Raw genomic sequence first — 259,162 nt, 5'->3', positions numbered from 1 at the left:
TTATTTTAACTAAAATAAACCGGCTCTTCAACACACCCAGTGCCTAGTTATTCACCCTCCGGAACTTCCTCACCCAGCATTCCAAACGGCCCATCAATCCCACGGCACATCAAAAATCAAACAAACCATTTTTAAAATAATTATTTGTGGTCCTTCTTTTTAAACATTGACTTTTTTTAATTTGAAATTATTATTAAATAGGAATTGGGTGGGGAAAAAAATTAAAGGGAATCTTTTTTCTCATTTTTATTCATTAATTTATTTTTCTTTATATAACATACATTTTTCTTACAGCTCATTTTCATTTTCATTTTCGCGGGCCGCGGGCTTTTCAAACTTCGTTTTCCAATTCGAAATACGAACGGCTGAAAACCCGCCCGTCACAGTTGACGGTGGCGCCCCACCCGAGAATCGGTAAACCCTCCCAGAAACGTAGATTCCCAGAATTCCACATTGTCGGTAAAAACGCAGGGCCGTCTCCCGACACCAGGAGGCTCGGCACAAATGTAAACACTGTAGGGCCCATTTTAACAATAATGAATATCTACTGAATAATAAAGGTAAAAAAATGGAATTTGGTTATTTATCATCTACTAACGATTCCCTATCCATGAGTAATGACTATTCGACTCTACAAATAAATATTAATCGAGTGTCGGGATAACCCCTACTCATTAAATTGTTCAATTAATTATTAAATAATGAAGGCCTACAAACGTTTTTCGTGCATAATAATATTATACAAAACTACAACAATCAATCTAAATGGATAAAATGCTTAATTTTCAAATAAACAATGCGCGCCAACTAGCAGCGGTCAAATCGCGGTTTCTTAAAACCATAGGTCAGAGTCGCAAAACCATCAAGCCACCGTTTTGGGCCTGTCACACGTATGATCTTAGTCTCAGGTTTCGTGATGACCTCATAATACACAGTCCGCCAAATACCATGATAGTCGATCTGGTAGGGATCTTCTTTATCGACAACGACGTTCTGAGGCGATATTTGTTTTATACAGAACAGAGTAAAACGCCGGTGTTAGAAGCGGAGATCCCCGTCGAAACTGAAACCACTGAACGATTCGACCCAAAGGCTATTGTTGCTACTGTACCGAAAGTATATCAGCGAAAAGCTGCTGGTATACTAGAATACATTGACGCCATTGACACTGCTAACAGACTCAAATGGGATTCAAAAGAACAAGTCACTTTAAATGGAAAAACATTTCCTGGTGTTAATATTGTGGATCTCATACAAGATGTTGTCAGAGCACGGAAAACATATTCAGCTAAAGGATGAGAACATTTTGCCGTTTATCTCCAAAGCCTGAACACCCCTCGGGAGTTTCTGGGTAATCACAAGTTTTATCAGCCCCCACCAGCATTGCCAGACATTAGGAATCGAAAAGAACCTGAAATTTCAGAGGACGAGAGTTCTGTAGACGAAGGGAGAAAGAGGAGAAGCTATAGGCCACTCACTCCTCCTGTACATCGTCCCCGTAAAAACTCGAAAAAACCACGGCGAAGTCCTTCCTACACCCCGAAAACCGACAAAGTTACATCATGGCTTTCGTTTTGAACAATAAAAAACTCTCAAGGACATATTTTAACCTTCCAGAGCCTGAAGCATACACAGGGGCTTGAAATATTTTGTCCAAACATGAGAAAGAAATACCTGAAAGTGAAATCAAAAATTGGCTTAATGCTCAGAACACTTATACACTTCATAGGTCCATTAAGCGTAAATTTCCGCGTCTTCATTATACAGTAACCAACATTGATGATGTGTGGGAGGCTGACCTAGTTGAAGTGAGATCATTAAAGACATATACTGATGGGATTTCATATTTACTTGTAGTTATTGATGTCTTGAGTAAGTTTGCCTTGGTAGAGCCATTGAAAGACAAATCAGCATCACAGGTTCTTGAAGCTTTCAAGCGTAGAATGGATACATATGGAGGGCGCGTTCCTGTTTCTATACAAACGGACAAGAGAAAATAATTTATGGCCAACAGTGTCCGAAAATTTTTTTCTGATAAGAAAATAAAATTTCGTATTGCACGTAATCCCGACATAAAAACTGCAGTTATGGAGCGCTTCAATCGGACATTGAAGGAACGTATGTGGCGGTATTTTACACATAGTCGAACATATAAGTATACAGATGTTTTGAAACAAATTGTCGAGTCTCCCAACAAAGCGCGACATTCTTCAATAAAGATGGTGCCTGCGGCTTTGACGATGGATAATGCACCATACGTATGGCGTAATATACAAAGTCGATTCAAAACGGAGAACCCACGTAAAGAATCCTTTAAATATAAAGTAGGCTACTATGTACGCATCAGTCGAACGAAAGGCATCTTTGAGAAAGGATATGAAACTAATTGGAGTAAAGAAATATTCAAAATAACGAAAGCTGTTTTCAAACAATCATTGCCGATATAGGAGTTGATGGATTTTGCTGACGAAGCAATTGAAGGATTTTTCTACGAACCAGAATTGGTGTTTGTCACTAAACCAACGGACAAGGACGAGTTCATAGTGGAACGAGTCATACGCTCCAAGGGAAAAGGATAAAATAAGCCGGTTCTTGTTCATTGGGAAGGCTTCCAAAACAAGTTGAACTGGAAGAAGAATGGGTAGTGGGTCTGAGTAAAATGCAATTTCCTTGCAATTTTTTACATATACGTGATGGAACAGATTCTTCAATCAATTTCGTTCGTAATTCGATCCCCAATAAGAGCCTGACAAACTCACTACAAACATTTTTTCTACCTACTGCAGTTTTCATAGATATAACAGATTTAGTGGGGTTCATGAATACTTGTTCGCGTTTGAGTACTCATATCCGAGTTGAATATTTGGCGCAACAAGGTTTTGTGAAAATTGTAAAACACTGCAGCTCCAGGCACTGCACTAGCACAGTTCATGCAATAGACTTTTCCGATAAAGTAGACGATCTGTTGGGATTTGAGAGACGTGTACACAGCTTCACAAACGCCAGGCCCTATTGCCAAGGATCTTGACCAGCAAGTTTGGCCAGAGGTTTGCCTGCAAATTTGTTCATCTACAGAGATCTTTGTGTACCCTCCGTATCAGCTGACGTGCAGTCATCTCTGTTACGAGTGGTACCATTCAGCGCTTCTATGTATACCTATGGGTCCATAAACTGTATTACGTTTTCCACTCCTCATTATATACCGTTGATGAGGTATTCATTTCGCACAATTGAAATAGATATAAGATGCAATCTGGATGATATGATTCCATTCGAGTTTGGTCGTTTGAACGTGACACTTCATTTCAAGAGGATTGATTTATTAAAAAATGAGTCCCTACATTGCATATTACGCAAACCAAGCTGGTAGAGGAACAGTGGATAGATATACTGATTTTGGAAGGGTATTCGTTGGAAGCCCTTATCAACGAGGTCATGGAATTGGTTCTTTCCTTGGAGGTCTTGTTCGACGCATTCTGCCCTATCTGGGAAGCGCAGCCCGAGCTGTCGGCAAAGAAGCTCTCAATGCGGGTATTAACGTTGTTGGGGTTGTAGTGACAAATGGCAAGCTTTTAAAGGTGGCGCTGGAAGACCGATTAGCCGAGTCTGGATTGACATTGAAAAGGAGGGCCCAGGACAAAATTGGAACCACGATGCGTGGCTCAGGATATAAGAGGAAGCGTAAACGCCTCGCCTCTCATAAGCTCACTGGCCGTGGATCTGCTAAGACATCCAAAACTCGGAAGAATAAAAAGAAGAAACCCGTTGCAAACAAAAAAAGCAAGAAAGTGAAAAAATTAACGAGACATAAATCAAAGCGGAAGACTCGTGATTTGTACGATATTTTCAACTAATCATCATGCCGTTTCCACATTCGCACTCTTCTTAGTGTGTGAACTCGGAGTTGGACCTATTTACCATACCACCTACCCAAACAAGTATTGAAAATTCTCAATTTGTTTATTACAATCCTGTGTCTACGCTGTCGGACGATGCCCCAATTGAGTTCATCGTACCAGGCCATGGAGAAGAATATATTGATTTGGCACATACCATGATCAAAGTTCGCGCCAGAATCCTAAAAACCCGATGGCGCTGCTGCTCTAGACGACTCTGTTGGTCCTGTGAATAATTTTTTACATTCAATGTCTAATCAAGTGGATGTATATTTTAACCAAAAAGTTGTTACGCCTCCAAATAATCTGTATGCCTATAGAGCATACATTGAAACATTACTGAACTATGGAACAGATTCAAAGTCACCTTGGGCTACGAATAGCTATGGTGCAATGGATTCTACTGCTGTAGCGGTGGGCGATGCGAGAACCAACAATGGGCTAGCGGCACGTCAGGCATTTCCTAAAGGTGGAAAAACATTTGATCTATTGGGACATTTACATTGTGACGTGTTCAATCAAGATGATTTTTGCTGAATGGCGTAGAGCTACGCGTTCGTCTTATGCGTGCAAAGGATTACTATTGTGTTATGGACGATAGTGTCCTGAATTTTAAGGTGCATATAGAAGAAGCCTCCTTAATAGTTTGCCGTGTGAAACTCAGCCCTGGACTTTCGATAGCTCACGCTAAAACGCTTGCAAAGACAACTGCCAAATATCCTTTGACACGGGTGGAGGTCAAATCTTTTGTTCTCCATAGGAGGATTATGGGAGAGACAATAGACAATGCGATTTTGGGGCAGCTACCTAAAAGAATCATACTGGGATTTGTTGAAAATTCCAGTTTCAACGGATCGAGGAAGAAGGATCCCTTCAACCTTCAATATTTTGGGATAAACTTTTTATGGCTGAATGTCGATGGACGTCAAGTACCTACAAAACCTCTGCAGCGAAGTTCCACCTCTGGCGTCTGCCTAGATGTGGAGGCATTCAACGCCCTATTTGCTGGTACTGGAACACATTTCAGCGACCATGGAAATAGCATCTCTCGTCCGGCCTAGTCCGATGGATTTTGCTTCTTCGCGTTCGATCTGGCTCCTGATTTATCTGCAAGTTCCGCTGGCGATTAGAATCTGGTAAATAGTGGAAGTATTCGCATTGAAGTTCGCTTCAATGGAGCTACAGAGCAGAATGTAAATTGCCTGTTGTACGCCGAATATGACAATTTGCTAGCAATTGATTCCACACGGCAGGTTATTGTCGACTACAGTGGATGAAAATGCAAGACTACTTAATGTACGCGCAGCAGAAGATTGCATAAGTTGCATCCAGCCTGCTGAACGAGACCCACGTTAATTTCCCGGATTACCGTCGTTCTATGAATACACTTGAGCTCCTGGAGGTATTATCGCATACAGATGCATTCATTGGAGGTATCTACCCTGCCCACCGTGTCCCCTGGACATGGCCCCGCCACTGTGCTATCATCATCACCACCGACCACCACAATCAGGCAATAAGTCACTGGGTTGCCGTTTACCTCGGTTCAAATAGGCGAGGAATCTATTTCGACAGCTTCGGAATGCCACCCTTCGATACAAAAATCTCTCAGCGCCTTAAGCGAAATTGCAATGTTTATGAATGGAGCCAGAGAAGACTCCAAGATATATCGTCTGATGTTTGTGGGCAGTACTGCATTGCTGTGCTTCACTGGTTGTTCAATTTAATAATAATATTAATAATAATTTTGATGACTACTATTTTTTAAATCCCGAATATTATGTACCACCCCTCATACAAGTATAATTTCTGAATAAATGATTTGTATAATCAATAAATTATGTATTATATATTTATTTCATTTTCCACATATATACCCACATTTCCCACGTCACCCACTCCCCCCCCCCCCTTTTCAATCACGTGACCCTTACCACCCACTTCCTGTCGAACAAAAAACATTTTTTTGGGGACCCTCACCTCAGGGGGCCACCCCGGAGCGTCGACGTCCTCTTCAAAGGACATGCCGACAAAGGGAACACCTGATCGGACACGTCTGGAAAAAAGGGGGGCAGGGGGGGGGGAATTCTTGGAATAAATTCGTCAATCGTGCCCACTTACTACTCCCATCATTTGTACAACGGGAACGAATTGACCGCAACACGTAAGTTGTAAACCGACAGAAATTTGCTTTGTCTCCGATCTCTCCAAAGATATAAATTGGGATAGTACCACCTGCGGTTCAGCATCACTAAATCGGGTCGACTGACTAAAATGCACCGCGAGCAGTACGCGTTTCATAGCGCTACAGATAAGAGAGGGGAGCAGAAACCCCCACGATGCACATCATAGACCTATAACCGTCACACATTATCCCCACCGTAAGGAGTTCGGCCGCGGCGTGGCACATAGCCCCACTTCCGCGGCTTTCGTGTTGTGTGGTACCCTCGCTCTTATCATGCAACCTCCAATACCGATTTTTTGTTCAATTCGAGTGACGCGTTTGTTGTCATTCCTTAAAAGACATCGCAACAGTAAAACTGGCTAAAAACTTCGGAGGCCTTGATTTAGAGCGACTAGAAAACTATCTTGCGAATCGCAAATCGTATAAGGGACGACAAAAGCCTCAATTTTACCAGAAAATGAACGCATATGTGTTGATAAATACACAGATAGTGATGAGATATTCATTCCGGACAAAATATGTGTATCAAATTAATGCACGACAGAAGTGAAACTTCTTAGCCAGAGATTGTGAAAAAATTTTTTTTGAATTTTTTGTGATTCTTTTTGTCAATTTCAACCAATCAAATGGTGGCATTTCCCATTACGTGGTAGAAGTAAAACGGTTTTTCTTGGATATTTTTCGGATATTTCCCTGTTTGTTGCTAAGCAATGAAAATATCCGATAAACAATTTGTACGCGTTTCAAACCCCAAAACTATCATTAGAAAAAATCAAGTGCAAAGACTTTACCTCGACATGAGCCGATTTGGAGGAGAATCATTGGACATAATTCATTAAAAACTTTGAAAAAATGTTCCTAATAACACGGTGAAGAGAAAAGCCACAATTTGGAAACAATTCTCTGCATTTTGTGCAGACAGAAAATATAGGTTGGAAGCCACAACTACCAGTGAAAAACCATACCATATGACGTGAAATGCCACACATTTAATTGCTTGACATTGGAATGAAAAAAATTATCCAGTAAAATAGCCCTCGACCTTCAAAATGAATCGGACATTTCCCTTCAGTTTCCCTGCGTGGCACCGATCGCGATAAGTTTGGCAGCAAAACGCTCGGGATTTTTAACCTGCAAAACTTATCCCTCTCGTTGCTGCGCAACGAAACTCTAGGGACATATCCGATAATTTTGAAGGTCTTAGGGTATTACTACTGATTATTTTTCCCACCCAAATTTCAGCCAATAGAATTGCACCATTTTTTGATATTTTGTATAGCCTACCTCGAATATCAGCGATAATTTTTTGATAATTTTGATAAACAAACGACACCTAACCAAATAAACCTCTTTTCATGTCATGGCACAATTCTCTTGGCCGAAATTTGGATAGGAAAAATAATCCCCTGAATACCACTCGACCTTCAAAATTATAGAATATTTCCCGATAGATTCGTTGCAAACAAATGAAGGAGTCAAATTTTTCAGGCTAAAAAATCCTGAATAAATCCTGAATCCTGATTCCTGAAAAACTTGACGACTTCATTTATATGCAGGGAACCTAAAGGGAAATATTCTATAATTTTGAAGCTCGAGTGGTATTCAGGGGATTATTTTTCCTATCCAAATTTCGGCCAAGAGAATTGTGCCATGAAATAAAAATTATCAGCCTAGAAAGCTAGGCGATAGAAGTGAAACTTCATGGATCTCGATGGGCACTTGAAATGAAAATACACACCCTAGCCAGCAAGTTTTATGAGATAAAATTATTTCCCCGATAACCGAAGCCACTATTCATTATTCGGGAATTTCTAAAGGTGTTAGGTAAATGAAAAAAAAGTTAGTTGACGTTTTCGCCGCCATTTATAAAAAATTTAGTCATTCACTTCTATACTTTCATGTTCAAGAAAAGATACAATTGGTTTGTGATCTGACAAATATAAAATGAAAACTCGGGATTGTAAATTATTTAAATATCTTGAGAAAATTGCATCGATTGTAGTGCCTGATCTGGTTGTTGAGTCTTTGGGATTATTATTCATTTTTAGATAAAATTTACTTTCTAAAAATTGTACAAGTCGTTGAGCTTCTTTCAAGGCAAAATTTTTATTAAAATTACCACTTAAAATCATGGGCATAGTGTTCAAATCTTCTTCTAATTCTGCTGCGCCAGAGGGAGTATATGCCAATAATGCTCTATGTATAAATTTTACGATATCGTTAATTCTGCGGTTCGATACTGCAGCCAAGCCTTAATTGTTCTCTTGTTGATGAGACCACTCAAATGGCTGGACTTGTGAATTTTCTTTTTCTTAATGTGTACATTGATGCAATGATCGTCATCAAGATGTCGTGGAAGATGTTTCACCATTATATTCACTTCAACTGGAACATTGATGATCTATCCATACAGGGTCCCCTTTATCTTATTGCGAAAGGTGCACCGGCGTGTTTGGGGGGTGGTTTGGAACCGAAAAGTCCTTTTCCACTTTTCGCCCCGACGCACCCCTATCGAGATATGGGGGTGAAAAGACCGGCCAATGGGGCGCGAGCTTTGCGCGGCTGTACGTCCGTGTGCCGCGGGTAAGCGGTGTGCGTGCTTCCCCTTCTCCACGGACGGACGTTCCATTCCGCTAGTGAGAGGAAGAGAGGGGGGGGGAGATATTTCTCTCTCAATCATTGCCAATTTCAAGACAAACCTTGGGGGGGGAGTAGAGGGGGTGATTAAATTACATAATTAATGTTTAAAATTGTCGAAATAATAATAAACACGTTAAATCATAAACGCGATTTCTTGATTATCAAAGAATCAAATTGTCTACAACAAATGTCTTATGGCGGGTCCCGTAAATCCATTTGTTTATGTAATAATTGGATGTAAAATTTAAACAACAATCCGCGATTAATTATTAAACTAAGACATCTACGCGATTTTTCGATAAGATCATTAATGTGTAAAATTGAATTTTTGGCAAAAAAACCGTCTTGACAAAATGTTGTAAACCGATTTGTTTACAGGATAATTGGCAAAACGTGTTTTTTGGTGGAAAAATTCTGAAAATCGCGGGCATCCCCCTTGGCGTTCCAAAGCTAATTATTTAAATGTTAATTATCTCATTATGCAATAGCCCTACAGTGTTTTGTCAAGAGACCTTTTTTATTGTAAATTTAATTTACAACAAGAAAGGTCTCTTGGCAAAATGCTGTAAAAGAGCCTATTATCGAGATAATTAATGATAAACAATCGCGGGCAAATTTCAGAGGGGATAGCTCGCGATTTTCGCGGAATCCGGAGCAATAACCGCGTTATCTTGATTATCACGTAAACAAATGGATTTACGGCCTTTTGTCACAAGACATTTTTTGCAGAGAATAAAATTATCTACAATAAATGTCTCCTGGTGGAATCCCGTAAATCCATTTGTTTATTGAATAATTGGATTTGAATTTTAAACAATAATCCGCGATTAATTATCAAATTAAGACATCTACGCGATTTTTCGATAAGATCATTAATGTTTAAAATTGCATTTCTGGCAAAAAAGCCGTCTTGACAAAATGTTGTAAACCCATTTGTTTACAAGATAATTGGCAAAACGGGTTTTTTGTTGGAAAAATTCGGAAAATCGTGGGCATCCCCCTTGGCGTTCCAAAGCTAATTATTTAAATGTTAATTATCTCATTATGCAATAGCCCTACAGTGTTTTGTCAAGAGATCTTTTTTATTGTAAATTTAATTTACAACAAGAAAGGTTTCTTGACAAAATGCTGTAAACGAGCCTCTTATCGAGATAATTAATAATAAACAATCGCGGTCGGAATTCCGAGGGGATAGCTCGCGATTTTCGCGGAATGGGGTGCAATAAAGGTAAACGAGGCCTACTGTGACCCCTCAAATTTTTTTTTATTATAAAATTCTTTTGATCCAGGATGGGGAAAGGGAAAAAGAGAGTACTCTCACGTCAGATTATTCTGGGGGCCCTGAAGAGGGCCCAATTTTTTTTGGTAATGGCTCGCGATTTTCCCCGAATGGGGGCAATAAACGCAAAAAAAGCAGCAAACAGCTAGGGACCCTTTTAAATGTGAGTTTCCTAAGTGATTGGGCTACCTAGCTGTTGTAAAAGCCGATGTGGAAGGGACGCTGTGTCGCACAGCTTTACGACTTGACCCTTTGGTGTGAGCAAAAAAAGGGTTTTCCCACCAGCCGTATGGATTGTTAATGTGGGAGGTTGAAGTCCAAATTTCCCATATGCTGACGTTGGAACAATGGAACGAGAGGAACAAGCCAATGGAGAGGAACCGGCCATTTTCAGCAATAAAAATTATTATTTTCCTATTGGAGAGGGGAAGCTTCTCCACCAATTTTTCCAATGCGTCAGTATCCCGAAAAACCTCTTTGAAGACAGAGTTGGATCTTACGCATTCTTGCTCTGTACTCGAATTAGTGTTCTGAAATTGGTGATAAGAAACTGCAGTGTGGTGAAAGTGATTGATAGCATAATGGTGAAGTACACTGCTGTGGAATATGCGGATATGGTGTCCATCTATGGTGTTGCGAGGGGTAATGGCTCGCAAGCAGCACGGTTGTACGCGGAACAGTACCCTCAACGAATGGTACCTGATCCACGTACATTCCGAGACGCCCTCCAACGTCTTCGGGAAGGCAATATTCTCCCGCGATATGGGGGGGTAGGGCGTCCGAGACATGCTGCTGGGGTTCGCGTGGAGGAGGCGATCCTGGAGGCCGTGGAGGAGGATCCCGAACAATCCATTAGCAGCATCGCGGCTTCACTGGGAGTTGGAGAGAGCAGGGTCGAACGAGTTTTACGGGAGGAAGGCTTTCGCCCGTGGAAATTTACCCCGGTCCAGGACTTGAAGCCGGAGGACCTCCCGAAGCGTGTGGCCTTCTGTCGATGGCTCCTCGACAGAAGTGAAGAGCCAGACTTCCTCAGGAACATGTTATGGACGGACGAAAAACTTTTTGCGAAGAAGGGCATCGTCAACCAGCACAATGAGCATCATTGGGCGGTTGACAACCCCCGACTCGCAAGAAGTTCAAAGTTCCAATATCGCTGGGGAACGTTGAATATCTGGGGAGGAATCCTGGGCGATGAAGTCCACATTCATCATCTTCCAGGACGTCTGGACGTAAGTATGCCCCATTGCCAATACTGCTTTTCTTGTTGGACTGCAAATATTTACCTTTTTGTTATTGCAGGGTGGGAACTATTTGGGGTTTCTCCAGGAGCATCTTCCGGGGATAGTTGGTGATGGCCCGGATTCCCGAGATGTGTGGTTCCAGCATGACGGAGCACCAGCCCATACCTGCGTTCCGGTGGTCCAGCAGCTGAATGAATGGTTTCCCCAGCGTTGGATCGGGAACCGGAACGACCGCGACAGGGCCGGACACCGCCAACCGCCCGTTGCGTGGCCCCCACGATCTCCAGATCTTACCCCACTCGATTTTTTCTTGTGGGGTACTCTGGAGTCGCGCGTCCACGCTCATCACCCCGCGAATCAGGAGGAAATGGTTGCACTGCTGCACGCTGCAGTTGCAACTATCACTCCTGGTGAACTGGAGCGAATGCGGAGCAATCTACTTCAACGGGCCCGACTGTGCATCGCCGCTGGAGGTGCACATTTTGAGAACTACTTATAGTTCACCAAAAAAAAATCGGCCCTTTTCAGGGCCACGACAAGAATCTAACGTGAGAGTACTCTCTTTTTCCCTTTCCCCATCCTGGATCAAAAGAATTTTATAATAAAAAAAAAATTTGAGGGGTCACAGTAGGCCTCGATTACCTTTATTGCACCCCATTCCGCGAAAATCGCGAGCTATCCCCTCGGAATTCCGACCGCGATTGTTTATTATTAATTATCTCGATAAGAGGCTCTTTTACAGGATTTTGTCAAGAGACCTTTCTTGTTGTAAATTAAATTTACAATAAAAAAGATCTTCTGACAAAACCCCGTAGGGCTATTGCGTAATGAGATAATTAACATTTAAATAATTAGCTTTGGAACGCCAAGGGGGATGCCCGCGATTTTCAGAATTTTTCCACCAAAAAACACGTTTTGCCAATTATCCTGTAAACAAATCGGTTTACAACATTTTGTCAAGACGGTTTTTTTGCCAAAAATTCAATTTTACACATTAATGATTTTATCGAAAAATCGCGTAGATGTCTTAGTTTAATAATTAATCGCGGATTGTTGTTTAAATTTTAAAGCCAATTATTCCATAAACAAATGAATTGACGGGATTCCACCAGAAGACATTTATTGTAGAAAATTGGATTCTCTGCAAAAAATGTCTTGTGACAAAAGGCCGTAAATCCATTTGTTTAGTTGATAATCAAGAAAACGCGGTTATTGCTCCGGATTCCGCGAAAATCGCGAGCTATCCCCTCGGAATTCCGACCGCGATTATTTATTAATTATCTCGATAAGAGGCTCTTTTACAGCATTTTGTCAGGGGACCTTTCTTGTTGTAAATTAAATTTACAATAAAAAAGATCTCTTGACAAAACACTGTAGGGCTATTGCATAATGAGATAATTAACATTTAAATAATTAGCTTTGGAACGCCAAGGGGGATGCCCACGATTTTCCGAATTTTTCCAACAAAAAACCCGTTTTGCCAATTATCTTGTAAACAAATGGGTTTACAACATTTTGTCAAGACGGCTTTATTGCCAGAAATGCAATTTTAAACATTAATGATCTTATCGAAAAATCGCGTAGATGTCTTAATTTGATAATTAATCGCGGATTATTGTTTAAAATTCAAATCCAATTATTCAATAAACAAATGGATTTAAGGGATTCCACCAGGAGACATTTATTGTAGATAATTTTATTCTCTGCAAAAAATGTCTTGTGACAAAAGGCCGTAAATCCATTTGTTTACGTGATAATCAAGATAACGCGGTTATTGCTCCGGATTCCGCGAAAATCGCGAGCTATCCCCTCTGAAATTTGCCCGCGATTGTTTATCATTAATTATCTCGATAATAGGCTCTTTTACAGCATTTTGTCAAGAGACCTTTCTTGTTGTAAATTAAATTTACAATAAAAAAGATCTCTTGACAAAACACTGTAGGGCTATTGCATAATGAGATAATTAACATTTAAATAATTAGCTTTGGAACGCCAAGGGGGATGCCCGCGATTTTCAGAATTTTTCCACCAAAAAACACGTTTTGCCAATTATCCTGTAAACAAATCGGTTTACAACATTTTGTCAAGACGGTTTTTTTGCCAAAAATTCAATTTTACACATTAATGATCTTATCGAAAAATCGCGTAGATGTCTTAGTTTAATAATTAATCGCGGATTGTTGTTTAAATTTTACATCCAATTATTACATAAACAAATGGATTTACGGGACCCGCCATAAGACATTTGTTGTAGACAATTTGATTCTTTGATAATCAAGAAATCGCGTTTATTATTTAACGTGTTTATTATTATTTCGACAATTTTAAACATTAATTATGTAATTTAATCACCCCCTCTACTCCCCCCCCAAGGTTTGTCTTGAAATTGGCAATGATTGAGAGAGAAATATCTCCCCCCCCCTCTCTTCCTCTCACTAGCGGAATGGAACGTCCGTCCGTGGAGAAGGGGAAGCACGCACACCGCTTACCCGCGGCACACGGACGTACAGCCGCGCAAAGCTCGCGCCCCATTGGCCGCTCTTTTCACCCCCATATCTCGATAGGGGTGCGTCGGGGCGAAAAGTGGAAAAGGACTTTTCGGTTCCAAACCACCCCCCAAATACGCCGGTGCACCTTTCGCAATAAGATAAAGGGGACCCTGTATATTCCATATTGTCCATGTCCATGCCGTAATCGCCGTATTTGCATGAATGTAATTCTCCGTGATATCAGTCTTTCTGATACCGAATGAAGGGGTGGAAGATGGGCAGGTATTTGTACACATGGGAAGCCATTATATACTGACAATATTGGGATCGAATAAGCGTTGAGTTTTCGAAGGCAGGTGTAGCAAATTTTCATTTCATCTCTATTCATTGTTGGTGCAATTGTGTCTGAAATCTCACTATGTTGTGTAACGTGGTATTTTACCAGTTACTGGTCCGCGACCGTTGCGCGATTTTAGAGACCTCCACCAGACGGGAAGTCACCTTCGATGGCGAGAGTTCGAGGGGATAGTGATGAGCTGAGGTATTCGTATTATTTATTTTTTTGTTTTGGATTCAAATGACGCGCCACCGCGTTCTCACGGAGGACGTCATCGAGGGTCCTGGAGAAGCTGGGAGATGGCGGTAGTCGCCAGGATACCTGAGAGGATGAAGGAGCGGATTGGTTGGCCGACAGTGGAGCGACGATCCCGGGGGCAGGTGCCCGGAAGTGACGCAGTGGTCGGCAAACTCCGGATTTTGGCTGATGACTGGATTTGCAATGTGGTCGATGAGGGAGCCACAATCCAGCTATTAATTAACACGGAAGTGACGTCTCACCAGAGCACGAGGTCTCGCGATTAATCGGAATATAGGACTACGTTAATCAGTAGGGTTACTAGTCTCATGGGTAGTAATTAACGCACGGATGATGTGGTTAATTGAGCCTAGTTGTAGTTGATGGCACATGCGCTATAATTAATGGGCCTGTTGCGCATGGCTGGTCGTGGGGGATTGGTGGGAAATGACGATTATCACCCCCCCCCCCCTCATAATCACCTGAAATCACCATGTTACCGACCTGTTGCGGATTTTCACGTGGCGAGGGAAATCACTTCCTGTTTGGTGGAGATCGAGAGCGGACCTGTGGTCCATTATTTTTTTTTGTGGTGCGAAGGCCGCCATTTCACCCGAGTATTCGTTTTGAGGCCGTGGAGCATGTTGGACGGATTTGAGGACGTCGTGGAGGTTTCGGGTGAGCGTGGTGGCCATTTCTTTTGTATTTTGGAGAATTTGTTAAAGACTGTGGGCAGAGATCCCGGTTTTGTCGGTGTTACGTACACCTGGGTTCTGCGGACCGTTAGTTGAATTATTCTGTCTGGGGATCTCTGGCCACTTCTCTCAGCGATTTTTGAGTTCTCTCTCTCGCTCGGCAGATTGTTTGAAAGTTAGTTTTAGTGGAGTTTCGTTAAGTAACTGTCGGGGATGAGTCTTGCGACTTCTGTGTGATGATTTGTGTCGCAAACTCATCAATCTCTCGCCATCGAATTCTAGTTTGATTTTGATAATTTCAAGGTCGCGTGACCTCTGGATTATTGTGTATTTATTGATTGGAATTTTGTTTGTTCGAGGTCACGCAGACTTATCGATTTTCGCGGTACTGTTCCGAATCACTGGATTATTTTGACAATATTATAACGTTTAGATCCTGATTCATTTATCTGACTTTTCCGACAGCAATGGAGTTTTGTGACTCCGTTGTTTGATTTAAATTATGTTTTATGTTTCGGACTATAGCAACCTGCGTCTTGGACCGCGGTTGTTCATTCAGTATTTATTTATGACTCAGTTGACCGTTTAATCTCTGTGATTTGATTTTCCTTGTTGGCTGACTTCAGAAGAGTCTTACTTGATTTTAATTGGACACCAGTGACAGTACCGTATAAGTCAAACTTGTGTGTGATAACGCTTGATCGATTTCCGGGGATTTATCTAATTGATTTTTTTTATTGTATCGAGTATTTTCTTTATTTTCTTTTATTCATTAAACATTGTGATCCCCGATCATTTTGACAATTGCGTTGTTTCTTTTTGTTTTAAAAAGTCCCAGTTGCATCCCCCTTTCAGCTTTTGATTAATTGAATCTCAACGAACCGAGCTGCCGGAGTTATTGAAGCTGAGAGCGGAGGAGTGTTTTGTGTACGGTGGTCATTCCGTTTTAATGACCTGGCGCCTAACGAATTTTTCTGATTTGTTTCGAGGGGCGGTCTGGTGCCAGAGGGCGGGCGGATGGACGGAGGGCTCCGCGAGCCTTCGAAAGTACGTCACAGTTGATTGGGTGGAGCTCTCGAATCCTCTTGGAACCACAATCGATCACAGATGTAGCAAGGAAAAGCGAAAGAATTATTCTTCAATTTTTCATCAAATTCTTTATGTATATTCTTAAATTAAGTGAAGTCTTTGTAAGGGAGGTTAGGGTTTATGGTTATGCTTCTTACGTCATTCTCTCTTGCTGATGGCCCTGGGATGTCTGCATCAACCCGTGGAACAAACATACCGTGGAAAATTCTATTTGCAGCGTTTAACGTTGCGGAAGGCTCATTACCATCGCCCAAATTATTGGTCTGTTCGATTTCGTCTACCAATGAAGGGTTCAGGGGTGGTTGTAAATTGATAGCCCTCTTCCTTGCTCGGTATTCCCGGACACGTTCAAGACGGGTTTTCGGGATTTTCTTCACTTTATTTAGTTTATTGTTTGAACGCAGTCGATCTCTGTATTCCTTCCACAACTGAGCATCAGATTTAGGCATGATGTACAGCTCTGATTAATATTTTTTAGACTATTTAATACCACTTCTCACTGCTCTATATAACCTTGAACACTTAGAAACACTATATAACCTCGATAAATAACAAATGCTGCACGACTCTTGAAATATATGTATACCTTAATAAAACAAGCATTCTACAACAATATTCGCTATATGTGTAGTGTAGGCAGAAATTACAGTTTGTAATTTCTCGTGTACTCCCGCGCTCAGCTCACGCCCTACGCATGCGCTTCGCTTGCGCCTGCGCATTAGTCCCATTCCTTTGCGTCGGCGCACTCGAATGCCTGCCAGTCAATGAGCCAAAGAGGATAGACCAAAGTAGAGGCTCAGTTCTGGGGGTTTGACTGACGCCAGTTTCTCCACGTTACCGACATGATTTCACCCCCGAGGAGACGGGGCGCCACGAGTCCTACTGGGGTATCTGCATATCGGCCAAGCGGGGGGGCTCCGTTTGTACTTATTCAACTGTACAAATGATCAACTGTACACAGAATTTTCAGACGGTGAGAGCACCATTGTGTAGGGATTCCACTGTCGAGAGACAAAGCTAGGCTGTACATGTCGACCCAGCGCCACATGTACAGTCTAGCTTTTTAGAATTTTAGAATTTTCAAACGGTGCTCTCACCGTTTCAAAATTCCGTGTACAGTTGATCATTTGTACAGTTGAATAAGTATAAACGGAGCCCCCCCGCTTGGCCGATATGCAGATACCCCAGTAGGACTCGTGGCGCCCCGTCTCCTCGGGGGTGAAATCATGTCAGTAACGTGGAGAAACTGGCGTCAGTCAAACCTCCAGAACTGAGCCTCTACTTTGGTCTATCCTCTTTGCAGTGAGCTATGCCAGTATGCGCGGTCTGCACAGGCGCTCCGGAGCGCGTGGAAATTTGAGTCGCCACAGTGAGTACACGTACGTACATTGTGGAGTTACCGACCGTGCTCTCCCCTCCCCGCCCTCTTCCCATGACACTCATGGCTCATTTCGTCAGAGCTAATTCACCCCTATGCATGCTACTCCGCTCTCGTCTCTTCCTGCTCCGAATCTATCGCGTTTTTTTTTCTCTCTCATGTCTCCTTCAGTCCGACTGCCCCACCACGCGCGCTATCCCCTCCCTTTTCCTGTCGCTTTTTCGTTACATACGATATTCGATTTACACCCCAACGAGCGCATAGAAGTTTCACTTCAAAAAGAGCACTCAATCCGCACTCAAAGTGTATTTCTTCTCATCACAAAAACTCGAAAATTGCATTCATGCTGATGCTTTTGTCTTGATCATATTAACGGGGACAGTTCCTTGTATTGCCTTTTCAATATTTGCCAGAGAACTACTTCCGAATCGACTCATTTTGGATAGAATAAGATAGGATAGGATTTTCCTATCCGAAATTTGGATAGGAAAAATAATGTCCTGAATACCACTCGAGCTTCAAAATTATAGAATATTTCCCTCTACGTTCCCTGCATACAAACGAAGTCGTCAAGTTTTTCAGGAAAAATCGCTCGTGCTTTGCACTCGTGATTTTTTAACCTGAAAAACTTGATTCCTTCATTTGTTTGCAACGAATCTATCGGGAAATATTCGATAATTTTAAAGCTCTTGTGGTATTATATGTGATTATTTTTCCCACCCAAATTTCAGCCGATAGAATTGCACCATTTGTTGATATTTTGTATAGCCTACCTCGAATTTCAGCGATGATTTTTCCCATCCAAATCTTGGTCAATAGGATTGCACCATTCGACGTTATTTTGTATAGCCAACCCGGTATTTCAGCGGAAATTCTTGGAAATTTCACTAGAAATTTTGCATGTTGTCTATATAAAAAAAAAAATGAGCCGTCATGGGACGCCTGGCAGATGTGAAACATCGTGTGTGTACAAGTAATATGCATAAAAGATAATATTATTACAGGAATTAAATATAGCCTAATGAAAAAATGAAGTATTACGAGATTCTTACAGTAAATGGTAACTTTATTTAATAAACATTTATTTACATGATATAAAAATTCGATATTAGTATCAAGTTGCCACAATTTAAATATTTTCATCTGTGGCTTCAATAATAGTTATATTCGATTTTTCCTCTGCCGGTATTACTGTGACGATTGGTCGATGATAACTAAAGTACGTTACAAAAGTATTGGATGAAACACCATCAAGATATCTCACAAATACAGCATCTATTGTTGTTCCATATTTGGTAGTAGATTCTTTTGGATCGTTATTGATTTGCCATTGAAATTCTTTTTGAAGAAATGTCATTAATGGCATTGATTCAGCTCTTGCAAAATTTACACTGAAATATGCAGCTAAAAATAATGGTAGTTTATGTTTATTCGCTTTAAGAATTATTGAACCTGTTTGACTATAAGGAAATAACCTTTCATGTAAAAATGAAATGAGATGATCCATTTTGTTATTAGGTGAAATGTATATTACAATCATAATTAATTCACTTCCGTCTTGTAGTTTAACATGTGAAGAACACACATTTCCAATAGATGCAATAGTTTAAAATAGTCTGGTACTATTCGATTAATAAAGTCTGACACAACATTGATAGTATGTCTTGTGTTTAACTGATCAGGGTGACGTCCAGTTTCAATAATAATATTTTGTGATCCTTCTGATGATTGTTGGGAACTGAAATATTTAAAACAATATGATATTGAAATACACAAAAAAAAAAAATTTAAGTGTGGCTTCAATATACTCATGAACTCAAATCTTAGTTAATTATTGCAATATATGACTAAAGATTTGCAAGTATAAATTTTATTAATAAATTTTTCTATATTAATTCCTTCATGAATAATAAAAGAATCCTTAATTGAAGATAATATTAATATAATTTATATAAATTATTAATATGATTAATATGAATATAATTAATTAAATATAAAAATATAATAATTACATTTATGGAGACTTGAAAAATACGATCTACTTACTGATGACTTGGTAGTATACCATAGTGTAGTTTCACTTTCTTTGCACAAGGTTGATCACTTTGATCTTCTGAGTTATCACTGTCACACTGTCATATTTTATTGTCAAAAATTAAAATGAAAAATTAAATAAAACGCAGGTTATGTGTACCGTAGTAAACAACAACGTCGAACTGAGTGAGAAGCCACGCCGTACACTCTACTACACAGAATATAGATAGGCATACCTTAGTATAGCCTGGCGAATGCTCGCCACGGCAAGTATCGCCAGGCCAACGATTCAGTTTAGGGGTGCGCCTATAGATGTTTCACATCAAAAAAACAAATGATGAAGTAACCCTCAATTGTATCTGACAGATTAAATGGCAATTCGTTGAAAATTTCGTCTCATGGTGCAATTCTATCGGCCAACATTTGGATGGAAAAAATAATCCCCCGAATACCACTCGAACTCCGAAATTATCTGATATTTCCCTCAAGGTTCCCTACAAACAAATAAGCTCGTCAAGTTTTCCAGAAAAATCACTCGCGCTTCGCACTCGTGATTTTTTAGCCTGAAAAACTTGACTCCTTCATTTGTTTGCAACGAATCTATCGGAAAATATTCGCTAATTTTGAAGCACTTGTGGTATTATATGTGATAATTTGCGGAAATTTTTATTGAGCCACACAGGAAGATTTCAGAACATTTTGTCATTGAAAATTCGAAATCTCATGGAGAAACCAAATAGAATAGTCAATTTCTGTTCCATATTTTCCTGGAACTGAACAGAAAACAAGGAAATTGCTGTCAATGCATTTTTGAATTCGGGGAACAGTGACACCGAGGCACATTTAGGACAAAAAATCAGCAAATTTCCGATTTCATTGAAAAATCAAGGAAATTGATTTCCAATATTCATATTAGAGTATATATTTAAATAAATTATGAAATTCTCATTTTCGTACCGCTTATAATTCGGGAATTTTACTGAACTATAAGTTAGCCCGGATATTTCATGATTTTCAAATGTGTAAAAAGCATTTGATGCCACTGGATTGATAATTCCCAGTGAACTATCCCGATATTAATAAAAAGGTTTTATTAGTATTGTTCATCATATTAACAAAATGAGTCATTTTCTTACTCCGAATCTGTCGCGTTTTCGTTTCTCTCCCATGTCTCTTTCCGTACGATTGTCCTCCACGCGCGCCATCCCCTCCCTTTTCCTGTCGCTTTTTCGTTACATACGATATTGGATTTACAGCCCAACGAGTGCAAAGAAGTTTCACGTCAAAAACTAAGGGTAAAAAAAAGGTGAAAATATATTCAATTTTTGAATAAAGTGATTTCGTGATAATTTGTTATTGACCCTTTACCTCTAGACATTCCAACAGTTTGCGTAAATTTTAGCTAGCTATATTTAACAAACTAAACAATACTGATAGTTGCTGCAACTAAGGGCTCATTGAGCAGTTTCGTTTTTAATGCTCTCGAGCATCTGAACAGCTAAGTACTTCTTGACTAGTATAAGTTATTCAGATTTAAAATAAATAGTGCTTATCAAAGTACAAAATCTTCATTATTTTAAATGCATAATCCAAAAAATTTTGCTATCAATGTAAATTTTAAATTCGATCTGTTAATCTTTCGATTAAAGAGTGGCCTTGCTAAAAATGACTATATAAAACAGAGTTTTATATACTTACTATATTACTAAAAAAATCATCGATTGATGAGCTGTAATTATCATACTGGCTGAATGTTGAAATGCGACAAGTTGAAAATACAGTTTTTTTTTAACTCGGAGTTTTGTACAGTATGACTATATAAAAAGGAATTTTATTTAGTCATATTTAGCAAGGCTACGATTTGCTTCAATGTCAACTTTGAAATTGGAAATTTATCTCGACCTATCATAGTCCCCACTCCTTAAAAAGTTGCTCCGTGTGTTTTCCTTCATCGCGTCGGTCGACTTGACCACAGCGTTCCAATTCCCCGCATTGTGATACACAACGTCAGTTGTGTGTCCGTCTGTACGCCAAGTAACTTAAATACGAGTGTACTCGCGTGCCATTATCTAGTATGAACAGTGCAATGACGCAGGAAGTAAACGAAGAAAAAAAGAAAAAGGTATATATTATTTGCCGTTCCTTTGCAACAATAAACAATATGCCACAGTTCTTGACGAAAGTGTGTATCTCAATAGCACTAGTTGAATGAAATATCCCAATATATACTTATTTGTAGAACACGTATGTGTCACAGTGACAGAGATATATACACGAAATATTCTTATCGGTGATAAGATGAAATTTCATGCTGACGATACGACTTGTGAATCTGTTTGTCACTGTCTAAGAGTGATCATGTAATAAGATATACTCTTTTCATATCTACTATCAATGTTCAGTTCACAGGTGAGATGGCTATTCCCATCACCATTCACGAGGTCATTGCCACGTAGTGGCCAATACTTTGTATAGTATATCGGTAATTTATAATATTCAGTGAATCTCTTTGAATTAAATTGCGCGAATAATTTTGGAATGAAGCACATGACAATGAAGGTTAAAATTCATTTTGTAGTAGTAGCAGTACTAATACAACATAGCTTTCATTGAAGTTCTTTTGTTGCGATCGCAAAAATATACCTCATAATCCTACGTATTAAATATGACAATAAGTTCTCGGGACCATAAATAAAAATAGACCGTGCATTAGCAGTTGTATATATCGGGAAATCGTCGATTCTGAATCGGTGATTCATAAAAGTGAACCTTCAAGGCGTGTGAATTTGCTTCAGACATTTCATAATGTATTGGAAAGTTTTGTTAGTTATTGGACCAAATATTTTATACTCTAATCCATGATTAAGAATTATTAATTCGGAGGTAAAATATTAAATTCACAGTTTTACTTCATATGAAATTATTTGAATGTCCATATGAGAGGGTGGAACTAAAATTCGACATGGTAGAATAAGAAAGACACAATTTTTTATAGAAAATGAACCGCGAAAGAATTTTGTGTAGTGGTTTGCCGTGAACACTTTTGAAAAATAAAGAGAAATGAAAAAGACCGCCAAACAAAAGTTCTGTATGATGAAGAAAAATAGTTAAAGGAAAACCAAGGTTCTTCTCGCTAATTTTTCCACCTCAATGTTTCTATCAATATCCATAACATCAATTTAAATCTCCATTTTCTAAACCGCGCTAAGAACCATGGATTTCCTTTAACTAATATTTTCATCAAACATAATTTTTTTAGGCACTCTTTTTTCATTTCTATTTGTTTTCAAACATTGTTAGGACAAACAACTATGCAAAAGTTTTTCTTGACGCATTATTGGCAAAAATTAATTTTTGCCTTTTTCATCTGATTTCATAGATTTTGTCAAAATAAGAAAAACAGTTTTTATGTTTCATGGTCTTGGTTTTTCTGAATTGATTTTAGAATTAAGTTGAATAGCGTTGATTTTGCATTTTATGTCTTTAAGTGCTCGCAATACAATCAAATGCTCGATTGGTGATACTTCAATATCGTACGTACGTGAAATCTTGAAAATGTGAATATGGGACCGATGCTATGCGCTTATTTTCTCACCTCTTGAACTGAGAAATATGAAAAATGTACCATTGAAAAGAAAATAGACGATTTAACGAGCAAAACTATGGGCAATATTCTAATTCATTATTCCCTGCTCGAGATAATCATCAAAATTCGTTTACAAGTAGTGGAGGGGGTATTTGTGTCGTGTATAGATATCCAGTAGTACTCAGCCTAAGTCGATGAGGTTCGCGATGGACATTTAGAGAAAAAAAACTTTCTTGGCTGATGGCCAGCCGGACGTCTTAATAAAACATGTCTTTCTTTTGAGGAAATTTGGCATTGGGGAAGAATATATCAGCTTTGTTATTGTTCAACTAAAAGTTCGGTACGTATTATTAGAAAATGCAATTATTTTCTTGTTCCTAAGGAGAACATTATGAGCTTAAGGTCTTTGTTTAATGTTTTATAAAAACGTACGTGTATTTTCTCGTTGAAAGTGAGGTAAACGTTCCAGTGCCTGACTCACTCTTACAATTAGAATCCCTTAATTGCCGAAGATATATAGGTAATAGTAGTTATTTGGTGACAACTAAATTTAATAATATTTATAGAGCAATAATCCAACAAATGGCACATCCACGCATTCAAAAAACAATTAAAAATGATAAATATTGTGACCACTTGTGAACGGCTCCATTAAACATTGTATATGGAGCGATATAAAAGGGAAAATAAGGTAAAATAATATGATGTCGTATCAAACTTGTTAGGCTTATTTTGCATTGCTCCTCGCAAGATGAAAAAAGCGGTGTCAAATTCTAAAGTGCAAAGTAATGGACACATATCATCTCATATCCAGCCCTACGGTTTTTGAGTTAAGATTTGTAAATTTGTATTTTCTGCAATTTCGAGTAGAAATATTGAAAACTTTTTTTACCAATATCCACTCACTAGAGAGGAGAATTAGTCATAACAATCCATCATTCCCATACTTGAGCGATTTTCAGACAGTTATCATTGAGTTTCCATTATCAAGATTATATTCCTTCAGAAGATAAGCATGCTCGATAATTTTAAGGGAAGTCCGTTAACGATCTTCGAGGGAGATATAGATATGCGGCCAAATTTTTAAAAACTGTATGCTACATTTTTAGATATCTTCTGAAGCCTTGTCCGGCGTATCACATCCATTCCTAAAGAATGTCATTTGCATACAATAAACTATGAACAACGGCCGTTTTACTTTGCATTATTACGGTCCGAGTGGCAAAATGTACGAGCCGAGCGTAAAAATACAATTAATCTCATGAAATTTCATTCATCTATGAGAAATTGATAAACACACCTTCTACGAAAATAATAACATTCATTGAGACCATTTTTCAGTTGTCGTTAACCAAACATTGCAAAAATTTCCTCACCGAAATCGTGGATTTTAATATTTGAAAACATGTGAAATAGAATATTAATAAATATGTTTGAAAATAATCACATATAATACCACAAGTGCTTCAAAATTATCGAATATTTCCCGATAGATTCGTTGCAAACAAATGAAGGAGTCAAGTTTTTCAGGCTAAAAAATCACGAGTGCGAAGCACGAGTGATTTTTCCTGAAAAACTTGACGACTTCATTTGTATGCAGGGAACCTAGAGGGAAATATTCTATAATTTTGAAGCTCGAGTGGTATTCAGGGGATTATTTTTCCTATCCAAATTTCGGCCAAGAGAATTGTGCCATGACATGAAAAGAGGTTTATTTGGTTAAGTGTCGTTTGTTTACCAAAATATTCAAAAAATTATCGCATGTAATACCACAAGAGCTCCGAAATTATCGGATATTTCCCGATAGGTTCGTTGCAAACAAATGAACGTGTCAAGTTTTCCAGTTTAAAAATCACGAGCGCGAAGCGCGAGTGATTTTTCTGGAAAACTTGACGAGCTTATTTGTTTGCAGGGAACCTTGAGGGAAATATCAGATAATTTCGAAGTTCGAGTGGTATTCGGGGGATTATTTTTTGCATCCAAATCTTGGCCGATAGAATTGCACCATGAGACATAATTTTCAACGAATTGCCATTTAATCTGTCAGATACAATTGAGGGTTACTTCAACATTTGTTTTTTTTTATATATATCAACATGCAAAATTTCCAGTGTAATTTTCAAGAATATCCGCTGAAATACCGTGTTGACTATACAAAATAACGTCGAATGGTGCAATCCTATTGGCCAAGATTTGGATGGGAAAAATAATCGCTGATATTCGAGGTAGGCTATACAAAATATCAACAAATGGTGCAATTCTATTGGCTGAAATTTGGGTGGGAAAAATAATCACATATAATACCACAAGTGGTTCAAAATTATCGAATATTTCCCGATAGATTCGTTGCAAACAAATGAAGGAGTCAAGTTTTTCAGGCTAAAAAATCACGAGTGCGAAGCACGAGTGATTTTTCCTGAAAAACTTGACGACTTCATTTGTATGCAGGGAACCTAGAGGGAAATATTCTATAATTTTGAAGCTCGAGTGGTATTCAGGGGATTATTTTTCCTATCCAAATTTCGGCCAAGAGAATTGTGCCATGACATGAAAAAAGGTTTATTTGGTTAGGTGTCGTTTGTTTATCAAAATATTCAAAAAATTATCGCATATAATACCACAAGAGCTCCGAAATTATCGGATATTTCCCGATAGGTTCGTTGCAAACAAATGAACGTGTCAAGTTTTCCAGTTTAAAAATCACGAGCGCGAAGCGCGAGTGATTTTTCTGGAAAACTTGACGAGCTTATTTGTTTGTAGGGAACCTTGAGGGAAATATCAGATAATTTCGAAGTTCGAGTGGTATTCGGGGGATTATTTTTTGCATCCAAATCTTGGCCGATAGAATTGCACCATGAGACATAATTTTCAACGAATTGCCATTTAATCTGTCAGATACAATTGAGGGTTACTTCAACATTTGTTTTTTTTTATATATATCAACATGCAAAATTTCCAGTGAAATTTCCAAGAATTTCCGCTGAAATACCGTGTTGACTATATAAAATAACGTCGAATGGTGCAATTCTATTGGCTGAAATTTGGGTGGGAAAAATAATCATTAATAAAACTTATAAATTATTTAGAATCCCAAAACAACCTAATAAATAGTTGACGATATGGTTTTCATTAATCACACAGAACATTTCTAAGTTCATCTATATTTACATCTCTTCTCAGCGTTTTGTTAACGAATCAAAAGAGTCTCACATCTCTCAAGATAAAGCCCTTGGCCTTCCGGAAAAACATAATTCTTACAGGGATTTTGGTTTGAGTTTAAGTGGAACCAATCGAGCATGAAGACTTCTTTTAATATTATCCCATATTTTGCATGTACAGAGTTGAAAATTCCTTCACTTATTGGTATAATTTATTACTTTCTGATAATCGCCAGCAATTTCACAAAAAACGTGTAGAGATGAAGATAATGTGACTGTTTACAACCGCATGACAGATACTGCAAAGACTTTCAGTAAAATATGGCAAACTGGTTCACTTTGCAAATAAAAATATGGCATCGGCTGGACGTTGCCACTTTTTTCTGGAAAATTAATTATTTCGCAGATACTATTAACAGTGAAATTAAAAATATTGCAATGCATGCTTCATTTGTAAAGAAAATCAAATAGTGATAAAAAAAATATTTGACTATAGACAGTGGCAAATATGCTATAAACGTTCATTTGAAAGAGGATAATCCTTATCGTTCAGGGATTCCCCTGCGCTTCACCGCCTACATGTCATCATCACTTGAACATTCATAATACTTATAAATATTAAACCATTGATTGGGATCCTTGTCTTTGAAAGATATAAAATTTTTTGTGAATGAATAATCATTGGAGAAGTGTGTACAAAATCCTATTATTTCACAAACATTTAATAATCGAAACACTGTGTGCGATATGTAAAGAGCAGAGTGAAAGCTTTCGGGCGATGAGCTGATATACATTTTTCATGAGGAGCTCTGTGAAGACGGAAAAAAAATGAAAACCCAATTTTGGGAAAATAAATGCCTCTGGTATGAATAAATTTGTGCAAAAAATCATTCGCTCCGATTTTATTATTATTATTTATTATTATTTGCTGAGGTTTTAATCAGGGTAGTGAGGCGACCCTCGTAGAATGCTTATTCTGATTTATTTCATATAAATCTTGGAAGATTCAATTCTCTATGGCGATTTAGGGGGAGTTAAACATTGATAATGCCTTCAGCTTAGTCAGTTTCACATAACGATCGTGGTTACGCGTTATTAAAAGTATACAAACCTCGATAACTCCTTACCGTCGTAGTGAACTAAATGAATCTTCTCACGGGAAACGAGTATAGTATGACCTCCAATAAAACCGACTTTGTGTACTTGGAAATTCCCAGTTCTAGTGCGCAGCATTTATTTTCCTTGTGTTATGATATATGTATCTATTGAAGGCTTACGATATATCATAGTATGCATGGACTATTATTGCCTAATAGACAACGATATTTTACAATCATTTTTCAACTGATATGCCTCTCCAATTCTACGATAAGCCTCGCAAAGAGTTAGTGAGGCGTGTTTGAGGAGCGGTCAGGGCAATCTTCATGAATGGAATTTTACATTACGATCCATGGCTAGGAAGGTAAATTTCATGGCCGAGTGTTGTGCCCTATTTTTGTTTATCTCCACCCAAAAGTATATTCAGTGATCAATGTCTGCGAATGAAAAAAAAATATCTTTAATGTCTGCGAATGAAAAAAAAAAATCTTTAATTTCTGCTCTTTCGACGTTTATCGCATGCGCGACCGCACCACTTGGCCACCTCCTCAACTTCATGCAGGTCGTCCGCGAGACTTTTACAAAATCGAAGTGAAATCGAGATTTTCGCCGGTCCGTGCAGGCAAAGGGAAAAGATAAAAATGAAATTCCTAAGGCTAATTTGATAATAATTCAAGGTACTGCCAAGAAAATGACGGTACCACAATAATACTATAATATTAACATTAATATAAAATTATTGTTATGCGTATATTTTAGCCTTTCAATTATTTAAAAAATTATTTGCCCAGTTGTAATTCCATGGAGAAATGTTGAAAGTATAATTACAGAATTTAAAGCTATGTCTCTTTATCGTTGAATTTGTGTCATAGTGATTTTCATTGTCCAACTCTTCATTACTTTCTCCTATTTACATGGAGGCGACCGTAGGTTTTGCGCTTAAATTATCGCGTAGCTATGCGCTCCAACTATGCAAATTTCTTAGGCAATCCGATGCCGCGTTCTGTTGATCAGACCATAAAAGCCGCAATTTCCGGCGCCAAATCATGCCGGGAAGATCGTATCTTCGTGTAGAAGATGGGAACCATTTTTTTGCATCATTGATACAATTTAATTTTTGAATCATTCTCATAAGAAATGCAGCCTCGTTCTGCACGTGATTTCCGAAATTCCGAAGGATCATGAACACGAGTCCCAAAGATCACATCCTTACACAAAATAAAACTTTTTGAAACCGAGGCGTGAAAACTAATTGACTGAATGAAGGAATAATCCATATGATAAAATACTCTGAGTTACAGACATACCCTCAGTAAATTGAGATTTGTAAAGTCTTGCACTCATCTTCAGCTGCTCATATTCTTACCGGGCTTTTAGGCTCCCTATCAAAATAAACGTTTCCACTCCTCCAAGGATGCGTTGAAGAATTGTTTTCTTCAATTTCATGGTGAAAAAATAGAATTAAAATAACGCTAGAGTACTTCATGATATTGAGAAACCTCCGCAGTAATCTTATGAAAATAGAAAGAAATACACTAAAGAGATGAAATTTGGAAAACATATATGCAACAAAAGATGATAATGATAATCCTGAAGTCCCAAAATGATGAGTCGCGCAAATCTTTCAGAAGATAATATTAAAGATGTGTCTTGAACACAGAGATATATTCGCACTAAATATTTTTAAATCACTAAAAACATATCGACAGTCTGTTAAAATCCAATTAGTTCACAAGTAGAATCGGCTTCCAGAAATATACCGTTGTAATATCATAATCCTTTACCACATCTACTATTTATAATAATCGAAAATATATAGCATAGTCCGGCTATTTCGTTGGGCGAGAAGGACCTGACGGCGATGAGTGTGCGTGTGACATAGAAGCCACTGCTTGCGTGGACCGGTGACAGACTCGTACAACTGATCTTGCACGTTATTTATATTGTTAAAGATTATGTCCATTATTTTTGATACATTAGTCCGGTAAATTTCAAGTTTTCATGTCATTCTTATCTTTTTTCTTCTAGATAGTTGATAAGACATCAATAACTTCACCTCGTGGAATTGTGTATTATAAACTTCAAGTTATCTCTGTTTGGAGAAAGTACGGAGTTTTAGGGTGCATTAGGAGGAGTACGGCGATGGGTGGGTTTTTTGAATGAAATTACACTAGGTAAATTAAATCGCCGGTTATTACGTGGAATTGAACCACTTCAGTCACTTTACATTGCACTAAACTAAGTTGAGTATCTGTTTAGCGAATTAATCACCGTGAGTTTCTTATATACTTGACACAATGCAAAATGGTGGGGGTGGTGTAGCTGGCAGGTTCTGAATTATTAGTGTCCGCACTGAATTGTGATATAGCTAGAACTTTAGTAACGGGACGATAATTCATATTAAACGAGTGTTCTCAAAGCTGAGCGAATACATAACGACTGACGTACGATTACAAACTGAACTCGTTGGGTTTCTGCGATTTTACTAGGGCCTGACCGATGACCCGAAGATGTCCGAAAAGTGTCGTAGGTGACCGAGCTAATGGACCGTTCTCTTTCTGAGAAATTAGGCTCCTGCACGTTTTATATCCAACTTAAGAATTTTTTTTTTGGCTACGAGGTGCATCCCTTGCTGGATTTTATCACGTCGACTGCTAGTCATTATATCGGGTCGCTATGGCTGTCATACTTCTAACTAGAGTGTACCGCGGATATTCGATTATTTCATCGTATATTCGTAATCCATATAATTATAGGTTTTGGTGAAGAAAGAGAAATAGGCCTATGGTTTAGAAACAGTAGAATATGGAATTGCAAAAAGTGTGTTTGAGAAACTGGAAAACCGGAAATAGGCATTAAATCTTAAAATTCACTAGGTACTTCTAGCCATTGCAAATAAAACTGCTTTGCCAAGTTTTTTCAAATTGAGTTTTCATGTGTAATTGGGATTTTTCATTAAAGGCTTTGCAGCGTAAAATGTTTTATGTAGGCAGTTTAGTTTTCTTCGAAAGAAGACAAGTATTTTCTTCTCCTTTCCTAACAACCACACCTCACGCCACACCTCACGTTGTTCTAGTCAAGTAACATAGAGAGTACCAGTTGGGTCTGCCTAAACTATCATGAAGGCAAGGGGCATTGACTGAATAGAACGTTAGCTCTTTAGGCTGAAGAGACACCAGGCTAAGCGCGTTGTACCCCATGATAAGGGAAGGCGCCACAGAACATTTGTTTGTAAGTTTACGACACGGATTCGAACGGGAGATCGAATCCTAATAATGAGGGCACTAATATTCAAGAATATACCACAAATATATTTATTCAACACTTAACCTTTGAATACACTAATAGGTACTTCGGCTAGAGCTGTGACGCATTACATGCTAGTTACAATACTGGTGGTTTGTAGGGCGCGACAACGCAGTCGTCGTCGCGCTTCGGAATGAGTTTCTGCTTGCGCCCGCGACGCTGTTGAGGCCCCGTCGGTAAGCCCACTGATGGGCGCACGCTGAAGGAATTGGTTTCAAGCAAGATTACGCGCGATGCTCTCCTTGATATAAATAAATGCATTTTATTTTATTTCCATCTGTATTGTATAATTTTACTGGTGATTAATGTTTGTAATTTACCAGCCAGAGGAGCAAGCGCTCTAGCAAGGAAAATGGGCAGCTTAAAGGAAGGAATATTATAGAAATATCATCATCGGCGTTTAACCTGCGTACAGAAGATAACCTGCGATTGACCACGATTCGGTTTCCACCGACCGCAGTTTTTTCTTCATTCATTACTGGCTCTTCAAGTTTTTGCTATGAATTATGACAAATATGATTAAAATTTATGGCAAATAGTGACCCCATGCGAATTGGCGGAGAATCAAGGGTCAGTAGGATCACTTGAAACAGTTCAATGTCACGGATCATTAAGGAGCAGGTTACATGTCATGAGAGTCGGTTAGAGAAAAATCAAACATTGTGCGAGTAACCTGGGGAAGAGTTACATGTCATGGAAGTCGGTCAGGGAAGAGCCAAGGATCTGAAGGAACACTAGGGGAAGGATTACATGTCATAGAATAGATTGAGGGAGAGTCAAACATCGAGAGAGTCCGTTGGAGAAGGGTTACACGTTATGAGAATCATGAGTTCCCCAACCGATTCTCATGAGATGTAACCTTTTCCCAGGAGACTTTCGCGACATTTCATTGTCCCCCGATCGCCTTCCATGACATATAACCCTCCCCAAAAATTTCCTGACTCAAATGGTGTATAAATCCGGAAAGCTGGCAACAATGTTGTTCGGATATCCATCACAGCTCGCCCAACCAGTTGACCCACCCCCTGCCATTCGCGTGTTGCACCGACACTACGCGAAAATTTGCGATTGAATCCCCGCCATGAGTCCTGCTCATCTCTCCTACACATTCCGTGAGTTCACTTAATTTTAAGACGCGTTCTGAAGCATAAATAACATAGCCGCCACGGGGTTCTCCTAGATTCCGGTGTGGAGAAGGTCGCTCGTAAAATGACTGCGCCATCTGAATCCCTCGGTTCTCCCTGGTAGCCATTTGGTGAGTGATCCGTTCTCGTATTATCGACAAAAAGTGTTCCGAAACCCTGTCAACTCGGACGATAGGGCCGGCCAACCCAAAATTTTGTAGCCAGCTCGGAGCACATCACCGAAATATCAATTCACACATCGGCACAAATTAGCACATGTCCACGAGAAAAACATTCCGCAAATCCGAAATTTGAATAGGATACCATTCACAGCTAATGAATTAAAAACTGATCAGTTAAGTGGAACGATTTGTTTGTGAAAAATGAAGAATATTTTAAACGCTGCTTGTTGTATCAAGTGAATTGAATCACAGAAGACGCGATAACAATCAGTGGTGGCAAACCTGTTGCATAATGTTTCAATTAATTATCTTTTAGTGCCGGTCAAAAATGATAACATTTACGAAAAATGTTGGTATTGTTTAAGCCGTTGGAATGTTTTGTCATTTTAATAAAATTTCATTCCTGAACTATGTTGGCCAATAATTTTTTATGCTGCTCTTTATTATGTACTTTGCACATTTCAAAATAATTAAGTTCTCAATGTCACTAATAATCGTAGTACTACCGAATAAGACGTGTGTAACCACGGCGCTATTATAAATTCTCTACGGTGTTATTTTAGTTCCAGAAATCATTATGGTTAGTGTATAAAGGCAATAATTGTTGTATATGTTCAATCAATGATTTCGAAATTCGTAGAATTATGCGCGTCTGGGTTAGCTACTCACTACTTACAGGGAACATGTATGTAGTATCGGAAATAACTATGGAGAAGTCCCCAGTTTAAGAATTATAATCTGTCCAATATTATAGACAGATGTTCTTCGTATTTTATTAAGAGGGACTTGGGCTATAAGTTTATATAGTAGTTTTAGCGTAGGTGCTTTTTGTGGTGAAACCCCGCAAATAGACATAGGTTAGTACAGGAATGCAACCCTGTACCATAAAAGCACTTAGAGGGTCATATTTTGTGGGTTTATGAGGCCCACAGATGTGACAGGCGGAGATCGTTGTAGCCAGCGTAGTTCAGGGATTCTAGGACCACGTGACGCGATTAGGGCCCCGTCCAGGGTTGAGAAGAAGGATAGGGTCAGAGTCATGATTGAGGAGCGATAGACGTTAGACGTGTTTTTAAAGATAGACGTAGATTTAGACATTTTTTGTGTTGTGCATTTAAGAGTGTGATAGAGTGCTTAAAGATTGTGAAGTGTGTTAAGAATATCGAATATTGTGTTAAAATGAGTGTACACCTTTTTGCTAAAAATAAACTGTTTTATCTTTTTAAAGTAACCCTACATGTATTACCTGTCGATTTATTCTAATTCGAATTTCTTATTGGGTTGAGTTGTCACGGATATATCAGGAATAAATAACTGAATTATTACCACCCATCCATATTAAAGTTGATTAATAGACTATTTATGTGTACGTTTTTTTGTGGTTATCGTGGTTGACTGTGGATAGAGTGTTTCGTCCTTCTTTTCTCCCGAAATTTCGTTGACATCACGCTACTTAGATCTCGTGTTTTGCCAAGAGACAAAAAACTGGCTAGTGCCTATAAAATGTAAATCGGGAACCACTCGTCACAAATGATTGACAGATCAACCGAGCGTGAAGGGTAGACTGTGATCTAAATTAAACGAGAGTCTCGCCTGAGAGATTACACAGTGTAGGAACGCGAGTTATGCTGATATGTCACAAATTTGAGGGCTTGAAACGAATTTGAAAAGTTCTCTTCTGAGGCGAGGTGGCGTCCCGTAGGGCTTATTTTTGTCATTGGTGTACGGGGTAATTGAAGCGATAGCCGAATAGTATTTAAAGTCTACCCTTACTTGGATTGTGAGGCCCAAGTATACTGTGTTTGTACGTCAATTTCTTCTCCGTTACTACTGCTAGCGACGAGTGACTCGAAAGCAGAGGGATAGGAAGGTTTTAATGAACGGGATTTCAATGATGAGCCATAATTCACTAAAAACACACGATATATTTGATTAATGTTTTGTTTCAAGTTCACAAAAACTGTTAATCATAAAATTGAAATAAATTACTTCACACGTAACACACAAACTAAAATTTACTGTGATAACTGTTGCACAGTAGATGTATATCGAATCTCATAAAAAACAAAAATAATTTTTGAAAAAAATGCCCAAGTCCACGTTCCAATGTATTGTGTTTTGCACGCTTTCGTTCACTTTACTGGTTTCAAAAAATAGTAAAAATTTTAAAAAGCCAAGCTTGTATAAATACACTGCCTTATTTACGAAGCTACCACTCTGAATACAACGTTTATAACAAAATGCCTGGTATTTGGTCGAAAAAAAAAATGACGTAAATGCAAGCGCAATAGGAGGTGTCGACTATGCGAGGGACTCCATCACACCTTAATTCATGAGAGAAAGACACCTAGTCAAGCAGGTACCTCAACACAGGCCAGCACATCGTCGGAACCAAGCACGAGCGGTCAATTAGCATTTTATTATCCTCTATAATAAATATTGCTACCTTAACCGCTGTGTTCGTTGAAAGGAGACAGCATCATCAAAAGCCACGGAGCAATCATCAATCAGGATCCTGTCAACAAATCATCGGGACCAGCATCTTGCCAAGACAAAACACAAGGCGCATCATCATCAGGGAAGAGGTCAATGACCTCTCACAGTTATCTCGGGGAATCTCAATAACCGGAAGTGTACCACAAATTGGAAATTCAACTCTCAAAATAATATCACTCGGGTGATCATCGTCAATCAGAGGAAAACAACATCGGACATCATGCCCATGTTGAAGCAATGCATCACGAAGATCGACGACAATCAGGACAGCAACAGATCAATCATCACGGGGATAAACATCAATTAGAACCGCAACGGGTGAACAAGATGGACTACCTCAACGTTTTGGAAGCTCAACAATGCAGCAGCAAGCAACCCAACTGGTCGTCTTGGCAACAGCAAGGGTTAATGCCCTGAATCACAACGGATACTCACGGCCACCAAGGATCCTCATCGTTCACGGCTCAGAAGTGTTATTGGTGTCTGAGCATTTGGTCAATCAACTACATGTGAAACGGAGGTCATCATCGCTAACAATCATCGGCATCAAAGAAACTCCATCGGGAAGCACGCGTGGGGTTATGCCATTCGACTTACAGTAGAGACACAATTTTACTGTACAGGTTAACGTGGAAGCAAGCATCATGAGCGAGCTCACGGCGAAAATCCCGCCATTTGTTTGCGAGACCAGGACTCCCCAGGAATTGTGGGAACTTCAATTGGCAGATCGGAAATTCTTGCAACCTGGGCCATCGACATCATCATCGGAGCTGATATCTGCTGAGAAATCGTCATGGACGGAATCATGAGATAGACCAGATTGAAACTCATCGCCCAACAAACATCTTTTGGTTGGGTCCTATCGGAGCCAGTCTGTTGTACAGGCTGCTCTAATAAGCGGTCACTGAGGGTGATCACAGGTCAATCAACAATCGCTGGACTGCCTGAAAAAGCTATAGATTCAGGAGGAAATACCGGATGCTCCATCTACAGTTGTGAGCAAGGCCGACACAGAATGCGAGCAGCACTTTATCGAAACTCATCAAAGAGACTCAACAGGACGGTACATAGGTCGCCTACCGTTGAAATCATCGCCAGCCGCATTAGGGGAAACAGCCTCGATGGCTAAGATCCGTCTACAGAAGCTCATCAGGCTATTATCAACAGATTATCAACTGATCAGATTATCAACAGGCAGATTATCAACTAATCCAGAGGCTCATACACTCTACAGGAAATCCATCGAGGAGTATGAGCCCTTGGATCATATGCAACTGGCATAAACGACGTCAGAGCCACGGTAGACATACTACCCTGCCTAATTATGGAGTGCTGAGTCCGGACAGCACGACGCCAAAATTAAGTGTCGTATTCGACGCATCTCATCGAAGCTCATCGGGAGTGTCATTGAATGACATCCTTCATTCAGGACCAAAACTGCAGACAGAGTGCTCTGACCTCCTCAACTGGCTTCGTCGGCATCGTTGGGTATTTGGTGCGGACATCGAGAAAATGTTCCACCAAATTCGAATCCATCAGGATGGGTGGGATTACCTCCGGATTTTTTGGAAGGACGAGGAAGGCCAACTCATCGAATATCAACTAACAACGGTTACCTACGGGAACAGGTGTGCACCGTGGTTGTCTCTCCGGGCGCTAAAGCAGGTGGCAATCGATGAAGGCTATCGATTCCCTCTGGCTCTACCAACATTCACTAAGGGGGCGATACGTTGACAACATTTACGGAGGTGCAGAAACCGAACGAGAAATGGAGAAAATTATCAGGGAATTAATAAACCTCTGCATGGCGGGCGGCATGCCACGGCAGAAATGGTGCAACAACGCGCCACAAGCACTCGGACGGCTTGGAATATCAACGGAATCAGCTCCAACCATCGAATTCGGGATATCAACGTCCCCGACAGATGCAGTTTTGAATTTTCCTTCCAATATAACAAAATCTTTGCTTTATTGCTTATTTTAACACTTCTGAGTCCTAATCTCACCTTTGGCGATTCATTGCCTTCTTACAGTTTTCCTGACAGACTAATCCCTCGCAACTGGCGTTTACGCGCCCGCTCGGCACCAGTTTGGCCAGGCCCCGAATTTTGGGTTCTTAATTACCTTCTTCCCTATTCTTAGGCTCCTGACACTCACTAGTCCTCAGGAACTAATCAAATCAACCCTCCTCCCTCTACCTCTAGTATTGACCAACCACGATCTAAATCACACTCCGTACCACCCCATTGCCCGCTTTTTTGGAAAACTCCCACTCGCCGAATGTTTGTCAAAAACAGTCCAGTTCTAATTTGTTCACTAAAGTGGAAACAGGTAATTTTTCTCCCTTCTACGCTCACACCAAGTGTATTTAGTGCTCAGTCGATAAAATCCAAATTGAAATTGTTGGTGTTGCCATCCAGTTTTTTCGACCATATATTCGCTTCCCTCATCCCTCATTCGCTCAATTCTAATCGCAAGTGACATAAGGAACCCATTCGGCGTCTCACGTTTTCCCGCGTTTTAATTTCATCTTTATTTATTGAACTGGTGGAACTTACAACTCCATTAGAATTATTCATTAATTGTTAATTCGTTGCGAAACAACTTTGGATCCGGAAGAAAAGGATCCAATCATTCTCCCACGTCACTCACCGTTATCATCGCCCATCATCGCAGAAGCTCATCAAAGGAGCTTCCACGGGGGAACTCAACTTACGTTGGCACACATCCGACAGAGGTACAGGATAATAGGAGAACGAGCACCAGTTCGCTCACATATCATAAAGTCATCTGTGCACGTCATCGAGTTGTGAGGACTCAACAGCTGATTGGACAGCTGCCATCGCGACGAGTGACACCATCTAGAGTCTTCCTCCACTCAGGAGCCGACTTCGCCGGCCTAATCAACATGTTGAGGTGGAGAAGCTCAGGGGCAAGCACAACAATGTACAAGGCGTACATTCGTTTGTTTGTCTGTTTCGCCACATCGGCAAATCATCTGAAACTGGTAACAGACCTTACCGCGGAGGGATTCATCGCCGCGTATAAGAGATTTACGTCAAGACGGGGAATGTGCGCGACCCTGAGCAGTCACAGGGGATTTAATTTCATCGAGGCAGAAAAGGAAATCAGGCAACTCATCGACCAGGCATCAAGCGTATCGGCTATCATAAAAAACTGGCTAGCAACAAATGGAACGAAATGGAGATTTAACCCGCCCTACTTGCCACACATGGGAGGCAAGTGGGGGGCGGCGGTTAAATCAAGCAAATATCACTTGAGGACGGTTATAAGAAATTCGACCTTGACTTACGAGGAATTTCCGGTTCTTCTAACTCAGGTCGAGGACATCCTGAACTCGAGGCCACTCTGCCCGATCAACAGTGACCCGTAAGATGCATCGGCACGAACACCAGGGCACTTCCTCATCGGAGGATCGCTGACAGCGATCCCAGAACCATCACTTAAGCACATCAACAGGGATAGGCTCAACAGGTGGCAACTCATCACGGTGCGGTTAGGATCTATATTATAATTAATAATTGTAGAAAATAGCCATGCCTTCATCTCACACACGTCTCGAGGTGCCATTCATTCCTTCCAATCTCCTGTTCATTTAATGCTAGGCGCGTCTCGGGCCGAAAACGTATAATAATTTTTCTGAAAGAGTTGTAAAAACTCAATTAACAGAAATTCCCCGAACTGTCTCAAATACTCGAAACTTTCGTTTTCTTTCATAAACATTGTCCTAATCCACAAAATCGTCTTGATCGCTTCCAGATGTGCCCACCTTTCCGGCCCTCTCACGGTCCTTCAACTGACCCTTACAAAGGCCTGGGTTTTTCAACCCCAAAGACCAATATTCTCTCCCTTTCAAGTTTTCGAACAATGACTTTTCCACTCTCATCGATAGTTCCGTTAACCTACTCCTTCTACCCCTTCTATCTTTGCAATTCTCTCTCAACAACTGTTAGAATTAATGGAGATCTGATTTATTATTTGTAATTGCTTTATTAATGTAACAAAAGGTGAACTTCATAGCATGTGCCATATCATCCTTGACTACGCCTTTTCCCAACATGCATCTTGTTCTAGAGACATATTTCTCTTATCCCACTAGTGGTGGCAGCACTCATGGTTATAAGTACAAATGTACACTATTCCCAACACGCCTCTTTACATTTGCACTTTAACAATCTTATTACATTTGTCACGTTTATCTTAATTTTAATTCTTTTCTCAGTTTAAGAAACTGTGTCTTGCCTAATGACTTTGTCAAGATATCTCCAATATTATCCTGAGTATCTATTTTAACAACATCAATTTTTCCTCTCTCGTAATTATCATAAACATCATGGTATTGTACTTCAATGTATTTAGACTTCTTAGACAGATTCCCACTCTTAGCAATGCATACTGCTCCAGAATTGTCTTCATAGATTTTTATTGGTGCATCAAGCTCAATTTTAAATATTTCATTCAATAATCCTCTTATAAAATTAGCTTCAGTTAAAGCTTCAGACAATGCTACATACTCAGCTTCAGTTGATGATTTAGTAACTGACTTTTGTTTACGTGATTTCCAATAAACTACATTTTCGTACATTCTCACAATATATCCTGACGTAGACTTTCTATCGACAATATCTCCTGCCCAGTCTGACTCTACCAAACAATCGAGTATATCTTCTCTTTCTGATCTCGTGTAATTCAATTTCAAGCTTTTAGTTAAATCTAGATACTTTAGAATCCTCATAGCATACTTAAAATGTGTTTCATCATAACAACTTTGGAATCGACTCAGATAATTTACACTGAAAGCAATGTCTGGCCTTGTTCCTGTACTGATATATAATAATTCTCCGATTAAATTTCGATATTTCACTTGCTCATTAATCTGATTAGCTGGCTTAAGTTTCGAGTTCGTTTCCATTGGTGTTTGATACAGTTTAGCATTTTTTACATCATACTTCTTGGCCAATGACTCTATATAATTCTCCTGACTCAAAGTCATCACATTTTTCTCGATATCATGTTCAATGTCTATCCCGATATAATTACTGACTTGGCCCATATCTTTCATTCTAAAACGTTTGGATAGTGGTGATTTCAACTCTTGTACTTTTAACACATTTTTACTACAAATTAGTAAGTCATCAACGAAGATTATTAGATACACAGAGATTGATTCATCATTTTTAACCTAGAGACAATAATCATGTTTGCTCCTGACAAACTTCAACTCATTCATAAATTTGTGAAAACACTCATACCAAGATCTGGGACTTTCTCTGAGCCCATACAGTGACTTATGTAACTTATACACTTTGTCTGTACCATCTTCATATCCTTGGGGTTGATTTACATATACTTCTGATCTAATCGTTCCATTTAAAAAAGCAGTCTCTACATCCATTTGTTCTATTCTCAAATCATTCTGACAACAATGAGATAATAATATTTTCAATGTCTCCATTTTAGCAACTGGTGAATAGGTTTTCTCTATTTGTCCTCTTTGTTGAAATCCTCGAGCAACTAGTCTAGCTTTATAAATATTATTTGGTTTCTTTTTATAAAGCCATTTAACATCAATCACTTTCTCGTCTTTAGGTTTATCTACAAGACTCCATGTTTTATTTTTATTAATACAATTGATTTCTCTTTCCATTGCCTGTTGCCAATTTTTAGATTCTTTACTTTCAAGCGCCTCTTCAAATGTATTAGGTTCATTAACGTTACAGAAGTTTACATCGACACAATATGATACAAAATCTTCACTATATCTTAAATTTGGCTTTCTTACTCTCTCAGACCTTCTCAATGAATTTTCTTCCTCATGTTCTTTTTTATTTCCTTCCGTTGACTCAGCAGAATCATACTCAGATTCATTATTACCGTCTTCCTTAGCTTCATCACTTGAATTATCATTATCAAGCTCATCATTCATCTCATCACTTGTATCACTACTTAAACCAACATATTTTATTTCATTATTGACTATGTCCACATGCCTTGCTACAATAATTCTGTTATTAATTAATACACGATATCCAACTGCTGTGTAACCCAACAGTACTCCCAACTTAGCTTTATCATCCCATTTTGAACTTCTCTCTGACTCAGGTACTCTTACAAAAATCCGACTTCCGTACACCTTCAGATGTTTTGCATTTGGTTTCTCATTAAAAAATATTTCGTATGGAGTTTTAATTTCAATAGTGTTAGCAAGTGTTCTGTTCTTTAAATATGTGGCTGCATTGATAACTTCTGGCCAAAATCTTTGATTTACTTTTGCATCTTTCAATAAACATCTAGCAGAATCCATTATTGTTCTATTAAATCTTTCAGCTACTCCGTTTAGTTCATGAACATATGGTGGACATGGCATAATATTTATTCCCTTTTTTCTTGCAAAATTGAAAACATCTTTGTTTATGTATTCTTTACTATTGTCACACCTCAGATTTTTAACCCTTTTACCGGTCATATTCTCAACTAGATTTACGTACTCAATTAAACACTTACATACTTCATCTTTGGATTTTATACAAAATACTTTTGCACATTTACTACGCTCATCTACAAATGATAAGAAGTATTTCTCTCCACAATTTCCTACTGTTGGATGTGGTCCATTTAAATCAGTATGAACAATCTCTAGAATATCTTCTGCTCGTTTTCTGTCATTTTCAAAAGGTAGATTATGCATTTTTGACTCAATACATGTTGCACACTTCATTTCTTCCTTTTCCAAATTCTTAGGTAACCCATATAATAGTTCATTTTTGCATATAGTATTTAAATAATTGAAATTAACATGACCTAGAGTGCGATGCCATTTCTCTTTTTCTGTCATTCTTTCTTTTTTGTTATTATGATTTGATTGACTACTGTTTACCTGTCTAACTTCTTCAGATTCTTTGATATAACTTGTCATTCTGTAAACATTATTTATTTTTCGTGCAATTGCTATCAATTCGTCTGATGGATTATAAATTTCAGAGACATTCTCATAAGAAATTATTGTATTCTTAACTGTGACTTTAGCATAACTCAATAAATTTTCTCTCATTTCTCGAACGTAAAAAACATTATTCAATGTTATTGGCACTTCTTTAGAATTAACTTTAAACAAGCAATTTAATCTACCAATTTTTGTGGCTTTCATGACTCGACCATCTCCTAACCTCACATCAACTGGAATTTTTAAAATTACACTTTCATCGAATAATTTGTCATCATTCATTATGTGGTCTGTACACCCACTATCCAATATCCACTCAATTTTATTTTTATCTCTGTGTCTCTCATTATTTACCTCTGTTTTGTTGACTTCAGTCAAAAACACATTTGAATGACTTGTTGACTCTTCTTGATTCCCTTGATATCTCGGTGTTGGATTTCCACCTCCACGATAGTTTCCTCTTTGATTACTTATACCTCGTGAATTTCCTTGACCTCTGTAGCTGCTTCTACTTCTCACATTTCCTTGACCTCTGTAGCTGCTTCTTCCTCTGGACCAGCCCTGACTCTGTCCTCCTGTGCCTTGAGCATTTTGACTCCTACAGTCCCTCGGCATATGCCCAGGTTTGCCACAACTATAGCACGTTTGTCTGTAGTGTGATTGTGTGTTAAACGCACTTGAATTCATTTTTTGTCCATCAGAGTTATTTCTATTTTCCTTCTCTTGTATAGATTTCATTGTTATTTTGCTTTTTAGATACTCTACTGTTCTTTCCTCCTCTGGTATTACATCTATCAAATCTCCAATGTAACTATATTCATTTGGAAGGGCTTTCAACATATAGTTTAGCACTTCTTGGTCCTTAATTACAGCCCCTGCTGCTTTCAACGCATTGACTGCTTTCTCAAAGTCATCAAAGAAATTTTTCGTACTTGAAAAATCTTTTAGTTTGATTTTTTCTAACTCGTTCCTCTTCAATATTTGTAGAGCTGTCTATTGTTTCATATACATCTCGTCGAATTTTTTTATCATGCCGTAAGCTGTATTAAGGGGTTTCACATATTCAAATTGTTTATTTGTAATTGAGCTGCAGATGTAGTTCATTGCCTTCACATCGTTTGTGTCCCACTCTTCATCATTATCTTTATTTTGTCCTTCAGTTATCTTGAGTCTTTCAACTCCCACAATACACTTTTTCATTCTCAGATATAACATGATCCTTGCTCTCCAACTTGAATATTCACTTCCATCGAAAATTGGTATTCGTACATCATCCTTGTCCCTGTCCGCCATTTTACTTTGTTTCCAGGGTTCGTTTAACCACGCGTTCTCGAACGTTCACTTCCACAAGTTCGTTTAGCTATTATTTTTCAACTTTTCAACTCTCTTCATTACTTCCTAATGTTCACACCCACGATTCTGCTACCATGTTAGAATTAATGGAGATCTGATTTACTATTTGTAATTGCTTTATTAATGTAACAAAAGGTGAACTTCATAGCATGTGCCATATCATCCTTGACTACGCCTTTTCCCGACATGCATCTTGTTCTAGAGACATATTTCTCTTATCCCACTAGTGGTGGCAGCACTCATGGTTATAAGTACAAATGTACACTATTCCCAACAACAACAATCTTACAACAAATTCACTATTAATCCACACTTAAAGATGTGAACTTGAAAACAAAAATCCACGTGTGTCCGTAATTAAAAAAAACTCTAACTTGTTAAATATTAATTCAGATTTATGTATCAATAATAATTAACATTTTGGTTAGTTGCTGATGCTTCCTTGTCTCGTTACGTCCTCCCTCCAGTATCGTCTACTCGTAAGTGCTATATTCAACGTATTACGTTTCCGCTAAAATAATTTTGAATAATCAAACTGGCCAAATTTACAACTTAGCTAGAATCAAATCAAGATTATTGTTTTGTGACGAAACACATAGTTTGCGTTTGTTGATGAAGCTGGGCGGTGGCAAGACAGGTTGGGTTTCACTAATTTTGATGTTTTGAACTGATCCGAAGTCTTTATTTACATACCATCTCTGGTTTTCGATGGAGGACACGAACTTCAAGGCTTGCAAAGTCTGGGTTCTACGAGCTGTCCCCAAAGCCACTAGTGCGATGACTTCTATCCATATTTTTTTTCAAATCCAGCGGGTACCATCGAGTACCGTCGTTACATCCCATATATTGTCGTACCTAGGCTTGTTAGGCCTCTGTTTAGCGCACTCCGCTGAGAAACCTTGAAATTATGGAGTTTTTTTGCACAGGCGAGTGATAATATAACTGAGAGAACAGCTCTCGTTGAATAGATTATTCCGTTGATAGAAAGGACTGGTGGACAATCCAAAGGCAAGAATAAAAATTTATTTACGTAAAATCTGAGGTATTTTCTGGAGTTCACGTGCATTGGTACTAACATGTAGGTGCGCGTAAGGTCGCGGGTATTCGTAAATATCTCTTTGACAAATAGTTTGCCTTCAGACCTCAAATCCTTCAGTTTACAGTCCTCTGTTTTGAAAAACTCATGGACATTATTTAGATTCAATATAATCCTCTGGGTACCACCGGCTTTTGGCCTTGGGAAAAAACTCGGTACGAATTGGTTCCCTGTTGGGTCGCAAGATTCGATAGCTTCAGTGTTCAGAAGTCTTCATCTTTCTATCTGAAGTTGAGTCATTTCTATGAGGGACCAGTGAAGTTGTTGGACTGGAGTTTGTTTGTTCTTGGATGAAGAGTCAAACAGTTGGATCACGCTGTTAATAAACTAAGCACTCCGTCATATTTTGTCACACGTGCTAGTAGTAAGTGGGCACGATTGGCGAATTTTCTTCCAGGAATCGCCCCCCTTCCCCCCTTTTTCCAGACGTGTCCGAACACGTTTTCCCCATTGTCCTTTGAGGAGGACGTCGCCGCTCTAGGGCCCCCCTGGGGTGAGGGTCCCCAAAAGAATGTCTTTGTTCGACAGGAAGTGGGTGGTGGGTGGGGGGTAACGGTCACGTGATCCAAACGGGAGGGTGGGTGGAAAATGGGTGGTAAGGGTCACGTGATCCAAACGGGAGAGTGGGTGGGAAATGGGTGGTAAGGGTCACGTGATTCAAAAGGGCGGGAGTGGGGGGAAAGTGGATGGCGTGGGAAATGTGGGTATATATGGGGAAAATGAAATAAATATGTAATACATAATTTATTGAGTATATAAATCATTTATTCAGAAATTATACTTGTATGAGGGGTGGTACATAATATTAGGGATTTAAAAAATAGTAGTAATCAAAATTATTGTTATTATTATTATTAAATTAATGCAAATGGAATATATTTTTTAAAGACCGCTGGTTACAATGCAAACTACCTTTACCAGACAAGTTCTGAAAAGGCTTACTTAAATTTCTACGATTACAATTGCGTTTTTGAATAATTTTGTTGAACATTTTCATAACAATGCGATCGTTACGTTTTGTGTCTGAAGTAAATAGTTTATGAAAGGACTGTAAAGACCGATCATTGAACAACCAGTGAAGCACAACAATGCAGTACTGCCCACAAACATCAGACGATATATCTTGGAGTCTCTTCTGGCTCCATTCATAAACATTGCAATTTCGCTTAAGGCGCTGAGAGATTCTTGTATCGAAGGGTGGCATTCCGAAGCTGTCGAAATAGATTCCTCGCCTATTTGAACCGAGGTAAACGGCAACCCAGTGACTTCCTGCCTGATTGTGGTTGTCGGTGTTGATGATGATAGCACAGGGCCGGGGCCATGTCCAGGGGACACGGTCGGCAGGGTAGACACCTCCAATGCATGCATCTGTATGCGGTAATATCTCCAGGAGCTCAAGGGTATTCATAGAACGTCGGTAATCCGGGAAATGAGCGTTGGTCTCGTTCAGCAGGTTGAATGCAACTAATGCAATCTTATTCTGCGCTCCCATTAAGTAGCCCTCCATTTTCATCCACTGTAGTCGACAATAACCTGCCTTGTGGAATCAATTTCTAGCAAATTGTCATATTCGGCGTACAATAGACAATTTAAATTCTGCTCTGTTGCTCTATTGAAGCGAACTTCAATGCGAATACTTCCACTTTTCACCAGATTCCAATGGCCAGCGGAACTTGCAGATAAATCAGGAGTCAGATCGAACGCGAACAAGCAAAATCCATCGGAATAGGCCGGACGAGAGATGCTATTTCCATGGTCGCTGAAATGTGTTCCAGTACCAGCAAATAGGGTGTTGAATGCCTCCACATCTAGGCAGGCACCAGAGGTGAAACTTGGCTGCAGAGGTTTTGTAGGTACTTGGCGTCCATCGACATTCAGGCATAAAAAGTTTATCCCAAAATTTTGAAAGTTGAAGGGGTTCTTCTTTCTCGATCCGTTGAAACTGACATTGCCAACAAATCCCAGTATGATTCTTTTAGGTAGTTGACCCAAAATGGCATTGTCTATTGTCTCCCCCATAATCCCCCGATGGAGAACAAAAGATTTGACCTCCACCCGTGTCAAAGGATATTTCGCAGTTGTCTTTGCAAGCGTTTTAGCGTGAGCTATCAAAATTCCAGGGCTGAGTTTCACACGGCGAACTATCAAGGAGGCTTCTTCTATATGCACCTTATAATGCAGGGGAGTGGAGTCCATAAGGCAAAAGTCGTCCTTTGCACGGATAAGACGAACGCGTAGCTCTACGCCATTCATCAAAAACTTGTCTTGATTGAACACGTCACAATGTAAATGTCCCAGTAGATCAAATGCTTTTCCACCTTTAGTAATTGCCTGACGTACGGCTAGTCCATCGTTGTTTCTTGCATCAGCCGCCGTTACAGCAATAGAATCCATTGCACCATAGCTATCCGTAGCCCAAAGAGACATTCCAAGATGTGAGGACTTTGCATCGGTTCCATAGTTTAGTAATGTTTCAATGTATGCTCTATAAGCGTACAGGTTATTTGGAGGCGTAACAACTTTTTGGTTGAAATATACATCCACTTGGTTAAACATTGAATGTAAAAAGTTATTCACAGGCCCAACAGAGTCGTCTATACCAGCAGAGCCATCGGGTTTCAGGATTCTGGCGCGAACTTTGATCATGGTATGTGCCAAATCAATATATTCTTCTCCATGGCCTGGTACGATGAATTCAATTGGGGCATCGTCCGACAGCGTAGATACAGGATTATAATAAACAAATTGAGAATTTTCAATACTTGTTTGGGTAGGTGGTATGGTAAATAGGTCCAGCTCCGACTTCACACACTCAGAAGAGTGCGAATGTAGAAACGACATGATGATTAGTTGAAAATATCGTACAAATCACGAGTCTTCCGCTTTGATTTATGTCTCGGTACTTTTTTCACTTTCTTGCTTCTTTTGTTTGGAACGGGTCTTTTCTTTTTATTCTTCCGAGTTTTGGATGTCTTGGCAGATCCACGGCCAGTGAGCTTATGAGAGGCGAGGCGTTTACGATTCCTCTTATATCCTGAGCCACGCATCATGGTCCCAATTTTGTCCTGGGCCCTCCTTTTCAATTTCAGCCCAGACTCGGCTAATCGGTTTTCCAGCGCCACCTTTAAGGGCTTGCCATTTGTCACTACATCCCCAACAACGTTAATACCCGCATTGAGAGCTTCTTTACCGACAGCTCGGGCTGCGCTTCCCAGATAGGGCAGAATGCGTCGAAACAGACCTCCAAGGAAAGCACCAATTCCATGACCTCGTTGATAAGGACTTCCAACGAATATCCTTCCAAAATCATTATATCGGTCCACTGTTCCTCCACCAGCTTGGTTTGCGTAATATGCAATGTACGGGCTCATTTTTTAGTCAATCAATCCTCTTGAAATGAAGTGTCACGTTCAAAGGACCATACTCGAATGGAATCATATCACCCTGATTGCATCTTATATCTATTTCAATTGTGCGAAATGAATACCTCATCAACGGAATATAATGAGGAGTGGAAAACGTAGTACAGTGCATGGCCCCATAGGTATACGTAGAAGCGCTGAATGGTATCACTCGTAACAGAGATGACTGCACGTCACCTGTTACGGAGGGTACACAAAGATCGCTGTAGATGAACAAATTCGCAGGTAAACCTCTGGCCAAACTTGCTGGTGAAGATCCTTGACAATACGGCCTGGCGTTTGTGAGGCTGTGTATACCTCTCTCAAATCCCAACATATCGGATACTTTATCGGAAAAGTCTATTGTATGAACTGTGCTAGTGCAGTTCCTGGAGTTGCAGTGTTTTACAATTTTCACAAAACCTTGTTGCGCTAAATATTCAAATCGGATATGAGTACTCAAAGACGGAAAAGTATTCATGAACCCCACTAAATCTGTTATATCTTTGAAAACTGCAGTAGGTAGAAAAAATGTTTGTACCGAGTTTGTCTTGGTCTTTTTGGGGATTGGATTACTAATGAAATTGATTGGAGAATCTTTTCCATTACGTATATGTAAAAAATTGCAAGGAAACTGTATTTCACTCAGACCCACTACCCATTCTCCTTCCAGTTCAACTTGTTTTGGAAGCAAGGTCGTGAATTTCGATGCTGTATTATCAGGATGATAGCTCATGCTGCTGTTGCTGGGGAGCACCATATAAAATTCGTTTCTCTTCATTTTTTCCCAATTGCATGCAGTTCTGCAGCAGGTATCCAAGAATCAAACTTATCAGGATATCCTTCCCAATGAACAAGAACCTGCTTATTTTTTCCTTTTCCCTTGGAGCGTATGACACGTTCCACTATGAACTCGTCCTTGTCCGTTGGTTTATTGACAAGCACCAATTCTGGTTCGTAGAAAAATCCCTCAATTGGTTCGTCAGCAAAATCCATCAACTCGTATATCGGCAATGATTGTTTGAAAACGGCTTTCGTTATTTTGAATATTTCTTTACTCCAATTAGTTTCATATCCTTTCTCAAAGATGCCTTTCGTTCGACTGATGCGTACATAGTCACCAACTTTATATTTAAAGGATTCTTTACGTGGTTTCTCCGTCTTGAATCGACTTTGTATATTACGCCATACGTATGGTGCATTATCCATAGTCACAGCCGCAGGCGCCATCTTTATTGAAGAATGTCGCGAGTTGTTATAAGACTCGACAATTTGCTTCAAAACATCTGTATACTTATATGTTCGACTATGTGTAAAGTAACGCCACATACGTTCCTTCAATGTCCGATTGAAGCGCTCCACAACTGCAGCTTTTATGTCGGGATTACGTGCAACACGAAATTTTATTTTCTTATCAGAAAAAAATTTTTGGACACTGTTGGCCATAAATTCTTTTCCCTTGTCCGTTTGTATCGAAACAGGAATGCGCCCTCCATTTGTATCCATTATACGTTTGAAAGCTTCAAGAACCTGTGATGCTGATTTGTCTTTCAATGGCTCTACCCAGGCAAATTTACTCAAGACATCAATAACTACAAGTAAATATGAAACCCCATCATTATATGTTTTTAATGATCTTAATTCAACTAAGTCAGCCTCCCACACATCATCAATGTTGGTTACTGTATAATGAAGACGCGGAAATTTACGCTTAATGGGTCTATGAAGGGTATAAGTGTTCTGAGCATTAAGCCAATTTTTTATTTCACTTTCAGGTATTTCTTTCTTATATTTTGACAAAATATTTCGAGCCCCTGTGTATGCCTCAGGCTCTGGAAGGTCAAAATATGTCCTCGAGAGTTTTTCATTGTTCAAAACGGAAGCCATGATGTAACTTTGTCGGTTTTCGCAGTGTAGGGAGAACTAAGCCGGGGTTTTTTCGAGTTTTTACGGGGGCGATGAACAGGAGGAGTGCGTGATCTATAGCTTTTCCTTCTTCTATCTTCGTCTACGGAACTCTCGTCCTCTGAAATTTCAGGTTCTCTTCGATTCCTAATGTCTGGCAATGCTGGTGGAGACTGATGAAACTTGGGATTACCCAGAAACTCCCGAGGGGTGTTCAGGCTTTGGAGATAAACGGCAAAATGCTCCCATCCTTTAGCTGAATATGTTTTCCGTGCTCTGACAACATCTTGTATGAGATCCACAATATTGACACCAGGAAATGTCTGTCCATCCAAAGTCACTTGTCCTTTTGAATTCCATTTGAGTCTGTTAGCAGTATCAATGGCGTCAATGTATTCTAGTATACCAGCGGCTTTTCGCTGATATACTTTAGGTACACTAGCAACAATAGCTTTTGGGTCGTATCGTTCAGCGGTTTCAGTTTCGACGTGGGCCTCCGTTTCTAACACCGGCGTTTTAGTTTGTTCTGTATAAAACAAATATCGCCTCAGAACGTCGTTATACAACTTCCATTTTTCATGGTCATCTCTAGGGCTTTTCGAATTTAAAATTTCCAATAGCTGGGTATCTAATCTGCTTGTAACAGTGCCTGGAGTTTGCGCTGATGGCTGAATTTCTTTAGCCAATTCCGTTAAAACATGGTGAGTATCAACATGTGAAGAATTTTTTTTTTTTAGACGCTCCACACTCTCCTCTGGTACAAGAATCATTTTACGTGCATGTTCCATCCTTATACAATGGCTGAGATAAGTGCGCTTATCAGAGGACCCAGTAGCATTGGCAAAATTGAACCACCTTTCTGATTAATGATTTTTTTCTTGCTGCTTAAACTTTGTTTTTTATCGGCAAGTTTTCTCAATAGTTTTTTATGTTTGCACAGTTTTGATTTCTCACAATTTTTCAAAGGAATATTTCCGTGTAATAAATTTAAAGCACACTCGCAAATGCAGCGAATTAAATCTTTATTAGCGTGTTGTATTATTACCCGGCGTAGCCTGGGTGGTGCGTAGATGAGAGCGTGTAATAAGGCTGTATTCTTTTCCCCAAGCGACTTGCGAACAGAGCCGCTTTCAGAACGACTTCTCGTTGCCATCACACATGAACGACTGGTACACTCCGTGATGCCCCTCCTCCTTTTATATTGCGATCCTTGCGCGGAATATAAACATAATGATGGGGATCACTGGGGAATACATTGGTTCGAAACCTACAGTTTTCAGGAATCGATTGTTTCAAATCTAACAACAAATAGCCATGAGCTGCCGACGTTGCATCAAAATAGGCTTCTTGCAGAAATTTTGGATCTTCTGGATATATTTGACGAGCCAAATGGGCAATTTGTGCACGATCTCTGGGATTTTTAAATACGACGATGTAATTTGTATTCAATGAAATGTCTCTCTGTCCTTTTCCTTGGTGGAATAAATTTTGAGATAGAAACATTACACTGAGATTTTTATGATGGCTTCCTTTTGTAAATAAATCAACTATTGCACCATTCGAAGATTCCCGCATCAAATCGTCCACGACAACCAATTTTGGCTTATTATCATCAAAATCTCCAGATCTTGGTAGGCCTTCACGAAATTCGACAAAATTATTATCATAATCCGAATATCCATTCTGCCACTCAGCGTAATAAAAGATCACTTTTTCAATTTGTGTATCGCACATTTGCTTAATTTCCTTCAAAAACCTTTTAACAAAAAATGTTTTTCCACAACCCGTGGGACCACAAATCATTGCAGTAAAGGGATGTTTCCACCTCGTGTCCATATTGCCTTCTGATTAATCATGCCTAAAATCTCATCATTTTATACAATTTTACGATATCCGAAAATATGGATTTGAAAATGCTAGAGAGGGGCGTGACGTAATGCACCTGTATTGGGGTCAAGTGGGCTTGCCTATGACTAGGACAAGGACAATGCGCGTAGGCGGGGGCAGGTAAAAAAGGCGAAGAAGTGCAGTAGCCCCCCTGTGGCGCCAACAGTAAAACCCCTGACTTTTCCCAATATAGCCCGAATTTTCTCGCACTAACTGCAGTCGTCCAAGGGACATTCACAATGTCGGACCCAAACGATTTAGCGGGGCCCAGTGACCCGACCGAAGAAAATACTACACCTCCACAGGGAGATTTTGATTGGATAAATAATTTTGATCTTGAGTTATTCGGTGATTTTGCCATTGAAAATAATTTTGATGGAGATTTATTCGAAAATTTTAATTCTGCGCTCTTTGATATTCAATGTGGTGGTGGTGAAAATGTTGTGAGTGACCCTAAGGTTTTGGAAGCTGTTGAAGAGTTTAATCTAGATTTACTAGATCAGCAGAATGGTAAGTATCTAGCTTCATACCTTTTTATAATACCGAGAAAAAATTTTAGGCATATTTTTTTATTGAAAAATACTAAACCCAATTTCAGATCAACAAAATGGCCGCGAAGAAGAGATTGAAAATCGATTGCCGGCCTTAAGGACAATACGACGATCACGTCAGAGACTTCCACGTTTCAAACTCGACACACATGTGATGGAGTTTGCAATCAACCCTTTACCTGAAAGTCGTGACCCTGCCGACTGGGTTGAAGAAGCTTTTCGTGATGTCTATAATAAAATTATTGAAGCTGGAGGGCGTGGTATGAATCGAATGTGCCTTACATTCAATTTTGCAAATATGCAAAGAGACAATGCCTGGATAAGTCCACGTGCGATCAAAGGATATGAGTTTCAAGATCTATGGAATCTTGTCAGCTCTATCGCGCAGAGCGCAAACGGTTTCGGATGTGCCGATAAGTTTTGGATCAAACTTCACGTGGCTGAAGCCCCGGTAGGTCAAGGTTTCCTTGAAAACGGCATGAAAAGAGGGTTTAGTGGAAAATGTATCCTTCAGATTTCGAATGAAGATGGCTTGTGTCTAGCCCGATCACTTGTTGTGGCCAAAGCACATGCAGAAAAATTAAAAACCAGAGCTGATAAGGGCAAGATCCACGAGGTATGGCAGGCAATCCGGCAATGCAAGGGAAAAATGCAACGTAAGGAGGCCGAAAGACTAACTCGAAGGGCAGGAGTCATTGCTCCTGACGAAGGCTGTGGTCTACAGGAAGTTGCTCAATATCAGCGATACTTGGCTGAAGAAGGATGCCTTATCAAGGTCTATTCCCTCATGAGAAACGGAAAAGATCACCCTGTGCTCTACGATGGTACACCTGAATTGATTAGCAGAAAGATGACCGTCCGATATACCTTACCGATTGTGTATTATCCTGAAGAGAACCACTATGAGCCAATCCAAAATTTACCTTCATTCTTTGGCGTGAAGTATTATTGCGAGCATTGTAACAAACCTTACACTACGCAAGGACATGTTTGTGATAGGACTTGTGATAGGTGTTTGAAGAATCCTCCGTGTGACTCTACGATTGTTGATAAAATAGTGTGTGACGACTGTAATCGGGAGTTTCACGGGCAATTGTGCTTCGATCAACATAAGAAACCAGGATCGTTCAGCGGAAATAACCCCACCGTCTGTGACTATATAAAATTGTGTGGTCAATGTAATACGAAAATTGATCATCGCAAAATTCAGAATCATGTGTGCCATAAATATTATTGCAACGTATGTCAAAAGGACGAAGATATTTCTCATCTCTGCTATATGCCCACCTTAAAAAGCAAGAAAAAATTGACTTTGAAACGCGTGGCGTTTGTTTTCTACGACTTTGAAACCAGACAGGATGAGCTTCTGCAAGGAACTACAGACGTCAACGTACACATTCCTAATCTTTGCGTTGCCCAAACTGTGTGTGATCGTTGTGCAGATATGACCGACGATGACATTGTGAACGCCAACGATAATCACGGAAATCCGTGTGGCGTGTGTAAACATCGGGAAAATGTTTTCGATGGTGAGGATCCTGTGCGAGGATTTGTTGATTACATCACGTCGATGGGTAAGACGTATAAAAAAGTAGTTTGTATTGCACATAACGCGAAAGGCTATGATTCACAATTCGTTTTGAGAGACGTCATGAAACGCATTAACAGTCAAATTAAAGCGATAATTAACGGAACAAACATTATCTTGATGGATTTTGGGGATAATAAATTTATAGACAGTTTAAATTATTTTCACATGGCTCTTGCAAGTTTACCGAAAGCTTTTGGATTGGGGAATATAGCGAAAGGCTATTTTCCACATTTTTTCAATACAAAAGACAATCAAAACTACGTAGGGCCTATACCTGATAGAAAATATTATGGTGCTGACACTATGGGAGTACAAGATCGTGAAAAATTCTTATCCTGGTATAATGATCGTGTCGATGAAGATTATGAATTTGATTTTCGTAAAGAAATTCTTCATTATTGCAGACTTGATGTTACAATTTTGAGACGAGCCTGTGTTGAATTTCGAAAACTGATTATGAATGCTGGAAATGTCTGTCCTTTTACAGAATGTGTAACGATTGCTTCTACATGCATGCGTATTTTTCAAACAAATTTCTTAAAAGACAAGCAGATAGGCATTATACCTCAGGGAGGATATCGGTTAGGGAAAACGCAGTCGAAAATCGCAATTGAATGGCTCTTGTGGCGCGAACATTGCGAGAATCATCGAATAATACATGCCGGACGAACTCGTGAACACAGAACAACTTCAGGCCTGCGTCTAGATGGTTTTTGGGAGGATACCGCGAATAATAATAAGAAATATGCATATCAGTTCCACGGATGTTATTGGCACGGATGCCCACGGTGTTTCAAATTCAATAGAGATAAAGAGTTAAGTCACAAGGATACACTAGAGAGCCGATATGAGAGAACAGGGGCAATTACACGGGAATTGCGACACTCGGGTTATGAAGTCGTTGAAATGTGGGAATGCGATTTTATTCGTCAAAAAAAGACAGATCATGTGTTGGCGAATTTTGTAGAAAACGTTGATCAGCAAATGTTTATAGCGCTGGATCCGCGCGATGCATTTTTCGGGGGACGAACAGGAAATACCGTAACACATTATGACGTAAAAGATAATGAGAAAATTCGCTATGTTGATGTTTGTTCGTTATACCCATACGTTTTAAAGACAGGGGTTTTCCCGATTGGCCATCCCACTGTCCATGTGGGGCGTGATTGTCAGCTTATATGCCCTGATAATAATATTTCGCGGATAGAAGGTCTCGTGAAATGTCGCGTTTTACCCCCTCGTCAATTATTTCACCCTGTTTTACCAGTAAAAGCCCATGGAAAGTTACTGTTCCCTCTCTGTCGATCATGCTGCGATGATCTTGTACAAGACAATTGCCCTCATGATGATCCCGCTGCTCGCGAATTTTTGGGAACTTGGGTCGCTCCAGAACTTCGTAAAGCCGTAGAAATGGGGTATAAAATATTAGAAATCAGTGAGCTTTGGGAGTATAAGAGTACTACGCGTTATAATCCTGTGACGCGAACAGGTGGATTATTTTCCGAATACATTAACACTTTTTTGAAAATAAAACAAGAGGCTTCGGATTGGCCTGCTGAGTGTGTAGATGATGAATCAAAGAATCGATATATTGCTGAATATGAGGCGCGAGAAGGTATAAAACTTGACAAAGATAAAATTCAAAAGAATGCCGGATTAAGAGCCGTAGCAAAACTTTGTTTAAACTGTCTCTGGGGTAAATTTGGGGAGAGGGAGAACTTGACAAAAAAAGCTATTATTCGAACACATGAGGAATTTGCAAATATAATGTTTAATCCTGAAATTGAAGTAACAGGACTTGTTCCTGTCGATAACGACACTCTCTTCATGTCCTGGAAACATTTAAACGAAGCCGCGGAAATGTCCACTAAGGCTAATGTTGTTATTGCGGCTTATACAACCGCTCACGCGCGCCTAAAGTTATATTCTTATCTAGAAAAACAACAAGAACGTGTTTTATATTATGATACAGATTCGGTAATTTACGTCAGCGATGGATCAAATGAATTACCGCTAGGGAATTTTCTAGGGGATTTGACCGACGAAGTAGAGGGCTACGGAGAAGGAAGTTTCATTACTTCTTTTGTCTCTGGGGGGCCTAAATTTTACACTTATCGCGTAAAAAAACCGGACGGCAGTATCGCGGAAGTTAGTAAAATAAAAGGGGTTAGACTGAATTATGAATCGCGTAAACAAATTCATTACGACTCGATTCGCGCGCTCGTTGTCGATAAAGCAGATCCCTACCAGATCGACTATCATGGTATTCGTCGGACAGTGTATCATGACGTCATCACGAAACCTGAGAGTAAGATCGTACGTGCGACAGGCCCAAAACGGCGGCTTGATGGTTTCGCGACACTGCCCTATGGTTTCAAAAAACCGCGACTGAACCGCTGATAGTTGGCGCACACTGTTTTTTAAAAATTAAGTATTTTATGCATTTAGATTGATTGTAGTAGTTTTGTATAATATTGTTATGCACGAAAAACGTTTGTAGGCCTGCATTATTTAATAATTAATTAAACAATTTAATGAGTAGGGGCTATTCCTCCACTCGCTTAATATTTTATTGTAGCCTCGAATAGTTATTATCATTGGATAGGGAATCGTTTGTTGATAATTAATATCCAACTTCCATATTTTTAAGTTTATTTGTTCATTAGATATTAATTTTTTAAAAACTGGGCCCTACAGTGTTTACATTTGCGCAGAGCCTCCTGGTGTCAGGAGGCGGCCCTACGGTTTTACCGACACTGTGGAATTCTGGGAATGTACGTTTGTGGGAGGGGTTACCGATTGTCAGGGGGGGCGCCACCGTCAACTTTGACGGGGCGGGTTTTTAGCCGTTCGTATTTCGAATTGAAATACGAAGTTTCAAAAACCCGCGGCCCGCGAAAATGGAAATTAGCTGTAAGAAAAATGTATGATATATAAAGAAAAATAAATAAATATATAAATAAAAAAGAAAAAAGACTCCCTTCAAATTTTTCCCCATCCCAATTCCTATTCCATGATAATTTAAAAATAAACGAAGGAAACATTAAAAAGAAAAACAACAACAAATGTTTATTTAAAAAAAAATTTATTTATTAAAAAAACTTAAATCTAAACTACATTTTTTTTTTTTATTTTCGTCTTAATAATAATGATCTTAAGGCTAATATAATTTTTTTTCTTAATATTTAAACTTAAAACTAAGGGAAAGAAATCGAGGGAAATAAATAAAAAAAATAGAAAAAAGAAAATATTTATTTAAAAAAAAAATTTTATTTAAAAAAAAACTTAAAACTAAAATACAAATTTTTTTTTTTTTTTGTTTTGTTTTCTAATTTAATACTAAGGGAAATAAATGAATAAACAAGAAAATATTGATGTAAAAAAAAATTTAATTTTATTCAAAAAAAATCTTAGAACTAAAATACAATTTTAAAAAAAATTTTTTTTTAAATTTATTATTAGGGCGGGGGGGGGCGGAGGGGGGATCTCAGTCCCACTGCTCCAGGGACCAGTCCTCCTCCGTCAGGTCAGGCTGGGTGGACTCCTCCCCGAAGAGGATCCTGAGGGCCCAGGCATCCTCGACATCGTAGAGGGCGAGCACCTGCTCGCCCTCGGCCTCGAACTGGCGCGACTCGCGCCTCACAGCGCGGACCCACCGCGCTCTCGGGGTGTCCGGCCCAACACCTCCCTCCCAACGGGCTCCGGCCTGAAACAAAAGGAAAATAAAAATACATTAATATGCAATAATTATAGGAAAATAAGGAGAGGAAGGGGTGTATTTTAGGAGAGGACTGATGGGAATGGCAGGAAGGGGTTAAAGGGAATAAAGGGGGGGTTGAAAAGAGAGAGGGAGAGAGAGAGAGAGAGAGAGCGAGACAGAGAGAGACAAAACTCACCATGAAGGCCTCGTCCTCGGCATCCGCCACCCATTTGGCGGCCCTGGCGTGCAAATCCTGGATGGCGAAAATGTTTTCGCCTTCCAGGGTTTCACCCTCTGCGTCCTCCCAGCGCAGCCACGCATTGGCCTCCCTCAGGTAGGCCCGCTTCCTCCGGATGGCCTGCATCTGAAAAAAAAAAGCACAATGAATTAAAAATTTACAAACAAAAAAAAAAAAAAGACAAACAGAATGAATTTAAAAAAAACTAAAACAAGCGAAAAACGGAAACTCTAAAAACTAAAACAAACGAAAAATCAAAAACTAAAACAGCAAAAATTAAAATGAAAATATACGCGGATTTGAAATTAAAAAATGCGAAACCTATACCCCGCGACGGGAAGACATTTAAGTCTTATAAAAAATAAACACGCGAAATAAAAACACTAAAATGAACCCGCGGACGCGAAACACATATCAAAAACCGCGAGAAAAACGAAAAAACATGCAAAAATAAATATTCAAAAAATTACCTCGCGGGCTAGGTGCTCCTGGCACGCTCCTTGACAGGTGACTTTCACCATTTTAAAACAATTTTTTTTTTAAAAAACGAAAAACACAAAAAACACTAAAACTGGACACTGGAGTCCTCCGGATGACGATGGTGAAAGAGGGCGAGTAGTGGAACCTCACGGTTTATATAACTTTTGCCCCACTATTCGCCCTCAACCCTCTAAACCGTAAGTTAGAGGGAGATGGGGGTAAGGATTTATGTAGGAAAGACGAGGAAAAAGTCAAAATTGTTCTCTAAACCCTCTAAACAACGAGAAGGAAAGAGACAATAAACGAAAGACTACAGGACGCCGACGAAGAAGAAGCGAGAGAGAAATTTCTCCTAGCTTCTACGTGAAAAAAAAAGGGCTGGGGACAGGAGAGGGAATATTGGGTCTTGCCTAGCAATAAAAAAAAGTCAAGACTCACAGGTAATGCAATAAAATGTATGACTTTTATTTCAGGTATTCAAAAAAATACAGACATGTTTAATGAATTTTTAACCCGAACGGTTACTGGGTGATAACGGGGTGAAATCAAGACTCTGGATGGCCAATCCTTCATCATCATCATCCCCGCTTTGATCCAATTGCATCGCAATTTGATCAAGCTCTTTTTGGCGCTGCGTTGGAGCCCATCGCCCTCCGTAATCGTCCTCGCGATTCCTTTGTTCTAGATTCGCGCCCAACGCGACTAGAACGGCCTCGATTTCCTCGATAGATTTTCGCGGTTCTGAAACAAAAAACAATACAAGATTAGCCTCAATCAATCTAATCTCAAAATTCATATGATTGATTGATTGAATATTTACTTTTCGGGGTTGAGGTCGCGAAATTCAATGATCCATGCTGAGCATCTTCACCCTCGCGTTCCAGGATTAAATTGATCACTGATGGAGTGCTGGGAATGATCTCGATCGATGAATCCAATTCCATCATGGGCTCAGGGATGATATCCTTCGATGTGTTGTCCTTGGATCGATTTTTGTCTGATTCGCGAGCTCTAAATTGTCTTTGTTTTTCCTTAGCTAGTTCGCGACGTTTTTCGCGAGCGATAAAGTCGGCCTTCTTTTTTTCCGCGAGTTTTAAACGTTTTTCGCGAGCCTGTATTTTTTTCAGATCCTTTTTCTTATCAATGTAGTTCACTTGATTGAATAAATCAAGATCTTTTTCTAACATATTAATCCATAACTTTTTTTCTTCTGTACTCACTTGCATAATTTCACTTGTTTTTTTATTATTGACTTTCAGGATTTTAGAGCCACTTTGAGTGCTACCGGGTGATTTATGGCCCAATCGTCTGGCTGAGTTTTTCTTCTTCTTTTCAACCTTTTGAAGGTCAAAGTCAATATTTATGACAGGACCTGTCTTGGAAATCTCATGTCTTTGAAGTTTCACTTTTTTCACTATTTTTTCAATTGATCTTTTCTCATCACTGTTATATTGCACTACACGATCACTAATTATCTTAATTCCGTTTTGATTGGCCTTGTTTCCACCATATTTAGATTTTTTAGGTTTAAAAGTTCCAGGCTGATAACCTGATTGATAACTGGATTTTGGAGATGAGTTCATTTGACTTGATGTCATTTTGACGTAAAAAACGTAAATGCAGTAAAATGATCTCACTGGGGTCCTTGATGCATCCCTAGTTTAGAGGAGGAGGGGCTAAGTTTTCCACACTTTTTTGAAGATTTGCCCTTGGTGGGGGGTCCTTTGCATACCTGATGGGGCGGATGCTCGAGTTTTCCTTTTTTTCGCCCCCCCCCCCACTTGTTTTGCATTTGTTGGCTATTGAAAGGAAAGGTCAATGATTGGCCCATTTCCTTTCTTGTAGACCAATGTCTCCTCCCCCGCAGGAAGATAATATTCTTCCTCACACGCCCTAAAAAAGTAGTACCAATAGAGTTTTTCCCCCACTCCTGCTTTGCATAATCTTGTGTGTTCTATGCAGTCGAAAAAACCATTTGACTTCGACATTTTATATAATAATACATCACTATTATGCACAATTGCTTTAGTAACCACAGCCAAAGTTTTTTTCATTTTTCGCATATTTCCTTTCATTTAATAAATTCGCGATTGCAATGCTTCTCAAGGATGGAGGATTATATCTCATTTGAAAATTCGATTCGATTTCTTTATTAGATTCTGCAGGTTCTTCATTGTAACATACTTTAAAAGTCGTACACATGTCTATGCCCTCATCTTGAGAGTGTAATTTATCCCTGCGATATCTGATATGGATTTTATTCCATATTTCACCGAGAAATTTATATTTGCATACACAAGAAGGATCAACAAGGAAATCTTCCACTTCGCATTCCAATCCTGACCCTATCGCGATTTTCCGCGCTTTTGTTGGACTGCACATGTCATCACTATCTAGGTAATCATCATCGGTATATTTATCAACACATACGCGTACTCTTTTCTGGCGAAATTGAGGCTTTTGTCGTCCCTCACACGATTCGCGACCCGCGAGATATTTTTTAAGGGACTCTAAATCGTAACTTGCAAAGTTTTTAGACATTTTTACTATTGCAATGCCTTTTAACGAATGACAACAAACGCGTCACTCGATTTAACAAAAAAAATCGGTATAGGAAGGTTCCATAGTAAGAGTGGGGGTACCGCGCAACATACAAAAACCGCGAAAGTGGGGCGCATGTGTGACGCCGCCGCCGCAGAACTCCCTGCGGTGGGGGATAATGTGTGACGGTTATAGGTCTGTCATGCGTATAGTGGGGGATTCTGCCCCCTCCACTCTCATACGTAGCGCTATAAAACGCGGGTGCTCGCGGTGGATTTGATTCAGTCGTCCTGATTTCATCCATTCATTTTTTCAACATGGAGAGCAACAAACAAAAGGGATTCAGTGATGCTGAACAGCATGTGGTCTTGTCTCAAGTTATATCTTTGAATAGATCAGAGACAAAACAAATTCGTGTCGGCTTAAAAGTTACGTGTTTCGGTCAATTCGTCCCGGTTGTGCAATTTATGGGCGTACGCCCGAAACGCGCCATATTGTCAATGACACGAGAAGAATGGGCCCTTTTTTTCAACGATTTGGATGCTGTAACCGATTACTTTGACCCTGAGAAGTTCCACCCAAAGATCAACCACAATCTACCTGCAAAGGAATTTGGGGCCATAAACGTGAAATTCCACCGCAGTTTTGAAAATCCCTGCGTGACCTTTGTTCGCAATGATGATGCAAATCAGACTCCCATAATGATGATGGGACAGAGCATCATTACATTGAAAAACAAGGCTGCATGGATTAATCAGTGGCTGGATTTCTTGGAGACATTGCCTCTCAAGGAATACAAGGAATCGCTTGTACAATCAATTAAAGGAATTGCTATGAATTATATGGATTATAATAGAATGCCTGCCACGGAGGATCTTCATCATCGCATACGCGTAAATTTCGAGGAAATTTATCTCTTGGCTCGCGATGATCTTCGACGTACAATACCCCACGAAAATCTTGGTTATTTGTATCAATTATTTGGAGAATTATTCCATAATTGTTACAATTATTTGGATAAATTCGCGGGAGGGGCTTACAGAATGCCCTCATATTGAAAAACCATACACATATGATTTTATGTAACTCATTTGTAAAATGGAACCTACGATTTTATGAAATATAAAAAAAGGATAAAATTCAAACCCTATGTTTAATTATTTATTACAAAAACCCTCAACATCTTTTCAGGTATAAAAAAGACGGAAGGCAAAAAACATTTTTGATCTTTAAATAAAAAAAAAACCTTTTAAAAGGAAACAACATGCACTAAAAGAGAGAGAAAAAAGGAGACATCGTTGAGAATTTTTCCAACGGTCTTCCATAGAAAGGGAAAATTTATTACCCTAAAAAACCTGTAAAAAAAATCATCCATTTACTGCGCCATTCATGCCAGGGCATTGCGCAATCCTCCATCTAAAAAAAAATAATGGGCCCAGTTTCCCTTAACACGTGAACGACATTCCATTGCATAACAATGGAATGCTTTCAGGCGTTTTGGGACCTGCCCGCATTCCTTGCCACCCACCCACCACCCACTTCCTGTCGAACAATGACATTTTTTGGGGACCCTCACCCCAGGGGGCCCTAGAGCGGCGACGTCCTCCTCAAAGGACAATGGGGAAAACGTGTTCGGACACGTCTTGAAAAAGGGGGAAGGGGGGCGATTCCTGGAAGAAAATTCGCCAATCGTGCCCACTTACTACTCGTGCTGTCTTTATTTTGAAAACACAAAAAATACTTTCACAATTTTTTATAACTTTACAATCATGATTTATATAAAATCGGAGGAACTTGAATGTTGAATTCAATGATGGGACTATTTGCAGCGCTTCGATTGAGGCTGAAATAGATACCGATTCATTCCGAGTTGTTACAACGTTAGACACTAAACTTGAACTAAAAATCAAATGTGTATTTGCACATAAAATGATCCGCCAAAAAACAAAAACAAAACATGTTTTTGTAAAAAAATGCGCCAAGCATATATTTCGATGTTGTTCATTTGAAAAACAAAATTAAAAAAAAATTATCAGCCTAGAAAACTAGGCGATATAAGTGAAACTTCATGGATCTCGATGGGCACTTGAAATGAAAATACACACCCTAGCCAGCAAGTTTTATGAGATAGAATTAATTCCCCGATAACCGAAGCCACTATTCATTATTTGGGAATTTCTAAGGGTGTTAGGTTAATGAAAAAAAAGTTAGTTGTCGTTTTCGCCGCCATTTATAAAAAATCTATTCATTCACTTCTATACTTTCATGTTTAAGAAAAGATACAATTGGTTTGTGATCTGACAAATATAAAATGAAAACTCGGGATTGTAAATTATTTAAATATCCTGAGAAAATTGCATCGATTGTAGTGCCTGATCTGGTTGTTGAGTCTTTGGGATTATTATTCATTTTTAGATAAAATTTACTTTCTAAAAATTGTAGAAGTGGTTGAGCTTCTTTCAAGGCAAAATTTACATTAAAATCACCACTTAAAATCATGGACATAGTGTTCAAATCTTCTTCTAATTCTGCTGCGCCAGAGGGAGTATATGCCAATAATGCTCTATGTATAAATTTTATGATATCGTTAATGGGGAACTTGCATGCGGCCCAGATTTGAGAAATAAATGTATTAATAAATAGTTTAACGCCTATGGAATACTCTCCAATGAAAAATGCATTCTAACTCATTGCAGTTTTTTTTTAACAATCAATCGAAAATTGCATAATTTTGAACCACTTTTTCACGCTCGTGACGTCATCAGGCGGTGACTCCGGGTTCTTATTGCAGCCACTAGATGACAGCACTGATTTTTTTCTAAATGTAAGCCGGTGTCAACAAACAGTAGAGGTTATATTGTTAAATGTCACTTCTGCCCAGTCATGGGTGAGAATAACCTGCGGCTTCACACCACAATTTTCGAATATTTTTGCACGCAGGAACTGTTATAAACACTTAATTCGGGGTTGACACAGTTGAGTTCGCACACGATGGTACAAAACAATATTTGTATGGTTGTTTTTTAACTTTTTTACTGTCGTTTGACATTTTGGAGTATTTGTGAGTGTTTTAATCAGTTAAGGTTAAATCAGTTTAAATAGGTTTAATCAGTTAGGGTTAGGTAAATTTGATATACCGACGGTAGGAAGCTATGATCCGGTAGATGGCGCCACATGCGGAAATATAGGACCCGCCTGATGACGTCATGACAACTTTTGGAGCATTTGAAAATTTCATTTTTTGAACAATCGATAATGAATTGTTAAACGATTTTTTAAATGTTTTTTCATGAAAAATCTATTATTAGGACCATTAACTATGTAAAAAAAAAATAAAAAAAAATCATGCAAGTTCCCCATTCTGTGGTTCGATACTGCAGCCAAGACTTAATTGTTCCCTTGTTGATGAGACCACTCAAATGACTGGACTTGTGAATTTTCTTTTTCTTAATGTTTACATTGATGCAATGATCGTCATCAAGATGTCGTGGCAGATGTTTCACCATTATATTCACTTCAACTGGAACATTGATGATCTGTCCATATATTCCATATTGCCCATGTCCATGCCGTAATCGCCGTATTGGCATGAATGTAATTCTCGGTGATATCAGTCTTTCTGATACCGAATCAAGGGGTGGAAGATGGGAAGGTATTTGTACACATGAGAAGCCATTATATACTGACAATATTGGGATAGAATTAGCGTTGAGTGTTCGAAGGCAGGTGTAGCAAATTTTCATTTCATCTCTATTCATTGTTGGTGCAATTGTGTCTGAAATCTCACTATGTTGATTGACTGGAGCTCTCGAATCCTCTTGGAACCCCAATCGATCACAGATAGAGCAAGGAAAAGCGAAAGAATTATTCTTGAATTTTTCATCAAATTCTTTATGTATATTCTTAAATTGAGTGAAGTCTTTGCAAGGGAGGTTAGGGTTTATGGTTATGCTTCTTACGTCATCCTCTCTTGCTGATGGCCCTGGGATGTCTGCATCAATCCGTGGAACAAACATACCGTGGAAAATTCTATTTGCAGCGTTTAACGTTGCGGAAGGCTCATTACCATCGCCCAAATTATTGGTCTGTTCGATTTCGTCTACCAGTGAAGGGTTCAGAGATGGTTGTGAATTGATAGCCCTCTTCCTTGCTCGGTATTCCCGGACACGTTCAACACGGGTTTTCGGGATTTTCTTCACTTTATTTAGTTTATTGTTTGACCGCAGCCGATCTCTGTATTCCTTCCACAACTGAGCATCAGATTTAGGCATGATGTACAGCTCTGATTAATATTTTTTAGACTATTTAATACCACTTCTCACTTCTCTATATAACCTTCAACACGTAGAAACACTATATAACCTCGATAAACGACAAATGCTGCACGACTCTTGAAATATATGTATATCTTAATAAAACAAGCAGTCTACAACAATATTCGCTATGCGTGTAGTGTAGGCAGAAATTACAGTTTGAAATTTCTCGTGTACTCCCGTGCTCAGTTCACGCCCTACGCATGCGCTTCGCTTGCGCCTGCGCATCAGTCCCATTCCTTTGCGTCGGCGCACTCGAATGCCTGCCAGTCAGTGAGCTATGCCGTATGCGCGGTCTGCGCAGGCGCTCCGGAGCGCGTGGAAATTTGAGTCGCCACAGTGAGTACACGTACGTACATTGTGGAGTTACCGACCGTGCTCTCCCCTCCCCGCCCTCTTCCCATGACACTCATGGCTCATTTCGTCAGAGCTAATTCCCCCCTATGCATGCTACTCCGCTCTCGTCTCTTCCTACTCCGAATCTATCGCGTTTTTTTTTCTCTCTCATGTCTCCTTCAGTCCGACTGCCCCACCACGCGCGCTATCCCCTCCCTTTTCCTGTCGCTTTTTCGTTACATACGATATTCGATTTACACCCCAACGAGCGCATAGAAGTTTCACTTCAAAAACTTAAAACAACAATTGGTTAAAAAGTGAAGCCACAATTATGGAAATTTGAAAAAACTACAGAAATAACAAAAGACGCCAAGCTCATTGATTGAATTTACCATTGGAGAAAGCTGGTGATAATAGGAGTCCATAAACCGTTTTGAGTTCTCTATGAATATTTTGACTAAGACGAGTCCCATAATATCCTACAAAGGACATCGCAGTCAAAGCAAATACTCGACTCAAATCGAAAGGGGTAAAAATTCCTTTGTGAATCAAAAAATTATTCAGCCATATGGTCAGGATCAACGTACTTGGCGCGGTTTTTCCTGATGACCTAGCCTATTTGGATATACGATCTTTCCTTTGTTCGTTAAAAACCGTCCGTGAGAGTTGACCTGAGCAGTGCTGACCCGTATAGCACTGCTGACTGAGAAGTTTGTCGTAAGAAACTTTCATCCCTATGCATCAACTGAGGAACTACGATAGTTTGTGTCTCGAACATAGTTGAATGGTAGAAAATTCCCTAGTCCGATGGTTGTGATGTCCTGAGCTTGATAGCCAGTAGATGTCACTAAACATCATTAATCTTAGTCCGCGAAATTTAAATTAATCTTAATTTTTATATTTTTAATCAGTGTCGAAATACGCACAAAATAAGTAGATACAATGGACAATGAACAATGAAAACAACACCACCAGTGTGGGAAAAACCGTTACGCATAAATCTTAACATCTTGAGTTTAACTTTCCCATTTATTTACCCGTAAAATTCGTTGGATAAACATTTTCTCCAAACCTGAAACTTGAGAAGGAAATCATAAATCTTCGAATCCATACAGTCTAGGTCGTAAAGTACCAGTTCTGTTTTTGCTCATGTTTTGATTCAACACGTGTGAGGTCTTCTTTGTCCATTGTATCGAAAGCTGAGGGCCTGAGTCCCCTGACAGAGAAAACGCGATGTCACGCGTTTTCCTTTTCCCCGCTTTCCTTATTCTACCCCTCTTCCCTTTTTCTCGACCAAGTTGCGTGCGCAACATATAGACTAGTGGGGGTTGTAGGACCCAACCCTTGGAAAATTAGTTTAAGTTTAGTTTAGTTCGATTCTAACTTGTTTCTTTGCCACTTCTCTCTTCAACTAGTAAATCGCCAAATTTCCGTCTAGTTTGGGTTGTTAGGTTCTCTGAAACTTTATTAATAATTCGAGACTCAATCTAAGATTTAAAACTTATTAAATAAAGTGTGGGTTACGTGCTCTCCTAAGCACTGCTGTTTGCATTGATTTTATTTGGAAAACCTGAATCCAATTATTTCCTTTCAACGAGTTGACATCGATGGAGTCCTCATTAGAGGTTTAGCGGCTGACGGATCTACGGTTTTCAAAACTTTGGCGCTCAACCTGGTGAGAGGCGCCACAATCCTCCTGGTAACTCAGGTAGGACATAACAACTGGTGACAGCGGTGGGATAGCCGCATTCATCGAAATTGGATTCAAATTCAAAATTCAACCGAATTACTCTGACGACATCGAGTTCCGGTGGAAATCGCTAAGGAGGTGATCGCAGCCAGCCAGTCCGACAGGAAGAAAATCAGTGTCAAGTGATAGTGAACAAATTGAAGACAATTAGTGAACTTTAAGGTGATAAATAAGTAATCTAGTGGCCTAATTGGATTAGCTGTAATGCAGAAATTGTAAGTCTAGAAATAAGCATTATTCAGTGGATGGACGTCTCAGGGTATCGTTCAGGTTTTTGCGGTTTTCCTGAATAGTAAAGGGATACGCTGATTATAGGCCGCACCTTGTCCATACCCAGGTAGAGCACAAAAGATAATTTTAATTTATAGTAGTTTCGTGAAGAGAGAAGCCAATAGAGTCCTAGGAATTTATTTAAAAAAAAAAACAAAAAAAAAAATCCTCAAAATGCCACCCGTAAGAGTTAGACGAGGTAGATCTAGAGGGAATTCTGCACGAACCAATAATTCTTGCAATGATTCGCTCAGTGATTTAGCGGATGTTACCACAGGGAGCACCTTAAGTAATTTGTCAAATTTACCATCCGGGAGTCGAAAGAATTTAAATAGTCAGAATCTTCAGTCCTCTGCACCCACTATGTCAATCAAAGATATTTCTAGTTTGATTCCAACTTTCAACGGAGAAAATATGTCGGTAAATAAATTCATTAGTTTGTGCAAAGAAGCATTGATGCTTGCATCCCCCTCACATCACCTTTTTTTTCACTCAATTAATCAAGTCGAGAATCACAGGGACGGCCAGTAAATATATCGATGAAGGCCCAGCAACTCTTGAGAGCATCTTTTCTAATTTAAAACAAACATTTGCATCTTGTCAGACTCTCTCCCAATGGCAAGGATCACTTGCTAATATTCATCAAGAACCAAATGAAAAGATCGTTGATTTTGCTGCAAGGATCAAGACCGTAGTCCAGGGAATTACAGAGTTAGTTCGCGAAAAATATCCCAGTGATATCTCAGTTGGGGTTTTGGCAGCTACCCATGAGGGGGCTCGTGATAGCTTCATTCGCGGTTTAAGGGGTGAACTTAGCTCGAGCGTTTCGATCAAAGAACCCGCTGATCTGGCAGCAGCTATCGAAATCGCAATTAAGAAGCAGAGAGAAATTGAACAGCGTAGAGACATTTTTAAACACGAGGAAAATAAATCTTCCTACGGTTTACAATCAAATCAAAGGAGTCATGTTAAAAATCAGGGACCGTATAATTTTCAAAATCGATCACACAAACTCCTTTCTTCTCACGTTAATACAATTCAGACAAATCAGAAATTCAGTCAAAAACGAATCTGTTTCGCGTGCGGAAAAATAGGGCACATGAAGCAGGATTGTAGGAGTAATTATAGACCAGGATACTGCGTTAACTGCAAAGTTACGGGTCATACAACACATAAGTGTCAAAGCTTTCCGAACAAATCACCAATCCTGCAAGGTCAAAATTCTCAGGTTAACAATCAGGCATCGACTCAACAGGCAGCAATAAATGTCAACCATGCAGATCAGTTAGCATCCCCTTGTGTGACAATTACTAGTGAGGAATTGAGTGGCATGAGAAACTGACTTCTTGTCGACTTTGGGGCAGATATAAACCTGTTAAAGGAAAATTTATTGAAACCAAACGTTTTAATAAATAGGAATAAAAGATTTCTCTTGACGGGTATAACCTCAGGGTCCGATGAAACACTTGGGGAGGTTCAAATCACGTTCAATTCCATTCCTTGTAAGTTCCAAGTTATTCGTGCAGATTTTCCAATTAAGTACGATGGTATTTTGGGGGCGCAATTTTTGAGGGATGAAAAAGCAACCTTATGTTTCGCAAGTAGTTGTGTGAGAGTTAGTAACAAAGGAATTACGATTCCTTTAGTACAAACAAGAGTGACAATTCCGGCTCGTTGCAAAAAGAAAGTTGGGATCAAATTATTGAATACAGATTTGAAAGAAGGGTACTTACCCAGGCTAAATTTAAGCCCAAATTTATACGCGGGGGAATCACTCGTTACGAATAATAATGGAATAGCATGGATTTTGGTCATAAATTGCAGCGAGGAGGAACGGGAGCTGAATATTCCAGCCCAATGTATCGAAGAGGTTGAAAAATATTCCGGGAAACCAATGAAAAGTTGTCTTGCGTTTGAGAGTGAGTCTATAGAAGAGAGAATGAAGAGGCTCAAAAGTAGCCTTCATTTAGAAAATCTTAGCGTAGAAGAAGAAGAGAGCGTACTTAGAATATTCGATAAATTCCCTTATCAAGTCCAACTACCGGGGGACCGTTTACAGCGTACTAATGTCATGACCCATAAAATTCCCACGACAGATGAAAATCCAATCTCCACCAAACAATATAGATTCCCTCAAATCCACAAGGAAGAAATTCAAAAACAGATAAAAGAATTACTCGCGTCGGATATAATCGAGCCCTCATCGTCCCCCTATAATTCACCAATCTGGATTGTACCTAAAAAACCAGATTCGGCAGGTAACAAACGATGGCGTATGGTAATAGATTTCCGGAATTTGAACGAGAAAACAATTTCAGACGCGTATCCCCTTCCTAATATTACTGATATTTTGGATCAGTTGGGAGGTGCTAAATATTTCTCCGTCCTCGATTTAGCTTCCGGGTTTCACCAGATCCCAATGGTTGAACAAGATAAAACCAAAACAGCTTTTTCTACCCCACATGGCCATTATCACTATACAAGAATGCCTTTTGGTCTGAAGAATGCGGCTGCAACGTTCCAACGCCTGATGGACCAGGTGCTTACTGGACTCCAAGGCGTAGACCTATTTGTATACCTTGATGATATTGTTATTTACGCAGCATCCCTCGAAGATCATGAAAGAAAACTCATGAAGCTTTTGGGGAGGCTGCGTACGAGTAGATTGACCTTGCAAATTGATAAGTGTCGCTTCTTGCAAACAAGCGTAACTTATCTAGGTCACATAGTGACCGATAAGGGAGTCACACCAGATTTAACGAAGGTACAAGCGGTACAAGAATTTCCTATTCCCAAGACAGCAAAAAATATCAAAGAGTTCCTAGGACTTATCGGTTATTACCGACGGTTTATTCCCAATTTAGCAAAAATTTCTCGTCCATTGACACAATTATTAAAGAAAAATCAAACTTTTATTTGGGGGGTCGACTGCCAAAACGCGTTCGAACATTTAAGAGGACTTTTATGTAAAGAGCCTATTCTCCAATTCCCAGATTTTAAGAAAACCTTTATTGTCACAACAGATGCCTCTTTTTATGCCCTCGGTGCTGTCCTCAGTCAGGGGGAAATAGGTAAAGATTTACCCGTGTCATACGCTTCGAAATTGCTGAGAGGAGCCGAACTTAATTATTCCGTTATAGAAAAACAGTTGTACGCGATAGTATTCGCTGTCAAGCATTATCGCCCTTATTTATATGGTACAAAATTCCAATTAGTAACGGATCACAGACCTTTGGTATGGGCACATAAAATTAAAGATCCTGCTTCACGATTGCTTCGTTGGGTTTTGTTACTGAGAGAATATCAATACGAAGTGATATATAAACCAGGGAGACTGAACTCGAATGCTGATGCACTCTCACGAAACCCTGTAGAGTTATCCAATTTATCTATTGCACATATTAAATTCACCAAAAGTTTATCTGTAGTTGAAGAAGAGTTAGACTTCCTGAAGATGCTCTCAATAGAGAAAAACACAATGAGGAAACCCCTCGGTTCTAGTGGAACAACAAAATCAGTCAATTTCATTGAACGAAATGACATAGTCAATAGAATTAGAATGGACACTGGATTCATTCTACCTAGTAATAATCAAAAGGGAAAACCGGATATTATGGGCCAGGAGAGCCTTGGGGAACGGCAGAAATCATCCGAGAGGACTCTGCTGGCCTCAGGGGCTTCTGTTTCATTTTGGTTTTCCTCTTTTCCTAGAGAACCAATGGTTCATAGTTATTTTCCGGGCCCGGAGGCATGGAGCAGAGACGAAATGCCGAGTAATGCAAATAGTTTAGAAAAGACGTGCACGCATGATCCTCGAGAGTTACAGACAATAATAGAAAAACAGCATGCAGTACTAACACTTGAGCCATCTAAAGGAAGTCAGTTAAGAGGTGAATTAACTAGTTACGAAAATACGCCCAATGAAAGCAATCGTGTTTGCGAACAATGCCCAATTTTTCATATGGAAAGTACTACTCAAGTCTTCCATTCAAACTCAGACGAAGAGCCCTCCATCTCAGAAATTCCTGAAGACGATTTCCCAGAAGAACTTAGTGATCATGACGACCAAGTCACTTCCTCAGACGAAGAGGAAACAAATGCCCCTCGAGTAGATAGGATTATTAAACATGGAAAAAGAATATTCAAACGGGTCGCCTTGAATGTGTTTAGCGAAACCAGAGATGGAATTTTCATGCAAAAAGACAATATGGCTACGTTCATTTCTGCCGATTTCAAAATGAGAACCCCAATTTTCCAAGAACTCCTTGTTAGAAAATACATTAACGAGGAGGAATTTCCAAAAGATGACCCGGAGATAGGTGACGTAGTCGTTTTTAAACAAAAGGATATTCACATCTTCCTCGTCGTTATCAAGAATAGAGGTGAAGATAAAACACTTTTGAATAATATTAGCCTCGGAATTACAAGGCTCAAAGAGAGTATGGATTATTTTGACGTGAAAACAGTTAGAATAGCGCGAACTGGAAGTGGGCTTGATAAGCTACCTTGGGGTAATATTAAGATGTATTTGGAGGGAACCTTCCCTCAAGGTTACCATGTTACCATTTGCTTAAATCAAATCGAAATACCTAGTATTGATAAAAGACAAGATATAATTAAAGAGATGCATGAGTCTGCAGTTGGTGGGCATAAAGGTGTGGTGAAGACTTACGATAGAATTCGACGATTATATTATTGGGAAAATATGAAACCACAGGTTCAAAATTTTATCAAACATTGTGTTACTTGTCAAAGAAATAAATTAGTGAGAGTCAAGACAAGACAGCCTATGATAGTAACCGACACTCCACAAACGGCGTTTGAAAAAATAGCACTTGATATTGTTGGACCATTACCTATCACTAGTACAAGGAATAGATATGTTCTGACAATTCAAGATAACCTGACTAAATACTCTTTGGCAGTCCCTTTAGCTGAAACAAAAGCTACGGATATCGCTAAAGCCTTCGCGGAAAATTTTATCTGTGTTTTCGGATGTCCGGAGGCAATATTAACTGATCAAGGCTCAAATTTTGTCGGCGGAGTTATGAGACATTTAGCTAAATTATTTAAAATTCGACAATTGAAAACCACGGCCTTTCACCCTCAGACTAATGGATCTCTCGAAAGGAGCCATCTAGTTTTAGTTGAATATTTGAAAAATTATATTGACACTAATAGAGATTGGGATACATGGCTAAAATATGCCATGTTCTCATACAATACTTCAGTTCATGAATCAACAGGTTTTACACCCCATGAACTGATTTTCGGCAGATTGGCTCGCTTTCCCTCTAATTTTGTGAAAGAAAGTAATGTACCGGTATATACGGATTACTTAGGTGATTTAGTGGATAAACTAAGAGACACACAATCACGCGCGGCTGATCACGTTGACTTGGCCAAGTTTAAATCTAAACTATATTATGACAGAACAGTCAATGAGCGACATTTCCAGCCGGGTGATTGGGTGTTCCTCATCAATGATGCCAAGGCTAATAAATTAGATCCTAATTATCTAGGTCCTTATGAAATACAAAAAACTACTAATAAGGAAAATGCTGTTATCAAATTGACGGACCATCGCACCAAAACTGTACACTTCAATAAGCTGAAACCAGCGTTTCTAACAAAAGGACGTTCTAATACCTAAAGACTTAAGATGTGCGCAGTAAAAGTGTATTAAAGGAAAAGAATATGGACTTAAACTACTGTTAATTATGTAAACCTGAGATGAGAACTCTTAAAAATTAAACTTTTGTTGAGTTTAATTTTTATTATATGCGGGAAGGTGTGATGTCCTGAGCTTGATAGCCAGTAGATGTCACTAAACATCATTAATCTTAGTCCGCGAAATTTAAATTAATCTTAATTTTTATATTTTCAATCAGTGTCGAAATACGCACAAAATAAGTAGATACAATGGACAATGAACAATGAAAACAACACCACCAGTGTGGGAAAAACCGTTACGCATAAATCTTAACATCTTGAGTTTAACTTTCCCATTTATTTACCCGTAAAATTCGTTGGATAAACATTTTCTCCAAACCTGAAACTTGAGAAGGAAATCATAAATCTTCGAATCCATACAGTCTAGGTCGTAAAGTACCAGTTCTGTTTTTGCTCATGTTTTGATTCAACACGTGTGAGGTCTTCTTTGTCCATTGTATCGAAAGCTGAGGGCCTGAGTCCCCTGACAGAGAAAACGCGATGTCACGCGTTTTCCTTTTCCCCGCTTTCCTTATTCTACCCCTCTTCCCTTTTTCTCGACCAAGTTGCGTGCGCAACATATAGACTAGTGGGGGTTGTAGGACCCAACCCTTGGAAAATTAGTTTAAGTTTAGTTTAGTTCGATTCTAACTTGTTTCTTTGCCGCTTCTCTCTTCAACTAGTAAATCGCCAAATTTCCGTCTAGTTTGGGTTGTTAGGTTCTCTGAAACTTTATTAATAATTCGAGACTCAATCTAAGATTTAAAACTTATTAAATAAAGTGTGTGTTACGTGCTCTCCTAAGCACTGCTGTTTGCATTGATTTTATTTGGAAAACCTGAATCCAATTATTTCCTTTCAACGAGTTGACATCGATGGAGTCCTCATTAGAGGTTTAGCGGCTGACGGATCTACGGTTTTCAAAACTTTGGCGCTCAACCTGGTGAGAGGCGCCACAATCCTCCTGGTAACTCAGGTAGGACATAACATGGTCTGCTCGTCAAGATTCTCATCCCTATACATCAACCGTCGACCTACGATAGTTAGTGTCTCGAAAATAGTTGAATTGTAGAAAATTCCCTAGTCCGATGGTCTGCTCGTCAAGGTTATCAAACTCATAGACCTTTTCACGATAACCAGATGGAACTTTCGGTTCAATTTTTCACTTTGTTGATTCCCCTAGAATTCCCAGACTAAACGACAGTTCGTGTAATAGAGGAAAGTACTCTGTTGTCGCTAGTTCTAAAGAGAAAGTGGTGAGTTTCGAAAAAACCGCGCCAAGTACGTTGATCCTGACCATATGGCTGAATAATTTTTTGATTCACAAAGGACTTTTTACCCCTTTCGATTTGAGTCGAGTATTTGATTTGACTGTGATGTCCTTTGTAGGATATTATAGGACTCGTCTTAGTCAAAATATTCATAGAGAACTCAAAACGGTTTATGGACTCCTATTATCACCAGCTTTCTCCACTGGTAAATTCAATCAATGAGCTTGGCGTCTTTTGTTATTTCTGTAGTTTTTTCAAATTTCCATAATTGTGGCTTCACTTTTCCAGTAATTGTTGTTTTAAGTTTTTTTTCAATTTTGTTTTTCAAATGAATAACATCGAAATATATGCTTGGCGCATTTTTTTACAAAAACATGTTTTGTTTTTGTTTTTTGGTGGATTTCCGGTGTTCCGTGGCGGAATATTTTTTCTGTAACTCTATTCTTATTATTAATTTTTCTCAATATGCAAATACTGTAATAATGTCCAGATGCAGCGATAATAAACCACACTATCGCTAAATCTAAAATTTTTAGTTTATTTGCCGAAATGGGGAATTCCCAAATCTATTAAACGCTTTTAGTATTTATTGCTCTAATTCCCACCATTTACTTGGGTCGTTCATATTTAGGAGGGTCAATCATGTAGCGCATACCCTACGGCCCAAACAAGGCCCGACCATCCACCTTCATTTTATGGCCATACTTCTCCCACTCTATTCAAGAATTTATGTGCAAAAGCACATTTAATAGTTAGTTCAATTTTAGTCTCCAACGTTAGAACAACGGAACGAATCGGTCATTCTTTCAGTCTTAATCTAAGCACTGTAAAGAGTCCGGTTATTCAATTCAAATTCATCGCCTTTAAGTCAACTATCACTGTAAGACGATAAGGTTGTGAAAGTGTCCTTTGTGTTTTTCCTTATAAATAAATAAAATTGTCACATAATAAAAACGACTTGTGCTTATTTTAAAAGTAACATAATCCAACCGTTTGATTCTTCATCCAAGAACAAACATTTTATTGGTCCTTCGAGCCGGATATTAAATCGCGAGTGAATACCTTTTGACTTTGAACTGGTCGTGGATAAAACCAGTGTACCGCAGTGAAGTGATTATCGTGTACTCTTCGACGTAACTGTGAATCCCGATATCGCAATTAACATTTAAAATCATCGTGAATAACACCAGTGCAGTGTAGTGGCATCCATTCGCGTACACACCTGTGAATTCCGATTCAACAATCATGTCTGAATTATCCGCACTCAGACGCCAACGTGGCCACATTGTTGGTACCATCACGCATCTCAAAAATGCAATCGCCAATTACAAGAATCTAGCAGCTGAACTTCAGGTCCCAGAAAAATTGCACATCGCCGCGGAAGCTCTCAAAACCAAATTTGTGAAGTTTGACGACCTCCAAGAGCAACTGGAAATTCTGGATGAATCAGAAATACCGAAAAGATTGGAAATCGAGGGTCAATATTACGAAGTTCTCGGAGAAGCAACATCCATCATATCTCCTTTGCCCAGATTCAAGAATATCAGAGATCATCAATCGGAGATTCCAGCAAGTAGTTCAGCCGCAGATTCAGCCGCATCACTTCTTGCCCTCATGCGGTTGCCGGAAATTCTTGGAAATTTTGTGGACACCATCAATCAGCATGTTCGTTCATTGAAGAACCTTAAGCAACCCGTGGAACATTGGGATTTGCCTCTCATCTGTTTGATTCAGTCGAAAATTAGCCCAGAGTTATTTACTCTGTGGGAGCTGAAAATCAAAGACTCCAAGCTGCCCACGTATACCAGCCTGTTGGAATTCTTGGAGAATCGCTCCCAATGCTCAGCACGAATCATGCCAACAATAAACATGGAACGTTCCAGCCACTGCAAACGCGGAAGACAAGCGTTCCTTTCTTCAGAAATAAGCTGTGTCATGTGCAAGGACAATCATAAGGTTGCAAAATGCCCGAAGTTCAAGATACTTTCACCGGAGGAACGCTATAAGGTAATAAAGCAAGCAACTTTATGTATTAACTGTTTCGGTGCTAATCATAACCAGAAGCAGTGTATCTCACGTTTCGATTGCAATCACTGCCACGAACGTCATCATACGCTCCTCCATTTCAACGATCGCTCTGTACCCGGGACTTCAACGACCAAGCTCCGTTTAAAGCCTCCAGCCAAGCCCTCGACTCAGTTATCTTCGCAAGAACTCGCATGACTACAAGGGGATCATAGCATCAACACAATCAGAGGTCAGTCTTTCATTATTAATACTTCCACCTGTGATTTGATGGTAACGGCACAATTGAAAGTACTTGATCATTCGCATCATCCGAAGAGGTGTCGCGCTCTTTTGGATACTTGCTCCACCAGCAACTTCATGACGGAACATCTGGCCAATTCCTTGAAACTACCGAAAAGAGAATTTATTGTCCCAATTGGTGCGTTGAATTCAATGAACACTTCAACGAAACACCTGGTCACGGCAACTATATGTTCGCGGATTACCAACTTCAAGAAGACATTGGACTTCCTGACAGTTCCCAACATCTCATCTGTAGTTCCGGACCAACATCTTGATCACCACAGCATCAATATACCAGCCAACCTCCCATTAGCAGACCCGGAATTTTATCAACCTGGACAAATCGACATGCTCTTAGGTTGCGGTATAACGCTCTCAATGCTTGGTACAGCAAAGCTACGGTTATCTTCCAAGGATCAACCAGATTTATATTTGATGAGATCATCGCTCGGTTGGATCATCGGTGGAGAGGCTCCCGTTCGACAATCACCGGTTCTCTTCACATGTCATCTCACAAATATTGCAGATCTACAGCTCGATCTGACAAGGTTCTGGGAGACTGAAGAAGCTACATTGGAACCAAAACCCATTGAGAATGCTTGCGAAGAACATTTTTCCGCTAACTTCTCAAGAGAACCCAGTGGCAGATACGTTGTGGCGCTCCCGTTCAATGAGAAGATTGACAAGCTGGGAGAATCTCGCTCGCGAGCTTATCATCGTTTCAAGGCCTGCGAACGGAAATTACTCCAGAATCCGGAGCTTAAACTTCAATATGATGCAGTTCTCCAAGAATACCTCGATCTTGGGCATATGACTGAAGTAAACAGTCACCACCTCTCCGACCATGGTTATTATCTCCCACACCACGCTGTCTTTAAAGAAGGAAGTCTGACAACAAAGCTCAGAGTAGTCTTCGATGGATCGGCTCAAACTAACACGGGTATCTCCCTAAACGATACTCTTCAGGTTGGCCCCACCATTCAAGGCAGCATCCTTTCTCTTCTGGTGAGGTTTCGGTTACATCAGTACGTTTTAACCGCCGACATTGAGAAAATGTACCGCCAGGTACTGGTGAGGCCAGAAGATCATAAGTATCAACGGATCTTGTGGCGTAACGATGATGGTCCAGTCCGAACCTACCAGCTAAATAGGGTCACTTTTGGACTATCAGCTGCACCTTATCTCGCCATAAGATGTCTACACCAACTGGCTACTGATGAAGCCCATCAATTTCCTACAGCAGCTGGAATCATAAAACGCGACATGTACGTTGATGATCTCTTGACTGGGGCGGAAACAAGAGAACAAGCAGTAGCCATCCGAGACGAAATAGCACAGTTGGTACAACGGGGAGGCTTCAATTTACGTCAATGGGCCTCCAATGACCCCACTCTATTGGAAGATCTAGCACCCGAGGATATCAACCGTCATTTAATCATCACCGATTCTCCTACAATGAAGACTCTAGGTTTATATTGGAAATCTACGAGTGATCACATTAAGTATAAGGTGAAATTATTGGAAGAAAATAGTCCAGTGACAAAACGGGTTGTCCTCTCTGAAACAGCAAAGATCTTTGATCCTTTGGGCCTCCTAGCTCCAGTCATCATCATTGCTAAGACATTTATTCAACGGTTGTGGAAATTAAAACTCAGTTGGGATTCACCACTGCCAGATGATGTGCAAAGGGAGTGGAGAGAATTTTATCAACAGCTGCCAGCGCTGGAAGATCTGCAGTATCCACGTAGGGCTCTCTCCCAACAAACAGAGAAAATTGAACTTCATGGCTTCTGCGATGCCAGTAACATGGCTTATGGCGCCTGCATTTATGTCAGATCCATCAGCTCCAATGGCGCTGTTCAATTGTCTCTGTTGTGTGCTAAATCACGTGTTGCTCCATTGACAGACAAACCTTTCTCACCGCGACTGGAGTTGTGCGGAGCAGTCTTACTAGCCAAGTTGATGGTCAATGTCCGTTCCATCATCCACATCAAGATCCAGAGAGAGATTTATTGGACGGACTCGACTGTGGTCTTACATTGGCTACATACAGCTCCAACGAGACTCCTACCATATGTTGCCAATCGAGTCTCTGAAATTCAACAGAAGTCGAACATCGCCAATTGGAGGCACGTCAGAACTCATGAAAACCCAGCTGACCTGATATCACGAGGACAAATACCAAAGGAATTCATCAAACCCTCATTATGGAAGGAAGGTCCAGCATGGCTTCTCCAAGACGAGCATCATTGGCCTATACTCGAGCTTCACTTTCCGTCCGATCCTCCAGAGTTGAGAAAGCAGTATCCATTTCCCTCATCAACGAAATGTTTTCTGACCATCATGGAACAACGCAGTGGGAACGTACTGTCTTGGTATTCATCACTGACTAAGCTTCAGCGTATTATCGCTTACTGTCGCCGCTGCATAACCCATACCAAGGGTCCACTCACTCCAGATGAGATGACTGCAGCTCTGCACAGTATCACGCACTGGGTTCAGCAGGAAACCTTAGCTCCAGTGATTGCTGTCCTTCGCGATCAGCCCCGCGGGCAGAAGGCTGCCGCCCTAGCGCCCCTCATTAAATTAAATCCATTTTTGGATGAACGGGGAGTGATCCGTGTAGGTGGTCGCTTGAGGAATTCCAATATTCCATTCTCTCAACGTCATCCCATGATCCTGCCTAAAAACCATCATGTTACGGATCTCGTAATACACCAGGAGCACCAACGACATCTCCATGCTGGTGCGCAGGCGACACTCTGCGCCATACGACATCGATTCTGGATCCAGGATGGACGCAACCAAGTACGACACATTATTGGTTCCTGTGTCAAATGCATACGCCACAAACCACCACCAGTAAACTATATAATGGGTAACTTACCGAAGGCACGTGTAACCGAATCTCGTCCTTTCAGCAACGTCGGTGTCGATTATTGTGGGCCTTTCTTTATCAAGGAAAGAAAGATCCGCAACCGGGGACGTGTGAAAGTATGGGTATCAGTGTTCGTCTGTCTTGCTGTGAAAGCAGTACACCTAGAGATTGTCAGTGATTTGACTACCGAAGCTTTCCTGGCTGCATTCCGTCGTTTCATCGCACGGAGAGGACTCTGTGACAACATATATTCCGACAACGGGACCTGTTTTGTTGGAGCCAACAATGAACTCCAAGAAATTTACACATTCCTCCAGAACGCGGATCATCAAGAAAAAATTCAGACATTTGCCACAACAAAGTCTATACAGTGGCATTTCATTCCTCCTCAATCACCGCATTTTGGAGGGCTATGGGAAGCAGCGGTCAAATCTTTCAAGATCCATCTGAAGCGAATTGTTACCAACGAACTCCTGACACTTGAACAGCTCAACACCCTGGTGATCGAAATCGAAGCAGTATTAAACTCCAGGCCTCTGACACCCCTCTCACCAGATCCTAACGACCTACAAGCACTCACCCCGGGTCATTTTTTGATCGGTGAAGCTTTGACAACTTTGAGGGGGCCCGATTTTCGCGAAACTCCATCTAATCGACTTTCAACGTGGCAGCATCTCCAGAAACTGAAACAAGATTTCTGGACTCGCTGGCATCGCGAATACATTAGCGAGCTCAACCTCAGGAATAAGTGGGCGCATGGGCAACACCACATAACTGTGGGTACTATTGTCTTGGTGAAGGAAGATAATTTACCCCCTCAACAGTGGGCCATGGGTCGAGTAGTCCAGATTCATCCGGGAGCAGATGGTGTCATTAGGACAGTAACGCTGCAGACACCCAAAGGGTTGTTAAACAGGAACGTAAGGAAACTGGCGGCTTTGGTAACGATTAATGATGAAAAAATATAATATATTGATCGTTGCACTCTCAATAGGAGAGTATGTTCCGTGGCGGAATATTTTTTCTGTAACTCTATTCTTATTATTAATTTTTCTCAATATGCAAATACTGTAATAATGTCCAGATGCAGCGATAATAAACCACACTATCGCTAAATCTAAAATTTTTAGTTTATTTGCCGAAATGGGGAATTCCCAAATCTATTAAACGCTTTTAGTATTTATTGCTCTAATTCCCACCATTTACTTGGGTCGTTCATATTTAGGAGGGTCAATCATGTAGCGCATACCCTACGGCCCAAACAAGGCCCGACCATCCACCTTCATTTTATGGCCATATTTCTCCCACTCTATTCAAGAATTTATGTGCAAAAGCACATTTAATAGTTAGTTCAATTTTAGTCTCCAACGTTAGAACAACGGAACGAATCGGTCATTCTTTCAGTCTTAATCTAAGCACTGTAAAGAGTCCGGTTATTCAATTCAAATTCATCGCCTTTAAGTCAACTATCACTGTAAGACGATAAGGTTGTGAAAGTGTCCTTTGTGTTTTTCCTTATAAATAAATAAAATTGTCACATAATAAAAACGACTTGTGCTTATTTTAAAAGTAACATAATCCAACCGTTTGATTCTTCATCCAAGAACAAACATCCGGCATTTTTTCAAAATGGGCAAGAGATATTATACCTTCACTACCCAAGCTACTATCGAATGAGAGTCTTACTATTACTTAGATTTGCTCCGTTCTAAAAATAAAACATATACATCCTTAGAATTTCTCGGCCATCGCATTTTGGCAATGTTTGTATCGTCTGTTTTTATCCATTCGGTTTTCTTATCCCTAAGCAGACTAATATTGTGGTCATTTTTTCCGATGTTCCGATGTAACACGGCACTATGGACGGAATATGAATCACCAGAGTTATTAACTATAGTTGTTGGAACTGCTTTAAGTTTCCAACTGCTGATTTTTTGTTTAACATCCTTTTTATTGAACGAAAAAATGTTCAATTTTACAATAAGTACCCCGCAGCTACTACTTAAGCATGTTGTTCGTGAAGCATCAGTGACATGTCCACAATTATCACAATGTTGTGAAACGTCGTACCAACATGACAGTGATCTTTTGATCAAATCATCTAAGGACACTGGTTCTTTGATGTTATTAAATGATAAACTCAAAACAATATTATTCTCTTTTGAAGTTTTCATATAATTACATACTTTACATCGATCAAGATTCGTAAATACATGTTTTAAATTTTTTTGTAAATCACGCACTTTGTCACATAAACGCTCCAGAAAGATTACGGGATCCTGCTCGCTATCAAGAGAAAATTTATCATCGACGAATTGTATGAGTGCACTTGCATTCAAAACTTCAGAGCCTTCTATGTATTTTTTTAATAATTCATTTATTACTGTGTGTTCACCTTCAGGTGTGAGCAACAGTACTTGGTGTACTACGAGGGACCGAAATATGCTTTGAATTACTGCATTAGCATAACTGGCACCACCGGCAGAATTGCATAGCCCACAGATAGACGAACTTATATCGACTCGTTTATTTTCTACAGTCGTCTCATCATTTGAACCAATTTCAAAAGCCCACTGAGTGTCTCATACCTTCGGCCAATATTTATCGGGCAGAGGTATTTGTTTCATATCAGGTCTGTATTTTGCCCTGAGTCTATGGTATTCTTCAATGGCCGTAATGGAAGCTTTTGCCGAAGATGGGTCGAAATTGATCAAATGGACACCTCCCAATGTAGTTAGTCTTGAAAGAGCGACGATCGTCTGGCCAGAAAAAAATATGGTTTGTCCTACATCCATAACAGCATTGTGTAAACTCAAGCCTTGACTCTTATGTATTGTAATTCCATAGTTCAAACAGATGGGAAACTGTCGTCTCCATATGTAAGCTCCACTCCTGATTTCGAATTTTACGTCGATACGTTCAATTTCTAATTTTTTCCCCGATTCTAGGCGAACGATTATAGAATTTATATATTCTACTGCCTTATTAACGGATTTAGTAACTGCTGTTACAACTCCAATAGTTCCATTAACCAAACCAGATCTGATTCACTCTAATCTAAAATTAAACGGTTGTTTCAACTGGTCGCGTTTCAGGATTCATCCAGTGTGATAGCTTCTGGTGATCACTGGATGATTTTAGTAAATGTCTATATGTGACCAGATCTAATTCTTTCTAATCTAAAATTAAACGGTTGATTCAACTGGTGGCGTTTCAGGATTCATCCAGTGTGATAGCTTCTGCTGATCACTGGATGATTCTAGCAAATGTCTATGTGTTACCAGATCTGATTCTCTCTAACCTAAAATTAAACGGTTGTTTCAACTGGTCGCGTTTCAGGATTCATCCAGTGTGATAGCTTCTGCTGATCACTGGATGATTTTAGTAAATGTCTATATGTGACCAGATCTGATTGCTTCTAATCTAAAATTAAACAATTATCTTAACTGGTCGCGTTTTAGGATTCATCCAGTGTGATAGCTTCTGCTGATCACTGGATCATTTTAGTAAATGTCTATATGTTACCAGATCTGATTCTATCGGATCTAAAATTAAACGGTTGATTCAACTGGTTACGTTTCAGCATTCATCCAGTGTGATAGCTTCTCCTGATAACCTGATGATTTTAGTAAATGTCTATATGTTACCAGATCTAATTCTTTCTAATCTAAAATTAGATAATTGTCTTAACTGGTCGCGTTTCAGGATTCATCCAGTGTGATAGCTTCTGCTGATCACCGGATGATTTTAGTAAATGTCTATATGTTACCAGATCTAATTCTCTCTAATCTAAAATTAGACAATTGTCTTAACTGGTCGCGTTTCAGGATTCATCCAGTGTGATAGCTTCTGCTGATCACTGGATGATTTTAGTAAATGTCTATATGTTACCAGATCTGATTCTCTCGGATCTAAAATTAAACCGTTGATTCAACAGTTTACGTTTCAGCATTCATCCAGTGTGATAGCTTCTCCTGATCACCTGATGATTTTAGTAAATGTCTATATGTTACCAGATCTAATTCTTTCTAATCTAAAATTAGACAATTGTCTTAACTGGTCGCGTTTCAGAAATTCATCCAGTGGGATAGCTTCTGCTGATCACTGGATGATTTTAGTAAATGTTTATATGTGACCAGATCTAATTCTTTCTAATCTAAAATTAAACGGTTGTTTCAACTGGTCGCGTTACAGGTTTCATCCAGTGTGATAGATTCTGCTGATCACTGGATGATTTTAGTAAATGTCTATATGTTACCAGATCTGATTCTCTTGGATCTAAAATTGAACCGTTGTTTCAACTGGTCGCGTTTCAGAAATTCATCCAGTGGGATATCTTCTGCTGATCACTGGATGATTTTAATAAATGTTTATATGTGACCAGATCTAATTCTTTCTAATCTAAAATTAAACGGTTGTTTCAACTGGTCGCGTTACAGGTTTCATCCAGTGTGATAGATTCTGCTGATCACTGGATGATTTTAGTAAATGTCTATATGTTACCAGATCTGATTCTCTCTAACCTAAAATCAAACGGTTGCTTCAACTGGTCGCGTTTCAGGATTCCTCCAGTGTGATAACTTCTGCTGATCACTGGATGATTTTAGTAAATATCTATATGTTACCAGATCTGATTCTCTTGGATCTAAAATTAAACCGTTGTTTCAACTGGTCGCGTTTCAGAAATTCATCCAGTGGGATAGCTTCTGCTGATCACTGGATGATTTTAGTAAATGTTTATATGTGACCAGATCTAATTCTTTCTAATCTAAAATTAAACGGTTGTTTCAACTGGCCGCGTTACAGGTTTCATCCAGTGTGATAGATTCTGCTGATCACTGGATGATTTTAGTAAATGTCTATATGTTACCAGATCTGATTCTATCGGATCTAAAATTAAACGGTTGATTCAACTGGTTACGTTTCAGCATTCATCCAGTGTGATAGCTTCTCCTGATAACCTGATGATTTTAGTAAATGTCTATATGTTACCAGATCTAATTCTTTCTAATCTAAAATTAGATAATTGTCTTAACTGGTCGCGTTTCAGGATTCATCCAGTGTGATAGCTTCTGCTGATCACCGGATGATTTTAGTAAATGTCTATATGTTACCAGATCTAATTCTTTCTAATCTAAAATTAAACGGTTGTTTCAACTGGCCGCGTTACAGGTTTCATCCAGTGTGATAGCTTCTCCTGATCACCTGATGATTTTAGTAAATGTCTATATGTTACCAGATCTAATTCTTTCTAATCTAAAATTAGACAATTGTCTTAACTGGTCGCGTTTCAGGATTCATCCAGTGTGATAGCTTCTGTTGATCACTGGATGATTTTAGTAAATGTCTATATGTTACCAGATCTGATTCTCTCTAATCTAAAATCAAACGGTTGTCTCAAATGGTCGCGTTTCAGAAATTCATCCAGTGTGATAGCTTCTGCTGATCACTGGATGTTTCTAGTAAATGTCTATATGTTATGTTCGCCAATTAATTTAAAATTAGAAAAATCAAGTTGAAAAATTGTGGAAGAATGAATTGTGGAATTGTGGAATTGTGTCCTAGCCCGTATTCACGTGAAAAAAATTGATTATATCATCAAGCTAAATAAATTGCTCAAGCACTTTTAAATACAAATATAAGCAAGTCTTATTTAATCCTAATAACTGTTATCGTACAAAAATAAACCTGGGATGAATTCGGTTGGTCGCATCTCTCACTCTCTCTTCCTTTCGTTCTTGTTTTCATGCTCACGTTCTATGGAAACTAAAATCGTTACTTCTTGTACTGAATTACCAGAAGAAAAAAATAACAGTTATTGATAATTGGCATAATTTGAGGGTAACAATTAAGTCGTGGACTGATAAATTTGAATTATTGAAGAGTTCATTTTCGACGATCTCTCGGTCCACGACACTTTTGCCAACCTCTCATCTCTCGCGCGCGTCGCTGATTGCGAACCGACCACACAGCGTCCGTAGGAAAGAAATGCTTTTGAACAAAAATCTGACCGTTTCATTCTGAGATAATCGCACCGTGGAACATATGTAAAAAAATCCGTTGCTATGCGCGGATCTTTTTAATTGGGCGTAAAATTCGGAAAAACTTGACATAAATGAATATAGCATAGGCGGTTTAGGTAATGTAACTAAGTGTATTTTTGCTGCAAATTGCCGCGCTTTCACTCAGTTACGGAAATTAGTTTTGGAGGTAGTGGAAGGGGTAGTTGTGTCGTGTATACATATACTTGGGAGCACTCGCCCTATTTATTCGAGGTTTCGAAACATATACTTGGCCGATACGCTCCCGTGTATCTCGATCAATGGAGTGGGGGAAGCATATCCATAATAAATGAGGGTGCATAATCGGGCCTTATTTGGGCCGTAGTCTCTGCGATCCATGAGAGACCCTACTAAAGACATAAGTGATCCGAAGAAATGGCGGCATTTTGAGTAAATAATACATTGAAAGTGTTTAATAAACTTGAAGAATTCCCGCTAATAACGGTAAAAGAACATGAATAACTGGGGACAAAAACTGAACATTGCAGAATTAGCGATAATATGGTTTATTATCGCTATATCTGAATCTTATTACAATATTTATTGTAATATTGTGGAAAAAATAATAATATCGAAAAAATTCTCGTGAAAAAATATCCTGCGACCGAATACAGTTTGTTCAGGCCATGTGTCTAACTTCCCGTAAATCCTATTGAGGACACTAGGCAAAGAACTTAATAAATTTTAAAGTCAATATTTTTTTCGAACGCTTTTTTATAGCGTCGAACGTATTGGATCACGATTCCGTCATTTGTTATGTTTTCCCATCTTCCATAGAAAAGGGACAGTCTACCTGTACCCTTCATTACCTGTGATGGCTTGGAAATTAGCGATTCCCCCAATAAGGATTTTACTCTCTTCGGATTGGTCTTCGGCGTCGACATCATCTGCGGAGACTCCGGTCTGGAGCTCGTATGTGTTATTGGCCTCTGCGTAACCAACGACCCTTTCCAGCTTAATTCCAACTGATTTGTGATAGTGGGCTTCTTTGCTGGTTGGAATTTGATCTTCTGGCTTAGTTTGGTTAATACCTTCATCTTTTTCAGCTTGACCATCAATTTTTCCAAAATACAAAGGCCAGTATAATAAGCGAAATATGAATTTTCACATTCCTATTTGGATACCAGAATGGGTTCCCTCCCATTCTGGCATCCAAATAGGAATTGATGGAAATTGATGGAATGGGAGGGAACCCATTCTGGTATCCACATAGGAATGTGAAAATTCATATTTCGCTTATTATACTGGGAGGGAACCCATTCTGGTATCCAAGGCAATGAGCAGGCCGACCGTTTTGCTAGGGAGGCCACTACGGTGGAACCGTACCCCTTTCGTGTTCCTTTCACTGATCTCTGCCAGTTTTTGAAAAAAGAAAGCCTTCATCAAACTCAGATCTGCTGCACTGAAGTAGGTCGGACCGAAGGCCGGGAATACTTCGAATATTTTTACAGTACCTCCAAAAAACCCTCGTTTGTAGGAAAGAAACTCTCGTGAAGCACAACTTCCTGGATTAATCGGGCTCGTGCTAATCACCGTAGGCTCACTGACTCTCTAGCTCCGATCAACATCGTAGACTCTCCGAAGTACAAATGTGGCCACGCTGTAGAAGATTTAAACCACATCTTCTGGGAATGTCTCTTATATGGCTAAGAAAGAAACACGATGATTTCTTCCCTATGCAACTATAGTTGTTTCTCACCATATCATATAAGATATTACCTATCCTCAACGGATCTCTTACTTCTGAGAATTATTAATAGATTTGTCCATACATGTCAAATCTGTATTTAAAATATATTATAAAACAACGCATTGTAACCCGTTATACCATCAGTTTCCTATATTCTGTATATCTGTGCATTTGTTGTAGCATAAGAAACTGATCAGTTTCAAAATGCTTAAATAAAAACAAAATAAATAAAATGGGGCAATTTATTAAATCTCGCGGTGTTTTCTGACAATACAAGTGTAGACGAAGCTACATGATTCATTCCCCTCGACCTATTTTCGGGGGAATAGCTCACATAACTTTCGCACTTCCTTATTAAAAATTGAAAATATATCATGATCATGTCGAGAATCTTGTTGCGGAATTACACGACCTTAGATATTTAACCGACGACCATTTGGTGGAGCTTAAAAAAAAATGTAAGCCGTCATGGCACGCCTGGCAGATATGAAACATCGTGTGTGTACCAGTAATATGCATAGAAGATGATATTATTGCAGGAATTAAATATAGCCTAATGGAAAACTAAAGTATTACGCATTTCTTACAGAAAATGGTAACTTTATTTAATAAACATTTATTTACATGTGATATAAAAGGTCGATATTAATATCAAGTGGCCACAATTTCAATATTTTCATCCGTGACTTCAGTAATAGCTATATTCGATGTTTCCTCTGCCGGTATTACTGTGACGATTGGTCGATGATAACTAAAGTACGTTACAAAAGTATTGGATGAAACATCATCGAGATATCTCACAAATGCAGCATCTATTGTTGTTTCATATTAAAAAATATAAACACACATTTATATTTATAAAAAATATAAATATGTTAATAAAATCGAAGATAAAAATAAAAATAGTCTGAATAAAGTCTTACACAACATTGATAGTATGCCTTGTGTTTGAATGATCAGGGTGGCGTCCAGTTTCAATAAGAATATGTTGTGATCCCTGCGATGATTGTTGGGAACTGCAATATTTTAAAGAATATGATATGAAAATAGACAAAAAAAAGAACGAAAAATTTAACTGTGGCTTCAATATAATCATGAACTCAAATCTTAGTTACATTTATTATTATTGCATCTATTATTGCAATATTTGACTAAAGATTTGCAAATATAAATTTTATTAATAAATTCTTCCATATTAATTCCTTCATGAATAATGAAAGAATAATTAATTGAAGATAATATTAATGTAATTTATATAAATTATTAATATGATTAATATGAATATAATTAATTAAAGATAAAAATATAATGATTACATTTATGGACACTTGAAAAATACGATCTACTTACTGATGACTTGGTAGTATGCCATGTTGTAGTTCCACTTTCTTTGCACAAGGTTGATCACTTTGACCTTCTGAGTTATCACTATCACATATATTTTATTGTCAAAAATTAAAATGAAAAATTGAATAAAACGCAGGTTCTGTGTACCGTAGTAAACAACAACGTCGAACTGAGTGAGAAGCCACACCGTATACTCTACTACACATAATATATATAGGTATACCTCAGTATAGCGTGGCGATTCGTCGCCACGGCAAGTATCGCCATGCCAACGATTCGGTTTAGAAGTGAGCCTATAGATGTTTCACATAAAAAACCAATACTATAGGATAAGAAACTTGACATTTAGGAATTTAAACGTAGAAATTGGGCTTTTTTATCACAAGAAAATAGAAACGGAAAGTTCCGATGACTATTACGTCGGGTCGCACTTGATCAAACAAGTCATGTCAAATAGGAATGTGAAAATTTCAGGCAAATCGAATTAAGCGAAAGGAATGACATTCAAATCGATTAAATCCAGATTTTGGCTCACGCCTAATAAAGTACATCATCAATAGGTTGGGTTGACCATTTGTGAGAATAATGTTTTTCTACCACCAATTGTCCCACTCCCCCTAATCCCAGAAAATTTTATAGCTATTCCTCAAACAATATCTTTTGACAACATACTATTGGCCTGATGCATCATGAGATAATTAATATGTAAATAATTATCTCTAGAATGCCCAGAGGGATGCCCGTGGCTTTCGGAATTTTTCTACGTCAAAATGCTTTTTGACCAATATCTTGTAAACAAATTGGTTTGCAACATTGTGTACAAAAATTTTTTTGTGGGGAATTCAATTTTAAACATTAAATGTCTCATCAGGCAAGTGCATAAATTATTTAGTTTATAATCGAGGATTATTGTTTAAATTTTTGATCCGATCAGATGGTTTTTGTATTCTAATAAATAATACTAATCGGAATAATAGGTTGTTAATCACGACTCATGTCCCCCCCTGAAAGGATTGTCATGAAATTGCCAATGAGCGAAAAATAAATTTCTTTCTCCCTCTCTCTTTTACTCACTAGCAAAATGGAACGTCCGTCCGTGGAGAAGGGGGAGCATACACACCGCGTATCCGGGGCACACGGAAGTAGAGCCGCGCAACGCTCGCGCTCCATTACCCCCATATCTCAGCAGAGGTGCGTCCGAGCGAAAAGTGGAAAAGGACTTTTCTGTTCAGAATCACCCCCAAAATATGCCGGTTCAGAATCGGTCTCGAGTAAAACTTCACCCTGTATATATATATCCCAATGGTATGCCCCGAAATTCCATAACATTTCAGTATTGTAATCCGGAGAATACGAGGACACGAAAGTGGCACGGATTATTCGGAATTAAAAACATATGAAAAAAGAACAGTCAAACACGATCCAAATCCACGTATCTAAATATGTCGCACGCACGGGGGAAGTCACTCTTGATTTATTGAATGGCTTACTTAGTTTGCACGCTGATTTCACTGAGGGAGAAAAGGTAGCTTCTAAAAACCTTCTAATGTCTTCGGCTAAACTTATGTTCGAGCGGGGATTGCGAGGGCAGTTGCAGATTTTGGTGCGAGCCTATAACTTCAAGACGCTCCACGAGTCTTGTGCAGGGGCTATAGAATTGGAGAAAACCGTCTCTGGGCCTCAGAAAGGGAGAAATTTTGAGATGCCTCAGAGGAACTTCAGTGGCGGGAATAGAGCTCCTATGGGCCGGCAATCCACTGGAAATTGTTTCAACTGCGGACAAACAGGTCATGTTGCAAAAGGCTGTCATTATTCGCAGGCAGGTCAACGCAAATCGTAGCCGGTTGCGTCAGAGCGACGCTGCGTCAACGCATTCGGCACTGTTTGTAAATATTGCCGATATGCGGGTCATGAGGCGGCTGATTGCCGTAAACTGAAGAAAAGAATGGGAATATTTGACTTACAGAGAATTCCTGCGGAGCTCGTGAAGTCCCATTTTTCAGGAAAGCAAAATAATAATTGAGGTAGCGACAATAATAACCTGAATTCAAAAAGGAGAGTTGATAAATCTGACGATGAGAAAATTATGCCTGTCGGAGCCTATCAGGTTATGATGGTAACGCCTACACAGCAAGGGAAAAGTTTGCAAGGGAACAATACGACAATGATAAAACCAGCACTACAGGGGGAAATAAAATCACAGTTGTTACTCACTGCGGGAGAGCTGAAGTTACCGACTAAGTTCTTAGCAGATTCCGGAGCAAAGAGTTAATTAGTGAGGGTGGACAAACTGGCGTAAGGAGTTGAAATTACGCCGAGGAGTCGAATCTTGGAGGGGATTTCGAATCATGACGTCGCCACCTTGGGTGAGGTCATTCTTCGTTTGGAAACAGGCAATAGATGTCTGGGACATACGTTTCAAGTCGTTCCTGGAAATTTTCCAACCATTGGGGAATTTTAGGCGAAGATTTTCTGTCGTCACCTACTTTGAAAGTGGAAACAGTCCATCGGAAGGCATTCGTGACCAATGGACATCCGTTCAAGCTGTTCCAGGATGAAGCACCGCCAAAAATCCGGGCTACAAGTGAGGTATTACTAACAGTACCCACACGAAGCAGGGGAACTGGTATCGTGCGGAAAAACCAACTGACGAAAGGCGTCTTCATGGGGGAATGTCTAACGAAAGCTGTTGCGCGGCAAGCCCGCAATTGTTAAGATATCATTATAGGAATTTCCTCATTGTTTTTGAGAAGCGGAAAGTGCCCTTTCCTTCATTTTCCTTTCCTTTTTTTTTCCCAAAGTTTTATTGGTAGACAAAGTCCCCAACAGATGTTTTCAAACCGAACAGCCGAATAGAGTTTTGAATTGTCCCTCCAATATAACCAAAACCTTGTTTTATTGCTCATCGCAATATATCCTGAGTGCCACTCTCACCTTTTATTGATTCATTGCCCCCTTTTAGTTTTTCCAGACAGACTAATCCCTTGCAATTGGCGTTTATGAGCCCGCTCGGCGCCAGTTTGGTCAGGCCCTAAATTTTGATTTCCTAATTACCCTCTTCCCAGTTCCTAGACTCCTGATACTCACTAGTCCTCAGGAACTAATCAAATCAACCCTCCTCCCTCTACCTCTAGTATTGAACAATCACATCACACTCCGTACCATCCCATTGTCCGCCTTTTCGGAAAACTCTCACTCGCCGAAATTTGTATAAACCGTTAGTTGTAATTTGTTCGCCAAGGTGAAAACAAGCAATTTTTTCTACCTTCCACGTTCACACCAAGTGTATACCGTATTTAGTAAAATAAATTCCAAATCAAAATTGTTGGTGTTGCCATCAAGTTTTTTACTACACAATCGCATTTTTCTTTCTTTTGAACTGGTGGAACTTACAACTCCACCAGAATTACTCAATAATTGTTAATTCGCGGCGAAACAAAAGCAGTGGATGGTCAAGCGCTCGTTTGTGTGGTGAATATAAACGACAACGATGTGTTCATCAATCTACCGACGGTTAAACTGGAATCGCTACCGTCGGAGGAAATAATTATGATGCTGAAGAATGCCGAGAGGGGCGAGGTGAAAGACCGCATCAAATTATTGCACGAGAATTTGAGGATTGAGCACCTGAATCAGGAGGAGAAATATTCCCTTCTGGAAATCTTGGAGGAATATAACTCGATCGTACAGCTACCAGGAGATCCTCCTAAAGCTACGGATCATCTGGAGCATGAGATCCCGTTAAAACCAGGGAGAGCGCCTATTAATGTCAGACCTCATCGGTTACCAGAGTCACTGACAGAGGAAATGGATGGCCAGGTCACGGAGATGTTACAAAATGGAATCGTGCGTCCAAGTGAAAGCCAGTAGAATGCGACTTTGCTTGTTGTTCCTAAAAAAATGGATGCGTCAGGGAAGGTCAAATTCAGCGTTGTGGTGGATTTCCGACGCTTGAATGAAGTCACGGTTGGTGATTCATTTCCATTACCAAATATTTCTGATATACTGGATCGTTTGGAAAATGCCAAATATTTCTCAACTCTGGATTTGGCCTCAGGGTTTCATCAAATTCCTGTAGGAGGAAAGGAAAAGTGTAAAACTGCCTTTTCCGCACCGTATGGGCACTATGAGTTCTGTAGGTTGCCTTTCGGAGTTAAGGGCGGGCCTGCAACATTGCAAAGGCTTATGAATTCTGTTCTGGCTGGAGTTCAGGGAATTCGGTGTTTCGTCTATCTAGATGACATCGTGATTTTTGGGCCAGATCTACAGGAACATAACAAAAGGCGGAGGGAAGTACTGCAGTGCTTGAAGGATGCAAACCTGAGACTTCAACCTGATAAATGCAATTTCTTGAGGAAGGAGGTTATCTATTTAGGACACACCATCACCAAGAATGGTATCAATGCAGAGCCTACTAAAATAGAGGCAGTAGTGAAGTTTCCAGTACCACAGCACGAGAAAGAAATTATGTCCTTCTTAGGATTAGCGGGGTATTATCGGAAGTTCATCAGGGACTTTTCGAAAATTTCTAAGCCCTTATCCGAGTTGTTGAAGAAGGAAGTAACTTGGACATGGGGAGAGAAAGAGGGCAGAACGCCTTTGATACTTTAAAAAGGGCTCTGATAACAGCTCCGGTATTGCAATATTCCGACTTCGGGAATCCGTTTCTGCTCACCACAGATGCGTCGAACAAGGCCATTCGTGCTGTACTGTCGCAGGGAGAAATCGGCAAGGATTTACCAATTGCCTATGCCAGCAGAATCTTAAATAAGGCAGAGCAGAATGACATCACCATAGAGAAAGAACTCTTGGCTATTGTATGAAGAGCTCGTCACTTTCGACCTTATTTATATGGATGTAAGTTCATCATAGTGAACGACCATAGGCCCTTAAAGTGGATATTTAACGTTAAGGACCCAAGGTCAAGACTCGTACATTGGGGAATTAAATTAGAGGAGTATGAATACGAGGTGGTACGTAAACCTGGTAAATTAAATACCAACGCTGACGCATTAAGCCAAATAAATGTTGTAATTCGAGCGCAGGTGAGAGCGGACTCGGGTGCGATGGACGCGGACGCTAAGAGCGGGGTCATTACAACTGTTGACGACGAGATTCCGGAGATACTACTAGAATATCATAACACGCCGATTATTGGTCATCCCGGTGTAAAACGTATGTACGCTAAATTGAAGCAAAAATATTACTGGAAGGGTATTAAATCTGATGTTCAAAACTATGTGGGGAATTGTGAGGAATGCCAACTCAGCAAGTTGGGAAAAGCCACGAAGGTTCCCATGGTTATCGGAGAGAGCCCTGAAACAGCATTCGAGCAATGTGCAATGGACATTGTCGGGCCATTACCTATTACAGATGCTGGGAATGAGTACATCTGGACTTTTCAAGATGGGCTAACTAAGTTTAGCAAGGCTGTACCCATCCCGGACCAAGAGGCCAATACAACCGGGCGTGCGTTTGCCGAGAAAATGATCTGTGAATATGGTACACCACAGAGATTACTCACAGATCAAGGACCGAATTTTGTAGAAGAGATATTTAAAAATGTTTGTAAACTTCTGAGAATTAAGAAGATCCGGACCACGGCGTATCACCCGCAAACTAATGGTATTGTCGAGAGGTCATACCGCACTCTGGCAGAATACCTGAGGAGCTTCATCCTAGAGCATCAAACGGAATGGGATACGTGGCTGCCGTATGCAATGTTTGCGTATAACACCACTCCCCACATGGCTACAAAAATGACGCCATTTGAGCTGATTTGCGAGGGCCCTTTGCTTCCTGGTGCGCCGCGCGCAATCAGGAAGCAAAGGAGGCCCTCAATGAGGGAAAAATCAGAAGCAAAATCCAATACGACAAGAACACTGAACCTATGGATTTAAAAGTCGGAGATAAAGTACTGCTGAAAAATGATGTCCTATGACGTGGAAGATCGAAGAAGCTAACACAGCCCCGGATAGATTCATCTGAGGTTGTCGAGAGGAATAGTGACATTAACTATACCATCAGGTTGGGAACCAAGCAGAAGACGCAGAAAATCCACGAAAATCCGCTTCGACCCTTCATAGAAGCATGACTATATGGACCGCTGTCTCGGAATAACCTATCCTATAAAACGCTCAAATTTTCTTATCTGGGAGATAAGGAGATTTTCAGGGAAAGACCAGCACAGCACTTGTATAACATTTATTCAATGAACCCATTTACAATTAAAAGCGGTTACAGACTCGTTAGGGGAACGTACTATCACCTTATCGTCATCAAAATAATAGCCTGGCTAATCCCACAGATAGGAGGCACAACTGTCGCACGTTCTTCCGCTATCGTCCAGGAACTGGGGCACGTGGCACGGTTGTGGAGCTGGAGTTTCACCAAAGAGTCTTCGGAGGTTGAAAACATCCTCTACACCAGCCTCGATGTCGGAGCGTACGGGGAGATCCCAAAGGGCATTGAGATCCTTCTTGCTGCGGGCCCTCCACTCCCTTATCTTCGCCTTGAATTTCAGATTGATGTACCCAGGATAGTAGGGGTATCTATAACACTAAACAATTTCAAAAATAGCAAGGAATTAGGAAAAATAGAGATTTCAGGTGGCAATGAAGAACAGAGTAATAGGAAGGTGAAGGAGGTATCCGTACTTACCAAGTATTTAAATACGAATTCATCCATGGAATGTCGCAGATATGGGTGGTTCCTCGAGGAGCGATTCGAGCCAAGCCGACCCCGAATACACGGTGAAAAAGCTCTTACTCGGTCCACATGGATGGAAAGATGCTGGGGGCAGTCGGACACGGTATGTCCGAATCTACTGCACTTGAAACACTTTCCGGCGTTTATGTTGATTCTTTTGACTTTATTCACTTCTTCACTGTTGACTTTGTGGAAGATTGTGGCCAAAACGGAGCGGTAGTCACTTTTATATTCGAGGGTGCTTCGTCATCAAACATGGTGGCCATCGGATTGGCGACATCGTCCACGTCAGGTAAAATTGGAAAGTTCAACAAACTTCCTGATTAACCAATCAAGCATTGCGCTAATTTTTATTGCCGTGTGGCTGATGCTGGGAAGCATCGGGAAGTTCGGGGGGGAGGAACATGTAATTGAGAGGTTCCTCCGCAGACCGGGAATTTATTTTTAGCCGATTGGGAAATTACATTTGAGCAACTACGTCTGGACCATTGCTGGATCCGTGCAAGCACGGATGGTGCAGCATGACTGGCGAGAGCGGACCAACTGCAAAAGCATCTAAATTATAAGAAGCAACTTTGCTTCAGGGCTGGACCGTGGGGTTTCAATTTTCATCACCTCGTGGATTAATGGATTGTCGATTTTGAGGAGACGAGAAACGTCATCACGACGTTGTTTCGGTTAAATTAGAGGAAGAAGAGCCGCCGAGGTCTTATAAATGGCCTGGGCACAGTAGTCCAGTCACTTTTCGATACTATGGATGTTGAAAATGAACGAGAAATATGCGAGAAGATTTCACGTTTGGAGGCTGGAATCAAAAGGACACTAGATAGTGCTGGAAAGCAGTTGCAGATTGTTAATTCTACGCTTCTTCATTTAGCTCATACGTAACATATTATTCAGAAGAACGAGAATATTTTGTTGAAGTCTATTAAGCAAATAAGGGATGAGGATACACAGTTGGCACACAGGCAATTCGTAGATGAGCATTTTATGGTGGTAGAGGTCATCTACACTGGAGTGATGCGGGATGCTGCGAAATTAAAAAAACTGCTGACTGATTCCAAGGGGTTAATTCTCGACACAGGAGTGTTCACGAGGAGGGATTAGTTGACCTTCTCAGAACACCCAAATTACCAAAGGGTTTAAGTTTCCCCTTTGAGTTGGAGGTAGCCGGAATACATGAGTTACAAGAGGTATCAACTGGTAGTCTATCTCCAGTTGACATGGAAATCATTACGGTAATAGAAATACCCCTGGTGGATTTCCAAGCATTCGACGTTTTGTTGATGCATAGCATTCCTGTGCGTACAACGACCGAGTATCACTTATACTTGGAGGCATCGAATGCGCTTCTGGTCATACATGGTCCAACACATCAGTACATGCCAATGACCGAGGGACAATTAAATTGCTGCAAGAAAATTGGGGGGCAGTACTTATGCACTGACTCTTTGCCGATTCAAAAAATGAGAGACACTATCCCATGCGAAGTACGAATGTACTTGAGCCCAGCTAAGATACCGGAAACGTGTAGCATAAGTCATCCGTGGCTACAAGGTTTCACACTCATCAAGATGCGGAAAACTAACGTATGGTTCTATGTTGCACCAGAATCTGAGGCATTTGCTATATCTTGCGGAGAGGGGAAAGTGCGAGACACCCTTCAAGGTTCAGGGATAATACGGATAAAAAATTTCTGTGAGGTTATCGCACCTGATTTCACTATCCGTGGCCGAAAATCAAAGGAAATAACGTGGGAGAATCATATCCCACCCAGACTAAATCTGACATTGAACAATAACACTATTACCTAATTGCAACAGCAGGACAGTAACGTGAGCAACATTCGACTGACAAACGTCATCGGGAACTTGAAGGAATTGGAAGGCCTTCATGTACAACTAAAGACCTAGAAGGAGAATCTCGGAAAGCTTCAGAAAAAATTCGACTATCAAGAATTTCTACTACACCCATCATCAATATTTTCAGTGGTTATGGTGGTTCTTGCCCTTGTACTAGGAGTATCTCTGTTCTGCTAGTTCCGGAAACCCTAGCCTACGTCTGTTAGAGAAACAATGGACGTACAAGGACCATAATTCCCATAAGGAAGTTGAAGGATATAATTGTAAATACTTATTGACATTATTGTAAACAAAGGAATGTTTTTATATAATTATTGGTGAGATAGGGTTTGAGCAGAAAATTATCATCAGTAATAATTTTCTTCCCCGGCGGGGAGGGATGTTATGCCCCAAAATTCCATAACATTTCAGTTTTGTAATCCGGAGAATACGAAGACATGAAAGTGGCACAAGTAGTCATTATGTGTAGTGAGGGTACTCAGGGTAATTGAATGTTTTGCTGATTTTAGTATATTCAACTCATGTAGACGTTATCATTTTTAGGTGGTTTATTAGTTATTATCTTTGAAGTCAACAGATATCTCTCACATTAAAACCAGATATTTTCTGTGGCCGCGAACAGCCACCCCACTTGTTTGGCCAAAATCGGAAGGGCAGATTCTGCCCCTCGCAATTTTCCTCTATTTACTTTTGAAGCCAAAATGCCTCCCATATTTTCCTCAAGTTTTCATGCTTATCTGTTACCTTTTATTGTGATGCAATATAGCAGTTCGGAAACTAACATAATTTGAAGTTTTTGGATATTATAGATGATATGTATAAATCTATCCTATGTTTAATGACATTCATGATATCTGATGTTTCAGAAACTCAAGTACCCCAAGTCCGTCTTCTTTATTGTCAGTAATGAGTTCTGCGAAAGGTTCTCGTACTATGGAATGCGAAGTAAGTAATACACAAGGAACAGTATGTGATGATCCATATGATCCAACGAATTTTATAAATGTTGAAGGTATTAAACACTATCTCAACTTTTTACAAATTTTTTCGACAGTCCTTTTCCACTTTTGTGTTTCACTTGCTTGAGTTTGATGGACGTAATTTTGATTTATTAACCATCAAAATTGGGCTTTGCCAAATATCTGTAAGGATATTTGTGAAAATCTTTTATAGATAGAGATTAGGACCATCTACAACTGCATTTTTTCCAATTATGGCATTGTAATAATTTATTGAATTTTCTCAATAACGCTTATATTTCAAATCCATTGCCACCAGATAATGATCATCTGATCTCTTTTTCAAATATTTAAATATTATCCAGGATGTAGGCTGAAGCAGGGCATATGTCCGGCCAATTTATATGATAGAAAAAGAGGTCGACTGTAGCAATTAACAAACAGGTGGATTTTAGGGGCTCTGTCTTATAAAAATAATATATTGAATTTGGGGATGATGAAATGAGAGGGCTCGCCGTTTGGGGGGATGAGTATAACTTTGGGAGAATACTGCCTGAGATCAAGGAAAATGAAAGGGTACTCGATGGCAATCCGGGTGACTACTTCCCTCCGTCTATTATTTCATTTCAGGATATTTGGTCCTCGTTTCGGAACACCAGCTCGGGGCACGACGGGTCTTCGAGGGTTTCCTCTCTCAACGAACAAGTCCTTGAATAGCGCTTCTTCTGATCCGGTTTCTCTAGGTCACTTCACACTAATTACTCCAGCTGACAGTTTTTCTTTTCTCTCTTTCTCATCATCTCATAATAATCTAATAATTTACACACTACACTCTGGATAGCTGCTTAACGAGTGAGTGACCGCTAGATTGTTGGACTCTTCCTTGATGTATTCGGGTTCATCGGCCATCGATCGTTGATCGTCGGGTGACGTAGTTACGACTGCTTGAAGTCGTCTTCGGGAGATGGAGGGGCAATCGGTAATAGTGGGTTACGTGCTTCCGCCATCGGGCCAGTGGGTTGGAGGGAAGTAATTGCTGGGGATGGGTGTCCAACGGTGACGTAGTATGTTAGTATTTTATGGTGATGACACGGGCGTCGGGGGGGGGGGGGCACGTTAAGGGAACCTGGTCACAATATATATAATACCAGCAGACCCGGCCACGCGTTGCTGTGGCTAAGGTTTTTGTTATATTACATTGTACTGAACTATTTAGGAGGAATGGTAGGAGGATATCAGTCAGAGTGATCACCAGGCTTTTTTACCTAGATGCCATTTGTAAAAAAATATGGCGACCTCCATGACAGATTTGCTACGACCGTAGCCCCCTAGTACAATGAAATTAATATTTAGGAATGAAGACGTTGAAGCTGGTATAAATATCCACTGGATGGGGATTTGAAGGGGAAGGACTGTCAACACGAAATCATCAAAATTTTTGTGCAGCTGATATTAAGCCAAAATCAATACAAAAGAATTAGTTTTAAACTTTATTATTATTTTTATTCAATTTTGTAACAAATGAGTATATTACAAAGTTGTTACTAAATAACATGTAACACTTAAACTTATGAATGAGATAGGCAGAGCAGGGAGTCTTAAATCCTTAACAATAATATTTATTATTTTGAATTAAAAATACTTTAAATTTAATTTAGCAGTAATCGGTGCACACTATTTTTGGTTAACCTGTCTTTAGCTAACACAAATAGATTCGACGGTTTCCCTACACGTGAACATGCAACATATAGTTGCTCATGAAAAACATGGATTTTCCTAATTTAAACCACAAATGGACATTGTTTGGCCTTGAGACTTATTTATAGACATGGCAGAAGTTAAACGAAATGGAAACTGTAGCCTTCTGAAGGGTACGGTAGAATCTGACGGTATCAGTGGAATACGTGGCAACAGGACCACTGTTCCTTTAAACTTCCCAGTTAAAATGGTTGCTTCAAGAGTATTTACGGTGATCTTCTTGATGACCAAACGCGTACCGCTTCATAATTGAGGTGGATTCAAATTACATAGGAGAATAATAGGGAAACCAATCTTTAATCGTAGATTATGTGGTGGCATTCCAGGTATATCTAGTGAATTTAAAAATTCAATTAGAAAATTTACATTTTCATTTCCACCAACAACAGTATAGATTGATTTAAAAGACATCAGATCGCCTGGTAACAACTGTTGTATCTTGAAGTTAATTTCGTCAACATCAACATTTCTGGCTGCCAAAATCGCTCGTTGACTGAGCCAGTTGTGATTCAAGTAATTATTCTGTATATTCGGAAAAATACTTTGAATCACCTGAATCGCCAGCAAGAAGGGATAATAAAGGTTTCGGAGGAGTGGGTGAAGGTGATAGCACAACTTTTCCTGATGCACAGCAAATGCCGGGTGTTTCATTCAGAAATTTCAATGTCTGACAATATGGACATACTTTATCCATTCCACCGATAGCAATTGTTGAATGTGCAGAGTAGTTAAGATCTGGCGCATATTCAAAAGCAAGATGAACAAATGATGTTCGAAAGCTGGTCGAAAAATCTTTGGTCTTTCCCGATTCCGCTGTGTCACTCTGGATGTCTCGCTCTCTCTCTCTCTTTCATTATTCCTCCGGGCAGTGGGTTTTCTCTCTAATTACTTTTGAGCTTGCGTATGGCCTTCGGGGCTGATTTGCCGCTAGGCTGTCGGATTCCTTCGCGATGTATTCGAGGGTCCTCGGCTATCGATCACTTCATTGCTCGACGTCGCGGGGGGGGAGGGGTTGAGGGTTCATCGGGGGCGGGGCATCGAGTATTGCCGCTATGGGCGGGTGTTGCGCAAGTAAGTGTCAGAGGGCGGCAATTATCATTAACAATTCTCGGCGAATTGTCACGTCATTCGTCATAAATAGAATTGTTCAAGAACACTGCACTAAAAAAAAAACTCGTTGCAGTCCAGGAGTGCAGGCAGAAGTGAAAACTTGAACTTATGGCGCGTTGGGCACTTTTTGAATAGACATGAAGTATAATAATATAGAAACTATATTCGAAGGAAGGGGTTTTATTTAAATGAGTAAATATCAGTAAATTGTAAATACAAAATTTATCAATTCTCATCCATAATATTAACAACTCTTACATCATCATTATCCGCATTTTCATCAAATTCTAAAACTGAAACAATAGGTCTATGGCAACTAAAGTGTGAAATGAACAATTTTGATTTAAATCTATGTATATTTCTTGTGAATACTGCATCACTAGTAGTTTTGTATTTTTTTTTGTGCTAAGATTGCGATTATTGGACATCGTTAAATCAAATTCTTCATATAAAACCGCATCCATTTTCAAGACAAATCTATAATCAAAAATAAAAATGTAGATTTTTTTAAAGCTATAATCGTAGCATATATATTTTTTCCGACCACCCGAATTTCCGATCGTCGATTCACGTCCCTAGTGAAATTCTCTACTAAATTGAGTATATTTTCGATTTTTTGGGTTTTTCTACTTTGCCGGCGTTCCCATAATTTTTTGCGATTTTCCGACCATCGAATCACGTCTCTAGTAAAATTCTCTAATAAAACGAGTATATTTTCGATTTTTCAGGTTTTCCTACTTTTCCGGCTTTCCGATAATTTTTAATTCTTAGCTGAAATGAGCATACTGATAATTTTCCTAATTCCCCAAAATTTCGAGATTTTCTGTAATTTTGTAGAGATTTATCAACTTTAAACTTTAAATGCAGCGCTTTTTTAAACGCTAGCGCCAAGTTTGTATTTTTTTTAATGGAACTGTTGCTAAAACAGGAAGTTGTTTTCCTAGCGGAAGAAAGAAACAGCTCATATATACCTATGCGTTTACTAATAGCAGTAATGCCAGACGGGGGCAAAAATCCCACGCGTGGGGGTTTCATGCGCAACTCGCTCGCGCAACTACTGCTGCGGAGTGGGATAGTGGGAGACGTGTGGGTCCCGTATCTGGCATCACTGTAAAATCTCATCTGTCGCGAGATCACGAGAAAATGCTCACTCACAAAAGTGCCCAACGCGCCTTAAGAAGTTTTCACTTCAAAAATTTTTTATCTCATGAGTTTGAGGACAGCAGACCAGTTGAACAATATCACATATTCACAAACGTCATCAAGAATGCCATTGAAAAGTTCACACCAGGAAATAAGAAGGACAAACGCAGTGAAAAAAATAGAGAGGCCAAGGAAAAGCTGGGAAATCCTTGTAAATGGTGGGACGAGGAGTGTAACAAGGCAAGACGACTGAGAAGAACAGCAGAAAGGAAATGGGAATGTTCAAATTCCATCGCAGATCGAATTAGATACAATAAGGCATCGGCTCAAGCAAAAAAATGGTTCAAACGTAAAAAAAAGAGCACTTTCGCGAATTTGCCCAAAGCATTGACCGCAGAACCAACATCTCTTACGTATGGAACATATGCAAAATATTGAAAAATAAATGGGTTAAAGTCACACATAATAACCCCACAGAAAATCTCCACTGGTATGACAAAGTAGACACAGCTCTCAACAAAATCAGCCCGGCATTTGCTCCAACTGACCCGGAGTACCTTCCTATTTGTCAGGAAAATGAGTTCCTCTCATCTAAATTCAGTTACACTGAATTCAACTACGCTCTGACGTCCACAAAAACTCACTGCTCACCAGGCATGGATGGCATCGACTATGTTGTGTTGAAGGGTATACCCTTGAAGTATCACTTGATACTTCTGGACATCTTCAACAGCATGTACATGGAAGAAGAGTATCCAGACAAATGGGCCCACCACTTCATTCACTTCATCCCCAAGGCAGGGGCTTCGGACGTAAGGCCCATAGCGCTAGCCCCCTGTACTGCGAAACTCTTCGAGAACATCATCAAAAACAGACTCGACTGGTGGATCGAACATAATGGTAAGATCAACAATCGTCAACCGGGTTTTCGTAAGGGTGTATCGTGTCACAACAATCTTGCAAATCTCACATACACAGTGAATGAGGCAATGGCTCGTCATCAGCACGTGTATGCTGCTTTTCTAGACGTCAGAGGTGCATTCGATAACGTCAATCCTCAAATTCTGAAGGACAAATTGGCTGACTTTGGATGTCCTCAAAACACCCTGAAATTTATACGATTTCTCACATACCAACGGTCTATAAAATGTATGACACAAGAGGACACAAGACTGATATTCAAAGGAGTTCCACAGGGAGGTGTCCTGAGCCCATTGCTGTACTCAATCTATGTTTCCAACATCACTAGTGAGCTGCCAGACAACGTAAAAATATCGAAATTTGCTGACGATATTGCTGTCTACACCCGCGACCTAGATCCACAGATCTGCGAGTCCACCCTTTCAAGAGCGATAGATGAAATCAAAATGAAGCTGGGGGAGCTGGGCCTCGAACTAGCCCCTCTTAAAACCAAACTACTTCATTTTAACAACAAAAAAATCACTCCAGGGCATGCCAAAATCACAGTAGACGGTCACGAAGTACGATCAGAGGATAGCGCAAGATTCTTGGGAATTCTTTTTGACTGGAGACTGTCATTTGATCAACATATTGGACATATTCGTCAAAAATGTTTGAAAGCACTCAACATCGTAAAGTATTTAAGAGGTACCTGGTGGGGGAGCGATCCTCGCACATTACTACTCCTATATAAGAGCTTTGTCAGATCCTCTATGGACTACGGCCTCGTCATATACTATCCGAATCAAACAGAACTTAAGAATAAACTAGAACGAATTCAATATGAAGCAATCAGAGCGGCGATGGGATATCGTAAAACCACTCCACTAAATGTATTACTAGCCGAATCTAAATTAGCTCTTATAGAGGAGAGGACAAAATTTCTTTGCAAAAATTTTTTCATAAAAACGGCTATCAAGTCCTCCCTACAGCTGAACGAAACCATCACTAATCCTGGCCTCACTGAAGGTCGAAGCAAGGTCAAAAAGTACAAAAGACTTCTACAACGAGGAATCGCTGCCATTTTACCACTCATTCCAAATCTATACGTCAATGACAAATTCAACATCTACAGACTCAAATATGAGGATGTAATGACGGCGGTCGACGTTGATTTAGACACAGGAAGGAATAAGAAAGATGGAGATGATCAAAAAACAATTGACGAGATTATAAACTCTGAGAGCGATACGACCTACTGTATCTACACGGATGGAAGCAAAGTGCTGGGCAATGATTACACCGGTGCTGCCTGTTACTGCCCCAGACTCAAACTGGAAATCATTCGCAGTATCAATCCACAGAGTTCTGTATATACTGCCGAATGTCTGGCAATCCATGCAGCGATAGACATTGCTTTGGAACATCCAGACAAGAACTACTACATACTTTCTGACTCCATGATTGCTCTCCAGGCTCTTCAACATCCGAAGCTTACCATACGAGAAAATGACCACCTACTTCAAGTTCGAGTTAAATACAATCAATTCTTAGAAAAGAATGTTCACACCAAATTTATCAAATTCGTTTGGATCCCTTCACATTCTGGGTATGAAGGTAACGAATATATTGATGAATTGGCAAAACACGGGACATCTGCCCCTGATATGGACATCAGAAGAACTCCGTACACAGACTACAGTGAGCTCTTCAAAAAAGAAATGATAGAAAACACCATTGAACATCTGAGTGAGACGGCCACCCCAGAGGCACTCAAAAGAAAAGGAGTAGCTTACTTTGATCACTATTTCTCTAGAGGGGTGAAATCGTGGTTCGAGAAATTCCCAGACCTCAAGAGAGACGCAATCGTCTGGGTGAATCGAGCCAGGGCTGATCATTACAATCTGAACAGCTCGCTGGCTCGAGCTCATATCATTCCACCAACTCCGTGCCCGTGCGGACATCCAGATCAAGACATCGATCATGTACTTTGGGACTGTCCCAAATACAACGACGAGAGGGCAATTCTACAGAGGACACGAGCAAAACTTAAAAGCAAACCACCAAAAATTGAAGAAATTCTGAAGGCTCCAACAAGAAAAGTCATTATAGAAATTACAAAATTTTTCAAGAAATGTAACATTCAAATCTAAAAAGCACACAACAAGGTTAATTTACCACGAATGTACATATTTATGCTGTAGAAATAATGTACATACTATATATTATAATTTGTTAAAAAAAAAAAAAAAAAAAATTATATGTACTGCTAAACTATTAACTTGTAGCTGAATGGGCTCATTAAAAAGGCCCCGATGCTTTATCAATAAAAAAAAAAAAATTCACCGGGGAACGCTAGCGATTTTCGCGGCATCCGAAGCAATAAATGCGTTTTCTTGATTATCAACTAAACGAATGGATTGACGGCCTTTTGTCACAGGACATTGGTTGCAGAGAATCAAATTTTCTACAACAAATGGCCTATAGTGAAATCCCGTAAATCCATTTGTTTAGTTGATAATCAAGAAAACGCGTTTATTGCTCCGGATGCCGCGAAAATCGCGAGCGTTTCCCGGTGAATTGTGGCATCGATTGTTTATTGTCAATTATCTTGGTAAGAGGCTCTTTTACAGGATTTTATCAAGAGACATTTCTTGTTGTAAATTAAATTTACAATAAAAAAGATCTCTTGACAAAATAGTGTAGGCCTACTGCATCATGAGATAATTAACATTTAAACAATTATCTCCGGAATGCCGACGGGGATGCCCGCGGTTTTCAGAATCTTGTATTTTAATAAATAATACTAATGTAAATAATAATCGGTTTTTAATCACCCCAGCGCCACCCCGCCCCACCCCCGAAAGGATTGTCTTGAAATATCTTTCCCCCTCTCTCTCTCTCACTCTCACTCACTAGCGGAATGGAACGTCCGCCCGAGGAGAAGGGGAAGCACGCACACTGCTTACCCGCGACACACGGACGGAGAGCCGCGCAATGCTCGCGCCCCATTGGCCGTTCTTTGCACCCCCATATCTCTGCAGGGGTGCGTCCGAGCGAAAAGTGGAACAGGACTTTTCTGCTCAGAATCCCCCCCAAAACATGCCTGTTCACCAGCTACCTTAACCTGCCGAGCACCCTGTATTGGCATACCTTACTATAGCGTGGCGATTCATCGCTACGGCAAGTATCCCCACGCCAACGATTCGGTTTAGAAGTGAGCCTATAGATGTTTCACATCAAAAGGGGGGAATTTAGGGGATCAATGATTGTAATTATAATAATACAAATAATAATAATAGTAATAAAATTGATAAATATAGTGTTCACCGTTGGAAGGGGGTTTCTAGAAGATATACAGGGGAAATTATGCCGCTGGGTAAAGGGGGAAAGGAAGGGTACTCACTCGACTTGGTCCTTTGGGGATGATGGTGTTCTGGTTTTCCGGGGTTTTCCTGTTCTCTGATTATTGGGGTGTCCACCCTTTTCCGGGGGGAACAAGGTTCAGGTTTGGCCCAAATCCGCCTCTCTTCCTCTCGTATATTCTGGGTCACTTCTTCCGGACAATAGAATTCACGATATATGATACTCAATGTAAGACGGCACTGATTTCCGGGACAGCTGAATCACGAATGTGGGGCACTTGAGGATCTCCTCGATGTATTCGGGAGTCCTCGGCCCATATTCGTCCCTTTCCGGTGACGCAATATTAACGTCCTTGTGATCCACCGATCGATGCTTGTTGGCATCTTCGAGGACGGAGGGGCAGCGGAGTACACACTACGCAAAGTGCGTATGAGCACCATTGTTCGGATTAACGCAGCGAGTAGGGGACTGCGGGCAGGAGGAGGATGCCTACGTCATCCTATCCTCCGGTGGTGGTTGATGCAGGGGTTCTCTGCGCTGTCCGAGCGCGCTGAGTAGCGGAATGAGGGAAGGGGAGGACTCACGTGGGAAGAGGTTCTCCAACGGCGAACGGTGTAAATAGAAAATCATAGTACTATAGGCTGCGCGGGGGGAGAGCAACATTCGAGGTTATGTAGCCTCGTCACATAACTAAAGACTCGCTCTGAGACAAAAGGTATCAGGCGAACCTATATACGAAAGAGGTTGTTCGGGGTAGTTGCTGCGATAGTTTCAATAGTTCTAATCACATGACTAGATAATTATTGGACCCTTCTCTGAGGTGATAAGTTTCAGGTATATCAATAGATACGGCATGATGTCTGCCAAACTGCTGCGAATGGATATGAGTCGAAAGCAGGAATTGTTTTTTATCCACATATATTCGTTGTGTGTTTTATTTTCTCGTTCAACACATTTTTAATTCCGAATAATATGTGTGTCGCGTATCAAGTACGCGAAATTAACAATCTTCAATATGTATTCAATTCAATCTCTTCTTTTTTCATTTTTTTCTATCAATAATTCTTAATTCTTTTAATGACACTCAGCTTTGTGCTTTAAAAAAATTGAAAATTCGTAAAATCATCAAAATTATTTCTCTAATACCTCTTTTAGACCCTCCAGAATTACTTTGTTGTCTGTCCATTTATTGCACTCGACCCTCAACGGTCCCTCAACATTTTCGCCCACATGCCTTTTATTGGGGAATAGGCCCAATGCCCTAATTTCTCCCTCTCTCCCTAGATCCTGCATTTCCGAATTCTCCAATTAAACTATTGTCCCTCCCATCACAGGTCATTTTTTGAGACTGAATCACTTGAAAATTTAGAACAGTTCCGCACCTCACCTCCCAGAAGAAACACCTCATCGGAGGTACCCTCGTGTATTATCCCTTTCTACCAAATATTTTTGAAAATAAATATCGATTTCATAAAACGTGAGCAATAATTCCTAGTATGCAATAATCAAAGTCGCCTGCTCCTTAAGTCTCCTCTCATCAAATTTCTCCCCATTTATTAAAACCAACAACACAAAGATAATTTCGGCGTGTAGAAGAAATTGCAAATACTGTTCTGCATACGCCAGGTTTCTGAAATTTACGACTCCAAAAAGTTCAAAATCAAACTCAGTATTCTCGCAATTTTACTCATGATCCTTCGAGCCGGATAGTTTTAAAGCCACTCGTATATAGACTCAGTGTGACAACTCGTAAACAGATAATGTGCATAATAACATCAGTGACACGCGTGTGAACTTTGCATATTGTTACAAAATAAAATCGCTCGCGCCTCCACTCGCCCGCCGAAGGGGCCCCAAAATAGTGAATGTTGCCGCGTAGTCCCGACCGTGGAAATCCAATCACAGCCATGGCTCCGCTGGAAACATTAAAAAACAAACGCACCGCTCTGAAGACGAGAATCACCAAGTGCAACAATTGGATCCAAGCAAAGGGCAAAGATGCAATGATGGACCTCATAGAGGAAAAATTGAAAACCATTCGAGAAAAGTTCACTGAATGGGCACAAAGCAACGACACCCTCCTCGAGCTAGACCTGGACCACGTAGCCGTAAATCTAGAAGAAACCGAGGCCATTGAAGATGCTTATCACAATGCAGTAGCATGGCTGGAACATTTAATGAACTCCAAGAATCAGCTCCTCTCATCAACACACACCCTCAACAGACACCAGCTGTTCGAGCTGGCTATCCTCCGCAATTTGACATGAAATTACCTGAAATAACTCTCGACAAAGTTGATGGCGGTTTTGACACAAAATATCGACCATTCCGAGACCAATTCAATGCTCGTCTCCCAAGTAGCGTTGGAAAGGTTATCCGACGTTAGTATCTTCAATCGCTAGTGATTGGCGAAGCTCGCCAAGTGACCGAAGCATTGGAGATCACTGTGATCAACTACGCAGTAGCCTGGGATCTCCTGGACAAGAAATACAACGTCCCCAGGCAAGCTCTCCGACACCATTGCACGCTACTTCTCAACGTAGGAAAGAAAAACAGGGAGAGCAACAAATCCCTCACAGACCTGGTGAATTTTGTGCGCCAGCAATTACGATTGATCAATGCCTTCGGCAGCCCAGAAGAGCAACTAAATGGCTTGATCAGCACCATTATCCTCAATCAGCTGGATGATGACCTCGTGTTCCAATTGGAAACACATATCGAAGGCAATGACATGCCGAATCTTCAAAAAATAACAAACAGAAGAGTGATCCACTGAACAGAAACCCCACACAAAAGAGCTCACAATTCAAACATCAAGGTAATTCTTCATTTAGTCACTCAAACCCCAAAGAACAAACTTTCTTCTCCAACATCATCTAAATATGTCCAATCTGTACTGAAGAGCACAGAATTTTTGAATGTGCTAAATTTATGGAGATGGACATCGAAAAGCGTAAGAACGTCATTTTCAATGAAGGCCGTTGTCTCAACTGCTTTGCCAAAGGACACGGAGGCAAACAATGTAAGTCGAGGTATTTTTACAAGACATGTAACGATCCCGAGCCAAGCCAAACACCACTGACTACTCCACTACATCACGGAATCTCCGCCAACACCAAGCACTACCAGTACATGACTAAATACTCCAAGCAGCCCAACGTCATCAGCCATCTCATTGCCGTTGGACTCGCCAGGACAAGACATCCTGCCCACAGCAATCATCAATATTCTCAACAAGAACCGTCAACCAGTACCATGTCGTGCCCTCATCGACACTGGATCCCCAAGAAACTTCATCACTCAGGAATTGGCTGCTGAATTTGGCATCACCAAGGTAAAATGCTCCATCCCCATGGGAGCGCTGGATCAACTCTCAACAATCGTAAGCCACAGAACCAACACTACCATCACCGCTAGTTTAAACAAGTTCAAAAAAGTATTGAGTTTCTTAATCGTCCCAAGAATCTCATCTCTCATAGCCAATGAGCAAATTGATAGAGATGCACTAGATATTCCCAAGAATCAGCCCCTCGCAGACCTGAACTTCCACAAGCCTGCTTCAATCCAGGTCTTGTTGGCTTCCAGTACCTCAATCTCTGTTCTCAGCATAGCATCTCAGCATATCATCTTCAAAAAACACTATTCGGCTGGATTGTCGGCGCCAGTATGAGTGACGACCACGATCCACGCAGGATCCACGATCAAGCCAAATGTCATTTCACCGAAATGATTGATGAGTTCAAAAGATTTTGGGAAATTGAGGACATTGGGCTCAGGGAGAGCCGGCAATCAGAAGACGAAGCAGCCTGCCAGCTTCATTTCAAGCAGCACGTGTCACGCAATTCCGAAGGTCGATATGTAGTGGCACTTCCCTTCAACGAAAAAAAGACTCAACTTGGTACCTCATTCCTCCAGGCGAAACGTCGCCTTCTCTCACTAGAGCGAAAATTCCAATAGAACCCGAAGCTAGCAGAAGAGTACACCAAGGTCATCAACAAGTACATTGACCTTGGCCACATAAAGAAGGTTAAAGCAGAGGAAGAAGATGGCTTTTACCTTCCCCACCGTGTTTTCATCGAGGAGACCAGCCTCAGCACCAAGGCTAGAGGTGTCTTAGACGGATTAACTCGCTCCGGTACTGGTCTATCTCCCAGTGATGCCCTGATCGTTGGTCCAATTATCCAGGATGATATTCTATCTCTAGTGCTACGATTCAGGCTCCACAATTACATACTCACTGGTGACATCGAGAATATGTATCGCCAGGTTCTTGTGAGACCTGAAGATACAAAATATCAATGTATTCTTTGGCGAGAGAAAGACAAGATCAACGGATACGAGTTGCAGACAGTGACGGTTGGACTCTCCTCTGCTCCATTCTTAGCAGTCAGATGTCTATACCAGTTGGTTAATGATGAACACGAAAGGTACCCAGTAGCAGCTGAACGACTAAAACGAGATCTCTATGTAGATCTTCTCACTGGGCCGCAACACTTGAAGAAGCCCTGCATCTCAGAGATGACATCATGAACCTGCTCAAAGAAGGTGGCTTCAACCGACGACAGTGCGCCTCCAACACCCCAGACATTCTGGAAGGTCTACCAGCGCCAACCGTCAATCTTCAATTACTCGATGGGGATGGTCCTACCCTCAAAACCCGAGGAATCCATTGGGATTCGCAAAATGATAGTATTGTTACGTGTCCCCCTTCGAAGACTCATTCATTTGTCTATGATCTGAACTTCGTCAGAATCACGACTGTCTTTTGGATATAACATGAGTCTTGTGTGTCTCTCTTCGGAGCTCGGACGTGTCACATCGTAATACTCTTTGTAACTAATAAACCGCCCCAAATATTTGTCAACTCGTGTCGTCTTTATTCTTCGCTGGATATAACATTGGTGTCAGAAGTGGGATTAATCAAAACCTGCGAGCCTAGAAAATCTCTCTATCCTTCCGGCTCTGTTAACTCGACTTCCTACTTTTGGATTCCTGTTAACTAATCTTTGGAATTATTAAATTTGACGTCAAGCTGTGGAAAATTAGTTTTTTTTACCTTTATTGGTGAGTCACTTTATTTGAATAATTATGTCGGGGAGAGGAAGGCGAAGACGAGCCACTTTGGAAGAGCGTCATGCTCCATTGGCTCCCCCCTATCGCCCTCATTCACCACTGGATGACGAAATACTCCACCATAATCCGACTTCCCGAGTAATTGAAGATTTGGGCAATCAACTTCGCAATGAATTCCAAAATCAATTACGGGACGCTGTAAATAGTATCAGAGAAGTTATTCGACAAGAGAGAGAGGAAGAACGCCGAACTTGTCGCAATGACATTTTTAATTCATTTAGAAATCTTCCAGGCAATTCACCTACTCATAATATCCATGGAACCCTTCAAAACTGTATACCAGGAAATCAGGCAATTCTTATCGTTCTCGATGTCCACCAGAACCCTACTCTAGAGATCCCAGGAAATTTTACAGCCGATAACAATCAAAGTGTTCCTGTCAATCCTGAACAACATCTTTCTGGGGAACTCCCTCATCCAAACGTTCCAAGAATTAATGCAAGTCAACTTTCAAATGTAGTTCAACCTGCAGTGATACTTCAATGCCCTACAATGTTTTCGTCGGCTCTGCAACCGGGTACTTCGAGGGAACCAAACAGGTCACAATCAGTTCCAGCAGTCCTAGACATGACTCTTCAACATGGAACGGAAGCGCCGATTCCTCCTGGTCCTTCCCAGTTTACCCCTGGTCAATCCCAGTACCCTCCAGGGAACCAAATGCCACCATAACCTCCTCCGAGGAATCCAACAGATAACATTCTAAATTATTTCCCTTCTCACTCTGTTGCTGTTGCTGTTGCTGTTGCTCTGTTGAATTGTAATGATGCTACACATGCTAACGCTAATCCTTTTCCTCACATCAATAATTTAGACTCAATCAAGCAAGACAAAATTTGCTTCATTGACGAATTAACTCGAACAAATTTCAATATTTCTAGATGTTTTCAGGTGAAAAATGAAACTCAAGATCCAATTCTTGCTTTGGAATTGAAAGGAAAAATTAATGATCATTCTTGCTTTATGACAATTGACACAGCTAGTGACATTACATTAATTAACCCTAAACTTTTGAACAACAATCTGACTGGTCTAAAAAACTCTACCAGAAGGATCAGTATTATCACTGTTTCTGGCGAACATTTCCCTTATCAAGCTATCAAAGAAATTGAAATTTACATCGGAAATTTTTCTATTGTTCATGACGCGGTATTCGCAATTATAAAAGAAGATTGTATTCTTGGCTTAGATATTCTCTACAAATCTGGCCTCTTACAAGACTTCCAGTCGATTGTTAAGAGAAAATTTGACATTGATAACCCTAAAAAAACGGTTTTTATCAAACGAACGATTTCGAAAGGAATCTCTGGATTTTCCCCAAATATTCCTGAATTTTTGCTTCAACTATTTGAAAATTCATGTGAGTTATTAAATCCGAAAGAACAGAGAGTATTCAAAAGCTTTCTTCGAACTTATCAAGAGCGCTTTTCCTCCAGTTCTATTAACTTAGGGAGATATTCAGGAGCTAAACACGTAATCGACACTGGGAACTCGAATCCAATCAAACAAAATCCTCGCAGAGTCCCATTCCATTACCGCGACAAAGTTTTTTATCTCCTTGAGGAAATGAAAGAACAACAGGTTATTGAACCTAGCTACAGTCCTTGGGCTTCTCCTGTTGTCCTAGTTAAGAAAAAAGATGATAAAAACACCCCGCGTTTTTGTGTCGATTATCGCGAACTTAACAACATCACCAAAAAAGATTCCATGCCTTTACCTCGCGACGAAGAAATTTTTGATGCTGCCTCTGAATCTTCTTGGTTCTCAACAATCGACTTAAAAAACGGATATTGGCAAGTCGAACTGGATCCTAAAGATAAAGAGAAAACTGCTTTTGCAATAGGCGATGAATTATGGCAATTCAAAATTCTGCTTTTTGGTCTTTGCAACGCCCCTGCAACCTTCGTTAGAATAATGAATGAGGTTTTACGAGGCTTGAATGGGAAAATTTGTCGCGAATTTCTAGATGACATCATTGTTTTCGGTCATAATTTTGACGAACATTTACACAATCTCAAATTAGTATTCTCTCGATTAACTGAAGCTAACTTAAAAGTGAACACCAAAGAATGTAAATTTTTCAAACATGAAGTGCTTTATTTGGGTCACATAATTTCAAGAAATGGAATCAAATGCTCTCTGGACAAAATTTCATCTATTATAGATTGGCCAATTCCTAAAACTAAACGTCAACTCAGAAGTTTCCTTGGTTTATGCTCCTACTACAGAAAATACGTGAAAGGTTTTGCTGCCATTGCTAAGCCCTTACATACTCTAACTGAAGATCGAATTCCCTTCAAATGGACCCCTGAATCTCAAGCTAGTTTTGATCAATTAAAATCCGGTCTAACCCCTCCACCTATTCGATCGATCCCAATTCCCAATGGCGAATAATGATGCATCAGTATCTAGAACGAAATCGCTCGATGGATCGAAATTCAATTCACTTACGATTTTGAAATTACTCACAGACCAGGCCATTTTCATGGAAATGCTGATGGTTTGTCGAGACGTCCTTGCTCTTGTAAAAAATGGGAAAAACTCAATACAAGAAACGAGGAAGAAAGAAACACGTTTTTCGAACAACTTGCATCACTACTGATGACGGCAATTGGTCCACTCTGCAGGCTCAAGATCCAATCCTCCGTATGTTGATCGATTCAACAAAACGGAATCAACGTCCTGATTGGCATGAAATCTCTCACCTTGGCTCAGATGTCAAGCTTTACTTCCTATATTGGGATTCTCTCGAATTGATAGGTGATACTCTCTACCGTCGATGGGAATCCAACGACAAATCCAAAATTACTCTTCAAATTATTGTTCCTAATTCTTCGAGAAAAGAAATACTCAAGACCGCACACTCGTCTCCCCTCGGTGGCCATTTCAAAGTCAACAAAATGCTAGATAATATTCGGAAACGTTTCTATTGGACTTCTTGTAAAATTGATGTTGAGAATTGGTGCCGCAAATGTTCTGTTTGTTTCAGTCGAGATGGCCCAGCACAACGAGCCAGAGGGGAATTACAGCTTTGTAATGTCGGCTTTCCTTTTGAGAGAATAGCAGTTGACATTTTAGGTCCTTTATCAAGAACAATTAGTAACAATCGGTTCATCCTTGTAGTCACTGACTATTTTTCTCGTTGGCCTGAAGCAATCCCACTTCCAAATCATCGGGCAGCTACTATCGCTGAAGCTTTGGTAGTCCATGTCGTTTCACGTTTTGGAATACCTCTAGAAATCCACTCCGATCAAGGAAGAGATTTTGAATCCAGAATTTTCACCTCACTTATGAAGCTATTAGGTATTCATAAAACGCGTAAGACCCCATCGCATCCACAATCCAATGGTATGGTTGAGCGTTTAAACAGAACTATCCTTAACTACCTCGCTAAATTTATCAATAACAATCAGAATTCATGGGACAAGTGGCTTCCATTATTCCTTCTCGCATATCGTTCCTCCAAGCATCAAACCACCCAATTCACTCCAGCAAAGTTAATATTCGGTAGAGAATTGCGACTTCCTCTAGATTTGCTTCATGGTAACCCATCATTCAATAACTCTAACAATCTCGGAAATTTACCTGATTACATAGATCAGTTGCAAGAACAATTAGTGAACACCCTGTTATGTCCGGAGACGTTGTCAGCGTCGGAGGACAACTGTTATGTAATTGAGTTATTTGCGGAAAACAAGAACTAGAAATTTTGATATAAAAATATGAAATAGCTAAATTGAAAATATGGAATGAAGCTGAGTATTTTTATATTTGAGATTTTGTTTGGACGACGCTAGGTTTAGTTTTTTCGCTCTTACCTTAATTATGTTGTTAATCTAAATGAAAAGGGAAAGGGGAATAAAGGAATCAGGAATAATCAAATGATTCCGAGTAAATTTTATTCTCAAGAATGATATTCTCTATTACGAACCTTTTTGAATTACAATTAACAACAATTAATTCTTATCTAGAATTTTATGTAAATTTTATTTGTCAAGAAAGTAATAACGGTAAAATATTTATCCCCGAATAGGTTCTTAGAGAGTTGATTAGCCAATTAATTTGGAATTGGCGAAGAATATAATTATTTTTATTAGACTCACAGTTCAAGTGTGTAAATGTATACTATCCCTTATGTATTGGGGATGTGTGGATCCTTCGGTGACACAATCGTCTTTCTTCACCAGAATCAGAATGGCCTCTGATCCTATCATGAATACTTCTTATTCATGCCGCGTTCACCCACTCGCTTATAATTAATGCACAATGTTTTTGGATAAGTTTTTGAGAATGTCCACAACCACGGAAACTGATTAATTAGTCCTCTTAAAATGTAAGAAACACTCCTACTTTCGATTGAAGGATGCAGTATCCCTGAATACTTCCGACCGTTTATCTATTTATTATGATTAAATAGACTACCACGCACTATATCGACTCTATCGCGAATTATAATATGGGAGGCCCGAAAGAAACAGATTGATTCCGGAAAGTGATTTCCACCAAGTCAAATTATCGCTCCAACGGTTGCTTCTAGATTGATTTCGATTTTTGATTTTGGGGAGCGGATCGGTTCGTGGTGGTTACACGAATTGATTTCTAATTGGTGGAAATTATGGCGTGGTTTTCCCACTACCAATTCTTAGAGGGGATCGACCTGTCAAGTCAGCGGTTTTGGCAGTCAGCAGTTTTGACAGTGCATGATTTCCGCGGTGGAGTTCAATGCTCTGGTATGTGTCATACTTTTTGTTGCGGTGAATGCACTTGCCGAAATGGCGAAACCGATTTTTGGTTGACGTGGTGTTTATTATTTGAGGAATGTATTTCCTGGCGGTTAGTATCTATGGGGAATGCGGGAGAAGTTATTGATAATGGGTTTTGGATATCACAACCCATAATCAAGTCAGAGAAAATTGGAAAATCAAAAGCTACAAAATGAAATCTAAATTTGATTTAAAAGCTCACAGGATTTACTTTACACCTGGTCAGAGAGTTTGGCTCTTTGCCTCCAAGAGAGTCAAAGGTCAATGTCCAAAAATTCAAAGAAGTTGGGAGAAAACATATGTGATCCGATCCAAACTAAATGATGTTGTGTATCAAATTCAGAAATTCCCTAAAGGTAAATTCAAAATAGTACATGTCAACCGTCTGTGGCCAATGGAACATGATGATCTAGCATGATTATTATCCTTCATTAGCCCCATCACTTATGTCTGTTGTAGCAGACGGGCCTGATTACTTATATCTGTTGTAGCAGACGGGCCCCATCACTTATGTCTGTTGTAGCAGACAGGCCTGATTACTTGTGTCTGTTGAAGCAGACTGGCCTGATTATTTATTTTTACCTGTTTCACTTTACTCTATCACCTTTGAGTTATTTCAGGATGAATGAATGTGTGTATGTGTCAAAATGAATTATATACGCTTATTTTTGCATAATGCATGTAATAATTTCGAAAGCTTTCGAAAAACTGCAATCTTGTGAAGTTTGAATTTTCGGTAGTTGCTTTTAAACTAGTTGCTAGTAGTTGTCTGCAGACAAGTAATTTGAAAAAGTAGTTGCTTGTTATTTTCATTGAATGACATCCTCATTTAAATGTTTTTCTTTTCTTTTCTAATTTGAGGAAATCTCTGTGTTGAGTTGTTTTCAGATACTGTACCCATAAGGGAAATTTTCAAGTGAACCATTCTGCTGTTTCAGAAAATGAACAATGAAAGTTCGAGTCAAATACTGACATTCACACCCTTAATGAATAAGTCAACTACGAACACTTTATTCCTCTTGCTCAACATAACCCATTGAAAATTGTAACAACCACTTTCGATAAATTATGATTGTATAGAATCAAACAAATATTAATCGGCTGTTCTTTAGCGTTGATTTCTGGGAGGTTTTAGCTAAAGAACAGACTGGGACCCTCCCTATGTGGGATCTCGCAACGCTTAAATTTTTCAGTTTGTCATAAATTAAAGCAACAAATCCTAGAGTTGTAATACCTCAAATAGTCCCTGGTGTGATTGCCGGGGCGGCAATCTTTTTGCGGAGGGGAGTAGTGTTACGTGTCCCCCTTCGAAGACTCATTCATTTGTCTATGATCTGAACTTCGTCAGAATCACGACTGTCTTTTGGATATAACATGAGTCTTGTGTGTCTCTCTTCGGAGCTCTGACGTGTCACATCGTAATACTCTTTGTAACTAATAAACCGCCCCAAATATTTGTCAACCTGTGTCGTCTTTATTCTTCGCTGGATATAACAGTATTGTATATACTGTCACCCCCATCGCCACTCGGGACGTTATTACCATAAGGAGGCCAAAACCATACAATAAGAACTTTGGAGACTCAAATTGAATTGGGATGACTCTACACCGACAGAAATTCATACTAAATGAAATGAGTTTGCACCACAACAAAATGCAGTTTAAACGACAAGGTACATCGAATATTAAACATTTAGAAGTGCACGGTTTTTGTGATGCCAGCCAGAGTGCCTACGGAGCCTGCATTTATCTCAAGTCCATCGATGACAACAAAAAACGTCAGATCAACCTCTACAGTGCCAAATCTCGGATCATTCCTCTCAAGGGCAGTTACACCATCCCTTGCTTGGAACTCTGTGCAATGAAACTTCTCTCTAAACTGTGTGACACAGTGAAAAAAGCAACAGACCTCACATCACAACGAGAAGTTTTTTGATGAGACTACTGTCGCTCTCCACTGGGTCAGAACATCTCCTCACCTCCTTCAACGATTCGTGGCTAATAGGATGTCTCGAATTCAAGATCTCACCAAGAACATAGAGTGGAGACATGTACGCACACATGACAATCCCGTAGATGCAGTATCCAGGGGTGAAATTGCCTCTGACTTGTTGAAGAATCATCTCTGGCTGCATGGACCCTGCTGGCTCCATGATCCTGAAGAGTATTGGCCTCATCTTCTGACAGACAAGCCTACAGAATCACCCGAACTTCGAAAAATTACTTGTCTTCATGTCACTAAACACGCCAGCAATCTCTTTCTACGTCGGTATTCCTCATTTGAAAGGCTCAAACGAATCACTGGATGGTGCTTAAGGTGGCGCAAGAGACCCTCCCACAAATATCTCACTCTCTCAGAACTTGAAGTATTCGAAACTAAACTTCTCCAACTAGTACAAGAAGAAGTCTTCTCCACAGAACTGTCACTCATTCGACAAGGGAAACCTCTTTCTTGAAAAAATCGCTTAAAAAACCTCAGTTTGAAACTCGATGACAATGGACTCATTCGAGTTGGTGGTCGGCTAAGAAAAGCTCGTAATTTTCCCCTAGATGGCAAATATCCCAGATTGCTACCAAAAGGGACATTACGTGACTCGCCTCCTCATCAAGAAAGCTCATTTGGCCAATCTTCACCCAGGCATCCAGACAACTCTCCATCTACTGAGGCAGCTATACTGGCCCATTGATGGGCGCAGTCAAGTACCATCCATCATTCACATGTGTGTCAACTGTGCCAAGGTAGATCCACCTTCAGTCAACTACCCCATGGTAGATCTCCCGAGTACAAGCAGAACACACAACTTGAAATCAGTTATTTAACGACATGCTTAATTCAAGAATTAGCCGGTTAGTCAGAGAAGCGACTTCTATTCGTTCCTCATTGAAAGTAATTAAACTGCCGGTTAAATGTCGGAAACTAATACTCCCTGAGCTCGGAAATCATTGAGTAATGTCCAATAGTTTCCCCGTAAACAAATAAAGGACTCATGTTTTACGTACATCACGAGGGAAAGTATGCAGTTCAAAATTCGAAAGCGACTTCTTCTATCATAAAACTTCGTATTTGACGCAATGAAATTCTGTCTGTTGGATTCGATGAGGAATTCGATGGTGAATTACTTAGTCTGGGAAGATTGCTATTTTTTAGATGTATAGACAACCTGAAAAATGATCAATGAATGAATGAAATGAAATTGAATTATCAACAATGATCAATTGAACTTCGTATCGGCGACCAAAGTAACGTTGAATTGGTTGAAATATGAATGCGGGAAATAACGGTGTGCAACACAGGATCTCCAGGAATAGAGAGTAAACTCAATATATATATATATATTATTACATTGGATGACGTCATGTCAATTTAATTTTTCAAAATTATTGAAGAACCCCTCCCTATCTTTCCTTTTAAAACCAGCATTTGTAGAAAGTCCGATGTCATGACCAGTACTCAATTGAATTCCGGCCCGTCGACTTTTATCATAAAGTACAGGACATAGGTTAAGCAAGCTATTTGTTGGGAAAAAATATCAAATATTTTTCAATAGCTGAACTGCAAAAATAATAAAATCAATCTGCTCATGTTGATAACTACAATCTCCCATATGCAAACAAGTACTCATCACAGATGTTCAATGCTGATACGATTGACTTCAAGAGGAAAGTCGAGTTGGCCTCATAAATTTCGTACAGCCTTTCGAGAAACGTGTTCAGGAATTTACGTAATGCCATCTCTAATCGGAGTTCCGAACACATACACTCCCCCCCCCTTCACACAGGCCCGTGACCACATTTTGGATATTTCATGTTTGTCTCCTCAAATAAGGATGGGAAACTAATCAACTGTTGTATAGTCACAGAGGCCTTGAGTACCCCCAGAACTGTCATGGGAATGAAAAAATCACGTGGCAGTTGAAAAAAGACAGTTCACCTTCACCATTTGAAAACTCAACTTCATTTGAACAAATTACATGGTGCACTAGGTGCGCCCTTCGAACTCTACAACTTTCATTCGATTTTTTTTTCAATCATTGTCTTCGTTGAATAGTATGACGTAGAATGTCTCAGAAAGTTATCACCCGACTAAGCTGATCGGTTGATTGAGTATGTCTTGGGAGTATCTCTGAATAAAATTGCGACGATACTGTGTTTTATTTTGAACTTTCTGGAGTCGTAAATTCCAGAAATCCGACTTATTCAGAACAGTATTTGCAATTTTTACTACAAGGCGAAATTATCTTTGTGTAGTTGTTTATTAATGAAAAAAAGGGGAAATTCGATGAGGAGACTTGAGGAGGAGGTGACTTAGATTGATGCACACTTGGAATTATTACTCACGTTTATGAAATTTATTTATTTTTAATGATATTTGTTATAGAGAGACAATACACAAGGGTACCTCCGATGAGGTGTTTCTTCTAGGAGATGAGATTTGGAACTGAACTAAATTGTCAAATGATTTACGAATTAAACGATTCTTCTATCGCACATTAAGTCGATAATTTGTAGATTATTGACGTGCCCCACGGTTTTATTTTAGTCTAGTCTATGCATATGTTTATAATTCCCACAACTGTATCTATTTTATTATTTTTTGGTTTTTAGTACATTTATCTTAAACATTGCAATATATGTTTAACATAAAACCGTTTAACTTAAAAAGTTTTTTTACCTATTTTTATTTTCTAGTTTTGTTTTTATTATACGCCATTTAGTGGCTGCGCCCATCTTAAATATTGAGGCTGTATAGTGCACTGTATTCTTTTTGTCAAACCCTTTTATTTGATACCCATATTGGTGGGATTGATAAAAAATTGTTACCAGCCATTTGGTAGCGGCGGTCATCTTACATTTCAATTTTGCATAGTAAATTGTATTCTACTTGTTGAGACCTTTCATGTGATACCCATGTTGATGGGATTGATAAAACCTAACTTATCCGCCATTTTGTAGAGGCCGCCATCTCGGATTTTAATTTTATATAGTACATTGTATTCTACTGGTTGAGCACTTTCATTTGATACCCATATTGATGGGATTGATAAAACCTACGTTATCCGCCATTTTATAGCGGCCGCCATCTTGGATTTCAATTTTTTAAGTGAAAACTTCTTATGGCGCGTTGGGCACTTTTGTGGGTGAGCATTTTCTCGTGAACTCGCGTCAGACGAGATTGAGAGTTTTTTTTATATTTATTTTATAAATGTATATTAAACGCAAACTTTATTTATTTAAATATTCCATTTGAATGGTGTTGCTTCTATGATATTGTGTTAAAAAAAACAAATCTAAAGTGTTGATACAAAAGTCGGAAAATCGCTAAAAATTATGGGAAAACCGGAAAAGTAGGAAAACCCGAAAAATCGAAAATATCCTCACTTTAGTCGAGAATTTCACTAGGGACTTAAATCGACGGTCGGAAAATCGTTAAAAATTATGAGAAAGCCGGAAAAGTAGGAAAACCTGAAAAAACAAAAATATACTCAATTTAGTAGAGAATTTCACTAGGGACGTGAATCGACGATCGTAAAAGTGCCAAACCCGCCATAAGTTCAAGTTTTCACTTCTGCCTGCACTCCCGGAGTGCAACGAGTTTTTATAGTACGAGATCGTCCGCGCGTGCTACGCACGCGCCATCTTTTCCATATCATATGAATTGAAAACTCTAGAAAATGAATGCTCTTATTCTATCTTCGAAGTTAAAATTAAAACTCATGGAAAAAGACAATTGGGAAAATCTTAATATATTTCGATTGCTCTAAGATTGCATATACTATACAGTGCGAGGCAGCATACGGTATACAGAATCGAGAACATTTCCGCAAATTCGAGATTTAGCTATAATAGCGACAGCAATCAGTCAAGTCAGGAAGAGGGCGTTCTTAGTCTCATAATAATCTAATCTAATAATTAAAGATTTTCTAATTATTTGTGAACATCAAATTATACGATTGAGATTATTTATTCCCTTCACATAACCAAGAACATTGCTGCTTGCGAATTACTTTTCGTGAGTAGTAGTGCAGGAGACATTGTTGCCGCACCAAGGTGTATACCTGCGACTTACAACCGTAGGGAAGGTTCAAACTGAATGTCTGCAAAAAAATCGCGTTTTAAATTTTTATTAATGAAACCATTAACTCCAAACCTATGCCACTTGCGTTCAATAAACATTTACAGGAGTGGGACGGATTTTGAAATGAAAACAAAAATAATGTTCCAACAATTATAATTGACATTACAACATATGTTAAGAACTATGAACAAACATTAACATGAATACATCCTTTTTGTCACTTATCTGTGATTCCGGAGAGCTTGTGACGTATATCGATGGAGGGAAAACACGAGCGAGAGAGAGACGCGAAAATTGATCACGAGACCAGCAATCTCGCGAATTTCCCGGATCGGCCGGAGGTCAAACACACGTAGAGAAGCATGGATAAATTCAGGGTTAGGGAAAAATTAGGGGTATTCGGAAATATTAGATGGAATCGTGTCGGTCCTGCGCTCACGTCGCGAAGAGGGGTAGTCAAAATTACCATCCGACGTGGGCGGAGGGGGAACCCGTTCGCGATATCTTCTCGGGATGAACAGCCTGGTTGCGAGTGCCAGCACCCCAGAGGGAGGGATCAGCGAGGTAGATTAAGGTTGGGTTAAGTATGGAAGGTCAGTAGGGGGTGCCACGGCCAACACCCCACTGAATCGCCACCTTAAAATAAAATATTAGGACAATTTGAATATCCGCGGATCCCAGGGGAGCCACCCGGGAAGACTAGCCGCGATAATCGTATGAGAGATGAGTATCGGGGAGTTGTGGTTCCCCCATTCAAATTTGAATGGGGAGGTTTTGGCGCGCGGAGCGACACCGGCGCCGCCGCAGTACATCCGCCAGAACTACCACTACTGTTCTGGCGAGACCGAGTTCCACCGTTCCTCGGCCACTTCCCGCCAGGACACGAGACCGAGAGGAGGTCCACTCTCGCCGCACCCCGAGAAAACACCAGGGATACCATGGGAGGATCGCAACCCGCCAGTAAAATCCGCGCAAAGGTGAGAGATCGAGTTTCATTTTTTTTCCCAGTCACCCTGTGGGCTGGAGGACCGCGGGTTTAACTTATGAAAAATCGAATATCCCGATCGATCCACGGATCGAACGGTGTCTTTCCCCGTTCAGGTGGCCCTTAACGGTAGTTGTTAATTTTATCCTCAGGGGATCGTTCCCCTGGGAGTTAGTGTCGGTTAGTCGGAAATATTAATTAGAATCCCGGGGAAAAATCAGCGGAAAACCCTGTGGAACGGGAGCTCTTTGTTTTCTTTTGTGACACACGCGTATCATCGGGGCCGGGTATTCCCCCTCCCCGTACGTCCCGCTCAACGTTGGGCGAGAACTCCGGCTTAGCGTTGTCGGATGGATTCCCGTGGTACGGGAACGAGAATGTATTAATCCCAGTCCGCGGTGGAAAAATTCCCCATTTTGGGAGGTGATACGTCAATTATCCCCCTTGTCGGTGGAATTTATCTGAATCCAATCGAATGGGGCATTGCCGGGGTGGAACAATCAAAAGACGTGAAACATCCTCACGTGCGCCGTGCACGTTGAGCGCAGCGTTGTCTCTGTCGCACCTCGTGCCCCGCTCTCTCTCTCTCTCTCCTGTCTTCGGCCCCTTCCAGGCCTAGTGAGAACTCACGGTGGTTCTCAACCTGCATTAGGGATTCTTATTATGTTAAATTTTCTTTTCCTCTTGTCTCACCATAAACCTCAGCCGGTTGGAGGGGGGAGTCCCGAACCCTTCCCGAGGGCTCGCGGGATCGCGAGGGGAGGTTTATAATATATTCGGGTTAGGGGATAAATAATTTACGGAGTCTCCGACCCGTCGGGGGAAAATCCCGAGCATCACGACTCGCGGAATCCATCAAATTCTCTAGTCTTCCTTTTTTTTTTTTTGTTGTTGTTCTATGGCCATTGACCAAATAAACCGATAAAATTCGTATTTTGACTTCGGATTCAATTTCTTCTAGTTATTCAGACTAATTTTGCCCTATTCCTCGAATCCACCCCTCTCTCCACCACCTAGCATACTGAGCAGCGCAGGCATCCGTAACCTCTCCCTTACACCCCTCGCTAAGTTAGGCTAGTTTCTGCCTTGTTTTGCGTTTCGTGCGATAACATTTGTGTATTTAGACTTCGAGTCGCTAATTACTCGACCCAAAAATTTAGCTGGCGCCCAACAACCTTCTAGGTTCCCACTTTGTCCGTTTTCTTTCTTTTTTTTTGGTGTTTGGCGAGGAGGCTAAAGGGAGGAAGGGCGAAGATGACGGACAATTCCGATCATTGGGAAATGTCACGTCACAAGCTTTATCTATTTTAATCATAAAATTAATTAGTCTTCAGTTTTCTCTGTTATATATAAAAAATACAAATGTTTAGTAATACTTTTTCTTCAAAAACAGGGCCATATATTGAAATAAATTCTGAATAAATACTAATGTTCATGAATAGATTATTATAATTCCATCTGTTTTGGTGTTTAAAGCTAAATGAGTATTAACCTTACTGCTATGAAGTTGGCAGTCTTTAAAAGTAAAAAATCAGATTCTTAAAGAGCTCAAGCTTGTCAATGTTTCATTTTTGTGTAAAAAAATAACAGTATTAAACTTGTTATAGAATTCAATTTTTGCGTAAAAAAATAACAGTGTTAAACTTGTTATAGAACTCAATTTTTGTGTGAAAAAATAACAGTTTAGAACTTGTTATAGAGAAAATTTTCAATTTTGCAATTGAACTTGCAGAGTAAATAGCACGTCATTAAAGCTATTCAGCTTTAAGTTTCTGAAACAAAAAAGATTATCTGTTCTTAATAACTGTTTAGTGAATGATTCAATGCATTTTCATTTATATTTCCATAGAAAATTTTTTTTATTAATGTTCTAATGAAAATATTATACTGAATTCTGCTTGAAACTAAGCCAACATTAGATGAAAATATTGCAATATTCTCTTGCATTGAAGGGAGAATAGTGAAAAATTAAAAGTAATTAAATTTGGATAACCATAACCATCAATAAAAAAAAGTACCTTATTCGCGACGTCCATCGCCTCTCCAGATGCAGATTCAGCTGCCCCTCGTTTGAGAATGAGAGGAGGTGCCTCGACAGCATCATCCAACTCATCTTCATTGAGGGCTACATCCTCAGTCAGGACTGCGATGTCATCCATGCTGTTAATATTCAGAACAAAACCATCCCCACGACAATCAACTCGACCTTTAATGGTCATTTTGATTCCCTCGATCAAATCTTCTCTCGGGATGTATGTTACCACGTGAATGGTCATGCGATGAACCCTTGTACAAAACATGCCACATCCATAACTCGAACCACTTACCGTGGTAATGCTTCTGAATGCCTCTTTGAGCCATCCAGTGATCTGGACTGGCCCGCGAGCAGCACAAACGTTCTCCATCTCAATTTTTTATATGAGATGACCTTCGACCTTCCATTGTCAGCTCCATTCGTAATGTTAAATGTGCCAAAGATGTCGAAAGTGCTCCTACGTGCAAATTGAAATTCTTTGTCGCTCACAGTGTCCGTTGATCGCCGATACTGTGGATTGGCCGCTTTAATAATCCCTCCAGTGATTTTTATTATCTAAAAAGTAAAATTTCAAATTATTCATATATTCTCACATATAATACCACAAGTGCTATTATCACATATAATACCACAAGTGCTATAGTCGTCAAGTTTTTCAGGAAAAATCACTCGTGCTTCGCACTCGTGATTTTTTAGCCTGAAAAACTTGACTCCTTCATTTGTTTGCAACGAATCTATCGGGAAATATTCGATAATTTTGAAGCTCGAGTGGTATTCAGGGGATTATTTTTCCTATCCAAATTTCGGCCAAGAGAATTGTGCCATGACATGAAAAGAGGTTTATTTGGTTAAGTGTCGTTTGTTTACCAAAATATTCAAAAAATTATCGCATATAATACCACAAGAGCTCCGAAATTATCGGATATTTCCCGATAGGTTCGTTGCAAACAAATGAACGTGTCAAGTTTTCCAGTCTAAAAATCACGAGCGCGAAGCGCGAGTGATTTTTCTGGAAAACTTGACAAGCTTATTTGTTTGTAGGGAACCTTGAGGGAAATATCAGATAATTTCGAAGTTCGAGTGGTATTCGGGGGATTATTTTTTGCATCCAAATCTTGGCCGATAGAATTGCACCATGAGACATAATTTTCAACGAATTGCCATTTAATTTGTCAGATACAATTGAGGGTTACTTCAACATTTGTTTTTTTTTATATATATCAACATGCAAAATTTCCAGTGAAATTTCCAAGAATTTCCGCTGAAATACCGTGTTGACTATATAAAATAACGTCGAATGGTGCAATCCTATTGGCCAAGATTTGGATGGGAAAAATAATCGCTGATATTCGAGGTAGGCTATATAAAATATCAACAAATGGTGCAATTCTATTGGCTGAAATTTGGGTGGGAAAAATAATCAGTAGTAATACCCCAAGACCTTCAAAATTATCGGATATTTCCCGAGAGTTTCGTTGCGTAGCAACGAGAGGGATAAGGTTCGCAGGTTAAAAAACCCGAGCGCGAAGCGCGAGGGTTTTTCTGCGAATCTTATCCCGATCGGTGCTACGCAGGGAAACTGGAGGGAAATATCCGATTAATTTTGAAGGTCGAGGGGTATTTGGCTGGATTATTTTTTTCATTCCAATTTCAAACAATTAAATGTGTGGCATTTCACGTCATATAGTATGGTTGTTCACTCGTAGTCGTGGCTTCTCCAGCGTATATTTTTTGTCTGCACAAAATGCAGAGAATTATTTCCAAATTGTGGCTTTTGTCTTCACTGTATTATTAGGAACATTTTAAAAAATTTTTTGATCAATAATCTCCAAGGATTCCCGTCCAAATCTGCTCATGTCGAGGTAAAGTCTTTGAACTTGATTTTTTGTAATGACAGTTTCGGGGTTTGAAACGCGTACAAATTGTTTATCGGATATTTTCATTGCTTAGCAACAAACAGGGAAATATCCGAAGTAAAACTCTCTTACTTGTACCACGTGACGGGAAATGCCACCATTTGATTGGTTGAAATTGGGATGAAAAAAATTATCACATATAATACCACAAGTGGTTCAAAATTATCGAATATTTCCCGATAGATTCGTTGCAAACAAATGAAGGAGTCAAGTTTTTCAGGCTAAAAAATCACGAGTGCGAAGCACGAGTGATTTTTCCTGAAAAACTTGACGACTTCATTTGTATGCAGGGAACCTAGAGGGAAATATTCTATAATTTTGAAGCTCGAGTGGTATTCAGGGGATTATTTTTCCGATCCAAATTTCGGCCAAGAGAATTGTTCCATGACATGAAAAGAGGTTTATTTGGTTAAGTGTCGTTTGTTTACCAAAATATTCAAAAAATTATCGCTGATATTCGAGGTAGGCTATACAAAATATCAACAAATGGTGCAATTCTATTGGCTGAAATTTGGGTGGGAAAAATAATCATAGATATTCATACAGATATTCGCATAGATATTCATATAGATATTCATTTTGTTTCCAAAAGAAAAAACTGAACTGGGTGGATAATCGTTGAATACCATCATACCCTTGGTGGTATGGTGGTTGTAATAAATTTTAGGGAATATTAATGAATGAAACAAGAACACAATATTTTGATTGGGAAAAAGCCTATCGGCATAAAAAACCCAAGTTTATTAACTAATTTATAAAGATAACTGCGAATGACGCAACAAATCCGACAGTTTATGCGTCAACACACACACACACACATACGCACACTAGTTTTTATTTTGGAATTAATTCGCGGTTATTTAGAATGATTTTGATGTTTAACTTGATCAATTGTTTATGTTGATAGTTTGTGATGCACAATTAACTTTCACCGTTCGTGAAGTGTTTATGTGGCTAACCAAGCGGTTACGGACCACTGATCTCGAGATCGTGTTTTTATAATTTGTGGATGTTAAATCGTTGAAATTATTCGTGATTTATCCGAAATGGCATTCGGGATCACTGATTCAATCAAGTTTATTGTCTTTGCGGGACAGATCGTTAGTTAAAAGGTGGATATGAATCTCGATCGATATAATACACTGTGTACATTTTCACACGGATTTTCTAACTGACGGTTGAGCATTCAAAAAAAAGCTTTTCCGTCGCAAGCGCCTATTGGGTCCCGCCCCGCAATCGGCGACAGCGACATGTCCACCAGTGCGACGACGGGCCCACCGTAAGTGCTGCCACCGTAAGTGGCAGCCATTAAAATGGCCCTATATGTCGGTAAAGACGAGTCTATTACCGTACACTGGGCATTTATGTTATTTATTCGTTGATATTTTTTTTCCCTCAAGGTTCCCTACAAATAAATAACGTACGTTCTTACGTTCATTTGTTTGCAACGAACCTATCGGGAAATATCCGATAATTTCGGAGCTCTTGTGGTATTATGTGCGATAATTTTTTCATAATTCTGCGGGTAGGCTATATATAAAAAAAACAAACGATAACTTAACCAAATAAACCTCTCTTCATTTCATGGCACAATTCTCTTTGCCGAAATTTGGATAGAAAAAATAATCTCCTGAATACCACTCGAGCTTCAACATTATCGAGTATTTCCCTCTAGGTTCCCTACCACTCTTGTGGTATTATATGTGACAATTTCACTTTTTTTCTTTTTGAATGGAAATCACCTGTACCTGATACATCTTGATATCATCCTTGTATTTGAGAGCATCATCCCCCCAGCACAGTATGCGAACCCTTCTGCTATCATTGTTATTTAAAATGCACTTGTAAATCCACTTAGATGGAGATTTTGGCAACCCCCTCAGGCCTTCAATGCAGTCGACGTAGCCGATGATTTTCCTAAGAAAAAAAAATGAAATTACTCTCCGAACACGTGTCAATGATAGGTCATGATGATTGAATGCATCATCTTAGATTTTTGAAATATGTTCATTTTTTAAAAATAATAATAGGAATACTTACATGAGTGTAGCTCCAACATTGAAACGATCAATGGCTCTATTGGTCGTATATTTAATAGGTGGAGGTGTCATGATGTTTCACGATTATAGATTATCTCCTTTTTATAATAGGATAAAAACACTCAAACACGTTGCCAAATGTGATGGTTTTTACCGGTTCATTTGTTCCAGTCCAATGTGCGACTAATATAATCGACAGATGTCGCTTCGGTTTCTGTCTTACGCTTACGCATTTTCGAGATATTTCTTCGAGAAATATCGATATCGATCTGTACACGGGTCTCCTTTTTATAATAGGATATTGTATTCTGCTAGTTGAGCCCTTTCATTTCATACCCATATTGATGGGATTAATAAAACAAATTCTCCGCCATTTTGTAGCGGCGGCCATCTTGAATGTATAATGATTGAAATGAAATGATCTTTTACTAATTGTCATACCCTAGGTGGTATGACAATTGCATTGATATTATTCAATTAAAGCTGTTAAGGATTGGGAAACGTTTGGTAAATAAATCACTCAAAGGAACTTTGTTTGGGAAAAAGCCGTATAGGCATAAAAAACCCAATGTATTTTATAAACACAAGAAAACCAACTGAGATTAACAAGATATTCCTCTAACACTAGTTTTGGCTGCAGCCCACACAACACAATGCCCCATTCACTCGATATAATGACAGATTCCGATCTGTAGATCGGATTCCATCCAGATTGAATATTTTGGGAATGAAGATTTACTTCAGGTAACCTCTAAAGGTTGACAAACAGATATCGTGGTAGTTCCACGTGGTATCACCCAGGTGAACGCCTGGGTGATGAGTTTTGGTAACTTAAAATTATTTTAAGCCTAAACACACTAAAAGTAAATTAATAAAGTTGAAGAAGGCCAACGACTTTGTGACTTGATGCTATTAAAACACGACTTCTATTTGAGATTGCGTTTTAGATTTTCGATTGGTTTTACACGTCCCAAAATTTCAGCAGAGCCTACTCTTCACAAGGGTAACAACAACTCTAATAATCATAATCATGAGGTTCCGGTTTGAGCTCGACCTCGTGCCCCGAACCGAGACCGCCCGAGCCCCCCCCCCAGCGCCTGCGCAGCGCACCTCTGAGTTCCTCAGTGGTCACCGCGCACGCGCCGGAAACACTCGTGCGTGACCGGCCAAGGCGAAAGGTGCCGAACTCCACGCGCCGACGAATTCAACGCGTGTCGTCATCTCCGTCGCCCGGTCGCCCTCATGCTAAGCATGCCCCTGTTCTCACTGCGCGACAGTGAGACAGAACATGCTCCCGGCCTAAGTTGCGACATGACCCGGATTATGTGGCAATACACAGTGGACACTAGTCCATGTGGTAAATTAAGTTTAACTGATTGGGAGAAGGCAAAGACGAGTGATATTTCGCTTGTAAGTTCCGTTGGCCGTCTTCACCAAGGCCACTCGGGCGATGCCATCGCTCCCCGGGAACACCTCGAGGACCACACCCAACGGCCATCGGGAACAGGTTGCCGAATCCTCGATGAGGAGAACAACCGCTCCAGGTGTTAACTGCGTAGTTGAGGTATGCCACTTTTGGCGAGTTTGGAGTTCATGTAGGTACTCCTTGTACCACTTGTTCCAGAAATCCTGCTTCGCCTTGAGGATGAAGTTATAGGAAGATAAACGATTATCTGGAACTGGCAAAAAAGATCGTTCAGGTAGCGCGTTGAATGCACGACCGATTAGTAGATGTGCCGGCGTAATGGCCAGTGGATCATTGGGATCGGCCGAAAGAGCGTATAAAGGTCTTGAATCTAGAATGGCTTCTATCTCTATGAGCAGAGTGTTAAGCTGCTCATAGGTGAGCCTTTGATCTTTAATAACTCGTTTTAAGTGATGTTTAAAGCTCTTTACAGCCGCCTCCCAAATCCCACCGAAGTGAGGTGACAGCGGAGGGTTAAAATGCCAATGGATTCTTTTCGATAAAGCATACGATCCAACGGCGTTTTCGAAAGAAGGAGAGCCAACGAAGTCATACAAATCTTGTATCTCTCTGTTAGCTCCCACGAAGTTGGTACCGTTATCTGAGTAGACATGTTCTGGAATGCCTCTACGACTCAGGAATCGGCGAAAAGCTGCTAAGAAAGCCTCGCTCGACAGATCCGTTGCTAGCTCGATGTGAACCGCTTTCGAGGTCATGCATATGAAGACACACCCGTATGCCTTGAGGAAAGATCTATTATGATTCTTCTTCTCCTTTATGAGGATCGGGCCGAAGAAGTCTACCCCCGTTCGCGAGAAGGCCGGCGCTTCTTGGACTCTGACGCTTGGTAGATCCGCCATTTTCGCGTGATCTAACCGTGGCTTCTGTCGAATGCATTCGATGCGATGGTGTACGATTTTCCTAACCTGGTTCTTCCCGTTTAGAATCCAAAATTTGGACCTACTGGCGTGCAACGTGCCCTGAATACCGAGGTGCATATTTGCCCGATGTACGTGGGTGATTATCAAATCGGTGACCGGATGTTTGCTCGGTAGCAAGATTGGGTGTTTTTGGTCGAATGGTAACTCCGATCGTCTCAGCCGTCCTCCGACTCGAATGAGTCCTCGATCGTCAATGAACGGATTGAGCTGATCGAAAGATGTGCCCTGGGCCGTTGGCCTTTGGGCGTTAGAAGATGTTTCGTGAACGGAAAGTCTTTTGAATTCGAGAGGAAAACGTTCCTTCTGGATCATCAGGAGAATGCGAAGTTCGGCTTCTTCGATTTCCTGAACTGAAAGTAACCTGACTTTGGGGATGGGAGGATTCTTCCATCGTAAAACGTAAGCTATTACTCTGGTGAACCGATTGAAGTCCGAAAATCTCGAATAGATGGCTTCTGGCGACGCGTGAGCCATCAGACATATTCCGATTTTAAGTCCCGGAACGTTAGGATTGGATGGAAGAACTGAGACTGGCCACTGCGCTTCATCGCAAGCCAGCCAGTTAGGACCTGAAGTCCACAACGAATTATTAATGAATTCGGATGGAAGTTGTCCGCGAGACAGCGCATCCGCTGGATTATCCTCGGAGCGGATATGTCGCCACGTTACTTGAGCTTCCAATGATTGGATATCGGTTACTCTGTTGGACTCGAAAGGTCGCAGAAGATGAGGGGCCTTGTTCAGCCAACAGAGCACGATTGTGGAATCTGACCAGAGGGACGTCCGAATAATAGGAAATTCAAACTGAGATTTGGATTCTACGTACAACCTTTTGAGAAGACTGGCTGCACATAGTTCTAACCGAGGAATTGTTACCCCGCTTGTGGGAGCAACACGAGATTTACTACAAATGAGGTTCACGGTGACATTACCGTGCGAGTCAGACGATCGCAGATACATACATGCGCCATATCCTTGTTTGGACGCATCGCAAAAACCGTGAATTTCGTTTTTCGTGGAGTTAGGTACCCGAATTTGACGAGGAATTGCCACTTCGTGCAACACAGGGAGCTGAAGAGCCAGCCCTCTCCACTTGGTATGGATCTCCTGAGGTACAGACTCATCCCAAGTGACCTTAGCCCTCCAACAGTCCTGAATTAACACCTTGGCATACAGCGTGACTGGACCCAACAGTCCCAACGGATCGAAGATTTTTGAAAGCTCGGATAAGAGCTTGCGTTTGGTGGCAGTTACGTTAGGATCTACTGGGTGAATTATGTACCGTAACAGATCGCCCTGAGCATCCCAAACTATGCCCAGCGTTTTCTGAATTGGATCACTCCTGACCAAGTAGTCCAAATCGAAATTACGCTTAGATATAGCATCCAATGACGCAGTGTGATTTGAGGCCCATTTTCTAATGGCAAATCCTCCCCGAGCGAGCAAAGCGATCATCTCATCGCGGATTTCCACGAGTTCGTCGGGTTCATCAGCGCCGGAAATGAAGTCGTCCACGTAAAAATCTCTGAGGAGTAGCCGACTAGCCCGTGGAAAATCTCGAGCTTCATCCTGAGCAAGTTGTTGCAGGGTGCGAACGGCTAGAAAGGGAGCAGCTGCTGTGCCAAAAGTCACAGTGTTCAGTTGAAAAGATCTGATTTCGCCCTGGTGGTACCAGAAGATCTTCTGAAATTGTCGATCTTCTGGATGAACGAGAATTTGCCTATACATCTTCTCGATATCCGCTGTGATCACATACCGATGTGTCCTAAACCGTAACACTTGTTCGAAAATGTTATTCTGTATCGTCGGGCCGACCAACATGGCTTCGTTTAGAGAGATTCCCGTGGATGTTTTCGCTGATGCGTCAAACACCACTCTCACCTTGGTGGTCTCGCTGGACTCTTTGATTACAGCGTGGTGCGGCAAGTAACATCCACTCTCGGCATCGTCGCATAGAGTCATGTGACCGAGAGAAATGTACTCCTCCATCACCCTACCGTATTCAAGTTCCAATGCAGGGTTGGTAGACAGCTTTCGCTTCAAAGCTTGAAAGCGCTTAAACGCTTGGGTGCGAGATTCGCCTAATTGGAATTTAGAGTCCCTAAATGGGAGACGAACTACGTATCGTCCGGTCTCATCGCGCCGCGTATGAGTTACAAAATGTTGCTCGCATGAAACTTCGTCGCGTGATTTTACGGGTTCGTGATCGAAGTCTTCGATCAACCAAAATCTTTCGATCAGTTTGTCGAGTTTCACGACATTACACGAGGCGGTCGTGTATGGGTTCAAATTTCCGGAATTTCCTGCCGCGATCCAACCTAAACGAGTTTTTTGTAAGATGAGGGTCGCGTCGTCATTAACAAATTTGAGTTGTCCGATCGCGAGAACAGATAAGGTGGTATTCGCAGCCACCAATAAATCTACCGGCTTTGGCAAGTGAAACTGAGGGTCTGCTAGTTGAATGTTCGGTGGAATGTTAAATTGGTATCGGGCAAACGCATCATGAGGCACGGCATCGGCGATTTTTGGTACTATCAAACAATTTAACGGTTGCGCGAAGTCGTTATAGTGTGAATTTAATGTAAGTTGAACATATCGATTTGAAATTGTACATAAACCATCCACGGCTCTGATATTCACTGAGCAGTGGTTGGTCGAGAGTTTTAAAGAGCGCGCGAATCGCTCTGTAATCAAGTTTACAGTAGAGCAGGAATCTAACAGTGCTCGTGCTGTGACTCGATGCCCTTGTCGGTTGGGAATTTCGACAACCGCTGTGGTCATTAGATGAGAATCCAGCGGAAACGCGAGTGTTGTCTTGTCGGTGGATTCCAGTCATGTTTGACTTGAGCCCGAAGGCGTTGGTGTCGGAGGGTTGGGATGTTGCTTCTGAAACTGATCCGCGTGAAGCAGAGTGTGATGTTTCCGTTTACACACTCTGCAGCGTTGTGTACTGTTGCAAGGAAGGGGATGCTTCCACAAGCAGTTGTGGCAAGCTTGCATATTTTTGATCGTACTCGTCCGTTCCTTTACCGAGAATTCCTGAAATTTGGGGCATTGGAAAAGACGATGAGGATCGCCGCACAATGGACAGGCCGCTTGCCTCTTTCCCGAATTTGTCGAACCGGGAGTCGGGGAGGTCACGAATGTGTGCGAGTTGACTTTCGCGGATTTTTTGTTGGGATTCGAAAGAGTCGCTCCCGATCCCTTTCTCGAGGTGGTCTGTAGAGTCTCGTGTTGCGACTGATTGGAAGAATCAAAAGCTTGCAATTTAAAAATGGTGGACTGAATAAAGTTGAACAGGTTGTCCAGCCTGGGGAGCTCGTCCATCCCCAAACTGTCCTGCCACTTGATCCTGGTTGTTGGGGGAAGGCAGCGCTCGATTATACGGACCGGAAAAGTGTCCTTGTCTCTGGCGTCAAGACTGTCTAAAATGTGAAGATGTTGACGCGCTCTATCTAACAACGTGGATAAATCGTCCGCGGTCGCTTTTGTCAACTTCGGTAGATCGATGATGGCGTTCATGTGTTCCACGGCCACAATGCGTTTGTGGTCGTACGAATCCAACAACGTCTTCCACGCTTGCGCGTAATCCCTATCGCTGGGGTCGAATTGACTGATTTTGGCCAATGCTTGGCCTTCGAGCGAATCAAACAGTTGGCTGCATTTGATAGCGTCACTGACGTCCGTTCGCGAATGCACCAGAGCGATGAATTTATTTTTATAATTCGCCCAATTCTCCCTTCTTCCATCGAAAACTGGGATGCGAACTTTAGGGAGTCGCGGGAACTCTTGTCGCTCGTTGCTAATTGAAGTGTTGTTGTGCAGTGTGTTGTTTGATGCCGATGGAATCGGTTCCCGCAACTTCATCACTGCACTAGCTAATTCGAAATACCGATTTTCGCTTCGACTGAACGCAATTAGTTGAGGATTCTCAGGTTGAACTGATCTTAACTCTTCTTCGTAATTTCCTACTTCTTCGTACGATTTTACCAAGCTATCAAACCTAAACTTCGCGTTATTGGGGTCCACTTGACCCTTTTCGAGGTACCGCTCGAGCTTTTCTACTTGAGCTCTGAAGGAGCTCATCCTTTGCTGCAAGTATTCCACCCGTTTCATTTGCTCCGCGTCGAGCATTTTGAACAATTGATTTTTGCGTTGATTTTGAAATTTGATGATCCACGGATTTTTGAATTTCCCGCTGAAATTAACCGTCTACACTGACCGGGCGCTGCTTTACCGACCGTGAGTCAGCGCATGCACGAAAAAGAAAATAAAATGCAAAAGAATCCTAAAAAGAATGCAAATGTTAGAATTGTTGCACTTATCTTTCCGAGGTAGTTTGATGTAGATGATCCGCTAGGTTGATGATCCTCCAGGTGGGGAGCGACGTTGTTAAAATTTTGATTGTTTTGTTTTTCACAGTTTATTACAGCTTTTAAAGTTTGTTAACGTTTGTTAATCCCAGTTAGGTTCGTAAATGAGGGGTTTGTGAGATTACAACCTCACAGGAGGCACCCTGAAATGAAATGTTCTTTTACTAATTGTCATACCCTAGGTGGTATGACAATTGCATTGATATTATTCAATTAAAGCTGTTAAGGATTGGGAAACGTTTGGTAAATAAATCACTCAAAGGAACTTTGTTTGGGAAAAAGCCGTAAAGGCATAAAAAACCCAATGTATTTTATAAACACAAGAAAACCAACTGAGATTAACAAGATATTAGTCTAACACTAGTTTTGGCGGCAGCCCACACAACACAATGCACCATTCACTCGATATAATGACAGATTCCGATCTGTAGATCGGATTCAATCCAGATTGAATATTTTGGGAATGAAGATTTACTTCAGGTAACCTCTAAAGGTTGACAAACAGATATCGTGGTAGTTCCACGTGGTATCACCCAGGTGAACGCCTGGGTGATGAGTTTTGGTAACTTAAAATTATTTTAAGCCTAAACACACTAAAAGTAAATTAATAAAGTTGAAGAAGGCCAACGACTTTGTGACTTGATGCTATTAAAACACGACTTCTATTTGAGATTGCGTTTTAGATTTTCGATTGGTTTTACACGTCCCAAAATTTCAGCAGAGCCTACTCTTCACAAGGGTGACAACAACTCTAATAATCATAATCATGAGGTTCCGGTTTGAGCTCGACCTCGTGCCCCGAACCGAGACCGCCCGAGCCCCCCCCAGCGCCTGCGCAGCGCACCTCTGAGTTCCTCAGTGGTCACCGCGCACGCGCCGGAAACACTCGTGCGTGACCGGCCAAGGCGAAAGGTGCCGAACTCCACGCGCCGACGTATTCAACGCGTGTCGTCATCTCCGTCGCCCGGTCGCCCTCATGCTAAGCATGCCCCTGTTCTCACTGCGCGACAGTGAGACAGAACAATGATAATTAATAAACATAATTGTATTGTCACCAAAATGCAAAGTGTATACAAAATTTCAGATTAATCGGTTGACAGGAAGAGGGTGAAATTTGAATTACTAAATTTGACACAAGAATAAATAATAAAAAAAAATAAAACGAACGGGGTGAGCTAAATAAAGCCGTTTAAAAATACACAGACTGATGCTGATTTGACCTGAATTATCCCATATGTGATGGAACTTAAATTTTTCATAAAAACGCAGTGTTCCATCGTCACGGTATGCATATCACATTTTGACCGGTCTCCAAAAAGTTGTATCATGGTTTTGTAATGAAAAAAAATTTGAAATTAAAAGAATAAATCCATGAAATATTGACTATTAACTGTCCGTATTGCACTGTCATATTTCTCTCTCAAAACTAAACGGAAAAGAACACTCGACAATCTTTTTCAGCTCTAAGAACCCGTCAGTTTTTCCGTATAATATAATTATTCCCAAATTCGAAGCTTTGCCACAGGTTGTAAACATATCGGCTCCAATATATAATGTCACCATTACAGTTAATGTTTCACTTTTCAGCTATTTTGGCATTGTACCTCAAAAACAAATTGGACTATAGTGATAACACAGCTACTGTTATTTATCACATTTTTACGATGTTCGTCTACTTCTTCCCATTATTTGGCGCAATGTTGGCTGATTCGGTACTTGGAAAATTTAGGACGATATTTTACTTAAGCATTGTCTATGCCCTGGGCCAACTTCTCCTTTCAGCAAGTGCCGTTCCAACATTTGGTTTACCCATTAGGTATCGTCAGATTTTCTATAGCATTATGTGTATATGTAGTATAATCTCAAATGAATGACTTTTATATACTCACAGTTTATCCACATCGATATTTAAATTTTCAGGGAATGTTCGATAATTGGATTACTTCTCATTGCTCTGGGCACGGGCGGCATTAAGCCATGTGTAGCAGCATTTGGTGGAGATCAATTCATTCTTCCAGAACAAGAGAAATATCTTATTACGTTCTTTTCAGTTTTTTATTTTGCCATCAATTCTGGGTCTCTTATCTCAACATTCCTCACGCCAGAACTCCGTAATAATGTGAAATGTTTCGGTGACCAAGAATGCTTTTCAGTCGCATTTCTCGTTCCTGCAGTTCTGATGATTGTCTCAGTTGGTACGTAAAAATAATTGTTAGCATTTCCAAATGTCAATTGTGTATTTTTATAATTCTCAATGATTTAATGCCATGTTGTGATCCGTATGTTTCAGTTATTTTTCTTAGTGGTAAATCATTATACAGATTGAAAGAACCAGAGGGAAATGTCGTTTTAGAGGTTGTTAAATGCATGTCGGTAAGTTCAGAAAATAGGCATGGTGTCATAGAGTGATCAGGTTAGTTTTTGGACAGCGTTTAGCTCACGGACGATATCAACTCTCGTCAAATGTTCTTTTGAAAAGTTCTGCTCAGCATTCCATATTCTAATACTATCACTAATGTGCCAATTTTTTTCTATTTGTGGACATGGAAAAAATGAAACAAAAAAAAGAAATTGTCTATACGCAAGCGCTGAGCCCACGTGGTGTTCTTAGTCCATACTTTATGGATACATTATGGATAAATACTGTTAGAATTATTAGATAAGTTAGAGAAAAGCTTGCTCTCTTATATAAAGTCTTCAATTTAAAATATAAATATATCTATCGGAGCTTGGATAAAATATTGATTCTGCACAATGCCATCGAAAAGTGGTTGCCATTGTTTCACGACACGTATAATATTTGATTTCATTTGCCTGGAAAATACTGTGATGATTGGGTTTGACAGGAGTTCAGCTACTTCTACTGAGGAAATTATCATATGGAATTCATCTCGTGAAAATGCTGCTAGTCTCATAGATAATAACAAAACCACAGTTTCCCAAGATGGCTCTAACATTCTTCATCTTGTGAATATTGGCAAGGATATTGGTAAAAATAAAGTACCTCCGTTACTGAGCATGAAGTATCTGTTGATAGTACGAGTAACGCCAATCCTGATGATAGCGGAGATTATTTTTCTGTTAATTACATAAAACCAACATTTCATTTGTTTTATGCAAATCCGTATATTTTGTTTTCACACATTACGGGCATCTAAAGTGCTGCAGTTCAATGAGGGAGAAGAGATAGCCAAAGTAGCTGTCGAAGGAGGCATCCCACCTGTAGAATACCATCGATTAGGTTCAACTAAAGTTGAGGTCTCCAAAGCCTGGGGTGCGCATTTCTGTTATTCTAATCTTGGCCATTTAGGGAAAGACGAAATGGGGATACGCCATTTTGATTAATTAGTGCTGTGCGGCGTGATCTCGGCTCCGGAGGAGAAGGCAAATGTTGGTAAAAGAAATTTATGGAAAACAAAGGGCGCAGGAATGGCTGGAAAAGAATGAGGCTGACATGAAAAAAATGAAGACGGAGATTAAGAGGAAACAGCACACATGAGATGCAAAACATTAAACAAGGGAATAAAGGAAAGAAACAAAAAACTTGAGAATGAAAGTGTAGAAGTTGGCTCACAAGACACCCGGAGAAAAAGGTAACGAAAGGCGTAAACTTCCCCAAAATCAGGCTAAAATGGAGGATTTGATTACGTTTTCTGCGGAATCCCGTGCATGTGAAGATCAATCATTGGATTTTCCCTGTATTTTTCGCATTTACAATAAATGAAAACACCATATATTCCACTAAACTGTGGAAAGATCGTTGATTCCCCTAAATCGCCCATTAATTCGTCTACCACTATTTATTGTATGGTCCAGTCGTCTATAAATTAGGGTTTCTCGTAAAATGCCACTATTTATTATTGGACTCATTTACGGTTATCTGAAGTATTGTTGAAGGCTTTGAATCCATCACATTTGTATGTAGATGATTTTTTGGTTTTAGAGTATGCAATGAAACAGAGATTTCCGCTAACCGTCCAGAAACTGACCTAGTCAGCCTATACAAAATTTTTAATGCAATTAATGAGACTGTTTTCTTCTTCTTTTTATAAGCGGGCAATATATAAAAAAGCCAAAACTAAGAAAGTGGTTGAGCGCGAGCACTGGCTAGATTATGCTGATGATAAATACGATTCCACATTGATTTCTGATATAAAATCAGCTCTGCAAATTATGACACTCTTCATTCCCCTCCCCTTCTTCTGGGCACTATTCGATCAGCAAGGGTCGAGATGGACATTCCAAGCTACAAGAATGGACGGTCAAATTGGAAACTTTCTTTTGAAACCTGATCAAATGCAAGTGGTTAATCCACTTTTCATCGTCATCTTCATCCCAATATTTGAAACATGTGTTTACCCTCTAATGGCAAAGATGAGAAGCATTGATACACCATTGAAAAAACTAACCACTGGCGGAATTTTAGCTGCAGTTGCTTTCATCCTGTCAGCCATTGTGGAATTAAAATTGGAGGTAGACATTTTTCGTCCAATAATATAATGGCATGAATTTTCCACTTGCTGATAATTCGACTACCATGTTTCAATTATGATATCTGAGCTCTCTAATTTTAACCAGTATCGTTTGAAGTGACCAGTGTTGATTACAGCATCTCATTTGATTTGTGGGATTATTGTCTTTGTGGAAAGTAATGGAAATTCGTAAATTTCCATTTTTTTCTCGTTCCTTTTCAGCAGACTTTATAACCAACTCAATTCAATCATTGAATCTATACATTAATGATTAATCATCAAGAAAATATTAAATTTATTTTCCTATTAACGAGTATGAGGGCTCCATATTCTAGTATTCATATTTCATGCGATATTTTTTCGGGCTTTCCTTTTCAATATTTCGGAAATTTTATATATATATATATATCTACGGTTAGTGTATATGAACAGATACACTAACGAATTGTTCACATTTTTGACGGTTTATACGGTTTAAAGGTTCATTTCCCAAGAATTTCATGGGTCCTGTGTGTTGTTACATTATTTGTTGTTGTTATTTTCAGACAACTTATCCAGTTCTCCCGACGGATGGAACGGCCCAATTACGGATTTTGAATCCAAGAGACTGTACATTACCAATTTTAATAAATAATCAAACAATGATTGTGAAACCTTTCGGTATTTGGGAAGATATTGGAATAAGGCTAAAAGGGCATGAATCAATAACATACAGTGCTGATTTCTCGCAATGTAACGAGCTTCAAAATGCATCATTGCGAAATGGAATCATTACAGTAGTGGAAGGCCAAGCTATTTCATATGTTTTGGAGCCGGTCGGCTCGTATGCTTACAAAGATTATAACAACAAAAGCACAAATGGAAATCCTGCAATTCGTCTACTAACTTATAACACTTTGAAGCCAAATGCAGTGACAAGAGTAAAGCTATCGAAAGTTGATTATGATTTCACAACCACTACAACGAGGAATCTAGCACAGATCACTCCATTAGCCGACTTCAGTCCGGGGGAATATGATGTTAAAGTAAATGATGTAAATGTAGGCTCTATAGAGATCAAACTCGGTGGTGTTTATACGCTGCAGATATATGTTACCGCCAATGCCACAAAAATGGGTCTCACTACCATTACTCCACCCAATTCCGTTCACATTTTATGGCTTATTCCGCAGTATATCGTTATTACAATGGGTGAAGTTATGTTCTCAGTTACTGGGCTCGAATTTGCATTTACACAAGCTCCAGTGACTATGAAATCACTACTTCAAGCTGCGTGGCTGATGACCGTCGCATTTGGTAACCTGATTGTTGTCATCATTGCGGAAGCGAAAATATTTGACCGGCAGGTGAGCGAAAAAATTTTCTATTTTCACTCATAATGAGAGGCCAAACTGACACATTGTTTCATCCTATAGGCATTGGAATTCTTCCTCTTTGCTGCTTTGATGCTGGTGGATATATCTATATTCGCAGTTATGGCAAAGTTTTACAAATATAAAACTTATAATGATCATCAACAGACAGATCACCCCACTAATGAAAACATACCGTTGGGAAGGAAAAACGGCCACCTAAATGAATCCTTCTCAGCCAGCGAAGAAAATGTGATATTATGAGATTTTTTCATGAAATTTCTGATTCATTGATCGACAACTCAGATTCGGACATATGCAATTTGTTGTTTTGCATAAAGAGATCCAAAATTTGCAAATGTTGATAAATTCATGTTATTAACTAAAGAGTAATTTGGTATTTATGCGTTTTGTAATTGAATCATATACTACATACCTGTGTCCTCTCGTGAATCTAAAGAAATAGGAGACGAACGCTATCAAAACTAGACAGACACAGACATTATAGAAGGATAGTAGACATTTTTCAACTGCGATCTTCATATTGTTTTATATCAGCGTAGAACCAAATCAGAGCTTTGTTGAAGTTTTTCAAGGATAATATCTCACCCTGCTAGCGAAGAAAGCGATTACCTTTGGAAATATCAGCTTCAGACCTCACATCATCATTTCAATATACAGGGTGTCCCAGAATTGAACGTCCAGACTTTAAACTTAAGTTGGGGGTGAAATTCTGGATCGAAAAGTCCTGAGCGACTTTTTGATCAGACGCACCCTCTTCAACTTCAACAAAAAATGAAAATCTCATACAGGGCCAGTGGGGCTTTAGAAAATTAAATCGCCGGGTTTTTTTTTCCAGCGCTGTAATTTTCAACGCTGTTTTTTTCTCCTTTTCGATTAGATTAAGAGATGTAATGGGCCTCAATCGATGGGGAATTTATTCCTCCATCGAATGCCCTTGGTTTCATCCCTTGGCATTAATTAGGGGAGGAGTAAATAATTTTAATGTAGCGGGCGGGTGTTCATTTTTTTCATTCCCCCCCCCCCTTCCTCTTACCCGCCGCCACCAGTCATCTCTTTCTGCCGCCGCAGGGGAGTAGTACGGTATGGTGGGGACACCACCACACTCGCATGTTTTCCTAACCGTCGTGCGAGCGGTTATCCCACGCCCCTGATTCGTCCAACTTCAACCTTGAATAAGTTGAAGAGGGTGCGTCTGATCAAAAAGTCGCTCAGGACTTTTCGATCCAGAATTTCACCCCCAACTTAAGTTTAAAGTCTGGACGTTCAATTCTGGGACACCCTGTATAATATATAGATTTCCATTACACTGATAAATTAAAATTTTAATGAACGATTTCTTATGGTATTCCCAAGGTCCTTGTCTATCCCCCGCTAGCTCGCAATAGTTTCCAACATTTACAATAACGGATCAACTCTTGGACAATGTCTAGAATCACAATCATTCTAGTGGCTATCGATGAAGACGATATGAGAAATTCTTAGTCGGTGAATTTCTTTTCTAAACCATGTAAGTTTTCCTACTCAGGTGACAGTTGAACACGGAACACTTCTAGCGCCCTGAGGTTCGTTAAGAACGTTGAACGTTGCTCACGTTCGTTATGTTACTCGGGCAGAGTGTATGTGTGTGTGTTTTTTTAAAACGTTGGAAATGCCTCTACGCGCCGTGGAAAGCAGTGAGTTAGAGATATGCTTCCTGTGTGTGGGACTCGCCTTGATGTTAGATGCCAATCTGTCAAAAATTTTGACTGACAATACCCACTAAAACCCGTCTTCTATAAGTCTCTTCGCCTTTATTATGCGTCTGCGGTACGGCCGTTGGGCATAACTTCGCAGGAGCGGCCTAAGCCTTACCGGGTTTTCAACCACAGTGACGTTATTCTTTGCTCTTCAGGGGGAGTTTAGCGTGATCTCTGCTCTGCACTGTAGCCCAGCACTCGCCTGATTCCAGCATATGTTGCACTAGGTTGTCTGATGTTGGCGACTCTCCAAATGCTTCTTCGAGTTCCCCTCTCTCCGTGCTCAAACGCGGTCAGTAGAAGAGGGCATGCTCTGCATCCTCAGGCACAGCGCATGCATACGGACAATTCGGAGACACATCATGTCTGAAACGGTGTAAGTAAATCTTGCAGCAACCATGTCCGAAGAGCATCTAAGTCAGGTAGTAGTTGATTTCCCCATGTTAGCGGTTCACCCATCTATCAACCTGGGAAATGAGTCGATGTGTCTATCTTCCATTCGCCGATATCTCCCAGTTGTTCTGCCGCTCTAGTAGCCTTTCAAGTCGTGCCCCTTTACGTTGTTCCTGCTGGTGTTCAGGTAATGTGCTCCTTTTCGCGAAGAGTAATCTCCTTTCTCCAGCCAGAATCTGAATGGGTATCATTCCAGCAATGACACAAGCAACATCTTGCGAACCTGTGCGAAAAGTGCTGGATATCCTCAGAGCACTCAGTCGGTAGATTGGAGCTACTTTGCGGCTGCACTCCTGGATTTTTAGTGCATCTTCCCAAATAGGGATGTTGATAAGAGCTATCAAAAACAGCCTGGTTACTGACCGTGGATTCTACAATCACCTATATATTGTAATTAGTAAATCGTAATCTCGCCACCGTGAGTGTCAATGTTACTGGTCGATTATGATGGCGAACGAGTGAACACGTATAAATTCAGTGGTCGAAGTATATTTATATTTATTGTTGCAATCCGTAATATACGTATTATTTATTAACGTGATTGTTGTTGCTCAATTTATTCCCTGCATATCCAACCGGTTATGGGCCCAGGGTAAATGGTTTCATTAGAATGTTTGTTCTTGGATGAAGAATCAAACGGTTGGATTATGTTGTTGTTAAATAAGCACAAGTCGTATTTATTATATCATAATTTATTTATAAGAAAAACACAAAAAGAACACTTTCACAAGTTTATCAATTTACAATGATGGTTAACTTAAAAGCGAGGAATTTGAATTCAATAACCGGACTATTTACATTACTTCGATTAAGACTGAAATAGTGACCGATTCGTTCCGTTGTTGTAACGTTGCAATAAATACTAAAAGTGTTTAATAAATTTGGGGATTCTCCATTTCGACTAATAAACTAAAAAATTCAGAATTAGCGATAATGGGGTTTATTATCGCTGCACCTGGACATTATTACAGTATTTGCATAATATTGAGAAAAATTAATAATAAAGAATAAAGTTACAGAAAAAATATTCCGCGACGAAAAAAGAAAATAGAACGTTTTAAAGTGTGAGCAGCATCGTGTGTTCTTAGCGTCATGGGAAAACCATTGACGATAGCTGTATTTTGGCATGACGGGAAGACCGTTGCGGCCAGCGTGTCTTGTCCTGAAATTTTGTGAAAATACCGAAGAGGGAAATCATTTTCATTAAGATGACGAACACTTCGACCAAATTTGATAAATTAACAAAGGACAATTATGATACTTGGGAGATGCAAATGAAGGCAACGTTAATCAAATGTGAATTATGGACATATGTAAATGGATCCAGGGCTCGACCTGCAGAGACAGATTCAACATTCGCCGCGTGGATCACAGCAGATGAAAAAGCGTTTTCTGAAATAATTCTGAGTATTGATAAGGACGTATTGAAACATGTGAAAAAGTGTGTAATGGCAAGAGAGGCATGGTTAAAACTCAAGGACGAGTTTCAGTCGAGCAGACCGGCTCGGAAGGGATTCTTGTTAACGCAGTTAGTTTCTCAAAAAATGAGGGAAGATGAAGATTTAGGAAAGCATCTAGATGATTTTATGGATATTGTCGATAAATTAGGTGAAATTGGGATGCAAGTGGACAATGATTTAGTGACATTTTTGATGTTGTGGAGTTTGCCAATGTCATTTGATTTTTTTCGTCGAGCGATGACGACGAGAGATGAAATACCCTCTCCAGAAGTGGTAAAAATGAAAATTCAAGAGGATTACGAACCGAGGAAATATATTGCGGTAGAAGAGGAAACACAGGATGTATTGTTTGCCAGAGGAGCGAGAAGTTCACAGAGAAATTCGACCTATAGAATTTTTCAAGGTCATAAGAGAGGAGGAATTCGACAAAATTTTGGACGTTCTCAGTTGCAGAATCAAGTATCAGGTGTATGGAATCCAGTAAATAGTTGTTTTAAATGTGGAAAGCCTGGCCACATAGCTCGTTTTTGTTTTTCTAGGTTTCCACAGTCACAGTCGGCCCAACAGCCACATCATTCAGCAAGGAGAATTGAAGAAGAGGAGCACAGAGGGAACAGTCACTCAGAGACGGGTAATCATGCGGATTTTGTTGATGAAATTGCTTTCCACGTCGAGCGCGACGGCGTGAGAAATCGTTGGTGTTTAGATAGCGGTTGTACGTCCCACATGGTATCTCCCAAAAATGTTTTTGATTCCTAATAAAAGATAAACAAATATTTGAATTTAGCCAATAATGACACGACGGCTATTAATGGAGTAGGAGAAGTTAGAATGGTCGTAAACAATGAGAGAGACGACCAGAAAATAAAATTAAATAATGTATACCATATCAAGGATTTGAGAACGTATTAAATGTCGGTTTCGAGAATTACTGACAAAGATTGTGAAGTCATTTTTCGTAAACAAGGAGCTCAGGTTAGAGATAAAAATGGAAGGTCCCTTGTTATAGCAGAGAGAAAGGGAAATTTATATTTTGTTAAAGAGGGAGTAGAGACTGTTGGTTCGGCCGATGTGACTGGGAAATGGGAACCTGCGGAATCTTTAAAATTATGGCATTGTCGACTTGGGCATTTGAATTTTGGAGATATCAAAAGAATACGCAGAGAAAATATCGTTCACGGATTGAAATTGATCGTTAGAGAGGAAATAAAAGACTGTGAGTTGTGCGCTCGTGAAAAATTAACTCGAGTACCGTTCATACCGACAGAGAATTACCGCACAAGAGATGTATTAGAAATTGTGCATACAGATGTTTGCGGTCCAATGAGATGTTCAACTATTTCGGGGTCAAAATATTTTGTGGTTTATATAGATGATAAATCGAGATGGGTTATGGTAGATTTTTTAAAGGAAAAGTCGCAGGTCTTCGAAAGTTTCAAAAAATATAAGGCAAAGGTAGAGACTCAAACTGGCAAGAAAATCAAATTTTTGCAGTCGGATAATGGAAGAGAGTTTTGTAACAGAACCTTTGATAAGTATCCGAATGAACATGGAATTCAACGACGATTGACAATACCACGTACACCGGAACAAAATGGTACTGCTGAAAGGATGAATCGTACACTTGTTGAGATGGCACGGTATTTATTGCGCCAGGGGAGGATGTCGCCGATGTTTTGGGCTGAAGCTATTAATACCGCAGCTTACATTAGAAATCGCTGTGTGAGTAGATCATTGAAAGGTGAAACTCCTCATGGGATCTGGAAGAAGAAGAAGCCTACTGTCATGCATTTCAAGGTTTTTGGATGCAGAGCTTTTGTGCTAGACAAGTCACAGAAAGGAAAATTTGATTCGCAAGCAGAGGAATGTGTATTTGTCGGATATTCAACGGAATCCGAGGCATATCGTTTATGGAATTCAAAAAATGGAAAGTTGATTGTCAGTCGTGATGTCAAATTCATGAATTCTTTTTATTTTTCAGAAGATTTCAAAGATTTTGCTGTAAATTATGAAGGTGATCTCGATGATTTATCCAGTGATAGATCGACGATTGAGGTAACGACTGATGTGAAACAAGGAAATAGTCCAAAACATAGTATGATGAATTTTCGACGGAGAGCCCCGAGCGTTCCACTTCGTCGCAAACCTGGAAGACCGAAAATCCTTCGGACTGGATCAGTGGGAAGGCCAAGGAAAATGTTTTCTGACTACGATAATGAACAAGAAGAAGAGACTAAAGATATCGAGATTTTGGATAACATAACTGATAATGCTTTCGATAATCATTCGGCAGCGCCGTTGGCGGAAGCAGAAATTGACGAATTTGTTCATTATTCTGTTTTAGCGGAACCTGCCACCTGGGATGAGGCGATGAAATCGGAGGAAGCAGTTTCGTGGCAAGAAGCTTTGGAAGACGAATTGTTGTCACTATTTTTTAACGAAACTTGGGAGCTAGTGGATCGTCCTGCCGATCGTAAGATCATGAAGAATCGACTGGTTTTTCGCATCATGCAGACCGGGGAGAAAGAAAGGAAGAAGATTCGTTTGGTGGCCAAAGGATGTTCGCACTTTCACGGCATCGACTTTACAGAGATGTATTCTCCAGTGGTGAGGACCACTACTATTCGTCTCGTGGCAGCTTTAGCGGCTGAGAGAGGTTTGGAAATTCATCAAATTGATGTGGTCACGGGATATTTGAATGGTCGTCTTGAAGAAACGATTCATATGGGCACTCCCGTACAGCTAGGGGAGGTGCTTGATAAGATTGTTACTGGTAAGCCAGTCGGTCTCAACGCCAAGGTGATTACAGATCAAAGAATAATTACTGTTGCTAAAGGATGGCAGCAGGCTCTGAAAGAAAAGAAAGATTGTGTTTGCCTACTGAAACGTGCACTCTACGGATTGAAGCAATCAGGACTTCAATGGGATCGGCGCTTGAGAGATGTATTATTGAAGATGGGATTGAGCTCATCATCTTGCGCCCTATGTCTTTTCTACATTAATAACGAAAAGGGTATGTTGCTAGTAACTATCTATGTCGACGATATTCTTGTCGCTTCCGGCAGTTTGTGGTGGATTCAGCATGTCAAGGTTACACTTTCTCGGTGTTTTCAGATGAAAGGTCTAGGAAAAGTCAGTAAGTACTTGGGCATAAATTTTCATCAAGATGAAAATGACCATAGTATTTGCTTATCTCAGAGTGATCATGTGGATAAGCTACTAGAAAAATTTGGCATGGTTGACTGCAGACCAGTCAATACACCAATTTACAACGGTTGCACATTAACACGCCCAGAGATACAGGATGAGCAGTTGAGGATGGAGTTACCGAATCAAAGTTTGATCGGAGGTCTGCTATACCTGGCTATTTCAACGCGACCAGATATAGCTTTCGCGGTGAGTTTTTTAAGCCCATTTAACTCATATTATGAGCAAACTCACTGGAAAGCTGCTAAGCGAGTCTTAAAATATCTCAAGGGGACCAGAAATTATCGTCTCCATTACGTTAAAAATGAGCAGGAGCTTCATGGCTGTGTCGATACGGACTGGGCAGCAAACCGTTTAGATCGTCGATCGTTTTCGGGGTACGCATTTATTTATTCTTCAAGTACGATTAGTAGGGAAACCCGAAAACAATGCACCGTTGCATTATCTACGACGGATGCTGAACTGATGGCAATCACAGAATCAACACGTGAGGCACTATTTCCGAAACTATTCCCGACTATTCCGAGACTATTTCCGATGTGAGGTCTATTTACGAAAATGATTGTCATCGATTGGTCTACCATGCGACAGAATGAAGATTTAGAATGATTCCCAACGTGCTCAGAGTCGGATTAATAGCTCGACGACAGATTCTAGATCAAAACATATGGACGTTTGTCATGCTTTCGTCCGTGAGAATATCGACGAGGGATTAATATTGCTGGATTATACGTCTAGGGATCAGATGCCTGCTGATGTCACCAACGTTGTTTGTCATTATTGGGAATTGAAATGTTATAATTGCATATATCAGTATGTTTCAGGCGTTTGTAACTCACCAGTCTGTTTTAAAGGGGAGGTGTTGATAAGAGCTATCAAAGACAGCCTGGTTACTGACCGTGGATTCTACTATCACCTATATATTGTAATTAGTAAATCGTAAGCGCGCCACCGTGAGTGTCAATGTTACTGGTCGATTATAATGGCGAACGAGTGAACAGGTAGAAATTCAGTGTTCGAAGTATATTTATATTTATTGTTGCAATCCGTAATATACGTATTATTTATTAACGTGATTGTTGTTGCTCAATTTGTTCCCTGCATATCCAACAATGGCGTAGGTCAGAACAAAGGTGACCACTGAATCCAGTAATTTCCTCGTGCTCAGTCGCGGGCCACCAATTGTCGGCCTAAGCTGCACCAGTGCCGATGCCACCTTTGCTGCCTTCTCCGTAGTGTATTCCACCTAGAGTTTAGGGTTTAATCTTGCATCGACTATCACTCCCAGGTACTTTATGCACGGTTGTGAGGTGATGATGGCCCTTTCGGCTGCCGATCAGCATAGCTGCGATCTTGTGTTCGGCCAATTGCAGGCCAGCTGAACCCATCCAGTTATGTATAAAGGAGTAGGATCAAGGAGGTCTCGAAAGCATTTTGAGCTTCCTCCAGTAACTTCTTCACGATAACCACCAGCGCATCGTCGGCAAAGGCAGTCAGCTCTACTGCTTGTAGCAGTTGTAGCCATAGCACTTCGGCATACATGATGTTCCACAGACGTGGTCCAAGTACCGAGTCTTGAGGAACGCTTTCTGTGACTCGGTATTCCTCGGATCCGACTTCTGTGTCGTAGATGAGGTATTTTTAATCGAGGTAGCTCGTGATCATGCTCTTCAGGTATGCTGACACCTTCAATCTGTCCAAGGCTAGGCAGATGTTATCCCCGTTGGCTGAGTTGACGGCATTCATTATGACCAGGGTGACTACGAGGTAATTTTGCTTGGAGCTTCTTTTGTATCTCTTCCCTGCAATAGCTCCTCTTATAGTGTTGACCATTCTATCGATCGCGTTTAGGGTTGATCTGGATTTTCTGAAGCCGGATTGATTGTCTGCAAGCGAACTTCCAATAGCGGCTTCAATCCGATTGTGGATGATACGCTCCAATATGTTTTTTGCTGTAAATATGACAAGGGGTCGTCTGAGGGTTTGTTGTTCTTCTTATTTCTTACCCTGCTGCCGGCCTGGAGCAACTCTCCACCCGTCACAGGGGGGAGAGGCTCATCCTCCTCGCAAATGGTTCGCTACGTGATCCCTGGTTCTGGTGGAAATAATGTTTTCACTATTCTTCTCAGTTGATTGGGGTACGTTGGCTTCTGTCACGACTAACTCTTCAATCGGGTCATGACGACACGATAAGGTCTGCTCCGCGGATTGTCGTCGACTTCCTCCTGCAGTTCCTTCCAGGATTTTCCCTAGCTCCGTTTAATGGCCTTGTTTTTACTCAAGTTTGTTCAAATTAATTGTTGTTCAGTTCCACTGTCGCCCAGTGGAAATGACATAACCTCTTTTCATGAGGGATGTTGCGACGGAAATCGGAACATCCCTCTTTTTCTTTAACTAAGCGGGGATTTGGTCCTCTCCGATTTGGCCGGGTACACCCGATTGTCTTCGGCGCGTGCGCGGCGAGTATTTGGAATTCAAATGATTCGTTGCGCATGCGCTTTGGGGTTTCGGGTGTCTTCGGTTTTTGGAGATGGGTTAGATCTCCGTCCGGAAGGAAGCACTCGCTCTCTCTTCAAGTGAAAGTGCTCGGTGAAAGTCACGTTTATTTTGTCGGGTTCCTTCTTCATACACAATCATCATCAAACAATAAAATCGCAATCGATAAATAATAACAAAAAATATACAAAAATAATCGTAGATAATACGGTCGTCCTCGCGTTATAATCTATATTTTTATATAAATATAACCATATTCATTAGAATAATAACATTTTCATAACCTCCTGGGTAATCCCCTGGATAACGCCACGTGAAACGAAAATTCACGTATCAATAGTGATATCGCTACCGTTAGTTTTCAAATTAAAAAATATTTGATCTAACAAATTAACCGTAATTAATTTTAAGAACAATTTAAAATTAATCCTGTGTGTGAATCAGTTGTGTGGGCTGCAGCCAAATTAGTATATTAATAAGTGTATTGATGACTTTCGGTTGATTTCTAAGTATAAAATATATCTTGGGTTTTTTATGCCAAAAGGCTTTTTCCCAAAACAAAAATTGTGTGTATTTATTATAATTAATCATTTCCACATCAAACATTTAATTAACAAAAATTTAATGCAACTGCCATACCATCTAGGGTATGACAGTTTAAATTCCAATTCTTTTCATGGTGCCTCCTGTGAGGTGTGAACTCACAAATCTTTAACTAACAACCAACCGAAAGTGGTCAATACAAAACAAGTGCAAGTGACATCTCGTTGCGGAACATCACTCCTAACCTGCGGGATCAACAGCCTGGCGGATCGTCATCATCGAGGAGCTTTAAAGATAAGTCTTACATTCTTTTGAAGAAAAAATATTTGATATCATAAAAGGTTGATTTTTACTATTATTTTTATTATTATTACCGTTATTAAATTGAATTTTTTCTAAACAAGTAATCAAAATGCTCACCGCGGAACAAATGCAGCGAGTAGAAATCCTGCAACAAAAAATAAGCTCCTTCAGAGCACAATTAGAAAAATTAGAACGTTATTTAGAAAACATTCAAATCGAACCCATCAACGCTAAGTTGAGGCTCGACAGTTTAACCTCGTTGTATAACGGAATATTAAAATACAATGAGGAATTAGAGTTGTTACAGCCGGACAACCCTCAGCTAAACGCGTTTCTCGGATTTGAGGCGCGATATTTCGAAATTGCCACCGCGATAATTAAATTACAAGGTCGAGATCAGATCGCGCTTAATAGCACTCTAAACTCGAGCAACGTGCTCATAACAGAACGCCAAGAGTTGCCCAGGCTTCCCAAAATCCGTATTCCGGTTTTTGACGGAAAGAGGGAAAATTGGGCGTCGTATAAAAATAAATTCCTCGCGTTAGTACATTCGCGGTCCGATATTTCAGACGCGGTAAAGTGCAGTCAACTTTTTGACTCACTCGTAGGCCAAGCGTTGGCCAAAGTCAGTCAGTTTGACCCTAGCGAACAAGACTATGCCATCGCGTGGCAGACGTTACTAGATTTTTATGATCACAAACGGATCGTAGCCGTGGAACATTTGAACGCGATTTTGGATCTCCCGAAGGTTACGAGGTTGTCCGCGGATGATTTATCAAATTTGTTAGATATGACTCGCCAACACTTCCATATTTTAGAAGGTATGGGCGTCCAATCCAGCCAAGATTTTATCGTTAGGGTCCTCGAGCGTTGCCTTCCTCCGGTAGCACGCAGTAAATGGCAGGACCAGCTAGGGATGGATGAGCTCCCAAAGCTGGACGATTTGTTCAAATTTATTCAGTCGACCATTTTTAAGCAACAAGCTTTTGATTCTTCCAGTCATGTCAAGATTGACACTCATCAAGTCAATCAGAAAAGAAAATCAGGAGAACCTCGCTATCAACCAGCGAAGAGATCAGCGAAGGGCGATGTACATGACGTTGATTCGGATGTCGGGGAAGTCACTTTCGTGACTTCCCCGACATCCGAATCAACGTCGTCAAAAAATCCGATCGTCTGTCTAATGTGTCGCGAGGCTCATAGACTTTTCAAGTGTCATAAATTCATCGCGTTATCGGTTAAAGAACGCGGTAATATTGTAAAAAACCTTCAAATCTGTCGGAATTGTTTATGGAAACATCCTCTCCCATGTAAAAGTACACAAAATTGTAGAGTGTGTCATCAAAAGCATCACACGTTGCTTCACGCGGATCAATCTCAGCGGCCATTATCCGGCCCTTCATCGTCAGAATCTTCCGGTGCACATCCTCTATGACGGATATCAAGGACTCGCGCCATACTCACGTCTCCGATTGAATCACAGCTTATGACGACGGCAGTAGTTGAGCTGCTCGATCGACAAAATCGTCGGGTAAATGCGCGGGCGCTTTTGGATTCATGTTCTACGGTGAATTTGATGACGGAACGATTTGCTCGCATCTTAAATTTGCGTACTCATCCGTGTTCAATTAACATCGGAGCGGTAGACGGTCTGTGTACAATTTCAACTCATTATGTGAAGGTCATATTAAATTCTCGATACAACAATTTTACACAATCATTGAGCTGTTTATTGGTACCACAGATCGCCAATTCAGTACCTCGAGGCGCGTTCGCACGCAATCTATTTCATATTCCAAAGAATTTGCAATTAGCAGACCCACAATTTCACCTTCCCAAGCCTATAGATTTACTCATAGCGGCTAATCTTACTTTGTCGGTTCTATCAATCGGTCAAATTAAACTTGTCCATGATCAATCAACGTTAATCTTACAGAAAACGCGTTTAGGCTGGATTGCTGCCGGAGGATCGGAAAATCCGAAACTCAATACGATCGCGTCGTGTAACGTTGTTAAATTAGATAAACTCATCGAACGATTTTGGCTAATTGAAGATTTCGATCATGAACCGTTGAAATCGCGCGACGAAGTTATGTGCGAGCAGCATTTTGTCACCAATACTCATCGCGATAGCACCGGTCGCTATGTTGTACGTCTCCCATTCAGAGACTCTAAGTTCCAGTTAGGCGAATCTCGTACCCAAGCCCTTAAGCGTTTTCAGTCGTTGACGAGAAAGCTAACTGCCAATCCTTCGTTGGGGCTTGAATATGGCAGGGTGATGGATGAGTACATCGCTCTTGGTCACATGACTCAATGTGATGATGCTGAGGGTGGATGTTACTTGCCTCACCATGCTGTAGTCAAGGAATCTCGCGAAACGACTAAGGTGAGAGTGGTTTTTGATGCTTCGGCGAAGACGTCCACGGGCATCTCACTGAATGACGCGATGTTGGTCGGGCCCACCATCCAAAATAATATTTTTGAACAGGTCATTCGATTTCGCACACATCGGTACGTAATTACTGCGGACATCGAAAAAATGTACCGACAAATTCTGGTTCATCCAGATGATCGACAGTTTCAAAAGATTTTCTGGCACTATCAGGGTAAAACTCAAACATTTCAACTTAATACCGTAACCTTCGGTACTGCAGCGGCTCCTTTCTTGGCCATCCGCACCCTCCAACAACTTGCTCATGACGAAGCTCACGCGTTTCCCCGTGCCAGCAAACTTCTCCTTAGAGATTTTTATGTGGATGATTTCATCTCAGGAGCCGATCATCCTGACGAACTTATCAATATTCGCGATGAAATGATCGCCCTATTAGCTCGGGGCGGATTTTCCATCCGGAAATGGACTTCTAACCATAACGCGTCATTAGAGTCTATTACAAAACACAACTTGGATTTAGATTGTTTAATTAGGAATGATTCGGTTCAGAAGACCCTTGGAATTGTTTGGGATGCCCGTGACGATCTGTTACGGTACACAATTCACCCCATAGATCCCAACGCAGTCGCGACCAAACGTAAACTTCTATCGGAACTTTCTAAGATTTTTGACCCACTAGGATTATTAGGCCCAGTAACACTATACGCGAAAGTGTTAATCCAGGATTGTTGGAAGGCTAAGGTCACTTGGGATGAGTCACTACCTCAGGAGATTCATACCAGGTGGAGTGAACTGGCTCTTCAGCTTCCTGTGTTACATAAAATCGCATTTCCTCGGCAAATTCGACTTCCGGGTTCATTACCAATTCAAATTCACGGTTTTTGTGATGCGTCCAAGCACGGATACGGAGCGTGTTTATATCTTCGATCGCGAGATTCACACGGAAAAATCAATGTAAGTCTAATTTGTAGCAAATCTCGTGTTGCACCTACGGGTGGAGTAACTATCCCGCGATTAGAACTTTGCGCAGCTAGCCTTCTTAAGAAATTATACACTGCAACTACAACTCAATTCGAATTTGAGATAGATCAAACGTATTTGTGGTCAGATTCCACAATCGTGCTGTGCTGGCTAACGAAAGCCCCGCATCTTTTACGACCTTTCGAATCTAATAGAGTATCCGATATTCAATCTTTAGAAACTCAGGTCCAATGGCGACATGTTCGTTCTGAAGACAATCCGGCAGATGCTTTATCTCGTGGACAACTCCCTTCGGAATTTCTTCACAATTCTCGCTGGATATCAGGGCCTGATTGGCTTACTCTTCATGAATCACATTGGCCAAACACGGTTCTCCCTACGAATTCTCAAATTCCTGGTCTGAAAACCGGAATATGTCTTATCTCTCAGGCATCGCCAGAATCTATCTATTCACGTTTTTCAGATTTTAATCGTTTGCTTAGAGTCATATCATATATCTTACGATGGAGAAATCATCGTACTTCCAATCGTGGGCCAATTTCCGTTCGAGAAATTGAAGAAGCTGAATTCCGCGTTCTGTTAATGATTCAACGCGAACGATTTCCCGTGGAGTTTCGAAACCTATCGGTCGAAGATACTTCAACTAAGACAAACGTGTCGACGATCAGGGGCACATCTTTTGATCAACTCAACCCCTTTATTGACGCGCGTGGACTTCTTCGCGTGGGCGGACGTTTAAAAAAATCAGACCTGTCATTCGATCACAAACATCCCATTTTGCTGCCCAGCAAACATCCGGTGACAGATCTGATTATTACGCGAATACACCAAGAAAATTTTCATCTTGGTATTCAGGGTACCTTACATATTAGTCGATCCAAATTTTGGATCTTGAACGGAAAAAATCAAGTGCGTAAAATTATTCATCATTGCATCGAATGCATCCGACAGAGGCCGCGGTTGGGACACGCGAAAATGGCCGATCTTCCAAGCGTTCGAGTCAACGAGGCTCCATCCTTTTCGCGAACCGGGGTAGATTATTTCGGTCCGATTTTAATAAAGGAAAAAAGAGCTCAAAACCGATCTTTTCTCAAGGCATACGGATGTGTCTTCGTGTGCATGGTATCTAAGGCTGTTCATATTGAACTTGCCACAGACTTGTCAACTGAAGCCTTTTTGACTGCGTTTCGCCGATTTATTAGTCGAAGAGGTGTTCCGGAACACATATATTCAGATAACGGTACAAATTTTGTAGGAGCGGCCAAAGAGCTTAAAGAATTATACGACTTCGTAAATTCACCTATTTTTACCGAAGCTTTCGGATCGTACATGCTATCAAAACGAATTGAATGGCATTTTAATCCGCCATTATCTCCACACTTTGGTGGCATTTGGGAAGCGGCTGTAAAGAGCTTTAAGCATCATCTGAGAAGAGTTCTTAAAGATCAAAGGCTCACATATGAGCAACTTAATACTTTGTTAATAGAAATAGAGGCTATTTTAAACTCCAGACCCTTATACGCTCTTTCAGCCGATCCCAATGATCCATTAGCCATAACTCCGGCCCATCTTTTAATTGGTCGATCTTTTACTGCATTTCCTGAACGTTCTTTTTTGCCAATTTCAGATAATCGTCTATCCGTGTACAATTTTATCACGAAGGCTAAACAAGACTTCTGGAGCAAGTGGTATAAGGAGTGCCTTCACGAGATGCAAGTTCGACAAAAATGGCATAAATCTACTACACAGCTGAGGGTTGGATCGGTTGTCCTTCTTATTGAAGATGCAGTAGCATGTTCCCGATGGCCGCTAGGCGTGATCCTCGAGGTGTTCCCTGGGAGTGATGGCATCGCGAGAGTTGCATCAGTGAGGACGACCAACGGAGTCTACAAACGGAATATCACGCGACTTTGTCCCTTGCCAATTATTTAAATATGAAGTTTTCTTGTCTGAATCATATTGCTCTATGTACAAATTTTGAATCATTTCGCAACTTCTGCCGGGAGAATGTTCAGTTCCACTGTCGCCCAGTGGAAATGACATAACCTCTTTTCATGAGGGATGTTGCGACGGAAATCGGAACATCCCTCTTTTTCTTTAACTAAGCGGGGATTTGGTCCTCTCCGATTTGGCCGGGTACACCCGATTGTCTTCGGCGCGTGCGCGGCGAGTATTTGGAATTCAAATGATTCGTTGCGCATGCGCTTTGGGGTTTCGGGTGTCTTCGGTTTTTGGAGATGGGTTAGATCTCCGTCCGGAAGGAAGCACTCGCTCTCTCTTCAAGTGAAAGTGCTCGGTGAAAGTCACGTTTATCTTGTCGGGTTCCTTCTTCATACACAATCATCATCAAACAATAAAATCGCAATCGATAAATAATAACAAAAAATATACAAAAATAATCGTAGATAATACGGTCGTCCTCGCGTTATAATCTATATTTTTATATAAATATAACCATATTCATTAGAATAATAACATTTTCATAACCTCCTGGGTAATCCCCTGGATAACGCCACGTGAAACGAAAATTCACGTATCAATAGTGATATCGCTACCGTTAGTTTTCAAATTAAAAAATATTTGATCTAACAAATTAACCGTAATTAATTTTAAGAACAATTTAAAATTAATCCTGTGTGTGAATCAGTTGTGTGGGCTGCAGCCAAATTAGTATATTAATAAGTGTATTGATGACTTTCGGTTGATTTCTAAGTATAAAATATATCTTGGGTTTTTTATGCCAAAAGGCTTTTTCCCAAAACAAAAATTGTGTGTATTTATTATAATTAATCATTTCCACATCAAACATTTAATTAACAAAAATTTAATGCAACTGCCATACCATCTAGGGTATGACAGTTTAAATTCCAATTCTTTTCATTGTTTTTTTTGTTTTTTATTTTTTTGTCACTGCAATGAGTTATACACAACACAGTCTTAGATTATACAAAATGTTCACATATATTTGATTGGCTTAATTTAAAAACAATACCTTTATATTCACTTAAATTACTGAATTCATAGAATGGGTTTGTACTGCGAAAACTACAACTGAAAAATATAAGGAGAATTCTAGCTGAGATGTGTCAAGTAACGCGGTGGAAACAATACTATTTATGTCCTCTCTTCCAATCTTCCTCGTTTCGTCAAAGTGCACGAAGTTTTCGAAGGAAATTGGAAGGGGACTTCAAATGGCTGTTTTTACTGGTTATTTCTTATTTTAGCGTATTTCTATTGGACAGCTCTTGGGTTTGAAGGGTCAGTTCGCGAGGACTGAGGCCATTGTTTCTATGAACACGTGGTACAACCTCAGTTTACAACGAGAGAGAGTTTTTCGGGTTTATTCCATTTCCAAGCGGAAAAGGATCATAAATCAAGTGTTTTCCAGAATTGTAAGATTTGTGGACAGAGAACGGGCATAAATTGGAGGATTACTACAAAAAGTTAAGTGTTTAATTTGAGTTTCCCCAAATTCGAGAAAAAAAAAAACTTTGAATTTGAATTTGAATTTGAATTTGAATTTGAATGAGAGAGAGAGAGAGAGAGTCCGGAAGGTCTCGGTTTCAAATCCCGGTCTGGACTATCCTTTTTTCCAGTAATTTTTCTTGCAAAAATTTTATGGAGAATTATCCTGTTCCTCTTCCTTCCTCGCCCAAATGCTCTCCAACGACTCCTTTGACGTCACAACAAAGATGTGGAACGCTATATAAACTTCCCGTCTTGATGACGCCGGGTGGGTTCGGATGATGGTTTTTTTTTATGGCCGGGACTTGGTCCATGAGCATTTCAAACGTTGCGGGAACATTTTTCCAGACCGAAGGGCATTTTCCTGAGTTCATAATGGGGCCATGGGGACCTGGTGAAATCGTGAAGCCAGGTCGAGTGTGGAGAAATACTTTGCCCCCCCGCCCCGAATTGATTTGAAATGTCTGTGATATTACGAAGGGGATACGAGTCGTTAACCGTTTTCTCATTGAACCCGCGGTAATCTATAATCATACGCCATCGCGCTTGCCCGGAGGAATCGGCTTGTTTTATCACAATCCAAACAGGGCAGTTTTAAGGAGAATTGGAGGGTTTTATTATGTCTTTTTCCAAAAGGTCGCTTACTTGTTTTTGAATTTCTTGTTTATGAATCTGAGGGAATCGATACTGTTTTGTGTTTATCGGTATTACGTCTGTTGTGATTAGTTTATGTTGAGCCGCGTTTGTGGATCCCAATTTATCTCTCGGCAACATAAACTGATAAGGGAACAATTGAATGTCGGCTAGAATACTTGTGTTTTCTGCATCGTTGAAAGTATTCAGTTTAAGACTCTCGGTTAACTTGACGAATCTAGCAGCATTCGCTTTAGGTTTTTCCAATTCTGGATTCGCGGTTCGGGCTGAGTGAGGAGCAGGTGGAATGCCTTGAAAATCTTCTAGCGCAATGGGCGGAAGAGTGACATTTACAGGGATAATATTACTGTTTATCATACAAATTTTAGCAGTTCCGTTTTTAACTGAATCTAAAGATCCTCCTAAAAATATTCCGGGGACAATCTCAATACTTGCGATATATCTCATCTCTTTCTCTTCGTTTTTAATTAGTATTGTGATAAGAGTTCTTGAACGAGGAGGCAAGCGGAATGTCGCGTGTGGACAAAAGGCAACGGAGTTATTTCCTGAATGTAAACGTCCGGGGATTTCAACGCCGAATTATAAGTTAGCTCTATATTTATTGAAAAATGAAATTCCGAGAATACCGGCTTGATCAATAGGGAAATCATCAGAAATTACTTGAAATTGAGTACGCAATTTATTAATTGTTATAGTGATTTTACCGAGAGATTTCAATCAGAAGATAAGCATGACCGTCATTGAAATAAACACTTTCGAGGCTAACAACGGGTATTTCGGAGGGATCTATTACTCGGGATGTGTAGCAGAAACGGTGGTATTGGCGTGGGCAATAAGGGGTTTTGCCTGGCTCATGCATGGGCGCAGGCCCCCTTTGGAGTTTAAGGGGGCGGTCTGTTCTGGTCTACTATAGGCGTTGTAGTGAGAATTGAACCGCGGTCTTCCCCCCAAATTAGATCTACAGACGCTTTCTTCGTGACCCAGCTTCTGACGCCATTCGCACTTGGCCCTCACTCGCTGGGGACATCTAATAGAGATATGGCCTTGTTGTTGACAATGATAACAAACACGGTAATCATTGAATCTTTGAGAGTCACGGGTGTTTGAAAATGCGGGTGTGTCGTGAGGTTTGGAGGATGTCTGAGGAAGACGAGGATTAGAAAATGTGTACGTGTTGTGTGAATTGGGGTACTGATATGAGTTTTCGCCATTATGACTAGTAAATGTCCGTGCTTCGCGAATAGATGATTTGATTGGTGCAGCCCGGTCACCCCCCATCACACGTTCAAGACGGGCAGCGTTGTCGATAGCGTCATCGAGGGATTCTGGATTTCAGTCTGTAATCACTGTCCCATGAAAAACATTGCGCAATCCGCGCGTGAACCCTCTAATTGCAGCCCGATTTAACATCGAATCTACCCCAACCACTTGATATTCATCAAATTTTTCGTTAGCGGCCTCTTTCCCCCCATTTAAGATTTCAGTAACACGGGCTCCAAAAAATTCAACGTCTTCGTTATCTCCCTGACGTACATTTTTTAATTCGTCTTGGACACGATCAACATTGAAATCGCGAGCAAATGCACCCTTCAACACTTTAATTAAGGCTTCTAGTTCACATTGTCGAACGAATTCTATAAGGGTACACGATTTCCCATCAAATTTGGGGACTAACTCGGCAGCAAGTTGCAACGACACATATGAGGGGCCTTCGGTAACTGCGATCGAAGTTTGTTCTTGTACTATGAGGGGAATTATATAATCCACGGCAGAATGCAAAGAAGAATTGTTATTTACTGAGTATTCGCGAAAAGGAGTATTTTGAGTTGGGGAATTCACGATTACGTTAGAGTTTATTTCCTGCGTTTGAGTTCCAAACGATGATCCCGTTAATGCTGGAAAAGGATCGCGGGAAAGGGAAGCATTACTAACACTCGTGCTAGTGTTCAAAACCGTGTTCAAACACCGGAATTAGAGAAGAGCGTGTTTAAAAATTATATTTCGTAACGATAGTGTTTTAATATTTGATAACACTTGAATTAGGGGTCGCACATACAATGCAATCATTTTCAGTTCGATTGTTCGACTAAAAAGAAACGATTAATGTTATCAATTCACTGCACCGTTCTATTTTTGCTAATTCTTGAATGTCTTTTAGAATTTCACCAGTCCGAAACTACGGTTCCCGATCGAAACTAACTCTGCGAGCCGGCGAAAAAATTGTTGATTTAATTTTTTTCAAGTAATCCCACCGCTGTCACCCCTGTTGTGTTGTACCTTTCGGCTAGTTGTTTAGTTCAGAAAGAGAGCAGGTAAATTGCCCGTGGAGTGCTAAACCACTCTGCCCGCAGGAAGCGGGAAAGGAAAAAAAGATTGAAAAAACTGCACTTGGTTAATATTTGAACTGAACCTTTACTTAATATTTGTCTTTTACAATAAGTTGTGTTCTCTTTGAACGATCGGAGACGAGCCTTTTTACAATTAGTTGTTATTCTAACGCTAGGTTTCGAAATTTTCTTAAGCCTAAGTTACACCCTAAGTAACAGGTAGAGAGGCAATCAGGTAATGATGCGTGGGTGAAGAGGGTCGCATGCCCTTAGCTGTTCCCCTTCAAACCCAACCCCTACTCAGTCTACGTCATCGGTGACGCTGCACCTATGTGAGAGAAGTGGAAGAGAGGAAATTCAGAAGGGGGAAAAGGGATTCTTCAGGAGAATGAGCGGGGTCGAAAGTTTCGAGCACTCGGCGAAGAGAAATTAAGGAGAACGGGGTTTTTCCAAGGGGTTTGTGGTAGGGTTTATTGAAATAGTTTTGGAAGGGTCTTGAATTGTCTGGCCACACGCTGAGCAATTGAAGAAGTGGACGTGAAGGATTTTATATTTAAGGTGCAAAATATCTTGCAGCTTCGCAAATAAAACTGTTGTGTTATGATAGCATTAGGGATTTCGAAATGTCTGGAAGAGGTGGAGGTAGAACGAATGGGTTTATGATGGAGTTGGTATATTTCAAAGCGTCGTGAAAAGTTTAGAATAAAACGAATCGGTTTATTATAGGATTAAAATATTTTTGAGGGATTTTTCGGGAATGTGCGTATGGTCATTGAAAGTGATTGTCAGGGTTTTTCCCTCTTAATATTTATGTTTTTTATAGCGAAGCTCTTTATATTATTATCAATTCCTGTCATGGAGAATATTTCACACATCGTATTCGGCCGGCTTAGCAATCGACCGAATACCTGCCTATACGTCACCTCGTGACAATTTGTTATTATTTCGCACATTCCTGATCGGTTGACCTTGTTGTCTACCGTTGTCGCGAAGCAGATTAACCTTAGCTCTCAAGGTGTATACATCAACACCTTGCTGTGAATAAATATATTCAATTTTCTACCGATACCGCGAGTTACAATTCTTAAAACCCACCCTATACTTCTGAATATTCCACATTTTTTCTCCTGGATTCCTTATGTTATTATTTATAATATTGCTTAATTTGTTAACTTGTGGTTGGATTTTTAAGGTAATTCTTATTCTTACTGTGGGACATGAGCGCCGCTACGGAGTTACAAGGGAGTTACTAGGGAATCTAGGGTCGTACACAACACCATCAAGGACGATTTAGCACTTATCCCCGAGATACACTTGACTGTCTCAGTATGTATACATCATAACCGTGGGTTTTTCATTGTTTCAATGATGGTAATTAAAGCTTAGAATAACAAATCCCCGAAATTCTCATCTCAGGGTGATAGTTACAGTTTTCTTTTATTAAATGAGGTTATGCTCTGTGCGGTAGAGCCGAAAGAATGCCAAAGTTACATATTTTTGCCTTTTTGCGATTTTTACGCCTTTTTTGGAATGACTAACGTTTCACGTGTCTTGCCCGGGTTACGCAATACTTGTAACCTTGAGGATGTTGCGTATATCTTGTGAATTCGGATTAAGATTAGGGTATCTGCCAGTTTCGAATACAATCTTGCGCTAGTCGCCTACCGATTCGGTTCTGCACTAATCACCTTCTCGAATTGTTTGAGTCTTGTGCCATTGGCCTTTTGGTATATTTCATATTCCAAAAAAATGAGTTTTTATACGGATCATCCGTGTATTCCAAATCAACCTGGAATTATCTGCAGATTTTGCCTTTTATTGTAACCGGTATTCCTACTAATTTCTGGAATATTGTGTCTGCGTTATAGCCTAGCGATTTATTTCATTTGTATGTCTTGGGCCATTGCGACTACACTTCGCTACACATAAGTGTCAATCGATTCGTCTTTTTGCATGCGAATTTAATTTGCGCTTACGCTACGCGCCTTCGTCGAGAATCCACCGTGTATTTTTCTCATCAAGGTCGTGGCTCCGTGTATCGTACGTCCCGCGTCCGTCGTTCAAGCTGATATGCGTTGTTTCTGCCCTCAGAGCCCCATCCATTTCATAAATTATGTTGCGCTATATTTTCTGATATAAATTGCGTTTATTACGCCTTGGAATTTTTAGTTCTCATTTGCTAGGATTACCTTTCAGAGATAATTCTGAAATTATCGTTTATTATGTTGCGTTTGGGTAAATAAATCGTATTTAGCGCGACATTGGGGTGACCATATTTTCTTTTGTTTCCGTTTTGATTTTTTTTGGTGATTTAAATTAATTGGATCGGACGGATAAAACCAGTCTGGGTCTCTCTACGTACGATACGTCGCATTCCCTAAAATAAAGGGAATGGTGAATAATGTTATGTAATTTGTCTCTCTATCATAAAAACTTTTGGGTTATATTTGCATTTAATTATTAAAGTTTGGAATACTTTAGAATTGATTCTATTTATGGTTACTTTTACCATGAAGTAAATTTAACATAGCTCTGCAAAGGAAATATTAAATATGGATTGGAATTGATTTTATTTTTTTTTATTAAGAGCCCAGTGACCAGCTGCCATCCGTAGCACCTTTCTCTCCGCAACCTACATCTTGAGCAGCACGAGCAGCTACCACCCTATCCTTGACTTTTAGTTCATGTTTATCTATGTCTACGTTTAAGTCCTATTTTTGGTTCTTTGCCGTGATTTCTCCGTTTTGATTACGTTTTTCGATTTGTTGTTCTTGTCGAGGCAAAGAACAACTGGTGCCCTTGACAGTATTCTTTCCATTTTCGGACAGTCAACGAAAGAGGGCGGGTTAACTGGTCCATTTTGATACGAGTAAAAATCTAAGATGTTACAGGACGTATGTACGACTTTTTTAGTGTGTTACAGTGAAAAATCTGCTGAATATAATGAAGAAATAGAAGTAAATTTTCAAATTATCTATAATGCTCCGTACGTGACGAGCATTCCAAGCAGACTGTAATGTCCAAATCATCCAAGAGAGTTTCATACTGTTGGGAATCCGGCTAAATTCCAGCCTTCCCTTCCCCCGCACTCAACAACCTATGACCGCTCGACCCCTGGCCCCAAACAACCCGCTGTTGCCAGGGGACCTTTTGGAATTTTTGCCTAATTAGGGCACCACTTTCTGGAGACATCAACCCCGGAAACACGCCCTTTGACCAATCGGAAAAGGGTCACGTCCCATCGATCAGGATTGTTCTCGACCGTGACCTCTCCAAAACTCGCTCTCTCGTCGTTTGGACATCGATCATATAACACGCGTATCAGTGCGCTCCAGTTTTTTTCACTATTAGAACCCTCACCGTATCACGACCCCTCGGTTGCTCATTAGGTAGCTCAATTAAAATCAGTGCAGCTCATTATTAATATTATTATTTTTATACTCAAAACTATATATTGTAACGTGGTATTTTACCGCGTTACTGGTTCTCGAGCGTTTCGCGATTCTGGAGACTGCCACCAGACGGGAAGTCACCTTCAGTGACGAGAGTTTTGAGCAGAGAGAAAAAAAAATAGGTTTGATTTATTTTATTTGTTGTATTTTTGAATCAAATCACGCGCCACCGCGTTCCCACTGAGGACGTCATCAAGGATCCTGGGGAAGCCGGAAGATGTCATTAGTCTTCGTGATAATTGGGAGGATAACTGAGCGGTTGATTTGCCCGACATTGGAGCCACCATCCAGGAATCCTGTACCCGGAAGTGACGCAGTTGTCGTGCACGTGGCTGTTACAGATCATTGAATATTCATTCGAAATTGATGTGAGAGAATTATTTCTCTCAGGGCATCGGAGGATGTATTTAGAGTTACAGGGTGTATTTAGAGTTAATGAGGATGCGTTTATGCTATGTTAACATCGATCAACTACAATTAATTAATCGATTGAAGCATAGCTGAAATTAATAGCGCATGCGTTATGATTAATTGTCCTGTTGCGCATGTCTGGTTGAGTGGGATTGGTGACTGATGACGTTGTCACACCCCCCCCCCCCCAATTACTTAATATCACCGCGTTACCGACCTGTTGGGAATTTTCACTTGTCGAGGAAAATCACTTCCTGTTTGGTGGAGATCGAGAGCGGACCTGCTGTCAATTTTTGTTGTGCAAAGGACGCCAGAAATTTATCAGAGGACGTCATTTCACCCGATTATTTATTCTGAGGCTGTGGAGCATTTTGGACGGATTTGAGGAGGTTGTGGAGGTCCGGGTGAGCGTGGTGGCCATTTCTTTTATGTTTTGAAGAATTTGGTAAAGACTGTGGGCAGAGATTCTGTTTTTCTTGTTGGTGTTACGTACACCTGTGTCCTGTGGACCATTGGTCGGATTGTTTTAGATTTAGGCTGTATAAAAATTTGTTAGCTAACTTTCTATGAGGAGTCTTGTGACTTTTGTTGGATGATTTGTGTCGCAAACTCATTATTTTCTCGCCATTGAAGTTGATGTCGATTTTCATATTTTCAAGGTCTCGTGACCTCCGGAGTATTCTGTCTCTGGTTTCGTATTTATTTCCTGTATTTTTGTTTGTTCGGGGTCACGCAGACTTATCGATTTTCGCGTTACTGTTCCGAGTCACTGGATTATTTTGACCAAAATTATAACCTCTCAATTCTGATTAATTTCTCTGACTTTTCCGACAGCGATTGAGTTTCGTATCTCCGTTGTTTGATTTAATTCCTTACTTTCTTTGGCAATAGCAGCTTGCGCCTTGGAACGCAGTTGTTCATTAAGCATTTATTTCTGATTCCTTTGACTGTTTTAACATTATGATTTGATTTTGTTTGTTGGTTGACTCCAGAAGATCTTTACTTAGTTCTTAATTGGACAACAGTGATATTCTCTTATAAATTAAATTCGTGTTTTGTAACGCTTGGTCGATATCCGGGGAGTTATTTAATTATTTTTTTTTATTGTATCGATATTATTTTTTTTTATTAAACATTGTTCTCCCCGACACTTTTGAAAAATGCGTTACTCTTTTCGAAATCCCAGTTGCATCCCCTTTCAGCTTCCGAACATCTGACTCTCTCTACGGAACGAGCTACCGGAGTTATTGAGACTGAGAGCGGAGAAAGGTTTTGTTTACGGTGGTCATTCCGTCCTAATGACCTGGCGCCTGACCGACTTTTCTGATTTTATTTTGGGGGTGTTCTGGTGCCAGAGGGCGGGCTAATGGACGAAGGGTTCCGTGAACCTTCGAAAATTACGTCACAATATACATAAATTACGTGTCACATTGTTTGTCCGCGATGGACTCTTAAACTATTCAACCGATTTCAATGAAATTTGCACACCGTGTGCAGTTTGATGCAACTTACATAGTAGAATAGCGTATACCTTAACTTATAGTCGCAATATCATTTTATTTTTAATTATTCGTCTAATATTTGATATTCACACATTCTAATCTGTTAACTCCAACTAATTTTGACAGATGGCGATATCTATTGACTGGGTTGAGGAAGGAATCAACAGATGGCGCTGCTATGTGAAACCTACAAACGTGTCACGTTGTTTGTCCGCGAACTACTTCACAAATTTTAATGAAATTTGCACACCGTGTGCAGTTTAATTCAACTTAAAAGATGGGGTAGCTTACATCTTAATTTATAGCCGCAATATTATTTTCTTGCAAATTGGTTGTTCATTATTTGACATTCACACACATTCTAATCTGTCAACTCCAAGTGATTTTAACAGATGGCGGTATCTATTGACTGGGTTGGGTAAGTAATCCATAGATGGCGCTGCTATGTTAAACCTACAAACGTGTCACGTCGTTTGTCCGCGATGGATTCTTAAACTGCTCAACCGATTTTAATGACATTTGCACACCGCATGCAGTTTCATTCAACTTCAAAGATGGGATACCAGCTGTTGTACCAGCTTTAACGTCTTTCTTCGTAATCATTAATTTCATTGTCCTAAGGGGCTACGGTAGTAGAAAATCGGTCATGGAGGTCACCATATTTTTTTACAAATGGCATCTAGGTAAAAAAGCATGGTGATCACCCTGCCTGATGTTCTCCTACCGTTCCTCCTAAATAGTTCAGTACAATGAAATATAACACATACCTTAACCACAGCAACGCGTGGCCGGGTCTGCTAATTAGACTATATTGTATAATAAATTGACAGTTAAAACTCAAGTCGGCTGTGAACCATTGTGCTACGTATTTTGCCAGTTCCCCTCATTCCCTCTCTCGTCGCCCCTCACTACCACCAGTCCCCCTCACCCACTCCTCTTACCCCTACAAGATCGCTCACCCAACACATACCACCCCTTATTCTGAAACGAAACTCAAAGAGCTCTCTGGAATGCCGACGCTGCACTACCAAAAAGTGTTGCAAAATCAACTGCAACCTAACAAGATTCATTGACCTCAAGGAATGCCGTACGAAGCACTCGAATCCAAAACCCTGCTGTTTACGACACCGCCTGTTCGCCAAACTCAGCAGCAGAATCGGGTCAACATCCGCCAGAATTGAAGAAGTAAAAATCACACCTCCCAGTCCCAATTAATCCAAATTGTTCCGTCGCGGAATGGTTCATCGTGTCGGAATAATTTAGATTTCAAAAAAAAGGGGAAATCCCCACAATTCTCCTTAAAGGTTTTTCCTGGAATTTATTTTATTGCCAAATTTATTCCCTACTATATATTTACTATAAACTTTTATTTTTATCTCTTCAAAATATCCCAATCTTAGTATCATAAAGGCCACATTTTCGAATAATCTGGCCTCTTAATGTGCTCCTTTCCTTTTAGACTAGAGAGTTTTATAGCAATTACAACTTCGGACTATTCTCCAATTTCAAGAACCTTTTCTGTAATTGTACCCTCATTTAAATTTAGGAAATATTTGTAATTGCCTTTAAGGTAGGATCATTTATAACCTGATAGTACCCACTCACCCACAGACCGTTCCAACCTTATGACACCCTTCCCCTTCCCCTACACGATCACTACCTACTCCACCCTCAAAATAAACTGACAAATGACAATGTCCGTATATTTCCTTGACCAATTGAAATCCACCACATTTTTCTGCCCAGTCCACGTGAACTTCAAATCCACAACTCAACATTTTTCCTCAACAACTTCAGTACTCAATCTTCCTTGGCGATATCAACATCGCAGAGTATCGACTGTTCTTTCGTGAATACATTGACATCGTGTCGTTATACCTAAGTCTTTTAATCCCAACTCCGTTCACAGTCCAATCATTAATTGTTATTTAAAAAATATATAAAATAATCCTTTATGTAAAATAAAAGTGTAAAATATATTCATTGTTTAAAGTGAAGTGATATTTTTGATATTTGTTTATTAATTTTCAACTCTAGACATTCCAACAGTTTGTGGAAAAATAAATATTTTCAATCAAACTAAACACAAATTCTTCCGCAAAAAACCACCCGAGGTTACTGAAAGAGCCACTCACGATTTAGCCTCTCGCAATTCACTTACGACTTTCTGACGGAAGAGTACTTTTCGGAATCGATCCGGGTCTTGTTAGCAATCGAATCCTTCTTTGAAGATTTAAAGTGGCCGTAATACACAACCGCGACGTAAATTAACAAGTTTTTTGGGGATACGGCATCCTTTAATCAAGAATGGAGCGGCTTCTGGCAAGCAAGGGAATTAGTGGTGAAATTCGGTGAATAGTCGGTGTGGCTCAACCCTTTTTATTACCAAAAACTAAAACTATATGAAATCAATTAACTCAATAAGTGTGAGAAGGGAATCTCCGTAAGTACCTGTGATAGCATCCTAATCAATTTCTGACAGGGAAATACAGTGGATCTCCCAAAGGACACACCAGTATGTAGATTGTGACAAGGCAGATTTTTCGCCCTTCCCCCGCCCCCTAAAAATACGCCGCTGGATGGCTAGTTAGTTTTCTAGCGCTGCCGTTGCCGCTCATATTCTTTAGTTGAATCCTCCCCTCTCCCCCCTAACCCTTCACCGATGCACTCACAGTGCAATACTGTGTCGCAGAATCAACCAGTTGCGACTAGAATTCCCCAGATTCCTCCTTTCTCTTCCTAGATTTAAACGCGTAAGGCTCAATTTAAATATTATTCGAATAATAAACAATTAAATGACAATAGTTGAGACCAATACTCAAATAATATGAAAATAAATAAAATACGAGACATGTGTGAGAGGAGAGAAAAATAGAACCAGTAAATTCCAGCAAAACGGGGAAAAGGCAATAATTTAAGGGGAAATGTTGGAATAGCTTGACTAATTGTAACCCTACACTGTAGAATCTTTGGGGAACAACTTTCCCATTTTTTTTATTACATTTGTGAAACTTAATTGTCAATGGAAACCCGTCAAACTCGAAAGTCGTAAAAAGTCCTCCGTGAAAAGGCCTTTCGGGGAAAGGCCCTCGGTAGAATCATAACAGGCGGTCTCTCTCTCTCTCTTCCTCTCTCAATTTTTGCGCACATGTGCTGGTTTTTGTTCCTGGCTCAAAGAGAGGGTCTGTCTTGAAAATTTCCAAGTGGAGATGAAAAGTCCAACCCCCTAACTAAATCGCTGTGGCTGATTGGCCTTCCAGTTTTTCTCTCTATGATAGAGTAGAGTCAATGTTGTATTGGAATAAACACCAACTAAAGATTTTCTTGGAGAACCTTCCCAAGTCCAAAGTTCAATAAATTCAACTGTGTAAAACGTGATCAGTGATTCAATTCAAACCTTCCCGCACTTGTACAGCAGGGTGGTTCAGCACCACACGGACTACTTAGCTGCCGCCTTTTATTTCCCCAGATTGATCCACTCGATGCGTAACAACTGTTACCACCCTCTCAGATATTAAGAATGCGTGAGCCCACGTGTCGTTCGTGGGCCAAATTATTGGACAGGGAGTCCCCCTTCCATCGAGAAGACCACAAAGGACTACGTGACGAATGCGTCTGCCGACACATCGCGGTCGGACAGCATTTTGATAGCGTCACAGTGGAAGTCAAATTATAATAGAATTTCAATTGAAGAATCTGAGAGGAAAGTAGAGTGATAAAGGAAAGTTAAAAGGAAGGAGTGATTTGCGAGAATCCCAGATAACGTTGGAGATATCTGGAATTTGGAGGATCTCCCTGTCACTGTGAGTGCCCCCTTTTATTCTCTTCCCGCCCCAAAAAAAGTAACAATATTAAAACCCATTAATCCTAAAAGCCCGAAAATACAACCTCCCCCCAACGGTAAGCCTTTCCTTTTAATTAACTCCCCCTGAGTATTTGTATCTCCGCCCAATTTAGTTTTTCCGGAAATAAATATTAATGAATTGTACGCGTAAATTCTTCCCACACATTTTTTGCCAATCAAATTGGAATCGCCCCCTTTGTTATTATTCTATTGAGCCACGCATATGTCTCAGATTGGTTGGTTTTACCCCCCCATCTTGAGATTATTAAAATAAGGCCTAAAATATTTCGTTAAGAAAAAATTTATAAAAAAAATCCTGACTTCCATTAAAATTATCATTAAACGTGAATTACACCCGAATCCGGATTATTTGCTTTATCCCCAGTTAAATTAGTTATACCGGCTTTCTCTTTCAATATTGACAATATTGAAGGAGGCAAATCTCGGAATTATTAGTAATCCGGCCGAGAGGAATCAGTTGGTAACCAATTCCGCAAGGCGATGGCTACGAGATGTAGAACCGCTAAAGTGAGTAATTATGTACACAAGTCTCTGAGAATAGACCTAAGAATTTTGGAGGGTATTCAAACAGTAATACTGTCGATAAACGGATTGTAGCGATTAGCTTAAATAAATGTGGGAAGATGGACAGCTCTAACGTTCAACTTATTTAATTTCCTCTCCTTCCAATTCAATCAATTCCGGCCGGCGTCGTCCGGCGTCGTTCGTTTAATTGAATATAAGTTCTAGCCTCTAAATCCATGTCCTTCGACGCAATGAATATCTCGGGACATTATAACACATTTATCAAATGGAAGAAAATATTTGCGGAAAATAAAAAAAGTTTGTCCGTACTTAACCACAACAATTTTGTATAATAGTGATTGTTGGGTGAGCGATCTGGGTTGTGTAAGAGGAGTGGTTGAGGAGGGCTGGTGGCGATGAGGGGTGATGAGAGAGGGTGAGGAGCGAATGAGGGGGCCCGAAAAAATACGACACAAATGGTTCACACCCTATTTGAGTATATCAAGTCACTGTTTATTGTAATATATAGTTAATCTTTAATTGAGATACAATGATGAGCGGCACTGATTTTATTAATTGATTATGAGCTGAATTTACTAATGAGCAACCGAGAATTACACGGTACGGTGAGAAATTTAATATTGAGAATAACTAGAGCGCCCCGATACACGTGTTCACAATGTGATGTCCGGAAGACGAGAGAGCGATTTTGAGAGAGGTCACGGCCGAGAACAATCAGATCGATGGCACGTGACCCCTTTCGAGTGGTCAAAGGGCGTGTTTCCGGGGTTGATGCCTCCGGAAAGTGGCGCCCCAATGAGGCAAAAATGCCAAAAGGTCCCCTGGCAACAGTGGGTTGTTTTGGGCCAGGAGTCGAACGGTCATCGGTTGTAGAGCGCGGCGGAAGGGGAGGCTGGGATTTAGCCGGATTCCCAACAGTGATGTTTTATTATATAAAATGTGGAAATGTAGACGTTTTTTCAACTGTATAGAAAAAAGAAGTTTATGTGAAGCAAATGTGGCAGAAAAATTCTGCAGGTTGCACTTCTATACGAAGTGTCAGGAAGAACAGTATTTCCTTGTGGGGGAGGAGACATTGCTCTACAAGAAAGAAAATAGACCAATCACTGATCTTTTCTCTCAATAGACAACATATGCAAACGAGGTGGGGTGAAAAAAGGACAACTGGAGCATCCTTCCCCATAAGTTATTCATAGCATCCGCACGCAAGTCAAATTTTCAAAAGCGTGGAAAACTCAGCCCTTCCTCCAAACTAGGAAGGCATCAAGGAACTTCATAAGAATAGTTTGACTACATTCATTTTTTTGCGGCAAAATTACATAAAGTCAACTGAACTTATCTCTTAAACCCAGTGGAAGTTCAGTGCTTCCAATAAGCAATAAACCTGGAAGTTTCAAACCCAAACTATGACTATCCGATAAAGATGAAAAATGAAAATGAAATAAAAATAGTGAAGAATAATAGTGACGAGAAAAGGCTAACTGAGAAAATACTGAAAAAAGTAAAACTTTGGCAATGTGCAAAAGATTGACAAGAAGAAAAACTCGTACATACAGTTAAGTGATAAATCACCCCGTAGCACACAGATGAATTTAACATTATGAATGTGAATAAAAAAAACTGAAGTCATGTAAGTGTATATCAAGGAAAAAAGTGCGGATTAATATGTTTGTAGACCATCTGGATATTTTCAATTAAGTAAATGATGAAAATATGCCCGCTCAAAATCCAAATGTGGTACGAAGAACAACAACAGAAACGTAGTATTAAGAATGCTCATATATCAAAGGGAACAGGAAGAAGTACAGGCTCGCGAAAAACATCTACAACTCGGGGAAAAAAAGAAGGCAGAATGTATCGCCGGTAAGGAAAGGCGACTACCGGCTCAGAAAACAGAGGTGATTTCGAACTCGTGAGTTCGACAAAAGTTGATCCGAGAACCATACATTGGTGAAAATCATCCATGAGACAGTATCAAATGCAGATTCATCAATCGAGATCATTCCAAACACTTCATCAAAAGTAATATAATCTTGGAGCGTAAGTGTGAAATTGCACAGCATGGACAATCGATTTATATTATTGTCAGCAGCTGACAATAAATATCTGGCAAGCATTCTCGTTATATTTTTGATATATTTTCGTTTTAGTTAATGCGCCTTCAAAACATATCAACCCAACGTCAACACGAGATTGATCAAATTGACGCGGAATCGGAGCAGCGCAGCAATCACCAGGAAGAATTGACCCGCCTGTCTCACTTTTGTCCCATTATCGACCAGTATGCAATCAGACTAACAATTCATTGTTTATTGAATATTTTCGTATTTTTTTAATCACTGAATGAATATCATAACATTTTCAGTAATAATAGCGAGTTTTAATTTTTTTAATAGCTGGGCGGACCCCATATTCTTGCTCCGGGACCCACCCTTTTTCTTCTTTACTGTTTAGAGGGTTTGAGCACCGGATAGTGGGGTGGAGCTTTGCAGATATATGTAAACTGCAAGGTCTCTCAATTACTCATATCCAACCATCACGCCTTCTCGATTACAGTGTTCAGTATTTTTCATGTTCTCATTTTTTTTTAATTGATAATAAAATGGTGATGCCAGAGAGTATTGTTGCATTATACCGGGTCAGTTTTACCTATATGGTAAGTTTTGTGTTTTTCATTTTCGGGGCATTCGTGTTTTTATGGTTAGTGATTTCTCGTGTTGATGTGTTTCGTTTTCTTGTAGTAACATACTTTATATTAGCTATCCGTTTCGCGTCGTGAATTTGTGTACTTTCTCTTTCTTTTTTTTTCGTGTGTTGCGTATGTTTTAGTTTGTTCGTACGTGCTTGCTTTTATGTTGCATTGTATTTTGTTGTTTGGTGTTGGAATATGGGTTTTAAAACTAAATTAAATAACACCTTTTATTACTTTTTTAAAACTTTAATTGAAAGAAATTGTTCTAGACAGTCAGAAGGTACTTCACTGTATAAATATTTACGAGACACTAACTCCGTACACTACCAAAACTTACACAGGCAATCGGTTCCAAAGAGTAATATAATTCCCACCCCCCTAGAACATTTTCCCTTTCCTCTTGGATCCTTCTGGTCACCACGTGTTTGGTTTTTACTTTCAAAAAAAAAACCCGGAGCAATAAAGCAGGAGAAACTAGTATTCCTCAAGCGGGGAAAATAAACTCGGGGGAAAGAGTGTGAATTCTGTTTTTGGGAAATCCCCAAAATCCAACACACCCCCTCAGAATGCAATCGATGAAAAAATGTGTACAAGATCTTAATAATAACTACTAGAATAAAGTTCCAAACTTAGGTACCTCCTGACCGTTTCCTGGGGCAAATACATATGGTTCAGCATTTACTGCATTGGATTAGGGAAACCCAGAAAAACCTAATCAAACCAATCAATTTACACAACATTGATTATTTTATTATTTTAACCCTATTTCAGTCCTTAGTTGTAAGAATCTCGGTGCAGGAAGTGGTTTCGTCAGTATGTCAGCCAATTGTTTATCTGTGGGAATATGTAACAATTTTACTATATTTTTCTCTACTTGTTCTCTTGAAAAATGATACTTTATATCAATATGTTTGGAACGCTTGTGACTAGCTCGATTATCAGCTATACCAATGCAGCCATTATTGTCTTCATATATTATTTTTGGATTTTCAATCTCAATATGTATACTCTGAGCTAATGATCTGAGCCAGATTAATGCTCTAACTGCTTCAAAAAGAGCCATGTATTCAGCTTCTGTGGATGAAGCAGCCACTGAAGGTCGTCGACGAGTGTTCCAACATATTGTACATTTGTTATATAATGTAACTAGATAACCAGTAGTGCTTCTTCTATCAGTACTATCGCCTCCACCCCAATCTGAATCAACGTAACCTGCCAAAACATCATGACTTGTGCTTCTTTCATAAATTAATTTCAAATCTACTGAACCCTTTAAATATCTAAATACTCTCTTTAGGCATTTCCATAATTCCTCATTGTTTTTATTGGTATACCTGCTTAGAAGATTTATTGCCGTACTCAAGTCAGGTCTTGTACAAACCATGAGATACATTAAACAACCGATAGCATTTCGACAGGGTGCGTTGAACTCGTCTTCTACATTTAATGCTTCATAATTTAATTTTGTTTCTAATGGCGTATTTACTGCATTGCATTCAGGCATTTTGAACTTATTTAAAATAGTTTTAATATACGCACTCTGGTCTAATGTTATTGTATTTTCTGTCCTATTGATTTTGATTCCTAAAAGTAATTTGATATCTCTCAGATCAACCATCTGAAATGTTTGCATTAAATATAATTTCAATTCTTCCAGAGCCTCTTGATCGGCAGTTGCTATAACTAAATCATCTACGTATAAAATTAAATAAATATTTTTCAACACATGGCCTCTGTCATGTATATAAACACATCGATCTACTGGAGAACTTTTAAATTTTCTTTTCGTTATTGCTATATCAAATTCTTCAAACCAGCATCTTGCTGCCTGTTTGAGTCCATATAAGGATCTACTCAATCTACATACTTGATTATTTTTACTTTTAACACCGTCAGGTACTCTCATATAAATTTCCTCCTTCAATTTACCGTTTAAAAATGCTGTTTTAACATCCATGTGATGAATTATTAAATTGAATGGATTTGCGAATGCAATTAGGAATCTAAAACTTGAAAGTCTCGCGACAGGTGCAAAAGTCTCATTGTAATCTTCTAGATATTTTTGACTGAAGCCTTTTGCTACTAATGGTGCTTTGTATCTTACCGGATTTCCAAATTCATCATTTTTTAATGCGAATACCCATTTACAGTCTATTATATTTTTTCCTTCCGGTTTTTCAACCAATGTCCATGGTTGATTAATTAATAAAGAATTCAATTCGTCTTGAATGCCATGTTCCCAGAGTTCTCTGTCATCTCTGTTTTCTATATCGTGAAATGAATTTGGAATTTTACATACTACTGATTGAGCGCACATTAAATAATCAGGTTGTAAATTTTCTTCGCTGTAAGAAAATTTTGGAATATTTCTAATTCTATTCCTCAGTCTTAGTTGTGAAAAATCTTTATTGCTATTATTACTATTTTCATTAGGAGGTGCTCCATCCTTTTTCAAATCATTGGACCCCCTTAAAATATCATTTTTGTCTCTTAAGTTTTTCAAGTCGTTGTCATGAATCTTTTTCTGCAGCCTTTGTGTCATTTCTCCTGATGCTGACCATGTGTCAGTAGCATCGATTTTATGACTTTCACAGTGAGGTATTGGGCTTTGGCTACCTTTATTGCTAGGTATACCGAATCCCCTCCATTTTGGCTTTCTTGCTGTGTTTGACGTCTCGTCAGGGACTCCAGCTTTACCAAATTTGTTTTTCTCATTCAATACTTCGCTATCAATTTCAGTATCATTTATTTCTGAATTTGACCCATTGTCAGTGATTACAGTTTCTTTACATACTGAGTTTGAGCTGTTCTCAGGGACTCCAGTTTCATTTTCTATCACCCGTGGTCTGCTTATATGAAAGTTTGATTCATCGACAATTACATCTCTTGCAACGATGTATTTTCTATTTTCTTCATCCCATATTCTGTATCCACTTGGTTCATATCCTACCAGTATTCCTTCCATGATTTTTCATCAAATTTATTCTCATTTGTTTTGATAAGAACATGAACCGTGGAACCAAATACTTTCAAATATTTTATTGGTGGTTTCTTGCCATGCCACAATTCAAATGGTGTTTTGTTGATTTTTAATGCTTTTGTTGAAGTTTTGTTTATTAAATACACTGCTGTTAGAACAGCATCCCCCCAGAAAACTTTATCTAACTTTGCCTCGATAATCATAGCGCGAGCTCTCTTTAATACCGTACGATTCATACGCTCAGCGACACCGTTTAACTGTGGGGTTCCCGGTACTGTAAACTGATAAGTTGTTCCTTTTTCTATGCAATAATTTTTCATTTCATTTGATAAATACTCTCGACCGTTATCGCAATAGATATTAACTACTTTTGAATTAAAATGGTTTTCACTTTTAGCTACATAATCTTTGAATTTAGAAAATACTTCGGATCTATTTTGCATTAAATAGATAACTGAATAATGAGTAAATTCGTCAATAAAGGTTACAAAATATCTTTGATCTTTCACGGTTAGAGGAGTTACCAGACCGAAAACATCCGTATGTATTATGAATAATGCTCGTTGCACATGCCTTTTATCCTTTTCTTTACTGAATGGTAATTTCGCTTGTTTACTCTTTATACAAGCTTCGCATAGTGTATCGTTTGGCTCAATTTTGTTCAACAAATCAACATCGCTTACCATTTCTTTACTTTTTAATTCTAAAAATTTATTTTTGCCAATATGGCCTAAACGGTGGTGCCATAGATTGTAATCTATTACTTTTGCTATGCATGTAAGAGACTCACCCATGTTGACGGTGAATTCGACAATGTTTACGTTGCTTCGTCTCTTACCACTAATAACTACCTTACCGCTGTTGTAAATTTGGAACCCCTGTCCATCAAAAACGGTTTTCCAATCTGATGCCTGCAATTTTGATACAGATAACAGATTGCACGATACTTCCGGTACATAAAGAACTTGGATACGTTCGCCTTCGATTCCGATGTTGCTCGTCACCTTCAGCGTGCCTTGCTTGGTTGCATTGCCAAATATTCCGCTTTTGCCAACCAGAATTTTTATTGGGCTGCTCAGCTTTTCAAAGTCTTCTGTCAGATCCTCGCGGTTGATCAAGTGATGAGATGTGCCAGAGTCCAGTAGAAACTTGATTTTCATGGAATCATCGTCTTTCAATAAACAATCTCCAGCCATGAATGCATATTCCATTTGGTCCATTTGGTCAGAGACATTTACTGCCTGGGCTGATTGTGCAGTTCCGCTGTTATTTTTCTTCTTGTACTCTTGCACTTTCTTGTAATAATAACACTCTTTAATAATATGTCCCATCCTACCACACTGATGACACTTCTTATTGTTTCTTTTGTTCGATTTAAAATTATTTGGTTTAAATCCAGTGAATTTTCGTATTTGATGATTTCGGCTTGAATGATCATTTCGACTTGCGCGATAATTCCGATTGTCGCGGAAATTTTGATTTCGTCGAAAATTGTCACTATTTTCACGAGAGGCATTTCCCGATTTCTCGTTCCCTGCAAAGAGAGCTTTTGCACTTGTATCATTGTTTTCCATTGACATTTTTGTTTCATATTCAAGAAGTCGGTTTTTTACTTGTTCCAACGTTGATTGTTCAATCAATCCAGTTTCAATTGACGTCGTAATTGCCTCATAAGATTTGGGTAGAGTCATTAACAATCTTGCTATCTTCGTTATCTCGGGCATTGTTCCACCGGCTCTCACATAGCGTCTGACCAGATCGTAGAATGTGGTGAAGTGATTAATTAATGAACTGTTCACTTTGATTTTTAACGTGATCAGTTGTTTATCCAATGTCATCATAGTAGTAGCACTTTTACGTTCGTACATGGTGTCCTGTTTCGCAAAAAATTGACTTGAAGTAAGTCCTTCTCCATATTCGAAAAGGGTATCCGAAAGATGATTTGTTATCACGTCATTCGCTTGTCTGTCCGCGTCTTCCCAATCGCATCCGACTCGTTCCGGACGGGCTTCATCTATTACTTTGATGATTCCCAAATCAATTAAAAAATTTCTAATTCTTTGCTTCCACACACTATAGCCTTCACCATTGAACCGATCAATTTTTCGTTTCATTTGACTTAGCGGCGGCATTGTCACTGTTATTGTTAGTTTACTGTAACCACTTAATTACCACACGAATTGGAACTTTAAAAAAACTTGAAGACAACACACAAAGAAAATTGTTCTTCAATTCACGCACTAAATATTTGAAAACAATACTGGGCTCATAACCTGTGGAATATGGGTTTTAAAACTAAATTAAATAACACCTTTTACTACTTTTTTAAAACTTTAATTGAAAGAAATTGTTCTAGACAGTCAGAAGGTACTTCACTGTATAAATATCTACGAGAGACTAACTCCGTAAACTACCAAAACTTAAACAGGCAATCGGTTCCAAAGAGTAATAGAAAAACAAAATTGAAAAAAAACTTAAAACAACAATTACTTAAAAAGTGAAGCCACAATTATGGAAATTTGAAAAAACTACAGAAATAACAAAAGACGCCAAGCTCATTGATTGAATTTACCAGTGGAGAAAGCTGGTGATAATAGGAGTCCTTAAACCCTTTTTGAGTTCTCTATGAATATTTTGACTAAGACGAGTACCATAATATCCTACAAAGGACATCGCAGTCAATTCAAATACTCGACTCAAATCGACAGGGGTAAAAAGTCCTTTGTGAATCAAAAAATTATTCAGCCATATGGTCAGGATCAACGTACTTGGCGCGGTTTTTCCTGATGACCTAGCCTATTTGGATATGCGATCTTTCCTTTTTTCGTTAAAAACCGCCCGTGAGTCTTGACCTGAGCAGTGCTGACCCGTATAGCACTGCTGACTGAGAAGTTCGTCGTAAGAATCTTTCATCCCTATGCATCAACTGAGGAACTACGATAGTTTGTGTCTCGAACATAGTTGAATGGTAGAAAATTCACTAGTCCGATGGTCTGCTCGTCAAGATTCTCATCCCTATGCATCAACCGTCGACCTACGCTAGTTAGTGTCTTGAACATAGTTGAATTGTAGAAAATTCCCTGGTCCGATGGTCTGCTCGTCAAGATTATCAAACTCATAGACCTTTTCACGATAACCAGATGGAACTTTCGGTTCAATTTTTCGCTTTGTTGATTCCCCTAGAATTCCCAGACTAAACGACAGTTCGTGTAATAGAGGAAAGTACTCTGTTGTCGCTAGTTCTAAAGAGAAAGTGGTGAGTTTCGAAAAAACCGCGCCAAGTACGTTGATCCTGACCATATGGCTGAATAATTTTTTGATTCACAAAGGACTTTTTACCCCTGTCGATTTGAGTCGAGTATTTGAATTGACTGCGATGTCCTTTGTAGGATATTATGGTACTCGTCTTAGTCAAAATATTCATAGAGAACTCAAAAAGGGTTTAAGGACTCCTATTATCACCAGCTTTCTCCACTGGTAAATTCAATCAATGAGCTTGGCGTCTTTTGTTATTTCTGTAGTTTTTTCAAATTTTCATAATTGTGGCTTCACTTTTTAAGTAATTGTTGTTTTAAGTTTTTTTTCAATTTTGTTTTTCAAATGAACAACATCGAAATATATGCTTGGCGCATTTTTTTACAAAAACATGTTTTGTTTTTGTTTTTTGGCGGATTTCAAGCATTTTTTCAAAATGGACAAGAGATTTCATACCTCCACTACCCAAGCTACTATCGAATGAGAGTCTTACTATTACTTAGATTTGCTCCGTTCTAAAAATAAAAGATAGACATCCTTAGAATTTCTCGACCATCGCATTTTGGCAATGTTTGTATCGTCTGTTTTTATCCATTCGGTTTTCTTATCCCTAAGCAGTCTAATATAGTGGTGGTTTTTTCCGATTTTGCCATGTAACACGGCACTATGGACGGAATATGAATCACCACAGATTTCAACTATAGTTGTTGGAACTGCTTTAAGTTTCCAACTGCTGATTTTTTGTTTAACATCCTTTTTATTGAACGAAAAAATGTTCAATTTTACAATAAGTACCCCGCAGCTACTACTTAAGCATGTTTTTCGTGAAGCATCAGTGACATGTCCACAATTATCACAATGTTGTGAAACGTCGTACCAACATGACAGTGATCTTTTGATCAAATCATCTAAGGACACTGGTTCTTTGATGTTATTAAATGATAAACTCAAAACAATATTATTCTCTTTTGAAGTTTTCATATAATTACATACTTTAAATCGATCAAGATGAGTAAATTCATGTTTTAAATTTTGTTGTAAATCACGCACTTGGTCACATAAACGCTCCAGAAAGATTACGGGATCCTGCTCGTTATCAAGAGAAAATTTATCATCGACGAATTGTATGAGTGCACTTGCATTCAAAACTTCAGAGCCTTCTATGTATTTTTTCAGTAATTCATTTATTACTGAGTGCTCATCTTCGGGGGTGAGCAACAGTACTTGGCGTATTACGAGGGACCGAAATATGCATTGAATTACTGCATTAGCATAACTGGCACCACCGGCAGAATGGCATAGCCCACAGATAGACGAACTTATATCGACTTGTTTATTTTCTACATTCGTCTCATCATTTGAACCAATTTCAAAAGCCCACTGGGTGTCCCATACCTTCGGTCAATATTTATCGGGCAGAGGTATTTGTTTCATATCAGGTCTGTATTTTGCCCCAAGTCTATTGGATTCTTCAATGGCCGTAATGGAAGCTTTTGCCGAAGATGGATCGAAATTGATCAAATGGCCGCCTCCCAATGTAGTTACTCGTGTAAGAGCGACGTACGTTTGGCCAGAAGAAAATATGGTTTGTCCCACATCCATAACAGCAAGGTGTAAACTCAAGCCTTGACTCTTATGAATTGTAAATCCATAGCTCAAACAGATGAGAAACTGTCGTCTCGATATGTAAGCTCCACTCATGATTTCGAATTTTACGTCGATACGTTCAATTTCGTATTCTTTCCCCGATTCTAGGCGAACGGTTATAGAATTTATATATTCTGCTGCCTTATTAACGGATTTAGTAACTGCTGTTACAACTCCAATAGTTCCATTAACCAAACCAGATCTGATTCTCTCTAATCTAAAATTAAACAGTTGTCTCAACTGGTCGCGTTTCAGGATTCATCCAGTGTGATAGCTCCTGCTGATCACTGGATGATTCTGATAAATGTCTATATGTTACCAGATCTGATTCTCTCTAATCTAAAATTAAACAGTTGTCTCAACTGGTCGCGTTTCAGGATTCATCCAGTGTGATAGCTTCTGCTGATCACTGGATGATTCTGATAAATGTCTATATGTTACCAGACCTAATTCTTTCTATTCTAAAATTAAACAGTTGTCTCAACTGGTCGCGTTTCAGGATTCATCCAGTGTGATAGCTCCTGCTGATCATTGGATGATTCTGATAAATGTCTATATGTTACCAGATCTGATTCTCTCTAATCTAAAATTAAACAGTTGTCTCAACTGGTCGCGTTTCAGGATTCATCCAGTGTGATAGCTCCTGCTGATCACTGGATGATTCTGATAAATGTCTATATGTTACCAGACCTAATTCTTTCTATTCTAAAATTAAACAGTTGTCTCAACTGGTCGCGTTTCAGGATTCATCCAGTGTGATAGCTCCTGCTGATCACTGGATGATTCTGATAAATGTCTATCTGTTACCAGATCTGATTCTCTCTAATCTAAAATTAAACAGTTGTCTCAACTGGTCGCGTTTCAGGATTCATCCAGTGTGATAGCTCCTGCTGATCACTAGCTGATTCTGATAAATGTCTATATGTTACCAGACCTAATTCTTTCTATTCTAAAATTAAACAGTTGTCTCAACTGGTCGCGTTTCAGGATTCATCCAGTGTGATAGCTTCTGCTGATCACTGGATGAATTTAGTAAATGCCTATATGTTATGTTCGCCAATTAATTTAAAATTAGAAAAATCAAGTTGAAAAATTGTGGAAGAATAATAATAAATTCGTGTCCTAGCTCGTCTTAACGTGAAAAAAATTGATTATATCATCAAGCTAAAGAAATTGCTCAAGCACATTTAAATACCAATATAAGCAAGTCTTATTTAATCCTAATAACTGTTATCGTACAAAAATAAACCTGGACAGAATTCGATTGGTCGCATCTCTCACTCTCTCTTCCTTTCATTCTTGTTTTCATGCTCACGTTATATGGAAACTAAAATCGTTACTTCTTGTACTGAATTGCCAGAAGAAAAAAATACAAGTTATTGATAATTTGCATAATTTGAGGGTAACAATTAAGTCGTCGACTGATAAATTTGAATTATTTTGAAGAGTTCATTTTCGACGATCTCTAGGTCCACGACACTTTTGCCAACCTCTCATTTCTCGCGCTCGTCGCTGATTGCGAACCGACCACACAGCGCCCGTAGGAAACAAATGCTGTCAACTGTTGAACAAAAATCTGACCGTTTCATTCTGAGATAATCGGACCGTGGAAAATATGTAAAAAAATCCGTTGCTATGCGCGGATCTTTTTAATCAGGCGTTTAATTCGGAAAAACTTGACATAAATGAATATAGCATAGGCGGTTTAGGTAATGTAACTAAGTGTATTTTTGCTGCAAATTGCCGCGTTTTCACTCAGTTACGGAAATTAGTTTTGGAGGTAGTGGAAGGGGTAGTTGTGTCGTGTATAGATACTTGGGAGCACTCGGCTTATTTATTCGAGGTTTCGAAATATATACTTGGCCGATACGCTCCCGCGTATCTCGATAATTCCCCATCCCCTAGAACATTTTCCCTTTCCTCTTGGCCCCTTCTGGTCACCACGTGTTTGGTTTTTACTTTCAAAAAAGAAACCCAGAGCAATAAAGCAGGAGAAACTAGTATTCCTCAAGCGGGGAAAATAAACTCGGGGGAAAGAGTGTGAATTCTGTCTTTGGGAAATCCCCAAAATCCAACATTTGGCGTATAGTATTTTGTTCGTAAACGTGATCCTTGTGTTGACGTGTTGTTGTCGTCATCGCTTTTTTGCCAGGCATTTCTTTCGTTTTTTCTTCGCATCACAAATGTTTTACGCGGTCTTTGCATATTTTGTATGTTTGTTTTTTGTGTCATAGGATTTAGTTTAATTTCTGTTTAATTCTTGTTCTTTTGCATTTTCTGTTTGGTTTTGTAAAATTTTTTCAATTTTCGTGTTTTGTGCTTTTTTTTGGTTTCTACATCATTTTTTTAGTTGTACCTTCTTTCATTTTATTTCATTTCCTTTATATTTTTTCGTTCACGCGGCTTGTAGTCTTCGTGCTTGTATCTTTCTCGTTTTTTGTGTTGTTTCATGTTCTTATTTTTCTTTGGCTCTATTCTTCATTTCTTTTTAAATTTTATGTCTTTATTTTTTTGCCTTGAGTATGTTTCATTTTTTGCTGTACGTTTACATAGTTTTTGGTGGTGTTCTTTTTTTGTTTTCAATTCTTTCATTCGTTTTTTGAAATGCAGGCCACAAGGAGGGAGAGGGCATACCTCAGCGCAGCCAACGAGTGCCTGCGGTGGGATGACCGAGAGGGCGAGATCCTCGAACGCGAGGACATCTTCGGCACTTCGCGTGCTCCATGCCAGGGCAAAGGCCGGGCTGACGGAGGACGATCAAGAACCCTATATGGTAAGTGTCTCTACGTCTTTTCCTTTGTTTTTCTACCCTCTTGCAATTCTACGAAATCTGTCCCATAACCCTCTTCTGTTTCTATAATCTCACCCTCCCTGCCCGCTCTCTCCCTTGCTTTCATATTGTTATTGTATGAATGCATGTTTTTTTGTTTCAGGGTGGAGAGCAGCGGACGGGAGGAGTTGGGCCACACACCCCCAGAATGAAGTGTGTCCGTGCTACCAGGCGCGAGCCCTGGATGCCGGAAGGTGAAGACGAGCAGCCGTTCGCTCTTTACGACGTGGAGGATGCCCGGAGTACGACGTGGAGGATGCTCAGGGTTATCTTCAGCAAGCAACCGCCCCAGCTCGACCTGACTGAGGAAGAGGACTGGACCCTGGAACACTGGAACTGAACCCTAAAAAATAATAAAAATAGCCTCCTTCAATCTTAAATTAAAAAAAATGTATTTCAATTTCAGGCTGATCTTGAATAAAAAAAAAACAGAGTAAAACTTTATTTCTGTCTATTAAGAAACATATCCCAAAAATTTCTTTTCCCCCACTTTAATTTGCAAAATAAAAAAAATATTGAAGTAATGGTTGTTACGAAAAAATATAGAATGGTATGGTCTTTTTGTCAAAGTTTGTTTGCGTTTTGTAAAAAAAGTTCATTCTATGGTCAATACCAACGTTGGGGTCAACTGTTGCCAGGGGCCCTGCGCGTGCGCACATGCAAACACGACACGATACTTTTCAAAAGAATTCATACATAATGAATAATTAGATGTAGAAGAAAGAAATTTTGTTATTTATCATCTGCAAACAATTTTGTTTCCATTGGCAAATATTATTCATGTGTACAAACAAAAAATAAGTGGACTAGGGTACTGACTTTCGGTCATTCATTTATTTAATTAACGAAAAAAGTAATGCACGTTCTACAAACGTTTTTAATTGTATTACAAGGATCTAGAAAGGTGTTACTATTGACCTAAATGAAGAAACTTCTAAATGTTTAATCATGCGGTGCTAGTCATCTAACACCCCCCACATAACTGTTTTTGAAATCCATAGGTGAAAGTAGTCAGTGGGCACGATTGGCGAATTTATTCCAGGAATCGTCCCCCTTCCCCGCTTTTTCCAGACGTGAACGAACAGGTTTTCCCATTGTCCTTTCAGGAGGACGTCGCCGCTCTGTGGGCCCCCTGGGGTGAGGGTTCCTAAAAGGATGTCTTTGTTCTACAGGAAGTGGGTGGTGGGTGGGTGGTAAGGGTCACGTGGTTCGAAAGGGTGGAAAGTGGGTGGTAAGGGTCACACGATTCAAAAGGGGGGCGGTGGGGGGAAGGGTCACGTGATTTAAAAGAGGGGGGAGTGGGAAATGTGGGTATATATGTGGGAAATGAAATGAATATATAATAGATAATTCATTGAGTATATAAATCATTTATTCAGCAATTATACTTGTATGGGGGTGATACATAATATTAGGGATTTAAAAAATAGTAGTAATCAAAATTATTATTATTATTATTATCAAATTAATGCAAACGGAATATATATTTTAAAGACCGTTGGTTACAATGCAAACTACCTTTACCAGACAAGTTATGAAAAGGTTTACTTAAATTTCTACGATTACAATTGCGTTTTTGAATAATTTTGTTGAACATTTTTATAACAATGCGATCGTTACGTTTTGTGTCTGAAGTAAATAGTTTATGAAAGGACTCCAAAGACCGATCATTGAACCACCAGTGAAGCACAACAATGCAGTACTGCCCACAAACATCAGACGATAAATCTTGGAGTCTCTTCTGGCTCCATTCATAAACATTGCAATTTCGCTTAAGGCGCTGAGAGATTCTTGTATCGAAGGGTGGCATTCCGAAGCTGTCGAAATAGATTCCTCGCCTATTTGAACCGAGGTAAACGGCAACCCAGTGACTTCCTGCCTTATTGTGGTTGTCGGTGTTGATGATGATAGCACAGGGCCGGGGCCATGTCCAGGGGATACGGTCGGCAGGGTAGACACCTCCAATGCATGCATCTGTATGCGGTAATACCTCCAGGATCTCACGTGTATTCATAGAACGACGGTAATCCGGGAAATTAGCGTGGGTCTCGTTCAGCAGGGTGGATGCAAACTAATGCAATCTTATGCTGCGCGTCCATTAAGTAGTCTTCCATTTTCATCCGCTGTAGTCGACAATAACCTGCCTTGTGGAATCAATTTCTCGCAAATTGTCATATTCGGCGTACAACAAACAATTTACATTCTGCTCTGTTGCTCTATCGAAACGAACTTAAATGCGAATACTTCCACTTTTCACCAGATTCCAATGGCCAGCGGAACTTGCAGTTAAATCAGGAGTCAGATCGAATGCGAACAAGCAAAATCCATCGGAATAGGCCGGACGAGAGATGCTATTTCCATGGTCGCTGAAATGTGTTCCAGTACCAGCAAATAGGGCGTTGAATGCCTCTACATCTAGGCAGACGCCAGAGGTGAAACTTCGCTGCAGAGGTTTTGTAGGTACTTGACGTCCATCGACATTCGGCATAAAAAGTTTATCCCAAAATTTTGAAAGTTGAAGGGATTCTTCTTCCTCGATCCGTTGAAACTGGCATTTTCAACAAATCCCAGTATGATTCTTTTAGGCAGCTGTCCCAAAAGCGCATCGTCTATTGTCTCTCCCATAATCCCCCTATGGAGAACAAAAGATTTGACCTCCACCCGTGTCAAAGGATATTTCGCAGTTGTCTTTGCAAGGGTTTTAGCGTGAGCTATCAAAATTCCAGGGCTGAGTTTCACACGGCGAACTATCAAGGAGGCTTCTTCTATATGCAACTTATAATTCTGGGCAGTATCGTCCATAAGGCAATAGTCATCCTTTGCACGGATAAGACGAACGCGTAGCTCTACGCCATTGATCAAAAACTTATCTTGATTGAACACGGAACAATGTAAATATCCCAGTAGATCAAATGTTGTTCCACCTATAGTAAATGCCTGACGTGCAGCTAACCCATTGTTGTTTCTCGCATCACCCGTCGCTACAGCAGTAGAATCCATTGCACCATAGCTATCCATAGCCCAAAGAGACATTCCAAGATGGGAGGACTTTGCATGTGTTCCATAGTTTAGCAATGTTTCAATGTATGCACTATAGACGTACAGATTATTTGGAGGCGTAACAACCTTTTGGTTGAAATATACATCCACTTGGGTAACATTAAATGTAAAAAATTATTCACAGGACCAACAGAGTCGTCTACAGCAGCAGTGCCCTCGGGTTTCAGGATTCTGGCGCGAACTTTGATCATGGTGTGCGCCAAATCAATAAATTCTTCTCCATGGCCTGGTACGATGAATTCAATAGGGGCATCGTCTGATAGCGTAGAGACACGATTGTAATAAACAAATTGCGAATTTTCCATACTTGTTTGAGTAGGAGGTGTGGTAAATTGGTCCAGCTCCGACTTCACACACTCAGAAGAGTGCGAATGTAGAAACGACATGATGATTAGTTGAAAATATCGTATAAATCACGCGTCTTCCGCTTTGATTTATGTCTCATTACTTTTTTCACTTTCTTGCTTTTTTTGTTTCCAACAGGTCTCTTCTTCTTATTCTTCCGAGTTTTGGACGTCTTGGCAGATCCAGGGCCAGCGAGCTTATGAGAAGCGAGGCGTTTACGCTTTCTCTTAAATCCTGAGCCACGCATCATGGTTCCAAATTTGTCCTGGGTCCTTCTTTTCAATTTCAATCCAGACTCGGCTAATCGGTCTACCAGCGCCACCTTTGAAGGCTTGCCATTTGTCACTACATCCCCAACCACGTTAATACCCGCATTGAGAGCTTCTTTACCGACAGCTCGGGCTGCGCTTCCCAGATAGAGTAGAATGCGTCGAAAAAGACCACCGAGGAAAGCACCGATTCCATGACCTTGTTGATAAGGACTTCCAACGAATACCCTTCCAAAATCAGTATATCTATCCACTGTTCTGCCACCAGCTTGGTTTGCGTAATATGCAAGGTAGGGACTCATTTTTTAGTCAATCAATCCTCTTGAATTGAAGTGTCACGTTCAAAGGACCATACTCGAATGGAATCATATCGCCCTGATTGCATCTTTGTACTATTTCAATTGTGCGAAATGAATACCCCACCAACAGAATATAATGAGGAGTGGAAAACGTAGTACAGTGCATGGATACATAGCTATACGTAGAAACGCTGAATGGTACCACTCGCAACAGAGATGACTGCACGTCACCTGTTGCGGAGGGTACACAAAGATCGCTGTAGATGAACAGATTCACCGGTAAACCTCTGGCCAAACTTGCTGGTAAAGATCCTTGACAATAGGGCCTGGCGTTTGTGAAGCTGTGTACACGTCTCTCAAAGCCCAACATATCGGCTACTTTATCGGAAAAGTCTAATGCATGAATTGCGCTAGTGCAGTTTCTGGAGTTGCAGTGTTTTACAATTTTCACAAAACCTGGTTGAGGCAAATATTCAAATTGGATATGAGTACCCAAAGGCGGAAAGTTATTCAAGAACCCCACTAAATTTGTTATATCTTTGAAAACTGCACTCTGTAGAGAAAATGTTTCTGCTACGTTTGACTTGCTCTTATTGGGGTGTGAATTAGTAACGAAATTGATTGCAGCATCTCTTCGATTACCTATATGTAAAAAATTGCAAGGAAATTGTATTTCACTCAGACCCACTACCCATTCTCCTTCCAGTTCAACTTGTTTTGGAAGCAGGCTGGTGAATTTCGATGCTGTATTATCAGGATGATAGCTCATGCTACTGTTGCTGGGGAGCATCATATAAAATTCATTTCCCTACATTTTTTCCCAATGGCATGCAGTTCTGCAGCAGGTATCCAAGAATCAAACTTATCAGGATATCCTTCCCAATGAACAAGAATCTGCTTATTTTTTCCTTTTCCCTTGGAGCGTATGACACGTTCGACTATGAACTCGTCCTCGTCCGTTGGTTTATTGACAAGCACCAATTTTGGTTCGAACAAAAATACCTCAATTGGTTCGTCAGCGAAATCCATCAACTCGTATAACGGCAATGATTGCTTGAAAACAGCTTTCGTTATTTTGAATATTTCTTTACTCCAATAAGTTTCATATCCTTTCTCAAAGATGCCTTTCGTTCGGCTGATGCGTACATAGTCGCCAACTTTATATTTAAAGGATTCTTTACGTGGTTTCTCCATCTTGAATCGACTTTGTATATTACGCCATACGTATGGTGCATTATCCATCGTCACAGCCGCAGGCGCCATCTTTATTGAAGAATGCCGCGCGTTGTCGTAAGACTGAAGAATTTGTTTTAAAACATCTGTATACTTATATATTCGACTATGTGTACAGTAACGCCACATACGTTCCTTCAATGTCCGATTGAAGCGCTCCACAACTGCAGCTTTTATGTCGGGATTACGTGCATCACGAAATTTCATTTTTTTATTAGAAAAACATTTTTGGACACTGATGGCCATAAATCCTTTTCCCTTATCCGTTTGTATAGAAACCGGAATGCGTCCCCCATTTGTAACCATCATACGCTTGACAGCTTCAAGAACCTGTGATGCTGATTTGTCTTTCAATGGCTCTACCCAGGCAAACTTATTCAAGACATCAATAACTACAAGTAAATATGAAATCCCATCATTATATGTTTTTAATGATCTCAATTCAACCAGATCAGCCTCCCACACATCATCAATGTTGGTTACTGTATAATGAAGACGCGGATATTTACGCTTAATGGGCCTATGAAGTGTATAAGTGTTCTGAGCATTAAGCCTATTTTTTATTTCACTTTCAGGTATTGCTTTCTTGTGTTTTGACAAAATATTTCGAGCCCCTGTGTATGCTTCAGGCTCTGGAAGGTTAAAATATGTCCTTGAGAGTTTTTCATTGTTCAAAACGAAAGCCATGATGTAACTTTGTCGGTTTTCGGGGTGTAGGAAGGACTTAGCCGTGGTTTTTTCGAGTTTTTACGGGGACGATGTACAGAAGGAGTGAGTGGCCTATAGCTTTTCCTTTTTCTACCTTCATCTACAGATCTCTCGTCCTCTGAAATTTCAGGTTCTTTTCGATTCCTAATGTCTGGCAATGCTGGTGGAGGCTGATAAAACTTGGGATTACCCAGAAACTCCCGAGGGGTGTTCAGGCTTTGGAGGTAAACGGCAAAATGTTCGCATCCTTTAGCTGAATATGTTTTCCGTGCTCTGACAACATCTTGCATGAGATCCACAATATTAACACCAGGAAATGTTTGTCCATCCAAAGTCACTTGTCCTTTTGAATCCCATTTGAGTCTGTTAGCAGTGTCAATGGCGTCAATGTATTCTAGTATACCAGCAGCTTTTCGCTGATATACTTTCGGTATAGTAGCAACAATAGCCTTTGGGTCGTATCGTTCAGTGGTTTCAGTTTCGACGGGGAACTCCGTTTCTAACACCGGCGTTTTACTCTGTTTTGTATAAAACAAATATCGCCTGAGAACGTCGTGATACAACTTCCATTTTTCATGATCGTGTCTAGGTCTTTTCGAATTCAAACTTTCCAATAGCTGGGTATCTAATCTACGTGTAACAGTTCCTGGAGTTTGAGCTGATGGCTGCATTTCTTTAGCCAATTCAGTTAAAACATGGTGAGCATCAGTATGTGAAGAATTTTTCTTTTTAGACGCTCCACACTGTCCTCTGGTACAAGAATCATTTTACGTGCATGTTCCATCCTTATACAATGGCTGAGATAAGTGCGCTTATCAGAAGACCCAATAGCATCGGTAAAATTGAACCACCTTTCTGATTAATGATTTTTTTCTGGCTACTTAAACTTTGTTTTATATCGGCGAGTTTTTTCAATAGTTTTTTATGTTTGCGCAGTTTTGATTTCTCGCAACATTTCAAAGAAATATTCCCGTCTATCAAATTTAAAGGACACTCGCAAATGCAGCGAATTAAATCTTTATTAGCGTGTTGTATTATTACTCGTCGTAGCCTGGGTGGTGTGTAGGTGAGAGCGTGTAATAAGGCTGTATTCTTTTCTCCAAGCGACTTGCGAACAGAGCCGTTTTCAGAACGACTTCTCGTTGCCATCACACATGAACGACTGGTGCACTCCGTGATGCCCCACCTCCTTTTATATTGCGATCCTTCCGCGGAATATAAACATAATGATGGGGATCACTGGGGAATATATTGGTACGAAACCTACAGTTTTCAGGAGTCGATTGTTTCAAATCTAACAACAAATAGCCCTGAGCTGCTGAAGTTGCATCAAAATACGCTTCTTGTGCACGATCTCTTGGATTTTTAAATACGACGATGTAATTTGTGTTCAATAAAAAGTCTCTCTGTCCTTTTCCTTGGTGGAATAAATTTTGAGATAGAAACATTACACTGAGATTTTTATGATGGCTTCCTTTTGTAAATAAATGAAGTATTGCACCATTCGAAGATTCCCGCATCAAATCGACCACGACAACCGATTTTGGCTTATTATCATGAATATCTCCAGATCTTGGTAGGCCTTCACGAAATTCGACAAAAGTATTATCATAATCCGAATATCCATTCTGCCACTCAGCGTAATAAAAGATCACTTTTTCAATTTGTGTATCACACATTTGCTTAATTTCCTTCAAAAAACTTTTAACAAAAAATGTTTTTCCACAACCCGTGGGGCCGCAAATAATTGCAGTAAAGGGATGTTTCCACCTCGTGTCCATATTGCCTTCTGTTTAATTATGCCTAAAATCTCATCATTTTATACAATTTTACGATATCAGAAAATATGTATTTGAAAATGCTAGAGGGGGCGTGACGTAATGCACCTGTATTGGGGTCAAGTGGGCTTGCCTATGGCTAGGGCAAGAACAATGCGCGTAGGCGGTGGCAGGTAAATAATCTGAAGAAGTGCAGTAGACCCCCTGTGGCGCCAATAGTAAAATCCCTGACTTTTCCCAATATAGACCGAATTTTCTCGCACTAGCTGCAGTCGTCCAATGACCATTCACAATGTCGGACCCAAACGATTTAGCGGGCCCCAGTGACCCTTCCGACGAAAATACTGCACCATTACAAGGTGACTTTGATTGGATAAATAATTTTGATCTTGAGTTATTCGGTGATTATGCCATGGAAAATAATTTTGATCAAGATTTTTTCGAAAATTTCAATTCTGAGCTCTTTGATATTCAATGTGGTGAGTGACCCTAAGGCTTTGGAAGCTGTTGAAGAGTTTAATCTAGATTTACTAGATCAACAGAATGGTAAGTATCTAGCTTCATACCGTTTATAATACCGAGAAAAAATTTTAGGCATATTTTTTTATTGAAAAATACTAAACTCAATTTCAGATCAACAAAATGGCCGCGAAGAGGAGAGTGAAAATCTATTACCGGCCTTAAGGACAATACGACGATCACGCCAGAGACTTCCACGTTTCAAACTCGACACACTTGTGATGGAGTTTGCAATCAACCCTTTACCTGAAAGTCGTGACGCTGCCGACGGGGTTGAAGAAGCTTTTCGTGATGTCTATGATAAAATTATTGAGACTGGAGGACGTGATATGAATCGAATGTGCCTTACATTCAATTTTGCAAATATGCAAAGAGACAATGCCTGGATAAGTCCACGTGCGATCAAAGGATATGAGTGTCAAGATATATGGAATCTGGTCAGCTCTATCACGCAGAGCGCAAACGGTTTCGGATGTGCCGATACGTTTTGGATCAAACTTCATGTGGCTGAAGCCCCGGTAGGTCAAGGTTTTCTTGAAAACGACATGAAAAGAGGGCTTAGTAGAAAATGTATCCTTCATATTTCGAATGAAGATGGCTTGGGTCTAGCCCGATCACTTGTTGTGGCCAAAGCACATGCAAAAAAATTGAAAGCCAGAGCGGATAAGGGCAAGTTCCACGAGATATGGCAGGCCATCCGGCAATGCAAGGGAAGAATGCAACGTGAGGAGGCCAAAAGACTAACTCAAAGGGCAGGAGTCATTGCTCCTGACGAGGGCTCTGGTTTAGAGGAAGTTGCTCAATATCAGCGATACTTAGCTGAAGAAGGATGCCTTATCAAGCCTTATTCCCTCATGAGAAACAGAAAAGGTCGCCCTGTACTCTACGATGGTACACCTGAATTGATTAGCAGAAAGATGCCCGTCCGATACACCTTCCCGATTGTGTATTATCCAGAAGAGAACCACTATTAGCCAATCCAAAATTTACCTTCATTCTTTGGCGTGAAGTATTATTGCGAGCATTGTAACAAACCTTACACTACGCAAGGACATGTTTGTGAAAAGACTGGTGATAGGTGTTTGGAGAATCCTCCGTGCGACTCGACGATTGTTGATAAAATAGTGTGTGACGATTGTAATCGAGAGTTTCACGGCCAATTGTGCTGCGAACACCGTAAGAAGCCAGCATCTTTCAGCGGAAGTAACCCCACCGTCTGTGACCACATAAAATTGTGTAGACAATGTAATACGAAAATTGATCATGGCAAAACTCAGAATCATGTGTGTCATAACTATTATTGCAACGCATGTCAAAAGGACGAAGATATTTCTCATCTCTGCTATATGCCCACCTTAAAGAGCAAGAACAAATTGACTTTGACACGCGTGGCGTTTGTTTTCTACGACTTTGAAACCAGACAGGCTGAGCTTCTGCAAGGAACTACTGACGTCAACGTACACGTTCCTTGTCTGTGCGTTGCACAAACTGTGTATGACGGTTGTGCAGATATGAACGACGATGACATTGTGAACGCCAACGATAATCATGGAAATCCATGTGGTGTTTGTAAACATCGGGAAAATGTTGGGTAAGATGGGTAAGACGTATAAAAAAGTAGTTTGTATTGCACATAACGCGAAAGGCTATGATTCACAATTCGTTTTGAGAGACGTCATGAAACGCATTAACAGCCACATTAAAGCAATAATTAACGGAACAAACATTATCTTGATGGATTTTGGGGATAATAAATTTATAGATAGTTTAAACTATTTTCACGTGGCTCTTGCAAGTTTCCCGAAACCTTTTGGATTGGGGAATATAGCGAAAGGCTATTTTCCACATTTTTTCAATACAAAAGACAATCAAAACTATGTAGGGCCTATACCCGATAGAAAATATTACGGTGCTTACACTATGGGTATACAAGATCGTGAAAAATTCTTATCGTGGTATAATGAGCGCGTCGAAGAAAATTATGAATTTGATTATCGTAAAGAAATTCTTCATTATTGCAGACTTCATGTTACAATTTTGAGACGAGCCTGTGTTGAATTTCGAAAACTGATTATGAATGCTGGAAATGTCTGTCCTTTGACAGAGTGTGTAACGATTGCTTCTACATGCATGCGTATTTTTCAAACTAATTTCTTAAAAGACAAGCAGATAGGCATTATACCTCACAGAGGATATCGATTAGGGAAAGCGCAGTCGAAAGTCGCAATTGAATGGCTCTTGTGGCGCGAACATTGCGAGAATCATCGAATAATACATGCCGGACGCACTCGTGAACACAGAACAACATCAGGCCTGGGTCTAGATGGTTTTTGGGAGGATACCGCTAATAATAATAAGAAATATGCATATCAGCTCCACGAATGTTATTGGCACGGATGCTCCCGGTGTTTCAAATTCAATAGAGATAAAGAGTTAAGTCACAAGGATACACTAGAGAATCGATATGAGAGAACAGGGGCGATTACACGGGAATTGCGACACTCGGGTTATGAAGTCGTTGAAATGTGGTAATGCGATTTTATTCTTCAAAAAAAGGCGGATCGTGCGTTGGCGAATTTTGTAGAAAATGTTGATCAGCAGATGTTCATAGCCCTGGATCCACGCGATGCATTTTTCGGGGGACGAACAGGAAATACCGTAACACATTATGATGTAAAAGATAATGAAAAAATTCGCTATGTTGACGTTTGTTCGTTATACCCATACGTTTTGAAGACAGAGATTTTCCCGATTGGACATCCCACTGTCCATGTGGGGCGTGATTGCCAGCTTATATGCCCTAATAACAATATTTCGCGGATAGAAGGTCTCGTGAAATGTCGCGTTTTACCCCCTCGTCAATTATTTCACCCTGTTTTACCAGTAAAAGCCCATGGAAAGTTATTGTTCCCTCTCTGTCGATCATGCTGCGATGATCTTGTGCAGGACAATTGCCCTCATGATGATCCCGCTGATCGCCAATTTTTGGGAACTTGGGTCACTCCAGAACTTCGTAAAGCCGTACAAATGGGGTATAAAATATTAGAAATCAGCGAGCTTTGGGAGTATAAGAGAACTACGCGTTATAATCCTGTGACGCGAACAGGTGGATTATTTGCCGAATACATTAACACTTTTTTGAAAATAAAACAAGAGAGTTCGGATTGGCCTGCTGAGTCTGTAGATGATGAATCAAAGGATAGAAATATTGCTGAATATGAGGCGCGAGAAGGTATAAAACTTGACAAAGATAAAATTCAAAAGAATGCCGGATTAAGAGCAGTAGCAAAACTTTGTTTAAACGGTCTCTGGGGTCAATTTGGGGAGAGGGAAAACTTGACAAAAAAAGCTATTATTCGAACGCATGAGGAATTTGCAAATATAATGTTTAATCCTGAAATTGAAGTAACAGGACTTGTTCCTGTCGATAACGACACTCTCTTCATCTCCTGGAAACATTTAAACGAAGCCGCGGAAATGTCCACTGAGGCTAATGTCGTTATTGCGGCGTATACAACCGCTCACGCGCGTCTAAAGTTATATTCTTATCTAGAAAAACAACAAGATCGTGTTTTATATTATGATACAGATTCGGTAATTTACGTCAGCGATGGATCAAATGAATTACCGCTAGGGAATTTTCTAGGGGATTTGACCGACGAGGTAGAGGGCTACGGAGAAGGAAGTTTCATTACTTCTTTTGTCTCTGGGGGGCCTAAATTTTACACTTATCGCGTAAAAAAACCGGACGGCAGTATCGCGGAAGTTAGTAAAATAAAAGGGGTTAGACTGAATTATGAATCGCGTAAACGAATTCATTACGACTAGATTCGCGCGCTCGTTGTCGATAAAGCAGATCGAGTATCATGGTATTCGTCGGACAGTGTATCATGACGTCATCACAAAACCTGATAGTAAGATCGTACGTGCGACAGGCCCAAAACGGCGGTTTGATGGTTTTGCGACTCTGCCCTATGGTTTTAAAAAACCGCGATCTAACCGCTGCTAGTTTGCGCGCACTGTATATTCAAAAATGAGGGATTTTATCAATTTAGATCGATTGTAGTAGTTTTGTATAATATTGTTATGCATTAAAAACGTTTGTAGGTCTTCATTATATAATAATTAATTCAACAAATTAATGAGTCGGGGCTATCACGCCACTCAATCAATATTTATTTGTAGCCTCGAATAGTTATTATCATTGGATAGAGAATCGTTTGTTGATAATTAATATCCAACTTTCGTATTTTTAAGTTTATTTGTTCACTAGATATCCATTATTGTAAAACTGGGCCCTACAGTGTTTACATTTGTGCAGAGCCTCCTGGTGTCAGGAGGTGACCCTACGTTTTTACCGACACTGTGGAATTCTGGGAATCTACGTTTCTTGGAGGGGTTACCGATTCTCAGGGGGGCGCCACCGTCAGCTTTGACTGGCGGGTTTTTAGCAGTTCGTTTTTCGGATTGAAAAACGAAGTTTCAAAAACCCGCGGCCCGCGAAAATGAAAATTAGCTGTAAGAAAAATGTAATTTATACAAGGAAATAAGTAAATAAATAAATAAAAGAATTACAAGAGATTCTCTCTAAGTTTATTCCCCACCCAATTCCTATTTAATAATAATTTAAAACTAAAAGAACTAAACATTAAAAAAAAAAATTTGTTTATTAAATAACTTCAAACTAAAAATACAATTTTCAATAATAATCTTAAATCTAACATAATTTTTTTCTTAATATTTAAACTTAAAACTAAAAGAAAGGATAAGACAAAACGAACAAAGGAATACAAAAATTTATTTTAAACATTTTTTTATTAAAAAAACTATGAGCTAAAATACATTTTTTTTCTTCTTAATAATAATCTTAAATCTAAAATAGTTTCTTGGCTCAATATTGTAACTTAAACTAAGGGTCGTAAATAAAGGTTATAAACAAAAAACAAGAGAGAAGGAAATATTTATTTTCGGAAATTTCTTTTATTAAATCAACTTAAAACTAAAATACAGGTTTTTTAAATATTAAAATTGATTTTAACATAATTTATTTTCGTTTGATTTTCTAATATTAAATGTGCAAACGAAGGGAAATAAATTATAGGGTCTAAATAAATGAATAAAAAAAGAAAATCGTTATTTTTGAAATTTATTTATTAAAAAAAAAGTTAAAACTAAAAATACATTTTTTTTTAATTTTCATTAATAATAAAATTAAACCTATCACTTATCACTTATCACTTATCATATTTAGACGGTTCTGTCCGGAGGTGCAATCAGCCTCTCGGCCATTTTACACCCTGCCCTCAGGCAGCCGTCTAGTCGCTGGTATCGAGTATCTGTGCCCTACGAGCTAACTCATAGAGCCCCTTGATCCCGTCCCTGTCGACACGTATATCTATGCAAGTAGACCCGAAGACATTCCATCTGGCTTCATCGAGTCCGCTGCATCTTGTGCATAGGTGAAGAGGATCCTCCTCTGTCAGCCCGCATCTTTTGCATAGGGGGTCAGTCCCCTTGCCTATCCTTGATAAGTACAGAGCCAGGGGTCAGTGTCCAGTGATAAGCCCCACTATAGTACGGAGCTTAACCCTGTTTAGGCCCAACAAGGTCTCTGCCATTTTCCTAGTGGGTTCTCCTAGGAGGGATTTCGTGTGCCTGGCGCCCGTCTCCGAGTCCCATCTCTCCACGATCCTTCTATCCGCACGTTCCTTGACCAGGTCCTTCACAAAATCGGTGTGCACGCCTACGTGCTCCACCTCCCCCTGAAAGGCCCAGCAACTACCGTTCTTTAGTAGCTCATCGGCTTTTTCGTTGCCTTTGATGCCAGCGTGGCCCGGAATCCAGGCAACCTCGAGCCGATTATTTACGGCAATTTCCTCCATCAGCTCGACGCATTCACTCACCAACTTAGAACAACACTCATACCTGAGTATTGCTTTCAGCGCGCGCTTCCTATCTGAGTAGATGAAGATCTTTTTGCCCTTGTCCCCTCTCTCCAGGATCATCCTGGCGCAGGCTCTTAGGGCAGCTAACTCAGTCTGGAGAACGGTTGCGTGTGAGTCCAGCCCAATCGTCCTCGCTATTGCGGGCCCCTCTGACCAGACCCCCGCACCTGCCCGTCCGCTCACCCGTGATCCGTCCGTATACCAGACGAGTTCACGGGGCGGCACCCAGTCCGCATCCTTTCCTGACGGGGTTTCCCCCCATCCAAGATTGACCGAGAACTTTCTGCGAAAGTGCCATCGGGGTCTGCAGGCGTCAACACCACGCGACAGTAGCCCTTCCAGCTCTCCGTCCGCGCGGAGGACACTAGCATGCCCATTCCTAGCTCCTTTCCATGTTCCCTGTAGCCGCAATCTTGCGGCCGCTCTTGTCGCCTCTTCCCTTATAATTAGGTGTGGAGGTTGCATAAAGAGCAGGGCCTCCAACGCTGAGCTGGAGGTCGTTCTGAGGGCCCCTGTTATGCCCAGCATCGCAAGCCTGCCTATTTTGTCCACCGCTTTCCTGTGGCAGGCCTTGTTCAAGGCTGTCCACCACACTGCGGCTGCGTATGTTAGCTGTGGGGTCATAATGGCCGCGTAGATCCACTTGACCATCCTCGGCCTTAGACCCCATGTGCTTCCAAACATTCGCCTGCATGCCCAGTATGTCATAGTGACCTTGCTAGTCTGCATGGCGATATGCTTTTTCCAGCTGAGCTTCTTGTCGAGCCAAATACCTAGGTATTTGACCTCACTCGAGAATTCCAGCATTGTGTTATAAATGGAGGGAGCTTTAACAGCACCCCTCCTTCTACATGTGAAGTGCACCATCTCCGTTTTGCCTGGGTTTACCCTTAGGCCCTTCGATGTGCACCAGTGCTGAACATAGTCCAGCGCCTTTTGCATTTTGCTATGTAGCGTGCTCGTGTTCCTGCTAGTTACCAGCAGTGCCACATCATCTGCGTAAGCGACTGTCCTTACCCCCAGTTCCTCGAGTCCAGTGAGGAGGCCGTCAACAACGAGGAGCCATAGCAGAGGAGAGATAACCACCCCCCCTGCGGGCAGCCCCTCCCTTCCGCATCCCTTACCTCACTGTCCCCAAGGGTGGAGTGGATAACTCTTGTTCGGAGCATGGCGGCTATCCATTTGATGACCGTTTTCTCGATCCCAAACGCTGCCGCAACTTTCTCCAACGTATCAAAGGCGGTATTGTCGAAGGCCCCTTCGATGCCTATGAAGACGCCAAGGGTGTCCTCCCCCCTTTCCTTCGCATTTTCTATTGTGCCCACCAAGTGGTGCAGTGCAGTCTCAGTCGATCTGTCAGCTTGGTAAGCATGTTGTGAGCGGCATATCTGATTAATCCTCAGTACCCCCTCCTTAATGTGCCTATCGACCAGCCTTTCCAGCGTCTTCAATAAGAAGGAGCTCAGGCTGATTGGTTTGTAGGCTTTCGCGTTGTCGTAGGTGCATTTACCCGGTTTAGGGATGAAGACAACCCTGACTTCCCGCCACCTGCCTGGCACGTAGCCCAATGCTAGGCAGGCCCTGAATGCCGGTATCAGTCTGCGCAGGAGCAATGGCCCCCCTCTTCGCAAGAGGGCCGGATGTATCCCATCCGGACCTGGACTCTTGTACATTTCGAAGGAGTCCACCGCCCATTGCAGCCTGTCCAGCGTTACTCCTCGTGCGGCTAGCTCCCAGTCGGGATCGCCGCTTCCTGTTCGCTTCCAGTCCACTTCCAGGCACTCTCCTGGAAGCTCGATAATAGAGTCCGGGAAATGCGCGCGAACCAGATGCTCAAGGACCTCTCGCGGTTCTGTGATGGTCTCTCCGCTTGCCAGCGTGATTCCACCCAGCCGTTGTGAAGGGCCCCCCGAGAAGACCCTGCGAAGCCTGGAGATGCCTGAAAGCGCCTCCAGTTCCTCACAGTATGTCCTCCAGGTGAGCTCCTTTGATCGTTTTATGAGCCTCTTGTACTCTCTCTGCACATTTCTGTACAGAGTCCAGTCTTCGGCCCTCTTCGATTTGTGCGCTCGGTTTCCGAGCCTCCTGGACTGGCTTCTCAGCCTGTCCAACTCACGGCTCCACCAAGGCAATTTATTTCCCTTCCTGCAACGTCTAGCCGGGCATGCCGTCTCGAAGGATTCAGTTAGGGCAACGTGGGTTCTTTCCACCTCGTCCTCTAACCGGTCCTCCCTGCAGGGCCTAACGCGTCCAACCCCGAGCCTTTCCTCCAGGTTCCTCTCGAAGGAGTCCCAGTCGGTGGCCCTTGGGTTTCTGCGCAGGCGGTCCTGCTGCGGTTGGGCACAGCCCTCTATGCTAAATCTGATGCGTCGATGGTCAGAGAGTGTGTCCTCCCGGTCCACCCTCCAGTCCCTGCATCGCCTCGCCAGCCGGCGGGTGCACATGGTTACGTCAATGATACATTGACAGCGAGAAGTGACGAACGTGGGCCTCGAGCCCCTGTTTAGGATCTCTAGGTCCACGTCTGCCATAAATTCCAGGAGAGCAGTGCCCCTGTCATTACATCTTTCGCTGCCCCACACCACGTTCTGCGCGTTTGCGTCACAACCTATGATGAGCGGCAACTTTCTAGCTCTGCAGTGATTCACCAGATCACGCAGCTCATTGGTAGGTGGTGGTGTCGGCGAGTCATGTGGGAAGTAAGCCGAGCAGAAAACTATGTCCTCCGCACCGGCCTCCTCCCGAAGTCTCACGACAACCGCCACCAAGTCTCTGTGGCAGAAGTTGGCCATTCCCCTGGCTCCGCACGCTCTTTTGACAGCAATGCAGGCCCTGGGGCCCAGGTCGCCTCGAGCATAGAATAGCTCCACCTCGCCTCCAGATAGGCCTTTTACCGAGCCTCCGTGTTGCCAGGGCTCTTGTATAAGGCATATGTCTGTATGCTCTACTGCTAGGCTGCGACTCAGCAGGGCAGTCGCAGGCTTGCAGTGCTGCAAGTTAATCTGGGAGCAGTGGACTAGCAGAGCGCCTAAGCCGTCTCCCTGCATATTGCCCTCTGCTCCTTCCCCCCTTGTCCCCCTGGCCATTGGTGGGCCGTTAGGCAGGGTCGCCTGGTGGCGCCCTAACCTGCCCTGAGTGGGATGAGCCCGGCAGGGCCCAGTTGAGGGTCCCTTGAGACCCTCTCCCAGTTCCTGCCGCGCCCCCTCTCACCAGAGGCGGCCTTCCTCTTCGGCCCTTGGTGCGTCCGCTCAGCAGAGGCCTTGCAGGGGCAAGGGGGTCCCTCTGTAAGAGAGAGCCTTCCTCGCACTCCTTTCCTCCTCCCTCGCGGGCGCCTTCCCTGGCAGTTACTGGGGCACTCTCCTGTCCACCCGGACCCTTTGGCGCTCCCTCCTGCCCTCTCCACTCCCCTGCGGTCGCTGACCCCCCTTGGTCAGCGACCACTTTCCCTGGGGCGCCTTTCCCTCCGCCGCTCTCCGCTGGGTCTCGTAGAAACGAGCCCGGCCGAGGCAGTAGAATGGGGCCATCCCCAAACCCTTCAGGGCCTCTAGGGACTTGGGGTCTACTCCCAACACCATGTTGAGCCCCTCCTCCCCGCTCCGGCAGTCCGACACCCTCCACTTGCCTGTGGTGAGGGCCCGGTTCTGCATCCTCAGCCTCTCAAGAGCCATAGCCGCTCCCACGGGTTTTCCCGGGAGAAAGGCCGTAACCCTGATCAGCTTCTGGAGCGCTTCCTTATCCACCAGGATAAGGGTGGCCCCTTCCCAGGGTGCCAGGGTGGGCACCACGGTAGTCAACCACTCTCTCGATCGACTGTCCGCGCATGCCACCCACAGCACGCCATCGTCATACCAGTGGCCGTCGAAGCTCGGGAGCTGACCATCTTGGTCAGTCCCGAACAACGCCGCCACTAGCGCCTCCTGGACTAGGTTGGCCTGTTCCCTTGTCAGGGACAGCTCCGGATGGCCAGTTGGCACTACGGCCACCCTGCCTCCACCCTTCGCCGCCTCTCTGAAAGAGGTTGCCCCCAGTCCTTCCATTGCCCGTGCCTTCTTCTTGGGCATGGCCACTTCGGGGGGAGTGGATCCTGAGGACCTGGGCCTCTTGGGCCCTGTCCCCTGTTCCTCCTTCTCCTCCGTCGCGGTCCCTTTCTGCGGAGATTGCTGATCCCGCGAGGCCTCGGCTTTCAGCCTAGCCTGGCGGGCCCGGCGCTTCTCCGCACCCGTCCTACCCTTCCTCCTCTTCCCCAGGGTAGGGTCAGCGACAGCGGGCCCACCACTGGTAGGCCCCTCTGAGGCTGGCTCACCCTCCACTTCCATTTGTATCTGCGCTTGTTCCCCTTCCGGAGCCCTAGCGCAGATCGTGCTCTCCTCCGACCTGTAAGCCTCTGCCGTTCCCTCAGAGAGGGCACCGTCATCGGCGTTAAAATTTTTATTATTATTTGATGGGTCCATGTTATTCCCACGAGTAACCAGCAAAAGAAGGTCCACCCCGGCAGAGCCTGGATGCGGAGGTAAGGCATGCATACAATGGGGTGCTGCCTGGTTCCCCAAGGGTATCGTTTGAGACACTGTTCCCCAGTGTCATTCAGCCCTCGGCACGATAACTTCCACCTTAGCTTGGGGAGTCTGGTCCGCGGCGATGCTTTGGGTCTTCCTGACGGGTTTTTACTTCCGTAGGTCGACGTTATAGTCATCGCAGACCGGTATCCGAAGTGTACCCCGGAAATCCAGATTCAGGTGCTCTTTCCAGCCTCCTGTCTCCGGTCCCAAGGTGCCACTCATACTCCGGTCCCCTCCTATCCGCCACCTGGAGACGCGCTCAGTAGGTGACTCAAACCCTCCCCTTCGTCTCGTTTATAGAGAGGTCCGGGGCTGAGAAATATTAAGTAATTAATAATCTTAGTTCATTATTGTTCTTACTTTTATTTTAATCTGAAAGGAGAAATGACATCTTAACAACAGTTCAATGTGACTCAACCTTTCATGAATATAACTAAACATATTTTTTATTATTTTATTATTTTACTCATTACGTTAGCCACCCAGAATGTTACGGTTGGGTAAGAAGGGAGGGACCCATAAATCACCCACAATCGCCTCGTTGTTCCAAACTTTAGCTGCGTTCATTGTTCTCTAAATTCTTTTATTTAAAAATCTAGAAAATAAATATCCAGAGTCACCTTCACTCAAATGAAACCACATGGCCCTTTTTTTGTTGTTTTTGTTGGTTCGAACTCAGACACGTGTCATCTTTACTCCCACTTCATTTTTGATGCACCAATACGATGCACTATTCATAAGACCAACCCATTTTTACTTACTGACACAATTTAACAAAAAAGGGGAACTCAAGTCAGTCCACGCGCAATTCTCTAACAAATAAGTCTTCACTTCTTACCCAATCGAGTTAACCAAATGTAAAAGAATTTGAATAAATTTTTAAGCCCTCTTAATTCGTAAATCGTGAGTTAATTTATTGTGAGTAAACCTTTAATATATAAAAAAAAATAAAAATTAATAAATTTAATCATTATATTGAAGTACTCAGGTGAATAAGTAACCTGGGAAGCCACTTGGTGGCAACAAATGGTCCTTCGAGCCGGATTCAGTGAATTATAGTGATAATAATAACAATAACAAATCAAAGACAGTGAAATAAAGTGTGACCACAGAATTTAAAAATTGAACTCTGTGAGAAGGAAGTTCAGTGACAATGGGTGACTCTAGTGGAAATACTATCACTCCTGATGAAACACAAACTCACATTAAGTCAATCACTGGCAAATTCCCTTCTTGGAAAGGTCGGAACACAGCTATTAAAAACTTTTTAATGATTTTCATCAACAAGACTATCGATGTTTCCAAAATCATAGATCGTATGAATAAATATCAAGTATATTTCGAGGATTTTGAGAAACTAATGGATCAGTTAGCAGAACGTGACCCTGAATCACAACATTACGATATCGAAACAAGATTTGATATCGAAGGCAACTATTATGAAAATGTTGCTGAAGCGGAAAGACTTTTGGCAATTGCGCGTGGACAACCTCAAACAAACCTCAACATAGTCAACGCAGATGCTAGCACCAGTGCAGGAATTCCTCGTCATCAGTCCTATCCTAAAGCAAAGGAAATTCAAACTGCCAGAACAACCTTTACATAAGTTCAATGGAGAAGTCGAAAATTGGATCAATTTCAAATCTGAATTTCAAGCAAGGATTGGCAGGCATGATGATATCAGTAAAGATGATAAATTATCATTTCTTCGGGGAGTTCTCACAGGACCAGCATATGACAAAATACAAATGCTCTCAATCACTGGTGAAAGTTATGAAGAACATTGGAAGTTATTGGAGCAATCATATTCTGATCCTCGAATTATCGTATCGAGACATTTGAATTTATTGCTCGATTTACCAGTCCAAGAGAAAGAAACCTCACAAGGACTAACTAAACTCGTAGATGCAACCCGTCAACACCTAGCAGCTCTTAAATTCTTAGATAAGAATTTAACAGATGAAATTATGGTGATTACACTCGAACGGAAGATTCATGAAATTACAAATGATGAGTGGAATAATCATATTAAGAAAGGAACTTTCCCAAGTCTACATGAAATGTTAGAATTTTTATCTGACAGAGCTATGAGATTACTGAATAGGAAAAATGAAACAATTCCACGCACCAACAACAATTATTTTCACGGCAACTACAAGAAGGTTCAACCTCAGAGAAGACCTTATGGGCAAGCCTTCGCGATCACTTCTGGAAGGAAATGCTCATTGTTCCGTCGCGGATAGGGTTTTTATTATTCCTAAAACTAGTCTCATTTTTGGGGACTATAAAATTAGCAATTTGAAAAAACATCTGCCTGTCCGCTAAATTATTTTATTGTACACTCTTCGAAATTTTCCCTCTAATCCCTTCAGCAGACACGGATGGGGAATAAGAAATATTTTTATTGACTCCCAAGATTTTAGCCTGCTTTGGGGTCTTGAAGAGTCCCTAATTACTCAGGGTTGTCTTTGAATTTTATTGCCTTTGAGATTCCTGGGAAAAGGTCAGTTAGGGTGACCTTCGTCATGGTCCGTGCTTTCTGCAAAGAGGGCATGGATTTTTCACGACGCTCTCTCTTTTTTTCGGTTTTTTAGTTTTTCTTCCGAGATACGATCCGCAGTTATCGCGTCACTGATCAGATATAATTCCTACATTATTTCTATCGGTAACATATTCGATTGTTACAGTTACACCGCGTTCCGGTTAAACTCCTTTCGAATAAAAAACAGTTTTTCCATCCTCGCGATGTATTAAATATCAATAGACTTCCCCGTCGATAAACAAATATTTAGTTTTGTATGTTTGATATCCTTAAGCAAATTTTTAATTTTGGAACATTCTTTCTTTTTTTTGTGTAATAAAGTGAAAGTGACATTATAATAATTAAACTCATTTTTTAATTAACAATTCGCAAATATTTAAACCTTCCAACAATCACCTCCCCAGTATCAAGACACTGTGCGAGTGAACACTCATTGTGAGGAGAAGACGTGCATCCATTTTTTAGATGTGAAAAATTTAGAGGTCTAATACCAACTCAACGTTTGAAGATCATCACCGATGGAAAAATGTGTATTAATTGTCTGCGAGACAATCATCAAGTTGACAATTGCCATTCACGAACCAATTGCTGGGCCTGCAAGGAACGCCACAATACACTACTTCACAAGGCAATACATCCACCTGTTTCTTACAACAATCCATCAACTGTAGGAAAATGTGACAACTCGAATCGTGAATGACAATCAAGTGATCTCCTCGCACCCATCTCAGTATCAAATTTAGCTGCTAACATCCCAAATCAACAAATAGTGATTAGTGCAAAATTATATGTGATCGATAACCACCATCAACCAATAGCATGTCGAACATTGCTGGATACCTGTTCTTCAGCCAATTTTATCACAGAAAAATTGGCAACTCAATTGGGACTTCCGAAGAGACGATGCATTCTTCCCGTCGGGACACTCAACGACACAGCCACCTACACGAAACACAGCATCTCTGCCCAAATTCAATCTATCAGCGGCAAGTACAACAAATCCATCAATTTTTTAACAGTTCCAAAAATATCAGAATTTACCCCAACTGAAGTCATTTAGCGACAAACCATCAAAATTCCAAAAAACCTAAAATTAGCAGATCCAGAATTTTTCAAACCAGCCCCAATCGACATGATATTGGGTTCAGGTCCGACACTATCATTATTTTGCATTGGACAGCACAACTTGTCATCTAAGGATAACCAAGATTTATATCTTCAAAAAACACGTCTGGGATGGGTACTTGGAGGAGATATAATAGAAAACAAATCCACATTTCAACCATCATGTCATTCTCTTAATTTGGATCGTACCATCACTCAATTTTGGGAAATTGAAGAGCTCCCCAAGCATAAATTTGTATCTCGAGAAGAACATGCAGCAGAAAATCATTTCGTCCATAATTGCACGAGACATTCATCCGGACGATTAATTGTTGCATTACCTTTCAATGCCAAAGGAGAAATGTTGGGAGAATCCAGAAATAGAGCATTACAACGATTTTATTCCCTAGAGAGAAAATTAGATCGAGATCCTCAATTGAAATTTCAATATTCATCAGTTATACAGGAATATTTGGATTTAAAACACATGTCTGAAACTTCTGATGTTGATGAGCCAGGTTTTTATTTGCCACATCACGCCGTTATTAAAGAAAGCAGTTTAACAACCAAAGTTAGGGTAGTGTTTGATGGTTCAACCAAATCATCATCAAGCATTTCTCTTAACGAATCATTGTTGATTGGACCCACTATTCAAGATAGCTTATTCACATTAATATTACGATTAAGACAATATAATTACGTTTTAACTGGAGATATTGAGAAAATGTATCGGCAGTTTTTGATACGAGAAGAAGATCGCAATTATCAGAGAATATTATGGCGTAATAATAATGGTGAAATAATAACTTATCAATTGAACACTGTCACATTCGGTTTATCATGTGCACCATTTTTAGCTATTAGAGCGTTACAACAGTTAGCAACTGAAGAAACCAAGGACTTTCCCACGGCAGCACGAATTCTTAAAAATGATTTATATGTTGACGATTTGTTGACTGGATTTAACAATATTGAAGAAGCTATAAGTGCACGGCAAGAAATTACTGCATTGCTCACCCGAGGGGGTTTAAATTTGCGTCAATGGGCCTCCAACGACTTCAGATTGTTAAAAGGTCTCCCGGCTGAACACATCAATAAAAAATTGCAACTAGATAGTGATAAGACATTAAAAACTCTTGGGATATCATGGAATTCAGAGAATGACTGTATCACCTATAAGGCGAGATCTATCATATCAGGAAATTCAATCACCAAACGAAAGATTTTTTCCGAAATTGCATCAATTTTTGATCCCCTTGGACTTTTGGGTCCAATTATTCTTAAAGCAAAATGTGTGATGCAGAAATTATGGGAGACAAAGGTGCATTGGAATGTATCGATACCAAGCCACCTTCACACTGATTGGAATGAATTTTGTAAACAATTGCCGGCCATTGACAATTTGCATTTCACCCGTCATGCAATATCAACCAATTTCACAACCATTCAAATCCACGGTTTCGCGGATGCCAGTAATACTGGCTACGAAGCCTGTATTTATCTTAGATCAACCAATCCAGCCAACCAAGTTCAAATCACTCTACTCTGCTCCAAGTCTAGAGTTTCACCCATGAAATATTTTTCCACTGCCAGACTCGAGTTATGTGCAGCCCATGTCCTTTCCGAATTATACAAAACTGTCCAGGAAGCCCTCACTGTACCTATATCCGAAACTATCCTTTGGAGTGATTCGATAATTACATTACATTGGATCAAGAGCGAGACACACAAATTAAAAACGTTTGTAGCCAATCGAGTGAATGATATCCAAGATAACACAAAACATTGTCAATGGCGGTATGTTTCAACCAACGACAATCCTGCAGATCCGTTATCAAGGGGTCAATATCCAATTGAATTTATCCAGAACACCCTATGGCACCACGGCCCAAGCTGGTTAACCAATCAAGAAAGCCAATGGCCAAAAAACCATGTCGAATTTTCTGACAAAGACCCTGCAGCCAAAATCATGTGCTTGAAGCTCACAATAAATAATCCAATCGAATACAATAATTTCACATCCTTTAACACTTTGATTCGCTCGCTAGCCTTCTGTTTCAGATTTAAACCCAGCAACAAGGCTTTACATGTCAATAAAGTATTGTTAACTCTACCCGAACTCGAGTTTGCCCATCACTGGATTATCAAGGAAATACAAGGAAGAGCCTTCCTAGATGATCTTCCTCCACTGAAAGATGCAGATGAATCCAAGGACGCAGTCAGGGACCCATTACAATCTCCAAGGTTTCAATCGAAGAAGTTGCGCCATCTCACTCCAGTCATCGATAAAGAAGGAATAATTAGAATGGAAGGCAGATTAAACAACGCACCAATATCCTTTGATCAAAAACACCCGATTATTCTTCCCAAGAACGAACGAGTAACAGATCTTATCATCGAACAGTGAGGAAAATAATTCGCAAGTGCGTGACGTGTTGCCGTGCAAATCCATTGATTCCTAAATACACTATGGGAGATTTGCCAGAGAATAGGGTTACAGGATTCACTCGACCATTCATCAACGTTGGAGTTGATTATTGCGGCCCTTTCTACATAAAATAGAAGAAATTCCGCAATCGAGTCAAGGTGAAGGCGTATGTAGCAGTGTTCACCTGCATGGCTACCAAGGCAGTACATCTTGAACTTGTCAGCGATATGACCACAGCAGGATTCCTTGGGGGTTTGAAATGTTTTGTTGGTCGAAGGGGAAAACCAATTAGCATCCATTCCGATAATGGCACAAATTTTGTCGGAGCTAATAATGAACTGAAGGAAATAATTGGTCATCTTCAGTCTGCTGAGAACAATACGAAGACCCACAATGCTTTAATTAATCAAGGTATTGACTGGAAATTCATTCCTCCATTGTCTCCTCATTTTGGGGGAATCTGGGAAGCAGCAGTGAAATGTTGTAAACACCATCTCGTTCGAGTCATTGGATCTGAAGTATTTACATTTGAAGAAATGACCACGCTCATCATTGATATTGAAGCTATACTCAACTCTAGACCACTCGCAGCCATGTCTTCTGATCCAACCGATATCTTGGTCCTAACACCTGGTCATTTCTTAATTGGAGACGCACTAACGAATGTACCTGAGAAAGATTTCACCTCCATTCCTAATAATCGTATGTCTAACTGGGAACATATCCAGAAGGTTCGTCGAGATTTTTGGGTTCGGTGGTATAAGGAGTATTTAAATGAATTAAACATCAGACGAAAATGGAATACTGGGAATCAAGATATTCAATTGGGATCTATCGTCATCTTGAAAGAGGATAACCTACCCCCGATGCAGTGGAGGCTGGGCCGCATGGTGGAGCTTCATCCAGGAAAGGACAATATTGTCAGAGTTGCCTCTATCAAAACCAGTAATGGAATTTTGCAAAGGAATTTAACGAAAATTGCTCCACTCCCGGTCTCGTTAAACAATGTCGGTGAGAAATGAAACATGTATACAAGGGGGGCATGATTATTTAGATGACCTTATTTTTTTTATTATTTTACATATACTGTATTCCAATCACTTTTTTCTTTTGATCGCAACGCTCTCAACGGGGGGAGCATGTTCCGTACGGAAATTTTTTATACTCGTAATTGTTTATTCTAATTTGTTTATCAAATATAAAGTAATTAATAATCTTAGTTCATTATTGTTCTTACTTTTATTTTAATCTGGAAGGAGAAATAACATCTTAACAACAGTTGAATTTGACTCAACCTTTCATGAATATAACTAAACATATATTTTTTTATTTTATTATTTTACTCATTACGTTAGCCACCCAGAATGTAACGGTTGGGTAGGAAGTGAGGGACCCATAAATCACCCACAATCGCCTCGTTGTTCCAAACTTTAGCTGCATTCATTGTTCCCTAAATTCTTTTATTTAAAAATCTAGAAAATAAATATCCAGAGTCACCTTCACTCAAATGAAACCACATGGCCTTTTTTTGTTGTTGTTTGTGTTGGTTCGAACTCAGACACGTGTCATCTTTACTCCCACTTCATTTTTGATGCACCAATAGGGTCCACTATTCATAAGACCAACCCATTTTTACTTACTGACACAATTTAACAAAAAAGGGGAACTCAAGTCATTCCACGCGCAATTCTCTAAGAAATAAGTCTTCACTTCTTACCCAATCGAGTTAAACAAATGTAAAAGGATTTGAATAAATTTTTAAGCCCTCTTAATTCGTAAATCGTGAGTTAATTTATTGTGAGTAAACCTTGTGACGTGGTATTTTACCGCGTTACTGGTCCTCGACCGTTCCGCGATTCGGGAGACGTCCACCAGGCGGGAAGCCACCTTCGATGGCGAGGGTTCGAGTAGAGAGGAGGATAGAGTTGGTTATTTATGATTTTATTTTGTTTTAAATTGAACTACGCGCCACCGCGTTCCCGCTGAGGACGACGGCGAGGATCCTGGGGAAGCCGGGAGATGGCGTGAGGCTGCAGGAGCATTGAGAGGATGAAGGAGCGGTTGGGTTGGCCGACGTTGGAGCCACCCTCCAGGAATCCTCTACCCGGAAGTGACGCAGTGGCCGGCAAACTCCGGATTTTGGCTGATGACTGGATTTGCAATGTGGTCTATGAGGGAGCCACAATCCAGCTATTAATTAACACGGAAGTGACGTCTCACCAGAGCACGAGGTCTCGCGATTAATGGGAATATAGGACTACGTTAATCAGTAGGGTTACTAGTCTCATGGGTAGTAATTAACGCACGGATGATGCGGTTAATTGAGCCTAGTTGTAGTTGATGGCACATGCGCCGTAATGAATGGGCATGTTGCGCATGGCTGGTCGTGGGGGATTGGTGGGAAATGACGACGATCACCCCCCCCCCACTCACAATCACCTGAAATCATCAGGTTACCGACCTGTTGCGGATTTTCACGTGGCGAGGGAAATCACTTCCTGTTTGGTGGACATTCAGAGCAGACCTGTGTGTTAATTGTGTGGTGCCACGGACGCCATTTCGCCGAGGTTCCCGTTGAGGCTGTAAAGCATTTTTGAGGACGGATCCGAGGGAAAGATGGAGTCTCAGGGTGAGCGTGGTGGCCATTTGTTTAGTTTTTTTTGGAATTTGTGTAAAGATTGTGGGCAGAGATCCCGGTTTTGTTGGTGTTCTGTACACCTGGGTCCTGCGGACCGTTAGTTGAATTCTTCTGTCCAGGGATCTCTGGCCACTTCTCTCAGCGATTTTTTTTTCAACTCTCTCTCTCTCTCATTCTGCAGATTGTGTTAGAATTAGTTTAAATGGGAATTTGTTAATTAACGGTCCGGAGTGAGTCCTGCGACTTCTGTTTGATGATTGGTGTCGCGGACTCGTTACTCTCTCGCTCTGGAAATTTCTTGAGATTTGTTTAAGGATTGTTAAACTTCGGGGCTGTGGAGAAATGTTAGCGAATTTTCTATGATGAGTATTGCGACTTCTGTCCGATGATTCGTGTCGCAAAACTCATCAATCTCTCGCCATCGAATTCTAGTCTGATTTCTGTAATTTCACGGTCGCGTGACCTCTGGATTATTGTGTATTGATTGATTGGAATTTTGGTTGTTCGAGGTCACGCAGACTTATCGATTTGTGCGTTACGGTTCCGAATCACTGGAGTATTTTGACAATATTATAACGTTTAGATTCTGATTAATTTGTCTGACTTTTCCGACAGCGATGGAGCTTTGTGGCTCCGTGGTTTGATTTAAATTATGTTTTATGTTTCGGACTATAGCAACCTGCGTCTTGGTCCGCGGTTGTTCATTCAGTATTTATTTATGACTCAGTTGACCGTTTTAACATCTGTGAATTGATTTTCTTGTTGGCTGACTTCAGAAGCGTTTTACTTGATTTTAATTGGACACCAGTGACAGTATCGTATAGGTTAAACTTTTGTGTGATCACGCTTGATCGATGTCCGGGGATTTATCTAAGTGATTTCTTTTGATTGTATCGATTATTTTCTTTATGTTCTTTTATTTATTAAACATTGTGATCCCCGACAATTTGGACAATTGCGTTGTTTTTTTTGCTGCTTTAAAGAAAGTCCCAGTTGCATTCCCCCTTTCAGCTTTTGATTAATTGAATCTCAACGAACCGAGCTGCCGGAGTTATTGAAGCTGAGAGCGGAGGAGTATTTTGTGTACGGTGGTCATTCCGTTTTAATGACCTGGCGCCTAACGGATTTTTCTGATTTGGTTGAGGGGTGTTCCGGTGCCAGAGGGCGGGCGGATGGACGAAGGGTTCCGCGAGCCTTCGAAAATACGTCACAACCTTTAATATATAAAAAAAAATAAAAATTAATAAATTTAATCATTATATTGAAGTACTCAGGTGAATAAGTAACCTGGGAAGCCACTTGGTGGCACCACCAATATTGAGGGGAAAAAATTGAAAACTTTCGTAAAAATTGAATTTTTATGATTTCGACTATCTTCAATTCTCATGGGAAAAAATTAACAAATTCTTACATGCCCATATCTCACATAAAACGTTATAAGAATGGTTAATTAAAACTGCCACGCTAAAAATATTTATCGCTTTTTCAACTGACCAGTTTTATTTGAAAAAAACATCCATATCATTTCAACTAATATTTTGTTTCTATACGTTTTTCAGTATTTTTACTTGTTACTACTTCTTACACTTTTCTACCCTGAGACTACTTTTCGGGAATCTTTGATGAATTTTTCACGAATAATGGCGTTACTTTCTCTTTCTTTCTCATTCAAGCTGACCCTATATTAATATAAAAGTTTCTATCTATTGAAAAATTATTCGAACATTTGAACCGATATGAATTGATATTAATGTAAGATAACTCATCTCTCCATACCTATTTCTTTAAAGAATCTGAAAAATTCAGAAAAACTTTTCTCAAGTACTTCAACAAACTGAAATTTTTTCTAGAACGTTTGAGACATTGATCAAAAAAAGGTGACTGAGCTGACACAAATTTCTTTGGATTCTTTATGAAAATGAATAAAGTAGAGTTGGGGTGGAATATATGACAATTTCTTAATTTATTTTCTTGAGACACTTGCGACTTAGCGCTTGATGGCTTGGAAAGATTAAACGATGATCCATATGCTTTTTCAACCTCGGATGAAGGGTTTGTTCAGCTGCAGATTGAGGAGTTGAAAAAGAAATTAAAATTTAAAAGGATTGACTATCATAATGACGAAATTAATGCCATGTTTTCTCAACTGGAAGGATCCCTTAATGAGGTTGAGTCTGACAATGGCAAATCAAGTGCTTTTGGTAAGTTTATAAAATACCATAAGTGACAAGGATTGATCAAAGCCGGTCAATATTTTCAATTTTATTTTTAAATTCAAAGAATCTAGAAACTTACAAATTATTACCTGAACATTCAATCAGATTTGTGTGTTTGTTTTTCTTGCTTCCATTCAATAACTGTTCTTGTTTGTATAAAAAAAATATATGAAAATTATGATTTAATCCAGGGTCTTAAGAGAAAATATCAAAATGTCACATAACTCCGTTAAAATGAAAGATTTAAATCTGTCTTTTTTATAGAAAAAGCGAAAAAAATAGTGGGTGTCTTCTCAATACTTTACCGGTTGAGATTTTTTATTATAAAAATTTTTATGTAAAAAAAATAAGAATGCGATATCTTTATATCTTATGGTTCATTTCCATAATTTGCAGCTCAGAATTATCACTTTTACAAAGTTTTCCTGGCAAAAAACTTAATAACTCAAATCGAGAAGGTAGAGCTACTCTAAGAAATTAAAAAATTTTCTATACCCAGGTGCTCTATACCCAAAAATTTTGAAATTCTCTATTTTGGGTTCTCTATACTCAGGTATAATCTGATGAAGAATTTATTTGTTCAAATGAATAGTTCTCTTTTTTTATTTTAATGCGACGTATTTACTTGATATTTGGCACATATTTTCTGTTTTTTCTACTGTCCAATATATAGGTTTTCATTACAATATTCAAGTGGAAAGAATGTGAAAAATCATACTCAAGGATTCCTATTTGAAGAAATCTTGCAAAAGAATTCATAGAGGAAGATCGGAGTCCGTTAACTTTCTGCTTCGAATATCTGATAAAAACAGTGCAAAAAATTCAATTTTAATACAAGTCGCTACTCAATTCATGAAGCCATTCTATTCAATTTTTTCTTTACCAGATGAAGAACGTATTTGATGGACTTAATTTATGTCATCGAAAGAAAGAATCTGATTAGATCAAATAAAACTTCATTGCAACGAAAAAAAAAATCATTTTTTACTATCAAAAGGAACTTTTATTTAGTGATATTTAAATAAAGCGGTTTATCGAATTTAAATATACCATTCGTCCAGGTATACGCTGCAAATTAATTATTAACTTGAAGTAATTGATTATTTTATATTATTTCCAGAAATATCTCCAAATGAAAAAGGCAAAGAGAATGACGTGCGAAAGAGGAGACTATGTTTGAAGAGAAAGAAGACTTTAAAGGTTTCATCTTCCGACAGTTCAGTCGATGCTTACCAGGAAAGACGATCAACGAAAAAAAAAAGTTTTCTGATCATTCACGTACTGTGAATTCTGAAATTTGTGATGAAAGAACTGTCTCAAATAAAAAGGTACTCAGTTATTCTGACACACAGGAAGAATCTGCACACTATTCTCAAAAACCACAGCAACGATCACAGCCCTCGCCTTCAAGCACTACAAGTAACTGTCATTCCAACTATAATCCCATAGCTTTTCACAATTTTCTATATTTCTAAACTCAAATAATTTACAGATAAAACAGGATCTTATGATGACTTATCAGAATCTTTGAGCTCAAAGGAACGCAAGGACTCAGAGAAATTAACTTTTAGAAGAAAAGAGCGTTTTTCGGCTACTCCCTTCGGTAGACCCCTCCAATCGCGAAACAGACCCATTCCAATGACGTTTCCTCGCTCAAAGTCATCATTGGACTTTTCTGATCATGTAGCAACTTCACGAAGAAATTCTGATCAGTCAGTTGACTTTTCCAAATATTTGCGTAACTTGACATCAGCGTTAGGCCAGGTACAAGGACTACTGGTTAAAGTTCATGACGGCCAGCAAGGGATCAAGGATTTATTGGCTGATCCTCGGAATGTCCGGGGAGAGTACCAACCAATTGCCACATTGAAAGATTACTATTGTGAGGATATCAACAAATTCCAGCAGTTCAATAAAAAATTGGAAGAAGAACGTGATTTTCGTGAAAAAATTGGAAGATTTTACATGTTTCTTTTTGATGGCCTCTGCAAAAATTTCAAGGTTTTCAATTTATGTGTATTTTTCAGTCCATTGCGATGGTCAGTAAGCTTAATTCAAAATATTCATTGACCAAAAATATTGGCTATATGCTGAAGCCCCTAATACCCAAAGAGGTCCGATTGAATTATGTTTCGCGAAAGAAAACAAAAGACAAAAGTGTATTCAGTGAACTATCTATCTGGTGTTGCATCGCAGGTATTTTCTATTAACTTTACAATGAAAAACTGATTTGAAAATGGTTATGATCATCGTTTATGAATTTTCCAGAGGCCTTTCAGCGGGAAGCCAAAACCAAGAAGATTGCAGCATACAAAGAAGCAAACCTCATCCAAGCTTTGGGAGGAACGATAAACAACTGCCGCTCATGGGGAAAAGCGAATAAAACGGGCGATGGGCATCAAGGACTGGATCCAGAGAATGCTATAGGGGAGGCGGGACAATAATCAATATGCTAATCATTAAGTGACCCTGCTTTATCCCAACGTTGGCATATTTCAAAGTTGCACTAAACACAATAAAAATTAAATAAAAAAAGAAACGTATTTGATCAATAATAAAATCCTATAAATTACTGATAAGTAACTTATCAGCGATATTGGATCCAGAACTGTTAGAAATGGCTCAAATATTATCAGTTGCGAAGAGTGAACATTGTGCCCTATTAGGATCAGGTGATTTGGAGGAGATTCTCGAAGGATAACTTGATAGGAATCGGATCTCACTGTCTGATCCTCTTAGGATCAGGGGATTTCGATCAGTTGATCCAAGGATTACCTGACATGGATCGGATCTTAATGCCTGGTCCTCTTAGGATCAGGTGATTTGGATCAGAATCTCAACAGGTTGCCTGATAGGAATTGGATCAGGTTGAGCGATCCTATTATGATGTAAACACAGCGTTACATGCCCATTGAGTCCTTGATCATTTAGCCTGATCCGTAATTGATCGCAGATGAGGTTTTCAGGATCATTGCCTTATCAAAAACATAATTGAATTTCTACTCGGGCCGGTCGAGAATCGACTCGGAGACCACGACCAAAGACACGGACGTAGAAGAGGACCGTCAGATCCGAGTGGGGATTAGGAGGAAGCGGTCCAAGGTGTCGCTGGGTACCCACGAGAGGGAGGAGAACAGGAAGAAGCAGCAGACGCCACCGGCGAGGCTGGGAGCCTCATTTCCTCCACTGCCCCCCGCTAAACCTACTCATCATTCGGAGTGGGAAATGGTCACGGGGAGGAAGGCAAGGAAGAAAGCGAGGAAGGAGCCAACGAGGGAGAAAGGGAGGAAGCCGCCACTTCCCCCAAATGATAAGGATAGTGGCAAGAAGAAGAGGTCGCGTAATCCCCGGGGGCCCCCGGTGAAGCCGGACGCCCTGATAGTCCGCCGAGCAGCACGCGAAAATTACTGTGAGATATTGCGGCGGGTGGAGAAGGAGCTGCCGAGGGAGCAGGCGGAGTGTGTCCGTAGTATCAGGCGCACAGCTACGGGGGACATGCTGCTGACGCAGGGGAAGAAGGATACTACCGAGATATCCAAGCTCTGCAGCACCATCTCGAGCGTACTTGGGGAGGAGGCTCGGGTGCTCACTAAGGGGCCGCTTGAAGAGCTGGAAATTAGGGATCTGGACGAGGTCACATCCAAAGAGGAGGTGTTGTTGGCCCTAAAGGAAGCGGTCGGTAGTGAGTATCTACTCGGACCGGAGGCAGTTCGGACGCTGCGGAAAGCCTTCCGAGGGACCCAAACGGCCTTGGTTGTCATCTCAGCAAGGGCGGCCAGGAAAATCATGGGGGAGCGAGCCAGGATCAAGTTTGGCTGGGTGAACTGTAGGGTCTGCAGGGTGACAAGGCCTACCAAGTGCTTCAGGTGCTGCTCTCACTGACTTTCTCTGTCTCCTTCTGGCTCTCTCTCTGCCTCTCTCTATCTCTATCAGTCTCTCTGCGTCTGTCTCTGTGTCTCTCTGTGCCTCTCCGTCCCTCTATGCCGCTCTCTGTCTGTCTCTCCCTCTCTTTGTCTCTCTGACTGTCTCTCTCCGCCTCTGTTGGCCTCTCCATGTCTCTCTCTGTCTACCTCTGTCTCTGTCTGCCTCACTCTGTCTGTCTCCCTCAGTGTCCCTCGCCGTCCCTTTCTGTCTCTCTCTGCCTCTTGCTGCCTCTCTCTTCCTTTTTCTCCCTCTCTCCTTCTCTTTCTCTCTCTGTCTCCCTCTGTCTCTCTCTGTGTCTCTCTGTCTCTCTCTGCCTCTCTCTGCCTCGGCATATCTCTCTCTCTCTCTACCTCTGTCTCTGTCTGCCTATCCCTGTCTCACTTTGTCTCTCTCTGTTTCTCTCTGCCGCTCTGTCTCTTTCTGCCTCGCTCTGTCTCTCTCTGCCACTTTCCATGTCCCCCAGTGTCTCTCCGTCTCTCTGTCAGTCTCTCACTCTCTCTGTCTCTCTCTGTCGCCTTTGCCTCCACCTGTCCCTCACAACCTATTTCTGTCTTTCTCTGTCTCCCTCTGTCTCTCTCGCTTTTCTCTGCCTCTCTCTGTCTCTCTCTGTCTCTCCATGTCTCTCTCTGTCTCTCTCTGTCTGTCTCTGCCTCTCGCTGCCTCTCTGCGCCTCTCTCTGCCTCTCTCGGCCTCTCTCCGCCTCTCTCTGCCTCTCTCTGCCTCTCTCGCTTTTCTCTGTCTCTCTCAGTCTCTCTCTGTCTCCCTCTGCGTCTGTCTGTCTCTCACTGACTTTTTCTGTCTCCTTGTGGCTCTCCCTGTCACTCCCTGTCTCTCTCTCTGCCTCGCTCTATCTCTATCAGTCTCTCTGCGTCTGTCTCTGTGTCTCTCTGTGCCTCTCCGTCCCTCTATGCCGCTCTCTGACTGTCTCTCTCTATCTCCCTCTGCCTCTCTCTTTCTGTCTCTGCCTCTCGCAGCTGCTCTCTGTCTCTCTCTCCCTCTCTTTATCTCTCTGACTGTCTCTCTCCGCCTCTGTCGGCCTATGCACTATGGCCATCTGGCAGTGCAATGCAAGGGCTTGGTCGACAGGGCCAAGCTTTGTGTTAGGTCTGGGGACTCCGGACACAAAGTGTCGGAATGTGCCCCTGAGCCGAGGTGCGCCATTTCTACGGAGACGGAAGCCAGCGGAACCGTGGCGCACACTGCCGGTAGCGGTAGGTGCCCTGCATTCAAGGCGGCGCTCCAGAAGGTCTTGACGGATCGAAGATGAGGGTGCTTCAAGTGAACCTCAATCACTGTGAGACGGCACATGACCTCCTCTGGCAAACGGTCAGGGAGCTCGGGCTCGATATGGTATATATCTCGGCGCCATACCGCGAGATCGACTCGCAAAGCTGGTTCGCCGACGCCAGCCACGGGGCCGCCATCTGGGTCTGCGGTAGGTTACCGCCGGAGGGCCCAGCCAGCAACGCCGGGCAGGGTTTTGTTCGGGCCAAAGCAGCGGGTATACACGTATACAGCTGCTACGCCCCACCGAGCCTCTCCAATCAGGAGTTTGCGGACTTCTTGGACCAACCAACAGAAGACGTGAGACAACATGCTCCAGTGGTCATCGCGGAGGATTTCAACGCGTGGGCGACAGACTGGGGGAGCAGATCGACAAACCTCCGAGGCCAGATGCTGTTGGAAGCCATGGCGTCAGTCGACCGGGTGCTACTTAACAAAGGATTAGAACCGACGTTCTTCCGGGCAGGGCAAAGCTCTATGGTGGACCTGACCTTCGTGAGTGGTGACCTAGCTAGTGGGAACCACTCATGGGAGGTTAGTGATGTATATACAGTGAGCGATCACCGGGCCCTGCTCTGGGAGGTCTCATCTACCCGGAGACTGAGGACAGCACCGCCAAAGGGCAAGGCCGTCGGTTGGAAGGTGGGAGCGTTCGACCAAAATAGCTTTCTCATCGCTTTGGAGGACCGCCCGCTAAGAGGAAGTAGCGTCTCTGAGAGGGCGGGGACACAATGGCGAGGATCGCAAAAGCTTGCGATGCCGTCATGCCCGGGAAGCGTACCACCAATAGACGCCCCCCAGTCTACTGGTGGAACGACGGCATAGCAGCCCTGCGCGCAGCGCGTAACGCGGCGAGGAGAGCGGCGCAACGAGCCCGAGCAAAACCGGAGTTCACGCAAAGAGATCAGGCGTACAAGGTGGAGCGCCGTAAACTGGCCAAGGCCATAAAACGGAGCAAAGCTCTAGCCTGGCGAGAGTTGTTGGATGGGGTCCAGAATAATCCATGGGGGAGGCCGTATCCGGTGGTAATGAGGAGATTGAAAGACCACCCAGCGCCTACGTGCCCGATTGTTCTGGGTAGGATTGTATCTGCACTGTTCCCGCAGCAGGAACAGCAATGGGAGGTACGATCGCAGAGGAGAGCGTCAGCCGTCCCCCCGGTCACCAGGGATGAGGTCATGGACACATGCAGGAGGGTTGGAGTTCCTAATGTTGCTCTGAAAGCAGCCATCGAGGTAATTCCAGAGCAGTTTGCGGATCTCTGCACGCGCTGCATCAGAGGCGGTACCTTTCCGGCAAGGTGGAAGAGGCAGAAGTTGGTATTGCTCCCGAAGGGGAGGAATCCTCCGGACGAACCGTCCTCTTATCGTCCACTCTGCCTATTGGACACTGCGGGTAAGATTCTGGAGCGGGAAATCCATCAAAGGATTGATGCGGTGGTGGAGCCTCAACGAGCGGAGAACCAATTCGGATTCAGGAGGTGTAGGTCCACTCTGGGGGCCATAGAACAAAGTCGTCGACATAGCTAGGCATGCTATTTCCGGCGCTAGTTGGCATAGGGGGACACAAAAGTATTGTCTGGTTGCCACGTTAGATGTTCGGAATGCCTTCAATACGGCGAGATGGGAGTGCATCCTGAAAGCCCTGGACGGGTTTGATGTTTCCGGATCTCTACGGGCAATGGTAGAAGACTACTTGGCTGGGAGAACCCTCATATATGACACCGAGAGGGGAGCCCAGGATTACAGGATCACAGGTGGAGTTCCGCAAGGATCGGTCCTGGGTCCTCTCTTGTGGAATGTCATGTATGATGGCCTGCTGAAACTGGTCCCCCCACCAGGGGCATAGCTGGTAGCCTTCGCGGACGATGTGGCGGCAGTCATAGTCGGTAAGCACTTGGAGGAAGTTAGCCTGACGTTTGAAAGGACCTTCGAGATGATTCGTACATGGATGGACTCCGTCGGATTATGCTTGGCCGACCACAAGACGGAGGCGGTACTCATCTCGGGGAGAAGGGTTCTCGAGAGCATTACGCTGAGAGCTGGGGACCCCGACATTACCACCAAACCGTACATCAAGTATCTGAGTGTGATGATCGATGCCAGGCTCAGCTTTCGGCACCAAGTGGAATACGTCGCGGCAAAAGCCGCGAATGTTCGGACGGCGCTGGCACGGCTCATGCCTAATGTTGGCGGGCCTAAGCAAAGGAGTAGAGCACTGTTGGCGTCGGTGGCAACGTCGGTAATGACGTATGCCATCCCTATATGGGCGAAGGCCCTGCAGGTTAAGGAGACCAGGCGTAAGTTGGCAGCTGGCCACAGACTGAGGGCCCTAAGGGTAGCCAGCGCTTTCCGCACGGTATCGGAGAGTACCATCGAGGTGATTGCCGGTAAAATGCCGATAGAAATTATAGCGCAGGAGCGCGTGGAGTTATACCGGCGGAAGAACGCAGGAGTAGCGGAAGCAACGCTTGGACCCACCGATGCGACCCGTGAAGGAGCTCCGGAAGCGGATGAGGTTAGAGCTGAGAGCTTTGCCAACTGGCAGGCAAAATGGACCAACTCGACGAAGGGGAGGTGGACTCATCGCCTGATCCCTGATGTCTCAACCTAGGTCCTCTGGCAGCACGGTGAGGTGAATCCGAAAAAAAACCCACCGGCAACACCCGCCGGGGCGACGCCGGGCGGGGCGGGGGGACGCTATATAAGCTTCCCGTCTTGATGATAAAAAACACAAACCCCGCGGGCCCCGGTCCGCCGGTCCCGGGTCCCGGCGACCCGGGTGTTTTTATCATCAAGACGGGAAGTTTATATAGCGTTCCACATTTCTTGTGACGTCAAAGGAAATCTTTGGATAGGATTTTGGATGAGGTAGGAAGGGGATAACAGGATAATTCTCCATATGATTTTTGCAAGAAAAATTACTGAAAAAATGGATAGTCCAGACCGGGATTTGAACCCGGGACCTTCCGATTATGCATCGGGTGCTCTCCCAACTGAGCTATCCGGCTCCTAACCATTTCTTCCATTCACTTTTCTTGCCTATATGGAGCACCGCCGTCCTTCATACGGCAAACATTTTTATCATCAAGACGGGCCGGTCCGCCGGAGCGGGTCCGGGGTGTTGTGCGTCCCGGGGCGCCGGGTGCCGGCGTCGGCATCTTGTGTATTATCTCACGCAGCTGCTGTCGAGACACGGCTGCTTCAAGGGAGAACTACACAGATTTGGCTATGAGGAATCCCTTGAATGCTCCGCGTGCCCGGGCGTAGTGGAGGATGCGGAGCATGTATTCTTCGCCTGCCCACGGTTTGCAGCAGACCGGAAGCGGTGGGAAGGAGTTGCAGGTGGCCGGACCGAGCCGGAGGACTTCACGCTAGCAATGCTCTCGTCGAGAGCGGCGTGGGATGCGGCTAGCGATTACGCGGCGGCTGCCCTGACGGAGCTGAGGAGGGAGGAGCGTCTCAGGAGGGAGCTCGCCAACCAAGAGGGGGATGGGGAGTTACCACCGGCGAGGAGGTGAGGGTAGAGGCCACCCACGACAATAGAAGGAGCGACGAGGTACGCCGCTGATGTCCCCCCCGCGAAGTAATGTCTGACGGCGGTCCCGCGGGGAGTCAATGGTGAGGTGATTAGAGGAGTTAGGATTTTACTGCGTAGAAATCTGAGATCTGGCCACGAACAACTTGGCCAGAATCTTTCAAAGATTTCCAAACAACCTCTTGAAAAGAAAAGAAAACTCGTTGCACTCCGGGAGTGCAGGCAGAAGTGAAAACTTGAACTTTTGGCGCGTTGGGCACTTTTTTGGGTGAGCATTTTTAGGTGCGCTCGCGACATGAGAAATTGTACATAAAAAATCAAGTTTATCAAAGCAATGTGGGCACTTTTTGAATGGACATGAAGTATAATAATATAGAAACTTGTAAGGAATTCTGAAAGAATCCCTTTGAGGTCTAGGCTAACCCTAATTTTTGTGAGTAAAAAAGAGGGAGAGAGAACTTAACTCATTAAAAATTAGGAATACGGAAATTAATTGTTTATTATTTTAGGGAATCCGATACATGTATTTTTGTGCTTTGATTTCATTAGATTTCGGAAAACATTAGTTGAGTGAATTTAGGTTGAGTTTTCATTTTATGTTATTAAATTTTGCGGATACTTGACGCGCCTCGCGGTTTTACGATTTTGGTTCAAGGAGAATTATTACGTTTTTTTTTTGGTCAACATATTACCGACCCACGTAATTTATTTGAATTGAAACCCTTCTATTGTTTTCACGGAAACGTGTAGGAGCAGTTGAAACGCTGCCGCTCAAATCGAGATACGCGGTAGCGTATCGGCCAAGTACACGTTTCATACGCGAAAGATCGCCGAACGCTACCAAGTATCTATACACCTCACAACTTCCCCTCCCACTACCTCCAATCCTTTTTTCTCCCTTAATAACATTATGCGATAATTTAGGTGAAAACTGCCCTTAGTTACGTAATATAAATCGCGTATCAGCTTTCCAGTGAACCAATTATCAGTTTTATTTATGGAATATTAAGGACAATATGCGCATAGCAACGAGCTAATATGCACATTTCTCGAGTTTTTATTATGTCGATCACTAAACGGCTACATTGGAGCCGCTCAGTTGGCAGCACGCAGTGTAGTGTACTATAGTGAAATACCTAATCGTGATTGGCCATTCGCTAGTAAGACGCTGGTGATTTTTTTTTGTCCCTAGATAAAAGTGTACAGTGCAGTGAAGTGTTGGTGAATGCATCGTCTATTGTTTTTTCAGTGTATCAACATGGCCAACAATAATCTTAATAACATCCCACCTCTGGCAGTTATGGAGAGTAACGACGACCTGGTAAGCTTTCAAATATATAAAACGTTAATTAAGTTATCCGCGTCAATATTCGGAGCCCATTGAGCTATGTGATCCATTTATTGCATATGTTTTTAGAGGGGGAAAACCACCGGCGTCCGTCGACGATTTTTTAGGTTAAAATTTCACGCGGAAATGTGCGTTAGTAATTTCCGAAAAATAAAAATAAAATAGCTGTATTTTTAATTGATGAAGTAAAAGAAATAATTGTTAATGAATTTCGTACCTCAGGAATATTGTGATAGATGATATAAAGAAAAGTCTGTTAATTATTATTAAATATAAAATCATCTATGTCCATGTTAAATATGAGTCTAGTTAAAATATAATATAGCGTAACATTATTAATGTTAAAATATAATTATAAGAAAAACTTATACGTATGAAGGTATTTGAAAATGTGAAATATTAAGTAGACAATAGAGAAAAAGACTGTTTATGTAAAATAAGCAAAGTAGGTGATCACCGGAGACAAGAAGTTTGTGATGAATTTGACAATAAAAAAAAATAATGGACCTTATAAAATGTCTAAACTAATTTTTTTGCGTTCCTTTTTCCCATTGTCTTTTTCTTATATACTTTTCTATTTTTCGTTTTCATTTATTCAAAGGTTATCTTGTTAATATACCTAACTTAAAGAAACCCCAAGAAATACCAATATCTGCGGTCAAAATTAGAATAAGCTACCGGGGTAAGGAATAGGAAATAAAAAGTTAGAAGTAAAAATATTCAAAATATATATATATATTTCTCATAAAAACATAAAAAACAATACAATTCACTAGAGCCTTCTTAACATTAGTATAAAAGTTCCTTTACGTGAAAAAACTTGAAAAATATATTTGATATAGTATTAAACAAAGCTGATACATGCCACCTATCCATGAACACATAAGTACACCTAACCAACAGGGGCATGTACCGGCACCAACGATTAGCCTATGAAAACAATTGAAAAATGAAAAAATACTCCACGTGTGAATAGCTGAACAAGGAAAGGTGCTTAGATTTCGAGATTGAAATCCCGTTTGGACAACCCTTCGCCCTTCAATCCCACCCCGAACATCCACTCACTCATCATCACTCCAGCTCTCGTATAGTCTACAGAAAAAATTGAAAATAGTCGATACATGCCAACTGTCCAGGAAGACATAGGTACAGGTAACCAAGAGGGGCATGTACCGGCGACAACAATTAGCCTATCTGTTGTTTATTTGCAGGGTTCCAGGAAGAAAGAAACGTACTCGGATTACTATTAGTAATATATTGTTTGAGTGATTTTAAATTACAGACAGAAAAAGGATATATGAAGTTGTAGGTTATGAGAAAAACTATCACACAGTCGGTAAGGTAGACACCCGGAGAGAGGTTATGTTCTCTCAGTAATAATAAAAGTGTTCATATCGCAACACTCCCACTAACACTTTTCTTCATTTACGCCCTCGTACAGACTGGTATCCTCTCTCGGAGTGCGATAAATTTTTCCCTTGGCAATGGTTTGGTGAAGATGTCTGCCTCCTGGTCCTCAGTCTTGATGTATTTGACATTCAATAACCCCTCTCGATATCTTTCGCAGATATACTTCAGCTTGACGTCCACGTGCTTGGCTCTGGAGTCGTAGAGTCCGTTTTTAATCCAACAGATTGCAGCTTGGTTGTCAATACGTAGTAATGACTGCTTGACTTCGGTCTCCAATAACTCCATCAGCAGTTTCCTGCACCAGACTATTTCAACTGTGGTGTCACAGGCTGCTGTGAACTCAGCTTCTGTCGTGGACAGCACGATCGCCTTTTGCTTCCTAGAGCCCCAGATAACAGGGGTATTTCCCAGCTTCACAAGAAAGCCTGTTGTTGATCTCCTAGTTTTGCTTTCTCCAGCATAATCAGCATCACTGAAGGCTGTGATCTGGGTTGCATCTCCGCTGCCTGCTATTTTCAGTCCATGTCCAGCTGTGCCCTTGAGGTACTTCAAAATTCGTTTTACGGCATTCCAGTGCGTCTTTTGAGGATTTTCACAATATTGACTCACCATATTTACGGCGTGACTGATGTCGGGTCTCGTCATGAGTGCCAGAAACAGCAGGCTGCCAACTGCCTCTCTGTAGGGCGCATTAATTGGCTCACCCTGTCCCTTTTCAGCCACAAATTGGCTCAAATCCTGATGGTTATCTGCTGGTATGGAGACTGGGTTTGCGTTTCCGACCTGGAACCTCTCAAACAGCTTTTTGATGTAGAGTTTCTGATGTGCCAGGATCCCTCCATCCTTCATCCTGTCGAATTGGATGCCCAGGAACATGTTTAGGGAATCCACCTTGATCTCCAGCTCTTTTCTGAGATTTTTCATCAGTTTATCGATTTTATCTGGATCACGAGCAATAACCAGCCCATCATCTACATGAATAGCCAGAATTAAATCCTTGCTGCTACTGGTGAATACACAAGGGTCAGTCTTTGTGGCCTTAAGGTCGAATTTGCTGAGACAGTCGCTAAATTTTTCATTCCAGCACCTGGGGGCCTGCTTCAGCCCATAGAGACTTCGTTGCAGTTTGCAGACTCGGTTTGTTCCATCAGCAAACCCTTCAGGTTGCTGCATGTAGACATCTTCTTTGAGGCTCCCATAGAGGAATGCTCTCCTCACGTCGAACTGCCTTGCGTGCATATTCGTCGCTGCCATGAGTGCCAGGCACATCCTCATAGATCCCATCCTTGCTACGGGACTGTACGTTTCACCGAAATCAAGTCCTGGTTTCTGCTGACACCCTTTCACTACCAGTCTGGCTTTGTACCTGTCTACTGAGCCATCTGGGGTGTATTTCAGCTTGTTAACCCATCGATTTCTGAGGATGTTGGCTCCTTTGGGTTTGTTTACCAGAGTCCAGGTGGCATTCTTGTCTAGGGCGTCGATTTCCTCTCGCATGGCCTCCTTCCAATTGTTTCCTTCAGGGCTTTGTTGAACATCTTGGTAGGTCAGTGGTTCTTCATGTTGAGTCATCAAGGCCATCAGCAGGTGGTCGGATGTAGACTGTCCCAGATCCTCCGGGATCTGGTCCTCAGCAGGAATTGGGCACTCGATGAGGAGATTTCTCCTAGCCTCGTTGCTTGCTCCTGGGCTCTGCCCTTCATCTGGAATGACTTCGTATCTCTGTAATTCCTGCAGGATGGAGTATCGAGTGTTGTCATGCACCTCTACAAATTCATCTGAAGTGTCTGACTCATCCTCACTTGGTGGATGCTCCTTATGCTCTTCAGCTTCCTCAGTGTCCTCAGTGGCATCACTGTCCTCAGAACTATCGTCCCCTGGCCATCCCCAACTAATTGGTTTCCCAAGGCCTGGCTCTATGGGTTTGTCCTCATTAAATATGACGTGGCAGTGTACCTCAACTTGTCTCGTTTCCAGCATCCAGATCCTGTAGCCCTTCATGTCCTCATCGTAGCCCACCAGAACTCCCTTGGATGCTCTGGACCCAAACTTCCCACGCCTCTTTTGCTTGGGAATGTGTACGAAGACTTCACTGCCGAATTTTCGGAATATCTTTAGATCAGGCTCCCTATTATGCCACAGTTCGTACGGGGTGCTCCCCGGTTGGCTGCTGGTGCCTGTCCTGTTGATGATAAAGACTGCTGCGTTAACTGCCTCTGCCCAGAGGTATTTTGGGAGCTTTGTGGCCGCCATCATGGTTCTCGCTGCCTCGACAACGGTCCTGTTTTCTCTCTCAATCTTCCCATTTTGTTCTGGGACGTAGGCGACTGATTTCTGATGCTTGATCCCATTTTCATCTGTGATGCTCTTCATGTTTTTATTCATGAACTCCAGTCCATTGTCAGTTCGCAGTATGTTCACGGTCTTTCCTGTTTCTTTCTCCATTCTCACCAGAAAATGTCTGAAGTGCTGAGGTACCTCACTCTTAGCAGACATGAAGTATACTGCTCTGTAGTGAGAGAAATCGTCCTTGAGCAGGAGAAAATACTCGGCCTTTCCCAGGGATTTTGTTTCCACCTTTCCACAGACATCAGCATGTATTATTTCGCCTACTCTCGTCGCTCGATTCCCACTGGTTACGTGAGATAAGCGGTGAATTTTCCCTTCTGCACAGGGTTGGCAGAATTCCTTGACTCCCACTGTCTTTATGCCCTTTTCCTTGAGAAGCTTGCTGACGTGCTGATAGTTTTGGTGAGCCAGTCTCTCGTGCCAGATCTTGAGGGATGTTAGCAGGGCTTGCTCTTTGCTGTGTTCGTTCTGTGCTGTCATGGCTATTTGTGGGAGTACTACCTTAAACTTCATTTTCCACGACATGCCCTCACGTTCTCCAATGGCCACCTTTTCCCCATCCTTCTCGAACCAAGCATGTTGTCTCGTTGCCCCATGCACGAGGCCCCTGTCTGCTGCTGCTGCTGTTGAGAATAGGTTGAATTTCAGCTTTGGCACGTATAGCACGCTTTGTATGTGCTTAGGTGCCCACTCTGATCCATTGTGAGCCAGGATGTTGATCGTGCCTCGACCAACTCCCTCGATTACTTCACCATTTCCGATGACAATTCTCTCTGGTCGTTTCAGAGTCTCCATGTCAATGAACCAGTCCCTTCTCGGTGACATGTGACTCGAGGCTGCTGAATCAAGATACCAGTTCTTGCCAGAACTCTCCGATGTTGGTATCGTTGACAGCACATGGGTCAGTAGTGCTCCACCATGAGCCTTGGACCTTTTATTGTCTTCTGCGTACCGTTTTGACAGGTCCTTGAGTTTTTCTCGACACTCGAATTCCCAGTGTCCTTCTGCACGGCAGTAGTTACATTTTCCAGATCGTTTCGATCGACCTGAGTCTCTCTTGCCCCGATGTTTCTTCTTGTCAGTGCCTTTGTCATTGTTTGCTGCCAGTGCTCCTCCTTTGGCAACCTCAGTGTTACTTATCAGCCCAATGGAATTCACCTGAGACTCTTGGTGTGTCTGTCTCATTTCCTCTGCGATCAGTCTTGCTGACAGGTTCGCCAAGGTTCGATCTGTTGACGTGGTTGACTCCCAGGCGGTGCAGAAATGGTTAAGGGTGGGTGGCAGTGTCAATAGAATTTTTGTAATAATCATATTGTCTGAAACTGTCTCACCCAGAGCCTTGAGTCGATGAGCGATGTCCTGCACTTTGGAGATATGGTCAGCGATGGTGTCCTTGGGGTCCTTGCTCAACATAAACCACTTCTGGTGTAGCATGTGGACAGCTGCTTCAGTCTTACTGGCATAAATTCCATCGAGGGTGGTCCACATGTCCCTCGCTGAGGTGCAGTTCATTATGTGCAGCATTGTTTCCTCTGTCAGGCAGCTGACGATCAATTTTTGAGCTTTACCCTCAAGCTTTTGCCACTGCTTCAACGCGGTATGATAGCTAGCAATAGTTGTTGAATTAGCCTCAGTTCCTGGTGCTTCTGGGGCTGTGTCATCCCCCGTAATAATTCCGTAGGCTTCTATTGCCATGAGGTGAATTCGCAGTTGGAATTTCCAAACTGCCCAATTCTCTGCTCCTCGCAGTTTTATATATTTTAGCTTATCACCTCGTTCGTCTTCCATTCTGGGTACTTTCGCACTGTCGCACACGGCCGGCTAACCTCAAATGTAGACTCTTACGTTTCTTTACTTTTCACTGGATTTTCATGAAGAAATCCCAAAACTCTTTCTATTTGATTATCTTAGAGGGTTTTCCCTGGGCCCATAACCTGTTGTTTATTTGCAGGGTTCCAGGATGAAAGAAACGTACTCGGATTACTATTAGTAATATATTGTTTGAGTGATTTTAAATTACAGACAGAAAAAGGATATATGAAGTTGTAGGTTATGAGAAAAACTATCACACAGTCGGTAAGGTAGACACCCGGAGAGAGGTTATGTTCTCTCAGTAATAATAAAAGTGTTCATATCGCAACACTATCAAAACAATTTGAGAATGAAAAAGTACTCTACGTGTGGATACCTGAACAAGGAAAGGTGCTTAGATTTCGAGATTGAAACCCCGTTTGGACAGACCTAAATCCTTCAATTCCACCCCCAACATCCACTCACTCATCATCAATCTAGCTCTCGTATAGTCTACAGAAAAAATTAAAAATAGTTGATACATGCTAACTGTTCAGGAAGACATTGGTACAGCTAACCAAGAGGGGCATGTACCGGCGGCAACAATTAGACTACGAAAACAATCGAAAAATGAAAAAGTACTCTACGTGTGGACAGCTTAAGAAGGAAAGGTGCTTAGGTTTCGAGATGGAAATCCGGTTTGGACAACCCTTTATGCTTCAATCCTACCCCCAACACCCACTCACTCATCATAACTCCAGCTCTCTTATGGCCTCAAAAAAATACAATTAGCTGGCAACTTCTTAACATTAATATGAAAATTCATTTAGGTAAAAAAATTTGAAATATATTTGGAAAAATAGTAAAAATCTCATAAAAATCAAAAATAATTTTTGAAAAAAATGGCCAAGTCCACGTTTCAATGCATTGGGTTATGCACGGTTTCGTTAATTTCACTGGTGTCAAAAAATGCTAAAAATCAAAAAAAAGCCAAGCTTGTATAAATACACTGCCTTATTTACAAAGCCACCACTCTGAATACAAGATTTATGCCAAAAACGCCTGATATTTGGTCGAAAAAAAAAATTCAAAAAAAAACGCCGCGACCAACGTACTTGGCGCGGTTTGTAAAAAACCCCATCAGATGCGAACAATTGCTCAGCAATTGCAAGCCATGCCAGGGTGACGCAATACTCGTGACCTTGATGATGTCACGTATGTTTTTGGAATTTGGGAGAATATTCACGTATCAAGGAAATACTTTGCGCCAGTCGCCTATATATTTAATTTTACGTTACTGCCTTCTTGAAATTTCGAGTTCTTTTGCACATTTGTGCCTTTTGGTTTATTTATATTCCAAAAGTTAAAACTTATTAAGGATTATCCATATAATGCAAATAAATTGGAATTATTTGCGAATTATCGCCTTTTATCGATATTATTCTGGAATGTCCTATTTGCGTTATCGCCTATGGGTTTATTCTATTTTTTTGTGTGCCTTAGGCCATTGCGGTTACACTCCGCTGTGAAAAGTGTCAAATAATTTGTTGTCATATCCGTATGAATTTAGATTCGTTTATGTTACGCGCCTCCGCGAGAATCTCTCGCGTATTTTCCCTCGCCAAGGTCGCGCGTCCGTATAAAGTATATCCCGCGTCCGTCGTTTTAGCTGTTACGTATTATGCTCTCGGAGCCCGTATGTTTTATGGCTTATTTTGGGTTATTAATTGCGTTTATGACGCTTTAGAATTGATTTAATGTATCAATTAATTATGGGTTAAGAATTATGGGTTGTAAGATGAAATTTCGGTAACATTAATATTATTTAGACCGACATTACGACTCGTATATTTTCTTTTGTTTTATTTTGGCTTTTGATGAATTTATTGTATTACATTAGATAGATTAGAGTTTGGGTCTCTCTCTCACACAAAAACATAGGGATTATGTTTTCATTATAATTGAGATTTGCAATATTAGAGAAAATTGTATTTTTGTTATTATGAACGGAAACTGAAAAATATAGTTCCGTAGAGAAATATTAAATATGTGTTGAGTTTTGAATTTATAGAATTGATCGCCCAGTGACCAGCACACCCCGAACCGCCCCTCCCTCCACAACCTACATCCTGAGCAGCGTGAGCAAATACCACCTTTCCCTTGACCTTTTAGTTTTAAGTTATTAAGTTTACGTTTTAGTTAGAATTTTTAGTTCGTTGTCGTGAGTTATGCGCTTCGGTTGTGTTTTTCGGTTTGTTGTTCCCGTCGAGACAAAGAACAACTGGCGCCCTTCAGATCATTTGTTCCGTTTTTGGACTGTCAAGGGAAAAGGGCGGGTTAACTGGTCCATTTTTATGTTAGTAAAAATCCACCACGTTACACACTATATTCGAAGGAAGTGGTTTTATTTAAATGAGTAAATATTAGTAAATCGTAAATACAAAATTTATCAATTCTCATCCATAATTTCAACAACTCTCACATCATCATTATCAGCATTTTCATCAAATTCTAAAACTGAAACAATAGGTCTATGGCAACTAAAGTGTGAAATGAACAATTTTGATTTAAATCTATTTATATTTCTTGTGAATACTGAATCACTAGTAGTTTTGTATTTTTTTGTGCTAAGATTGCGATCATTGGACATCGTTAAATCAAATTATTCATATAAAACCGCATCCATTTTCAAGACAAATCTATAATCAAAAATAAAAATGTCGATTTTTTTAATGCTATAATCGTAGCATATATATTTTTTCCGACCATCCGAATTTCCGATCGTCGATTCACGTCCCTGGTGAAATTCTCTACTAAATTGAGTATATTTTTTATTTTTCGGGTTTTCCTCCTTTTCCGGCTTTCGCATAATTTTTAACGATTTTCCGACCGGGTGAGCATCCCCCAAAGCGAATCCGCCAAGCATGCCCGCCAGTCAGCCTGAGTGGGTAGTGGTCGCAGGGAGGAGGAAAAAGCATACTGCATCCAGAAAGCAAGAGAGCGGCCCGCCCCCGCCCGCCAGGAATGACGGGAACAAAAAGAAGGGGAAGAAGCCTGAGAGAACCCCGCGGAGACCGCCAGTGAGACCGGAGGCGGTCATCACCCGACCAGCCGACAAAGAGCGCTACTGAGATATCCTCCGACGAGTAAAAAAGGAGGTGCCGGCAGAGCACGCGGGTTTCGTCCAGAGCATTCGGAGGACGGCGGCCGGCGACATGCTGCTCACTCTGAGGAGGAAGGAAACGGACGGGGCCCCTCAGCTGACCAATGCCATATCTAGCCTTCTCGACGACGAGGCGAGCGTGACCAGTAAAGACCCGCAAGAGGAGCTTGAGGTCAGGGATCTGGACGAGGTCACGACCAAGGAGGAGGTGTTGCTGGCATTCAGCGCAGCAGCCGGGCCTGGGGCGACGATTGAGCCAGGCGCAATCAGGATCCGTAAGGCGTACAGGGGAACAAAGACGGCGACGTTGACTCTCCCATCCAGGGTAGCCAGGAAGATCCTGGGAGAGCATCCTAAGATGAACATTGGCTGGGTCAATTGCAGGGTGAGCAGAGTGGAGAAGCCGACTATGTGCTTTAAGGGCTGGCACTACGGCCACCTCGCTGCTCACTGCAAAAGTAAGGTGGACAGGTCTGGACTCTGTATAAGGTGAACAGAGCCCGGCCACAAGGTGATGGAGTGCAGCAGGGCCCTGAAGTGCGCGCTCTGCTCCACCAACGGGACCGGCAAGAGCACCGAACACACCGCAGATAGCCGCAGGTGCCCGGCGTATAAGGCGGCGCTATAGAAGTTCCTAGGAAGCCGGCGATGAGGGTTCTCCAAATCAACCTAAATCACTGCGGGGCCGCACATTAACTACTTCGGCCAACTGTGCGGGAGCTAAGAATCGTCGTGGTGTTCATCTCGGAGCCATACCAGTCCCTAGACAACCAGCGCTGGGTGGCGGACAGGAGCGAGAAGACGGCTATCTGGCTCTGTGGCGGAAGGTGGCTGCTGGATAGCACCAACAAGAACGACGAGCAGGGTTTCGTGCGGGCTAGAGTAGCAGGAGTATACGTCTACAGCTACTACGCCCCACCAAGCCTTACGGTAGAAGCAGTCGGCGCCTTTCTCGACCGACTGACCGAGGACGCGAAGCAGCACTCTCCCGTGGCAATCGCGGGAGACTTCAACGCCTGGGCAGTGGAAAGGGGCAGCCGAGAAACAAACCCGAGGGGACAGGCGATGCTAGAAGCCATGACATCACAGGATCTCGTCTTCCTAAACGAAGGATGAGGGCCAACCTTCGAGAGGGCGGACACCAGCTCTGTGGTGGATCTCACCTTTGTGAGTGGGAGCCTAGCTAGGGGGAACCCCTCTAGGAGGCGGAGCGACGTCTACACAGGAAGTGACCATTATGCCCTCCTTTGGGATGTGGCCATCGGCCCGGTAAGTGGAGCACAGCAGACCAGGAGGACCAACGCCACCGGTTGGAGAGACAGCTACTTCGACTCCAGCACCTACCTCGTAGCACTGGATGATCACCCGATCAGTGGCGGCAGCGCTACTGAAAAGGCAGGGGCGGTCGCGGCAAGACTGGCGAAAGCCTGCGACGCCGCCATGCCCAGGAAGCGTACATCCACCCGTCGACCACCAGTGCATTGGTGGACAGATGCCATTGCGGTTCTTCGGAAGGAATGCAAGGCGGCCAGAAGGACGTCGCAATGTGCGCGGGGGAAGCCGAACTGCGGGGCATTGGAGAACATCTACAAGATGGCACGTGGGAGGCTCACGAAAGCCATCAAGCGGAGTGAGGAGAGTGCGTGGAAGGAGCTCCTGGACCAGGTGGAGTGTGATCCGTGGGGCAGACCCTACGCAGTAGTCATGGCGCGGCTAAAACACCAACGCCTGCCTTCGCCGACATGCCCGGCCTTGCTGGAGAGGATTGTGACGGCGCTTTTTCCACGGCAGAGGGAACTTCGATGGATGAATTGCCTTGGGGAGCCGCAATCCATCCCCCCCGTCACGAAAGAGGAGCTTTTGACGTTATGCAGCAGGGTCGGAAATTCCAAGGCGCTGGGCCCCGACGGAGTGCCGAATGTGGCTCTGAACACCGCCATTCGGGCGATGCCGGACCTCTTCATGGAGCTCTACACCGCCTGTCTGCAGGAAGGAACCTTCCCTTCGATATGGAAGAGGCAGAAGTTGGTGCTGCTACCGAAAGGGAAGAAGCCACCGGACGAGCCGTCATCCTATCGTCCCCTCTGCATGTTAGATACCGCAGGGGAAATTCTGGAACGCATAGTGCACCAGAGAATAGAAGCAGTGGTTGACCCACAGCTGGCCGACAGCCAGTTCGGCTTCCGGCGAGGGAAGTCGACGCTTGGGGCTATAGACCTAGTGGTGGGGACGGCTAGAGAAGCGATCGCCGGAGCAAGGTGGTACCGTGGCACCAAAAAGTACTGATTGGTCGCTACGCTGGATATCCGGAATGCGTTCAAGACTGCGCGATGGGGCTGCATCATGGAGTCGCTAGAGCGGTTCCGAGTTCCGGGATACCTGCAGGCAATAGTGAAAGACTAGTTCACGGGCAGATCGCTCGTATATGACACACAGGAGGGCCCCAAGGAGTACAGAGTGACTGGGGGGGGGGTACCTCAGGGCTCAGTGTTGGGACCATTCCTGTGGAATGTTATGTACGACGGCTTGTTGAGGATAGCCCTCCCACGAAGAGTAAGGCTGGTGGCCTTCGCCGACGATGGGGCAGTCGTCATCGTGGACAAGCACCTCGAGGACATGCGACTGGCCTTCGAGCGGGCATATGATGAGATCCAGAACTGGATGGACTCGGTCGGCCTGTGCCTGCCTGAACACAAGACGGAGGCGGTGCTGATCTCAGGCAGGAGAACCCTGGAGACCATTACACTACGAGTCGGAAAGTGTGAAATCGTGTCCAAGCCGTATATACGGTACCTGGGAGTTATGGTAGACGCCCGGCTTACCTTCAGGGCGCATGTGCAGTACTCGACCGCCAGGGCCGCCCAGGGCAGAACGGCACTATCGCGCCTCATGCCCAACGTGGGAGGTCCTAAGCAGAGGAGAAGGGCAGTGCTGGCCGCTGTAAGTACATCGGTGCTGACTTACGGAGTCGCCATTTGGGCACGGGCCCTACGGACAGGTGAAATTCGCCGCAAGATGGCCGCGGGGCACCGGCTGGATGCCCTCACGGTGGCCAGTGCCTTCGGGACGGTCTCCGAGGATGCGATCGGCGTAATCGCTAGCATTATGCCGATTGAAATACTAGCGGACGAGCGGCAGGCGCTGTACCTGAGAAAGAGGCCAGGACCGCGGAGAACAGCGTGGGCAGGAGGAGGCAGCAGAGGCAGCAACGCAGGCTAAGCGCCAGAGCCCTGAAAGGTGGCAAGCGAAATGGGACACCTCCCAGAAAGGGCGGTGGGCGTACCGCCTGATTCCGAAGGTGAGCGCCTGGGTCAACCGCCAGCACGGTGAGGTCAATTTCGACCTCACGCAGCTGCTCTCGGGCCACGGGTGCTTCAAGGGGTACCTCCACCGCTTTGGATACGAGGACTCCCCGGATTGACCGGTCTGCCCGGGCATCGTGGAGGACGCGGAGCATGCCTTCTTTGCATGCCCGCGCTTCGAGGAGAGCCGCAGCCGCTGGGAAAGCGCTGCGGGAGGACAGACGGCGCCGGAGGGCATGGTGGCCATCATGCTTTCATCGAGATCGGCCTGGGAGGCAACTGCGGACTTCGCCGCGCAGGTGATGCGGCAGCTGAGGAAGGAGGAGCGCCTGAGGAGACGCGCCTTGTGGCTGGTCGTGAGGCTAGCCGAAGCGAGAGGAAGAGCGGATCAATCCGCTGATGTCCCCCCCACGAAGTAATGCCTGCCGGCCGTTCCGTGGGGGTTCCGGGACGTGAAGAGAGGAAATAGGGTTTTAAAGAGTAAAAACCTCAGATCTGGCCTCCACCAACTTGGCCAGAATCTTTTGAAGATTTCCCGAAAACCTCTAAAAAAAAAAACCCCTACCGTACCCTACCCTACAACCCCAACAGACCAGACATAGAACAGACTTATTTTAATCGCGGCATATTTTTACCTTTTAATCAACATTATTGTACCAAGTTGAGATTTTTTTATTATTATAGTTCTTTTTGAAATAGACTTTTTAGCATTTATTTCTTCCCCACCACATTGATCCTACAATACGTAACTATCGCAAAACAAAATTGTCTTCATCGAAATTTGAGAAAACCTTTTCAAAACTTATCTACTAAAGGTATTTTGCATTGTGATCACCGTTCTTTAAATGATATATTCTGTCTACATTAGTTTTGTAATACAAATAGAAATGAGAATTATTCGCATCATCAATAAGTTTCTCTATTAATAATTCATTCAATAACATAAGAATAATTTCGGGCTAAACACTTAATATCCTACTATAAATGGTGGACAATTTAATTATTGCATTTTCCACACCCGCAAACCACATTTTCTGCATAATCCCCTCCTCACCCCGCTCTTCTTACTTTTTTTTAGACTTACGAAGGGAAAAATTACGGGAAGGGAAAAATTCTTGGAAATAATGTGCCAATCGTGTCCACTTACTGCTGAGTGATAATTTTCAGGTAATGACTACCGGAAGTTGTAATGAAAACCTATAACGAAACTAAATTCAGAATGGACAATTCAGCTACAGATTTTCATACTTATATTTAGACAGCGTTAGGTTTTGTGTCTCATTCTTAGCTTATTTGAGGCTGCCAATTTGCAATACTATGTGAGAGATAATCGTACGATTTCTTGTAAATTGTATTGGCTAACACAACCCTGTATATTACTAATTATTCGAAAAGTACAAATTGAAAATTCTAACAGAATCTAGAATATAATGTGATTCTAATAGTAAATTGTAACACGTTACAATACTACTACTATTACTACTACTATTACCACTACTATTACTATTACTATTACTATTACTATTACTATTACTATTAGCTTCACATTATATTCTAGATTCTGTTAGAATTTTCAATTTGTACGTTTCTACGGTAAGCGGTTCTAGGGTAAGCGGTGTGCGTGCTTCCCCTTTCCCACGGACGGACGTTCCATTCTGTTAGCGAGAGGAAGAGAGAGGGGGAAAGACATTTCTCTCTCACTCATTGCCAATTTCAAGACAATCCTTTGGGGGGGGGGGGGGGTGATTAGATTACATAATTAATGTTTAAAATCGTCGAAATAATAATAAACGCGTTTTCTTGATTATCAACTAAACAAATGGATTTACGGCCTTTTGTCATAAGAGATTTGTTGCAGAGAATCAAATTGTCTACAACAAAAGTCTTATGGCCGGTCCCGTAAATCCATTTGTTTATTTAATAAATCGATTGAAATTTAAACAAAAAACCGCGAATAATTAATAAAAGAAGACGATTTCGCGATTTTTATCTGAGATAATTAATATTTATAATTGAATTCCTGGCAAAAAAAACCGTCTTGACAAAATGTTGTAAACCCATTTGTTTACAAGATAATTGTCAAAATGTCTTTTTTGATGGAAAAATCCCGAAAACCACGGACATCCCCCTTGGCATTCCGCAGCTAATTGTTTAAATGTTAATTATCTCATGATGCAGGAGGCCTACAGTATTTTGTTTAGAGATCTTGTTTGAAACTAAGCCTAATCTCCATGAGGACGGTCGATCAAATTGATCAAACCCGTCAGATTTCGGGCATCGTCGGGTCAACGGTCAGGCCCGACCGCAAACCCGGAAACCCAACGGCTAGTTAGTTCAGCATTGTATTCGGACCATAACGTTTCGTTTTCGTTTAATTAAGAGTTCGTTCTACAATCACCGATCTACTACTGAGTGTTTCCAGCTACACCACCGTCAGTGTGGACGCCTATTCCAGACAATTAGCTACATCACCATCACCTTGTATAGTTAAATTTTACAGACAATCACGGAAATTTATTCACGATTAACAAACTCAACCCAACGTGGTGTTTTTACTTTAATTGACCCAAGTGGTTGTCAACAGCAGTAATAAATCGGCAGAATAATTTACCCAGTGTTATAATTCATTCAGTTCAAAACTACCCATCATTGCACTCCTCCCCAATCCATTTACAACAAGAAAGGTCTCTTTCCAAAATCATGTAAAAGAGCCTCTTATCAGGATAATTAATAATAAACAATGGATCTCTACATTCCCAGGGGATCGCTCGCGATTTTCGCGGAATCCGGCGCAATAAACGCGTTTTCTTGATTATCAACTAAACAGATGGATTTACTGTTGAAAATTATTATGTGAACAGAGGTAGTGGAATTAGTTAGGTTGATGAATTAAACTATGTGATCGGATTACATCGAATGCCGGGAAATAATAAGACTGCTATAAACGTAAACAGCACGTCTGCTCAGCTTGGCTTTAATATTTCGACTAAACTGTATTCACGATACATTTGATATGCTGTTAGCTGTGTTTCTTTGTGTACGTAACGAGTAGAAGACTCATTGTATTTGTCATATGTTCGACACTTCCCCTCAATGATCGTTCTGCTCGTTCTGTTGTTTCCAATCCTTCAGTCCTATCAGTTTGATAAGCGTTGACAGTTTGGTGGGCCCCAACGGTTTTGTAAACATATCTGCCTCATTTCTTTCTGTTGGAGAATATACCACTCGAATTATTTGACGTTCTTCTAATTCTCTGGTATAGAAGTATTTTGTGTCAATGTGTTTTGAACGGTTGCTAGTGTCTGGTCCCTTCAAATTATTAATACAACTCTGGTTGTCTTCATATATCATCGTAGGCTCATTTTGTTCTTCATTGAAGAATATCAGGAGTTTTCTTATCCATTTTGCTTCTCTGGACGCTTCCGATAATGCCACTAGCTCTGCTTCTGTCGATGACAATGTGACACATTCTTGTCGTTTACTGGACCAGCTGATTGTTCCTCCGAAATATTGGAATATGTAGCCGCTCTTCGATTTTCTTAAGTCTCTTGACTCAGCCCAATTAGCGTCTGCGTAACCAACTAATTTGTCATCTTTTGACTGGTCACTCATCTTCAATTCATAGTCGATAGTGAACCTCAAATATCTGCATATTCGCTTCAATTCGTTCCAGTCAGTTTGTCTTGGCTCTTTAATCCTTTGACAAAGTATCGCAACCGGAGCTGAGATATCTGGTCTTGTATGCACAGATAAGTACAATAATGCTCCGATGAGTCTCTGGTACGATTCATTCGCTATCCGTGGTGATTGCACTCTGGTTTTCTCGTATCCGACGTCCATCGGGTGCGTTGACTCTTTTGCATCTTGCAATTTTGCTCTCGTCAATATTTTTCTGATGTAGTCACTCTGATTCAAGTAGTAGTTCCCTTCATCATCTCTCCTCATCTGAATCCCCAAGTAGCATCTCAAATCACCCATGTCTGTGATTGAGAATTCTTCATTCAGAGTCTTCTTGACTATTTCAATCCTACTGGAAGATTTACTGGCGACTATCATGTCGTCCACATGAATTGCTAAGTAAACCTCAGGTTCTTCCCCTGTTGTTCTGTACAAACAGTGATCTGATGGGCATTTTTCAAATCCCATATCATGTAGAACTGAGTTCAGTTTGTCATACCAAGCCTTAGCGGCTTGTCTAAGCCCGTATATCGATTTATTTAGCCTGCAGACAAATTCAGGCTTCCTCTCATCGACATAATTAGGTGGTTGCCTCATGTAGATTGTCTTCGTCAATTTTCCGTTCAGGAATGCTGTCTTTGCATCTAGGTGTTTGACGAATAATCCTCTTCTCCCGGCAATTGACAATAAAGTTCGCAATGTTGTCTGTTTGACAACTGGTGCAAACACTTCGTCGTAGTCGATGCCATAACGTTGCGAAAATCCCGGCGCAACTAAACGTGCCTTGAAACGTTGTGGACTCCCATCAGCATGCCTTTTAATTGTAAAAACCCATTTACAACCAATAACATTTTTATTCGCTGATTTTGGCTCCAAGTCCCATGTTTCATTGTTATTGAGAGATTCCATCTCTTCATCCATCGCCTGTCTCCATCGCTCTGCATATTCACTGCTCAGAGCTTCTTCCACTGTTTGTGGTATCTTATTCCGATCTTCATTTTCGTCGGAGTAGTCGACATTCATGACTTCCTGGTCATATACTCGTTTCAATCTCAATGCCAAAGGTACATCTTCTTCGCTCTCGCTCTCCGACATTCCGCTGCTCAAGCTGATTGTCCCCTCTGGAGTATCAAATACTTCAGATGATTCTAACGTTGCAGATTTGTTTGAACCCGGTGATCTGACTCCGTCGTTCATCCGATTATTGACACATGTATTATTATCTAAATTGTCGACTGGTATATAGACATATGTGTTTTCTCGATCAGCTGATACCTTTTGTTTTGGTTTGTCAGCTATTTCTTTTCTGTCTAAACCGAATAATACTTTCTCTCCTTTCCGAGGTATTATATTTTCTACAAATTTGACGTCACGGTTTATTATTATTTTTCCGGTGTCTTCTTCCAATAGCCTGTACGCTTTGGACTCCTGTGAGTAACCCACTAATATACACTCACGCGTCTTATTGTCGAGTTTGAGTCTTTTCTGTTTTGGTATGTGTGCGAATGCCTTACACCCATACACTTTCAAATGCCTCACATTTGGTTTTCGTTTGAGGAATAATTCAAACGGTGTTTTCTCTCTCACTCTGGTCGGCAATAGATTCTGTATATATCCCGCCGTCATAACAGCTTCTCCTCAATACTGATCCGCCAAACCTGCGTCTATCAACATTGTCCTCGTCGCTTCCACGAGAGTTCTATTTTTCCTCTCCGCCACTCCATTTTGCTCGGGAGTGTACGGAGCAGTCCTCTGAACCTTTATACCTTGTCGCGTTAGAAACCTTATCAGATCGTGACTCATAAACTCTCCCCCTCGATCTGATCTGAAACATTTTGGTTTTTCCCCATACTGGGTTTTCATTTCTGCGACAAAATCTCTAATCACTCTTTCTGCTTGTGATTTTTCAGTCAATAAGTAGACGAATGTATAACGACTGTAGTCGTCTATTATTGTCATAAAGTACCTTCTCCCACCAACTGTCCTCGTTGGCATTGGCCCGCACAAATCCATATGCATTAACTCCAATATTTTCGTCGTTTTAGTCAGCGACTTTTTCGGGAAAGGTTTTCTTGACAATTTACCCTTGGTGCAACTGCTGCATACCTGCACTTCGTGGCACTTATTCATCTCGACACCTTCAGCTAATTTCCTTTCTATTAGCTTCTCGATCACTTTGGGATCTCTGTGACCAAATCTTTTATGCCATGTATGAATACACTTGTCGTTATGATGTGATGCGCTAGAAGCCTTTTCAACCCGTTTGACTTCTCTCTGGCCTCGCATATGATTTTTGACTTCTTGGATTTCATACATATCGTTATTAGATGCTACGGCAATAGCCACTTCCTCGCCATCTTTAAATAAAGTTACTTGGTCATCTTTCCCCGCTAATTCGTAACCCAGTTTTGTCATTGTTCTCAGGGAAAACAATCCAGCATCGAACGAAGGGGCATATAACACATCTTTCAGGGTCAACACTTTTGTCTTTCCCGATTTCAACTCACACTTGATTTGTCCAGTACCGATACCGCAAATATCACTGTATTGTGTATTTGCCACTCTCACCTTTGATTTATACGTTGAATCAAAAGTTTTGAAAAATTTTATATCGGGCGTCATGTGTCTTGTTGCTGCCGAATCTAAATACCATACCGGATATTTGACCTTGTGTCCTACTGCACTGTAGGCACGATCCGTGTATATTGGATTTCCATCGTCGTCTATGTCCCTGTAATGCTCTTCTGCTTTGTTGGCCTTGAAACTCGGTTTGTTTCTCTGTTTGTTTTTCAAGTATCTCTTATACTTCTGGCAGTCTCGTTTCTGATGTCCATTGCCATGGCAAAAGAAACATTTATCGTCGAATTTATTCACCTTCATGGCCTGGTCAGTGAACCCGTCAGCTAAACCTTGATTTTGTCTCCTTCTAAACTCGCTTAGAAGTGTTCCCTTGATCAAATCTATTGTCAATTCATCTTCTGGTTTATTTGCTAACGTTGTCACTAACTGATCATAAGAAGCTGGTACGCTACACAACATGCTCCATGGTCCAAGCTCCTTTGCACAGGCGCTTCCCAAAGATTGTAATTTGTCCGTTAAATTCTGCATTTTACCAAGATGCTGGTGCATATTCTCCCCTTCCAACATTCTGCTATTGAAAAGTTGTTTGACAAGAAAATATTTATTAATTCCCGTCGATTGCTCATGATATTGCCTCAGAGCATCCCAAATTTCTTTGGCTGTCGTTTTTGTTCTTATGTGACAAATTTGATCTTTAGTAACTAATAAGAATATAGTTGCATTGGCCTTTTCATCTCGTACCGCCCAAGCTGCCGCTTCTAAATCATCGGTAGGTGTATTCGACGTTACTGCATCCCAAATACCTTCTCTTCGAAGGAACTTCTCAACTTGAAACTTCCATATTTCATAGTTGTTATTTGTCAATTTTTCAATTCCAAATTGCATAGCGCTTTGATTAACCGCCATATCTGTATCGACAATTTGAAAAATCCTCTAACCGTCACTACCCGACGCTACTGGCACATTCGATATATAACTGTTTACCAATCAGGCTAAACCGCCTAAAAATTTAATTTCTCACAATTACTGTTCTTCACTAATTAACTACACTTTAATACAATGTCACTAATTGCTCTAGGCCCATAACCTGCTGAGAATTATTATGTGAACAGAGGTAGTGGAATTAGTTAGGTTGATGAATTAAACTATGTGATCGGATTACATCGAATGCCGGGAAATAATAAGACTGCTATAAACGTAAACAGCACGTCTGCTCAGCTTGGCTTTAATATTTCGACTAAACTGTATTCACGATACATTTGATATGCTGTTAGCTGTGTTTCTTTGTGTACGTAACGAGTAGAAGACTCATTGTATTTGTCATATGTTCGACATTTACGGCCTTTTGTCATAAGAGATTTGTTGCAGAGAATTAAATTGTCTACAACAAATGTCTTATGGCGGGTCCCGTAAATCCATTTGTTTATTTCATGAATCGATTTGAAATTTAAACAAAAAACCGCGATTAATTAATAAAAGAAGACGATTTCGCGACTTTTATCGGATTCCGCGAAAATCGCGAGCCATCCCCTGGGAATGTAGAGATGTATTGTTTATTATTAATTATCCCGATAAGAGGCTCTTTTACAAGATTTTGTCAAGAGACCTTGTTCGTTGAGGGAACAGTTGAGTAGGGTGGATCCGGAGATTTCAGGGAAACTGGTTGATCGTGTAAAGAATTTAACTCGCGGAAATTATCACACACAACGATTTGTTAATTTATTAAAACGCCCGGTCAATCTCAATGCGGGTTATTACAGTCTTTACAAGTTGACTAGTTGATGTACGGTTAAATTATGTTGATGTACAATTTAGTTGATTTCACGGTGAGTTTTGATAGCGAACTTTTCGCGGTGACGGTCGATGATAGACTCTTGGTGAGTGGGGTGATTTTTCAAAGATGAGTGATAGACTTCGGCTGGTGACCGTTGACCGACAGGTCACGATCATTGCCGGAGTTTTCCGATAATTATTTTTCGTTGAAACCGCCCGAGTTTATCTTAATTCTAAACAGACCTTTCATGTTGTAAATTTAATTTACAATAAATAGATCTCTTAACAAAATACTCTAGGCCTCCTGCATCATGAGATAATTAACATTTAAACAATTAGCTGCGGAATGCGAAGGGGGATGCCCGTGGTTTTCGGGATTTTTCCATCAAAAAAGACGTTTTGACAATTATCTTGTAAACAAATGGGTTTACAACATATTGTCAAGACAGTTTATTTGCCAGGAATTCAATTATAAATATTAATTATCTGAGATACAAAACGCGAAATCGTCTTCTTTTATTAATTAATCGCGGTTTTTTGTTTAAATTTCAAATCAATTTATTAAATAAACAAATGGATTTACGGGACCCGCCATAAGACATTTGTTGTAGACAATTTGATTCTCTGCAACAAATCTCTTATGACAAAAGGCCGTAAATCCATTTGTTTAGTTGATAATCAAGAAAACGCGTTTTCTTATTATTTCGACGATTTTAAACATTAATTATGTAACCTAATCACCCCCCCCCCCCCTTGTAGCGCCACGCTACATCAACACACGCACACAGCGAGACGACTGGACGTCGGTGACATCACTCACCTGCCCAGTTAATATCGGGACCAAACTGTACCTGTATTAGCGTACCCCCCAAATTCTCACCTATATAAAATATCAAGAGTCAGTCGAGTCTTAATTGCTCACTTAGCAACTCGTGCCTTCGTATGTAATGTTAACGCGATCAGCATTAAGTGCGTATAATTGTTACTTTATCAAATATTAAATATTAGAAGTTAATTATACATTGTGTTGGAATTGTGATTTCCCTAAAAAGTGAACAATAACTACAATTCCCACACCCCCACCCCCCCGCCCCAAAGGATTGTCGTGAAATTGGCAATGAGTGAGAGAGAAATATCTTTCCTCCTCTCTCTTCCTCTCACTAACGGAATGGAACGTCCGTCCGTGGAAAAGGGGAAGCACACACACCGCTTACCCGCGGCACACGGACGTAGAGCCGCGCACTGCTCGCGCCCCATTGGCCGTTCTGTTCACCCCCATATGTCGATAGGGGTGCGTCCGAGCGAAAAGTAGAAAAGGACTTTTCGGTTCCAAATCACCCCCCAAACATGCCGTTGCACCCTCAACAAAGTGATATAAATGACCCTGTATAAATGGACCAGTTAACCTGCCCTTTTTCCCTGACGGTCCGAAAGCCGAACGAATGCTCTGAAGGGCGCCGGTTATTCTTGGTCTCGACGGGAACAACAAACCGAAAAACGTAGTCGAAGCGGATAAATCACGACAGCGACCAAAAATTCTAATTTAAACGTAAACGCCGGAAGACTTAAGCTAAAGTGTCAAGGAAAAGGTGGTAAATGCTCAGGATGTTGGTTGTGGTGAGAGGGGTAGTTCGGGGGGTTGCTGGTGACTGGGCTATTCATTCAATAAATGAAATAAATTCAAACTCATTTTTAGTCTTTACTTTACAAACTGTATTAACTTTAGTTCATAATAACATTAACCCTAAATACAGTGAATTCTAGAATATTTCCAATTTCACTAATTAAATGAAAATATAACCCCACAGTTTTTTTTATAAGAGAGAGACAAATTACACAAAATTGTTCATTACTCCATTTATGTTAAGGAATGCGGCGTATCGTACGCAGAGAGACCCAAACTGGTTTTACCCGTCCAATCTAATTCATTAAACTCACTACCAAAGCAAAATAGAAACAAAATAAATTATGATGACCCCACTGTCGGGCTACATAAGATTAATTTACCCGAAAATAGCCTAATGACCTATAATTTCGAACTCATTTCTGACCGGTACTCTAACTAAATCCGAGCCACGAGTTCCGAGGCGTAATAAACGCAATTAATCACAGAAAAGTTCTAGCACAACATAATTGATGAAACATGTGGGCTCCAAGTGCATACCCAGGTAGGAAAGTCTAGCGTTGACAATAGGCCCAAGCTAGGCTCAATTTCGGTAAACCAAAGATCGGCCGTTCAAGTTTGGACGAGATTCGTGCCAATCTATACATATGTAGAGCAATGCACGGCCAGCATTGGCATCTGTACGGGGTTCGAGCTTTGGCCTCCAAACTTGATCCAAAACTGGGTGAAATCAGTCTTCCTAGACATGGGGCACCAAACCATAACCGCATCTATCCCAATTCTGGATGAGGGTTTTCCAAACAAACTTTGAATTCCACAGTTCAGCCAAATCTGGTATGGACTTGGTTGATATTTGCCAGCCAAGATAAACCACAAATTAATCCGTAATGAAATTCAACAAATCGTGAATATTTCCTCTGATTTTATACTCAATTTATAATTACCTTTAAAACGATTTTAAGTTTTCGTTAACACTCATAGATGTCTCTGTACGGTACATCATGATATCATCTTCTGGTCGGTCTGTCAGCTGATCTTGACTGATTTGTCAATTGGTAGATAGATTGTATTTCTTTAGTGCAGTCATGCCACTCGAACAACGTAAAGTTTCCCGGTCATATAATAGAGTAAAAAAGTTTCGGTATATGAAAAAATATGATCAATTGAATGATAAATGCGACGGGAAGAGTTTCAGTGAAAGTTGATGTATGGGAATGAACAACAGAATTCAACTACTCGTAATTCTCGAGACAGTAAGTGTTTAGCATCAGATCAAGACCTAACTTATTATGATGATGCACTTTTGAGTGATGACAGTATCGATGGTGAAAACAAATTTATTCTTGGGGATGTCTCGACTGAGGGAAGTGAACACGAAATATCTGATAATCGCCTATCGCCTTGGGCGAATAGCGCACTCAGGTATGGTTGAGAAAACTAAAAATGTGTTGAAAGCACCATGTTTTTCTAAAGAAATTGGAGTCCATAAAATTAAAAAGAAATCTAAAAATTTGGAGCGATTGTTACTAACACAAGTTAAAAGAAGTGTTTGCATTTAACAATAAATCATAACATTTATTCTATTTTGATGTTACATACATAATTCATGTGGATTGACAAGAAAAATTGAAATAAGTTATGACTAGAAGTTTCGAAAATTCGCGGTTGGTTATCAAGGACGCATTGGAGATTTGGTGGACACGTGATGAGAGCTAACGTGATGGCAGTGGGGGTACAGTAATAAAAAAAAATACCAACAGGATGAATAGAGCCTTAGACAATAATTCTGATTAAGTACATGTCTGTAATGAAATATTTATTAATTCTAATAGTGTCATCAATGTGATTTATGAGTTTATATGTAGCAAAAGAAAATATACAGGGTGTCCCAGAATTGCACGTCGAGACTTTAAACTTAAGTTCGGGGTGAAATTCTGGATCGAAAAGTCCTGAGCGACTTTTTGATCAGACGCACCCTCTTCAACTTATTCAGGGTTGAAGTTGGACGAATCAGGGGAGTGAAATACCCGGTCGCACGACGGTGAGGAAAACATACGAGTGTGGTGGTGTCCCCACCATACTGTACTACTCTCCTGCGGCGGCAGAAAGAGATGACTGGCGGCGGTGGGTAAGAGGAAGGGAAGGGGAATGAAAAAAATGAACACGCGCCCGCTACATAAAAATTATTTACTCCTCCCCTAATTAATGCCAAGGGATGAAACCAAGGGCATTCGATGGAGGAATAAATTCCCCATCGATTCAGGCCCATTACATCTCTTAATCTAATCGAAAAGGAAAAAAAAACAGCGTTGAATATTACAGCGCTGGAACAAAAACCCGACGATTTAATTTTCTAAAGCCCCATTGGCCCTGTATCAGATTTTCATTTTTTCTTTCAGCGAAGGAGAAAAAAAATGATCAATCGCTGATGATTTTTTTTTTGGGTGTTCATTTTTTTCATTTCCCTCCCCTTCCACTTACCCACCGCCGCCAGTCATCTCTTTCTGCCACCGCAGGGGAGTAGTACCGTATGGTGGGGACACCACCACACTCGAACGTTTTCCTCACCGTCGTGTGACCAGGTATTCCACGCCCCTGATTCGTCCAATTTCAACCCGGAATAAGTCGAAGAGGGTGCGTCTGATCAAAAAGTCGCTCAGGACTTTTCGATTCAGAATTTCACCCCCAACTTAAGTTTAAAGTGTGGACCTGCAATTCTGGACACCCTGTATATATGTATATTTATGTTTCATTGCGTTTAAGAAAGATGCGCGCATTATTGAATCATCCTACGATGTTAAGAAGGCGGAAAAATATGCCGCGTGTCCACGTGTAGAATGGAATTTAATCAATGTGATTAATATATTAACGTAATTGTTTCTATTGTTGTTGTTACATAAAGTACATACAAGTGACGTCTAGATTAAAAACTAAAGAATTTTCAGTGTGGCATGCTGAATAACAAGAGATTTCTCAGAAAAAATCTCACGTTGGCTAACGGATGAAAAACTAATATTGAGAGTCACGTGTTCAGTGACATAAAATAAGTTTGATCAATAGTGATAAACAAGAGTCAGTTACAGTTGAGCAGTCAGTGATTTTAATATTAAAAACGAAAGTTTAATTCCCATCGGAAAGCTAACAATTTCCAGGAAACCTCAAAGCTAAATATCGGTCTATTTATCGACATTGTGGTGATGTTCCCTGTTCTTGGTTAACTGATGACCATTCTCAGAAGTGTGTTTATCCACCAAAGACAGATTGCTGTAGAGTTGATGATATGGTGAGAAATCAGAAGCTCCCCAAAAGCGCGTGGGAAAAATTTGAGGTTAAAATATTGAAGTATGCAAGTAAGTGACAAATGTTTTCCATTTTTTATTGGTGTTGATAAAAAGTTAAAATGATTGTGTTACACTGAATAGTAGATATGTCGGTGATTTAATATTTTTTCAATAGAAACTTTTGAAAGAGGAAAAAAGAGGTTAAAAATGGCTTTTCAACGAGTAATCAGCATGGATTCAACTGATTCTGAATTAGAAGTGGACACCAGATCAGCTTTGTCAAGATCTCATATTCGAGCCACTCTCGCGAAATCGCAATCGCTATCACAAATGCCAACAATTCCAGAGAATGATAGAAGTACTCTGTCACAGTCGGAAGAAATAGCTACAGCCGTCTCAAGCCGAAAGCAGTCCGAACTAAGCACAACCACTACGTTGAATAAGAATGCTAGTGCAGTTTTTCCAACAGTGAGCCGGAATGAGAACAAACAAACACTGGAAGTACGTTTGTTGGACCTCATAGAATGAACTAACAAGGCAGACGACAAACTAATTTTGGAGTACTTGACTCCAAAATGTGATGTGATGACACTCACGTGCGCCGTAAAATTGAATGGACTGCGTAGAGGATGGCAATATGACCTAAAGAAGCTCACATAAAAATTTAAGGAATCAGTTTTTACCGCGTCCAATGCGAGAGGTCATTTTAGACCTGAGAATCCAAAAAGCAAATTTTCTCGCACAATCCCAATAGATTGTAATGTCCAGATTATTTTTAACAATTCCGCGACATAATTAATTTAAATATCAAATGATCAAAATTAAGTCAATGAACCACCGCCACAGCAAGTTCACAGAAACCCGCCACTGAACTCGGCCATCGCCACTCAAAACTCGCCAATTGGCAATTTTTTTAGCAAACCGAGCCAAGTCAATGAACTTAAATCAAAGAAGTGGCAATCACGCCACCTCCGCCACTCCAATCAAAATTCCCAATTTCCAAGGAAGTAATAGCAGAGCCATCCAGAAAAATAATCAGTCTGGAAAAACCCGCTCACGGAAGAGCTACGATTTCCTGGCGGAAATACTATTAAAATCGGTCCGATTTTAGCTAAAGTTTCGGAGTTAATCTTTAATTAAACATTCGGAGTGTTCCTGCATAAATGTAAGGAACATTAGTTAGCAATTATTCGGGGATACTGCATCGTTAAGCCGAGAATAAATATTTTCCTGCATATTAAGGGGACTGGTGGTAACCTTTGGTGAATGGTGGGTGGACTCAACCATAGTTATACTTGTTCATTAAAAACTATAGAGCCTGGACTCAAGTCAATAAATAAAAAATCTACCAACAACTAAGTGAAAGACAGGTACTCCACCTAAGTATCTGTGATAGTGTACTCTTGGTCATTTGGCAGAGAAAAACGGTGAAATCACCCCAAGAATTCGCAACCCAGAATTAGCAATCGGTCGCAGTGAGTAACTGTCAATATGTAAAATTCATAAAGATCCAACAATGATTGTAAGATTCCTTTAACTGTAACGGTTTTCATCTCAAACAATGTATAATCATTCAAATGTCTATAAATACGTAAAGTTGGACAATACTGCATTTCTCATTTCTTTTAATTAAAGCAATTGGAAAATTACAAATTATAAAATCCTCCGCAGGTAAGACCAAAAAGAAAAACCAGCGTCATCCAATAATTTAATCAACAAATTCTAGCTTGGGAGTAAGGGCAAATGTCCTTCGACGCTAAATATCTCCGGACATAACAGCTAGAATTTTATGGCGCAGTCGGTAGGACACGCTCTAACCTCCTTTGTTCTTACCTCATCAGTGAAATTGAATAAATCTAGAAATCCACATCACTCGGGCAATTAGACACGTTTTCAAGAAATTGAGTTCATTACTTTATATTTCGTTTAAATTCACATCGTACTCATTGGAGAAATTCATTCTTCACTCAACTTACGATCTTTCTCCTCATTTTCGCACTACTAAAAGTTCTATAAAATGGCAGATAGATCCTTTATTACCATCGACTACTCGGGAGATGCGGTGACCACTACTCCGGTCGGGGGCACCGCACCCTCAGATAAACATGAGGAATATATTAGAGCTCGCGATAGTGCAACTAGTATTCCTCTATTTTCTGGCACTTCCGACCATGCATCAATTGACGAATTTGAGTATGCAATCAGGGCCAATAAGGGGTCTATAGCCACTGCAGATGGGAAGAAAGAACAATATATTCATTAGATATTGAAACGGGTTTTACCCCCTGCTAAGAACTTATTAGCCAATACTCACATTTATTCAGTGGATCATATTCTCCAGCTATTAATTGAAAGATATAGGGGTCAGTACAACTTTACGTATTACGCTCAAAAAGTTCGCGGCCTATTAAAATTCGAAAACGAAACCTTGCAAGATTTCTTGGATCGTTTGGCAGCACTGGTTCAATATGCTCTCAGAGCTATTGAGGGATATGAGGCTGCAGACAAGGTAGCCCTCGAAAAAATACTGCATGAAGATGCCCTCATCAGATTCAAGGAATACAGTCCTCAAAGCATTAAGGATGGCATCAAACACCACAAGGTTACGAGGATTTTCGACGTCAGAGCCAAATTGGGCGCTGAGGAATTTAAGCCAACATTGTCCATTCCACCGTACGAAATCCCTAACAATCGACAATACAATTATACTTGTCAGTATCTCTCTTTTCAAGGATACACCAACACCCATGTGCAAGCTCAACTATCTGCCATGCCAGCATACCTGTCCCATCAACCGCAACAACGCCTCAGAACTGGAAACGAGCCACACTACCAAATAGGGCAAAGTCAACCTCATGCCCACATGCTCACACCAACTCCATCAACCAGCCTCAGTCATGTACTACCCCCTAACGGAAGAGCTCAACGCACTTTGGATCCCTTGATCGACGAGCTGATGAATGGGTACTATCCTACAGCCCGGATCATGTCAAGAAGTACACCACCACGAGGATTCCAGAGACCTACAGTGAACCCACCAGGACCTCCAGGGTATAACTCTATGAGGAACCCCCAGCAAGGGATCATGATGGGATATCCGTACCCAGAAGACATATCACAATGGAGAGATATTCATGAGACTAGTGATGGTCTCCCCCACCCAGAGCTGTATCATCCTGAGACCACCAGCGAAGCTTTCCAGCAACCAAGTGACGGCCTAGCTGAACCACCTGCCACAACCATGATGGCAAAGCCACGAAAACCCCAGGAGGCACCGAAGCAGGAATACATCAGGAAAGAGCACTTCGCCAACTTGAGAGGAGACTTCGATAACTTGAGTTCTCTCGTCAAGTAACTATTGACTCAGGTCAAGGTCGGAGGTTCTCAAGGAGCAACCCCTCGCAGAGACCGCTCCAGAGACCGAAATAGGAATTTCGGGCTTGAAGGAACTCCTACTAGCTTAGCCAGGGAGAGATCACCTATGCCGAACAACCCCGTGTCAGCACAGAATTTAAACGGGATCCTGGCTCGCCAGCAGAGTGCACTGGGCAGTCAGACCAACCCGTCGCTACACGCGATGTCCAGCACTCACCACCGCCAGTAAAGGTATACAAAGTAGCTGCTTGTGAACCCGGTGACGGACCAATGATTGCTCTACATGGACCTTACTTGAAACCAGGAAAAATCACTGCACTCATCGATACCGGGGCATCGGTCAATCTAATCTCTCTCCAATCATTGAATCCGGACACCATGATCGACACTACAGAAACAATCAGAATAGTGGGGCTAACCAATCATGTGTTCAACTCCTTGGGAACCGTTATGCTTCCAATACATGCCGAAGTGGCAGTTCGATTTCATGTGATCGCTCATCAACCTGGCAGTTACGGAGCCATTCTAGGGGATGACCTCCTTAACACACTCAAAACCCACATATCTTTCAGTACCAATACAGTCCGTTTCAACACAAATCCCACTCACGCTATTCAATTTTGCCTACCACCTTGCTCTCCCCGGAAAGAAACTTGCAGGATATCCGTTACCGGGGGCAGCCCTAGAGTGAACGTCCGAATCAACAAGAAACTAAACAGCAAGACACACAGATTTCTGATCGACACCGGGGCCCACATCAACTTGATCGAGAGGAAAGCTATTAAATCGTCAGCAGAGATTCAACCTCCTAGAATTAAATTCCTTCTCGGGGTAACCGAGAATGCTCTACCAACCTGTGGACTGATTTATCTGCATATGTTTGGAACAGAGGTCCCATTTCATATCGTAGACGAGGAACTACCTGTAGACGGAAGCGGTATTTTAGGCCAAGAATTCCTCATCGCAGAGAAGGTCGACATTCGATATGCGCAACAGAATATCACCACCATTCAGGGACCCTGTAAGCTCTGTAACGTGGTATTTTACCGCGTTACTGGTTCTCGACCGTTTCGCGATTCGGGAGACGTCCATCAGGCGGGAAGTCACCTTCGATGGCGAGGGTTCGAGCAGAGAGGAGGATAGAGTTTGTTTGATTATGATTTTATTTTGCTTTTTGAATTGAACCGCGTGCCACCGCGTTCTCACGGAGGACATCAACGAGGGTCCTGGGGAAGCCGGGAGATGGCGGTAGTCGGCAGGATACTTGAGAGGATGAAGGAGCGGGTTGATTGGCCGACATTGGAGCCACCATCCAGGAGGCCGGTGCCGGAAGTGACGCAGTGGTCAGCGAACTCCGAATTTTTGATGGTGATTGGATGTTGATGGAATCGATGAGGGAGCCACAACCCAGCTATGAATTACCACGGAAGTGACGTCTCACCAGAGCACGAGGTTTCGCAATGTATGGGAGCCGAGGACTACGTTAATCAGTAGAGTTACTGTTCTCTCAGGGGTAGTAATTAACGCACGAATAAGGGTGCCATTTTAGGGATGCGCTGAGAATTTATTCTCGCTGAGTCAACACAATTGATGATTGTGAAGCATCGCGGAATTTCATAGCGGATGCGTTTTGAATCTCATGTTTGTGTTGCGCATGCCCGAATGCTTGGGATTGGTGGATAGATAGATTATCCCCACCTAGTGCCTGCGGCCGTAGCGCTACCCACTTGTTGCGGATTCCCACGTGTCTCGCAAAATCACTTCCTGTTTGGTGGACCTCGAGAGCAGACCTGTGTGTTAGTTTTGTGGTGCCACGGCCGCCATTTCGCCGAGTGGTCAGTTGAGGCTGTGAAGCGGTTTTGAGGACGGATCCAAGGAAGTGTGGAGGTCCCGGGTGAGCGTGGTGGCCATTTCTTCAGTGTTTCCTAGAATTTGTCAAAGATTGTGGGCAGAGATCCCGGTTTTGTCGGTGTTACGTACACCTGGGTCCTGCGGACCGTTAGTTGAATTATTCTGTCCAGGGATCTCTGGCCACTTCTCTCAGCGATTTTTGAGTTCTCTCTCTCGTTCGGCGAATTGTTTTCGGGTTAGTCTCAGCGGAAATTTGTTAACTAACCGTCGGTGATGAGTCTTGCGACTTCTGTTTGATGATTCGTGTCGCAAACTCATCAATCTCTCGCCATTGAATTCTAGTCTGATTTTTATAATTTCAAGGTCGCGTGACCTCTGGATTATTGTGTATTTATTGATTGGAATTTTGTTTGTTCGGGGTCACGCAGACTTATCGATTTTCGCGGTACTGTTCCGAATCACTGGATTATTTTGACAATATTATAACGTTTAGATTCTGATTAATTTATCTGACTTTTCCGACAGCAATGGAGTTTTGTGACTCCGTTGTTTGATTTAAATTATGTTTTATGTTTCGGACTATAGCAACCTGCGTCTTGGACCGCGGTTGTTCATTCAGTATTTACTTATGACTCAGTTGACCGTTTTAATCTCTGTGATTTGATTTTCCTTGTTGGCTGACTTCAGAAGAGTTTTACTTGATTGTAATTGGACACCAGTGACAGTACCGTATAAGTCAAACTTGTGTGTGATAACGCTTGATGGATTTCAGGGCATTTATCTAATTGATTCTTTTTATTGTATCGATTATTTTCATTATTTTCTTTTATTCATTAAACATTGTGATCCCCGACCATTTTGACAATTGCGTTGTTTTTTTGTTTGTTTTAAAAAGAGTCCCAGTTGCATCCCCCTTTCAGCTTTTGATTAATTGAATCTCAACCAACCGAGCTGCCGGAGTTATTGAAGCTGAGAGCGGAGGAGTGTTTTGTGTACGGTGGTCATTCCGTTTAATGACCTGGCGCCTAACGGATTTTTCTGATTTGGTTTGAGGGGTGTCCTGGTGCCAGAGGGCGGGCGGATGGACGAAGGGTTCCGCGAGCCTTCGAAAATACGTCACAGCTCATTCCATGGTACGAGTATCATAGGCCTTATGATTCTACCTTGATACCCCCAAGGGCCAGAATGGTCATTCAGGATCCCAATTGACAATCCCGAAGTCAAAATCGGCTACCTGCCCAAGGTGAACACACCAACCGGAATATTCCTGGGAGAAGCGGTAGTTCAAGTGGAAAACAACGCAGCTGCAGCCATGGTAATAAACACCACGGAGGAACCGGTCCAATTACGTCTAGCACCCCAACGGCTTGAACTTTTCGACGAACCTATTATATTCTCGGTAGAAGACCCGACGCTAGACGAATCTCGCATAGCCACCACCAACCTCAGCTTACTCCTCGGCGAGGAGCAACAGCTGGATAACAGGGTTACTGAAATCCTGAAGGCCTTGCCTGAACAGGACCTTAAAACATTTGAACGAAAGCAAGTCATCCAACAGATAGAGCGATTCCCAGATGTGTTTCACCTGCCAGGAGATGACCTGGGTCACGCCAAGGACTTCACATGTAAGATCCGAACGACGGATGAGGTCCCCATCTTCAGACGGCAGTATAAATATCCTCAGCAGCACAGAAAGGAAATCAATAAACAATTTAAGTCAATGAAGGAGCAAGACATCATCAAGGACTCAGAATCACCTTATAACTCACCATTGTGGATCGTCCCCAAGAAATGTGATACTCAGGGAAGAAAACGTTGGAGGCTCGTAATAGAATTCAGAGCGCTGAACCAAAAAACCATTGGAGATTCCTGCCCCCTGCCTGACATTACCACGATCTTGTCACAGTTGGGTGGAGCGAGATACTTCAGCGTATTCGATCTCGCCAGTGGATTCCACCAAATAAAGATGGACGAAGGGGACGGCGAAAAAACTGCCTTTACCGGACCAGAAGGTCATTACGAATACACAAGGATGCCATTTGGGCTAAAGAATTCCCCTCCAATTTTTCAAAGAATGATGGACCAAGTCCTCACAGGTTTAAAGGGCGCGGAATTATATGTCTACCTGGACGATATAGTCATCTACTCAAAAACCCAAGAAGATCATGTCAACCGGCTCAACAACCTATTCAACCGCCTCAGACAGAGTGGACTCTCCCTTCAGCCAGACAAGTGCAGCTTCTTCAGAAAAGAAGTTGCGTATCTGGGTCACGTCATCGATAAGGAGGGAATTCACCCAGATCCAAGGAAAATTAAAGCTTTGAGGGAAATGCCGGCACCGACAAATCAACATGGAGTTCAGAGGTTTCTAGGCTTCAGTAACTATTATCGAAGATTTGTGAAAGACTATGCAGAAAAATCCAAAAGCCTCACAAATCTCTTGAGGAAAGACACGTAATTCAGGTGGAACGAGGAGCATGAGAAAGCTTTCGAGGCCCTGAAGAAGGCAATCACGGAGGACTCCCTACTATTCCACCCTGATATGAGCGAACCATTCATCGTCAACGTCTCAGGAACATCCAAAGGAATTGGAGCAATCTTAAGCCAAAAGGACGAAGAAGGGGATGAACACCCAATCCCCTATGCTTCCAGGACTCTTAGTGATGCAGAGACTAGGTATACACCAGCGGAGATCGATTGCTTAGCAGTTGTGTATGCGCTAAACTACTTCAGGCCATACATTTACGGAGTACCGTTCACTGTGGTAACAAATACCTCCCTCAACTGGCTGATGGACTCGAGCAACTACCCGTCAGGTAAATTGGAAGACTTTCCTCAACGACTACTCCTTTGAGGTAGAGATTAGAGAACAAAAGGGCGCTCAGCTGGCGGAAGCCTTCGCAGGAAACCCTTTGGAAAGCCAAACCTCTGAACCAGTACTTCACGCGCCGTGTCTACCAATCAGCACGAACCCCACACCCAAACCATGCCTGAAACCGTCACGAACAGTCACTAACCCTAACCTCAGGGTCGGAATCAACAGTGAACCTGACGTTATCAACACCAGGGGCTCCATCGCTGACAGAATTAGTCTTAGAAGGGCTACCCAAGCATCTGACGATAGCAGGAGACCAATTAGCTATCGAGATAAAAGAGAGTACCGTCCCAGCACCAACCGAAATCCAGCCAGTCTGACAGGACAGCTACACACAGAGGAGATCATGCCAACACCTACCACCAGTCTTCAACCAATCGTCGAAACCCCTAAAGAAAGAACTTCGACTCCGACAACCGGAGCCCGACGCCAGGCGAATTCAGGGATCCCTCAAAGGCCCCAGACAACCTCTGCTTCACTACCACAAGCTATCATAGAGGTACCTGAGACAACCAGTCCTAATAACGACGTAGTGGAGCCAACGAATACCCCTCTAGAACCAAATCCAACGACGCTAGAGAAGGCAGAATTGAAAGTGTCTTTAGAAGGAGATTCAATTGAAGAACTAGAAGACGATGTATTCACCTCTGAACAGACACCCTCGATCAACCAACAATTGATCCTGGAAGCTGACCCTATGACGGACTTAGAAGATGAGCCAGATCAGGAAACAGATTCTCATTTAGAGGGTTTTAACTATAAAAGCATCCACAAAAGTCTCAAAAAATTCGATGAGATTATGGAACGCCATAATGAAACTCATCCAGAGGAGGAAGACTCTGACGAGGACCCTGAATCGCCGCCTCTCTTGAATCAGGATGATCAACGGAAACACAGCTTGGGACCAGAATTCAACAAAAGTCTTCACGAGTCATACGAGAAATTTAATGAAAAAATGCGTCAATTCGAGGACCGCTCGTTACCACTCATCAAGTCCGCAGATGAGATCTCCAAGGAAAAATTCGCCAAAATGACAGTCGAGGAACCAGACGAGGCCATCATCAACGTCCAAGATAAGGTGGACAGAAAGATACTAATCAGAAAAGGAGATCAAGACAAGCACACAACCCCAACAGAAGGGCAACCCTCTGACCAAGACGGTGCCAACGAGGCAACCCAGGTCGATAACATCGTGTCGGAGCAGCCATCGGGGACAAGCAACCAACAGTCTTCCCTCCGACACTCAGTAATCTCAAAACCAAGGACCATACGGGAATCCCTAATCCCAACCCCAAGAGCTATCCAAAATCCAACAGCCTGGTCATCACCATCCAAAACCATCGAAAACAGGGACGCCGCAGCTCACAAACAGCTCTTCTCAGAAAAGGAGGACGACAAATCTATACTTATAGGAAATGACGAGCTAAATGACATCCTCCTGCCCTCATTCCCACGATCGGTCAAAAACTTCTTACCGGGGGCGGGTCCAGGGTACCCTTATTATCCGACCCCAACGGACTGTTCACCAAGGGAAAGAGCAGACGTCAACCCTCCAGCGCACAGTGACGATCACTCAGACCCCAACTCTGAGGTGCACGAAAACGGAGGGCCACCCGAAGACAAACTGACCATCCCACCAGACGATTATCAACCAGCTAAAAACATCAACGAAACCAGGGATGGATTAACCTTCGTTCGGGGAAATATCGCTCATTTCCTAGCAGC

At 41.0% G+C, this 259,162-nt stretch overlaps 13 protein-coding genes across 20 annotated transcripts; 10 read left to right on the top strand and 3 right to left on the bottom strand.

The window, feature by feature from the left end:
• Nucleotides 1–4,054: 4,054 nt before the first annotated feature.
• LOC135163521 (uncharacterized protein F54H12.2-like) lies at nucleotides 4,055–5,173 on the top strand. The gene is made up of 4 exons (XM_064122999.1): nucleotides 4,055–4,124; nucleotides 4,183–4,365; nucleotides 4,443–4,904; nucleotides 5,061–5,173. Exons 1-4 carry the CDS (start codon nucleotides 4,055–4,057, stop codon nucleotides 5,171–5,173), a joined length of 828 nt encoding a protein of 275 aa, XP_063979069.1.
• Nucleotides 5,174–9,890: 4,717 nt separating this feature from the next.
• On the top strand, nucleotides 9,891–11,809 carry LOC135163392 (uncharacterized). The gene is made up of 2 exons (XM_064122791.1): nucleotides 9,891–11,229; nucleotides 11,300–11,809. The coding sequence occupies exons 1-2, from the start codon at nucleotides 10,348–10,350 to the stop codon at nucleotides 11,738–11,740; spliced, it is 1,323 nt and encodes a 440-aa protein (XP_063978861.1). The 5' UTR covers nucleotides 9,891–10,347; the 3' UTR covers nucleotides 11,741–11,809.
• Nucleotides 11,810–21,463: 9,654 nt separating this feature from the next.
• Nucleotides 21,464–141,853, top strand: LOC135163508 (peptide transporter family 1-like). 3 transcript variants are annotated; one of them, XM_064122978.1, is made up of 9 exons: nucleotides 21,491–21,622; nucleotides 81,399–81,775; nucleotides 97,533–97,611; nucleotides 137,213–137,441; nucleotides 137,546–137,820; nucleotides 137,916–137,998; nucleotides 139,679–140,098; nucleotides 140,643–141,443; nucleotides 141,513–141,853. In XM_064122978.1, the coding sequence occupies exons 2-9, from the start codon at nucleotides 81,665–81,667 to the stop codon at nucleotides 141,711–141,713; spliced, it is 2,199 nt and encodes a 732-aa protein (XP_063979048.1). In that variant the 5' UTR covers nucleotides 21,491–21,622; nucleotides 81,399–81,664; the 3' UTR covers nucleotides 141,714–141,853. The 3 variants fall into 3 exon arrangements, with proteins under 3 accessions (XP_063979049.1, XP_063979048.1, XP_063979050.1); XM_064122979.1 differs by lacking the exon at nucleotides 81,399–81,775 and having other exon boundaries at nucleotides 21,464–21,622; XM_064122980.1 differs by lacking the exon at nucleotides 139,679–140,098 and having other exon boundaries at nucleotides 21,495–21,622.
• Nucleotides 21,653–38,525, top strand: LOC135163510 (uncharacterized). Its single transcript, XM_064122987.1, has 3 exons — nucleotides 21,653–23,426; nucleotides 30,419–30,573; nucleotides 30,691–38,525. Exon 3 carries the CDS (start codon nucleotides 37,359–37,361, stop codon nucleotides 37,842–37,844), a length of 486 nt encoding a protein of 161 aa, XP_063979057.1. The 5' UTR covers nucleotides 21,653–23,426; nucleotides 30,419–30,573; nucleotides 30,691–37,358; the 3' UTR covers nucleotides 37,845–38,525.
• Nucleotides 57,668–58,595, bottom strand: LOC135163512 (uncharacterized). Its single transcript, XM_064122990.1, has 2 exons — nucleotides 58,437–58,595; nucleotides 57,668–58,357 (listed from the first exon to the last, which is right to left on the bottom strand). Exons 1-2 carry the CDS (start codon nucleotides 58,561–58,563, stop codon nucleotides 58,125–58,127), a joined length of 360 nt encoding a protein of 119 aa, XP_063979060.1. The 5' UTR covers nucleotides 58,564–58,595; the 3' UTR covers nucleotides 57,668–58,124.
• LOC135163511 (uncharacterized) lies at nucleotides 124,343–125,477 on the bottom strand. Its single transcript, XM_064122988.1, has 2 exons — nucleotides 124,875–125,477; nucleotides 124,343–124,628 (listed from the first exon to the last, which is right to left on the bottom strand). The coding sequence occupies exons 1-2, from the start codon at nucleotides 125,259–125,261 to the stop codon at nucleotides 124,611–124,613; spliced, it is 405 nt and encodes a 134-aa protein (XP_063979058.1). The 5' UTR covers nucleotides 125,262–125,477; the 3' UTR covers nucleotides 124,343–124,610.
• Nucleotides 141,854–151,780: 9,927 nt separating the features above from the next.
• Nucleotides 151,781–153,147, top strand: LOC135163520 (uncharacterized). The gene is made up of 2 exons (XM_064122998.1): nucleotides 151,781–152,929; nucleotides 153,004–153,147. Exons 1-2 carry the CDS (start codon nucleotides 151,781–151,783, stop codon nucleotides 153,145–153,147), a joined length of 1,293 nt encoding a protein of 430 aa, XP_063979068.1.
• Nucleotides 153,148–153,157: 10 nt separating this feature from the next.
• LOC135163507 (uncharacterized) lies at nucleotides 153,158–171,189 on the top strand. Of its 2 annotated transcripts, XM_064122977.1 has the most exons (3): nucleotides 153,158–165,757; nucleotides 166,982–170,658; nucleotides 171,133–171,189. In XM_064122977.1, the coding sequence occupies exon 1, from the start codon at nucleotides 153,158–153,160 to the stop codon at nucleotides 156,974–156,976; it is 3,819 nt and encodes a 1,272-aa protein (XP_063979047.1). In that variant the 3' UTR covers nucleotides 156,977–165,757; nucleotides 166,982–170,658; nucleotides 171,133–171,189. The 2 variants fall into 2 exon arrangements, with proteins under 2 accessions (XP_063979047.1, XP_063979046.1); XM_064122976.1 differs by having other exon boundaries at nucleotides 153,158–170,658; nucleotides 171,133–171,187.
• LOC135163509 (uncharacterized) lies at nucleotides 170,702–185,127 on the top strand. Of its 5 annotated transcripts, XM_064122983.1 has the most exons (4): nucleotides 171,246–173,285; nucleotides 173,396–173,526; nucleotides 184,430–184,592; nucleotides 184,753–185,127. In XM_064122983.1, the coding sequence occupies exons 2-4, from the start codon at nucleotides 173,399–173,401 to the stop codon at nucleotides 184,987–184,989; spliced, it is 528 nt and encodes a 175-aa protein (XP_063979053.1). In that variant the 5' UTR covers nucleotides 171,246–173,285; nucleotides 173,396–173,398; the 3' UTR covers nucleotides 184,990–185,127. The 5 variants fall into 5 exon arrangements, with proteins under 5 accessions (XP_063979054.1, XP_063979053.1, XP_063979055.1 ...); XM_064122984.1 differs by lacking the exons at nucleotides 171,246–173,285; nucleotides 173,396–173,526 and adding an exon at nucleotides 170,702–171,227 and having other exon boundaries at nucleotides 184,753–185,120; XM_064122985.1 differs by lacking the exons at nucleotides 171,246–173,285; nucleotides 173,396–173,526 and adding an exon at nucleotides 173,779–173,901 and having other exon boundaries at nucleotides 184,753–185,120.
• A 1,937-nt stretch (nucleotides 185,128–187,064) lies between these two features.
• Nucleotides 187,065–188,095, bottom strand: LOC135163518 (uncharacterized protein F54H12.2-like). Its single transcript, XM_064122997.1, has 2 exons — nucleotides 187,832–188,095; nucleotides 187,065–187,775 (listed from the first exon to the last, which is right to left on the bottom strand). The coding sequence occupies exons 1-2, from the start codon at nucleotides 188,093–188,095 to the stop codon at nucleotides 187,065–187,067; spliced, it is 975 nt and encodes a 324-aa protein (XP_063979067.1).
• A 16,880-nt stretch (nucleotides 188,096–204,975) lies between these two features.
• Nucleotides 204,976–210,460, top strand: LOC135163517 (uncharacterized). Its single transcript, XM_064122996.1, has 10 exons — nucleotides 204,976–205,153; nucleotides 205,228–205,552; nucleotides 205,808–205,867; nucleotides 205,959–206,066; nucleotides 206,311–206,328; nucleotides 206,372–206,598; nucleotides 206,650–206,892; nucleotides 207,007–209,322; nucleotides 209,382–209,533; nucleotides 209,597–210,460. The coding sequence occupies exons 1-10, from the start codon at nucleotides 204,976–204,978 to the stop codon at nucleotides 210,458–210,460; spliced, it is 4,491 nt and encodes a 1,496-aa protein (XP_063979066.1).
• A 3,491-nt stretch (nucleotides 210,461–213,951) lies between these two features.
• LOC135163387 (uncharacterized) lies at nucleotides 213,952–216,687 on the top strand. Its single transcript, XM_064122785.1, has 4 exons — nucleotides 213,952–214,277; nucleotides 215,413–215,711; nucleotides 215,785–216,488; nucleotides 216,561–216,687. The coding sequence occupies exons 2-3, from the start codon at nucleotides 215,465–215,467 to the stop codon at nucleotides 216,360–216,362; spliced, it is 825 nt and encodes a 274-aa protein (XP_063978855.1). The 5' UTR covers nucleotides 213,952–214,277; nucleotides 215,413–215,464; the 3' UTR covers nucleotides 216,363–216,488; nucleotides 216,561–216,687.
• Nucleotides 216,688–221,678: 4,991 nt separating this feature from the next.
• LOC135163516 (uncharacterized) lies at nucleotides 221,679–222,221 on the top strand. Its single transcript, XM_064122995.1, has 2 exons — nucleotides 221,679–222,047; nucleotides 222,114–222,221. Exons 1-2 carry the CDS (start codon nucleotides 221,679–221,681, stop codon nucleotides 222,219–222,221), a joined length of 477 nt encoding a protein of 158 aa, XP_063979065.1.
• Nucleotides 222,222–259,162: the final 36,941 nt, after the last annotated feature.

Source organism: Diachasmimorpha longicaudata, chromosome 6 (genome assembly GCF_034640455.1).
Source record: "Diachasmimorpha longicaudata isolate KC_UGA_2023 chromosome 6, iyDiaLong2, whole genome shotgun sequence".
NCBI classification, from domain to species: Eukaryota; Metazoa; Arthropoda; class Insecta; order Hymenoptera; family Braconidae; genus Diachasmimorpha; species Diachasmimorpha longicaudata.
The sequence above is the reverse complement of the archived record's forward strand: the minus strand, read 5'-3'. Positions and strand labels throughout refer to the sequence as shown.

Coding starts and splice junctions, on each gene's coding strand:
- LOC135163521 (XM_064122999.1), top strand. CDS start 4,055: ATGATCAAAGTTCGCGCCAGAATCCTAAAAACCCGATGGCGCTGCTGC. Junction 4,125..4,182: donor TAGACGACTCTGTTGGTCCT/GTGAATAATTTT, acceptor TTAACCAAAAAG/TTGTTACGCCTCCAAATAAT. Junction 4,905..5,060: donor ATTCAACGCCCTATTTGCTG/GTACTGGAACAC, acceptor TTCGCATTGAAG/TTCGCTTCAATGGAGCTACA.
- LOC135163392 (XM_064122791.1), top strand. CDS start 10,348: ATGGAACGAGAGGAACAAGCCAATGGAGAGGAACCGGCCATTTTCAGC. Junction 11,230..11,299: donor ATCTTCCAGGACGTCTGGAC/GTAAGTATGCCC, acceptor TTGTTATTGCAG/GGTGGGAACTATTTGGGGTT.
- LOC135163510 (XM_064122987.1), top strand. CDS start 37,359: ATGTTGAGGTGGAGAAGCTCAGGGGCAAGCACAACAATGTACAAGGCG.
- LOC135163512 (XM_064122990.1), bottom strand. CDS start 58,563: ATGATGGAATTGGATTCATCGATCGAGATCATTCCCAGCACTCCATCA. Junction 58,358..58,436: donor CGCGACCTCAACCCCGAAAA/GTAAATATTCAA, acceptor TTTTTGTTTCAG/AACCGCGAAAATCTATCGAG.
- LOC135163508 (XM_064122978.1), top strand. CDS start 81,665: ATGGCCGTAATGGAAGCTTTTGCCGAAGATGGGTCGAAATTGATCAAA. Junction 137,821..137,915: donor TCTGATGATTGTCTCAGTTG/GTACGTAAAAAT, acceptor CGTATGTTTCAG/TTATTTTTCTTAGTGGTAAA. Junction 141,444..141,512: donor CGAAAATATTTGACCGGCAG/GTGAGCGAAAAA, acceptor TTCATCCTATAG/GCATTGGAATTCTTCCTCTT.
- LOC135163511 (XM_064122988.1), bottom strand. CDS start 125,261: ATGGAGAACGTTTGTGCTGCTCGCGGGCCAGTCCAGATCACTGGATGG.
- LOC135163520 (XM_064122998.1), top strand. CDS start 151,781: ATGCTCACCGCGGAACAAATGCAGCGAGTAGAAATCCTGCAACAAAAA. Junction 152,930..153,003: donor TTAAAGAACGCGGTAATATT/GTAAAAAACCTT, acceptor ACAAAATTGTAG/AGTGTGTCATCAAAAGCATC.
- LOC135163507 (XM_064122977.1), top strand. CDS start 153,158: ATGACGACGGCAGTAGTTGAGCTGCTCGATCGACAAAATCGTCGGGTA.
- LOC135163509 (XM_064122982.1), top strand. CDS start 184,269: ATGTTCTTATTTTTCTTTGGCTCTATTCTTCATTTCTTTTTAAATTTT. Junction 184,593..184,752: donor ACGATCAAGAACCCTATATG/GTAAGTGTCTCT, acceptor TTTTTGTTTCAG/GGTGGAGAGCAGCGGACGGG.
- LOC135163518 (XM_064122997.1), bottom strand. CDS start 188,095: ATGTCGTTTCTACATTCGCACTCTTCTGAGTGTGTGAAGTCGGAGCTG. Junction 187,776..187,831: donor TAGACGACTCTGTTGGTCCT/GTGAATAATTTT, acceptor TTCAACCAAAAG/GTTGTTACGCCTCCAAATAA.
- LOC135163517 (XM_064122996.1), top strand. CDS start 204,976: ATGGAGAAGTCGAAAATTGGATCAATTTCAAATCTGAATTTCAAGCAA. Junction 205,154..205,227: donor AGTTATGAAGAACATTGGAA/GTTATTGGAGCA, acceptor TCGATTTACCAG/TCCAAGAGAAAGAAACCTCA. Junction 205,868..205,958: donor TTTGAGATTCCTGGGAAAAG/GTCAGTTAGGGT, acceptor TCGGTTTTTTAG/TTTTTCTTCCGAGATACGAT.
- LOC135163387 (XM_064122785.1), top strand. CDS start 215,465: ATGTTTGAAGAGAAAGAAGACTTTAAAGGTTTCATCTTCCGACAGTTC. Junction 215,712..215,784: donor CTCGCCTTCAAGCACTACAA/GTAACTGTCATT, acceptor AATAATTTACAG/ATAAAACAGGATCTTATGAT.
- LOC135163516 (XM_064122995.1), top strand. CDS start 221,679: ATGCCTAATGTTGGCGGGCCTAAGCAAAGGAGTAGAGCACTGTTGGCG. Junction 222,048..222,113: donor AGAGCTTTGCCAACTGGCAG/GCAAAATGGACC, acceptor GTCTCAACCTAG/GTCCTCTGGCAGCACGGTGA.